Here is a 288,358-nt window from a genome sequence, read left to right on the forward strand (position 1 = left end):
ACTGGCCTCTCACCAAGCTATGGCGACAAGTTTTTTTCCTGAAGGCATGCTCTGGGTAGTGTTTCATCTCAGTTTAGAAGGCGTACTTCATAACAGGACTATTTATTCATAGGGAACTGCCTGTGCTTTGCTTTCTGGGCTGTGGCAGTTAACACTTCGGTCATACTGAACACTCACTTGCTTTCCTCAATCTAGTGCCCATCGTGGGAAACTAAGTTCTGACACACATACAGACGTCAAGCCCACCTCTTCCGATAGTGTGTGCCCCCAAAACTTCACCCCGGCAGCAGAGTGCAAGGACAGGAAAAAAGCATGGATGGGGGAAAGGATATAGTCACTGTTGACTCCCCTGCATTGTTTCTAAACTGCTAATGCATGTTATAGCCTGTTGTAGACAGACAGACAGACAGAGTTGACACTGTGTCCTCTCGTGGTATGCCCCAATATCTTTGTCTCTTCAGGGTGCCATAAGAAACAAGCTTATATTGGGGGCCTAACCCATGGACATCAATTTCGTATAATTCTGGAGGCTGAACGATCTGGGAGGCAGTATGGCCAGGCTCTGGCCGGGGCTCTCTTGGCTTGCATATACTTTCTTCTCTCTGTCATTACATGGTGGAGGAAGAATGCCAGCTCCAGGGTTTATTAAAGACACACTTGCATCATGGGGGATGGTAGGAATTCACCCACAGGACCTCATGTAGCCCTCATTACCTCCCAAAACGTCCACCTCCTTCCTGACACCAGCACACTGAGTTATAAGATCCAGGTGAGTTTTGGGAAGATGCAGTGCATCCACAACATTTAGTGGTGCTTAGTCTCCCTGGGCTTTGAACTAGAGATGATAGCAGCAACTACCACCTAGAGTCGTAGTTGTATTGCCCTCAAGATCCCCACGTTCAGCGCTCCTTGGTAAAGCAGTGTATGGATGTATATTTATAAGCATTCCAGGAATTGGCTGCAACTCTCAAGTTACAAAGTGATGGTTAACTTCCCTGTGGCCTCATCAAACTCTCCCTTCTGACTCCCTGCCCCACCCCACCCTCCCATCCCCAGCTCTGCTTCACCTGGGGTGTGGGACTGCTGACACACTATATTCTTCTCGTCTTTGCTCCTGCACTTGTCTCATTCGCTTCAAGGTGATGCATGTTTTTTAGAAATGGGGGGGCGGGAGGGCGGGGATGTGTTTCTTTGGTTCTTCTGAACCAGGACGGGCAGTTTCTCGGTCCAATCACGCACATTCCTCTTACCCAGGTGGCTCAGCTTGCTTAGTCTGTACAGTCTCTTCCTCCAGAAAGCACCTTGACCCTTCTGTTGACCCTGGCTCATTTTTCTGCCAGAAGGGCATGTGATGGATTGAAATATCTACCTCCCCCGCTCCAACACGAATTCAGAGACAATATAGTTTTTGTAAAAAATTTGTGACAATCATCACGAACCCCGTACATCAAAGCTCTATTCTATTTAAGGTTCTTCTGTTATTTAGGTAGTGCTGGCTCCCTATTCAGAGCAGAAGAAAGCTTCATGGAGAAACTAGGATCTGAGAAACACAGGGAGAGGCTTGAGGGGGTAGATAGAAGTGGAGGTGGGCGATGGGGCGATGGACGACTTAATCCTAAGAGACACTAAGCCGTGCCACACAGGACAGAATAGAGATTCCAAGTGCTGGGATGAGTTTGTGTGTGGGTGTTCACCAGGGTGTCTGAATCAGGTCAGTGAACAACTGGAGATTCAGGAGCCGGGGACCCCAGGGTGAACTCGAGAATGAAGGACTGCAGTGCCAGGGGTGCAGTAGTGGTATTTTCCTGTGTGTAAATATCTACACCTTTAAGGGAGAGGACATAGATTTTTAATGGAATATCTGCCTTGCTACTCTATTGTTGCTCTGTGAACACAGAGCTACTGTATAAAATTCTTAAAAGTGTCTGAAAAAGCTGGTCCTCCCTGCTTTGTCCTCTAAGGTACCTAACGTATTGCTGCAGAGCTGAAATATTTGAGGCTGAAATGACCTTTTGTAAACCTGTGCCTGCCTGAGCATTTTTTTTTTTTTTTTTTTTTTTAGATTTGATTTTGAAAGAAAGCACATAGTACCATAATGGTATTTGTTCTCTCGGATTTGTTGATATTATTGATTAGGCTAACATATGCAAAGGTAACTATACTTCTTTTACTGATTCTATTCTCTTCTTTTTCCCATGAGCCTTTCTAGGGGTACTTGCCTTTTTAAAGGAAATACCCTTAGAATATGAAGTAGAAGAAGGACAAAGAAGTATTTATTTTTCAGAAGAAAATGGAGGGAAATGCTTCTAAGGGTTAGGCAATCTTTAGTGTACTTTGTGGTTCCCCTCTCCTGCCCACCCCCATCCCCCCCCCCTCCGACTGCATAAGAAAGAAAAAAGCTTGCAAATGAAATGACCAGTGTTTGTTCTTTCTTATTGATGGTAAGGGAACAGAGTGTGTGGCTGTAAGAATTTGCATCAGATTAATTTGCCAGGATGCTTAGCTCCTTCAGACAGACTTTCTATGCTGTTAGTTTCATTGAAGGTCCTAGGTGAAGGCTGCATTGATAGAACATGTTCCTTTGCCCACGTTAATTTCTATCCCCCATTGCTGAGTGTCTCAGAAACTCTTCCGTAGGCAGAACACACAGTGAAGACAGCCATACCAGCTCTTGGGGTGAGCCAGGAGCTCCAGGAAGGGGTTCTTCATGGGAAGGAGACGTGGCTCTGGGCTCTGTCTGCCCTTTTTTCAGCTTTCTGGCAGTGACTGTCTTATTAGCATGGGGTGCTGGGATACGCTTGGCTCAGGAGGAAAACTCAAGAGAAGGCTTGAAGAAAACGCAGCTCTTGTGTACATGCCCAGAATGATGTGTCACTAGCACACAGCTTGTTGTACAAGGAGGAAATCAAACCCAAATGTGGGGGCAGGCTGTTTAAAGTGTTCCATTCAGCACCTCTCATGGTAAAGTACTGCCCAAAGGCCAAGCTTAAGGAATTGTGTTTGGAGTCATCTTTAAACTGAGACTACAGGGCCCAGTGAGACAGCTCAGCAGGTAAAGGCACTTCCTGTAGAGACCTGAGTCCAATCCACTTGGTAGAAAGAGAGAAGCCAATCACTCCCACTTCCTCTCCCACTGCCACTCATGTAGCGTGGTATGTGCACATACAGTCACTCAATGGATTATACTTCGATCAAGATTGTAAAGACTTATAGATCAGGAGGGATGCCTTAATGACTATAGTGGCTACACAACCTCAGACACAGGGAAGGAAATTCTCCGGGCTACGCCCAGGGCCTTAAGGTGCTGCAGAAGCGATGGCAAAGGTGGCATGGACCTTGCATGTATCATATGCCCTTGGCTGTACTACCTAGCTCAGTGGCTGAAGAGAGAGATTGGACAGAATGTTTATTATATTTTGTCATGTCGCCTTTGGTGGTGTAGTAGAGAGCTCTGCTGGTTCTGCCTGGTTCCCAGTTCTAACCCAGACATCTCCATAAACAGCTGATGTAAAGCTAGAGTCTTGGTATGCGGCGCAGGTATTGTGCCCAGTAGACTAAGTCCAGCTAATGTCATGTAAGGCACGGTAGCCTTTGTGACTTCTGAGAGGGGCCTTCTTCTCACCCCTCTCCATGTCAAACTGGTGGGAATGCAAACACATGGGCTGGAGTTTGAAGAGCTCTTCAGATCCCGAGTTTAGTTTAAGGCTGTGTAGTGAGTTGGCAGGGGACAAGCTATAAGGAACTCATGACTCTGGCCTGTAGTCCTAAGGAAGATGGCCTCAGGACCTGCCGAACCTGACAGTGAAATGAGCCCCTGGTTCAGACCACTGCTTTCTGCTGGGGTTCTCTGTCAATGATATTGGAACATAATCCTAACAAAGGGTCTTTGTGGTAGAGATGAAGACAGACAGAAGAGGCTTGAGTTTTCAGTACAGGAGAGTTCTAAGGCAGCTTGTTAAGACCAGAATGCACTGGCAAGCTCTTGCATGAAGGTGTTAAAACACTCAAAAAACTGTTTCTAGTTCACATTGAGTTCTTTTTTGCATATAAGCTAAACATTTGAGAGGTTGGACGATTTTTTGGAGGCCTGAAATTCTATGAGAGCTATGAAATATGTTCTGAATTTCTTGAGTGTATGCATAAGCTTTCAAATGTTTGGGTTTTAAAGTAAATTTGTAAGTGATATAACTAGTAGGTGATTGATCATTATCAGGGTTATCTGATAAGTCATGTCCTTGGGAATGTCCTTCCCAGTCTAAAAATCATGTAAGTTTTTACGTGTTTATTCAGGAATTGAGAGTCTGTGGATTCTGTAGTTCTAGATGAAACCTCTGTGTGTCAGGACAGCATGTTGACTTGTATATTTGTTTGTTTGTTTGTGCCCACACTTACACTTCATTTCCATGAAGGTAAGAACTTGACTTTGTTTATGTTCTTTCCTCAGGATGGTAGCAGGTGCATAGCACACTGATAGCATTTAGAAGTTTAGAAGTAATCAAGTGAGCTAGCTATCCATGGCATTCGTAGTATGCACTAATTTCTCTGTGTTAGGAATCTTAAAGGTTTTTTATTTTTAACGTCAGTAACTGAAGAAGGTAAGTTGAAGCCTGTCTTTATGAACACACGTTTGTCAGTATGTCTCTGTAGTTCTCTTTTTCCTCTCATGTATTTGGAAGCTGCTTTGCTAGTGCCTTTTGTTAGATGTGACTCCTCAATGTGGGATTGCATGTTAGAAGCTTGGTCCTCGATGTAGCAATGTTGAGAGGTTATAGGACATTTGCGTGGTGATGCCAGACTGGAGTTGGTTATGTCACTGGAGTTATGACCCTCAGAAGGGATTAAGGTAGTCCTTGGTGAGTCCTAAGTTAGTTCTCACAAAAAGGTTGATATTAAAAGTGTGAATGTGTCCTGCACTGAGGACATGGGAGTGGGTGAGCCAGTTGTGCTCTGATGACATGGGAGCAGGTGAGCCAGTCCTGCTCTGAGGACACAGGAGCAGGAGAACCAGCCCTGCCATGATGACATGGGAGCAGGAGAGCTGGCCCTGCCCTGAGGACATGAGAGCAGGACAGCCAGCCCTGTCCTGAGGACACGGGAGTGGGCCCTGATCCAGGCCTCTGAGTGAACCTCACCCCAACATCTACCCCATGTATGACCTGCCAGAACACAAGAAGGGGCTGTACCTACAGATTCAAAGGTTAAGAATCTCCTTGACACACAGCAACAACAGGATATCCGACGGCAGTCCTGGTGAGGATCTGGTAACGATAGTGTAGGCCTCCAACCAGACCCATGACTGGTAGCAATGAACATTTGAAAGTAAACATATGTGGACAAAAGGCTATACTGCGTAATACACTACAGCTTCTGTGACAGGATTTTTTTTTTTTTTAAACTGGGGGGAGGAGAGGGATTTTGGTGCATGACATGTAAATCATAGACGTTCAATAAAAGGTTTTTTTAAAAGTGTGAATTTGGCCCCTCCCTTCATTGCAGCTTATTTCGCCCTGTGATTTCACCCTCTGCTCATGTTCCCCACATGATGCCATCCATGATGAAAATAAGATGATGCTCCTGGATCCCCTGTCAATTAAGTAAATCCCTTCATTTGGAAAGTACCCAGCTTCAAGTATTTTGCTATAGTCACAAAATAGGCCCTATCTGTATATTTTCAAGAATAAATTTCTTCTTAATAAGTTGAATTTATTCTGGTATGTAATGAATCAAATTAGACTTTTTGGCCTTGGAATTTATTATAGCTAATAAGCAATAAGTGGCCATTGTGTTTTGGTTTGGTTTGGGTTTTTTTTGGGGGGGGGCAGATTTCAAGATATGGTTTCTCTGTGTAACCTAAGCTGTCCTAGACTCACTTTGTAGCCCAGGGTAGCCTTGAACTCACAGAGATCCACCTGCCTCTGCTTCCCAAGTGCTGGGATTACAGGCATGTGCCACAACACATTTTTTCTGTGTATTATTGACATGTGCCTGGTTGTTTTGCTTTTATTTAATATAGTTATAATGTTAACTGATCCTTTTCCACCCACTTCTAAAATTTTCATGTTCTTTGATGTAATGAATCAGCAGTGACACATAAAACCAAAAAATTAAAAATACAGAGGATAATCTCTGATATTAATGGGAAATTTTTCAGTCCTGTCTATGAGTTTTGGTACTTTTTGACATCCACATCTTAACCAGTGAGTTTATGTGTCATGTGTCTTACATCTCTTTGATTGGAAGTTTATTTGCTGTTCCATTTCTCTCCTCCGCCTGTGTGAATTAACTTGCACTGTATCCCTTTTCTGTTGGTGCTGAGAGCTATGATTCATTGTGCACACTGTCTGGGAATAAAGAACGTAGGCCACCTGGCTCAGATGTTCTCTCAACTCAAATGTGATTACCCTTCTACATATGCCGAGAAGCTCTTTCTCTGTATATAAAATGCTCCATAGCCCACTCGCTGAGTTTTTAACTTCTCCGATTATATTTTTCAAGAGGCCTGTTCAGTTCTTTTGTTTGTTGGTTCAATCTACCTGAGTACTTTTCTGCTTTGATTCATATGTTTAAACAGTAGTTTGGTCTTTACATTTTTTATGACCATCTGAGATTTCCATTATCTGAAGCTTTAGAAGGGCCACATGGAGACTTTTATATGCAGTGGTTTATTTTCTAGCATCCTGGCTGGTTTTGTTGTGTGTTTGGAAACTTTCTGGTTGTAAGCCCATGATTTGCCAAATTGAATCTGTGGGAATGCTGAAGTCCTAAATCGAGTAGGCTTTCCTCCCAAGAGGATTTGCATTTGTGCAGAATACACGCTAAGAGTGTGTTTTATGGCGCACGCCTTTAATCCCAGCACTCGGGAGGCAGAGGCAGGAGGATCGCTGTGAGTTCGAGGCCAGCCTGGTCTACAAAGTGAGTCCAGGACAACCAAGGCTACACAGAGAAACCCTGTCTCGAAAAACCAAAAAAAAAAAAAAAAAAAAAAAAAAAAAAAAAAAAAGAGTGTGTTTTATTAGGTGCACAAAAGCGCTCCTGACCTTGGCCGCGTGGGGCCTGTTTTCCTGCTGGGGAACAACACTCTGGCTTCTGCCCTCTGGTCCTGCGCTTTCATAGACATCTGACTTCTTGTTAACTGTACATCACTGTCTGCTTTCACCTCATTCATATTATCATCTCCTCCCCCCTCCCTCTGCTTCCCTCCCTTTTTCCCAGATTCCCCCTCCCCCCACTCTCCTTCCTTTTCTCTCTTGCTCGCTTGTTCCCTCCATTCTTTGTGGACTCCCGTTGCCTTCTGCTGGGTGCTACTAAACTGCGTTTTCATTTACTCAGAATCCAGCTGTGGTTTGTAAGCAGTCTCCCGAGCACCCAGCCTACTATACCTCTGGAAACAGGATTGTCCGTGTAATTGCCAAGCATTGGTAGTCTGTGTACGTTTCACATGTATGCACTTGTGATATGGAAATGGTGGTTTCTACACCTATGGCATCGAGGGGAGCGGGGGGGGGGGTTGGGGGGGGGGGGACAGGTGTTTGTAAGATCCAGCCTCTGAGCTCTCAAGGGCTCTTGACATTTAAAATATAAGTTGAACATCCGTAATCCCAAACTCTGAAGCCCCAAATCCTCTCATTCCAAAATTTAGTGAGCTCGAAAAGCTTCAGATTTCAAATACTCACACTAGAGATGTGAAAGTCGGTAAATATTCTTAAATCCCCAAATTTCTCAGATCTGAGACACTCTGGTGTCAGGCATGTCAGGGAGGTGATCCTGAACTGGCCCTGAATCACCTGGCCAGAAGAAGACTGTCATGTGCTTCAGGTTCATGGAAGGAACTTCAGGGATGGAAGAAAAGGTGAGCCAGACGAACTGTGTGTTCCTTTGCTCCCACTTCAGTTCCCTGGGAATACCCTTGGGCGTCCCCTCAGAACCACCCAGGTAGAGGGTGGGAAGAATGGCACTCCTGAACTGTGTCATCAGCTGTTTAGAGGAGAGGATTGGAAGTGGGGATTTGGAGGCAAATCCTTGGACGTTAGTTTTCTTCTTTAAGGGTTATCAGCACTCCTGTGTCATACCTAGACTCTTTCTAAATAAAAGCGGGCAGCTTATATATAAGTGGAATAATCTTTGGTGTTCCAAGATAAAAATTTCCAACCAGTTATCTTTGATGTATGTTACAGAAATTCCCCCACCACCCATGGAATGCTGGGTCTGTACTTAGGATGTGTGTGTTCTGTGATCTTTACAGCAGGCTGGTAACACTGTTGCCTTCGTTGTGCCTGACAGAAAACTCAGGTCTGAGCATCGAAAGTTGATCTCATCCACAGTCCCAGGCTGTGTCCACCAGGGGCGCTGCTTTTAAGAGCTGTCCGGTCTTGCTAGACAAAATGAGCACAATTATAGAATGCCACCGGATTGTTGCCAGCTTTAAAAATGTTTAGTTTCCCATGAGTGCTCCCTGTATGAAGACTATTGTTATTGTTGCCTCTGTAAAGGGTGAGAACAAAACGGTCTGTCCTCCCCCACCCCCTACTTTCCCTTTCACCATTCAGAAGTGAGGAAATGACCCAAAGTATTGATTGGGACAAAAATCAAGGGTGACACAGAGTCAACTCTGTCCCTACGTGTAGATAAGGATGTATTTGGAATATTGTCCCCTGTGCTTTCTCTATATTTGTGTGATTTTTAAAAAGTCCTCTCAGCCCATCAGATTTGCTTTGACTTTTTAAGGTGAGTGGTGTCTCTCTGTTCAAGTCTTCCATATGCTAGGATATTTGTCAACATCACTAGAAAAGAAATATTATTCAATGTGAATACTTCTTATGCGGAGAAAAACAATGCGGAGGCTGTTTTTTTTTTTTAAAGGGGGCAACTGATTTGGTGCACTTGTTACTTTGATTGGCCGTAGTAACCAAAGAAACCACCTGAAATATGTACAAATTTGTACAATAAGAACAATCAAAAATAGTCAGGCCCCAGGATATAATACTAAAAAAAAAAAGGTGCACAGAAAGTTTAGTTGTAATTATTAGTGTTTCCTGTATTTGCTTCTTGTCTCTTCATGAATCGTATGTGCGTTCACAGAAAGATGTCCCAGCGAAGGGACACTATTCGGGTAACTGTGTGGGACATGTGGACTGCAGGAGGAGGGCAAGCCCTGAGGGAGGCTCAGTGATAATCCAGAAGGATTTATTCGCTCAGGTCTTAATTTGACAATCAGCTGTTTTTGAATGATCAAGTTAGAGCCTTGCTTGTCTCCTTAGCGATGCGGGACTAAGTAACTGGAAGTTTCTAGAGCTGCAGATGGTGAAATGCTGTTCTGCTGTCTGCTAACAAGGCAAGTCCTGTGAAAAGAGATTTTTTGTTTGTTTGTTTTTAAGCCTCCTTTGAAAGATTCCTCAACAAATGTGTTCTCTGTTGAAATACCATCCGAGAAATGGAGTCAACTAGTGAGAGTTTGGGAACTATCGCTTGCAGTAAATCCTCGTTGGTAGTATTCATCAGATGTCTCCTGGTGACAGAGAAATGCTTGTGCCTGATAGCGTTCTGTGATGACTAGCCAGTGTGCTCAGGCTATCCCTCCCAAACCTTTTAAAACAGGTCTTTTCAGTACTCAGGAAAAAAATATGGCTATGGCTTCATAGACTTTGGTCCTGAATGGCAATGCTGTTTGAGAAAAAGAAAAAATCAGACACCAGGAGAATCCTGTCAGCTAGTGACTACCGGGTCTCAGGGGAAACAGGACCGGTAAGTAGATAGCAGACGGAATAACTAACTGCAGCCGCCTCGTGGGTTGATGGGAGTGGTTTAGCTTCAAAATATGCCAGAATAAAGTACATGGTGTGAGTTTGTGAAGTAATAGCAACAAAATGTTACAATTGAAGTTTTATGAATTAGTTCACTGTGTAAGTGGCCAAAAAGAGAAAGACTTGAGTGGAAGCAGTAGGTGCCTGAGAGAAGACAGATTCTGGAATCCCTTTGTGGGCAGGGGTGGGGGGTGGCTGTGAAATAATGCAATCTAACCAGAATAGAAGACAGAGCCCTGGGGGAACCCAAAGCCTAAGGTGGAGAGAGAGGGAGGACCTAGCTACTAAAACCTGGTCCATGATTTCAGGCCCAGCTAAATTACACATGAAGGTGTTAAAAGAGCCCGTACAAATGGGCACTGGGTGACCCTCTGTAACCTCAGCACCCCGAAATAGAAGGGAGCTGACGAAGGGAAGAAGCAGTTAGCCTTATTTTCAGACCGAAGACCACTGGGAGCCACAGGTCAGGCTGTTGCACTCTACTCGCCTGTGAAAACCCAGGCATTTCTCGTACGTGCTTTGAAAAGAAGGACGGGCTTCCAGGAGGCATCGCGCGCTCACCGTGAGCAAGTTTTGCATCACAGCCTCCACAACTTCTCTTTTGATGTGGTTATTAAAACGCTGGGTATGGAACGTTTAGACATAATGCATGCTGTATGCTGTGTGCATACCTGTGGTTCCAGCATTTAGGTCGAGATCGGAGGATCATAAGTTCTAGGCTAGCCTGAGACACAGTTATAGAGAGACTCTATCTCAACAAAAACCAGGGGGGAAAGCCAAAATAGTATGTTGGGATTTTACAAAGGATTTAACTCCCATTTATTGTGACAACCTTGACTAGAGAGAAATATAGGTTAATTGTTAGCTGTCTAATGTACTCAGTATGTCAGCAGGCCAGTTTCACATTAGAGGGACATTTTTGGTGATGTGACATAATACGGTGCTCTTGCCTCTGCCAGGCTTAACATTTTTAATATGATTTATTTAAAGATAAAAAAACGTACTGGTCAACATTGCAGTGACACAAAAGTATGCTGAGTAATTAATGCACTTATTGATGAACCTGTATTCCCACAGCCTCAAATAGCAGGCTGAAAACGCAAAGTTTCAGTTTTGAAATGGTATCTACTTGTACAGGTGTCTGATAAAAAACAGGCATGTACTTTTGAGTTGACTACAAACCAGGTATGAGCCAGTCACTTCTTCACTGAGCCGAGGGATGCCTGTCTATATGTCAGAAATCTCTGAGAGGGCACAAGGAGTGCAGTGATAAGTAAAATATAGGCTTGTTTCAAGAAACTTAACAGCCAAAGGGATATGTTGATTTCTAGAACTTGCCGTACAAAAGCACTGTAAACCAGGTGACTTAACAGAAATGAACTGTGTTACAGTTCTGACATTAGAAGTCTAGAAATCAGAATGACATTTGGGGCACAGTTCCCCAGGAATCTTGAGGGGACACACCCTTCTTCATTTCCCTATCTTCTTTTAGTGGGTGGTCCTCAACCTTTGCTACTTATTGCATAAAGTGTGTATCACTGGCTTATGCCTCGGTTACCTGGTGGCGTTTTCCTGTGTGTCATATGGCAGTTTCCTTTTATATGTAGGCATGAGTCATATTCTGCTAGGGCTTGCCCTAATGAACTTGGTACTTACAAAGACCCTAAATCCACAAAAGGTCACCAAACAAGATACTGGATTTAGCACTTCACAGATGTTTGAGAAACACAGCTCAGCCTGTAGTAAGGAGTAAAATGTGTCACCCAAGCGGTTACCTATATTTATCATAAAGACAGAAGTGACATAAAAGTACAGAGTGGGCTGGGGGCGGGGCGGGTGTAGCATGGATGCTCTTTTACAATGTGCGAGGTTGTAGTTTGCATCCCAAGTACCAAGAAAGAAAAAGAGAACAGTGCTGTGAGAACAAGAGTGACCTAATTTCATGCAAAGAGAGCTCTCCGGGAAAAGGAAAAAGTAGTTTTCCAAGAAGAAACACCAAAGCAGAAATCCCTAGCTTCTGTGTTCCCAGGAGGTTAAAAGGAAACCCCAACTTGTTGCTCAAGGCAGAGAGGAGGAAGCGGAAGACAGGCTACGGAGATAGGGAGGGGCAGATCCAAGGCATGAACTCCGTGTTTGTCAGCTCAGGGCGGTTGTTAAAAACAGCAGATTGATAAGTGTACGTAGGGTGGGAGTGGACTGTAAGCAAATGGGCTCTGCGTGTGCTCGGCCACATCTGGAACTCTTTACCTTGTGGGCTGTGCCATGCCTTCCATCAGAGGTTCTCAGTGTGTTTGCTGGCCTCGAATGGATGTGTGCGTATCTGAGGAAATCTTTGAGCAGTAGCCATTTGGGTTTATTTGAATGGCGTTCATCTGTATTTGTTCTTGGGACAGAATTAAAACCCAGGGACAGAAGCAGTGAGGAAACACATTCAGGAGACAAAAGGGTTTCTAGCAGTGAGCACTGCACCGAGGGAAATAGATGCCTGGATACCCAGGCCTTTTTTTTTTTTTTTATTAGTTTATTAGTTTATTTACTTTACAAGTCCTGTTTTGGGGGGGGGACCAAAGATGAAGAAGGTGACCTGTGGCTGGGGTTGGGGTGGTGAATGAATGAACGAATGCGCACTGAGGTGAGGTAAGGAGATAGCAGTTTCCCTAATGGTCCTCTACCTGAAGCACTCATGAAATCTGAAGGGCGGTTGTTGAGATTTCTGTGTTTTTTTAAAGTATAAAATTAAGAAAATTAAAATTTTTATTGTAATTGGAGAATGATCAAGTACCTGTAATCATTTAAAAGTCTTGACGGCTTTATTTAGTTTATTCGGCTGTATTTAATTCCATGTCTTTGCTGACACACTATAGTAGTCTCGGTGAGCGTCTTTATGCTCAGGTCTTTGGCATGACTCTCTCTGCCCTTCCCTGTCAATTCCCTCAGCTGCTGACATAGAGTCCACTCATTCTATCAAGCTTGATTATAGAGATTACGGCAATAAATTTATGTTGAGCCGATTACGTCTTCCTCAGAAATGAAGGCATGTGAATGTGTACAGTCTGTTTCACACCAAACAAGCAATGTCACCTCCTTTGGGGGAGGAGGGAACCAGAGGGCATATAGTAAATACAACAGTACATTTATCCAAGTACCTTTGAGCAGAATTTCAGCCTTCACCTCTACCTCTTGGAGGAGATTTTAATCAGATTCCTATTCTCAAAAGCTCCCTTCCTCCCACTTCCCTTGGACAGGTAGATGAGCTAAAGACACTCGTTCTTTTGACTACAGCTTTTCCTTTTAGTGAGAAGGAGTCACGAGCTGGTAGAGAAAGCAGAGTATGGCTTTCTGACTCTAGTGGCTCAGACTCTGTGGCATGAGGGCAGAAGCAGAGGGCCAGGGGACAAGCCAGGAGCAGCCAGGAGCACGCAGGTCAATATCCCTTTTCACATGTGTGGGCGAGAAAGCAAATGTTCCAAGAGTAGTTGGTGGGCAGGTCAGACCGCAGCACGTACGTGGAGTGCAGCAGAATTCGAGGCCAGAACGGTAAACTGGAGGCAGCGCACAGCAGCGACTTGAAAAACCTAGGCTCAAGGCAGATGAGATTACAGTGTGAATAAGATGCAAGCAGTTGAAATAAAAACTTATTATTAGTATTTCACAGTTCTTGTATCTGTGTTCTGATGCATACGTATGGGTAGATGTCCAAGCATACTTAATATTGTGGAAACTAAATTCTGCTTTTGTAATGTAATTCATTTGCAAACCTTTGTACAGCATCGGCTCGAGTGTTTGTCACTTCTCCCCAGCATTATGTCAAGTGAGAGCTGGGAAGCAGCATTGTTGGTTCCCTGGATATAGCCAGGCCTCCAAGCACAAGGTCATGCTCTCCCAGCATGCTAGTGTTAAAGACCCTGCCAATCAAATCAAATGGTGTTTTGTAAAGCCGCAGCAGGAATTTGGAGTACAAGGCAGTTTTTACCTTTCTTCTTTTTACATTCTTTTTTAACTGAACACTGTGTGTGTTTATAGTGTTAATTGCTGGCTTTAAACTACTCTATGTTGGGTGTTGAATACTTTTTTGTGCATTTGTGTGGGTATATGGTGTGGGTGTGTGCGAGCATGCTGTGGCGTGTGTGTGTGTGTGTGTGTGCAAGCATAGTGTGGCGTGTGTGTGTGTGTGTCTGTCTATCTGTCTGTCTGTCTGTGTGTATGTGGGGGGGGGAGGATTGTTTGTTTGCACTTGGGTGCACACAGGTGGAGACCGTAGGTGGTTAACAGGTGTCTTCCTCTATTGTTGTCTTATGGCCTTAAGAGTGCCTCTCAGTGAATTGGAAGCTCTGGGATCCACCTATCTCTCCCCGCCTAGTGCTGGGGTGGAGGCCTACAGCGCATACCCAGCTCCTCATGTGGTTGTTGGGATTAAACTAGGTTCCCAAGCCTGCAGAATGAGTGTGCTTACCCACTGAGCCATCTCACCAGCCCTTATTTTGGCTTTGTGAGTCACCCTTATAAAACCTACTCCTCCCACATTATGTAAATACCTTAAAACTTTTATTGATGAATGATTATCAGATAGTTTTTAGGTTATGAGATAATTTCAATTTTAAATCACATAATAATGTAAAGACCTCCTGTTTCAACATAGACGACTAGAGGAACTTTTGGTAAAGATTTTATATATTAATAATTATTTTGAGAATTTTCTTTTATTGTTTCTTATGGAAATGAAGATTACTGACTATTTTGCAAAGTTTGGGTTCTTTTCCCAAGAAAGGGATTGTTTAAAATAAAATCAGACATTTTGGTCTTTCAGAAGTAGCAGAGAATATAAGCTTATCAAAACTTCAAAATGAGTTTTGAATGTTGTGGATATTGCTTCATTGTTAGAAGAATGCTAAATGGCTTTTCTCATTTATATTTTTGCTTTAAACAGTACGCTGTAGGCGGCCTTGCTTTATTTACTACTTATTTAGATTTTGAGACAGAGTCTGCCTACATGATCCAGGCTGGCCTTGAACTCTTGATCTTATTTCAGCCTTCAAAGCACTGAGACTATAGGAATGCATTGCTGCATTAACTTTTTTTTTAAAGATTTATTTTTCATACAGTATTCTGCTTCTATGTGCCCACACACTGGAAGAGGGCACTAGATCTCATTATGAGTCACCATGTGGTTGCTGGGAATTGAACTCAGGACCTTTGAAACAACAGTGCTCTTAACCTGTGAGCCATCTCTCCAGAAAACCTTTTTTTTTTTTCTTTTTTTTTCTTTTTAATTCTTTCCATCTAGTCAAGATTTCACTGCCCCTGCTCCAGCTAGAGTCTGAACAGTGTGCCCCCTGCTGTTCAGTCTGGTAGTGCAGGTCTTTCCTTAACACAAGCCATTGTGATGACCGACCAGTCAGGCCTGTCCTCTCTCATTTCTGCCTCTGTGCTCCTTAAGAATGGTTTTAAAGGACTTCCGCTTAATCTAAAAAGGTTTCAATTTTTGAAATTTTTAAGACTTGATCTTTTAGAGAACTTGATGTTTTGTTGAACAGTTGGTAGGAAATACGGAAATATGAAAATAAAGACAAATTTTCCTTAAAACTTGTATGAGCAATTGTTGACAGTTATGGCATTTAATCATGTGTCAAAACTGGCAGGTTTGCGTTTTAAGAACTTCGTTGTTTCAAGTTGGGCTCATTTTTAAACAGCATTCCTCATTTGCATATTCTAAATATCGCTTGTGGTTCTTTGCCTTCAGATTGAGCTGGCATCAGTCTCCTTGCTTCCTCCGAGCATACAATAGGGGTGTTTTATTCTGAATTAGCTCACCATAATCAATAGCAGTGAGTCAAGGATCTTTCCAAGATACCAGCGCTAACAGTCTCTGTTCATACATTGTTCCCAGAATTTAAGAAGTGCCAAATCAGAGCATTCTTTTCAAAATTGAAACTGTAGAGTCAAAAGTGACTTCTTTCTTTCTTTCTTTCTTTCTTTCTTTCTTTCTTTCTTTCTTTAAGAAATAACTTTGTAGCAAAACCACAAAACTAGGTATCCAGCTACATTTTTTGAGCTAAAAATAGGTGTGAATTCTTGTCAAATTCCTTTCCCACCACAGCTTGATGGAAGGAATTTCTGCCTAGCACTGAGACAAAAGCTGTAGAATTCTAACAGCCGGTTACATTAAGTAACTCTGGGAGAAGTGCTGGCTTGGGAAAGGAGCGTTTTTGCCTCTGGAAAGAATGAAGAGAGGAAATCAGAGTGTCCTAAGACATTTCTCAGTTCTTCGCCATCAGACAAAAGACCTCTGCTGTTTTCTAACCTCCATCCTAGTCCAGGCGCATACTTGCGGCGTCTGGAATCCAAAATTTGGTGACTGACCCAGAAGCAAGCAAAGCCGGTTTGTCCCTGCTCAATGACTGCTTCAAAAGGTGCTAAGAACACAGGGCCCTTCAGGTCATCAGGGGTCTCCTGACATCCTGGAAATGACAGGGCATTAAATGTAGAATTAAGGTAATGTTCTAAAAAACAATCATACTCGCTTTTTAAAGTTTCCTTAAGAAGCAATACTAAATGACTCCCCACCTTGTTTTGCTTTACTTTGCTGATTTGACTAAATTTTGGTTATGTTTGGTTTGAGACAGAGTCTCCCCCACGTAGCCCAGGTTGGCCTGGAAATCACTACGTGGCTTTGAGGTGATGACCTTCCCGCCTCAGCCTCCTGAGAGCTGCCATTACAGGCATGTGCTCCCGCGCCCAGTCCAAACCTCCTTCATACCAAGAGAAGCAATTTGGACGCCACAACATCTGGCCAGCATAAAATTGCAGCTTGCCTGGAAGATCACCAGACTGTGGCAACAGTCACTGGACACCAGCCAAAGATTGCGAGATTTGAGCTTCCAAAATCTAGAAAATCCCCCGCACTTGTGAAATACCTTCTACCTTGAAAACTCCACACCAAACACAGCTGTTAGTGTGTGTATATATACCTTTGCCTTATGTAAAGGGTGGCCCCAATGAGCATTAAACCCTCTGGAGTACGTTATTGGAAAAATATGGAAGCGCTGGAGTTATTCCAGCTGGAAGGCGGATGCTGGAGGGAAGATAAACTAGCAGGGAGTGAAGTACAAATGGTAAAAGGTAAACAGCTCAGGGCTGGATGGAGGTGGAGCAGAGGCTGGCAGAGTGGCTGTCGCAGCACTGCCACATCTTCACTGGTAGCTTCTGGTTTTCATGATCAGACACAGCTCGGCACAGCTTACACGAATCAGGAGGTCAGTTGAAATCAAGCTGAGGAGGCACAGTCTGACACTACAAGTTCAGCAGGCTTGGAGGGGAAAGAGAAGGCCACTGCTGTGCCCCTCTGGCCGTGTCTCCCTGCCTAAGCTCCAGGACAGCATAAACTCTTGGTTTGGGCATTCCTCTCACTGCGTTCTTTAGAGTTTTGGGGAACATCTGAGTGTGGCCTGCCTCTCGTATCTGTCTCGGGTCCACCTACTCATGGCTTCGGAGTGGGAGACAGTGCTGTAGTGATGTGACGGGGCAGATGGCCAGTGACAAAGTGGCCGTGCTGCACGTTGGCTGTAAACAAGCTTCAGAGCAGTGGTTGTCAACCTTCCTAATGATGTGACCCTTTAATACAGTTCTTCCCGTTATGGTGACTCCCCCCCCCCCAACCATAAAAATCTTTCATTGCTACTTCATAATTGTAACTTTGCTACTGTTGTGGATCAAAATGTAAATATCTGATATGTAGTATATCAACCCCCAAGGGGTCACAGCCCACAGGTTGAGAACTACTGTTCCAGAGCCACTGCCGTGGGTTCCATCTTATTTCCATCATAGGTAGGCTCTGATGTTGGCTGACTATACCATACCTTAGCTGTTTATCTCTAAAATAAAATTAATAATGCACCTGATCTTTACAGTAACATTGAGAAATGAAAGGTGTCAGATGGTAGCGGGGATGTAATAAGCACTGCAGACCTTTGGCATTTTAACTGCAGCACTTGCAAATTAGTGGCAGGTACGAAATAATTTTGGGAAGGGCATCTCCTAATGTTTGCAGCGGTGTGTATAGAGCGACTGGCACTAGCAGCTTGGGACAAGCGAACAGGTGGTACCCTGTGGCATTCAGGGTGATTTATTGGCCAGCCATTGCTGAAGAGAGCAGGCGCCTGCTTGGTGCCCATGCTACTCCTCTGCCAGGGAGGAGTGCTGACGGGGCAGCTGCTCTGGTTACCACAGTGCCCAGGGCTTCGCTTTTATTATTTCACCTTTTTGCTTTATTCTCCCTTCCCTTGCCCCGGGAACAAAGTTACATGCTTTTTTTTTTTAATCATTTTTCATTTGTTTCTATGAAACTGCTAGATCTGTACTGCAACTGTGTTTTCACATTTACTGAGGTAAGTGTACCCACATGTTACAAACCACCGGTTGGCTTTAGGACCTTTCCGAAAGCCTGCTTCAGCAGGTCATTTGTTATATAACCTAAGGAGAGTTGCTTGCCCATGGGAAATTTTGAAATAGTACATTTTTACTTTAACTGTATGGCCATACTGATTCAAAGGGAAGAAAATAAGCCATCGTTGATGCAGTTGCTCATTTGTTATAACGTTAATTGTGTCTTTAACTTCTACTTAGCTCAACTTTGCCATTCACCCGTCTTCCTTTAGAGGAAGAAATTGTTAAGAAAATTTGATGCAGAGAAAAGATAGAGTAAACTGTTAAGGGAAACATTGCAGAAAAATGTTTTTCAGAAAAACAGTAATTTTAGGTTTCAGTGCAAAAGCTTGGTTTTGTTGTTGGCTACTCCTGGTGCAACAGTTGCCATTTCTCATGAAATAATATTTTGTTTTGGGAAATTCATCTCTCAAAGATAAGTAAAAAGAATTACTGTCGGTAATTTGTGCCTCATCAATTTCCCCTTGTTCTGACTTTTTATCCTATCATACAATTTGAAACTTTGTATTGGAATTTTAAAATTGTAAGAATGTAATTGATGCTGACTGTGGAGATTGCAAAATCAAAATATCTAATCTGGAGGGGAAAAAAAAGAAAGGGCAGGCAAAGATTCCTGTACTACATACACATTGTAACTGCGTTTCTCTCCATCAGTCCAGTTTCACTACAAAACTGGTAGAGGAATTAAAAAGAAAAACCTAGGTTCTAAGTGAGACAAGCTCATTGGCTGCAGACCCTGGGAACCCCTGTCCCACTGGCTTGCCTCCTATTGTTCCTCCTGTAGTATATTTATGAGGTCATGTGATCATAACGCAGGGACTAAGTTTGACATACCAGCCTTAAAATAGGGCAAGAGTGAAGGGATTTGTCTCTGTGGCTTCTGTATCAGCTATGGAAGTAAAGCCATATCCAGGATGGACGTTTTTCTGTAACTAGCAGATTTTAAATGCTACAGATGGGACACCAGAGAGCTATCTGTCCCCTGGTGTTAAATCATTGCATGTGAGGGTTTATTAGACCCAGAATTCTCTGCTGCCAAATTGATGACCTGGATTGAAGAAATTTTAGAAGTTACATCTCCAGGCTGCTGGAAAAGGAATTTGCTTTTTGGTTAGAATTAAGTAGTTCATCCATTCTTCAGGTTCGGGGTGGACTGAGGAAGATTGGTGCATATCATTAGCCTCAATAAAATCATTCAGAGACACGATTATAGTGTCAGTCCCCTTCAGCCCCCTTTGTCTAATTATTTTCAGCCTCAGCTAATATGTATTTTTCTTCCTCAAACAAAGCCACTATTTTAGCAATTAGCAAAATAATAATTTGTCGTAAAAGGCTATGTACCTATTCCTGCTATCACCCGAGTCCCTGACTCCACAGGGACTTAAGAGCCCACATATCCCAAGGCCAAAGACTTGTATCATAAAGGCAAGTGTTGCATGATGAATTTGAGGACGTTGAAGGGAGCAGAGCCCCACAGCAGCAGACTGTTGGGCAAGTGTTCATCCAGGAAGTACAAGTGGGCATGACTTAATGTCTACAGTTGTGTACACACAGGACACTATACTCCTCTTCCTCAGCTGCCTTCAGTCTGCTGAGTTAACATGTTCCTGAAGACTAGGCCAAATAGACTTTTAGAGTTGCAATATTTCTTCACACATAGGTTATACATATTCCTTGGAAGTAATCTGGAGATGGGTAGTAACAGTATATATTGGATGACATAATAGAAGTAAGAAGCTAACTAACCACCAAAATATGGTGAGGTTTATATTTTGGTTCAAAACTTTTTTGATTTGAATGATAGAAGAAGAAGAAGAAGAAGAAGAAGAAGAAGAAGAAGAAGAAGAAGAAGAAGAAGAAGAAGAAGAAGAAGAAGAAGAAGTTGTTTTAAAGGCAGAATCTATTGCCTTGCCTTCTAGTGAGGGTTAAATAAGCCACCAGAAGAAATGCATTCCTTTCAACTTATCTACAAAAAGTGAAATAATTAATCCAAATAGTTAATCTTTTAAGTCGTTGTTTTCTTCCCCTCCCCAAAAGCTATTTGTTGGAGTACCTCTAATTTGGCATGTGTGAGTGAACCCCAGAAATGTGTGGCTTCCTCTTTATAAACCCTCCTGGTTGCTCTGAACCAAGTGTCTGTTAGGTAGGGGTGTTGTCTTTCTTTGATCAGTGGGAGAGAAGAGAGCCTCAGATCCCTCCTGCTAACCCCTCCCTCTCCTTTCTCCTGCAGGTTACCCCTTCACCATGATTCCCTGCAGAGCGGTGCTGACTTTTGCACGCTGTCTGATCCGGAGAAAAATCGTCACGCTGGACAGTCTAGAAGATTCCAAACTCTGCCGCTGCTTAACCACCATGGACCTCATTGCCCTGGGGGTCGGAAGCACTCTGGGTGCTGGTGTTTACGTCCTGGCTGGGGAAGTGGCCAAAGCAGATTCTGGCCCCAGTATTGTGGTGTCTTTCCTCATCGCCGCCCTGGCCTCCGTGATGGCAGGCCTCTGCTATGCTGAATTTGGGGCCCGGGTCCCTAAGACTGGATCTGCATATCTCTACACATACGTCACGGTCGGAGAGCTATGGGCCTTCATCACTGGCTGGAATCTCATTCTGTCCTATGTTATAGGTATGTTTCAAAAACAAGTGTCAGTTGTGTTCAGGGTAAAGCTAGCTCTCCAGAGGGCCTCAGCACTAAGGCAAACCTGTACTTTTCATCTGTGGGGTGCTCCTAAGGGAATCACTTGTTCCCCTCTTATTTTTTCATCTCTAAAATACATCTTCATTGCGGAAGTTTCTGATTTTTGCTTCCACTTTGAATTTGCTATTCTTAATGAGCTTAAAAATTGTTTGGAGCTTTGAAAATACTTTTTTTTTTTTTTGGTCTTTTCATGAGTTTGTATGTGTATGTGTGTGAGGGGGTGTTCACATGTATGCTGTGTACCACATGCTTCTGTGCATGGGGAGATCAGAGAATGATGTGAGGTTTCTTCCTTGTTCTTTGAGGCACAATCTCTCCATTGAGCCCAGTGGTTACATTCCAGCTAGTCTTGGCCAGCTTGCTCTGGGGTACTGTCTCTGCCTTCTAAGGCTAGTCTTATAGGCTGTGCTACCCAGTGGTACTTACTTAAAGGTCTGAACTGACATCCTGCTTGTGCAATATATGCTTTAAGTACTCAGCCATCTCTCCAGCCTCTAAAATGGTTCTTTACTGCAAATAAAGCTGCATGGTATACGCGCTTAATTGTAACTACAGCTGGGCAGTTAAATAGGCTGGCTATGCACACCTGTATGAGGTCTGCCTGGGCTGCATAGCAAGACCCTGCACATAAAAAAAATAAATAAATGAATAAATAAATAAATAAATATTTAAAAGAACAAAGAGAGAAAGAGTATTCTTGTGATCTTTTTAATTACAATATAGTAATTAAAATTTTCAGTTGGCATGAACTAAGCCAGGTTTATGCAGGTATCAACTAAACAGATGATGTTATGTTAATTTTCTACCAGTAGCGTTTTATTCTCTGACCTCTCTGTTTTGAGTAGGTACATCCAGTGTCGCAAGAGCGTGGAGTGGCACCTTTGATGAACTTCTTAATAAACAGATTGGTCAGTTTTTCAAGACATACTTCAAAATGAATTATACCGGCCTGGCGGAGTATCCAGACTTTTTTGCTGTGTGCCTTATATTACTTCTGGCAGGTAAGAAAAGCCCCTCATATGCCATTTCCTTCTAATGAACCACACTAATGAGCCCAGGAAGGTAGGCTGCACAGACTTTGGAGCCTGAGTTCTCCGAATGAGGTCAGCATATGACGTCATGCCCACAGGGTCACTGCAGGCTTCATGTTCCCTCTGTTTCATGAAGAGGATGAAATGTACAGGAAAGGTTGAAACTGCACTTCTGGGTCATAGGATGAAGATAATCAATTTTTGTTTAGAGAGCATCAATTTTTAGTACTAATCAGAGATTAGTATATTAATACTAATCATAGATATTCAAGAATAGGAAGAGCATTTCTCTCTCTCTCTCTCTCTCTCTCTCTCTTTTTTTTTTTTTTTTTTTTTTTTTTTTTTTTTTTTGGTTTTTTGAGACGGGGTTTCTCTGTGTAGCTTTGGCTGTCCTGAACTAACTTTGTAGACCAAGCTGGCCTTGAACTCACAGCGATCCACCTGCCTCTGTCTGAGTGCTGGGATTAAAGGCATGCACCACCACCGCCCAGCTCAGGAAGAGCATTTCTATAAGAAAAAAACAAAACAAAACAAACATAGAATTCCATGGTATTTCATCCTGTTAAATGCAACTAGAATCATTAGCCAACATATTATATATAGAAAAAACAGTAGAGTTTTCCTGCCATGTATCTCCTATAGACATCTGCTTGAAAAGCAGGCATTCAGCTCACCTGGTGTTCTCTAATGCAGATATCCCATAGACAGGCGTACTTGACATAGGACCCTTCACCTTTCATCAGTGTGTAGCATAGTGGCTTAAACAGGTGCAAGAACTACAGAAGAGGCATCTAGATTTTTCCATCTTTCTCTGCTTATTGCTACTTGTGGAATTTAAAAGGCATGCTTCTACTTTCCCTCCCTTATTGCGTTCATCATGAAATGGGAACGTCACACACTCCCTTGCACAGATCCTTGCTTGGCAGCCATTTTAGTGTTTGAGTATAGCTGATCCCTGCTGTCCCTGATGTTGATTATTTGAACATTTTCTGTTGTAACTGTCCTTCCTATCTGCAGACACTCTTAAAGCCAATCTGTAGGCACCTCTCTTAAAACTGTTTTCATTTATTGCTGTTTCTAAATGCCTCTTTCTCCCTTCACCTCCCCAATCCTTTCCAACACCCCAACACCAGGTAGGAGAGAAAGAAGGTTAGCAGGGAGAGAGGGGTGTAGTTTTCCTTAGCTACTTTCTAGTGGTTAGGGTCATTGGGTTCCTTGGGTCAAGTCCAGTCTTTGTAGTTATGATATGTCTAACTTTCTGTGTTGCTTTTAAGTAGCCTCTCTTTCCTAGGGACATGTGGGTTATTCTAACATGTTCACATTTATAGGCAACATGTTAAGGTTAAAGCCATCTATAAAGCTAGGAAGTGAAGTTTATTGTTAGCATTCGCCTAACACACACAAGGCCCTGGGCTCTATACTTACCACTGAAGTAAACCTAATGAAGTCATTTTTAAATGATGGTAATGGAAAATATATACCATAAATGATTGACAGTCGATAGCATTAATATGTAAATACCTCTTATAAATCAGTACAAATAAAATATTCTGATTTAAAATTTGTGCAATGTAAATGGGGCCAAATCTTGCTTTGTATAAAGATGCACGCCCTGGGGCGGGGGAGATGATTCAGGGGGAAAATTGCCTGCCATTGTAAGCGTGAGAATGTGAGTCTGCATCCGCAGAACTTATCTAAGAGCTCGGAATGGCAGTATGCATCTGTAACCTCAGCACTGGGCGTGTGTGAGTGGGGATGTAGGGGGCAGTGAGGCAGCTGGATCCCTGGATCCCTAGAGCCTACTGGACAACTAACCTAGTCAAACTGAGGAGCTACAATTACAGTGGGAGGCTATCTCAAAAATGAGTTGCAGAGCAATCGAAGACACCTACATCAGCCTCTGACCTCCACATGCATGGTCATGCACATATGCACACACCCACACAGACATGCATATATACTAAACACCACACACACACACACACACACACACACACACACACACACACACACATATACACGCGTGCGCATACATTTACATTGCATGCCCTTCCATACACTCTTTCAGTATATCCTGACTGCAGTTTCCCCTTGCTCCACTCCTCCCATCCCCTCCACCCCAACCTCTTTTCTCTCCTCGATCCACTCTGTTTTTCTTCCAGAAAGGAACAGGCCTCCCAGAGATATCAACCAAACACAGCATACAATAAGACTAGGCATAAGCCCTCCTGTCAAGGCTGGGTGAGGCAACCCAGTAAGAAGAAAAGGGTCCCCATATCAGGCAAAAGAGTCAGAGACATCTCTGCTCCCACTGTTAGGAATCTCACAGAAATATGAAGCTACACAACCACAGCATGTATGCAGAGGGCCTAACACAGACCCGTGCAGGCCCTGTGACTGCTGCCTCAGTCTCTGTCAGCCCCTGTGAGCCCTCATTAGTTGATTCTATCAGCCATGTTCTCCTGATGTTCTTGACCCCTCTGGCTCCTTCCGTTCTTCTTCCCCATCTTCCATGGGGTTCCCTGAACTCCAAGGGGAGGGACCCTTCCATACACTCTTAATTTACAGAAGACTGTTGTAAGGAAAATATTAGAAAATGCAGAAAGATATTTATAAAATACAATGATGTCAGTGCTGTTTATAAAATAAAACCAAGAGTGACCTAATTGTCTATAAATAAGGGATTAAAGGATTTCCACATAGTATGTTATGCAGCTGTCGAAACTGCTGATGTATTTGTTGAGGCAAGAATAATGTGTGTGCGTGTGTAGAATTCTTCAGGGCTCCCATAATTGATCTTTACTTTCTATACTGTTCTGTTTCCCCAAACAACTTGAATAGGATATTTACATTCCTGTTATAAAGTAAATCTACTCAGATGGGAATAGACTCACCAGGGAACTCTGGTGGCGGGACGGGGTTGGAATGGCACGTAGAATACTTATTTTCTGGTGATACAGTCAGAAGTTACGTGGCAGACTTATGAATGGACTTTTTCATTAGCTTTGAAGGACAGTCTTTCACATTAAGTCATCTACCTGTTCCTACCATGGCGACAATAACCAGAGTTACTAGGCTTACACAGAGAGCGTGGAATCTCTTGCGTGTGGGCAGCGTATGCTTCCAGAAATCAAAATCAGTGCTGTCTCCAAAGGCTTCACAGTAAAGTGATGGATTTCTGAGCTAGCAATAGAATTGAAGAAATGGAAGGTAGATATAGGAATGCTGGGGCAATGGCAGCTAAGGCATGTATTGGCAATAGTATTGCCTTTCTTATGGGTAAAGGGCCCACACTGATGCCTTCTCTTTTTCCACAGGTCTATTATCTTTCGGAGTGAAAGAGTCAGCTTGGGTGAATAAATTCTTTACAGCTATTAATATCCTGGTCCTGCTCTTTGTCATGGTGGCTGGGTTTGTGAAAGGAAATGTGGCTAACTGGAAGATCAGTGAAGACTTTCTCAAAAACATATCAGCAAGTGCCAGGTAAAATAGCTAGTCCCTCTTGCACTGCCCTCTTCCCCACTCTCCCCTTCCTCTCTCTTCCCTTCTCCTCCTCCCCTTCCTCCTGCTGAGCTCTCCACTCTCACTGTGTTACTTCTTTTTAAGAGAGTGTGCTTGCGAGTTCTCTGTAGACAACCTTTCTCTGTCTTGGTGCTGCAACCCTTTCCAGGGGGCATGGTTCTGGGGTGCACCTCCTCTTCCCAGGCTCCCCTCCTAAGGCAGAGCCATCATGTGAAGCTCTGCAGCTGCCGACTCCCAACCTCAGCTTCTATGGCAGCGTGGAACCACCAGAAGAGCGTCACCTCTGCTCAGCAACAGCACTAGGGATATTTTTGATTTTTGCATCCTGGAGTTTGTCTTTTGGGACCATTTTTTTTTTCATTGCATATTTTCAGGCTTTTAAGAATTTTGGAAGCCAGCCATGATGGTGTAAGTAAGTGGGAGGCATAAGCAGGTGAACCTCTGTGTTCGAGACCAGCCTGGTCTATAGAGTAAGACTCAGGACAGCTAGGTTTATACAGAGAAACCCTGTCTTGAATCCCCTATACACAAAATTATGAAGCCATTTTATTCTTATTAGTGAAATAACTTCCATAAGCAGAAATAAGACTACAGAAATATCTATTGCATGGCATAAAGTGAGTGCATATTTTTTAATTTATATGTCATTTACAGTCATCCTAACAAGGGAAAGATAGCATCTACTAATCTTATGCTTTTTAATATATGGTAAGATACTAAACTTTCACTATGATTAATTGAGCCTATGGGATTCTGTTTCATTCTTTTTTATCTTCTAAGAAAATTTTGTGGGGGGTTTTATTTTATTTTATTTTTTTATGTTTGGAATGTGTGTGTGCGCGCACTTGTGTGTCTGTGTGTGTGTGTGTGTGTCTGCGTTTGTGTGTCTGTGTCTGCATGACTGAGATGGGTGTGTGTATGTATCTGTGTGTATGTACCTCTATGCATTTGTGCATCTGTATGACTTTGTCAGAAGACAGTTTGCGAGCGTTGATTGTTTTCTTCCAAGATTTTGTTCTGATCCTGGGAATCGAACTGTGCTTGCCAGGCTTGGTGACAAGTGATTTTACATACTCCTCGGCCCCTAAGTGAATTTTAAAGATGTACAGTCTGCCTTTCTTTTTGTTTCATGAGTTAAAAATTAATTTTTATGGGGGAAATGAAGAAAAAGTTTCTTTCTTTTTTTGTTTTTTGTTTGTTTGGTTTTTGAGACAGGGTTTCTCTTGTAGCCATGGCTGTCCCGGACTCTCTTTGTAGATTAGGATGGCCTTGAATTAACAGAGATCTGCCTGCCTCTGCCTCCAGACTACTGGGATTACAAGCATGCCCCACCATGCCTGGCTGAGGAGAAAGTTTCTTACCTTTAGGTAGAGCACAGCTCACGCATGGAATCTCTGATGTCATCCAGCACCAGTCTATGTAGATCAGCACACTGGTACACACAGGAGCCTGAGGCAAGAGGATTGATACAAGTTTAAGTGTAGCCTGAGCTATATTGGAGATTCAAGGCTAAGGTGGACTCAGTGAGATACACACACACACACACACACACACACACACACACACACACACACACACATAATTTGGTCTGGGCCTTCTGTATTTGCTGTTGAATAGCCTCTAATCGGATGTCAGTGACATAGAAGGTCATTGTGCGGGAGTCTACCATAGTCTCCCTAACAAGATGACAGAATCAAGTTTTGGCTTTATATACCTTAGCCTCAAAGAGCGAATGAGCAACATCAGTCTTCCAAGGATGCAGTTAGAGAAATCATCAGAAAGTGCCGTTTCCACAAAATGGCTGACTGTTTCTGTCCTTCTCCTCAGAGAACCACCTTCTGAAAACGGAACGAGCATCTACGGGGCTGGTGGCTTTATGCCCTATGGCTTCACGGGCACATTGGCTGGTGCTGCAACTTGCTTTTATGCCTTTGTGGGTTTTGACTGCATTGCAACAACTGGTAAGGGCACTGTCTCCTCGAGAGATAGAAGCAAAGGGTACCACATGAGTAGCCATGGGTACAGTAGAGTAGCAAGGAAAGGGGATGTGATGTGAGGTGGGAAGCATACAAATTCCCGCTCCACCGGCAACCCATCTCGGTGAAGCGCTCTCAGGGCGTTGGTTCTGTGCTGTCAAGAGTGGCCCCGCCCCTGAGGATATTATGAAGACCAGCTGAGACAACACATCCGGTTGATCCCATGAGGAATCTTACCTGCTGCTCACAATTCTATCTTTAACCCTTTAACTGAAAGTGCTGTCCCCTCCAGATGGTTATCATCTTAAGTTATCTTCTCACTCACCAGGCAAATTATTATGTCAATTCTTTTCTTTGTATCCCAAAGGACAAAATCCTCACCCCGGAGTCTGTCTACCTTTCGAGTTGCGTAGCCTTATAATTGACTGTGTTTGGAGAGCTTTGTAAGAAGGATATTTTGATTTTTTTTTAATGGAATCTACAGTTTCATATAAATATATGAAATCAGTTTATTTGATGCCTTCCAGTTCAGAAGCGTAACAGAATACCAGAGCAGCTGTTTTCCAAGTGACATCAACTGCCAGTCCAGACCTAAACACTTAAAAGTGCTCATGGGGCTTTCCCCCTTTCTGCAAGTAGGAAACTGACTTGGATACTCCATTCTTCTCTTTATATCGTTTTTGTTAATAGCAAAGTATCTTGAAAAAGAGAAGGAAAATTGTATATGAAATAGATAGAACCGCTGAGAAAACAGAAGGGACAAAACCAGGGTAGCATGGCCACCTAGGAGAGGGAGGCTCTGGCCCACAGGAAGTTCCTCACCTGTCTAACTCTTCACTAACCCTGCAAATCTTCTGTTTGCATTTCCTTAGGTGAAGAGGTCCGGAATCCCCAAAAGGCTATTCCTATTGGGATAGTGACGTCCTTGCTTGTTTGCTTTATGGCCTATTTTGGGGTTTCTGCAGCTTTAACACTTATGATGCCGTACTACCTCCTGGATGAGAAAAGCCCTCTTCCTGTTGCATTTGAATATGTCGGATGGGGTCCTGCCAAATACGTGGTTGCTGCAGGCTCCCTGTGCGCCTTATCAACAAGGTACATCACACTGCCCTTGGGACTGGGGCCCTTACAGGTCTTGCAAAGTGTAGCCAACACCTTCGCATTTGCCTTTGTGGGTTGTAAGAGTTGTCCAGTGGTAGAATGCTTGACTAGCATTCTGGAGGCCCAGGGTCAACGCCCTAGCCACTGCTACCACAGGATTGATTTTATGTAGGCTAAAAATATCCTAACATGAGGACCACATTATACAACTATGTGCTCAATGAACAGTTTTCCCAGAATTGCTGTCAGAGAGTGATTACAAAAACATGACCATCAGCAGCTAAGTCAGTTTTTTTTCCCTCCAAGATAATGATAGTATTAGCTTCAGTAGTAATGCGCATAGCACTGGGACTCACAAATATCAGTGTCGCACATAGTCACATGTTATGTTAGACACCTTTGGGTTGGTCATGCTACCGGCATCAGTATTGCCTGCATTGTTTCAGTCAGTCGGAGATATACATAGTTGTCACACTTTGGACAATTCTCCATGAATCAATAGTGTGTCTGGGACTAGTAGCCACACACTGTGTCATTTTTAACCCTAAATGTGCTTCTAACTGTGACAAACTGGGCCTTTTTCCTTTTAGTGCTGATCAGAATGAATTTATTCAAGAGACAGATATTACCATTCTGAAATTACCAGTAGAAATTCTTTATGTAAAAAGACAAGGGGGATTTGAGTGTCAAATGTTCAGATTTTCAGTAGCTACTTATTTAATGTGTCACAGCTCATATCCCGGCTTGCCAGAGTGTCTCATACGTCTAGTTAACATGCCCAAAGCAGAACATACCATTCATGCCACACATCATAGCAGAATGTTCTCACAAAGACCAAAGCTTTTATTTTCCGATATGATTTATCAATGTGGCTTTTATTTTATTTTTTCTTTCAAAAGCATTTTAGTTTCCAGTCCTGATACTACTAAGTGAGTTTAGGAATTATTTATTTGGGTTTCTTAGTTATCTGCTCTTGGTGAAGTTCATTATGAAGAATTTCCAATAGTTTAAATTCCAAACTGTAAAGATACTGTGCCACCATGATCCTTGAAGGAGTGAAAAGAGTCCCCTGTGGCTGTGTCAACCATTGATACAGAGCATGCTCCTGTGGTTGGTCCTTACGTGTATATAAGAATTTTGGAAACTTAAACTATGCTGTCAACTTTGGGGGAAAAGTGTTTCTTAGTTTACTGTGTTGAGTTGGTGTTGCACAGAGACCAACAGCCATATTGATCTAGAAATGTTAAACTTAGTTTTTTTTTCCATTCGTGCAAGGATATCACACTGTTTTAAATATGTATGGTCTTTTCTCTGGAGGTTTGATGACAAAAACTAATAACGCATTCTCTAATGAAAAAAAACAGATTAAGAGATGAGGTCTTGCTGTGTAGCCACAGTTGGCCTGGTGCTCACTGTGAAGTCTAGGCTACCCTCAACTGTTCAGCAATCTCTGCCTCAGCTTCTCAGTCAATAGGTTTCAAGCATTAACCACCATGCTTGTCGCCACCCACAGACTTTTAATATCACATATTTTACCTCTTTTTCTTACATAGTTACTTTTACAACTGAATCATACATGGAATGGTGCAAGCAATAAACATAAATAATTCTATTTATCTTATGCAAAAAATTGTACATTAAGCCTCACTGTTACTAACACTTAATTGTAGCTCCTTCTATATACTAAACCTATAGTATGTCCAATTAAACCATTCTTTACCTTGATAATTTTGATAACGACATATATCAAAGATCAAACTATAAAATGCAAAATCATGGTAATATGAAAATTCATAATTACTATATAATGGGTGGCTTACTGTGACATAAGACTGATTAATCTTTTTAATTACATGTTAATTTGGGAAATTTGTTTTCTGAATTATTAACACTTGAGACATTTTCGTGGTTCATACTTCATTTAATTTTGTGAAGTCTAACTTATTTTTAATTCAGTAACAATCATGGATAGAACCGAATGACTTGCAATGTTGTTTTTAGTCTTATAATTTGGTTGAGCAAATATCTGCAAGAGTAAAGCATAACACAATAGCCGTTATCGGCAGATGTGTTTTAATGCCCAATCATGGTTCACTTTAAGGCTGTGGAATCTTTGGTCATAGCTGTCATGCTGAGTGTCATACAATCACTGTGTTTCTGTTCTGGGTGTGGTCTTGCATGAATGTGTTTGCCATACTGCATGTCTCTGCTTTTTACTCAGTCTTCTTGGATCCATTTTCCCAATGCCTCGTGTAATCTATGCTATGGCGGAGGATGGGTTGCTTTTCAAATGTCTAGCTCAAATCAATTCCAAAACGAAGACACCAATAATTGCTACTTTGTCGTCGGGTGCAGTGGCAGGTGAGAGAGTTGGCTTTTACTAAGAAAAGGGGGATCGATTTTCATCAAGAACTCTGGAAAGTGTGGACAGGTGGTTTTCTGTTCTGATTAACATAAAGTTCAATAACTGTGACTCTCCTATTTTTATTTCTTTGTATACCTATATGTACCCTGGTAGAGTAATACTTAACTCACGTTGGATTATGAATTTTTCTATTCTAGTCTTCTGGGTTCTATGTTCCCCTTACCCCGCATTCTGTTTGCCATGGCCCGGGATGGCTTACTGTTTAGATTTCTTGCAAGAGTGAGTAAGAGGCAGTCACCCGTTGCTGCCACGTTGACTGCGGGGGTCATTGCTGGTAAGCCTTACAAACACAGGTTTCTCCATCATTGGACTAAAACGTGTTGTGGGCATGCATGGACATAAAATGGGTCTGCATGCTATGCATGTAAGTTAAAGGCAAAATCATGGATAAATTTGTGTATTGGTGTTGGGATAAATCTCTTACAATTATGGTGATGGTGAAACACTGAAATTTCATTCTTAACTAATTAGGGAGTCTATTATTTTACTACTTAACCATTCGGGCATCTAACAAATGTGCAAAGCATTGTTAACTCCATTATGTATTGGGTATTCCTCTTCTAATTGACGTATGAGCACATAAAATTGTAGTTTGCGCACAGGAAAATATGTCAGTTGGATAATTGCCTAATTTTAGAAGTACTAATTTTAAAATAACGACGGCAGGATTTTTGAAAAGCTAAACATTACCAGTCTTTAATCTAATGTAAGAAGAGAAATGCCAAGATAATCTAAAGTTGCTCATGTCCTCTCCTCCCAGAATGCATGCCCAGCAGGCTTAGACTTGCACCCTCTCGGCCCTCATTCACAGCCTTTTAGTAATGTGGACACGTAGGTTTTGCTCCCAGAATCTAGATAGCCTACATTTTTGACATGCTATGATATCCATGTAAACTACCTCTGGCCAGATTCTTAGAGAATGCGGAAATTTCCAGGAATAGTATAGACTGAGAAAATGATCTTAAGGGTCCTGACTCAGGAAGTAAGAGAAAGACTGTAGCAAGCTTTACAGCTATATGAAGTGGAACTGCCTCAGGAATAGCTGTTCAAATAAGCACTTCGACTTTGTTGAGACTCTATAAAGTGCCGGGAATTTGGGATTGAGAATGTTTTATTCCGTATCCAGCTGGGTTTTCCTTTCAGGTCAGGAAGCATTTGTCTGAGTGACTTTACCTGGCAGACATCTTCTTCATCTGCCACTTGAGACATATGTTGGAAGATCAAATCACTTATTTTTCTTAGGCTTAAATTTTTGCCCCCATAAAATGAAGATATTTCTAGGTCAGAAGTTCTCAACTTGTGGGTCGCAACCCCACAGAGGTCACATGCCAGATACCCTGAATATTACATATTTATATTATAATTTATAACAGCCACAAAATTATATTAATGAAATAGCAAAGAAACTGTTTCATGGCTTGGGGGGTCACCACACCATGAGGAACTGTATTAAAGAGTCTAATCATTAGGAAAGTTGAGAACCAGTATTCTAGGTGACTTAAAGTCCACTTTTTATTAAGCAGCTCATTATGATGTTAAAAGATAAGCCATGTCATAAAAATTCCTCATAAAGTCAAAATCTTTCCCATTAATGATTCTACTTTGAATCTAGAATTTTAAAGATAACTTAGCTTCTCCTTCCTTTGGGAAGAATGTATTTTAACAGTATTATAAGACAATGACAATAATAATTTAAAGTATCATTACACTAGTAGAATATTTTTACATTCTCACACCCAAATTTGTATTTTAAACTTAGATCAGAAAGTTTATATGAGTAATTAATGTTTGGCTATCTGCAGTCATTACAAACATACTAAAATGTTAATAATCTGTTATATAAGTTTGTTAGTAATGAAATATTTGCAGAGTGAAGTGTGTGGTGTGTATTCAGAGAAAAGATGGCACACTGAGGGCTTGTAGGGACATGAAAGCTCCACCGGTGTCTAACCATTATAACTTTCTTACATCAATCTGTCTATAAGACAGTAATAATCCTATCAAGGCAGACCAAGGGAAGTTGCTGGGTTTTTTAAAGTAAATAATTAAGTAAATAGTCAAATATTGTCCACTTTCTGTAACTAAAAAAAAATCCTCTGCCTGCTAGGATCATTAACTTGAAGATAAAGTGAGCTCATAGGCTATAAAACTTGTAAAGAGGTCTAGCACACTATATAAATTGAACATGGTGTTGTCTGTTTACAAAGGATAGGGAGTATTATGTGGAAAATTCAGCTAATATTAAGGCATTTTTACTTCTTAACATTGTTAGGATTTTGTGTACAGGATCATAAGTTGATCTCTCACATCTAATCTTCCAGAGCATGTGGCTTTAATTTGATTAGAGCAACATTTACTCTACGTGAGTTGTATATGACTTGATACAGGTGGAATTTAAAGTGATTATATAGTTTATATACCAAAAACTGAACTTTCCTAATGATTTTAAAAAGCAATTTCTGGCATTTCCTAGCAGTGTTTATTTACCTTTGAAGATGTCAAAAGACAGTATTCTGCAATATAAAATTTTCACTCTTAGCCAAGCCAAGTATGTTTTAAATAATAAAAAGCCTATGTATTTAGTGTTTTCCAAAGAGATGGGGGCTTTGAAGTCTTAGTGTTAGCAATTTATATCTTATGATGTTGTGACCTTGACCTGTTATTAGTACCAAACTAGAAAAGTGTCAGTCAGTTGTGCCTGCCTATGTGGACAACTGCCTTTGGTTTGACCTTTTTTGTCTGTTTCCCAATAGCTTTGATGGCATTTCTCTTTGACCTGAAGGCTCTTGTGGACATGATGTCTATCGGGACCCTCATGGCCTACTCTCTGGTCGCAGCCTGTGTGCTTATACTCAGGTAAGTGTCCGCTGTTTCTGAAGGGTGTATGCCAGATGGGATATATGGAATAGAGATACGAAGGCCTCCAGAGATCCAGCAGTTTCACCAAAGTGGGAGGCTGTGGCCACTAAAAGCAGTAATGAGTTATGGGAACCCAGCTTGGCCTTTAGAAAAGAACCAAGTACACTTTGGCCTTTACCATTAGCTTGGCCCAGTCTACAAAGGAGTTAATTAAAATGTGTGGAGCTATATAAACGTGTTGTATTTTTAGAACTGTAAATACTAAAAGACTGACAAATAGCGCCCCGTTCTTGACTACTACATGGTACGGTCTTCATTTATTAGCAATGTATCCTGAATATTCTTCCAAGGCAACACATTTATACCTACCGAATATGTGTGACAAAGACCTTACCAAGGAGACATCAACAGATAGACGTAAAGGATGCTCACAAGAAAGGTAGATCTACAGGTGGGATGAACACATAGCTGACTTGAGCATCAGTATAGTAAGGACGTAATGAAGGCTTTATCTATGATAAAAACAGATCTCAGTAAATAGATAACTACTCCAATTGTAAGATGCAAAGCTATAGCATTTGAATTGGTTTCAATAGCATTATAAATTTACACTAATAAATGGTGAGCATTTATGTGTGCATACACGCCAGGATGAATGGATATCAAAATGCTAAAATACTTAATTAGCTATTGGGTGGCTGCCCCTTCCTTCTGTGTTCCTTTGTGTGCTTTCCTTAGTGAATGCGTTTCTCTACATAGAGGGGAAGTATTTCTGACATAAGCAAGGGCTGCAGGTACTAGGAAGTGGAGCAGGCAATACACTGAGGGGCTGTGGCAGAGTAGGGCGAATGATGGACGTAGTTAGGTGCCTGAGGAGCTTAGTGAGCTTATCTCGGTGAAGCAAGATAAATCAGCTGGAAGTGAAGAAACATGGCCAGAAACTGACTAGGATGCAGCCTTTGAACCCCAAGCCAACAAGTGTCTATCCGTAGGTGGGAGCTGTCTCTGTACTGTTCTCATGAATCACAATCCCACTGGGTTCCAGAGGCTTCAGATACCATCCTGTTGCCATAAGTGCTCTATCTTTCATTTTAACTTTATTTATTTATTTATTTATTTATTTTTGCATCTACTGTTTAGCATTCTAATTAAACAGCAATAAGAGGGACTCCAGAGTTAACGTGGGTGTTTTATGGAAGAAGTTTGTGGCCAGGTTCAGCACACGGTGGGTTGAAGTCATGAGCAGTGTCACCTGACTGCACACACTATGATTTTGTAAAGAGTCTCACCAAAGAGTTTAAAGTAATAGTTTCATTTTGGGCGATGAGATTAAAAAGACACCAACCAACATTTTATTTGGGCATAGGTACCAACCTGGCTTGTGTTATGAACAGCCCAAATACAACCCTGAGAAAGAAATTCTGGAATCATGTACCACTGCGACTTCGAAAAGTGAGTCCCAGGTCACCATGCTGCAAGGACAGGGTTTCAGCCTACGAATCCTCTTCAGCCCCTCTGCTCTGCCCACACGACAGTCGGCTTCCCTCGTGAGCTTTCTGGTGGGATTCCTGGGTAAGTCTGCACGGCAGATGTTGGAAGGCCTGATAGGTGTGGGTGTGTAGAACCAGAGTATGTGGAAAGAAAAGGACAAGGCCTCCCACTGCCTGGGGATGTTAGCGGCCTGAGAGGTGAAATTTGTATTTCACAGAGATAATGGTAGCTGAGGTCATGTTATACTGTGAGGAAGATTTATGAGCTGTAGAGATGGCTCTGTGGATAAAGCACGTGCTACACAAATGTGAGGCTGTGAGTTAAGGGTCTCCAAGACCCATGTGACGCTGGATAGAGAAGCGCATGCCTGTCATGCCGGCGTGGTTGTGGCAAGATGAAAGGAAGAAAGAGAACTCCCCAGATGCTTGAGTGCCAGCGACCTTGATGTATACACTGGCAAATAAGAGACACTGCCTCGCCAGGTGTGGTGGTGTGCACGCCTTTAACCCCAGCACTCGGGAGGCAGAGGCAGGTGGATCTCTGTAAATTTCAGGCCAGCCTGGTCTATGAAGTGAGTCTAGGACAGGCAAGGCTACATAGAGAAACCTTGTTGAGAGGGGGGAGAGGGCACTGCCTCAAATAAGGTGGAAGGTGTTAACTAATGTCCAACATTATCTTTGGACTTCCACATACAGACTATGGCACACATGTTCCCACAGTCACACATACACATACAAAAGCAAGGAGTTCCTGTAGTAAGCATAGCAGAATCACACAAACTAGCTTAGGGTGCTCCCTGTGTTTAAGAATCAGGCCAAGTAACAAAACTGGCCCCGATGGTATTGGGAAGCAATATAGAAAAGATGCCTAATCATCCATGTGTTTAGTGTTATCCACTGGCTGTTTTCTGTATGCTGAGCCCTGTGCTGGGCACTTGGGGTGGTGAGGCAGACTGCCCTTGCTCTTGAGGATTGTACACTACGATCATGGCAAACTAGGGCAGAGCAGGTTTCTCCGAGAGTGAGTAGGAGGGGCTTTTACCACATACTTGATGATCAGAAGAGGCCTGGCATCATTGCCTGGAATAGGGGGAAAAGATTCAGATCACATGATGATGTCATTTGTTTTCGTTAACCAATAACCTTCATAATGGCTTTGCAAAGGCAAAGTGGCCATTTCTCGTTTGAAAAAAAAATGGAGGCTGTACTGCATCAAAAACATCTATCCATATAATCTGCAAATAGGAAATGAGGACCTCTGGTCACATGACAGACAAAGCAAGGTGTCTGGGCCAAATGGCGAGGTTGCTACTAAGAAGACAGACATGAGAGCATGTACATGATCCTTAGATGGCTGACGTGAACTGTCTCTTTTTCCCAGTGAAGAAAGAAGTGAGGAGTCTCTATGGCAAAGTAGAATATAAAGAATGTGATGCTAGACCAGGGTAGATGACCAGAACTAAGCAATATGAGGGAAGGCTGTGCACTGACTCTGCTTTGTGCCCTGACCACCACAGCCTTTCTCATCTTGGGCTTGAGTATTCTAACCACGTATGGAGTCCAGGCTATCGCCAGACTGGAAGCCTGGAGCCTGGCGCTTCTTGCCCTGTTTCTGGTCCTCTGCACTGTCGTCATCCTGGCCATTCGGAGGCAGCCACAGAATCAGCAAAAAGTGGCCTTCATGGTATGCGAGATCATAGTTAGAAATCCTAATTGTTATGTACGCTTCCTCTGCATGTTTTCTGTGTTTGTTTCATTTGTCTGAACACACATAAGCAGTGAACAGTAGTGTCCAAGTTCTGTGATGAATTCCTTTTAGTCACAGTATTTGAGCTGTATACATGCATGCATACATACGTACATGCATACATATGTACATACATGCTTATATACATACAGTGTACAAATCTTGTGTTGAACAGTATATTGTATCATAAATTCATGGCATTCTCGGTTTAATCCCGAGCACTAAAAATTAAAAATTAAGATTAAATAATAGAAATGAAGGAAAATCATTTCAGAATTTTATTTTCAGAAAATTTGCTACCCTCTTGTGAGGATTTATTCCCACCAAGTGCCTCCCTCTGCAGATTAAATTGTCCTGCCCCACTGGAGCTAGGAGGAGGCTGACTATAAGCAGCACTTCCTGGAAGGGTCCCCCGGGATGCTATATGTACCTAGAGTTCCAGAAGCGTTTCCTGCTGATGGCCTAATGAGACCAGGAAACTCTAAGCTACACTTGACGCCTAAGGCCCATGGTATCTTGTCTGCATGTGCTACCATTCCTTTCAGCTTCCCCAAGTAATGTGAAAGCTGACTTTCCTCTCACTAGTCTCTATAGGAATGGCGTTTACTCATGTTGTCCTTTATGACACTGTGAACTTAGTGACACAGTGTGACTAAGAGTCAGATGCTGGCAGTGCTTCGAGATAACTTGGAGAACTCGCTCTCACAGTAATACAGTATTCAGAGGATGCTTCTTCCCATAGGTCCCGTTCTTACCATTTCTGCCGGCCTTCAGCATCCTGGTCAACATTTACTTGATGGTCCAGTTAAGTGCGGACACATGGGTCAGATTCAGCATCTGGATGGTCTTTGGTAGGTCTTGCAATAATGCCTTACATTTCTGGGCTTTGGTTCACCTTGCTTTGTGGGCTGTGGATACAGGAATGTGCCTTCTCCCTTTCTAAAACTAGAAGCTGCGTTAATCTCCTTCCATTCCGACTTCATAGAATACCTCAACATTTACTTTCTCCTTGGTTTCAGATACCTTTTCTTTCTTTTTCTTTCCTTTCTTATTTTCTTTTGTTCTGAGGATTCAATCCAGGCCTCAGATATACTGCCCCGGGCCTCTATCCCTTCGCCACATTCCACAGCCCTTCAGAGGCTGTTTTTACTTCAGATCTCTCAGTGATCCTGGAGTTCACACGGGTTTTATTTTCTCCAACTTATGAATGGGAAAATGAAGCCCTCAAAAAGTCACCATAACAACCCCAAACTCTTCCTCGGCTTTGTAAAATAGCACTAAAGCATGGCAAGATACATACTTAAAGGTTATTCTCTCCTAAGGATATTTAAAACATTGCCTCCGTTATCCACAGTCAGCATAGCTATTGACAGCCATTTTATGCTCAGGCCTTAGCTGTCCTATTTGACAATAACAGGCAGAAGGATGTCTCTGTCCATTGTGAACACAGGGCATACGTTCCAAACTACCTGACCATCACTCTGATAGTCCACTGCTAGGGTTTCGTGTGTGTGTGGTGTGAGCCTCTGCCTCACCTATCATTCTGCTTAAAGTTAATCTGTTGAGGTTTGAAACATAAGTAGAAAATTTCCACATAACTGTTGTCTGAAAATATTTGTTGAGAGAAAAAAAAATACATTCTACGGGGTTGGGGTGTCACAAATGTAGAGGTGCTTTCTATCTGGATAGGAGATCTGTGTGACATCTTACTTTCACATTCTATTTTTTCTTTTTACAGGCTTTAAATTTTTTTATTTAAGTATGTTTTAAGTTGAAATATAATTACATGACTTTTCCCTCCTCCATTTCCTCCCTCCAGCCCCATCCAGGCACCTGCCTCTAAGCTGTCCTATTCCATCTCGCACAGACACAATACTCTCAAGTTGATAGCCTCTAGAGCAACAACTATTGACTGCAGGAAGAGGAATTAGCCTGTCCTAGGGATGAGCCCCTTATTGGCTGTCCAGTGCAGCATGGTCAGCCCTGAAACCATATCCATGTGGATAATTTCCTAAGGTTCCACAGAAAGAAAGGGGGAGACTTACTGTATCAGACGACCCCGCATTAAATAAAACATTTCCTAACACATTCGTGTGCTCTCTCTCCCCAAAGGCTTTCTGATTTACTTCGCTTATGGCATCAGGCACAGCTTGGAGGGTAACCCCAGGGATGAAGAAGATGATGAAGATGCTTACTCAGACAACATCCCAGCAGCAACAGAAGAAAAATCTGCCATGCAAGCAAATGACCATCACCAAAGAAACCTCAGCTTGCCTTTCATATTTCACGAAAAGACAAGTGAATGCTGATGTTGCCCCCTGCCCCCATCTTACCACACGTGTCTTACAATGAGTAAAACTACGGCAGGCGTCACCATCGTGTTTGGTTGTCATGGGTTTGCTGCAGACGTGGTTCACCTAACTTACACTTCCTCCTCTAGACAGCTTCTCCTCGGATGGTGAATTATGTGTGTGTTGTGGGGGAACAGACTGAGGGTGCTCCTCAGTGATGAGTATCCCCAAAACAATGTGTCCGTGTGCATACATGTATTTTTGGGAATGTGAGTGTTAAATGTCGCCAGATTTTACTACTAATGCTGACGCTATTCCAGTGTTGTAATTGGTGGCATACATACTAATATACAGTATATTGCTGAGTAGAGATGTATTTTGTGTATGTCCTGGGTGGTTGAGGAAATAGCAGTGGTTTTCCTTATTAGGTGTATGATTGTTAATTTGGAAATAACTAAAAGTGCTGCCACCTGTCACGTTTAATGGTGGTGAGGGATGGGGTAAGGAATGAGCCCTTTCTGTAAATTATAATGACATGTTTTCTTCTCCTCCTTGCTAAGACGGTTTTCTAAAAGAGCCAGGGAGGGTTCTTGCTTCTTCTGTATGACAGGCTGAAGAGCCTTGGTACTTAAATATAACACTTCCTTCCTGCTGTTAGTGATGTGCTGTCCCCCACCACCACCCCCCACCATCAAGGGCGCAGGACAGATACTATGGCCTCCTTGGGACCCTTTAAGCCAGAGAATGAAGTAGTCTCCGCAGAGGCTTAGACAGATGCTTGGATACATTTCCTGTTTTGAAAAGAGAATGAAGACAGTAGAAGCCCCCATAGCGCACATTGGGTCTAGTGGTTCAGGTTCTTTTCCATTATGTAATACCTGACCATAGCTCAGCACCTGCCACCTCATCCAGCGCACAACTCGGGCTTTTTTTTTTTTTTTTTTCTGATATTTTCTCTGATCTGGATGGAAATGGGCTTGGTAGCAAGTTCTATCCTTACTAATATAAAAAAAAATACAATGGAGTGTAGGAAATGCTTTTAGTCCAGTGTCACAAAGCATTGGGGCCCAGTTTAAGGATTTTTAGACCTAATTTATCTCTGATAGTTTCAGAAATATTTAGAGATCTCCCCCCTGTCCCATCCCATCATTTAGCACTTTGGTGGGGGCGGGTTGTTGCTGTTTTAGGGGGTGGGGTGGTTTGTTTGTTTGTTTGTTTGTTTGTCTTTCAAGAAAGGGTATCTCTATGTTGCCCTGGAACTCACTCTGTAGACCAGGCTGGCCTTGAACTCACAGAGATCCACCTGCATCTGCCTCCCAAGTGCTGGGGTTAAAGGTGTGAACCACCACCACTGCCTGGCCATTTAGCACTTCTTATTTCACTTGCTTTTAAAGAACCACACTAAGCTTATTAACAATAGATCATCAATTACTTTCAGAACACAGTCATTTAAAACTTCAAGCTAAATAACCAAACTGAATTTAAAAACACAGTGACCTTTGTATATGATTAAACTTTTATATCTAATAGTGTGTTATAAATCTCCAACCCTTTTTATTCCTCATGAATGAATTTTGAATAAATAAATGGCTTATTTGATAAACGTAGAGGCTAGACACTTACACAGGTGTGGCGCTCCCAGGAGACTGTGTGTTACCAAGAATCCTAGTCTTCTCATAGTTCTTCTAAGAGATCATTTATTTTATTGGTGCTGTTTAAAAGCAAGTTGCAGTCTTTTTGGTCTGGGTTCCTGGCTGTCAGGGATGCCACCCTGACCTGGAACTTAGTTCTGACATTCCAAAATTTCCAGGGTGCATGTGATTAAAATCTAAAGGCCAGACACTCTTTCCAACTGCTTGCTTCACTACAGAGGTGGGGTGGGATCGGCAAGGGCTAATGTAGTGTGGGAAAGACTGTAGGCATGATCAGGAATGTTTGCTGTCATTAATGGCTGCTCAGAGAGAGAGTCAGGGATGAGCCCCATGATAGCTTTTTTAACCCCAAGTACAGCAGTCAACACCTGTACATACAAGCAAATAGTAAGTGGACTAAGTAGGTTACACACACACACCCCACAAAGAAACATACACAGAGAGAGACACACACATAAATACAAATAACAATAATAAAGAAGCGATTATGGATCTGATAGGGAGTAGGGGGAATTGGAGGGGAAATAGGAGGGTAGAAATGATCAGAATACTATACTTGTGTAAAAAATTTCTCAAAATATTTTGATTAAAAGTTCTTGCTATTACAGCAGTGCCCTTCCCATGTGAAATGTGAGAAGTTCTATGTATAAATGCCTGAATCTCTTAGTGTGACAAAAACGGATTCATTTGGCTTATGTAAAGCAACCTAGAATGATTGTGCCCACTGCGTTCAGTTAGGAGCAGAAGCGAGTTCAGAATGTTCACACTGAAACATGTTGGAAACACGAATATCTGTGAAGAGAGGCTTTGTCATTCACCACGCTCTTTTTTTTTTTTTTTTTTTTTTTTTTTTTTTTTCTGTGAAGCTCCAAATGGATAAGCATGCCTGTATGTATATAAGGTTTATAAACACATTGACATATGTATGTGTGATGTATACTTGGAGGGGTGCTTGGCTATCAGCGTGTAAATAAGTTGGGTTTATGGTGAGCTTTGGATATGACATTGTTACATAGGTAAAAACCCAATTGGTGTGGAGAGAGATTAATGTTTTATATTGATAGATAATTTAGATTTTAAGCTATTTTAAAATACACAATTTTATATATGTTTTCTATTAGATTCCTTAAGACATATTTATCGTGTTTCTAATATGGAGTCACTAAACTCTAGTATATTATGACAGGTGCTGTGGAATCTGAATGGAGCAGGGGTAAGGACCTTGAGATGTTCTTGTTTGTTTGCTTCTGGAGCACTGTTTCTGACACACCTGTCCCTGGGTGTGCTTTGCCAGCACTACCAGCTCTTTGCCAAACCTCTGTCCTCCTGCACTTGAGTTCATTACACTTTGAACAGAATGTCCTACTCTGTTGTTTAGGATCACCAAAATGTTTTGTATAGATTTGACTAGCGAGCAAATGACCCAGAATCTCAAATGGCTACACACTCACAAGCAGCGCAAGCAGCGTGGATGGCCTTTGTCCCTCACACCAAGAGCTGTGTGGTTGGTATTTTGAGTGAGATTGTCTCACAACAGCACCTTAACTTTACCCTCTTTACAAAGGAGGATGACCTGTGAATTAGCACATAAAAGTCACGCCAACCGTACATTTAAAAGGCTGATTATAAAACCTCAAGTTTAGAAACTCCTGAGGAAAAATTACTAGAACATTCAAAATATACTCAAATATCTTCAACTTGTTCTCCTTCGTGATAAAAATGTCAATAAAACTAACCAAAATAATATATATATATACATATCAATATTAATATCTAACATCAACATTGAAACTAATGTTGGTACGTTAACTTTAGTAGTACTAACTGCAATTGATTTTCAAATTCCCAGCTTCCGAATCATCTTCCTACAGAATAAACAGTTATCTAATTTTAATTTTTATAAAGTTTTTATTTTGGCCAAATTTTTTCCAAGTCCTGACTGCTTGCAGGTAGTTGTTCATAGTGTTTTCCAATAAAACACTGTGAGTCAGAATTGTGACTAAACTGTTTTATAAGTATGAATGTTTAGCACAAGTGAAGAAATGTAATTGCTGCACAGTGCTAAGGACTCGGAATGCCTGCACTTTATCTTCTCCCTTCTTACATCAGGACGGGCGGGGGGGGGGGGGGGGGGAGGGAGGGAGGGAGGGAGGGAGAGGGGGCTGTAAGAAAAAAATCGGAGTGTGTCCCCAAATTGCTACGCAGATGCTGAAGTTGCACTAAAACCCCAGCTCCTGCTTCCTTGCAGCAGTGCTAAGGATTGCTCGGGCACACTTGACATGGTAATCCTCAGAGTACATCTGAATAGCACTTTAAAAGATTGGACTTAGATTGTTCATCATGGAGGGTTCACATTCGCATGGTGTGCTGGGGTTGTGGCTGGTGAGATATGAGGTTAACTGTTCTTTTTGCTAGTACCAAAATAGTGCCTTCTACAAAGAAGTGCCTGCTCTGTACGTTTTTCTATTTTACCTATCAAGGAAAAGTACTGAGATTCATGTAGTAAATAAAGCCAGCAAAGGTCATCTTAGATATAGATGTGAAAATAAGGCTGCTAGACTTTATTGTTTAGCTGAGATGTTGTTTTTCTTATATGCATATATTTAAAGAATTTAAGATAGCTTTGTGGATTTTGAGAGGCCTGCTACTACCTTTGTATTGCTAACGTAGGAGTTGGCTTTTATAGTATTTGTGATTGCTTATATTTACCCAGGTTGGGCTTACTAGTTTCAAATGTGTTCTGTTATGACATAACCCAATTTAAAAACTACTAGCCAGGAGCTCTGTACCTGTCTGTTCTAACCCATGGCCGAAGCCATTGCCACAATCTCTGGGCTCGAAGCAGCCTTTCTGACCACTGACACCCCATAGAGATTGCCCAGGACCCCAGTCTGATGTCACAGCCAGGCAGCCAGCAGTGTGCGGGTGTCTGTTGTTACTCTACGGCAGTTTTTTTTTTTTATAATGGGGTAGGGTAGGAAATAAAGGACTTCTAATAAATATAAGGTCATCTGGGATCCTTAACTCTAGTTCCAAATATCTCATGAGTATGTTAAGATGAATAAGGACCAAGGAATATCTGTGACCCGTAAAGGGAGTGGCTATGTCTTGGGCCTGGCCTGCTGTATTTCCTGCAGGTACATAGCCCCAAGGGGGGGGGGGGCAGAAGTACATGGCCAAGACTCTGATGGTAAAAAGCCACATACTGCCAGCAGGGTGGACTTCTGTGCCCACACCACATTGCTAGGCCCATCTTTGTTCATTAGCATCTTGTCCACTAGCAGTGCCAAGTCATTTTATTCCTTTGTTTTGTCATTGGTACATTGAATAGCATTTGTGCATAGAGGCCTAAAACTATCTAGAACTTTTATTTCTGTAAAACCCTACATGTACCCTATTGTAAGTACTTGTGCAAATGGAAATACATGTTGTTTTAGTAGCTAATTTTGATGTTTCTAATTATAATTGCTGTTCCTTTTTACATAGAAAGTTGGACTCTTTTTTAGAATTTGTAAAAAAAAAAATATTGCTGCTTTAACTGTTGTAATATATACTTTATAATGTAACCATGTGTTTTTAAATAAACCTTAATATGACTTACAATAACTTAGTGTGCATGTGTATCATACAAAACAAAAACCCACATTTCATACTCACTTAAGTTTGGGGAATATTTGTTTTCTGAATTTAAGGACCTTTCAGGCTCAAAGCACAATGTAGTCTACTTTATATTATTTTATAATACTCCAAGGCCCATCACTGTGACTTCCAACTCTTATGAGAGAAGAGAAACATTCACAAAACTTTAGTCCTCATGATACATAATGAAAATAATCAGCTGGTTTTGAAGCATGCCACCCCAAGATCCCATTGTCTCAGGTTACCATTTCAACTGCTATTACATGGACCAGTCACTTTGGCATTGGTCTTTGGGGAGCTCCTCGGCGTATGTCCCATCACTAGCAAAATAAGAGTGTGTGGAAATAGTTTGGTGGGTAAGAGGAGGACCCAAGTTCAAATTTCTGGCATCCATGTAAAAGCTAGGCATGGCCTCATGTGCCTGTAATCCCAGAGCTGGAGGTAATGCTTTGGGTGGAGCTGGGCAGGTCCTGGGAAGTCACTGATCTAACCTAAATGGCAATCTTGGGGCTCCAGGAAAGACTACCTCAAAACTGTGGTGACGAGAGAGAAGAAAGCACTCCTGTGTTCATCTGCCTCTAAATGCACGTCACACATGCATTCACACAAAACACATGATAGGAAGAGAGCCATTTTGGCCCATGGCTTTTGAGGTTTCAATCCACCCTTGGCTAAGTTTCTGGGTCTGTATACACATCATGGAAGAAAAGGGTGACAGAGGACAAGCTGCTCCAGGGAGCTAAGAGAAAGAACCAAGCAAAGGCATCCACAATGACCCACTTCCTTAACCAGAATCCACCTCCTAATAGGCAGTCCGTTCATCTACTAACTTCTCAATAGGTTAAGCCATTGCTAAAGTCAGTACCTTGGTTATCCAGTCGCTCTCGGTAGCGTCAACACTTAGGGACCAGACCTTTAGTGCATGAGCACTTGGGGCCATTTAATACCCCGTTTGCAATGTAAGAATGTAAGTGGAAATGTTACTAATTTCTTACAGCCTAGTAGATAAACATTTTCAAATAACAACTCTACCTAAAGGAAAGGGGGGGAGAGTGCAGCTCAAAGAGCTTCTAACATGATTGATTGTAAGTGGTTTAAGTTACAGATCACTTCGTTTAATTGTAAAGTTCCTTTGGGTAGCTCACTAGTTCCTCTTGAGTCTCCCCCCAGGAAGGAGTACACCAATTGGTTAACAAATGGCAAGTTACACACACACACACACACACACACACACACACACACACACACACACCACTTATATATACAAATAATTGGATAGGTATGAAGCCTCTTCAGTAGGGCTTTTGTTTTGTTTGCGGTGGAGGTTTCACTATGTTGCAGAGGTAGGCCTTGAACTTAGACTCAGGAGACCCTATTAGTTCCTGATTCCTGAGTGGTTGGGTCTATAGGTGAGCGCCACTATGCACAGCTCCTCAAAGTGACCTAGAGCCCTCATGTGTCTTAGGCTTCAGAGTCTGTACTGCTGGGGGACTGTGGTCTCTGTTTGAGTGTCCACAAAGTACTTCACAAAGTCACTTGGGTTAGGGCTAGGGTTGTTACCACTCTCGTTCTTCATTTGTTAAGCCCATACAACAACCTGCTGTACTCCTAATAGCCGTCAGGATTTCTCCAGCAGCTGGTGGGAGTAGATGCAGAGACCCACAGCCAAAAACATTAGGCAGAACTTGGGGAACCATGCAGAAGAGGAGGAGAAGGCGGAAGAAGAATTGGAGGAGGAGGAAAAAGAATTGTAGGAGTCAGAGGGGTCAAGAGCATCACCAGAACCCAGCCCACAGGATCAAGTAAGCAGGACTCATAGGTGCTTACAGAAACGGGAGTGACAATCACAGAGCCTGCGTGTGTCACCTGCGCTAGGCACTCTGCATATATTCTGTGGTTGCTTAACTTGGGGTGTTTGCGTGACTCCAATGAAAGTAGGAGGTATCTCTGACTCTTTTCCTCCTACTGCATTGCCTCCTCCAGCCTTGATGTGATGAGGGTTTGTGCCTAGTCTTCTTGCAACTTGTTACAAGTTACAAGTTGTTACAAGTTATCCCTGGGAGGCCTGCTCTTTTCTGAAGGGAAACAGGCAGAGTGGATCTGGAGGAGAGGGGAGATGTGGGAGAGAACTGGGAGGAGGAGGGAGGGGAGGCTGCAGATTGGATGTATTGTATGAGAAGAATAGGAGGAGGAGGAGAAGCCGCTGTAGTCTTGCTTTTCTGAGAAAAATGGACCATTCAGGCACTGTGCGTATACCATGTCTCCTCAGGTGTACCAGTGGCTCCCTGGAACAGTTTCTACAGGTAGTGTCTGTGACTCGCCTTCTGCTGTGTGAACACAGGAAAGGAGCTGGTTCCTGAGAGGTGTGAGATGTGACATGTGTGTCCCGAGAAGGATGAAGTGTGGTCCCCTGGTTGTTCATCTCATGGATTTAGAGAATTGGTAGGAAATCAAGTGTGAAGTAGCAGAAACAGGCAGGCAGGGGATAGATAATAAATAAAGAAAAAGTATCACCAGTAATGTAATTGCTTGAAAACTAGAAAAGTAAATTCACTTATATAAGCAGATAGGCAATAAACAGACAAAACTTAATCAGATCTTAGGGAACCAGGCTTCAAGCTGTGTTTGACTTTGAGCCACAGGATAACATGCACATTTGTTGGCTAATATTACAACAATTATTGGAAAAATAAAGGAAAAAAGCAACACAGAGAAACTAATAATGAAAATATTTCTCAGAAACAAAACATGTGGGCTTCTAATGGTGAGATAAAACGCACTGAAACTACAACTAGATCATCTCATTCAAGGTTAATAATCCTTGTAGTTAGACAGCTACACGTCCTAAAAAGAGCACTTACTTTTTGTAACCCTGGTCCCATGCTAACACAGACCCCTGGACTGGTTTCCTAGGACTGCCATCACTGAGCACCACAGACCCAGGCGCTTCCACAGCAGAGATCTAGTCTCGCCTAGACATGGGTGTCTGAGACCAAGGCACAGCAGAGCTGGTTTCCTCTGAGGTCTGGCTTTTCCTACATCTGTGGTTTACATGGTCATCCTAATATGCCTGTGTCAGAGTCCAAATTTGCTCTCAGTGTGTTCTTTCCAGAAATGCTTCATTGAGGCCCAACCCAATGGCCTCGTTTTAATTTAACTACTTTGTTAAATTAAACTAGCTTGTCAAATTAGACTGGTTTGCTAACTCTCTCCAGACACAACCACATTCTGCTGAGGTGCTGAGTAATTTCAAGGGCAAATTTGGGGAAAGACACAATTTGGCACATAATACAACCTAGGAAGAGTTTAAAAACCTGTATATAACTAATCAAGTTTACGTAAGCTAGAGCAGGCTTGGGAAAATGGAGTTCCAATGTTGTTTTAAACAATTTGAAACTGTAATGAGAGAAGTTGTATTGGCAATAACAAAACAAACCAGAAGAAAGAAGAAGAAGAAGAAGAAGAAGAAGAAGAAGAAGAAGAAGAAGAAGAAGAAGAAGAAGAAGAAGAAGAAGAAGAAGAAGAAATAATCCTAACAACATGTAGGGCTTATGTGGGGGAAACCCATGTAACTATGCATCTACATAAGAGTGTATGTGCCTACATGCATAGACTTTCTCTAATACACACACACCACACACACACACACACACACACACACACACACACACACACCCCACATCTCATCACATCACATATTTAGCCAGTCCAAATTTAGCTAAAGTGTAAAATAATTTGGGAACTCAGATTTCCAACATTATTTTCTAAATACTAGCCTTAAGCACTCAGAAAATGTAATGGGGATGTAACATGTACCTGAAGAAATGGAAAGCTATATACCGTTAGGACCTTCCTGGGTGGGAAGACTCAGTCACCATTATGACTATGCTTTATTTTCCTCCGATGTGTAGGTTCAGTGCACTCGCAATTAAAATGCAGTTATGCGCATATGGAGATTGACAAGCTGGTTCCAGTTTTACCTGGAAGAGAGAGTGGACACAGATAATCAGCAAAGGAACAGTGACGAGTCGCATCCCTCGTCAATGGGAGGGGAACAAAATGTACCATGTATGAATGATGAAGGATGCAGGGTGGGATGCAGGGTGGGACGATGTCATACGCAGGATGAATGGAATGAGGTAGGAGAGAAACAGAACCATCTCCGTTTGTCATAAACATTCCTAAGCAAATGCAGAAAGATCAGAAAAGGTGCAAATGATATAGCTATTACCATCTGAAATGCAGAAACAAGGAAAATCAGACTTCTAAACTGTCACTTAGGAAAATTAATTGTAGGTACCTTTAAAGATCAAATATAAACATCAAAATTGTAAAGACTTTAGATGAAAATAATGTATGGAAGTTTAATAACTTGGGGAAGTGACGCCCTTCCTAGAAAGCAGCCATAAGAAAGTTATGTCAAAACAAAACTTTAGTCAAAACATCAACACTGGAGAAAATCAAAGCATGACATTCGTTTAGTCTTCCCAGAGCTTTGTAGTAGCGCCATTCTTCATCAATCCACCAGGGGGCAGGAGAGATCACATTACACGGGGATTTTTTTTTTTTTTTAATCTACATTTTTTTTCTCCTACTTTTTTCCGAAATTGTGTTTTCTCTGGTGAAACTGAATCCTCCAGCTGTGATGTCCCAGGCGCCGCCTCCCTCTGTGCCCCTGCCCTGCCCTGAGCAGTCTGCCGCGCCGTCTGCAGTCCCGAACTACTCTGCAGGTCACCAGCCCTGAAGATGAAGGTTTGGCTGCTGCTCGGACTTCTGTTGGTGCACGAAGCTCTGGAAGATGGTGAGTGACTCTGAGCCGGGTAGAATCTGGCTTCTGTCCGCCTTTGCCCAGAACCCACAGTCCCCGAGATTCCTCTAGCGACTCCTCTTACTTTCGGGTTTAGGGATCTGCTCAGGCACTGGTGGTCATCATCCGGTGCCAGAAGGGTCCCCTCCCTTCCATCCTCCAGCCCCTGGTGAACTCGCTGGGAAGGTGGCCTTATTCTGACCCTTAAGAGCCCATCTGAACTTATCTAGCCTTACCGGGAAACGATAGGCGATCAAATCCACCATCCCCACCAGAGCCTGGTCCAGCCCCTTGTGTCAACGTGTCGGTCTGATGGCGCGGCTGAGGTGGATTGCTTCCACCTTCAAACCGCGTTTCATCGCCCCTGAGAGCCAGTGCCTCCTAAGCAAAACATTTCTTGTGGAAAACTCCCTGTGTCCTCCTTTTCCTTTGTAGCCTTGTTCTGTTTGTTTAGTTTTTTCTTTTTGTATACCAACTTGATCTAAAATCTTGCAAGGTTAGCCTAGTCTTTAATAACAACAACAAAATTTTGTGTTAAACCACAATTTTTTAAAAACTACGCCGCAGCTATATTTTCCGTATAAATGGACGGATGGGTGGGAAAACTTTTTTTTTTCTTTTAGTGTACCACATAGAAGGGCCTTGCATCACTTAATTTTTTTACATTACGTTTATTGTATGTGTGTTTGTGTATGTTTGGGCGTATGTATGCCACAACAGCAGACATGAGGCGATCAACAGACAACCTGTAGGGAATGGAACCCAAGCTCTCAGATTCAGGGGGCTGTATTTTTACTCCATGAGCCATTTCACCAATCATTGCATCACTTTAAAAATGCATTTTGAGATGTGTGCCTGCCCCAGGATCATCCTGTTGTGTAGATGTATGACCATTGGATCAGGCTTTATTGTCACGTATATGTGCATGCATGCGCGTACTGTTTTATATATAAATGACATATATGCGTATTACTGCTAATTATTGTATTTGTGCTATTTTTCACCTAATTGTTGGTGTTTGCATAGTATATCTTTCATCTGGTGATATTCTGCTGACTTCAGGGCTTCCTTAAAATCCCTCAGCTACTGGCACAAATTCACTCAGATTTGATTAAAAAGCAGATTTTGCTGTTAGGCAACCTCACCCTGGAGTCAGCGCAACCTGGCTTGTGTTTGATCTATTCTTCAATCCTCTCCATCCTCTGAAACTACAGACGGTGGCAGTAGCCTACGGCACTGCATGGGCTCCTTAAGGACAGAGCCCGGTTTAGCAGAGCATCCAGGAGGGGACAGTAATTCCTTTTTGCCCAGGGAAACACTGGCGTGAGCTCAGTTTACACAGCACAGTATTTAAATGTTCCTGGCAGGTCCTCGTATCTGACTGCTAAAATGGTGGAAATGGAGTATTTGGTATTGTTTTTAATAGGGCAGAAGACCAACCAGGCAAAATAACTTCAAACCATACATTCACTTGGTGAATACCCAAGATGCTAGTTGGAGAGGCTCAGGACTGACTTCAGCCAGCATGGATCGGAGTGTGTGAAGTACAGCAAGCATTTGTCTAAAGGAATCAGCATCTCTTTGAATAAACTGCGACTCATACAAGCAATAAACAGTTATGAGCCGGCCACAGAAAGTGCAAATCAGGTCAAATACTTAGTAATTAGTAATGGATAGACTGTGGGTTTTGTCTTTAAACTTATAGACATATATGATGTCATAGGCCATGGACAAAATGTTGAGCATATCGACTGAAAAGATATATAACTGTTCTCTTAACCCTATCAAGAATGTTTATTTGTTTGTTTTGAATCCTGGGGTGGTGACAGGGAGGGAGCAGGAACAACCAATGCCGGTGAATATACAAGAAGTTCTTGCAGTGCTGCTCTGTGATTGGCAGATTAGGAGGTCCTTCCAGCACCAACTACAGGCACAGGCTCTGACTCTAATTGTCCCGGAGCCTGTAAGTTTTGTGATTACACCTGGGAGAGAACCTTTTCTGCATGGAGGGGACATCTGAAATACTTAGTGGCACTGGCCTTTCCAAATTCTAAAATTATCACATTTTGCAAAATAATGTTATTTCTCTTCATGATGAGAAGGAGCCACAAAACCACCTAGTCTACCCATTCGGTGAAATTAAGGTTGGAAAGCAATGAATAAACAGGCCAAGACCCCAGTTACTGTGGCACTAATCACAGTATCGCTCGCTAGCATTTCTGTCCGGTGTTGCACTGCCATATTCACATTGTAAAGAATAAAATTGCAGTCACCTACTAACTTCTTTTTTTAAAAAATGATTGTTTATTCATCAAGTACACCGTGTTGTGCCTGCATGTATGTCTGCAGGCCAGAAGAGGGCACCAGATCTCAATTTAGATGGTTGTGAACCACCTTGCAGTTGTTGGGAATTGAACTCAAAACTCTTAGCTTCTGAGCCAACCCCATGCTCACCTACTAACGTCTTATCATCTATATATGTATACTTAACGTCAGGAGCAAGTGCTGAGTATGCATGTTGATTTGTTAATGTACCTTTATTTACCTACACATGCCCTTTTATCTATACAGGGTTATCAACACAGGCTTATTTTGTATCTCATAAAAGAATTTTCTGAGAACACTAAAAAGATTCATCAAGCCATGAGAGGGGGAAACTAGGTCTCTGAGAAGATCAGGAGAACGAGACAGTGACCATGGCCCACCAGCAAGGGTCACTTTCTTGGGTCAATGTGCTCCTTGAAAAAAAGGCAGTAAACCAGAAATCTCTATATAAACAAATAATCGTGAAATATGGCTTTGCTTACAAGTTCAATTAACAGATGTTTCAGGGCATGTAGGGTCTTTGCCTGTGTGTTTGACAGATAAAACTCTCTTCTATACTTAGTGCCAATCAAGACATTAGTCTGAGAGCAAGACACAGGGAGAGCTGGCTGTCAGCAGGGTGAGGACAGTCCAGAGGGAGGGTGGTTTACCGTGGCCAGGGCTGTAAGTCTTTCTGATCTTCATAGTCAAATGGAGGGGACAGATAACAAGTGAAGACATAATTTCAGGATCTGACACGAATGTCATGGATCTCAACCAAAGCATGTCAGCTTCCTAGGACTGCTGTGACAAAGGACAAGCTGAGGATCACCCTCAAAAATTCTTGGGAACAGAAGTATGTCAGGCCAGCATTTTTTTTTTCAGATTTTTGGAGTGTTTGTATAAACATAATCAAGTTTCTTGGGCGTGGGCCTAGAGGCTAAGCATGAAGCTCCCTTGCGTTGTCTATCTCCTGTACATACATAATCTGAAGGCGGTTTTAGACATATTTGTGCGCCCATATTCTGACTGAAATGTCACATGAGGTTGAGTGTGGCGTTTTTCCACTTGTGGGGTCAAAGCGGTACTCACAATGTTTTGGATTTGAAAGCTTTTTTTGTACCCCGAGATTAGGCATACTCAATGTACACTAGAAATAAGGTGGCTTAAAGCAATGGAAGTCTATTCTTCCACAGTTCTGCAGACCAAATCTAGAATCTAAAATCAAGGTATCGTTAAGGCCTTGCTGCCCCAGAGGCTCTAGGAAGAACTCCACAGCCTCTCGCTAGTTTTTGGAAGTGTTCTACATTCTTTAGTATTTCTTGGTGCCCTAGGTGTCAAGTCGACACAAGCTAGTGTTATCTAAAAGAAAGGAACCTCAATCAAGAAAAATGCCTCCATAAGATCCAGGTGAGGGCATTTTCTTAATTAATGATTGATGTGGGAGGGCTCAGCTCATTGTGGGTGTGTCCAGGCCTAGTCCCCCTGTGTTCTATAAGAAAGCAGGCTAAGCAAGTCAGCAAGCAGCAGTCCTCGGTGGCCTCTGCATCAGCCCTTGTGTCCACGTTCCTGCCCTGCTTGAATTCCTGCTCTGACTTCCTCCAGTGATGAGCTGTTGCCTGCACATGTACGTGAAATAAATCCTTTCCTCCCCGGTTTGCTTTTGGTCATGGTGTCGCACCACAGCAATGGAAACTCTGAGACAGACATTGGTGCCAGGATCGTAGGGTATTGCTGTGACAGACATGACCATGTTGGTTCTTTGGTGGAGGGGGATGGGAGCGGTTGTGAAAAGACTTTGGACTTCTGGGCTTGAACAGCCATTCATTGAGTTGTGAGAGCTCAGTGGGCTGTTCTGTTGGATCGTGTGCCGAGGATGGAGGCCTGCCTTACAAAGTTTCAAAGGAAAGTTTAAACTCTTATCGGGGGCTGTTTGCTGTTTTGAATTACGAATCATCTGTAATTTATAAGAGACCCCCGCATCTCTGAAGTAAAACCATCCCTTTATTTACTCAATTAATACTGGTCAGCTGGAGCTGAGGCATTAGGGATGATTAAGAAGATGCCAACATTATTGGTATCCATCAGTGCATTCCAGAGACAGCCAAGGTTATACTTAATGCTGGCAGCTGAACGTAGTATAGGAGTCATCCAGGTGAGACTAATTTTGAAGGCATGAAGAAGTCACGGAGAGCAGCTGAGGCTTGGCACTGTGACACAAGCCTGAAGTCAGTGAAGAAAGCCCAGGAGACCCTATTAGTGAAAGTGCAGCCCAGTTACAGCAGGAGACCCCAAATTTTGGAGACACCAGTACGTGTAAAAGGACCACTAAGGGTTGGAGCAGCCGTGGAGTGTGGGTCTGAGCCCAGAAGACAAGCCAGGTGCTGTGGAAAGGCTTGGAGACCGTGAGTGAACTTCAGACGTTGGGCTCTGATTTAGTTACCCTTTTGGAGTTGCTTTAGCTTTGTGACTCTGCCTGGTTCTTCCCTCTTGGAAGTAAGAAAGCATTGAATTTGTTTTTTTATTTTATAGCATCCTACAGTTGAGAAGCTTTGAAGTTTTAAAGAGGTTTTGGAATTTTACAGAGATTTGTACTTTAAAAGGTGGGTGGAGAGAGAGAGAGAAAGAAAGAGAGAGGGAGAGAGAGAGAGACCTTTTAAAGTATTTGAATTTGTAAAGGCATGGGACTTTTAAGTTTGTAATATGTTTTGTATTGTGCTATTTCTTACAATGAGATCTTGAGGATGAAGAAAAGAAAAGGAAATGTTATTTATTGTTAAATAGTGCTATATAGGTTAATTGTCCTGGCTAGTTTTTATGTCAACTTGATACAAACTCGTGTCATCTGATAGGAGGGAGCCTCTATTGCATAAGACCCCATCCTCTCCAACTTGCTTTTAACCGTGGTGTTTCATCCTAGCAATAGAAACCCTAACTAAGACACTTGCCATAAGTGGCATGACTCAAGTCTCAGCTTTTGCTGTCACACATCTGTCCTCTGTGTGCCTGTCCATACAGTATTTCCCTCTCTCTCTCTGGGACTCTTCTAAGGCCTTCTGTCCTCATCTCAACAGGATTACATCTGTAAAGATGACTATTTCCAGGTACCCAGGACAAGACTTCAGTGTATCTGCTTGGGGGACACAAATCAAAAAACAGCCTAGGGCGGGATATGAGAGCAGATGGGAGAGGGGTGTTGGAAACAAGAAGCCTGCCTGAGCTAAGGAGGCAACACCTACAAGTGCCGCAGAGCTTTTCCCAGTACCTAGCATGGCTGAAGCACCCTAAAATGTGACACCAAAGAGTGCAGCTTTAAACCCTTGTAGACCATAGCAGGGCAATGCTTTCTTTCAAGTGAGGTGAAGACACGGGAGAAGAGCCCCCTGAGCTGAGTTACAGGTCTAAAGTTAAAGGCACCAGAATGGAAGCCAAGCACCTTCTTAGGGTCTGAGAGCAGGAGGCCAGGAGAGCTGGCAGTAGATGGAGGAGAAGAGACTGTCCTCAGAGTCTCCTGTGGACATGAAACCAAAGGATTTGCTGCTGCTGGAATAAACGTGGCGAAGGAGAGAATGAGAAGGATGGATGGAGACTGAGGTGTTTGTCCTGGGCAACCAGGTGGAGGGACTTCCTGTTAATAGGTAAAGGGGACTCTGAGGAAGGAGGAAGTCTGAGTGGCATCCAGAGTTCATTTGGGACGATTAAATTTAAGATGACTGCTAGTCTTCCCAGTGGCAGGGCTGAGTAATAAATGAAATATTTGGAGCAGGAATTTTGAGGCAAGGGCAGAGCAGGGATGAAGCCACTTTCAACACACAAGTGCAGCTAAGAGCCTCAGAACAGGCATGACTAAGCCCTGAAGAAGACAAGGAAGAAGAGCTAGCTCCTGAGAAGACCGTAGAGGAGTTAGGGACTGCTAGACCCAAAACAGTGGAGGGCCCCCATCAAGGCCAAGGGAGGAAAGGTTTTTAAGAAACCATTAATTGGGCTGGAGAGATGGCTCAGCGGTTAAGAGCACTGTCTGCTCTTCCAAAGGTCCCAGGGTTCAATTCCCAGCATCCACCTGGCAGCTCACAACTGTTTGTAACCCCGAGATCTGACACCCTCACACAGACGTACATGCAGGCAAAACACCAATGCACATAAAATAAAAATAAATTATTAAAACAAAAAGGAAACCATTAACTCTGGTAATCTCTATGTGAAAGCAGAGGCAATGGTATGAGCCTGGATTAGGCAGGAGACAAAGGATCTACCTGTTTCCCTATCTTCTCGATGACCTGGAGTGAGCTACATGGTGTCTAGAAATAAATTAAAAAAAAAACAGTCTGCTTTGCCTCCACCGCCAGCTCATACAAAGTATATGAGATAGCCATACAGTATGGAGCACTTAGTGGACACTTGATGGGGGTTCAGACACTGTTCTCAGCACTTAAAATACATCAACTCAAACACTACAAAAATCTACAAGATGGGCACTGGAGAGACGGACCAGCAATTAAGAGCACTTGCCACTGCTCCTGCAAAGGTCCTGGGTTCAGGTCACAACACCCATGTAGTTGCTAACAGCCTTCTATACCTCCAGTTCCAGGGGGTACAGTCTCCTCTTGTACCTCCACAGGCACCAGACATGCAGGCGGAGCACTTGTACACACTGAATAAAAAGAAATAATTTTAAGTCCGTGAATGGTTATTACCATTATGCTCACACTCCACATACATAAGGAAGCTACAAAACAGGGCTGGTCAACTAGGAAGTGACAAGCTGGGATCTGAAGTCGGTAACATTTCAGAGTCTGAAATTTTTACTACCTATTTTTCTATACAATATGTTATGCAACTGCCTCTAAAATGCAGCAGTAGTCATTTCCACTTTACTTAAAATACAAATTCTTACATATTGAAGGCATTTGGAATCTGACTATTCACATAGTTCATCAAAAGCCATTGGGTTTTTTTTTTCCCTCTTTGAGATTATAATGTAATTAGATCCCCCCCCCCTTTCCTTATATACCCCTACTTGCTCTTTCAAATTCATGGCCTCCTTTTCTTCAGAAAGTCCTTTCCTATACCTATGTCGTGTAGAATATTGCCCGTTTTCTCTTCTAGCAGGTACAATGTTTCAAGTTCCACATTTAGATGTTAGATCTATTTAGAGTTAGTTTTTGTGCGAGGTGATGGGACTGTGTCTAATACGTGGACATCCAGCCACACATGTTGAAGAGGCTTTCTTTTCCCAGCATATATTTTTGGCATCCTTGTCAAACATTGAGTGGCTGAGTTATGTATACTTCTACTTGGGTATTGATTTTGTTTCATTGGCGTATCTGTCTGTTTTGTACTAGTAACATATTGTGTTTATTACTGTGGCTCAGTGATGTATCGTAAGGTCTGGAATTGTCAGCCCTCCAGCATAGTTCTTTTTGCTCAGGACTGTTGCAGCTATCTAAGGTCTTCTGTGGCTTCATCTGAAGTTCATAGAACCCTCTTCTCCTTCTGTGAAGAATGAGATGGGGATTTTGATTGAGATTGCATTGAATCTGTAAATAGCTTTTGGTAAAATGGTCATTTTTCAGAGTGCTAGTTCTATCAATCCACAAGTATGGAGTATCTTCCTATTTTCTAGTGTCTTTCTGTATCTTTTCATTCATAGGCTTAGGTTTTTCACTGTAGAAGTCTTTTACTTCCTGTTTGCTTTATTCCTAGATGTTTTATTTTTTTTGTGGCTGCCATGAATGGGACTGAATCTATGATCACCTTTGTATGTTTGTTGGTAGTGAGTAGAAAAGCGTGTGTGTGTGTGTGTGTGTGTGTGTGTGTGTGTGTGTGTGTGTGTGTGTGTGTGTAAGTTAATTCCGTATCCTGCCATGCTTCTGAATTTTTTTTTCCTAGAAGTTTTCAGGTAGATTTTTTTGTGTGTGATCTCTGATGTATAGTACCATGTCATCTGCAAATAGAGATAGTTTGTCCTCTTTATTTGTATCACTTTAATTTCTTTCTCTTGCCTTCTTGATCCAGCTAGTGTTTACAGAATGATCCTGAAAAGGAGCAGGGAGAGTGGGCAGTCTCTGTCTCATTCCTGACTTGAATGTGGTTGCTTCCAATTTTTCTCCATTTGGCTGTGGGTTTCTCATATTTAGTTTTTATTGTATTGAGGTATGTTCCCTCTAGCCCTACATTCTAGGAATTTTATCATGAAAGCATACTGTACTTTATCAAAGGTTATTTTTTCTGAATCTATTGTCATAATCAGGTGATTTTTGTCTTCCTGTCCATTTATGTGGCTTATTACATTTATTGACTTGTGTATGTTGAACTACCCTGAATAAGACCAATTTGTTCATGGTAGATAATCTTTTTGATGGATGTCTGAATTCTTTTTGCAAGTATTTTATTGAATATTTTGAGTCTATGTTTATCAGAGATGTTGGTCTCCATTTTCCTTTTGTTGTATTTACCTGGTTTGAATGTTAGAATTATGCTGGCTTTGTAGAAGGAGTTTGAGATGTTCCTATGTTTCTTCCTGTTTTGTTTTGTTTAGAGACAGGGTTTCTTTGTGTAACTTTAGCTGTCCTGGAAGTTGCTCTGTAGACTTGGCTGGCCACAAACTCACAGAGATCTCACAGGCCTGCCTCTGCCCCCCATGTGCTGTAATGACAGGCATGTGACACCAGCACCCCTGTTTCAATTCTTTGAATAAAGAATTGCCTGTGTATCTTCTTTGAATGTCTGGGAGAATTCTGCTGTGAACCCATTGGTCCTGGGCTTTTTCTTGGTAGGCATTTTATTACTTTTTTTTTTTAATGTCTTCTTCTTGGTTTAATTTTGGTGGTTTCACTGACTGTAGAAATTAATCCATTTCTTTTAGGATTTTTAGCTTAATGGAGTATATTGGTGTTATGACCATTCCCATATACTGAATTTCTTGATGTCTGTTGGAATATTTCCCTCTTCATTTCTGATTCTGTTAACTTTGTTTCTTTTGGCTGGTAGGGACAAAGATCTGTCAATTTGGTTTATCTTCTTAAAGAACTAGCTTTAAGTGCTGGGCGTGGTGGCGCACGCCTTTAATCCCAGCACTCAGGAGGCAGAGGCAGGCGGATCGCTGTGAGTTCAAGGCCAGCCTGGTCTACAAAGTGAGTCCAGGATGGCAAAGGCTACACAGAGAAACTCTGTCTCAAAAAACCAAAAAAAAAAAAAAAGAACTAGCTTTAAATTTATTGATTTTTTTTGTATTGTTTTCTTTGTTTCTATTTCATTGACTTATGCTCTCATTTTTATTAATTCTTGCCATCAACTGGATTTGGGTTTGGTTTGTTCTTATGTTTCCAACTTTTTGAGTTGCATCATTAAGCCATTTGTTTGTACTCTTTCAGATTTTTAATGAAGGCACTTAGAGCTATAAATTTCCCTCACAAAACTGATTTCAATATGTCCCAGAAGGTTTATTGTGTTATGTTTTTATTTTCATTTAGTTCTGAGAATTTTTTAACCCATTCATCATTTGATAATAAGTTGTTTAATCTCCATGAGATTGTGTATTTACTAGAGGTTTTTTCACGTTCGATTTTAAGTTTTACTGCATTGTGGTCAGATAGGATACAAAGTGTGAGGTCAATCTTTTTTGAATTTGCAAGGATGTGCTGTGTGTCCCAGGTCTGTTTCAGAAAATCTTCCAAATGCTGCTTAGTAGACTATATATATTTTTTGGTGTTTGGGTGGAATGTTCTGTAGATATCCATTAATTCTATTTGATGCATGATGTCAATGAAGTCTGATGTTTCTCTTAAACTTCTGTCCAGATGACTGTCATTTGGAGAAAGTGGTATATTGAAATCAACTACTATTAATGGATTGGTGTTAATCTTTGTCTTTAAGTTGTTGATATTTTATGAAATTTGAAGCTCCTGAGTTTGGTTCACATATGTTTAGGATAGCAATGGATAGTAACTTTTCAGTTAACTGTTTCCTTGATTAGAATAAAGTGTCCTTTATCTCTTTTGAGTAGTTTTGGTTTGAAGCCTTTCTCATCAGATATCCATGCCTGCTTGCTTTCTGGTCCCATTTGATTCGAGTGCTTTTGTCCAGCCTTTCACTCTAGAGTGGTGCCTATCTTTACAAGTAAGATGTTTTTCTTGGAGTACAGATAAATGGATTTTGTTTCTTGATTCCCTTCATTCAGCTCGTGTCTTTTAATTGAAGAATTGAGGCCAGCGAAATTTAAAGCTATTATTGAAATGTTTCTATTAATTGTCATCATGTTGTTGAGTTTGAGGCATTATTATTTGTTTCTTCAGTGGGTTTTTTTGTGTTTTAATAATTATTTCCTTTTGTCCTCGTATTTCTTTCCAGAGATCTCTCCTTTGCCCGTTTTTCTCTTTAACCTGAAATAATGCTCCCTGTATTTTACTTATGTTTGGTTTGTTGGGTATAAATTTTTTTTCAGCCAGTTATTCTGTGCAAATTTTTCTTTTCCCTTTGATTACAGGAGATAGTTTTGCTGAGTATATTAATCTAGGTTAGTAGACATAACCATTTAAGACTTGTAATGCATTTTTTTCCAGGCTCTGTTGGCTTTGAAAGTTTCCATCAAGAAATCAGGTTTATTCTGATGGGTTTTTCTCTATATGTGACATGTGGTTTTGTTCTTGTAGCTTCCCGTACACTCTCCTAGTCCTGTATACTTAGTATGCCATGGGGATTTATTTTCTGGTCTTTTCTATTTGATGCTTTGTGTGTTTCTTATATTTGTATGGGTGTGTCTTTCCTATGTTTGGGGAAATTTTCTATGATCTTGTTGAAGATCTGGTCTATGACATTGACTTGGGATTCTTCTCCTTCATCTATGCCTATAATTTGAAGGTGCCCCCCATGGTATCCCACATTTTCTATGCGTTCCTTTCTCTCTCTCTCTCTCTCTCTCTCTCTCTCTCTCTCTCTCTCTCTCTCTCTCTCTCTCTCTGTGTGTATATGTATGTGTGTGTGTATTTTGTTTTTACATTCCTTGCTTACTTGGTCTAGATCCTCTACTTTAGGTTCAAAACCTGATATTCTAACTTCTGCTTGATCCATTATACTTGTAAGGCTTTCCTTTGAGTTTATAGTTAGTCTATTAGGGCTTAAAATTACGTCTTCATTTCAGCCTGATTCCTTTCAATGTTTCTATCTTCTTATTGAATTGTGTTTTGAAGTCCTGGATAAGCTTTGTATTATCACTGTTTGCTGGAAACCCTCAAAAATGTTGGTAAAAATATGCCTCCAAAAATAGTCATTAGCTAAACTCTACGCCATTGCTATAGTTGAGAGTTTTGTTGATTTTTGTTGTTAGTGGTGGTGATGGTGGTGGTGGTGGTGGTGGTGGTGATGGTGGTGGTGATGGTCGTGGAGATAGTGGTGGTGGTGATGGTGGTGATGGTGGTGGTGGTGATGTGGTGGTGGTGGTGGTGGTGAGTTTGTGTGTGTGTGTGTGTGTGTGTGTGTGTGTGTGTGTGTGTGTGTGTAGAGACCAGAGGTCAGTGTTGGGTTTCTTTCCCTACTACCACTCTCCTTAATTTTTACAACAGTCTCCCATCAAACCTAGATTGAACCCATCGACTAGACTGTATGGCCAGTGAGCCAGTGACACACCTATCTTTATGTCCCTTTCCATCCTCTTTCTCAAACCCAGCACTAGGATTACACACCAGCTTTTGTGTAGTTGCCGGGGACTGAACTCATGTCTTCATAGTTTCCTTGCAGGTGTTCTACCAGCCCAGCCACCTTCCCAGTCCTACAGTTGGGTTTCAATAACTCACACATAAAGCTTTAAGCTAGTACATGCTTCCTGGGCCTCTTTAAAAGACAGGGTTGCATGGAGCCCACGTTGACTGAGTCTCACTGTATAGCTGAGGAGAACTTTGAATTTCTGGTTCTTCTGCTTCTACATCCTGAATGTTCGGCTTACTGACATGTACCACGATGTACTGCCTTATGCAGTGCTAGGGATTGAACCCAGGGCTCCGCTGCCTGATAGACAAGCACTGTGCCACCTGCACTATATCCCCAGCCCTGTAAACTTTGGATGCTAGACCCCCAACAGCCATAGCACCCACTCCTCATTTCCATTTTGAGAGGAGTTTTACGTCATGTGAATGCATTTCTAGTGCTACTCGTGTCTCTTGTCCTTAGAGACTGATTACACGTCCTTGCGTTTCAAGAGCCTCCTTAGACCGAGCACCAAGCAAAGGGAGTGGTGAGACCTGAAACACATTCTGAGTGTTTTCAATGCAGCCCTTGCAGGTGACCACCATTGTGAGATAGATGACCAAAGAAAAATGTCCTGGTTTTGTTTGGTTTGGTTGGTTGGTTTTGGTTTTTCGAGACAGGGTTTCTCTGTGTAGCTTTGGCTGTCCTGGACTCACTTTGTAGATCAGGCTGGCCTCAAATTCAGTGATTCACCTGCCTCTGCCACCTGAGTGCTGGGATTAAAGGCATGCACCACCATGCCTGGCTAAAAATGTTCTGGTTTTCTAAGGACAAATTTTAATTTACATTTAGCCAATTTTGAGTAATATCTTTGAAACGGAAATATATTTATTGTAAATTATTGTCTTAAAGCTAAAGAATAAAGAAAATAATTGCTTTATGGCTTATGATTATGGCTGAAAAGGACTTGGGTTCAAACCAGGAGTAAGCCTTGTAGTCCCCTGCTGTGGGTTTCTGGCACTCTGGGAATATCTTTCATTGCTTTCCCCTCGCACCTTTGCAGTTGCTGGTCAACATCTTGCCAAGAACAAGCGTCCAAAGGAGCAAGGAGAAAACAGGATCAAACCTACCAACAAAAAGGCCAAACCCAAGATTCCTAAAATAAAGGACAGGGACTCAGCTGACGCAACAGCAAAGAGCCAGTCTATCATGATGCAAGCAATGGACAAAGGTCGCTTCCAGAAGCCTGCTGCCACCATGAGTCTGATGGCAGGGCAAACTGTAGAGCTCCGATGTAAAGGAAGCAAAGTGGAGTGGAGTTACCCCGCATACCTGGACACCTTCAAGGACTCCCGCCTCAGGTGAGCATCGCTGGCTTCCTTTTCACTGTGCTGGGCCAAGGCTTTGATTTTTTTTTTTTTTTTTTTCTTCCATCAATTGGTGGTGTACTACCTCTGACATCCACCATTACACTCCACATGACTACAAAATAGAATGGGTGTCTTCAGTGTCACCCTGCCAGGTGACCACCATTGTGAGACAGAGTATGGATAAAAGAATAATGCCCCGCTTTCATTTTCTTTTTCAAAGGAAATTTTTTCCTTTTGTTGAAAATAGATTTTTTTTTCTTTACGTAATATAACCAGATTATGGTTTGTCTTCCCTCTACTCTGTTTCTCCTCCTCTTCCCCTCCCATCTGCATCCACTATCTTTCTGTCTCTCATTAGAAAATAATAGGCCTCTAAGAAGTAATAAGAAAATATAACAAAATAAAACCTAATAGGATAAAACAAAAACTGCCACTTCAGAGTTGAACAAGACAAATCAATACAAGGAAAAGAGCCCAAGAAAGGGCACAAGAATCAGAGACCCACTCGTTTGCAAACTCAGGAATCTCATAAAAGCACTGAACTGGGAGTCATCATATATGAGCAGAGGACCTGGACAAACCCGGGAAGGTCTTGTGCGTTCTACTTCCATCTCTGTGAGTTCATCTGGGCTTCGCTCCTGTTGATTCAGGGGGCCTTGTTCTCCTGGTGTCCTCCATCCTCTCTGGCTCTTACACTCTTTCCGCCTCCTCTTCCCTGAGGTTGCCTGAGCTTGGAGGGGAGGAATTTGATTGAGACAACCCATTTAGGGCTGAGTGTTCCAAACTCTTGCTCTATGTTCTGATTTATAAGGGAAAATTTTAGTTCATATTTTGCTGATTTTGAATAAGATCTTTGAGTCTGAAATGCATTTATTTTAAGTATGATCTTAAAACTAAGGCATGAATGAAGAAAAATGATTGCTTTTTGATTATGGCAGAAATTAGTGAAATTTTTCCCACAGTTAAAAAATCGTCACTCATTCCACAACTTTTTTTTTTACAGAAAATTTTATAGGAAACCATGACAAAAATGAATAGGAAAACAAACTTTTATAGGAAAACATAGTGCACAGAAATGATTATTTAAGGATTCATCTGGTGAAAGAAAGAATAATGTATTCAGTGTTCTGTGCTCTTTTAAACAATCATAGGGAAAAACAAAATGGCCAAATGAGTTCCTATGAGCAAACTTCCTAGAGACCAGTGTTAATTGCTTTGAAACCTTTCAACTGTATCTGATTAGTTTTACTCTTATGAATATTTGATTTGTACAAAGACCAAAGATTTCTTATGTCTGAGTATCTCCCTTCTGGTGGAAGGGGAAAGGCTGGTGCTCAGTGGTAGAGATTGTTTCTAATCTATATAAGGTCCTGGGGTCCAGAAATGAAAGGGGGAGGGAGGGAGGGAGGGAGGGAGGGTGAGAGAGAGAGAGAGAGATGAGCGGAGAGTAGATGGCGGAGAGGGAGAGGCGAGAGGGAGGAGAGGAGAGAGAGAGAGAGAGAGAGAGAGAGAGAGAGAGAGAGAGAGAGAGAGAGAACACTGTGGAAAGCAAGAATGTAGAGCCTATTTCATATGGTACTAAGAGAACCCTAAGTACCAGGTATAAATGTGTGGGAATGTGTTTGAGGCTAAAACTCTATGTATCTTGGAGGACATCACCTACATTATTTGGGTCTTGGTTTCCTTGAGCACAAGATGAGGGCTGTAGGATGTCATGGTTATAATAATCTGTGCGATGACTGTTCTTGGTTGTCAACTTGACTACTTCTGGAATTAGCTGAAACCCAAGTGGCTGGGTACACCTGTGAGGGGTTTTCTTCTTAGATTCGTTCTGTAAGCTCTGTTTCTTTTGAGGACACCGACTAATTAAGATTTTGCCACCAGGCCTGGAGAGATGGCTCAGAGGTTAAGAGCACTGACTGCTCTTCCAAAGGTCATGAGTTCAATTCCCAGCAACCACATAGTGGCTCACAACCATCTCTTCTGGCCTGCAGGCAGAATGCTGTATACATAATAAAGAAATAATTAAAAAAAAAAAAAAAAAGATTTTGACACCAGAAGTGGTTCTAGAGCAACAGACATATAAGGATGAATTTTCATAGTATCTGGAATAGGCTTTCCAATTTGCCAACACCTACAGTTACTAAAGTCTCTCCAGTTACTGAAGCCTCATCTAGAAGCTCAAGAGTATAAAAAGCCATGGTGAGGGGCTGAAGAATTGGCTCAGAGGTTAAGAGCACTGATTGCCCTTCCAAAGGTCCTGAGTTCATTTCCCAGCAACCACATGGTAGCTCACAACTATCTATAATGTAGTCTGATGTCCTCTTCTGGCCTGCAGGCTTAAAGACCATGGTGAGACCTATTTACAAACTGAAAGATACAAAAGCATTTGATTATCCTGAGGCAATGAATCTGGTGATTCCATATATAAAACTATTGACAATTTGTGGCTTAGCATTGATGAAGGAATTTTAAGGCTCAGGGGAAATGATATATTTGCAATGCTATAGTGGGCATGCTGTGTACAACCTAATGCTCAGTAGGGCAGTATAGGGTGCTATCTTTGGGGAATAGCAGGAGTGGGGGAAGGAATGTGGGAGGCAGGCATCTTAAACCCTACATATATTTACAAATGTGTATCTGTGTTTTTAAAAAAAACAGAAATTTTCTCTCAATTTTGTGTGTGTGTGTGTGTGTGTGTGTGTGTGTGTGTGTGTGTGTGTGTGTGTTGCTGAAGACTGAGCCAGGGCCTCACATATGTGAGACAAGTGTTCTATCAGAGAGCTATACCTCCATTCCTTAACATTTAAAAATTTTAAATGATCATTTAATATATTTCACCCTTCCCTCTTCCCCCGCCCAAACCCTTCTGTATATCCGTATTCTCCTTCAAATTCATGGCCTCTGTTTTCACTATTTTCGGTTGCATGTATATATGATACACATATGTGTGTGTGTGTGTGTGTGTGTGTGTGTGTGTGTTCCTAAACATAACCTCCCACTTAACAATGTTAAGCTCCTGTTACAGAACAGCATGGTGACTACAGGCACTTACCCTACAGATCTCTAGGACTTTGTTACCTTGTGTAACTGAAACTCTTTGCCCATTGAACGATTCTATTTCTCTTTCCTCCCTCCCCGGCCCTGCCAGCCAGCATACTCCACTGTTTCTGAGATGACTACATTACTGGGATCATGTAGTCCTTGCTGTTTCTGCCTGATTTACTTAGCATGCTACTGAGAGTTTAGTCATGTTGTAAATTTTCAGATTTTTAAAAAGTCAAATTATATTCCTTTATATGTACCCTCCACATTTAAAAATTGATCTATTGATCAGTAGACATTTGCTTCCACATAAGCCATACTGCAATATACATGAGGGCTCACACATGTATTTTTACAATCCTCTTTCCAATTCTTTTTTATGTAAATGTCTTCCCAAATATTTTTTATTATTTAATTAATTTATTCAGATTACAACTCAATTGTTTTCCCCTCACTTGTATCCTCCCGTTCCTCCCTCCCTCCCTCTTTCACCTTATTCCCTTTCCCTAGGTCTGTGACAGAAGGGGACCTCCTCCCCCATCATATGGTCACAGCCTATCAAGTCTCATCCTGGTAGCCTGCCTATTCTTTATCTGAGTGCCACCAGAGAATATGAGGCACCACAGTTCATGTCAGAGTCAGTTCCCACTCTCCACACAACTGTGGAGAATGTCCTGTCCATTGGCTAGATCTGAGTAGGGGTTCGATGTTTACTGCATGTATTATCCTTGGTTGGTGCAGTAGTTTGAACAGACCACCCCTGGGTCCACATCCACCCATTATGTGGGTTTCTAGGACTCTCTGGATCCTTCTATTTCCCCATTCTCCCATACTTCTCTCACCTAGAGTCCCAATAGGATGTCCTCGCATCTATCCCCATCTCCTAGTAAGTGAAGACTTTCCTTTTGGGTTAGTGTCCAATTATAAGTAAGTATATACCATATGAGATTTTCTGCATCTGGGCCAACTCACTCAGTATGATGATCATTTCTAGTTCCATTCATTTGTCCACAAAATTTGGGATTTCCTTGTTTTTAATAGCTGAGTAGTATTCCATAGTGTAAATGTACCACAGTTTCTTTATCCATTCTTTGACTGAGGGGCATTTAGGTTGTTTCCAGATTCTGGCTATTATGAATAAGGCTATTAACATGGTTGAGCATATGTCCTTGTTGTGTAGTGGAGCATCTTCTGGGTATATTCCAAGGAGTGGGATAGCTGCGTCTTGAGGTAGCCCTATTCCCAGTTTTCTGAGAAAGTGCCAGATTGATTTCCAAAGTATTTGTATAAGTTTGCATTCCCACCAGCAATGAAGGAGTGTTCCCCTTTCTCCACATCCTTGTCAGCATGTGCTGTCATTTGGGGTTTTTTATCTTAGCCATTCTGTTGGGTGTAAAATGGAATCTCAGAATCGTTTTTATTTGCATTTCTCTGATGACTAATGATGTTGAGCATTTCTTTAAGTGTCTCTCAGACATTTGATATTCCTCTGTTGAGAATTCTCTGTTTAATTCTGAGCCCCATTTCTCAATTGGGTTATTTGGTTTGGTGGTGTTTAATTTCTTGAGCTCTTTATATATTTTGGATATGAGATCTTTGTCCAACGTAGGGTTGGTGAAGATCTTTTTCCGGTTTGTAGGCTGTTGCTTTGTTCTGTTGACAGGGTCTTCTGTCTTACAGAAGCTTCTCAGCCTCATGAGTTCCCATTTATTAATTGTTGGCATTAAGACCTGGGCTGTTGGTGAGAAGTTGTTCAGGAAGTTGTCTCCTGTGCCAATGTGTTCCAGGCTCTTGCCCACTTTTTCTTTTAACAGATTTAGTGTCTCTGGTTTTATGTTAAGGTCTTTAATCCACTTGGACTTGAGTTTTATGCATGGTGATAAATATGGGTCTATTTGCATTTTTCTGCAAGTTAGACCAGCACCATTTGTTGAAGAAGCTATCCTTTTTCCACAGAATAGATTTGGCTTCTTTGTCAAAAATCAAGTATCCATATTGTGTGGATTTATTTCTGGGTCTTCAATTCGATGCCATTCATTAACCAGACTATTGCTATGCCAGTATCATGCTGTTTTAATTACTATTGCTCTATAGTACAGCTTGAGATCAGGTATGGAGATTCCTCCGGAGGATCTTTTGTTGTACAGGACCTATTTCCAATTCTTATTAATACATACCCAGAAGAGGGATTTACCATATACATTTAAAATGGCATAAAGCCAGATTTGCATAATTTTTTAAAACTAGGCTTCATAGGGCTGGAGAGATGGTTCAGAGGTTAAGAGCACTGTCTGCTCTTCCAAAGGTCCCAAGTTCAATTCCCAGCAACCACATGGTGGCTTACAACCACCTGTAATGAGATCTGGTGCCTTCTTGTGGTGGGCAGGCACACATGTGTCCAGAATACTGTATAAATAATAAATGCATCTTAAAAAAGAAGAAAGAAAAAACCAAAATTGACCTAGGTAAAGCACTTTGAACATTTAGTCTTTTACTTATACAAACATTCTAAGCCTAGAAGATCTGTGTACAATGATTTGGCACTTTATAATAGTATTTTGCAAGGTGTAGCTAAGAGACATGTTGGAATACATTTGAAAACATTTGGAAGATTCAAAAATAAATGGACCTGAGGCTGAATCAAAGAGGAACATCCAAAATCAAGATGAGGTGTGATGTTGACTTTATACCATTAAACGCCATTTGATTCATGAATAGTAGGGAATTTATTTTTAAAATAAACAAAAAAACCAATGTGGCCCCCAAGGACCTATAAAACACAATAAAAAAACAATGTAGAAACATCTAGTCATAACCTTGTATCAAACAACCACAGAAAACTGATTTGACACCAGAGTTCTAAGAAACAGACTCTTGAAATTGTTCTCAGAATGCAGCTCCTGTGGGAAGTAGGACGCTCGGCCTGTGTTCTCTTTCCTGTGGAACAGGTTCTCTCCAGCCTTTCTCAGCTATCAGGCTAGACGTCTCTCAGCTGTGCTTCTGTGGAACCAGGTAGTTTTGACCAACATCAGGAACTTCCTGAAAACAAAGTTCAAGTTTAAAGTTCAACACTTCTGTCCACACTTAATCTCCAGGCTACTTCATTTCTTCTACTGAACAGTGAGCTGTCCTTGTCTCTAACTGCAAACATGGGCCATTATAAAGAAGAAAGGACTCCAGCCTGCAGAGGCCCCGCTATGTGAAATAGAATTCAAGTGCAAACACTATATGTGTTTGTTTTTCCCACTTGCTGGGAGTGTCACAAGTCACTCATTAAATATGAAGTGAGTTGATGGGTCTGGCTGTACTCATAGACACCATATTTGACAAAGGATAAAACATAATACCAACATGGGAAAAAAATCCCTACCCACCCTGATATGATTTAGTCTCTCTTTAGGACTAGAGGCTACAAAGTCCCTTGCTGCCCACTGGCTTGCCAAAGGGTATTTGTTTTGGCATAGATTTTGCCTGCAAGGACTCTCTCAATGTTGAGCCTGGGATTTGAGAAAGTTAGTTTTTAAACAAATATTTCAATATATTGTCCCAATGAGTTTTGACTAGCAATAGTTTACATTTCCATTTTCACAGGCTACCTATTTGTTGTTTTAATAGGAAAACAATGTTACATTGATGAAATGTAGGATTGTTTCTCCCCTGGCCCCAGTTTGTGGCTGTTTGGTACATTTCACCCTAAATAGTGTAAAAAAAATTTCTACACAGCTTACCTGCCATGATTGTTTATTTGTCTCCTCTAAGAGATACTTTCAGGTCATAACGTTTTTATCTTATACTTTTCCTGCTGTGAGAACAGTGATGGAGAATGTTATGGAAAGTGGCAGCAGGTGAGGCACAGCTGGAAGTGAGACCTGCCTTAACCAGGTACCAGCAAAGTGATCTTTGCTTAGTAATTCCCCGAGACCCAGTGTCCTTATCCAGGTCATGAAGATGGAGATGGTGTTATGGACAGGCATTGCCAATAAAAGGTCTGACCCAGGATGGGTGCTTTTTAAGAAGGAAAAAAAATCACTGTATTGTAATAAACTCACAAATCAAAACATCACACAACTAGACTGAGGTAGCCACTCAAATATGCCTCGTCCCAAACTCGATGTGCCTCAGTGAACGTCTAATGTGGTTAGAATGGCCATTATAAAGCATGGAGCTTCAGTTAGGGTTTTACACTTTCACCGGCAATTACACTTAGCCACCACAGAAAGAACAACCATGAGCATTGAAACTAGAAAGACAATTCCCTTTCTATCCCCTTTCACATAACTCATGTGTCCTCTTGCCTGTGCTCTGTCCTTACTATGACCTGTTCTTGCTATCCTTTCTAAATATTATTCTAACCCCACACACAGAGCTGTTTTCATGTATGTATGTGTATATTACAGGCTAGGATCCACACATGAGGGAGACCATGCAAGGGTTTTTGTTGTTCCTCTTTGCATTTAGGTGGCCTTACTGCCTCTTGTCATAAATCAGGAACTATCTGGTGCCCTCACAGCCTCAGAAGTTGGTTTGCAGTCACACACCCACTCACACCACATTGCACGATACTCAGAGCCATGAGTGCACGTGTGCATTCACCACACGAGTGGGCTGCACACATGCCTTTCATATGTGCTGTATGTACTGCATGTATGTGTTATATGTGTTATTGTGTGTGCGTGCTGTATGCAGCAAAAGGAAGGAGGGGAAGGCAGACAGCTCATCTGCATCCTGCCTGGTCATGGTGAACACATGACACTAGTCAGTTCATGTTTTATCTCTTCTGTTTTGTTTTGTGTTTTCTCCTCCTTCTCCTTCTCCTTCCTCTTCCTCTTCCTCAACAGGATGTTGCTATGTAACCCAGATGACCTTGAACCCATGATTCTCTTACCTCAGCGCCCCTGACCTCCATCTTCTAGCCATTGAGGTCATTAGCTACATCTTGGAGAAGCTGGAGACTAGAGTTCCTCAACATCCCCTCATCTTGCTTCTTCCTTCCCTGCTGCTACGTTACCTCAATGCTTGCCTCTCCCACATCCACATCTCTTAGCAGAGATGGAGAAAGACCTCTTTCCTGGTGTACCCTGGTACCCAGTACAGGGCCTCCTGGCAAATGCAGGTCATCAGAGGGCAAGTGATGCTGGGGATGGGAGCTGAGAGCAGGGCTACAGTTAAACCACCATGATCAATGGTGATCTGTGACCTGGGGAAAGGGTCATGGAGCTTTAATTTATTTAATATTGAAAGACTTTATTTAATTACTTAAAAGTTTTTTTCTGTCCACACAAAGGTCAGAAAGGGGCATGTGGACCCTCAGAGCTGCAGCTATAGGGTTTTGTGGTGTGCCTGTCTTGTTACATGGGCACCAGGATTTGAATTCTTGCCCTCATGGTTGTGCAGCAAGCACCCCTAACCAGTTCCATCACTGAACTCTCAAGCTGAAAAAAAAAAACTTTAAAAATGGCTTTACTTAAGGTCTTCACCCCACCTCATCCTCACCCCCTGCCACCTTTTTTTCCTTGCTTGCTCTTTTTGAGGAGAAAGTTAAGCTGTCTTCACAGTCACTGCAATCCTCCTGCTTCCGTGTCCTAAGTACTGAGGATATCAGGCATAGGCTACCATGTTTAGCTTCTGTTGTTTTTAAAATCTGCCCTCTTCCCCACACACACACCCCACCCATATGTATGGGGATTTTGCCTACAGAAGCCAGAAGATGAGAGTATATCCCCCTGGAACTGGAGTGAGCTGCTCCGTGGGTGCTGAGGATTGACCCCTGGTCCTCTGGAAGACACCCAGTGCTGTAGCCACAAAGCCTTAACTTTGACACACAGTGATTGCGTATATTAAGTAGCGGTACAGTGGAGTGATTTATACATGTACATAATGTGTATTAATTGAATCAGACTATTTAGCATTATTCACCGTCTCATACATTTTTCATTTCGTTGTGGCGAGGACATTCAAAATGATATTTTCTACCTATTGTGAAGTGTCCAATCTAATATCATTAACCATAGTCGCTCTACTGAGCAAAATACAGGAGGACCCAATCCCATCCCCATTGCCCCCAAACTGGACCTTTGTACCCGCTGGCCACTCTTTCCCTTTCTCCCCGCCCTTTCAGCGCCTAGTAACGGCCTAGTAACGGCTCGGATGAGGTAAATGACGTGCAGGCAGAGAGATAAGTGGCTGATACTGCTGAACTACAGAATGAGTTCTAGAACTTGGCCTGGTCCATTGGCTTATAGCTGGAGGGAGATGCCACCCTCCTCCAGATCTGCGATCAGTCCAGTGGAATAAACTTTGATTCAAGTTACTGTCGGCCTCAGAAAGACAGTTTCTGGAGAGATATACTTGGTACATCCTAGGATAGGGCTGTATAAAATGTATCTACTTTCAAGTTTTAGATTGAAAACAAGTTAAGAGGGATGCACTTTTGACTTCCTGGGATAGCTTTGAAGTGACTCATTTCCAAACCATGCCATAATCAGAATGCCCACTAGGTGGCAGACTTTATCGGCATTATAATTGTCTTCAGGAAAAGATTGCAAAGGATGACTGAATGGCTAAAAGGAGCCCAGAAGAGGTCCCTCAGAAGCTACAGCAACATGCTGCAAGGTCTAGAGGTACATCGGGGTATCACTTCCACATTGGGTTATTCCCAAGTGCGTAGACAACCTATCTCTCTGAGACAGGAAAGAGGGGGTACTTCAAAAAACAACCAGTGTTTGTTTCCATTTACTGCAAGCTCCATTTCCTGATCTCTCTGCACCCTTCCCTTATTAAAACGCTTTTTTAAAGCTTCTCCTAATATGCAAAGAAGTCCTGTGGAGGCCGTGGCCATGGAACTTATCATCTTAGAGGAAGATAGACTTTTAAAAGAGCAGCTTAATACAGTTGGTATGCATAATGCTATCGGAAACCAGGGAGGCGCCAGGCAGTGGTGGCTCACGCCTTTAATCCCAGCACTTGGGAGGCAGAGGCAGGTGGATCACTGTGAGTTGGAGGCCTGGTCTACAAAGTGAGGCCAGGACAGCCAAGGCTACACAGAGAGACCCTGTCTTGAAAAAACAAAAACCAAAACAAAACAAAAAACAAGAAACCAGGGAGGCAAAAACTCAAGCTGATATCTGGAAATTTAGTTAACCAGGTAAAGGAGGGTGAAGAAGAAAGTAAGAAATTTCTAGAGAGGGAGGACAGCCTGTGGGAACCACCTAGAAGAAGAGAAACAGCACCTGTCACTGTGAGGGAGTGTGTGAACGGTAAGGTTCTCAGAGGCAATGGAGGTGGGGGCTATGCCAACAGGCAAAGAGGAAGCACGCCATGGCAGTCTTTCTCAGCCATTTGGGGAAATTTAGAGGGACATCTAATATGATTATGAGCCCTACTAATTACATGTGTTTGTGCATGCCGTGCACGCACACACACAGGCTAGGCCCATGTCTCTTTAGTTCAAGCACCATGGAGGCAGAGGCAAGTGGGACTCTGTGAGTTCAAGGCCAGCCCAGTTTACATTACACATTCTGGGCATAGTAAGATCCTGTCTCCAAAAACAGCCAGTCGGTAGTGGCACACGCCTTTAATCTCAGCACTCAGGAGGCAGAGGCAGGCAGATCTCTGAGTTTGAGGCTAGCCTGGTCTACATAGCCAAGTTCCAGGACAGCCAGAGCTATACAGAGAAACTCTGTCTTGGGGAAAAAAAAAAGCAAACAAAAGAAAAAGAAAGAAAATAGAAATGCTGAGTGCAAAATATACAAGCTACAAGGTTTCATCACAGCCCAAGTGTACCACGGTCTCTCCATGCACACACATTTGTTCTTCTCAGACTGTGTGAAAACATTCATTCTTGGTCCTCTGCTCCCTCATAGGATAGAAAAGAAATGTACTTATTTTCACTTTGTCGACGCAGTGAAACGTTACAGTATAAGAATGTTCCAGATCATAGAGTGGTGCATCGACCCGGTCCACTTCCATCCATTCTACAAACAGACCACACATTTCAGCTGGGGTGGACAGCAGAGATTCGTGGCACTGTGCTGAGTCAGGACACAAAGTAAGAAATGTGGAATGTGTGGCCCAGCCAAAGGGTTAGATATATCAATGCCAGAAGGAAGGAGCTGTGCAGGAGAGACGGTTTTTAAACATTTTAGCTAACAGGGTGGTGGTTTCTAGGCCTGCTCCAGGGGGTGTTGGGGAAAATAAGGGGCCAAACATTATCTTTCAGGATGTGTCTGTGGTGTCTGGTGTAGGATGTTAAGCTGGGAGGAGTGGGTGAGGCTCAGCTCTCTTTGATGGCTGGTTCCTCTGAGAACAATACATAGCTTCTCAGAGAAGAGAAGGCATCTGTGTTTCCACTTGGCTGCCCTTTGCAACAGCTTACCCCACCCACAGACTACACAAAGGAGGGTGGGCCAGGAAAGCAGACAGTGGGCTGCAGGCCAGTTTGCTAAGCAGCCTGTCTCCCCAGCTTGCACCAGGAAAGGAATCCATCCAAAAGGCGTTTTAGAAGAAAAGAATGTGAAGGAGCATTTCTGACCGGAAGGAACTCACTGCTAAGAGAGGACACCCGCTGGTGGTGTGTGGGGAGAGAGAGGGGTCTGCCTTTCCCATCTCATTTCGGTAACACACGCACAAACCAGCACTTGTCACTTTAACTGTGTCAACGCACACACCTCAGTACACTTGAGTAAATTCATTTTGTTTGTTGTGGATTTATCTGAAGTTCAGACTCTTTCTTTCAAAGCTGGATTTTCTTGGCAGAATAAATAAAAATGATGTGGGTCCCACTTCTCTTTCTCCTCCTTTGGAGCTGCAGGTTGAGTCCATGCACATAGGCGTCCCAGTTAGCAAGGTGGCACAGTCTAGAGTCACCTGAGCGGAAAGTCTCCATTTAGGAATTGCCTAAACCAGAGAGCCCTGTGGGCAATTCTGAGGGACATTGCCTTGACTTTTAGCTGATGTAGAGGTCCCGCCCCACTATAAGTGGTACCATCCTTAGGACAACAGTGATGGTAAAAGGTTGTATAGAAAAGTCGCTGAGCACGAGACTGTTCCAGCAACCACTGTTACTCCAAAGGCTCTGCTTCAAGTTACTGCCCTTGCTTCTCTCAACAACAGAAAAACCTGTAAGCTGAACTAACGTTGCTTAGGGTCACAGTGTTTTATCACAGGAGTCGAAAGGAAATTAGAGCAACAGCAAGCTGAAAGTGTCCTCAAGGGTGGCCATGTGGCTCAGCAGTTGTGTGCTTGCCTAGTATACGTAAGGTGCTGGCTTAAGTCCTCATTGTGGCAAGGAAACAAAAGTCTATGCTGTAGCCAACCCCTGATACCTATCTTCAAATGAATTTCCACCCTGGAAATGAAAAATAAAGAACTTGCCCCACCCTGAAGGTAGGACATTCTATGGCACCAGAACAGGTCCCTACATGCCCCTAGAGATAGACTGGTGGCGAGGCAGGGTGAAGTCTTCTCCGGGTGTACAGAATGTTCTGACAGTGAGTATGGTACAGAAAAATCACAGCTATGTTCCCTTCAGGGACACGGGTGGGGGAGGGTAATAATAGAACCAGTCTCCTCTCCTGTTATCAGCAGAGAATGAGGTCATGTGGGTAAACCATTTGGCATATGTAGTAAGTCTCTCAGTGAAGCTGAGCTATTTTTATTCATTCTATTGTATCCCAAAGAGGCAATGCACAGGGAAATGGCCAGCCTGTTGGCCTCAGTCTCTTATGTCAGTTTCCTACAAGCTAGATGTGTCTCAGTGTAATTTGGGTCTAGAGTGTTACCCCAAAGGCTTGGTGTCCAGCCTATAGCACTATTAGGACCTTTGGAAGTGGGGTCTAGTGAAATGAAATTGGATCATAAGAAATGTGTCTTTGGAGCTGGGTGTGCCACCTTGCTAACTCGAAGGCCTTTAGAGCTCCCAGCACTTGGGAGGCAGAGGCGAGCAGATCTCTGTGAGTTTGAGGCTAGCTTAGTCTACACAAAGTAAGTACAGGATAGCCAAGGCCACATAGAAAAACCCTGTCTTGGAAAACAGAAAACAAAAAGAAAAGAAAGGAAATGTGTCTTTGGAGGGACCATTGAGACTCTGATCCCTTCCTTTCTCTTCTTCCTGGCCTATGTGTGTGTGTGTGTGTGTGTGTGTGTGCGCGCGCGCACGCACATGTTCACACTGTCTCCTTCTGTTTCTGTCTTTTTCTGTCTCCTCTCTCTGTTTGTCTCCCCCACCCCCTCTCTGCTTCTTAGATTCCATGAAGCAATGTTGTTTTTTGCCATGTATTCCCACTATGGCATTCTTTATTGGGGCCAAGGCATTATGGACAAAAACACCATAAACTGTGAGCCAAAATGCACCCTCCTCATTAAAAGCTGATTCTCATGGGTAGGGAAGGCTGATCAGCACAGTCCACAACACCACAGAGTGCAGAATGGTGCACACTAACTGTTCTGGGTACTGTGAGGTCCAATAATCTGATCCCAGCCCCTATGTACTTTTGAAGGAAGGAGGAAATGTTTTCTGCTGACTTCTATTTTAAAAGAATGTTAAACAAATCCTCTCTTTTCTTGAGAAAAGTCTTTATGTGATTTTCCCAGACGTGCATTAAAGTATGAAAAGATGACAGTGGTAAATTCAAGTCCATGTGCCAAGTCCAGACTAGCTTGGAATATCACAAAACTTTTGCAGATGACAATCTTGGAGGCTGTTGTTCAGTGGAAAATGGGGCTTGGGGTGTCACTGAGCAACTGTGCATACTTTCCGAATGTGATCCTGCTTTAACACATATGTCTGTATGTGGGTGAGGTCTGGGTTTTTATTTGCAAAAAATGAAAATGGATATTATTGAGGAATGAACACTTGTGCCAAGTATATAAAGTCTAAGTGAAGCCATATAAAAGGTTTGTCAGATGAGAAAGGCAGGAAAAGGGGAATAAAGGATAAGTTACAAAATGGAAAATTTTGCTGCCCCATGGTAAATAACTGTTCAGAGCCACATGCCATGAAAAATGAGTAAACCAAGTTGTTGGAGCTTTGCCTCAGTTGTCTGGACTCAGCTTCCCTGCCCGACCCGTGCACCCACACTATACTGCAGGTTCTCAGTACCTGGCCCCTGGGCAGATCCTTCCACTGGGATCCCCGACTTGTGTTCTCTGTCACATGGCCTCATGATCCTTTGACCTTCTAGATTTGATCCTGACTTTACTGTAGGTCAGTCCTGCTGCCCAAGGCCTCACCTCATTCTCTGCCCTTCTCCTGGTGTCTCCTTTGCCTCAGAAAAGAGGTCAGTGCCATTGCCAGCTCACCTGTTCCTGTAACATCAGTGATCCTTTTTGTAAGCTCCAGTCAGTAGCTGAGATGAGGCAAGGTAACCTAAGGCATGGGACCCTGTCTTACAGACCAAAACTGGTATGAAAGAACGTCCTCTCCTATATTGGTCTACCTAGGTGACTTGTGGAATGGTCTAATATAGCACATCTGGCTGTGGCATTTGGGGAAAAGAACAGAGTATAACAATTATCCATACAAGAGACGACAAGAAGTAACACTCACTAGAGTGTCACAGCTTGAGATCAATAGATACTCAGCTGAGGAGAGTGCAAAAACCTATTATAAGGAGTCTCCTAAGTTACACACACACACACACACACACACACACACACACACACACACACACACCACACACCACACACACACCATGCACACACATACCATGAGCACCCATACCACGCACACACACACCACGTGCACACACACCAAGCACACACCATACACCAAACACACCACACATACCACACACACACACACACCACACCACACACCACATATACATACACACACACACCATACACCACATACCCCCCCCCCCCACACACACACACACTTGAGAAGAAAACCAGACCAGGCTCCAACCAGAAACAGCTTAGAAAGAAATGACATAAAATACATACCAGACACAATTTCAGAAGAGCAATATGAGTGCTTGAAGCTGCTGGAGAGCTTCTTTCCCAGTCATCTATGGGGGCCAGAGGAAGGCTGGTTCATGGAGCAAGGGATTCCTGAACTGTAGGAGATCAGGTCTCGAAAATAAGACAGAAAGAGGAAGAAAGCGCTAAGTGGCGATTGCAATACGCAGCCCATCTGGAGAGTTATCTTCTGGCCTGGACTCTACATTTTACAAATGAGTAGATTCAACCCACAGGGAGTTAGGAGGCTGGCTCATGTTTACAGCTGTTAGTAAACTAGATTTTCCTCATGTATTGATGAATAAGCTTTGCCGGATCCCACAGCTTGCTTGTTTTGGCAATAGGCATGAGAGTGCAGCTATCCCCACTGTATGCCCACCTTGGCTCCCAGAAGTGTGAGAGAAGAACCATATGGTAGTTCTGTCCTTGTTTCATAGTTTATGAGAATAAACTATGACATGTTACTCAGCCATAAAGAAGGAAGCTCTGCTATAATTTGTAGAAAAATAGATGGAGCCGGAGAGAATCATGTTAAGTAAAGGAGGCCAGAGTCAGAAAGCCCACCTGCTGTTTTCTCTCTTATGTAAACTCTAGATTAGAAAAAAAAAAAAAAGACATGAAAATATAAGATAGACATGAGAGAAAAAGAGGCAAGAAATAAGATGGAATGGATGTGGTTAAAGTATATGAAGCCTATTTTTCCTATATTTAATAAACCAATTGTTAAAAACACACTAGTTTTAGGCCCAGTTTTCAACAGTCCTCTAGCCTTCCTGGGTCTTTATGTTTCTAATGTTAGTTCAGGAGATTCACCAGCAGTGTGGCATTAGCGTGAGAACACACATGAAATGTATTTAAGAGAGCTTGGGGAGGCTTGCTCCAAGGTGAGCTCTCTGTGTGGTACGCAAATGGACTGGGGGTGGGGGGGGGGCATGGCTTTCTGCATTCGCTATTCTAGCTTGGCCATAATACACTCACTGTGGCTGTGGCCTTGCACACTAGGGGTCCTCAGCTTGTTTTTCTAGCAAGGGTGGTAGAGGCTTGCTCCATTGTCCTCTGTCTCACTCCTCTCTCAGAGCTATTCTTTGCCGAATAATGAGCAGAGCTTTTTCTTGTTTATCTAAATGCTGATGAGCTTATTCTACATGGTGAGACCAGAAGGGCCAGTACCTAAGAAACTTGGGAGGCTGGGGTTCAGCCTGAGGGCCCCAGGAGCTCCACTCCCCCCCCCCCCCAGGCAGTTTGAGAACAACTCAAGGGTGCACTAGTCACTTTTCCCACACCAATCGGCATTATTTTTGTAAGCATAAATGATATCTTGGGTTTTTTTTTTATGCCCCTGGAAGAATTCCTGCTGGCTGAGCCAGTTGGGAATTTATATTCTAAAAAGGTGACATGAGGTCACCTCCAGATATTTAAAGTACACTCGCTTGGGTATCTGTAGATTGTCTGCTCAGCGGTTTTGTACGGTTTAGCACAGTCTACTTTTGTGGTAGCTTTTCTTACTACAATCAGTACGTACTCATTTGATTTATGGACTTAAAAGCCGAGAGGTGTCCCTCAGTGGAAAGAGTATTTGCCTGAGGTACACAAAGCCTCCCATTCCATCCCTAGCACCATATAAAACTAGGTGTTGTGGCCAATGCTGTGACCTCGCACTCAAGAGACAGAGGCAGGAGGATCCCAAGTTCAAGGTCATTCTCATCCTCACATCCAGTGAGAAAACAGCATGGTATACATGACGATCTATCTCAAAGAAATAAACATCAACTTAAAAGCCATGAAAAGCAAATTAAAGGGGCCACTAAAAGTCCCAATACACACCCTTTAACTCTGGAGTACAGGATCTTACAGGTTTCCTTTTACATTACATGCATGCAAATGTTTGCACATTTTCATAAACTAACTTACTTATCCTGAATACCTTTCTGTGATACCTTTTTAGAATATAAATTCCCAACTGGCACAGCCAGCAGGAATTCTTCCAGGGGCATAAAAAACCCAGGATATCATTTATGCTGATTACAAAAATAATGCCGATTGGTGTGGAAAAAGTGACTAGTGCACCCTTGAGTTGTTCTCAAACTGCTGGGGTGGGGGTGGGTGGGTTTCTGGGGCCCTCAGGCTGAACCCCAGCCTCCCAAGTTTCTTAGGTACTGGCCCTTCTGGTCTCACCATGTAGAATAAGCTCATCAGCATTTTTAGATAAACAAGAAAAAGCTCTGCTCATTATTTGGCGAAGAATAGCTCTGAGAGAGGAGAGTGAGACAGAGGACAATGGTGTCACACAACCTTCTCAGAATTGTACATGGTTTTTTTACTAGTGTAGTTGGACCCAGCAACAACCTGTTCCCATGGAGGCAGTGTTGAGCCACAAGCATCTTTCAGGCATTATTCTAGGAGGCCTGGGTTTGGTTTGTGGTAACCGAGGGTGTGCTGGATAGAGAGGCAACAAGAGCACTGATAAAGCAGGCTAGCGGAGTCCCAGGTGAAAGTCCCGGGATGGTGCTCAGGGTCTGGTCAATGGCATGGAGAAGACTTGAGAGCGACAGACAGACACACAGACACCAAGACAGAGACAGACAGACAGACAACAGAAACAGACCGAGACCAAGACAGACAGATGAGATAGACAGACAGATGAAGAGGCTGGCTGCTGATCTGGATAGCTGTCACACATAGTGTCCCCTACTGTTATTTCTGAGTAACAGAAAGGCTCAGGCATAAGTGACCGTAGCAGATGTCACATTTCACACACATCGCCAGAGCCCATTGTTGGAAGAGGCACACTGTAGTTACCCAGCGACAGTCTGGAATAGTTCATTGGCTAGCACTCGGGCATGGAGCTAGATGGTGTGCGGATGGAGAGAGATATATGATTGACAGATTACCAGGTGGTTACAGGTATGGAGCAGAAGTTGACAGATGAGCTGATGATAGGAAATTGGAACATTTCAACCTGATTTTATGTGTGGGGGAGAATGTGAGTGTGAGAATGTAAACGTATGTGTGTGAGTGGTGAGTGTGTGAGGATAGCAAATGAGTGTGTAAGTGTGTGAGTGTAAGAGTGTGAATGCATGAGTGTGGTTAACTGGGAATGTATATGTGAGTGTAAGAAAGTATGAATGTATATGAGGGCATGTGTTGTTTGTTTGTTTTGTAAACATAGGTTCTGGGGATGAACTCCCAGCCCTTGAGAGTGCAAGCCCAGCATTTTATTGGCCCTCTTTCAACCTGATTTCAGAAGTTAGAACTGTATTTGACAAACCAGGCCCACGGTGGTGCACACTTTTGATCCCAACACTTTGGAGACAGAGGCAGGTGGAGGATCTCTATGAGTCTGAGGCCAGCCTGGTCTACAGAGGGAGTTCCAGGATGGCTAGGGCCACACAGAGAAACCCTACCTAATTAAAAAAAGAGAAAAGAAAAAAGTAAAAAAAGACTTGTAATTTACTTTGAAGTTCCTTAGTTTGCATATTTGGTTCTCTGTGAATTTTCATACATACAACTTCTTTCTTCCTTTAAAAAAAGAAATGTAACTGTGGCAGACAGCTTCAATATGGTTTCCCCAGCTGTCTGCTTGTAAGAATTTGAGCTCCATTCATATGACACCATCCCCAGCCTATCACAGAGTAATTCTTTTCTGACTCATTCTTAAATTGAGACTTAGAGTAAACACAGGCCCTCTGCAAAATGCCTGAAATGCAGACTAGCAATCCCAAGTCTTTATCTCCACTGATACTTGGCCCAGCTCCTCACACGTGGTAGAAAGCAACCAATTAATTAATTCTTGACATGAATGTTGAAATCAGATGTTTAGTTGCATCTTTTGCTTTTGCTTTTATGCCATCTTAAAAATAGTGTCCAAGGCTGGAAGTCTGAGTTTAGACAGATGAGTGTGGGCCTGAGAAAGGAATTTAAATGGAGCTTCCTATTATCCCGAGGTTCCAGCTCTTTCTGAATATCCTAACCACTCTGGCCTTGATGTGTTCCCCTGTAACACAGATAACCACAGCGTTTGCCTCATAGGGCTTCAGGAAAACCAAGATAGGGGAGGTAGAACACTTAGCAGAGTGCACAGAACACCAGACAGTTTGCTCTTGTTGGTTTAGTCAGCACCACCACATGTGTCAGAGAAACAGTAACCACGTACCGTGGGCAGCATCATTTATGTAGTAGATGCTTACCAGCCAGTAGTTTTCCTAGGGCTAGTTGCCTTCCGTTATTTGCTAGATGGCTTAATGTATTTCCGCGGAACAAGGTGCCTTGTTTCTCTTAACTTGATTTCTACAAATGGGCTGATTTCATCAGACCATGCAAGTTTTTGTTTGCCGTGTGTGGGTTTGTGGAGTGGGGTGGCCACAGATAGCAGGTTTTCCAAGCAAATTAAAGGTGTTATTTCTTGGTCAGATTTACATCAGTTGGATTTGTTTTGATAGGATGAAATCCATGCCTTTCCCTTACAAGCATTTATGATCGAGTCTGTGCGACAGACACTCAGTTCGACGAGAATACCCAGCCAGAGGACTTCGGAGGGGCTGCTTCTCCAAGTTTCAGGGTTCTTGTCAGTAAAAGGAAAGATTAGAAGCTTCACCCTAGGGTGGCTGTGAGGAATAAAAGAAGCCTGGGCCCTTGTGATGGTGCTGTCTAAAACACTCAGGGTTGTCCTCTGAGCTGAGGCTGTGCCGTCCGTGACTCATCTGAAGAACATAGTGCCATCCATGCCCAGTATGCATGCCATAAGGGCTAGATATTAATGACTGTTCTCACTACAGATCTGCAGGGGTGGGTGTAGGCAGCACAGGGAATGGGAGAACACTCACTCAGAAATCCTAAAGTCACTATGGGGCAGGAGCTTGAATTTGGTCAGTAAGTTCCCTAGAGCTCATGGCCTCTTTCACAAAGCAGCCACTCATGTCCCAGTCATGTTTCTCTCTGTTGGTCACTCATCATCTTTTTTCCTCCAGTCAGGACATCTCCTTCATTGAATCCCTGGCTCCTGGTCCCTGCTTAGGCTGGTTAGCTCCCATCCCTGCTCCTGAGACCCTCTCAGGTCTTCAGACTTTTTCTGGCTACCTAAAAACCTCCTCAGGTCTTGAGTCTTTTTCTGGCTCCCCTCCTCTATCCTCCCTTGGTACTCGCCGTACCGCAGTTGAGTGAAGGAATTCTCTAGAACCTCTCCATCATCTCCACTCTAGGCTCTCCAGTTTGACGTATAGCCATAAGTACTTACAGAACCAATGAATAATTATGTTCTAAACCACAGCTTACTCCTTGCCTGTGGCCTGTTAAGGAAAGGACTCACCATAGTTATCCGGTCGCTGCCTTAGGTAAGAGGCACCATGGCTCCTATCTTCAGGAGGTGCCAGCTCCTTTCTTTGTGCCAATATCCATGCCTTGGGGTGCTCTGAGAGAGTAAGCTGGGCCAAATGTGAGAAGTTCCAAACCTCCAGTAACAGGAACTCTCTCTCTCTCTCTCTCTCTCTCTCTCTCTCTCTCTCTCTCTCTCTCTCTCTCTCATTGGAGGAGGTTATAAACATTGAATGAATGCTCCTTCAAAATATTTTAAACATTGAACTAATGTTTCTTGAATCCTAGCCTTTTCCATTACTCCCTAGGTCAGAAATGTCAAATTTGAAAAAAAAAAAAAAAAAAGACCTAGAATAAGCTGATGTGTTAGGATGCTCAAAGCTAATCTGACCAGAGTTCATCCTGATGTTCCTGGTCCAGCTTTTAATGGTACCTTCGTTGTGACCATTGTTTTTAACTTCTACGTCCCACCCCTCACTTCTTCGTCCCACCCCTCACTTCTTCCTACCTCACCAGAGTTGTTGGACGGTTACAAGAGAAAAGGAGGGCCTTTGGTTGAAGTGTCTCCACTTAGACATTGTCTCTACAGGGCTCAGCATGTGCTGTCCCCATCTCATGACACATGCTCAGCACCCAGCAGCCTTGGCCACAGCCTAAATCTCTGGCGGCCCGCTGCTTGGACTATGCAAGGCCACCAGTAGAAATGGGCACTTTGAAATCCAGGCATTTGGACTGTAATCCTCTTAAATCATTTGTTTCCTGTTTTACGAGGTTTGCATAGAAGAGGGGGTGGAAATATGCAGAAATGTTTTCCAGGGCATTTCCTTCCTTCAGCCCCCAGCCTGCTAAAGATACAGCGCTCCAATCATGGTGGTGGCTGAGTTACCCTCCAGGGTTAGGTTTTATGGGCCCACTTAGCTCCTGGTAGGAATGACCTCTCACCCTTTCTGCTACTGCCACACAAACAAGTGCTGGGCCCAGAAAAGCTGCTTGGTATCTTAGCTGGTTCTGACTCTGCGGAAACCTCAACTTCCATTTTCTTTCCCCTTTGTCATTTATTTTAACCTATGAAATTAATTATTTTTTTTTTCTTTTTTAAGATTTACTTATTTTCTGTGTACAAGCATTTTGCCTACGTGTGTGTGTGTGCGTGTGTGCGTGTGCGTGTGCGTGTGCGTGTGTGTGTGTGTGTGTGTGTGTGTGTGTGTGTGTGTGTCTGGTGCCTATAGAGATCAGAAGAGGGCACTGGTAGCCTGCAGCTGCAGTACACACTTGCGAGCTGCCATGTGGGTGCTGAGGCCTGAAACTGGGTCTTCTGTAAGAAAAACAAGTACACTAAGCCATCTTGCCAGCCCCTGAAATTAACCTTTTGATGGTTGCCCAAGACTTTCCTACTGCCAAATGAAATTGTGTGTTTATGCTTAGCATGCTCTTTTAAAGGCATCTGATCCTGTTGAGAATCTATTCATGAAGCTTTTCTGTAGGGCTTCCATGATATGTTCTTTTTCTGTTTCTTATCCCTTTGGGCGTGCATGCGTGCGCGTGCATGTGTGTGTGTGTGCATATACCTAGGTGTATATGCGGATGACATGGGTTGACATGGGATATCTTCCTCAATTGTTTCTATCACAAAGTTTTCTATCCCTTCTGACACAGAGATTTAAAGTCACGAGGCCACTCCTGGTCCATCTCATTCTTCTTAGCCCATCCGTGGCAAATCCCTGGCTCTCTCACAGATTTCCACTTCCTCCAGTGCTCATGCCTCGGCACCTCTTCATTGCAGCAGCAGCAGCAACAGCGTGGCATCTCAGACTCTCTTTCCTTTCTACCCCTCCCATTCTGAGACTATCTGCTCCTGCCTTAGCCATGGTGGTCTCACCATTTCCCCAGAGTGAAGGTTGGTTCCCACTGCTTAGGTGATGACCACACACAGTGTACCTGCTCTCAACCATGTGTCTGTGAGTCCCCACACCCTCCTCCCATCTCACTCTGCAAACAATGGATGAACTCTCCAATATATTGTTGCATCTTTTCCTACCCACTTGCACACTAGAGTCGCCACAGTGAGTTCGGCAGAGTATGTTCTTGGCAGTCCTGGTGTGGCGTGCAGTTCCCTGAGCAAGCACACTTTGCTTCCTCCCCATCCCTACTGCCCCTCCTCCTGCAGCCATGCAAGCCCAGCTTGTCTCGCCTCCTCTTCAAGGCTGCCGTGGTCCTCTTCAACCCACCCTTTGAGAATTTCGTTTTTATCATGAGAGCCTGGTCAATTATTCCTGGGTCTTTTCATGGTTGTTAGTTTTAACTCTTGAATAATGCAATTTCCTTAAAGTCCACCGGTTTTTCTTTGCCGTGCTAACACTCTCCAGTGCAGAGTGGGTGGTGTTCGTTGTTGCCCCAGCAGTATTCACAATAGCTGGTCCGAACCTACAAGTATGTGTCACCAGAAATAATTGAAATAGTACACCTAACAAGGCATTGTGCGCATGCGCATGTGTGTGTGTGTGTGTGTGTGTGTGTGTGTGTGTGTGTGTGTGTGTGCATATACCTAGGTGTATATGCGGGTGGCATGGGTTGACATGGTATCTTCCTCAATTGTTTCTATAAAGATGTGCTTTATACACATCTTATTATCTAATTACTACATCCTAGGTACACAACAACGTACATGGCTTGTTTAGCTGGTCGCCTGCTGTGTTTCTCGGAGATGTCACTTTACTTGGCTTCTGTGTTCCAATCTGCCATATTGTTACTCTAGCAATACTAAATTAAAAAAAAAAAAAAAAAAAAAAAAAAAAAAAAGCCAGTCTGGCGGTACATGCCTTCAATCCCAGTACTCCTGAAGCAGAGTCAGGTGGATCGCTGTGAGGCCAGCATGGTCTGTAAGCAAGGGCCGGGACAGCCAAGGCCACACGACAAAGCCGTGTGTCTCGAAAAGAAAGTAAAAGGATTACTGTTTTGGCTCACACCTTTTTAACTTTGAGCTCATGACCGTTGGACCCCATTGAATTGGTCTCACGGTGGCACATCACGGCCGCCATAGTAGCATATCCTGTTGGCATTGCACAATGGGGCAAAGTCATTTCCCCCATGTCTAGGAAGCCATTAAAAACGACAGAGGATGGGGATGAAGGATTCATTCTCCTCAGGCACCAGTGACCAGAAAAGAGAGATGGAACTAGGCCTTATCACTTAGGGGTTCCATCATCTCCTCTAAATCTCATGAACTGGGGTACAACCCTGTAACATATGGGCCTATGGACATTCTGGGTCTAAACTATCTGCAAAGTAGGGAGCTGTGTGCCTGCCTTCATTGTCAATGTGTGCATTGCTTCAGCTTCAATTCACTTGTATTTCGGGAATCTACACTATGTACTGGGCACAGATTTTTTTTTTCCCCTTTGAGAATATGAAACAAACAAGTATGCCACCGTCCCTTTCCTTGCCAGCATCCAGGGTAATAACAGGAAGCCAGGGGTATCAGCGGGGCAGAAAAACAGGAGGGCCCACTACTTCATTAGGAGAAAGTCGGGGAGATGTTTGAAAGTCTATTGTAATTAGAAGCTTCCTGAGGGAGGAGAGATTTCCGTCCAGTTTAGAGGAGAGAGGGGAAGGAGTGGGAGTGTGCACCCCCTCTTGGCAGGCCTGGTGGGCGCAATAAGCCATCCAGCAGGGAGCTACAACAGGGCTGTGTTCAGGACCCAACACCTAGACGTTTTGTATGCGCTAAATTTAAAGTTGTGCTCATACTGAACACTGTTGCAAGAAGAAGCAAGAGGCTCTCCACTCCATCAGGAAACTATGCGAACCCCAGGGGACTGAAGCATTTGGATATCTGAGATGAATACTTGGATTAGAACCATTTGCTTTGGCACCTTATGCCGGGACTCCTAAGCCACAGGAAACATCCGGTGTGAAGACCACGCTTGGGTGGCTGATGTAACTGTTTAGTGACAATGTCTTTCTTTCCCTCAGGAAAAAATTGGGGCATTTCAGACCTTTTTTATCATCCAACTAGATAAGAAGAAAAATAAAAATAAAAACAGGAATAGGAGGATGGGCCCAAACCAAAAGTCAGAGAGCCCAAGGGCCCTGAATATTTTGGATGTGTGCCCCACATCTGGAGCTCACATCTTAGCAGAGAAAGCCAGCTCTATTTTTCACAAAATAATATAGTATTTCTAAGGTTCTAAGCTTAAACTTGAAGCTTACTGCTGTAGGAGATTTGAGATATTGGCTAATGCCATGTACTCTCATCCACACTGCTGTGCTCTTGGCCCGTTTTCTTTTGAAAGCAAGCACCAGTTCCGGGCTCTTTTTGGCTGCATCGCTAAGGCCGCATGCTAAGGGCTCCAGTAATCTTACTTCTGGAAACCCCAGCCCTTGAAGCCAAAGAGAATTTCCTCTGATGGGAAACATAATTATTTATTATTTCCTTTTAGGAAAAGCTTTTCTTTCCATGTCTCCCCCCACCCCACCTCCACCCCCTACTCTATTCCCTCCACCCACCAAACACACTCTGATTATTTTTGCCATCTGAGTGGTCACATCGGGTCACCCAGGGTGTTTCATTTACATCTGGAGGCAACAAAGCAGAAAGCCATGCCTGAAAGGCCCCTGGCTGGGCTCTGACCTGATGCCCCTACCTCTCTTGACATTACAGCGTGAAACAAAATCAACGCTATGGACAACTGACTCTGGTCAACTCTACTGCAGCCGACACGGGTGAATTCAGCTGCTGGGAGCTACTGTGCAATGGCTACATCTGCAGAAGGGACGAGACCAGAACAGGATCCACCTATATCTTCTTCGCAGGTAGGAGTTTGGTACGCTGCAGAACTCCTTGACCTGCTGACGCCGCCTCCAGACTGGGGTTCCTGCTGCATGGAGAACACCAAGTAAAGGGGCTAAAAACAAACAAACAAACAAACCCAAACCCAAAACAAAACAAAAAAAGAGCCTACATTGTTTAGGCTCAGAGCTTAAGTGCTTTCATGTAAGTAACATGACATTCATTCGGAGTAAATGTATATATCATTTTCAGAGTTCCTTTTCCAGATGTGAAACTTGAGGTTTAGAGAGATTAAGAACAATTCTTAGAGTTTCATAGCGAGCAGGTAGTACAGGGATTTGAACACAGCAGAACTATTCAATTCAGGGTTTATGACTACAGTGCCCAACAGGGCAGCCATTTGACACACATAGGAACTTAAATATAATTGCATATTAAAATGAAATACAATTTAACCCTCGCATCTGCAGCCACACTTGCCTCGTCTCAGTTTACTTGCTCAACTGTGATGTGGGGAATAGAAATGTTCTCCTAGTGGGCTGCACAGGAAGGAATGCTGGCTGTTTATCATTGTCCTCAGGCCTGGGGTCAGCTCCTGCTGGGAACTCGCTAGCAACAGGGTGGGTTGCTAGAGACTCCCTCATATTTGTTCTTCTGCGTTCCAAAACCTGAGGCTTCAGCGCAGGGTTCCTGAAGCATCTAAACATTGTAGCTCCTGTCCCATCATCTGAGACAAACAGGGGTGCAGGGAAACCTGTGGGTCACAGTGGGGAGCCCCTCCTCCCTATGATGCCCAGGATACATTGACAAGGCAAAGCCTGTGGTTTTTTTTTTTTGCAGCCTGGCTCTGAGCCTTGTCCCACCTTGGACCTCAGAAAGCTCCCGCCATGGGGCATGAGCTTCTTCAGTAAGCGTCAAAGGTCAGGAGCAACTTTTAGGAATCTTGCAAACTCTATTTCCCAGTGCTACTGTCATACAATGCATCTCAGGAGAAGTCAGAATCCCTTGCTAGTGTCTGGGCAGAGGCTTTCATGAGATTTGTCTAAATCCTGAGTCTATCTGCCTGGCAGGTCTGTACTGAATTGTGACCCAGTGATCTTATACCCCAGCCATTAACCAATGCATTAGCATTAGCATATGAATTTTACCCTTCCTGCTCAAATACCTCTTCCATGGCAAGAAGATACCGGTTCTCCAGGACGGGTGTCTCATTTCCCTCCTACAACATCACAAAGAAAGGAATAAATGCTATTTTATTATCTTTGTTTTAGAACCAATATGGGTACTAAGACTTAAAAGGGCAAGATGATTCTTTCAGTGATCTTGGGCTTGTAGTAGCATATTAAGGAGTCAAACTCATTTTTCTGACCCACAATCCAGTGCTATCCTGCCCCGAACATTTCCTAGGACAGTAGAGAGGATAGGCTGACTAGAGGACAGAGTGATAACACGCTAGAGTAGTTGCAGCTGTCAGAGAATTTCTAATGGGTTTTCATGGGAAGTCCCACGATAGTTTCATCTTGGGATATGCTACACAGAATTATGTGTGCCCTTTGTGTCATGCCATATGGCAAAGTGTGAAAAAGGCAAACTGTTAAGATGAACAGCAGCTTGTTATTCTAGATAAGGAAGAATTTCATATTCAAATCGCAAGCTGAAGATTCTTTGACAAGATTAGCACTACTGCATCTTCCCTAAGCATTAGGTTTTGATCAATGGAGCTGTCATGGGCTGATAGGTTAGGGTTTGTTGGTGCACTGTGAGTTTTGTATGTGGTTCATCTTTCTTTACTTCCAAAAAAAATTTTTTTAATTCACTTTACATCCCAGCCATGGTCCCTCTTTTCTCTCCTCCCAGTCCCACCCTCCCTCCCTTTGACCCCATCCCTCCCTCCCCTATTCCTCAGAACAGGGGAGGCCTCCCTACCTGCCTACCCCAGCTCATCAGGACTGAGCGTGTTCTCCTCCCCTGTGGCCTAGCAAGGCAGCCCCACCAGGGGGAAATGACCAAAAAGCAGGCAACAGAGTCCATGTCAGAGACAGCCCCTGCTCCCCTTACTAGATGACCCACATGAATCCTGAACTGCCCATCGGCTACATCTGTGTAGGGGACGTAGGTCCAGTCCATGCATGGTCCATAGTTGGTGTTTCAGTCTCTGCAAGCTCCTCTGGGCCCTGGTTAGTTGGCTCTGTTGGTCTTCTTGTAGAGCTCCTGTCACTTCTAGGTCCTTTTCTTCTTTCTCCCAACTTTTCTACAAGACTCGATATGCTTTACCCAAGTAAAACAGAAGGCTAAAACATGACAGTTTAAACTTGGAGGTAACTTAAGTCAGGGCTGGGGATGTAGGTCAGTTGGTAGAGTGTTTGTCCAGCACACACAAAGGCCTGGGTTCTATTCTATCCCAACATCAAATAAAGCCATGCCTGGTGGTCCAGGCTTTTTGTCTCAGCTCTCAGGAGGGAAAAAATAGGAGGATCAGAACTTTAGCATCATAGTGAGCTGAAGGACCAGCCTGGACTTTCATAAGAGCCTGTTGAAAAAAGAAAAAAGGGAAAGGAAGGAAAAAGAAAAATGAGAAACAGAGACAGACAGACACAGAAGTGGTACCATCATGTTGTTGTTTTACTCAACTCAGCTTCAGTCCAGGTGCACTGTCAGTGCAGGTTTTGGCATTTTGTCTGTTGACGTGTGTGTGGCTTTGGAAAACCAAGATTGGCCACTACAGAAGTTGAGATTCCGGTGCTGGCTCAGTCATCCCATGGAACACATGCTTGTCAGCTCCCCACGGGGAGGAGCATCTGCCATGCCTTATGTTTGTGTGTTTCCCAGAGTTTGATGGAAAACACTGTGAAATTTCTTGCAGGGGGCGGGGGGTGCCTGCCTGTTGTTAATCTGTGTAACGCCTGAGTAAGTAACTGCCACATTTATTTCCTCTTGTCCAGGAGGCAGGTTTGTGCTCTCATGTGCACCCCCCTCTCTCTTAGCACTGAAGGATAACATACATACAAAAGTAATGTAGCTCAATAAACTGTCCCCAAAGGAAACTGACATGTGTAACTGCCACCTAGACAGATCAAGGGGGACACTGTTCCAGTGGGAGGATACTTAGGCAATGATTTTCATATGTAAACACTGGGCTAAATACTGAGTGTGACGTAATTTGTATTTTAGTTATAGGCTATTAGCTTTGATTTTTAAAAACACAAAGCCCCATATGTTTGGTTTATAAAGCAACATGGTACATGAGTAGATACAAGCACATTTGTAGGGGGGATGTAACATATAATTTTTTTTAAAGGAACCTCAACACATTTCTTTTTGAAGATGGAAGTTACTGCTGTGAGAGGGAGGGTGGAAGAGAAGGGTGTGTGGGGGTGTGTGGGGGTGTGTGTGGGGGGTGTGGGTGTGTGGGGGTGTGTGGGTGTGTGTGGGGGTGTGTGGGTGTGTGGGGATGTGTGGGTATGTGTGGGGGTGTGTGGGGGTGTGGGGGGTATGGGTGTGTGTGTGGGGTGTGTGCACGTGCTTACACATGATCTTGAGTACTGAACCCAGGGCTTTCCATATGTCAAGTAAGCTTCCTACTGATGAGCCATGCCCTTATACCTTTTACTATGAAAATATTTTCAAAGCAACTGATATAGATTCATTTATTCCAAAGCTTGGATTGTACAACAGGAATAAGACTGTTTTTTTTTTTTTTTTTTTTTTTTTTTTTTGCATTCTGAAATTCAAGTTGATCACCAATTCTACTAGCTTTGCTAAGTGGAGCAGATCACTTACTCTGCAAACCTTACAAAAAGTTGCCTCTACAATCTTACAGTTAAAACATTCTGTTAACTGGTTTTTTTGTTTGCTTGTTTGTTTTAATCTTTACTTTCTTGGAGTGCTGGGGACTGAATGTAGGCCATCTATATCTCAGGCAAGTGCCCTACCACTGCGCCACACTCTCAGCCACTTAAAAGATGTCTTTAATCTCAGCTACCCTTTACAAAAGGGGGTTTTAAAGCCCAATGAGATTAACACATCCAAGGCTACCTAATTTTTTTCTGTCTGAACAAGGATATTGGACACATCAGGAAGGCACCCCTGGTTTAAGTCTGAAAGTCAGTTTACAAAACCACGCAGTCTGGTTAGTGTAGAGCCTGGCAATGATGAGGATCTTCTGAACTAAGGCAGTCCTTCCCATCAAAGCATTTCCGTGTTCCTGAACTTGGTCCTTCGACCAAAAGAACTTCTGACCCTGAAGATCCTTGATGCTGTTTCCAGGAATCACACACCCAATGTGAATTGTCATACAGTGGTGACATGGAAGGGTGGAGAAAGAGAAAGCCAAGAATAATTGCTTGCTTCAGAACGTTGTGAGGGAAACACAGGAAACAATTTAATAAGTGTTAATGGCATTTGCCCCCGAGAGTTCTCTCAGTAATTACTATAATAGCCCTTTACAGAACAATCAAGAAAATAAAGGATTTAATGTGTCACGCCAAACTAAACAACAGACACACGTGCCCCCAAAAGTCCAACCCAAACGTCTTTTGCTGCCCTAGGGGTGCTGTGAGTAAGCCAGTTCTCGCCTATTCCCTTTCTGTGAGAGAGAAATGTCATCTAGGAGTTAAAGAATCAGACGGTGCATTGTAGAGGATGTGTTTCTGTGTGTATGTGTGTGTCCGTGTGTCTGTGTCTGTGTGCAATGCTGGGTAAAAGTCCCCAGCTACGTGATAGCCAAGTAGAAACCAGCCCTGAGACCAGCAGGTTTTCCTCTGCCCCTGTCCCAGCCCCCTCCATTAGCCTTAGCATATGCTCTATCTTCTGTGTTGGGTGTGAAGACAGTGATGTCATTATGGTAAGCCTTCCCCAGGACCTCCCACTATATAAGAAGTGGCTTCCAAACAGCAGTTTCCGGCTCTTGGTTCTGAGGGTCATTCTCCATGTGGAAGCAGAGTGTTTCAGGGTCTTAAGGTTGTTTCTGGTGGGCCTGGAAAGATGGCTCAGAAGTGAAGAGCACTTGCTGCTTTGTAGTACCTGAGTTTCTAAACTCAGGCACCCATAGCAGGAGGCTCGCAATGGCTGGTAACTACAGCTCCAGAGGAACCCAGTGTTTTCTTCTAGCTTCTGCAGGCATTCACATGTATGTAATAACCCCCCCTCCCCCCCCCACACACACATACACACAAAAATAAAAGTAAAATCTTTTTAAATTTTCATTTCTATTTTTAACTTAAGGAAATCTGTCTTCTTCCTTGCTTCCTCAGTGTGAACCATGGTTCTGATGTGAGTTGAAATAACATCTTTTTTGCTTTCTTTTATGGAGATGGGGGAAGTTGGTAAGTTCCCCTTCCAATGCTATAATAAAACACCTAAGGCAAGTAATTTACTAAGAAGAAAGTTCTGGCGTTTCAAGACCATGATCATCTGACCTGGTGTCATTGGTCCTGTGTTGAGACAGGTGTCACTATCAGGAATCAGACACAGAGAGAAGGCTAATGTCTTACAAATATCTTCAAGAGCACATTTCTACTGACCTAAAGCCCTTCCACCAATACCCAGTAACTCCCAATAACCAAGTCTTCAACTCAAGGACATCTAGAGAAAGTCAACATCTAAATTATAGCAGGATGCAAAAGTGCAAAACAACACCCTACCGAGCCTTTTTTTTTTTTTTTAACCCAACCTTCGCATAGAGAGCCAGTGTGCTGAGTCCACTGTCAGTATCATCTCATCTTTGTGCTGGTTTTAAGGATCCTTAAGGCACCCTCACTGCATTTTATCCAGTCACTAATCCCGTGTCTTCCCTTCTGCAGAGAAAGGAGAGCTGTTTGTCCCTTCTCCCAGTTACTTTGATGTCGTCTACCTAAACCGGAACAGACAGGCTGTGGTTCCTTGCAGAGTGACAGCGCCATCAGCCAAAGTCACGCTTCACAGGGAGTTTCCCGCCAGAGAAATCCCTGCCAATGGGACAGACATTATTTATGACGTGAAGAGAGGCTTTGTGTACCTCGAGCCTCATTCTGATCACCAGGGGGTGGTCTACTGCAAAGCCCAAGCTGGGGACAAGTCTCAGATCTCCGTCAAGTACCAGCTGCTCTATGTAGAGGGTGAGTCTGCCTTCATCCCTCAACCTAGATGGTCGCTGCCTGCTGCTCAGGAGGGAACTACAAAGACATGGGATGCTGTTCTACAGGCTCCTCGACTTCACTAAGAGACTCTTCTGCTTCCTTGGCCCAGCCTCTGGCCCAGCCTCTCTATCTCCCCAGCTCTACGTCCTTCCTTCCTTTTGCCTGTGCTTGATTGTCCAATCCCTTATGTCCTCAGTCTCCCCTTAGAGCCCGTCAGCCCTTGCCAGCCTCTCTGCCTTAAGCAAGTATCTCCTAGCATCACCATCCACTCCAGCTCCTGGTCCTTGTTTTGTCACCCTCTATTAGAGGTCTCTGTTCCTCCATAGTTGCCAGCTGTGGTTCCACTAGCGTTCTCATTTCCTTTCCTCTCATTCCCCGACATCCATCTCATAGTTGTCCTTCTTGCAGTTGCATTTTGGGTGCCGCTTCTGTGTCTACCTAAAACCCTCAGCTTGTTCACCAGCCACCTTCATTCTACCCTCCTATCAGTCACAACTTGAACCATGTCAACAACCACAACTGGTCGGGTGTAGGAACTACCAGGTCCCATCCCTAGCTCCGCCTCCCAGCATAGGCTGTCTTCTCTGCAGCCCACAACTCTCACATCTGTACCAAGGCTTTTCTACCATGTGGATGATGCCACGGGGATCGGCTAATGAGCAGATCTTCTAGCACTGCCTTTCCCTGACAAGCTTCACCACAGCCTCCTGACTTCCTGGAGACACTGCCCCACTCTCTTCCCTGAAAATGAGGACAGGAAGTGATTCCTTTTGCACTGCAGCCCCACCCCCACCCCAAATATCTTTTGTGTCTGAGAACACTTACCTTGATGAGGGGTGGGGAGCCTTGTAGTAAACTTCTTGACAGCAATGGTACTCCCTGGGGAGAGAGGTGTATCTCCCAAGTAAGCTGCTCTCAGAAATTAGAATTGGGGGTTCAGTAATTCTTTCTACTCTCTGCTGAGGGACTTATTCAGTGGGCCCTGGGTTCTAACACTCTAATACTCTATTTCTAAGAGTCTCTGCAACCTTTGCCAGAGACATCAGGAGTCCAATTACATCCAACAGATAATGCCTGCCATCCTACTAGACCCAACTTCTTTTGCATGAAATCCTTTGACCTTGGAAACTTTTCACTTGGCATTTCAAGTTCTTTGAGATTTTATTAACAATAACACTGTTAATTTTTAAAATGGCAATTTATTATATGAATGGATGTTTGGGTCTCCATTTATGTAGAGGTCAAATGTGTGCAGTTCCCAAAGAGGCCAGAAGAGGGCAATAAATCACTCAGGACTGGAGTTACCGTCAGTTGTGAGATACGGCTTGAGTGCTGGCAATCAAAGCTGGGTCCTCCAGAAAAACCGTATGTGCTATCTCTACAGCCCCTCTTTGCACTTTCTTTTGTTTGGGGGGCAGAATTGAGGATTGAACCTGGAGCATCATGAAAAGTAAAAACACTCTACCATCTTTAGATTCTAAATGTGGGGAGTATGTAAGGTGCCCTTCTTTCTTATGCCTTGATCTCTGTGGAAGTGCTTATTCCTACACACAGCTGTGAACTGATGATTTCTTAACTGTGCATCCGTGGCCCAGGTCTGTGAGGCACGGACCATAATGTCCAAGTAATGTGCCCCAGAGGACCCTCAACACACCCCCACTGCCCACACCCCCATGCCCAGCAGTGAACTCAATACCATGCTGCAGGCATGGTTCACCCGTGGCCCCCCCCTCCTCCTCAGGAGGAGTTCATCATTCACCTGGTGTGAATGGCCACAACAGAAGTCCAGCCCATTTTCCTCCAACCCTTTAGACTTCATTACATCAGGGTCAGATCTTACTGTTTTTAATCCCTTCTCCAATGCCTCAAGCTACGATCGTCTCTGGCTAGTGCTAATGAGAATACCTTCCTCCCATGTGCACCCCTCATTTTCCATCCCATTTTCTGCACAGTTGCTGACTACAGTTCAGCAAGTTCTTACCCATAGAAACACGAATTCCTGACAGGCCTGGCATGGCCAGCCTCACTACTCAGGCTGTGCTGTCCTCTACTCTGAGTCACCTCATCTGACCTCACAAACTGCTCTGGAATCTACCTGTGCCTTTTTAGCTCAGAGCGGAGACTTGAGTTTAGCTGCTGGTCCAGTTCTCAGTCTATATGAACTTGAGGCTCACTCTGGGCTTCTCCCTCAAAGCTCAAGTGAAGCATTACAATTGCCCACGTAGTAGCTGTGTACCCTGCTACCACGTAGGCTCGAAGAGCTCAGTCCGCCGTCTGTCTGCCTTGCTCTTGTAGTCCCAGGTCATAGCACATCTCCCTGCTAATGGCTGCCATCAAAACTGCCCACTAAGTGGCTGGACTATAACAAAGACATGTTTCTAAGATGTTATGATATAAGGGAACTCTACTGAAAACACAAGTAGCACTTGTGCTGCCCTGCAAACATTTTTCTTATTTGCATGATTTGGGCCTCTTCTGAGGATGGAGGTCACATACCTGTCTGCCCATCTCTACCCAGCCAGGATCTCTTCACTTATTCTTTCCCTAATATTATGCCCCCATTATCATAACTTTTATGTCTTCCCATAACCCTGCTTAACTCCTTCCCTGACCACAAACATGGGGGTGGAGAGCTTGGATTAAAGAGATAGAGGCAGCTTCTAAAGGCAGTGTCTCTCAACCTGTGGGTCGTGACCCATTTAAGGTTGAATGACCTTTTCACAGGGGTCACCTAAGAACATCCGAAAACACAGCTATATATGTTATGATTCATAACAGCAGCAAAATTACAGTTATGAAGTAGCAATGGAAATAATTTTAAGATTGGGGGTCACCACAACTTGAGGAATGGAATTAAAAAGGATCACAGCATTAGGAAGGTTGAGAACCACTTTTGTAAAGCAATCAAAGGGGGCATGCTAGCGTTAGCCTCATGAAGGTAGAGGAAAGGTTTCCTCTTTCCGGAGAGAATGTCTGTCATTTTTGTTTGGGTTTTTTTGTTTTTGTTTTTTGAGACAGGGTTTTTCTGTGTAGCCTTGGCCATCCTGGACTCACTTTGTCGACCAGGCTGGCCTCGAACTTACAGCGATCCGCCTGTCTCTGCCTCCCGAGTGCTGGGATTAAAGGCGTGCGCCACCACGCCTGGCTTTTATGTCTGTCTGTCTTACCATCAGTTCTGGGTCTCATTATTCTGTCCCTTGCTTGTTCCCAGTTCCCAGTGGCCCTCCATCAACCACCATCGTGGCCTCTTCCAACAAAGTGAAAGGCGGGGATGACATCAGTGTACTCTGTACTGTCCTGGGGGAGCCTGATGTTGAGGTAGAATTCCGATGGATCTTTCCTGGACAGAAGGTAAGTACCACATCCCAGCCTCAGCCAGCAGCTTTAACTTCCATCACTTAGTGATAGAGTCCATATAAGGTTTAGGATTAGGTAGGGGCCCGGGAATGCTTGTCTTCTGAGATGCTTCAGTCTACTTCAAAATATACTGTTCCAAAGAAAAGGGGGGAAAGTAGATGGCTCTATCAGGCAATTCACTCAGGATGCCGTTTTATGTGTAATGTTTCATTGCTCCCACTTAGGGATTGTGGCATGAACGGCCCAGACTACTTGCATCTGTACTTCAGTCTTCACCACAGGCTGCTCTAGGGACCCTTTACAAGGCACAAAGCTTTGGGTGGGAGGCACTGGCAGGCCAAGAATCCCACACACAAGGCCTGGAAAAGCTTTGGAGCAGACATTCTCAAAGTGGGCATATAAACACAAGGTGCTGTGAGGTCAGCGCCCATTTAAAAGTAGACTTCTATAAAAGAAAAAGCACAGTGTCCTCAGCCTCCGTGCATGTTCTGCTCACCAAAATAAACAGCTCTGCCACCACTTTTGTTGCCAGAGGAGATGTGGTCTCCCAAGACATGCAAGGTAGCCAAGGCTCTGAGCTAAGCCTGTGATAGGTGGAAAATGATGGTCCCCAGAGGGCAGTTCTTTCCAGCATCCTGATGCTAGAGGTTTTTGTTGTTGTTTTAAACACATTGTCACAGTTAGGCATTCTTGCTTTTCAATAGAATGGCCTTTTTACATTGCTAAATAAAACAAAAATTACCCTTATTAAGTGAATTTAGAAAACATTGTTCACACATTGTCACAATTAGGCATTCTTACTTTTCAATGGAATGACCTTTTACATTGCTGCTATAATATTACTAAATAAAACAATAATTACCCTTATTAAAGTGAATTTAGAAAACATTGTTCCTGTCAATGGAATAGATTTTAAAAGTGGCCATCTTCTAAAACAGGCACTCATGCTGTCTGGGGCATTATCTTAGCCTTCCATGGTACAATTTGCCTCCCTGTGTAGTCTCAGGGAGCATTAGCCTAATTACTTTCCTGCCTCTCTGAAAGCAGAGCTCTTATTCCCTTGCACAGCTTATGCCTTGGGCTTTTGACTTTAAGCTCCATGAATAAGAGCCAGTTGGCAGTGAAAGTGGGCAATATGAGGATGATACAATGAAAAAACTTCTGCCTATGTATTTATGCTTAAGACCAGTTCTAGAGGCCCCCAAAATAAACCATTTTAGGTATGAAGAGCAGAAAGAAATCACAAAACAGCATCCTGAAATTCAAGACCCCACTTGGAAAAATGCGGGCTTGAATGATTATGATCTCAGGGTACCAGACAGTCTTCAGGGAGCTTGTGCTTTGCATTCGAGAATGCAAGAATGGACCGGGTGGATGGGAGCACAGGGACGCAGCTTGTCGCCCTGGTGTCAGTCTGTGTGACATTTTTAAACAGGATGAGAGGCCTGTGACCATTCAAGACACTTGGAGACTGATCCACAGAGGGCTGGGACATACCACAAGAATCTCCCAGAGTGTCATTACCATTGAAGACTTTGAGACCATTGATGCAGGCTATTACATATGCACGGCTCAGAATCTCCAGGGACAGACTACAGTAGCTACCACTGTTGAGTTTTCCTGACTTGGAAAGGCAAGTACAGTGAACTGATGGGATGCCCATCTACATACACAGCTTCAAGGTGCTTTTGGGGGTGTGTGCGCGTGTGTGCGTGCTTTGTGGGAGGCCAACCTCTGCCTGTGGGTCAGACAGACATCCAAATTAAAAGGAAGTCATTAGTCTATTAACAGTGTTAACTTTTCTGTTCTTTAACAGAAAGTGTGAATTTTGATTACTTACAGACATGTTTCTAGTTTTTTATACCAAGAAAACATGTCAACTTTGTATTAATCACTTATAAAAAAAATTAAATAATAAAAGATGAGCTATGTGTTGTCATTTAGTTTCTAGATCCAGAAAAGCTCGACAGTGATCTTTGGGTAGGTACCGAGTATTCTGTTTGGATGTTTGAACCAAGTTCAACTGCTTACAAGCAACAACTCAAGATTCACATGCTTAGACGTCACTTTATCAAAGCTAATGGGAGTTAATATAAAGGTATCAAAAAATCACATATTTTTTATATTAAATTGGCACACCGAAATTACTACTTTAAAATTCTTCTATTCAAAAGAACTGAATATACATTATTAACAGTTAAGCCTTTAACATAACATAGATGAACAGATTAAAGACGATTCAGCTTTGGCTAGACATGTCTTTAAATGTACTTTGACCACAGCAGTTCCAATTTTCTTATGCCATACAGTAGAGCTGGCCAAAGTTTAATTCTCTGATACAAGTATTTAGATTTTGAAAAACTCAATGTTAAACTCAAGCTGTGTGAGCCAATTTCAGCCACAACAAATTTTGGCATTGGGTTGGAAGTTGTGTAAGGCGGGGAGGGAAGCATAGGAGACCTGACTTGACTGAGTAAAGAGAAAGGGTGGGCGTATCATAACACCTTGAAGAGTGAAGTATGCCATTCTTCCATTGAATATTCCAGCATTATTTATTTGATCAAAGTAAAACACACTTTCCATCACTATAGACTACAGTTGTTCACACATCCACATTTTTTAATGATGTGTCATCAATTTGTATCCTATATAAAACATTTGGCTTAAAACAAAAACCTTAAAAGCTCTCTATTTTGTTTCCTATCTTCTCTTTTAACCTCTAAAGGCATTTTAATTTCTGTAAGATTGAGTTCCCAGATATCTAAATGAAATGAAGGATGGCAAGTAATCAATGACCCTTTACCATAACCTAACTGTGGCTAATGTCATTGAGAACAACTTGGGACCAGGAGCAGAGAGATTCCAGCGGGGTCAGTGATGCAACATTCCTACTTATCAGAAGCAAACGTGGAAGGTTACACACATCATAAAACTATTGGAGAATAGAGAGGATTTCCAACGCAACTACTGATAAAAAAGCATACATCATGAATATCAATTAGCTATGCAGTGTACAGATCCACGATGACTCAAATATCCACCTCTAGTGTCCTGAATCTGTCCTAACTATAGGTTTTATATGATCAGCCATTGAACATGGATGACAAAATGCTGACGTCACAATGCTGGCATGGACAGGGAAGCTCATGGGGCGGGTGGTGGGGAGCCACAGCTATCCTCCTTCCTTCACAAAGTCTTAGAGTATGGGGGGGGGGGATAAGGAATGGAACTTTGAAATTCAAATGCAGTGTGAAGGGGGGGGCACATGAGCCACACCCATTGACTGTTACAGTCCAGTGACAGGAGGAATGCTCAGATGGGCCCTGTGTTAGTGTTACCTCGCAGACCCCTTTGTTCTATCAGACACGGAATTGCTGGCTCAATGGAGTGCTTCTGTCCATCAGGGCATGCTGACTGTTGTCTTTATGGATTGCCCTAAGGGTTTCCAAAAGCTGTATTCTCGAATCCAGAACTTAGTTGATTTGCAAAATAGGTTCAGCACCTCAAAGATGAGCCGGCTGTGGATGAGCTAGGAAGGAGGCAGAAGGTTTGCATCTGTGGCTCTAGATGGAGGAGGAAGGCAAGGCTGAGGTTAGAGTAACATGAGGGGGGAGGTTTACCTCCGTGAAGAGAGCTTAGATTCACGCGAAAAGAAGTCAGAAACACCCATTGATACTGCCCCCTTATTCTTTATACAGATTTGTGTTTAGAAAAATTAGGGTACTACATTTGCTCATAGCCTGAGAAAATGGATCAGGGTATAGTAATTAGGCTCATAAAAATCTACAGGAAAAAAAAAAATCAAACTGGTATCAACTGGCAATGCTGAGCACTGAAAAACTAACAACAGAGAAATGTACAGACATTGACACACCAAAAGGCTTTTCCTGTCATAGCCTGGCTCTGCCATGTCACAGGGCCCAAAGGAATTTGTAGTCATTCAAGCAACTATTGCTTTCTCTTCTATGGCTTTTGTTGACACGTGTATATGGACTATGACTTGACTAATACAGACCCAGCTACGCTCAGCTGTTGACTTTCAATACATAGCAGAGAGGGCTATGACAGTCACGTGACACACCGGTACACCCATTTCATTCACACACACACACACACACACACACACCCCTGCCCACAATCAGACCGAAATAAAAATCACAAGAAGGTGTCTCTGGTGACGAACATTATAAAGGTTCTAAGTCTTTATCGTAATAGGCCCCTGAGAGTTTCCCCCTATGCTTAGGTGAAGGAAGGCAAAGAACAAGATCCCCTCGCTCCGTAAGTGCTTTGTGCAACTACGTCCACATCAATTCCAAAAATCTGTATTTGGAGGAGGCTTTTGGACCAAGGTAAAAGTCTTCCTCCGGAGCTTCCGTCTCGTAAATGGCTGATGCAGTTCAGTGGTGGCTGCTCTCCAGTTACCCTGTGGAAATTCCAGGGAGCTAACACAGCTCTCCTTCCCACGGGAGGGTCAGTCCCGCAGAGCCGCACGGAGGAGCCTTCAGAGAGTCTCTATCTCCCGTGTTCGGAAAGCGTCATCTGGGTGAGATGCTGGGGCTGGAGAAGGAACCAGAGTTCCTGGGGGACTGGAAAGGGATGGCTGAAGACGTCGGGGATCTCTTGGGGCTGCACAGGTCCCCGTTGTGCAACTTCCACAGCAGCTCCTCGTTCTCCATGGACAGTCTCTTGTTGACCTTTGACTCCTTTTCCAGGGACTCCTGTAGGGCTGCCTGCTCAGTGGAAAGTTGCCTTGGAAACAAAACCCAGAGATCACGTGGAATCCAAGTCAAAAGGGAACTCCTACCTTTTAAATCTGAAGGTGTAAGAAACTTACTCTGGGGGAGTAAACAGGATCCTAACCAGGTTTATAGATTTTTTTTTTAAATTCTTTCATATATTACAAATCCTGACCACAGTTCGCCCTCCCCTTCTCTCCTCCCTGTCCTCCCCCCTCCACTCATCCACTCCTCCTCCCTTCAGAAAAGAACAGCTCTCCCAAGGACATCAACTAGACACAGGGTCATAGGTTTTTGATCCCCCCCCCACCCCCCGAGGAAGGTTCTCTTTGTGTAGTCCTGGCTGTCCTAGAACTCACAATGTAGACCAGGCTGGCCTCGAGCTCAGATATCCACCTGCCTCTGCCTCCTAGGTTCTGGGAGTGAAGATGTGCACTACCAGCAGCAAAAAGGCCATAGATTTTTAAGCTGAGAAACCCAAATACTACAGGGAGGCAAATAGCTGGGTGGGAGAGGGCCTGCCTAACATGTGAGACCCTGGCTCAGGTCTGTGCACTACAAAAAATGAAAACAAAACCCCCAAATACCAGAGGCCTAAGCGTGACCCAGATAAACAGTCGTATTAGTAATAATTGGCAGCTCTAGTTTTTGGGGAAATTTCCCAGTAGGCAGTGGGGCACTTGCACGAGTCTTTGGCTTTTTTTTTCTCCCTGTCTTAACTGAAGGGCTATTTTCTGTTCACATTTGTGATGGCTCCTTCTCTGAAGGCGCCGTTACTGTTAGCGAGCTCCGGGTCGGGGAGAATGGTCTAGGCACTTTGGTAAGGGCACAGACGGCCTCTCTATCTGCTTCACTCACATGCCCAGCGGAGTGTGGCCAGAAGGCAACAGTGGATGCTCAATGGCCGAGAAGGAAAAGTAGCATCTTGTGGCTTACCTTGAAATCGCCATGTGTTTGTCCATTCGAGCTTTTAATTCCTCGTTTTCCTGCTGGAATCGCTTCAGCTTGTCAACCAATGCCGTGTTGTTGTCCACCTTGGAATAAACACGGTTCATAGGCATAAACGAATGAGTGAATAAAATAAAGTCTCTTCTTTTTTAAGGCATAGTCCTGATATAGGATAGCTGCCAAAAGGTTGAGTGAGGCGAACTGCAGTGTCACACATACATGTTCATACAGACATGTGGCAAGTGAAAAGTGAGGTAAACAGAACATTTAGGTTTTTGTATTTTTTAAAAAAATTCATTAATCCCATAAAAAGATTTCTTTTTTCCAGGTGACACTTTAAGAATGTCCCTTGGCTCCGTGGTGGGTCCTCGTTGGATAATCTCTTCTTTGTTATGGGGAGCTCGCACTAAAATGATTTTTCCCACCCTCCAGCCCGCTTTGCCTGGAATTTGAGGTGTGCTTTAAAAGTCTTTAAATGTTTTGATATTATTTTTCCTTAAATAAACGTTCTTTGTCGAAAAAAAAAAAAAATGTCCCTTGGGAGCTGGTGTCATGCCTAGGTGGCGGTGGGTGCTGGGCCTCTTTTTAAGGTAGAAAAGCAAACACCACAGTATAACAGTCTCATTTCCTTACACCTCCTATGTCTTACAGCATTCTTGTACAAATGCACAAAAAGGGAAGGAGGAAGGAAGGAAGGAAAGTTAGGGTGAAAGGAGGGAGGTAGAAAAAAATGGAGAGACAAAGGAATGGAGGGACCTTCAGCAGGGAGCCTATACGTCTTGGCCATATTGCAGGAACCTTATTCCAGGTGAGTTTCTGTATTTACCTCCATGTGGCAGCATGGCTCTGTAGCACATTGGGCAAAGTAACTAGAGAATGTATCCCTGCTCAGCTCAGGTCAGCTTCTGTCCTGCTGGTGGACCCAGCCTTAACTTTCACAAGCCGATCAGTCAAGAGATTAAAGCATAAAATCTGCAAAGGCATTTAGTTGCAGATGTGGCGGCGAGCTGATCCTATCTCGTCTCACTTTCCTAAGGACTGGTTTCTTACTTGTGACATCACAGCTCAGAATTAACACAGGGTCAAAATTAACCCCAAGTCCCTGCCATGGCCGCTGAGTACGGCTCCTCGGCTTGAATTACAGTGTCTGGGTGGAATTCTTGTTCTTAAGACATCCTTGTGTCCAGATCATGTTTGCAACAAGCCAGTCAGAGGAAATAACTTTGTAGACAAACTACAGAATAATAATAGAAAAAAAAAAAGTGTCTCTGGGGCACCTTGAAATGCTTAAATAAATAAACAAATAAACAAATGCTTTTTTCTAAGCATTTCAAGATAAAAACACAAACTGGGATTAAAAGCAGTGGCAACTGGCCTTAAAATATTAGTCCACCAACACTGCTGCTGCTGCTGCTTTTTTTGTTTTGTTTTGTTTTTTGAGACAGGGTTTTTCTGTGTAGCCTTGGCTGTCCTGGACTTGCTATGTAGACCAGGCTGGCCTCCAACTCACAGTGATCCGCCTGCCTCTGCCTCCTGAGTGCTGGGATTAAGGCGTGTGCCACTATGCCCGGCTCAACACTTCATAAAGGTAAAATCTTGACCTTTATCGTCATAGAGCTAACCATGGGCAGACCTATCTCGCAGAGCAAGGCTGTCTTCCTTAGACAATTTCTTCATGCTAAAATTATCTGGGAAGAAAGCCTCAATGAAGGGCTGTTGATACCAGGCTGGCCCGTGGGCATGCCTCTGGGAGGATCGGCTTGATTGCCTAAATGTGGGCAGCACCGTCTGGTAGCGACTCAGCCACAAGGACATAAAAAAGAAGCTTTTAACTTTGTGCTTTGCTTGCTTGGCCCTCGTTCTTGAGGGGGAGTTTATCTGCCCTGTTGCCGCTACTGCTGCCTCTGTCTCTGACGTTAGACGCAGCTTCTTCAGGCTTCCCAGTGTGGACTGATGATCCACCCTGGGCTCTCCGGGAGTCCCTGCAGCCTTTGGCGCCAGACTGGAACTTCAGAGGCACCCAGCTTTGCGGGTTGACCAATGACCACGTGCTCAGCCTCTCCTGCAGTCATGGCTGGACTACTCTAAGCTCATGCAAGCCAATAGGTAGAGCAAATCCTCCTTTATCATAAATCATCGTGTCAGCTCTGTTCCTTTACAGAACCCTAATGTGCCGAGTGCTCTAACTTCTCTGAAGGCCTGGGGCTCCTAAGCACACAACACAGCAGTGGCAATGAGTGTACCCATTGTCATAGCAACCCATCCTCCTATGTAAACAACAGTGTGATGCCAACTGACATTGTGATGATGTCTGTTGATTGGGACATAAAATAGATATCGTGGCTCGATAGAAATGAAAATGTTTGTACTTTTATAGCAGGTAAGTTTATCATCTGAGACCTCCTGATAGGACCGGATGCACGGATGGAAGATGGAACAGCGTATTATTAACAGAGCTCCCTGAGTCATCACTGCCTGCCTGCTGAGCAGGTGTCACCGGATGACCTTTGCCAAGATGTGCTGTGTGTACTGGGTCAGGCCTATTAACAACTAGGAGTTTCTTGCATTCCTTTAAAAAAAGAAAAAAGAAGAAACTTCCTGTACTTCTGGTACCTCTAAGCTGGCCAGAGATGAAGAGCCCCAGCTGGACGTATGTATTGGCTCGCATTCTGACGCCCACAGTATAGACGGGCTGTATTCCCCTCAAACTGGAACTGGGCTGGACTTAAAGTGTCAGTCGGGAGAAGTCCTTCATGGCTTGGGAGACGTTATGCTTCATCGTGAACCGTGACAACCAGAAGCTGTAAGGACGGACTCAAGCTGGTTCCACTCATGGAAAACAGTGGCTGAGCTATTATATGCCTGGTACCCACTCAGGTCACTGTCATCGATGGAGGCAGGCAGCTGAACCATGGGGGCCTTTGTTGTGACTGCAGTCAAATCACCAACAGCGAGCCCTCACCTTCAGTTTGTCCACAGACTAGATGGCAGCGGCGGCTCTCAATTTGTCAGGGCCGTTTGGCATCCCAACTTTTGTCTCAGGACTTTAGGGCAGATAGGACATTACCAACGTAAAGTCTTGATCGGTGCCTTTTATACCAGATTTGCATCCACCAGGGGCAATGCCCACAGGGAGAAATGCTCCCATCACCCCTATGAAGCCACTTATTCCAGGAGGGGGGCCCCTGAACCCAGCAGCCTGCCAACCACCAGCGTGGGAGTGAGGCGCTCTGTGACCTTAAGTCCCACACGAGCCACAAGCTAAATCCGAACAGCCAAATGACCAACCTGATCATAGTGGACACAGAGTATAAGAAGCACTGACTGCTAAAAATGGCTGGTTCCTCTGATTAGTTTTTTAAAAGTATCTTTGGCCACTATGTATCTTTTTCCTTTACACAGTAATGAGCGTCATGACATTTTTGCCCAAGTGCATAATGTACTTTGACTGTACCTGCCTTCCATTACTCACTCCCGTCTCCCTTGCTAGACTGCATTCTCTTCCTATTTCTTCCCTAGTCTCATGTCACATATGCCTGTTCATCAGCCAGCTTCCTTCCACATATCAGAGAGAATGATATTTGTCTTTCCGGGTCTGGCTTCTTTCACTTACTATGATAATCTGATCCCATCAATTATTTCTTCAAATGACAAAATTTCATTCTTCATTATGGCTCATTAAAACTCCATTGTGTATAAAAAAAAAAAAGGAGCCCCGCGCCCCCGCCCCAACTTGACATTTCCTGACAAAGTGAAGTTACCTCCCGCAAAAGGCAGTTACTTTTCTCTAGGAAACAAAACACCAAACTAAGCCAAATCCCCACGCATCAAACGAACAAAAAGCCAGACAGATAAGAGCAACCTCTGAGATCCCTGTTGTTCAGGGCTGGTCTAGTTGGAATCAGACATTTCTTCAAGGAGTGGTGAGTCACCCAAAACTGAGTAGAGGAGTGACAGGCAGCACTAGGTGGCTGGCACTTGGGAGCAAAGTACAGCAACAGCCAGGCTCACGTAAGCTGCTGACAGATCAACTGCTGCCGGCTTGGTTCGTGTCCTGGTTAGCAGATGCTGCGTTTCAGGGCTGGCCCCCAAGGCTGACGGTCGGTACACATGAGGGCACGCCCCTCAAACACAGCTCAGAGTAGGTTCAAGTTCTGTTCACGGGCTTTCAACAATGCTAATCTTATCAATGACACAATTTTTAGTCATATTTCAATTCTTAAAAAGGTAAGGAATTCTCCTAGATAATACTGTGTCAATGAGACCAATTCTTATATCTGACTGTCCTCCTATCCAGAGTGCGTGGTACGTTAGAATATTGGCTTTAGAGTATTTAAAATTTTTCACTAGGCAAGTGAAGATCCTCAGGTTATTGAAATGTGAACCTTATTAGTTTGTTATAGTTTTTCCAAAGCCAAATGCTGCTTTATATGCATTTCATTAAAAAAAAAAAAAAAGTGTTCTTGAAGGCAGCAAAGAATCAATGAATTAGATCTGGAAAAGAAAATGTAACTCTGACCTTTTTGTGTGTTTTTCAAATATCCTTAAGTATGCTAGCTCTACTAAAGCTCTGAGCTCTGCGCTCCAATTCCCCAGGTAACACCGTCCGGCGTGCACACGCACACGTGCACACGCGTGGAAGGTGCTCACACCACCATCTGGAAGGAGACATACCAGCTTTTCCATCTTCATCAGCTTCATGTCCTGCTGATGCAGCTTCTCGTTCTTGATCTCCAACACCGCTTTCAGGCTTTCTAGCTCTTGCTCCAGATACATGACCTGAGGGTTTTTCTGGAAGGAAACACACCAAGGTAATTGTTCCGACTTGTGTCACATATTACACAGTCTCAACTTCTTGATATACTGACTCTCTGATGAGGCTTAGAGAAATGGGTAGTAAGGTACTTCCTTTGCTTTTTTTTTTTTTTTTTTTTTTTTAAAAACATGAGGTCATGCTTTGAAACCCAGTTTGACTTGATATTTACAATAATCCTCCTGCGTCAGCTTCCTATTGCTGGTATTATAAGCATACACTGTTTTTGTTTGTTTGTTTGGTTTGGTTTTTTTGTTTTTCGAGACAGGGTTTCTTTGTGTAGCCTTGGCTGTCCTGGACTCGCTTTGTAGACCAGGTTGGCCTCGAACTCAAAGCAATCCACCTGCCTCTGCCTCCCGAGTGCTGGGATTAAAGGCGTGTGCCACCATGCCCGGCAAGCATACACTGTTATGGCCTGCTAAATGTATGTTTCTGGTGTGTGTGTGTGTGTGTGTGTGTGTGTGTGTTTGTCTTGCTTTGAGACAAGGTCTCATTCTATAGCCCAGGCTGACTTGGGACTCACATAGCCAGTATGGCCTTTACTGTGTGGCCATCCTCTTGTCTCAACCTCCCAAGTGTCAGAATTATAGGGGCGAGTCACCATGTGTGGCTTAACTTCTCATAGCAGTTTCAAAGAAGTTGAAATGAAGAATTAGCATCACTTTAACCTCAAAGACTTTGGTCATAATATTGAAAACAAGCATTCATATTAAATAACTGAGGAAAAATTAAAATATCTATGGGTGGACACCTATGATACCACCATGGAGATCCTCACACCCCCACTCTTTGTTTGACTAATGGAAATTCAACTGAGCTATCTGATACAAATCAGCTCTATCTATATCTACCTATATATAAGTATATGAATATATATACATACACATATTGTGTATGCATATGTACATGTACAGACCTATATATGTATGACCTATATACATATATGTATGTGAATATATGCATATACATATAGATCGACATATGACCTATTGGCCAGATGTTGACTTAAAGTCCCTTAGACAGAATTCAATGGTTTAGATGATCAAAAACTCCCTTTCCTTCTGGAGGAACCCTGAGGGAGAATCAAGGTCTTAGATTGGCTTTATCCCACTCTTCAAACTCTTTACTTCCCAAAAGAAGAAAGCGTGTTCTGTGGGTCAAATAACCTGCTTTGTAAAGGCCAGTAAAGGCCCCAGACCTAGATGGGTCAAAACAGAGATGATCCATGTGTCTGTAATTTCAGGCTCTTCAAAAATAAAATTCCGTGTGGTCCTTTTAAACACGGCTTTTGGGGACTCCCCTCATATTCATTTGAGGAAAACCACATAATTTCTGGTCAATTTCTACAAATTACTTTTATTTTGTATGTATGAATGCTTCCCTACATGTAGTATATATGTACATTACTCATCCATCGAAAATGATGAGTAGCTACATGTTGCCATAGGGGTGAACCTGACAACATCAGGCCAAGTGAGAAAGATAATTGTGAAAGGCTATGTATCACATGGTTACACAGAATATTACAGACATGCAAATCCATGGAAATGGAAGGTATAACGGGGGTGGGGGGGGCTTACTCGGGACAGGGGCCTTTTGGGAGACTGGAGAGTGTGACTGTGGATAAGTGCAGGCCTCAGGGAGATAAAAACATCCTGGAATTTAGATGCTAGTGACTAACACACAATGTCATGAATACATTATAATAGTAAAGCTATGGTTATGTACACTTTCCTCAGTTTCCCATAGATATTTGCTTAGTCCTCTGGATTTGATCTTCATGTCACTTTTGGAGATATTAAAAAAAAAAAAACAGTGAACAAAATTGTTTTATACAATTAAAATAAAACACTGCAAGCCTCCGTTATCTCTCCAGCTGCTGAGGAACTGATGGATTAGAAATGGCACCTGAGCAGAAAGGAGCAAAACCCAGCGGCAGCAGACGGACGCACAACTCACCGAATTCGCCTTCTCTCTTGAGATTCGCTTTTGTTCCTCGGATCTCAACTTTTCATTTAGAGCATCGTTTTCACTCTTCAGATCGTTGATTTGTTTCTAAAACAAACAGTAACACGTGGAGCATCAGACACCAGAAAAGGATGTCAGGCGCGCAGAGGCATCGTCCACACCATCGGTCATGGCCAGGAGGGAGTTACTCACCTCTAGCGATTCTTGCTTTTCATTAAGGAGGTTCTCCAGTGACTTCTTTTCCATTTCATGGCTTTTCTTGATTTCTGGAAAGAAAAAGTTTTGTTTTGTTTTGTTTTTGTTTGTGTGTGTGTGCGTGTATGTTTTAAGGTAATAACACCCTATGAAATCACGACTCCAGAACCTGACGTATACAGACAAGGTATGACTTATGTTACTTTCCAGTCATAAGATGCAATTCTATAAATTAAGTAGTGTCTTCTCAGAACAGCTTTTTGGCAAGGTCTTAGAAGACAGATTTCTGATCCCTGGTCTGGGGGCCCTGTCTTCCTTTCAATATGCTCTAGCCCTTGCCCCCCCGCCCCAAAATAGAAATCTAAAATTAAGCAGGAAGACAATGTTTACTAAATGTGTATGTAAGCCAGCCACTTTTGTCTGCCATCACCTTTAATTCCACACAGCCCAACCTCTCAGGAGAAGTCCCTCCAAAGGGTCGCTCAGCCACCACACACCCTTGCTATACTGTGAGCTGCAGCTGATTGGTGGGGGTCACCCAACGGCACTGCTGACTTTGTCCTGAAAGAAATGGCTTCTTGTTCCTTTCCTTTGACTTCCAGCTTTCCAATGATGGTGAGGTCACAATAACAGATCCTGTCCTTGACCATCAAATGCCACCCGTTCTTTACCAGAGCCACGGTGTGCAAGAGTGCATAAGTGTGGATTCCTTACAGCACTGATACAAACTGACACCTTGACCTTCCCAGGACCTAAAGTAGAGACTACCACTAACCACCACCACCACCAAAAAGGCCTTTAGACTCTTTGGAGGTTCATCCTGTCTCCTAATGGCCTGGCATATATAACTAACCATTACTGGCATCCTTAAGGGAAAAGGGTACACACTAATAATGAACAATGTACAAAGAAACCAGGACAAATGCCAAGTGAACGCCACGGGGTTTTATGAGTCATTTCCGCTTTAGCAAATATCATACACTTCCATTTGTGTCTCTAATGAAGCAGCAGAAAGCACCCTTGCCTGAAAGGGAGGTTTCATAGGTCTTCTTCAGCAATTCTACTTTCTCTGAGTGGCTAGCTTCGATCTCCAGCTTAGTGGTTTCATGGGCCGCATTTAGGTTGTCAAACTGTAAGGAACAAACAAAACCATAATTTACCAGAAAGAGCAAAAGCGCTAAGTCAAATAAAGAAGCATATATTAAGGGGCTTTGTTCATGGGCTTGCACCCAGCTAACACATGTGTAGAACAAGCCCACTCTGGCCTTGCCCCTCCCACGGCTCCAACCCATCCTCCCCCACAGGAACAAAGATGGTCCAAGCTGGGCAGGGTTCACTTATGTGGTATTGGCTGAGTCCATCTCAAGGCACAGGGCTACATTTCACAGGTCCACTTCAGCACCACATCTATCACGTGACCATTCTGCTATCCACGTCTATCACGTGACCATCCTGCCGTCCACGTCTATCACGTGACCATCGTACCGTCCACGTCTATCACGTGACCATTCTGCTATCCACGTCTATCACGTGACCACTCTACTATCAGGCCCTAGCACACGCCTGGCATATAGTAGACACTATGCATACACTAAACTCAAAAGCAAGTGAAATAGGGCACAGGAAAACAGAGTTGATGATACTAGTGGGAAAGATGGGTTATTAAAAAGGTATTTTACAAAAAAAAAAAAGTACACAGCAATGGTTTAGTGGCCAAATGCCAGGATGCTTCGAAGGGGGTTGGTTTTGTGGTACTTCTATCCCCTGTCCCCCCTTTAAAAAATTCATCCTACTAGGGATTGACCAGAGCCTTAGGCCTGCTTAGCAAGCTCATGCTGAACCTCTGAGATACAGATCTGAACCTCCTTTACTTTGAGACAGTCTCACAACTTGCCTCAGCCTCTCCCAAGTAGCTCGCTGATGGGATTGTAGAGGACTGATACATAGATAGATAGATAGATAGATAGATAGATAGATAGGTACTGGGAGTTGAACCCAGAGACTCACAAACCTTCATGTCATTGAGGACATAAATGGCCGTGTTATCGGTATTTATTTTGACCCAGGGACTCACTAAGTTACCCACGTTGGCCTTGAAGCCTCCAATCCTTCTGCTTCAGTTTTCCACGTGTTGGGATTAGGGGTGTGTACCACTGTGCCTGGCTGCTTCCCCCTTCTTTAACTCAACATTGCTTCATGGTAAGAAAAAGAAATCCATCCCCCAGGCTTTCCCCAGTTAAATGAAAAGGCGGGGGGTGGCTGAGAAGTCGGGCAGACAAGCACGTCAGAGCAGCCCAGCTGCACAGACCTGCTCTTGCAGTTGAGTTTTATACTTTTCTGCCTCCTCGATGTAAATGTTCTGAAGCTTCTCACACTCCGCAGTGTAGAATTCCTTCAGCCGGTTCTCCAGCTCCGTCCGGTCTGTCTGATGTTGCTGGTTTAGTTTCTGGACAAATCCTTCATACGCTGTTTGTAAGTCATTCCTAGCCTTTTCTAGCTTCTCACAGGTGCTCGAAGCAGCAACTGAAAAGGGTGTTTAAAAAAAAGGGGGCGGGAGAACCTTTACATGTGTTCAATGGTCTGAAACAGACAACATTTACCTGCCATTGTGATGACTCTGGAGGCAGAGACATGACACCAGTTCACTTGCCCTGTGACAAGCGCTGCAGTTCAACTAAGAAATGACCATCAAAGGCCCATGTGGCTAGAGGCCCATTGGAGGGTGGTAGACCTTAGATCACTGGGGCACCACTCTGAGAGGGACACTGGGATGCTGTCCCTTCATCACTCCAGTTTCCCAGCCACGAGGCAAACACTTTCCTCAACCCTGCCATAATGTGTACCTTTCTGCTGTCACAAACTGTGACATAGAGAAGTGTTTTTCTCTCTGTAGCTTCACACGTGCGCAATGCAGTTTGATTATTGCCATCATGTCTCCCACGTTGGTGAGCCCCCATCTTCCATACAGTACTTGTCTTTTTACCTGGCTTATTTCACTCAGCGTGATGTCCTCAAGGTTCATCCGTAATGTGGCTTGTGCTGGGACCGCCTTGCTTTTCAGGTTGGCTAAGACTCCACTGATCGTACATACTACCCAGTGATCCACTGGTGGGACTTGTTGTTTCTACCACCTGGCTACACTGAACCATGGCTGCCACGAACACAGGGACTCCACTAGCTGCGTGGCCCCTGCTCTCAATTTTCTTGTGTCTACATCTGGAAGAGGAATTGCTATTTCATATGGAAACTCCACTTTTAGATATTAAGTGGATTTACAGTGTAGGTGGAAAGAGAAGGGGAAATAATGATGTTATATTAATCTCATTTTTTTTAATTTTAAGGAAAAATATATAGAATGCCCACCTTAATTTACGTGAGGTGATACACCATGATTTTGATTTGCACAATGGATTTTTAAGTAGAGTCACTTACAAATACATTAATAAAATTCTAGTATAAAGACTGAAAATTTTACTCCCACTTTACTAAAAAAAAAAAAAAAAATCCACAAAGAACAGCCAAGTACTGTGCCATGTGCCTCTAGTCCCAGCACTGAGGAGGCTGAAACAGGAGGATCTTTGAGTTTGAGGTTAGCCTGGGCTATATAGTAAGACTAGCTCAAAACAAACAAAGCCACCACAAACAGACAGGCAAAAATCGCAAACAAAGCAACTCACGAAGGAGAAATGGCATATGAAAGCCAGGTGGCAGGGCCCATCACAGAAAACATTTGGGATTAAATACTCTAAGGCTTTTCTTTTCCTCTAAAATAACTTAATAAAGTATAATGAATGGTGTTCTTTTTGTTTGTTTGGTTTGGTTTGTTTAAGATAGGGGTTCTCTGTCTTGGCTGTCCTGGACTGACTTTGTAGACCAGGCTGGCCTCACAGAGATCCACCAGCCTTTTCCTCCCCAACTGCTGGGATTACAGGTGTGAGCCATTGCACCTGGGATTACAGGTGTGAGCCATTGCACCTGGCTTAGGAATGGCTTTCTTAATTGCTAACAAACAGCCTCTTACACTGTTTATAAGGAGATTCTGGACATAGCAAACACAACATTAGCTTCTGCCAACTAACTTTGCAACATGTTAAAGTGAGAATGATGGCCAGGCGGTGGTGGCGTATGCCTTTAATCCCAGCACTTGGAAGACAGAGGCAGGTGGGTCGCTGTGAGTTCAAGGCCAGCCTGGATTACAGAAACCCTATCTCCAAAAACCAGAGAGAGAGAGACAGACAGACAGACAGACAGACAGAGACAATGATGCATGCCTTCCCACAAGGTCCCTCGTGTACCTCAAATTAGACCTTTATGTGGAAAAAGTATGTAAAAATGCTTTGTAGCCAATCAGTGAGTGGATCCACTTCTAGTGAGAGAAATACTGGTTTTAGAATTTCACACATCAGCAAACACAAACAATGAAAACATGACCAAGCTCATCCAGAAACTCATACCAGGCACAAACCTCATCTACGAGAGTCTCAGTTCATAGGGATCTCTTGGCATATAGGTGTCTCAGCAAACCCTGTCACTCGAGAATAAACTAAGAAAGCCTACATCCACTGTGGGCACAAAGGGCTTCTGAATGCAGGCTAACTCTGGCTACACCTGGGTTTCACACATCTGTTTATAATCAAGCCACTGTCAGTTTGAATATATAATTACAGCATGTTGGTGTTTAAAACCAAGTAGGATACACACAGATCCTTTCTCATTAGCCGGCGGATGGGGCTGTTTGTTCTGTTTAAACACACAAAAACCAGAAGCCCAAACAGTGTGCAGCTTTGCTGCCTACCATGAGCTTGGAGAAGAGGGAACAGATGGGAGGGGAGAACCAGAGAAGAGACAAGGAGATGAGGTCAGATGGGGAAGTGGATGGCAAAGGCCAGGCCAGGACCCAGAAGGTGACATCAGCCTGCAGCTGTGCAAGGGACCTTCAGCTGTTTACAGTGCTGTGTGCAACAGCCGGGCTACACTTCTCACTCACACATGGCTTTAGTTTGGATCAACTAGCCCAGGGTCTTAAAGAAGCGGTGATCTGATGGAGAGATGCCTGAGTTCTGTTTTAGAAGGATGCACATGCAAACGTTGTATTAAGGGCTCTCAGGATGCTCCTTGTCTGCTGGGACATACATGTTTGTGCTGGGGAAGGACTTCACCCCACAGTTCTCGGCAGTGGATTTTCTCCTGGTTTCTCATAGCATGGACGGTTACAGGGCCACCTGTGTAGACTCCTGCCCACCCTCAGTCTGCTGCCTTCTTGATTCTTTGCCTGATACTTTGAGTTCATCTGACAACTAACAAAGCCAGAACAAAAACAAAGTCATCCAGGATTAAGAATAAGTGACCATGGAGTTTCCCCATGTTGCTAGGTGTAGCCAGTTTAAAGAAGTTACTACATGAATAGAAAAATCTAAGCCGGGCGTGGTGGTGCACACCTTTAATCCCAGCACTCGGGGAGGCAGAAGCAGGAGGATCCCTATGAGTTCAAGGCCAGCCTGTTTTACAAAGCAAGTCCAGGACTGCCAAGATAACAGAGAAACCCTGTCTCGAAAAACAAACAAACAAACAAAAAAAAAGAAAGAAAGAAAGAAAAAAGAAAAGAAAAATCTAACCTCCACCCCCCCCCCCCCCCCGACACCCAAGAAAGGGTCTCACTACATAGCCCTGGCTGTCCTCGAACTCAGAGATCTGGCCCACGCCTGCTCCTGTAGTACTGGGATTAAAGGTGCGTACCATTACTCTCAGTTTAGGAAAACTACCACTTAGGTCTTTGTTTTTAAACATTCCATTAAAATTTGTGCATGATTAAGCACACAGAAGGGACACTTGGTGTATACACTCCTAAGTACATACACTTTCGCACTTTAAAAGCTAGCTCCAGCAGTCTAGCTTAAGAAATACAGGTAGAGCTGGGTTTGGTGGTGCATGCTTTTAATCCCAGCACTTGGGAGGCAGAGACAGGCAGATCTTGGTGAATTTGAGGCCAGCCTGGTCTATACAGTGAGTTTTAGGACAGCCAGCACTACATAGTTCAAAAGAAATAGCTAGATGTGGTGGTGGACACATGATATACTGGCATTCAGGAAGCTGTGCTAGCAGGATAGGAAGTTCAATACCAGCCTGGGCTAAATGGGAGCACAAAGCCAGCCTGGGCTACACAAGAGCCTCTCCCCTCCCCCCAAACCATGGGCTACAGATGCAGCTCAGTTGTAGAGTATATTTATAGCATGCACAGAATGCTGGGGTGTACACACACACACACACACACACACACACACACACACACACACACACACAGCGTTTAGACTTAAAAAAGAAAGACAGACTCACTTAAAATAGTATCTCTAAAGTCTAAGTCATATTAAAGACAGAGGTTGAAGCCAGGCATGGTAGCACACATGCCTTTGATCCTGGGCGCTCAGGAAGGCAATGGCGGGTGAATTTCTGTCAGTTCGAGGCCAGCCTGGCCTACAAAGAGAGTCCAGAACAGCCAAGGCTACATAGAGAAACCCTGTCTCAAAAACAAAAAATAAAGATAGAAGTTGACATTTTTACTCAGAGATGCACCAGCCCTGAGACGATTAGGCCAAGGCCAGACCAGGAAGAGAGCTGGGGAGCCCTGGCCTGCCTGTCTAAACCACAGCTATTTGAGCAAGGAAGAGCCGCTGCACAAGAAATAAAGAAAGGCAGGTTTTGTTCTTTTCAAACAGTCACTTGGATGACATCTACAGAAGACACCACTGTACAGTCCAATGTGACCTTGGGAACAGAGTCACATTAATCCCAGGGCCTTTGGCAGTTACCCCCTAACAGAGAGGAAGTGGAGCCATTACGTAACCAGGCCCCAGGGATATTCGTAAGGGGTGGACAGTTGTACTGACTATTTCCATCTCGTGGGGGCACATTTCCCTTTGCTGACTGATGGATGTTCTGTTATGGAGAAAAACATTACACAGCCATGGTCTGAAAAACGCCAGTGTCCTTGGAAATGATACAGAGGCGCCTTCTTTTCTATATATGAGCACTGTGCTTCAGAGGGGACTACCGGCAATGCTTTCGGGGCTTGAGACCAGAAGCACCTTCCTAGAGTAAAGCCGGAGTGCGGGGTCCAACCGTGTGATTTGCTACGGTTGCTCGCATTTCCTCATCCCTGCCGAACTGAACATGGTAACACATGGGAAGAGCCTGGGTCTGTGCTCAACCAAGTAAATGTGTGATATATGTCTCTGTTATTACCAGAGGAATCAAACCAGATTGTACATTCCTTGGAGAAGGCTTGAAATGCAGAACAGAATGCAATGGTTATTGAGGTTTTCTCCAGCACTCACCCTCCCCACACGCTATCTGTATATACACACACATACACACACACATCCCAGCTTAAAAAAAACATTATTCGTCTAGAATGAAAAATGATAAATACGAAGCCAGGTGGCGGCACATGCCTTTAATCCCAGAACTCAGGAGGCAGAGGCAGGCAGATCTTAGTGAGTTCGAGGCCATCCTGGTCAACAGAGAAAGTACAGGACAGCCAAGGCTACACAGAGAAACCCTATCTCAAAAAACCAAACCAAACAAAAAATGACTATTATGTACACACACACATGGGGTGCTTCAGGACTCTCTTTTTAAAATCTACCTACTACTATTGTTCTTTATATTCTAGACAACAGAACTTCCCTGCCTTTCAGATTTCTTTTTTAATAAACAAACCTAAAATACAAAAAAGAAGGACGAGGCAAAGTGGGGAGGTCCAGCCACATGAAAAGTGAGGCATATTTTGTACCATGTTAGAGATAGTGACAGAAAAGGACCAATACAAAAACTGGAGGACTCCATTCTCCAATCCTGTGACTCTCCTGATATGCTTCTGGGGAGCCAGTTCTGTTTGGAGACCCTTCTGGGCTCCCCTCCTCTGTGTTACTTAGGAGGGAAATGGTGGCGGGGGGGGGGGTAGGGGGGGGACGGGGCGGGGAGTGCTTGCATCCACCTTGCCTTGCCTCTGCCTTGGGTCCTCTTCTCAGTCTCTCTCTGGTCACCTGGGAATCGGCTACCTTCTCATAGTGACTCTTTTAAGCCTTTGTTCATTGAACAAATGATAACTCTCTCGTTTCTCCTGTACCCACATCCAGAACCACACGATAAGACCTTGCCCCTTGAATAATATTACTCTATGATATCCTATCATGATATATACTTCCAGGGCCAGTATGGGTCTACTCTGTTTTCAAAATCTAAGGCATTAATGAAAAAGGTACCAAGAAAGGCAGGGCCCTGGCTGTCTGACCAATAGGTATTTCTGGCTTTCTGGGCCTCTATGTCCCGACTTGCAAAGTGAGAAAACATATACTCTGTTCTGTTGGCCTCTCAGTTTAGAGATGATAAAAGCAAATATGGGGCTGCTATACACTGTACAGCAAATTGGGGCAGCCTGAACTAACTTCTCCCTTTGAACCCCAGTCAGATTTGGCCAGTCAGATTCAGTTTGGAGCTCTATGCTTGGAACACATGGCAGGTCAGGGTCTTGACTGAAGTCTGCCCTCCAAGTTCGGTTTGGCAAGAGGCTTATGGTGGGCCTACTTGTCAGCTCAGAGCCCTGTCTGAAAATATGAACACGAGAGCCTTTTGCAAGATCTGAAGTAAGTTGTAAAATGGCCTTATTTATGGGAGGGCTGGATTTAATTGCACCCACAGTTTTAGAAAAAGAATCCCCAAAAGTTTATGATTCATGGGAGGCTTTGAAATTGCTCATATAGATTTTGGGGCATCATGCAAAAGAGCATTTAGAAAGCCGTTGACAGCGAATTTTGAAATTTAGAAGAGACCCTTGTCTACTCTGTGTCTCCCAGGTTACCTTTGGAGAAACAAAACTCCAAGGTCTTGGTGCTAGGTGATCACTCTCCCCCATCCACCCCCACCCTTTATCACACTCCAGGCAGTGAGCACCAAGAGATGCTCTAGCTTAGTTCTTAGAGGCCACAAGAGCTTTCCTGGGCCTCTCTCCCTCTCTCTCCCCCTCTCTCTCTCCACTGATTAGTGTCAAAGTCTTACTGGAGGATAGTTTGTAATCTGGCCCCGTTGGTCGGCCTATCTTCCACCTGCTGACAGAGTTGCGCAGCTGAGCTTCCCTGGAGTGGCCAGCTTGTCCCTGCCTATGTCCTCCCTCCCACTTAAGGATGGGTCTAGAAGGGCGTTTTTTGGTTGTTTTCATTGCATGCACTAGCCAACAACAGACCGCACACAGCCCGCACACGTGAGAAAAAAAAAAAATCTAGGTGAGTCAGAGACAAAACATAGATTGATAACTGACAGTGTGTTCAAGACTCAGGCCTGAGAAATAGGAGTCCCAGTGTAAAGGATCAGGTTTCAGTCAAAACAGCGCAGTAAGTCCTAGTCAGGCATGAACTACTCCATCTTGTCTCCTTCCAGATCACTTGTTTTTAGGGCAGAAGAGTCAGAAAGCACTGGTACAAGTCCTCAGGCAAGCGTAAACTTTCAACTTATAGCAATGGACTCAAGTCTCTCGGGGGCTATTTGGCATTAGTCTGCTTGCTTGGTTTTTATATGCTTTCTCACATATAAGGAACATTCTAGATAAGTGCGGTGCCCGGATGTAGTCCCAGGTGCTGTGGTGTCAGAGTCACCCGGATGATGTTAAAAGTGCAGATTCCTGGACTCCATGCCAAAGTAAATGAGTCACAATTGGTGGGCGTGAGAACGGGAAATGTGTTTCATCTCACAGTGAGGTTTGTGAACCCCTATTCTACACAAGTGACCCAGAGTTGGGAAAATTTGAGATTTTAGAGTTAAGACCAGGACAAGAAAGAAATCTCATGGACTAATCTCAGAGCCAGGTTGGCAGTATTTTGCATATCTGTAGGTGAAAAAACATGGACTTTGAGGTATCAGTAGAGCCAGCCACAGTCCAAATTTAGTATAGATACAGATAACAAGAAAGTGTCCCAAGACTGAGGTAGCTATCAACTCCTCCTTCAAACACCTCATCAAGATAAAGAACACTCTAGAAGTGGGGTTTCCTCATGCTGTTTTATTACATCCTACTTTAATAAAACAGAAAGAAAGAAAGAAAGAAAGAAAGAAAGAAAGAAAGAAAGAAAGAAACTCCTTCTTGCAATCAGCGCTAAATCAGTTTAGACAAACAGCCTTGCTACACCAGAATTATTGCCCAAACTGGGATGAAAGCATTCACACAGTCCTTGAAGTGTGAGGGAGGCAGTCTGTGGCTCACGGGTCAGTGCCAATCTAGTGGTTTATATTCTGCTTTTGACAACTTGATTATTTTTTTTTTTTTAAGTAGCTAAGATAAGATTCCGATTTAGCAATAGTGTATTTCTTGTTATACCCTTCAGGGATCCCACAAGCCATTAGTTATCGATGCATGCTTGCATTGGTTCCAGATGACCTTCCAGTGTTTTACTCAGTTGAATGAAGCACTTTCTGTTGGGACTGAGAAATATGGTAGCATGGCCACCTTGGGTTCTTATCCAAATCCTTTGGCTTCTGAGCTGGATGGTAGTAGGAAAGCACACTAGTTCTTGAGATATATACATAGATATATATGTATATGTATATATATAAATATATGTATGTATGTATCTTTCTTGGGGCTCAGGGTGTGGCTCGGGGTAGAGGCTCTGTCTAGCACATGCAATGCTTGGCTTGATCCCCAGCACCACAACACACAAATGTTTCTCTTTATATAGAACAACAACAAAACAACTACACAATTTTAAGGACATCAGAAGTCTCAAAGGCCTCCATAAATCACGTTTTATTCAAGACAACTCCAGAAAGAATCATAATGACTTTCTCAACTGAAGCACAAGTTTGCTTCGGAGGCTGACCATGAATGCGACAGTGAGCTACTTGCAAAGACTGACATTCAAGATTCTCTGGTGAACCACTGTCATGGTGAGACATAGCACTTCCAACAGAATTATAGAATTATTATTATTATTATTATTATTATTATTATTATTATTATTCACTCTGGAAGCTCAAAATATTACTCGTTAAAGCCGTTCAAAGGAAATGTTTGTGCACGTACCCCATCAACTGTTTGCACACTACAAGGAGAAGCCCACCTTCCCTGTAGCCATCTTAGATTGCAAAATCCACTCTTTTACTGCTGTCTATGAATCTGTGTGCCCCGAGACTACACACCTGAAAGAGGATAGTAACTTTGCCTTTGAAGACCTTACAGTTCTGGGTGGTGGAAAGAATATAAACAAATAGCTCTTAAACACAAACTCTTAATGTATACCAAATAACCAGAAGAATGGGAAAGGTAAAAATTAACTTGTCTGAAAGATTTGGGTGAGACTCAGCTGAAGACAAGAGTCTGAGAGGTAAGAGTAAAGGGGGAGCACAAGGAGGGGAGAACGCTTCAGCAGAAAGGTGTCCTACACAGAGGGGGTAGCTCGACACAGGAATTAGACCACAGCTGGGACCTGCCAGAAGCCAGGTATGAATAAGAAAGAAACAGTACCTAGACAGGAGACACAAAGTCAGGCTCTAAACAAAACAAAAACAAAGTCGGCGGGGGTGGGGTGGGGGGTGGGGGGAGGGAAGGCATGGATGCTACACTGTCAGGTGCCCAAGGAAAAGCCAATTGTTGCCGGATGGCAAGATATGCCACCTGGTGGGTAGCCATGGCAGTATCTTCCATGAAAGAAATTATGGCTCCAGGGACGCTGAGGAAGGGCTGGTCTGAGAAGGACTTAGGACACACTGATACGCCTGGAGATAATGTAATGTGTAGTCATGTTAGGAGTGTGAGTCAGTGGCTGTCTTGGGTGCTGAGTGACTCAACTGATGCCTCTTGGGACACGGAGTGAGACATTTTGCACAACAGGCTTGTATAAGAAGATATGCAGAGAACTCTGGAAGCAAGGAGCCATCCGGGAGAAAGTGTCATCTCACTGGGTTGGCTCACCTAGAGGCAGGGCCTAGAAGGAAGCACACACATGTAGCTCAAGAGCAAGGGGCTTAAAAAAAGACCTGTTGCAATCATATGGGTGTATTTCTATACCACTCTATAGATGCTCCGCAACCATTAAAAATGTCTTCAGAGACACGTAAGAACACCTCACAAGTATGGCCTCTGTCCAAGAACCCATACACAAATGAGCACACTGCACTTTCACTTATGTGAAGATTCTAGAAGAGACAAAACTAATTCTTGGTCATAAAAACCAGATCAGTATTTGCTTCTAAGGGAGGGGAGGCTTAAGGGAGTTTTCCGGGGTTACAGCAATGTTTAACCCCAGTGTAGATTATCTGAGTGTCTGTTAAACCTGATGGACTGGCTAGATAGCTCAGGGCATCCCAGGCTTGCCACCAAACCTGAGAACCAGAGTTTCATCACTGGGACTCTTAGGGTGAAAGGGGAGAACCCAATCCTGCAAACCATCCTCTGAACTTTACACACATGCTGTGGCACAGAAATGTGGATACACATACAAATAAATGTACTTTTAAAAGACTGATAGGACAGACAGAGACACCAAGGTTGAGTTCAGAACCAGCCTAGTCTACATGGTGCTACCCTGTCTCAAACAAACAAAAAAAAAATGTGGTGGAACAATAGAATATTATTGTATAAAATGTGCTTTATTGAAAGAAAGATGGTATAAAGTTATATATATGTATTCTATTAACAGAGGCAAGGGGCTATGCAAAAGTATGCCAGGATAGTAGGGTGTTTGTTTATAGACTGGTCTTTAAACTTTAAACTCTCAAATGCCAAGAAACACCAGTAAGCTATACAAATGGAGAATTCATTATGATGTTTTTTCTTCCCAGAGGAAGTAGGGACCATTAAGGACCATATAGTCTGAAGACAACAGAAGAACCCAAGAGACATTAAATACATCAGTGCACAGTATGGTGCTTACTGGCGTAGGGGGAAGCCCCATAGCTTTGTTCTGTCTACACAGTGTTTTCTTGAAGAGGTCTGCACAAGCAACAAGGCTTTCCCTAAAGGGATGTGGGTCAGATAGGAGAAGCATTCTGATTGCATGCCAGGAGGGAAGGCTTCACGTAGGAAGAGACCATGAGAGCAGTAAGTGAGAAGGCACCCAGAAAGTCTGTCAGTGGTGCAGGGCAAAGGCGCAGACAGTTCAAGACAGCACCTCTCTCTTCTTATGCTGCCTACAGAGTTTGTACCAGCAAAGAGTATTACAGGCGTTTTACCTCGGGGGATCCTCGTGACCACCCTTGGGGGACACATATATATTGTCACTTTAGAGAGACGAAAACTGGGGCAGAATAGATATGACATGATGGGCCACGCAGCTTCCCACCCAAGGATTCACACCCGGATACTGCGATGCCATAGTCCTACACATTTTATTGCCTCAAGTTGGAAAACTGAGGTGTAGGCTTTGGTGTGTAAACTTTATCTTTCCATTATGGACCTTGACACAAATCCAGCTGAAAGTTTCAAGAACTTTCTTCCTGGCCAGCTTCATTACACCTGTTTGAAGGATGCTCATCATCTATTTGCTGGCCAAACCAAACCTTTTCCCGAACGCCTCCACTGGTACTTGAGTAAGCCTGTCCGATTGAGTTATTAGCAGAAACGACACCATTTCCCAAGTGCAGCCTAGGGTGACAAAACAATACGGACAGGCCACCCTTAACATCCTGACACTTTGACAGTGGCAGGAAAAGCACACCAGGCCACATTCCCCCTTATGCCAGACGGAGAGGTGAGAGTACAAAGGATGGCTGTTTCCTGACAGGCCGCGAGATAACTGCAAGTGCTGTGGACCTGGGCTCCTATTTAAAGTGCTTAATTGTGAAAAGGATCACCATTCAAGCAGAGTCAATGCGTTCAGTGTCCCCTTCTGTCTTGGCCCGGCCTTCTCCTAGAGAGTAGAAACCTGAATCATTAGCCAGGCTCATCTCCACCTCCAGTGTGTTCTCATCAACTCTGAAACTCACACCAAAAACCAAAATAAACAAAACAGGAAAAAACAAAAACAAAAACAAAAAAACCCTCTTCCCGCATCTCCTAACTCCGCATCCATTACAGTACAAGCAAACAGAGCTGGGAAACCAAAAGGGAGGCAGCCAGATCGAATTAAACGGTGGTGGAAGGCCCCCAAGGTGTGTGGATCAGGGCCGCCCATGCTGTGGCTTCTGTCCTGGTTTGCAAGGACACTTCTGGCTTCTATGCTCCTTCATCATCCTTCATCTGTTTCCACAAGGGCCCTTCCTTTCTGTAACTTGACACCAGCCAGCATGGACGCCTTGTCTACTCTTATGAACCTCAAGGCTTAGCTAGGAACTGGCCTCTACTCCCATGGGGAGGTACAAAGCGTAGGGAAAGGCAAAATCTTGACCCCACATGCACTAGCCCTTGACCTTTGTCTTGGTTGAGCCGGTGTAGCTGTTGACAAATATTCCCAGCCTAGCAAATTAGGTTGACGGTAGTTAAACTATGGTCTGGTTCTCAGAGAAAAACAGGATTCTTTGAGAATTAGATGAAGGAAATTGGCTTTGTCTCTAGCTGCTCCCTCTGAAGAACTCAGGCCTATGCCATACTTTCAGCACAGCCTATCAGCAAGTAAAGGCAAGGACACGGCAAGTGACCTTTTGCTGAACAACTCCAGGTCTAGTTGAAGCTAAATCGGGAATCCAATTCTTAGGCTGAGGGGTCCCCGCAGATGGGGGTGGGGTAGGGGCGGGTGCGGGTGCACAGAGCAATCAGTCCTCTCCTACAGGGAGCTGAGGTGGGAAAGGCAGCCATACTAACTTTGTCCCTTCAAATCTAAGGCTCTTCAGAAGAGCCAAGAACTCAAACAGCAAACAGCGGGACTTCCTAGAGAGTGCTACAGGGCACACTGCTGTGGCAGTTGGTGGACATTCCTTCCTAGCTCACCCTGACTATTTGAGTAGCACAGAGCACATATCCTTTTAACTGGACACTCACTATACGCACCCCACCCCACGGATGTGTAGCATGATCACTCTTATCAGAGAGTAACTTATATCAACACGCTTTAATATAAAAAGTGGTTCTGGGAAAAAAAATTGAGAAAGAAAGAAATATGACATAATTAGTCAACGGGAAGCCGCACAATTACAACAATCATTCTGCCCCGTCTACTCGGTATGCAGTATGCGCTGGCTATCAGCAAGCTCCCGTTAGCTTACTCAGACCAGAGCCAGGAATTCTGTGAGCTTCGGGTCACACTGCCAAGATTCAAGAGTAATGTCCACAGTAAGTGTTTGCACAGATACAGGAGAGGGAGAAAGGACAGCCACCATTGTGCAAGTCCAGCCAGAGAGTAGGAGGGAAGGACACATCTGGCAACTTCAGTAAGTTTAGCAGGAACAGGGGCAGGGGCACGGGCAGGGGCAGGGGCAGGGAAACAGGCTCTTTCTTACCTAGCTCTCCCCGGAGGTTGACAAGCTCTTGAGAGAGGGTTTTGTGTTGCTTCAATGCTTCCTCCCGCTGTGGAAAACACACATCAGGTTACTAGTGTTTTGAAGAGGGTCCCTTTTCATTAAGGTAAACACGTTTGTCATTACTAGGAAAATGAGACCCAGAGTCCAGAAGCCAAGATAGGAATCTCTTAAGCTAACAGTTTGTGTTGTTAAAAACAAAGCAAAACACAGATGGCCCTGTGCTGTGAAGGAATTTTGTGGTTTGGAAATCTGTCTTTCCCCAGGGCCCTGGTGAAACTTTCTTTTGAGGAATTGAGTGGCTATTTAAAAACATTTGCTTTGAGCCTGGTGCTCACTGCATATCCAAGGACCCTTTCAGCTAAGGCAGACTGTACTTAAGACGTAATGTGTTCTCCCCTCTCCAAGGGCAATAGAATCCTAATCATTTTAAGATAAATATTTAATGTTCTAAACATAGGTACTTATATGGACTTTGTCCCATATCCACAATAAAAAAGTTTTGTTACAAGGCCAGTCCTATATTCTCAACAAGAAAGTTTATTTTTAAGCTAGGACAAAAAAAGATTAATCTCTTAAAGATGAAAATTAAATTGATTTTACCAGCTATACACCGGTTTCCAAGAGTTATTACATCACGAAGCAATCATAATTCTAAATAGATTTTACAGAAGTGAAGGAAACTAGGAGGTTGTCTCAGTGTTTAAAAAAAAACCCAAATATCAATCTTGCAATAAAGAATAATTTTCAGGTTACCTGCAGGTCTGTAGCAGTCACACATCCATCCATACTTACACAAACACAATTATTAGCTACAGTTCCTCAAGGCGAGGATTCCTTGGCGCCAGGGTGGAACTAGGGGAGCAAGAGACTTTCCCAAGCGCTCAGTAAATGCCCTTCCTGGGATCACCTCAGCTGTGGGGCTCCCGGCATCTGGATCACAGTGTTGCAGAGATCCATCCTGAGACTGGCCTCTGCAGGCTAGAGTTTCTTCCCTTTCTGAGTACTCCCCCGCCCCTGCGCTCCGACAGGGTCTGCGGTAGTCCCTGACACCCTTCCAGAAAAGCACTGTAAACAAATACTAATTACCCTTGTTGCTGCACGTGGAGGAGACAGGCACATTTTGCTGCTGGGGCAGCCCATTTTCCAGCTTCGGTCTCCAACTCCCCCACCCTCCGCACTGTCCAAGAAGTGCACAGGTGGCCACGCCTCCCACCAGTCGGGTCTGCCCACATTCAGAGCTCAGCCAGGGAGGAGCACCATTGGCCCCGGTGGCCTTCCCTCTTGTCCCGCAGGTTACCTCAGACTTAGACTCCTCTCTCTCCCCACCAAGCTGATACTGCAGCTTCTGCCTCTGGCACAAGCAGCCGGCGGTTACTTAAAGCCACAGCCCTTTATTTATGAGAAACGAGAGCCAGACACTACCCTGATCGATTGCCACTTACTTAATATCAGCTGGGGCGGAGGAAACAGAAACGGGACCCTCTCTGCGTGGATAATGGAGTTATTTTTAGATGTGTGTGAGCCTTTTTACTCCCCTCTCTAATTGGGGTCATTAGATTATCACAGTTACTAATAGAAAAGGGAAACTTGTTCCTCCAAACCCATATACTAAAGGCATGATGAACTAGGTGAAGAGCAATCAGAGGGCCCCGTTGTGATTTAGAATTTTAAATGACATTACAATATAGTCCATTGCTGCTTTAAGAACCGGAAGTGCTGACTCAGGAGTTGGAGATCCCCTTCTACTGTAATAGTCTCTCAGTATCCTTACATATAGATAGGTTAACAGTGATTAGCATTTTTAAAGTATTATTTGCCCCACTCCCCCAACCCCACACCTAGTATAGTTTGCGTTAATACTTAATGGAATCCTAACAGTATGAAATCACCAATCAGGAATTCCAATTTTTAAAAATAATGAACAATTGCTTTTCTAATGCAAGAACTAAAGTTCAAAGACAATAAAACAACCCACAAATATAATGTTCTTCTCTTTTCTTCCTTTCTTAACTGGCCTCATACTTGCTTTCCTTTGCCTCAGCCTCCCAAATTCTGGGACTACAGGCTGTGCCACCATAGCCTGTGCTAGTTCTAGTACTTTCATGACAAGCCTTACTTTTATTCATACCCTTTGGATAAGCGGCAGGTTGGGTCACTGGAGTGAAGGAAAAGTTTTATTGTACACGAGCAGCAAATCTAAAACTGTGAACTCGCTTCAAAGTCAAAGTTTCCCACAGCGGCCAAGTTGCAAACAGAAGTGGGGGAAAGGCGGGCAAATCTTTTCACTTCTTGTGCCCATGAAAACTGAGGGGGAGATGCCAAGAGCTAATGCTACAGATGCTTATCTTCAGAGAGCTTAGGTGAAGCCACACAGACTTCCATAAATACACAAGGGGGCGGTGACCTTGTTAATGGGGTTCAGGAGGCAATAGGTGTCAGTGTGAGGGTGGGCATCTCTCCACTTCCTTTAACCACCCTCAGACTTCTGCCAGGTCTATACAGCCAGAGGACAGCAAGGCCAGCTGTCACTCTGTCTGGATGGCCAGAAGAGAAGCGGAGTGTGGGTGGGGTGGGGTGGGGTGGGGAGCCTGTCCACTCTTCCTTCATAGTGGGTTTCTAACCCTCTGGGTTTTGTCCTTAGTGTCACCTTTGCTCTGTAGAGCTGAGCACTGAACCACAGAACGGATTTCTTTACACCTTAGAGGGCTACTATTCCATATTCCTTATGTAGGTACACTATTTTCTCAAAGGAGCCTCCTGCTGAGACCACTGCAAACAACTCTGAGACTCGAGGTGGAGCTCAGGGATAGCACCTGTTCTTCCGATTTCAACCACAGCATACACGTGGATGGCCTGTAGCATGCAGGCGTGTGTGTGTGTGCGTGCGTGTATGTGCATGCGTGTGTGCGCGTGCGTGCATGTGCGTGTGCGTGCGTGCATGTGCGTGCGTGCGCGTGCGTGCATGTGCGTGTGCGTGCGTGCATGTGTGCGTGCGCATATGGTCCTACAGAGTAGCACTGTCCAGCTCCTGCTCAGCATCCTAAGATCCTCTGTTCAAGTCCTAAGCTATCCTTCCTCCAAGATCTCATCAAGGCTACCCCTCTTTGGATCCCTGGCTTCCTTAACCTGACTCATTTTATGCAATTTCTGGAAAGCTAAAGGTCAGAGACAACATCCCCTCCCCCAAATGCCCAGAAGGGATATTTCTCTTTCTGAATTGTGAGTTATTACTCGGTACTAAGTATTATTATAAGACATATTATATGCCATAATAATATGTAAGAAAGTTAAAACATTAGTGCCTGCTTTTAAGGAGCCTGGAAGGGGGGAAACGGCCAGGACCAAATCTTTGGTCATCAATCAAAGCAGATGATACCATCTGAGGAGAAGCAGCACAGGACTACGGGAAACTCAAAGTGCAGCCTATAGAACGCATGCTATAACAGACATGCTGTTAATTTCTACATGACTGTATGGATTGCTTGCCCTTTAAATGTACTTACTATTTACTCCCAGATGATAAAATACATTCTGTCAGTTACAGACAGATTTTTTTTCCAGTTGCTTAGGTTAGTGCCTCTGTCACAGATTATAAACCATTTATAACCCAGAGAAGAGGTTCATTTGATTATCTTTGTACTAGGACACGCAGACCCCTCCCCCAACATACAGTGAGACTAGAGAGAAGGGTGGGGTCCACACAAAGATGCTTTTGTACTCGTGCGTTGAATATATGAAGTACTGTAAAGGGAAAGAAAAAAATGGGATTCTCCATAATTTAATTAGGGTTGCTGGGATGCAAGCACTTAGTGGCTGGCTGGCGTCCCATCCTGTGCCTGAATTCTGCTGGCTACTGAGTGGCATCAACAACACAGGACATTTTACAGGAAAAGGCTGCATCAGACCGACTGTACGTGGCTATGTCTGATTTCCTCCATATCATCCACACAGTGCTTTTACCACTGTGGACACCTTTTCTTTTCTTTTTTCCTTTAAATCTAAGATGTAAAATAGGCTACTAGCATCATTTAAAAATCCAACTTTTTTTTAAAAAGGTGCAAGTCTAGGTCAAATTCTATTGGAAAAAACAAACAACAACAACAAACTATTTGGTCTTGTTTTTACCTTACCAAGAAATCTGCCTAGAGTCCCTTTAATGGAGACTAGGGTTTCTAACATCAGTGAGGGTTAATAGTGTCCAAATGTTTCAATAATGAGTACAAAAGGAAAGGGTTAAGGGAATTTTAATTGCTTAACTCTCCCCACCCACGCCTTTCCCTTTCAGCTGTTTCCTAACAGTGCCTTGTACACTAGGTAACCAGAGAACAGTCACTGATCGACTATAAGACAAAGAAGGAGTAAAGGACTTTCGTATGGGGAGTTTGTGTGCACTGTGTAAGATGTGTCTGGGCTCCGCCCTCTCTCTTCACTTGTCCACTCAGGTGTGGTCTGTCTACTACAATTCTTGGGGTGGTTTTACAAGAACGAACTGGAAGCAGACTCTGCTCTCATTGAACTTTTATCTTAAAAAGCAAACGCGGGAGCTGGAGGAATGACTGAGTGGTTAGGAGCACTGGCTGTTCTTCCAGAGGACCTGGGTTCAATTCCCAGCACAGCTTAGAACTATCTGTAATTCCACTACCTGGGGATTTTACACCTTCTCCTGACTTTTGTGTGCACTGCACATAAGGAGTGCACAGATGTACATGTATCAAACACATAAAATAATAAAATATACTTGGGGAAAAAAAGCAGTAACAAGAACAGAGTGAGGAGCTATCATATAGAAAACAAAACAAAAGTTCATGGAGTCTAGAGGGTGAGTAGAAGATAGAAGGCCCAGGAGTCTCCTTAAGAAGAGGGCTCCTAGCCAGGCAGTGGTGGTACACACCTTTAATCCCAGCACATGGGAGGCAGAAGCAGGCAGATCTCTGTGAGTTCAAAGTCAGCCTGGTCTACAGAGTGAGTTCCAGGACAGCTAGAGCTGTTACACAGAGAAACCCTGTCTCCAAAAACTGAAAAGAAGAGGGTTCCTGGGCCTTATTTATTAGAGTCACTATTGCATAGCCATTCTGCTGTGGTTTGGACAGAAGCAGCTCCCTAAAACACTCAAGCACTGAAGCTTTGACACCCTACCACGCTGGTCCTGGGGAGAGATGAAGTCAGATCAGCATCCTTCCAGTCATCCGTGGGATAGTCCCCTACTGACGTCAAAGCTGAACGGGCTATTAGAACATCACTGGAGGAAGTCAGTATTTAAAGTGGGGCTTTAAAAAGGTGTGTTTTGTGTCTGTTCTCTTCCTTTCTCTTTCTCTTCCTCTTCTCTACTATACGCATTTGTACCTTCCATAGGATGCTCCTGCCAGAAGAGGCCCTTTGAGAGACTAAGGCAGTTGAATGGGAAATTCCTGCTTTCTTCTCAAGTACATTTCTGGACCTTGGCCCACAGAGGATCAGTGAAGGCAGGACTGCCTTCTTTACTCAACAACAACTTGACCGCCACTGTCTGCAGAATCAGCCTATAGGAGGGGTACAGGTGGTGACCCGCAGACACTGACTTATGAAGGGCTGAACCTGCAGGAATCTGAGGGAAGCATCAACCAGGATTGACACTGCTTCCTGTCTGGAGCCACAAACTCTGCCCTGACTGATTTGTAAATTCCCATTCATTATGGTTTGGGGAGCATTAATAAGATAAATAAGTGCTTGCTAAGTGCCAGACCTTACTAACAAATGTTAACTCCTCTCTTACTTTTTCTTCATCTCCCTACTACACACATGCCTGAGCATTTGGCAGTGGGGGTTACGGTTAAAAGGACACCAGTGTCGAATTATAATATCCTATAGTCCAAGTTAATAAGTCAGAATCATTCCTAAAAAAACATATGTAATTTAATCACTTCCTAGTGGGCATATTTTATTTTAGTAGTTTTTTTTTTAAACTCAGATCAAATATATACACTATCAATATAAAATATCAATAAAATATTCATATACCTTTTTTATTCTAAGTCTTTAAATACCATGCACTTAAAGACTCAGAAACCTGTTGCTCAACTCATACTGGTTATTTTATAGATGCTCAAGAACACTCGTGTGCATGGACACATGGACACACACACACACACACACACACACACACACACACACACACACCACACACACACACCACACACACACACACCACACACCACATACACCACACACACACACACACACACACACACACACACACACACACACACACATACACCACACACACACACACCACACACACACACCACACACACCACACACACACACCACACACACACACACACGCACACACACATACACCATACACACACACACCACACATACCACACACACCACACACACACGCACACACACATACACCACACACACACACCACACACACCACACACACCACACACACACACACACACACATACACCACACACACACACACACCACACACACACACCACACACACCACACACACCACACACACACACACACCACATACACACACACACACACACCATACATAACACACACACACACACACCACATACACACACACACACACCATACATAACACACACACACACACACACCACACACACACACACACACACAATACATAACACACACACACACACACACCACATACACACACACACAACACCATACATAACACACACACACACACACACACACACACACACACACACACACACACACACACACACACACACGGATGAGGGTTTACATCCATACCTCAGACAGGAGATGCTGGATCACAACCGTGAGTGCTTCAAACCTGGTATTGCCACAGGAAAGAAGCTGCTTGAGGTGCAGGATGAACCCACTTTGGTTTTCACATCTTGTTTTGTATTGAGCCAACTCAAGGGTTCTTTCGGAGGACAGCACATCTGGAGCTGTCTGGGTCTGGATGCACAGGCTTCTGGGATTCTTCTGCCTGCCCTTTTCAACTGCAAGAGGAAGGGATGAAAGGTGTGTGAGGTTAGTTCTTTATAATCACCACGGCACACGGGTACAAGAACAGCTTACTATGCCCACAGGAAAGCATCTGGACAATGTTTACGATTGGGAAATGCACATGGAAGCAGTCGTGAATTGATTAGGGATCAGGATGGTTGGAATTCATAAAGACAGCCAGTGGCTTTAGTTCCAACTGTGAAGATACATGGGGAATTATGCATATGACCCAAACAGATCTAGCAACTCAGAAACATAAAATCTGGAGGCAAAATAGTGATTTCATGACATTTATTTATTTGTTAGTTTTGGGGTTTGTTTTTGTTTTGGCTTTTCAAGGCAGGGTTTCTCTGTATACAACCTTGGTTATCCTGGACTTGCTTTGTAGACCTGACTGGAACTCACAGAGATCTGTCTACCTCTGCCTCCTGCTGGGATTAAAGCCATGCACCACCACAACCACCACCACCACCGCTGCTGCCGCCGCCACCTGGCTTGGCTTTCATTTTGAATTTGTCATTGTTGTGTGTGGTTATGATGTGTGTGCCTATAAGTACAGGTCCTTGACTACCACTGTGTTTCTGTGGCAGTCACAAGGCAACTTCTCAGAGCCCCGTTTGCTTTTACCAAGGGTCCCAGGATCAACTCAGGTCACTAGGCTTGCATGACAAGCACTTTCACCTGACCTGCTGAGTCATCTCTCCAACCCGACTTCATAGTTTTTAATCTTCCAGTTAAGTTGACAAAGAAATTCGACAGGCAAAGGCCCTTTTCTGTGTCTTCTGGGTGATCCTGTGGGTTCTGTCTTTGAGTCCATTTATGGATGAATTACATTTATTGATCCTTACATGTTGAGCCATCCCTATATCTCTGGAGTGAAATCAACTTGATCAGAGTAAATGATTTTTTTTTTTCATAGCATCTTGAAATTTTGAATCCGGTGTATTAGTATGCTACTGGGAATTTCTGCATCTATGTGTCCATCACAGAGATTGGTTTATAATCTCTTCTCTCTCACCATGTGTTTTGGGGTGGGGGCGGGTAGAGGAGGAGTGAGTGTGAATCTGGTATCAGAGTAATACTGGGAGACATAAAAAAATAAGAGTGGTATAGTATTTATGACACAGGTTAAACACAGCAGAAGACAAATTTACAGCAGGAAGAGCTAACATATAGTATTCAACTGGTTTTGCATGTTGGAAAAGTAACAAAATACTGAAACTAACAGTAGTACATTTCAAATCAAGGGTGTATATATATGGTTTCTCTGTGTAGCATTGGCTGCCTGGAACTCTCTTTGTAGACCAGGCTGGCCTCGACTCAGAGGTCTGCTTGCCTCTGCCTGTGGAGGGCTGGGGTTAAAGGGTTAGGCGTGCACCACCACACCCAGCTCCCTTTTTGCTTTCAAACAAAAGGTGAAAAGGTATAATTTAAAAGTGAAGAAGGAGAGAGGGAGGAAGGGACCAGAAGGAGAGGAGGAAGGGGCCTACAATCAGGATATAAAGTGAATAAATTATTTAGTTAAAAAATAAAATAAAAAGCAGAGAAGGCTTTTAAAAAGAAACCTGACAGTGTGATAAGTACCAAGGAAAATGCCAAGTTATTAAACTTGAAATGCTTTTCTTTCCTCCTGCATTTTCCTTTTTAAAAATCTGTTAGAGTTGGGCTGGAGAGATGGCTCAGAGGTTAAGAACCCTCGTTCTTCTTCCAAAGGTTAAAAATATTGGTTGTTCTCCTAAAGGTCCTGAGTTCAATTCCCAGCAACCACGTGGTGGCTCATAACTATCTATAATAAGATCTAGTGCCATCTTCTGGCCTGCTGGCTCACATGCATGCAGAAAACTGTATAAATAACGAATAAATAAATAATTTTTTAAAAAAATCTGTTGGGCTGGTCCTGATGGCACATGCTTTTAATCCCAGCACTTGGAAGGCAGAGGCAGGTGGATCTCTGTGAGTTCCAGGACAGCCTGGTCTACACAGGTGTTGTAGGCCAACGGAGACTACACAGTGAGGTACTGTCTCAAAATAAATGAGTAAATTTGGTTTTTTAAAGCTATTCCAAAGTTTATTAGCCATACAAAGAAATGATCTCTCAAAATCAATTTTTGTTTTCTGTAAAATAATACATGTGAGCAGAAAAGTCACTACACTTTTGGTCCAAGATAGGTTGGATTTTTTTCCTTCTTCTTCAGATGACAGATGGATGTAGCCAAATCTACAAATGTATGTAATTGCCCCAAATGTGCAACATATATACAGAAGTGATGAACAGACGACACATCACCAATACTAGACCAGGGCCAACTTTGAGCCCCGGGGAATCTTCTGTGTAGAATCGCCATACCCCTCCAGTCCCCGCAGAGGTGGTACGGCTACGGCCTGCGCTCCAGGTCCTACAGCGGTGGCCACCACCACTTTGCTGGAAGAGTGCCGTGAGGAGGCCACGTTGGTGCCACTGGGCACAGGAGGCTGATTGTCTGGAACTTACCCAGCACCTACATTTGTTTGTTTGTTTGTTTGTTTTTAGCATGCAAAGTAATAGGTTTCATTATAGTATTTCATAGACAATTTGTTTCTTTTACGTTTTAAAAAGTTCACAGTTTCTTATTGATCCTCCCATCACAGGCCTCCTGTGCACTTTCCACAGACACCTCATGGGGCGTTGCCTTCCTTGTTGTCTTTCTGGTCATTGCCACGGTCTGAACCACAGATGTCACTCCAAATTAGCACACACACTGAAGATCCCGCCCTTTGCTACTCTGAGGTTACTGTAAAGAGCACCACAAGCCCGAATACATTGCTTTATCTTATGTTAAGTGCAAACTTTGTTCTGAAAGTAGTAACGGTGAGTGGGGGAAAACGTTCTCAAACACGCGCTACTGTTCCGGATTCACCCAAGACACTGGCTGAAGAGATTGTTCACTTCTCATGCTGTGTTTTGGGAATAATTCATTTTAAGTGAAAATCTTTTTCAGTTCTGGAAGCATTCCAAACCCCAAGTAGCTTCAGATAAAACAGGAAGCATTCTGCTTAGTGTCTGGAAATAAACAGGCCCAATGGTCAAAACAAATATAAATATGAAAGAGAAAGGCATGTGAAACTAAAAAAATGTAAAAATAAATGTTTCCTTATTTTGACAAGCCGCCCAGCGTGACACTGTCCATGTTCGGTGGTGGCAAATACATTTGACAGAACCTTTTAAGCAGCAAATTTTTCCTCCATTTCTCAGGGAGCCACAAAACTATCATCCAGGAGTGCTAGGGGGAGGGAGGGAGGTGGGGCGTGGGACGTGGGACATAAAGAGGTATCTGGATGTGTCCCAAGAGCCAATGGTTCTTGGTTACACTCAAAACAACACCTAAATGTCATGTTACAGTTAAAACAATATTTTGAGTATCACTCAGATACAAGTGTTCTTGTTTCCTGAAGCTGTTTAGCTGCTGAAACAATCCCTACGATTCGATAATCTTCAGGTCTAAATTGACTAAAATGCCCACTGTGTCTTATAGTACCTGGAGAGGGGGAAGCTACCATTCATTCTTTACTGGCTGTAGTTTTTAAGTTGCTTACCACTAATTGCCACTTCCCTATATGCAGACCAAATCCAGCTTGATGTTGCCATAATAAAGCAGTCCAGGAAAACAATGAATTACTATATTAATGACAAAAATCTAAATATTTAACAGCTTATCTACACTTTTCTGTGTATCAATTCCTCAACATTTGTCTTTCCTATCGCTGTGATGAAACACTATGCCCAAAGCAACTTGGGGAGGAAAGGGTTTATTTCAACTTACACATCCATGTAACAGTCAACCCCTGAGGGAAGCCAGGGCAGGCACTCAAACAGGACAGGAGCCTGGATGCCATGGGGTAGTGCTGATTACTGCCTGACTCCCTATGGCTTGCTCAGCCTGCTTTCTTTTAGCGCCCTGGGATGGCACCACCCACAATGGGCTGAGCTCTCCCAATAATTAAGAAAATGCACCAAAGCCAGGTCCTGTGGAGGCATTTTCTCAACTGAGGCTCCCTTCTTTCAGACGACTCTAGCCTGTGTCAAGGTGATATAAAATTAGCCAATACAGTGTTCTGAGAAACTACATTAGCCAGGTAATAGCTAAGAACAACGGCGCTTTTACTGCTCAGTGTTCTCCTCTCTTTTCCTCTCTTCATTGGGCCCCAGTCTCTTTGTAGCCCAGGCTAGCTTCAAATTCCTGGGCTCACGTGGTCCTCTGTCATAGCCTCCGGAGCAACCGTGACTATGGGCATGTGCCACTCAGACTTTACCTTTTTCTGATCTTCTGGTACCCACATAGGGAAGGGAAGGCTAGTGCAGGTGAAAGTGTTTCTCATCTGTCCCTCTGGGATGGCCTCATTTAGAATGCAGGCCACAGTGTCACCATTCCCACACACTCCAGAAACTGGACTGGCTAGCATGGTAATTTATTACATATGTAGAAATCGAATGTACTCAATAAGCTTACACTTTTGAAGCTAACGGATGAATGTATTTGCAAAGTGACTCTCATCTGCTCTCTACTTTCCCCACAGTGTTGGGGATTGGACTGGGGCATTATACTACTGAGCTACATCTGAGGGTTCAAAATGCACTTCTCCCACCTGCATAGAAATGCTCTTCCCCATAGGGCCATCTCCCCAGCACCCATTTTTACACTTTAAAATGACAGGGTAACAAATTTTAATATAAAATAAAAAATAAAGACACTTATTTTCATGATGGTTAAAATGAACTTCAAGCTCTTAAATCCTTACTCAACACTCAGCCAGCAAGAAAATGTAAACACAGGGTTTGGTAAGGGCTTCGGCAAAATTTACAGCCGAGGAGGAAACGACACAGTGGCAAGTTTTTTCTAGAGTAAACACCCTCCATTGTGCAGGGTGCCCTCTACCTGGGACCAGACAAGCACACTGTGACCTCAATCTTCGCTCCACATACTATACTCCCTTAGGAGAGCAATCTCCTGCCTGGCAACTGATGACCCAGTTCACACGTCCTTCACTGTCCCCATTCCTGAGGATCAGAGAGAATACAAAAATCCCCAGTGATGTTCAAAGCCCCGGGCTCATAGAAACGGTTTGCTTCGTAATGTGAAAAGCCGAGAGTTTTCCCCCAAAGTCCTGTGGGATTTACTATTTACATGAAAGTATCATAACATGACAAATTTAACATTCTATGAAGCAAACGTTCGCCATCTCTCCTTATGTGCCTTGACATGTTTATGAGGATGAAGATGCTACTGTTTTGATAATGCGGCTGTATTTTAAAAGATTTTATATCTATGTTTCTATTAACAGAACAAGATCTGATTTCAATGAATCCATTTAATCTGAGACCTTAAAATTATCAAGAAAGCAACTACTTTTGCCACTTTAATCCATATGTACTATGGATTCAGTATGGTAAAAAAAACAAACTGGAAAACAAAACTATTTTGTGCATGGACATGTACAAGACGTGGGTGCTAGGATTGAACCTAGGCATTCAGGCTTGGTGGCAGGTGTTTTTACCTGCTAAGCCACCTTGTGGCCTCCCAAAAGTTTTAATCAAAAATACTGCTCATAATTCCACCACAATCAGGGACAAGACAAGGTTGTTCACTCTGTCCATATCTATTTAATATAGTATTTGAGGTTTTAGCTAGAGCAATAAGACAACCGAAGGAGATCAAGAGGATACAAATTGGAAAGGAAGAAAAAATATCTTTATTTGCAGAATATATCATAGTATACAAAAAAAAAAAAAAAAAAAAAAAGACACTAAAAATTCCACCAGGAAACTTATATGGCTGATAAACATTTGTAGCAAAGTAGCTGATATAAAAAACAAACAAACAAACAACAACAAAAACCAGTCAGTGGCCTTCCTATATACAAATCACACAAATGGACTGAGGGAAAAATCAGGGAAACATCACCTTTCACAATAGCCTCAAATAATCTAAAATACCTTGGAGTATCTCTAACTAAGTGAAATATGTATGTTATAAAAACTTCAAGTCTCTGAAGAAAGAAGTTGAAGACACCAAAAGATGGAAAGATCTCTCATGCTCATGGATCAGTAGGATTATATCTTACCAAAAGCAATCTACACACTCAGTGCAATCCCCACCAAAATGCCAACACAATTCTTTATGGATCTTGAAAGGGCAACTCTCAACTTCACATGAAAAAGAAAAAAAAAAAAAAAAACCCAGAATAGCTAAAACAACCCTGAACAATAAAAGAATTGTTGGAGGTCTCATCATCCCCAATTTCAAGTTGTACTAATAAGAACCTCATGGTAGTGGCATAACAATAGACATCCTGATCAATGGAACTGAGCTGGAATGGAAGAGCCAGACACTAATTCATACACATATAAATAATTGATTTTTTAAAATAAGGAATCCAGAAATACATACTGGAAAAATAACAGCATCTTCAACAAACTGTGCTGGTCTACCTGGATGGCTGCATGTATAAGAATGTAAATAGATCCATATTTATCACTCTGCATAAAACTCAAGTCCCAGTGGATCAAAGACCTCAATGTTAGACCACATACACTGAACCTGATAGAAGAGAAGTGGGGAAGAGCCTTGAATGATTTGGCATAGGAGACAATAGTGCAGCACTAAGACTGACAATTAATAAATAGGACCTCATGTAAGGGAAGGGACACCATATATAGGACAGAGTGGCAGCCTACAGAATGGGAAAAGATTTTCACCAACTACACATCTGATAGAGGACTAATGTCCAAAATATATAAAGAACTCAAGAAACTAGATCTCAAAAAACCAAATAATACAATTAAAATATGGGGTACAGATCTAACAGAATTCTCAATAGAGGAAACTCCAATGTCTGAGAAACACTTAAAGAAATGTTCAATGTCCTTAGCCATCAGGGAAATGAAAATCAAAAGTACTTTGAGGTTCCATCTTACATGTGTCAGGAATGGCTAAGATCAATAACACAAGTGACAGCTCATGCTGGAGAGAATGTAGAGCAAGAGGAACACTCGTCCATTGCTAGTGGAAGTGCAAACTTGTACAGCCATTACGGAAATCAATATGTAGATTCCTCAGAAAACTGGGAATTGATCTACCTAAAGATCCAGTTAGACCACTCCTGGGCGTATACCCAAAGGATGCTACATCCTACCACAAGGACACTTGCTCAACTATGTTCATAGCAGCTCTATTCATAATAGCCAGAAACTGAAACAACCTAGATATCCCTCAACAGAAGAATGGATAAACAAAATGTGGTACATTTGCACAATGGAATACTACTCAACTATTTCTTTTTTTAATGACATAAAATTTGCAGGTTAATGAACTAGAAAAAAAGTCATCCTGAGTGAGGTAACCCAGACCCAGAAAGATAAATATGGTATATATTTGCTTAAAAAGAGATATTAGCCAATAAATAAATGATAATCAAACTACAATCTGTAGATTCGGAGGGGTTAGGTAAAGAGGAGGGGCCTGGGGGTGGGGTGGCGCACAGATTTCCCTATGAGTGGGAAATAGATATTTTTCTGGCAGATGGGGACAGGAGAATAGAGATTAGGTGGGGAGTAGATGGAGTGGAGGGAGAGGATGAGGATGAGGAGAGATGCCTGGAATGGAGGAACATTTGGAAACCTAGTGCAGTGGAAACACGTTGGAATGTATAAAGGTGATCCTAATGAGGACTCCTACTAACAGGGATGATGGAGCCTCAACAGGGCATCTCTTGTCACCAGGCAAGTCTGCCAGTGGTGGGACTGGGTTGCTTTAAATTGAATTGTTGCCAAGGGGGTCCCACAGAAATTCCCAAAGAACACAGGCTAAGACATCCCAAACAACACAGGCTATTGGTAAGACAAATGGTAGCTCTCATTGCCAAGGACAACACCCACACAATTCATTGAACACGAGGAAGTAAAGCTGGAACAGTCCCACCTACACTCTAGTGTCTTTGGTGCAGGAAGGTACTCTGCAGGCTACTGAAAGAGAAATATCAACACCAACCTTTGACCTGCCATCTATTCTGCCTGCAAAATATGCCAGGGAAGTGGCGAAATGGTGCCAGAGGGATTTTGGGAGTACTCAACCAAGATCTGATTTGACTGAAAGGCCCACTCCAAGAGAGGGAACCTGTGCCTGACACTGCTTAGGGTAACCAAGAACCAGTGACCTAGGGTAAAAACCAAACATGACTAGTCTTAAAAAAGAAAAATAGGTATCAATAAAATGAATCCTAAAGCTATTCTCACAGACTAGTATCTTATCCCGTCATCATTAGAGAGGCTTCCTCCAGCAGGGGATGGGAACAGATACAGGGGGACCCACAGCCAGACATTCCATGAGAGGACCTAATTGGAGGTCTCCATCAAATCCTTCCTCCTCTGAGTGCAGGGAGCACTGAGGAAGAGGGGTCAGAAAGATCCAGAGGGGATGGAAGACTCCAGTAGAACAAGGTTCTGTGAATCAACTTAGCGAGGCGCATATGAGCTCATAAAGATCGAGGCAGCAAGCACACACGGGTCTACCAGACCCTCCAAGTTTGTATCATAGCTATTCGCTTAGCATTTTTATGGGACTCCTGACTGTGACAATAAGTGGATCTCTGACTCTTGCGCCTGCTTTTGGGTCTCTTTTCCTCCCACTGTGTTGCTGTGTCCAATTCTGATATGATAGTTTTTGCTCCGTCTTATGTTTTATTTTGCCATGTTCATTTCTTATTTATTTATTTTTTTTTAGAAGCCTGCTCTTTTCTGATGAGAGACAGAAACAGAATGTATCTAAAAGGGAGGAAACGGGGGCAGGAACTGGAAGGAGTGTGGGGGTGGGAGAGATTTTAATCAGGATATACTGTATAAGAAGAGAATTGTATTTTCAACAAAAAGAAAAATAATAAAAATTCTCACTTGAAAAACAGCTAAGTAACTAGCTGAATGGGTTAATTTGTCATCTTACAGAAAGCATGTCACTCCATTAGATAGACAGATCCCCCCTCCCCACCTCATTACTAAACATCTTTTAGAGAGAGGCTTACGCCCCACACCCCAAACTCAAAGCCTAACTAGGACATAGAACAGCTGAGGGGAAACCCACCTTCCGGCCAAACACGGCATCCATTTATAAAATCTGCTTGTTTTCCTAGTCATTCAAATCTCATCACAGAAAAGACCAGTAAGAGTGTCTTGCACTTCATGAAGCATGAAAGACATCTACAGGCGCATCTATTTCTCTACACATGTTGGCCTGCTCACTATTACTCATTATAATCTACCATGACAGGGTCGGGGTGGGCACTGGGAGCCCAGCAGGGACCATCTCTGGGGATAGCATTGCTATTGCTCTGGGATGCAGAAAGACAACCCGAACCTCTACCAGCCAACACAGCCAAATGGGACCCATGTTTCTGCACTATTATCAACCCCACATCTGAAAGTTCCAATAGGAATGCCATGCACTTGCTCTTGCAGTCGGTGTCTCCCTGACATCTGGTGATGGGATTGTGCCCTGCAAGACTCCACGTAAAGTGTTAAAATGAGAATCAGTGGGGACCTGTTTTCTAATACTGAGCACCCAGATATGCAATGGTTACCTAAATAGCTGCTCTGCCTTCTGCAGCTGTCTGGAGAACGCAGCTTAATAAACCGGTCCTTGCTTTTAAGAAACCCGTGCTGCAGACAGAAGTATGTCACCAGCCTTGGGAGTGTAGCATATGGTGATCAGACGCTGGAATCATATACACACAGTGGGGTGGGAGTGCAGGCATGGAATGTCCTAGGTGTGTGTGGGGGGGGGCAGAGATTGGGCTGAATTTGCTCATGTGGCAGACAGATAAGTGAAGGAGGTTGCCAGGAACTGACGACACAAAGGCAGAGACTCAAAGGCCCCAATGCCTGTGCATCTCAACATAGTCACCAATGCGAACATCAGATGAAGCTGCTGGGAGCACAAACAGGAGGGGCAAGGGCATGGACGGACACCCTGCAAGCTTTTATCTCATAGGAAACAGAGAACAATGATGCGCAGGGTCCTGTGAGGGGAAGGAAGATCTGCAGGGGCCAAGCCAGAGGCAGTGAGGCCAGAAGAGAGGCCCAAGGCCCACAATCTGGGCTCCATGACAGTGAGAACAGGCAGGAAAGATGAATGGAGATATGAGGCAGAACAGGAGGCCCACACAGTTAGTCAGGTGATGCTGGCCTCGGTGCAGCACCGGCTACCAGTTGGGAGCCGTAGATTGACAGGCGGAATGAGGACAAGTGCAGGATGAGGGGAGGAGCTCGGAGAGGCATGTGAGGAAGGCATTAGAACCTTCTCTCACACTCTGCTCCCGAATCTCCAAGAATAGCCCATTGTAAACTCACCTCCTCTTCAGGTTAATCACTGGCCTTGTAATTTTCTCAAGGTGCAATCAAGCCTAAAGGCTGCCCCCAACGCACAGGAATATGAACACACACACACACACTAGCTCTATGGATGGTAATCTATGCAAATCTTTTCAAATTTTCTATTTATTAGTACTTATGTCAGCAAACATTAGCTTACACATGCAGCTATGCATTCAAGAATGACCTTGAGACTGTAATCCTCCTGCTTCCATCTCCATTAACTCGAGGGTGGCAGGCATGCGTGGTTTGTACGGTGCTGGGGATTGAACCCTGTGTTTCACTCATGCTAGACTAGCACACAGGCAACAGTAGTTAAAGACAGTGTCTCTGTATTTAGCCCTAACTATCCTGGAATTTGCTATGTAGACCAGGCTGGCCTTGAACTCACAAACATATGCCTGTTCTTTTGTCCAAAGTGCTGGGGTTAAAGCATGCACCAACATACCCTTTCATCTCCATCTTAACAGTAGGGTTTTTTGTTTGTTTGTTTGTTTTTTGTTTTTTGTTTTTAATAGTAGTTTTCTGTCTCACCCTTTCAACTTGCCAACCTTACTTACCAGAGACCTAAGTCACTGCTCAGTAACATAAAGCCTGCTTATGCCACTGGTGGTTTTGATTTTACAAGTAACAACATGCACTAATAACATGTCCTTTTTGATTAAACACATGGAAGGATCTAGTACCCCAAACAATGTCCTGTCACCACTAGGAACTGATCTCCCAAACAAGCTATAGCAGCCTGCTAGGGTCCTCTTTCAGTTATTCCTCCAGAGTATTAAGACTTAAAACTTGTAAATAGTGTGTCTTCTGTGACATTTACATCCTGAGCTAAGCCAACTCAATGCCATTACTATTAAATCACTAAGGCCAAACCCTGTGGGTGGGTGGCATCCCCCGTGCTCAGATCACTTTGCGATTGTGTTTATCATAAAAGGGCATGTCTGAAACCCAACAGCTGACTGTGGACACTTGTTGGCATAACACACTTAAAGGTCACAGGGTCTCCAAACTGTATCAAAGTTGTTAAAAAAAACCAAAACCCAAAAAAGCCTACAACCTCAGAATAATTGTTAAGCACATTCTTATAAAAGAACACAAAATTCAAATAGCCAGTTAAAAATTCAACATTAAGAATAATTAATGTAAACAACAAAAAGAACAATGTTTTAAAAATATTGACCTCCCCACGTGGGGCGTACCTAGAATCAGGTTATAGAAGTCACAGGGAATGGTGGCACTCAGAGGAAGGACAGCAGGTAGCCAAGAAGAGACTTGATACCCTATGAGAATATATAGGGGGAGGTAATCCCCCTCAGGAACAGTCATAGGGGAGGGGAATAATGGGAAAATGGGGGGGGGGGGAGGAATGGGAAGATACAAGGGATGGGATAAACATTGAGATGTAACAAGAATAAATTAATAAAAAAAACCAAAAACAAAACAAAAAAACAAAAAACAAAAAAAAAGGAAATGGATATCTATAAGCTGCCTGACAGAGAATTCAAAACAATTGCTTTATGAACAATAGGCCAATAAACCACAAGAAATCAGAAACAGATAATGAAACAAAATAAGGAAAACAACAAATGGGCATAAGTTTGTCAAAGAAATAATAAGCTGTACAAAGAGAAAAAAGAAATCCTGAAGCTAAAAATAAACTGTTAAATAAAAATTTTAAATGTAACAGAAAAAAAAAAAAAGTCACAGGGAAAAGGGAAAATCTCTCAGCCCTATGGCTTTTGAATACTTGGTCCCCAGTTGGTGGCTATTTGGGGAGAATTAGGCTGTGGGGTCTTGCTTTGGGGGAGGGGTATCAGGAGGGACAAGCTCTGAAGTGTCAGAAGACTTCCAGTTAGTGCTCTCTGCTTCCCACTTGTGGAAAAAGATGAGCATTCTTAGCTGTTGCTCCAGCCACCTGCCACCAAGCCTTCCTTCTGCCACCAGAGACTCTAATCCTCTGTACGCTAAGCCCAGTGAAACTTTCTTTATAAGTTGTCTGGGTCATGCATTTTACTACAGCAATAGAAAAGAAAACTAACACAGCCCCTAGAAGATTTTTTTTTTTTTTTAGTCTTACTTCTCCCCAGGGCTACAAAAATCACAGATGAAAGTACTTCCAAAATAATCAACAGTACAGCTAAGGGGGATGAAGAAGGGAATATTAAAAACCATAACGGTTGTCTTTTTAACTAAGACCACAACAATGGGCATACACGACTTTTATTCTGGGTGGGAGAGGGTCTTGCTCGCTCTCTCTCAATACTGCCTCAGCCTCCCAAGTGCTAAGATTACAGATGCTTGGCACCATGCTTAGAGCTGCACACACTGCTAGTAGATTAGCTCTAAGACATTCTTTAAAGCTGGTTGCTAAAGGTGTCACAACAATGCGTTGTGACGCTTCGTCTGGCTGTCCTGGGCCTTGCTTGCAAACTAACATGGCCTTTAACTTCCTATCTGCCTCTGTCTGCTGGGTGCTGGGATTAAAGGCATGTACCGTAACACCCGGCCATAATGCATGTGATTTTAATTATAGTGATTCGCTATGTTCCTAGTAAGTAACTATCAGTGCGGTCAGAGACCAGTGAAGGCATCACCTTAGGACAGTGAAGTGTGGTAGAAATCCATCAGTGACCTGTTGTCCTTCAATCTGGCCCTTTATATGTTCTACAAATAACCAAATCTCTTTTTACATATAAATTGATGTGTGTATGTATGTATGTATGTATGTATGTATATATTATATATAAAATGCAAACTATACAGTGGTTTCAATAACACCCATTACGTTGGTAATTGAGAAAGGCACATATTTATCTTAACAGCACATTAATAGAATAACCATAACTATTCTACTAAGCAAATATTTATAGTAGTAAAAGACACATCTGAAATATAGAACACCTTCCTTAATGCATTATTTTAAAATGGAAAGTTAAAGTATTTCAAGCAACTATAGCCAAACATTAAGACTTCATCCAATAATAAGCTAGCTGGAAAGCTGAAGCTAGTTTTCTCGGCTTGACACAAACTAGAGTCGCCTGTGAAGAGGGACCCTTCCTTACCTGAGAAGTCACCTCCATCAGACTGGCTTAGGATCACGTCTGCGGGGCACTGTCTTATTTGCTAATTGATGTTAGGGAGCCTGGTCCACTCTCAGCAGCTCCATCCCTTGGCAAGTTGGCCTGGCCTTTGTAAGAAAGGTAGCTGAGCATCCAGCCAGCAGTGTTCTCTATGGCCTCTGCTTCAGTTCTTGCCTCCAGGGTCCTGCTATAGCATCCCTTGGTTTTGGCCGGAGTTTTATTGCAACAAAAGAAAAGCAAACCAAAACAAGTGCAAGTATTATAAATACTTAACACCGACAACAAGTAAAAATGGTAAGGTCTGCTGTTGGTTAAATAATATTCTGGCCTTCATTCCTAAATGACCAGTAAATAGGCTCTGAGAAATAACTGTTCTGCTATTAGAGCACAGACACACCTACATGTACTTCAGGAACTAGAGAAAGCAAACACTCAAGCACTCAGTTTCTCAGCCTCTCTCTCTCTTTTAGATCTTTCTTTTGGATCTTAGCCATGTGACCAAGACTAAGCTTAAGGGATCTGGAGCTATCTCCTTGCCCCTTTCCTTTGTTTCCTGCCTGAGACAGGCCCCCATGAGGAAGGGAGCTAAGGAAAGAGCAGACATGACAGTAGAGGCTGCATGGACAGCACAGCTCTATCTCGGGGGGGGGGGGTTGGGATGGGGTAGGGGGAATGGGAGGGTAGGGGTGGGAATGGGGAGCCATGACACAACACTTCTTAAAATGTCTGTTTTCATGCCTAGAGCAATTCCAAAATAAGTCTGCAAAGTGACCACCTAGTACAAGAATGTAATTTGATGAATTTTACTGTAACTGAATAGATTGCATCCACATGCTGGGTAGTCGAAGTGGTTCTTCAGTACCGCCTTAAGTAAATAAGTATTTTGTTCTAATACTGCTTTGCTCTTTATCAATACTTCCTTTTGTTGCCATGACCACCCCCTCCAACCCCTACTCAGGTGCTGGGATCAAGCTCGGGGCTTTGCACATTAGGCAGGCATGCTACTACTACCACATGCCCAGATTAGCCCTGGGGAGAGACAAACAAGTGCCTACTCAGCCCAGACAGAACACCACCAACAAACACATCAAAGTAAGGATATCACCCACGTCCAGCGCAGTGCAGTGCTCAGTTTTATTGGGGCTGCTTAACAGAGGCAGCAATGACTCAAAGGTAGCTTCATCAGCAAAAGCCCACCTGAGATGGGTGGGAACCAGCTGCTCATAGCCCAGCCAGCAGGCAGCTCAACAGGTAGGAGAGGGTCTCTGCTAGGTCATTTGGTTCAGGTGCTGAGTCCTGAGTCCCTTCTAGGCAGCTGTGCTTTTCTGAGAGTGTCCAAGGACAGTCTTTATGCTTATATAAACTCAAGAAGGAAGGAGGCTCGTGCATCTGGTCCGTTTCAGCTACTTCCTGTGTCTTAAAGAACTTCCCATAGGAGGAAACTGCTACAGGGCACCAAGCAATCACTTTTTATTTCACTAGCTCAGCAAAAACAATTCAAAATTCATATTGTAATGAATTGCCTTCACTTGTGTCATAGAGGGCATTAAGTGTTTGAGGATCAAGAGATACAGTCTGTGATAATTAATATGGGTCTATTTCCAGCTTGGAAGGAAAACTGAACTGAGAGGCAAAGACTATTTATACTTACAAATGTGTTTCTTTTATACTGACTGAGCCATCAGAAAACTGTGATAAAGACCAAAATTTCACTTAGCTTAGCTTAACATTTTGTCAGGAAGTAACTCTTGACAGAAACTTGGGACAATCAGTGAGGCCATCCCACACTTTCAGGGCCCCTCCCTCATCTTGAGTCTTTATCCATGTCTGACATCTCTTTCAGTTACCACACCACATCCCGGCCAGAGTGCTTTGCTTTTTTTTTTTTTTTTTCCCAGTCCATAATTACCAAAAAAAAAAAAAAAATCACACCTCTAATTCAGTGACATACTTTGTCGATAATAATTTACCACAATGCACTGTGCACACACTTGTTCCAGGCTTTGACCAGTAGTCTGTTCCCAGCCTCTCTCTCACCACAGGGTTTGCTCAGAAATATTGCCATTTTTTTTTCCCCCTTTCTTTGAAGGAGTCACCTGCCCTCACCTCTCTAGGCGTTGACATTATTTTCTTCATCTGGAATACTTTGTATTTCTCGGAGTTCCACTTATCCTAAGGACTGGAGTTGAAAGGCACTTGCGGAACACCTGCACAAAGGTAGCAAGAACCTGCCAAGAACCGCCTGAGGGCCCAGGCCACACCCTACCATGATTACCTGTCTCTTGTCCAATTATGGGTTTGAGGAAGGCAAAGGGCTGTGTGGGACCTACTCCTGGAGATTTTCTCAGCACCAAGCCTTGTGCCTGGCATACGGCCTGTGCCCAACAGATCCTTAGACGTGACATGAATCTTGTAATGTGAGAAGCAGGTTAAAATCAGAGGAAAGGCTGCTTTCACAGAGCAAATATGAAGCCTTCTAGAAAGCTCTACCAGTTGTTAGCATTGTTGACAGGACACTGTCAGGATTTTGGTATTGTTTCACCGGCAAGAGCAAGCTTAGGATGTAGCTCAGTGCTAAAGCACATGCGTGGAAGCAGGAGGTCCTGGGTTCAATCCCCAGCTCCTCCATTCCCCACAATAGAGAAAGCTTTATCCTAAGTGCCTGAAGGAGGGTGGTGAGAGTGAAACCAAGGATCAACGCCAAGGGTGGAGTCTTAAGATTTTATAACCAATTGTTGTGGATAACTAAGGATGAATAACAAGATGACTCAAGTTTGAGGGCCAGATAAGAAACGTGATGTCATAAAAAGAAACAAGCCAACAAGATTAATTGGATTTGGGGAGGCAGTTAGTTATGATTAATTTGCAAGTGTTAATAGTACCTTCAGAATTGAAGGGCCCAAAGCTAGGAAGTCCATGGCATTTGAGGCCCAAAGACCTTGGAAAGCAGAGCATGTGGCTGCTACAGTTTGTAGCCCTAGGAAGTGAAGGCAGTCATACACTCAGTTACCAGTAGAGTCAACACCATCTTATCCCAGCACTCTTGGGATCCAGGTCACCAGCCCATCTAAGGCAAAAAGGGCACTTCCTTTACTAGGAATATAAACAAGTCAGTGCTTACAAATCCAATTATCGATCAAACCAGACACAATGATGTCAACAATCAATTTTTAGACAATTTCTCTGACCTTAAAATGGCACGAGGCTGATGAACTCACCAAAGAGCCTTACTAGGGACAACTAGAAACATTAGAATTAATTTCTTTAAGTATTTTTACTTAAAATTATTACTATTACAATACAGTGTTCTTTTCTGTGTTCCTATGTGTACATGCATGCACTTGTGAGCTTTCAGATGTGGAGGTCAGAGGTCAGCCTCAGAAGTCCTTTGCATTACCTCCCCACACTAGTTTTTGGATCAGGGTCTCTCTCCCTGATGGTAGAGCTCACCAGTTTGACTCTACTGGCTGACCATCTAACCTCAGGTGTCCTCCTGCATCTGTGTCCCCAGCACTGGGAGTAGTATACATGCTGCCACTACACCCAACTTTTACATGAAGAGGGAACGAACACTCCTCAGCCTCAGATTCTTTTCAGAAGCTTAGTGTGCTTTCTTCTCATGAAGTGCTCTCCTTCACCATTAGTTTTCTGGTGCTAGGAGTTAAAACAGCATTCATAGTGAGGGCGGGGTAGTGGAGATCTTTAAGGTTAAAAAAAAAATCTACCGCATAGGCTGTGGTCTTATGGTAGAGGAGGAGGTTCCCTTTTGTCAGAGGTCTAGGGGAGGGGAAATAGGGCAGAAGAAGGAGGGAGGGTGGGAATCGGAAGATACAAGGGAGGGGATAACAATGAGATGTAATCTGAATAAATTATAATAAATCAACAGTAAAAGAAAAACAACTAAACAGAGCTCGCAGCTTTTGGCCCCATCTCCACTACTTACTGTGTGCCCATGGGCACGTTTGTTCAGGTCTCTCAGAACAGAACAGAAGCCTCAGGCTTCCTGGTGTAAAGTAAGACGCACTTGTTCACTGATATGTTCATTCTAGCCTCAAGCATCACGACTCCCTGCAAACAGACTTTAAAAAACTTGCGTGCACTCAGAAAATAATACATGATTAAAAAAAAAAAAAAAAAACCCACTATTAACAAAACTCCAGTCCTTCAGGCCTTCTGTCTTTTGCTCAAACTACCTGCTTCACCAAAACGTTACAAACGAATGAATGTAAGACATCAGCTGGTAAAAATAAAGCGTTGTTCACTCGAGCAATGGGCTGCTTCTATTAAAAGGAGTGGAATAAAAGCTGGGTGTGTGGCTCAGGAGTAAAGAGGCAGCTTCACATATACAGGCCCCACCCACCCCCCACCCCCGTTCCATCCTGAGAACCTACCCCACACACAAAAGAATGAAGTGGGCAAACACGAAACTCTAAGATATATTAACCTTACAAAGGCCAGCAATAAAACAGATACCAGGCTTCCAGTTCTGCCTAACCCTGAGGCTAGGAAAGACAACCAAGAAACTGTGCCGGTGATGCTCTGGGGGTGGGGGTTGGGGCAAGAAGTCACCAGAAAAAGGCACATTAGGACGATATGGTACCCTAAGACCTCCTTCTTCTGGTTTTATTATGAAAATTTATTCTTTGGAAATCTCTTACATATATCATGTAATTGGATCATAGCCACCTTCCGCTCCCTGTCTTTTTACCTTAGAGCAGGTCCTACATTAGTTTAAAATTTTTAATACTAAAAGTTACTTGAGCCTGTTTGGTACATAGAAATTATTGGTAACAAAGTATACTTCTTTGTATAGGTAGGGAGATGGGGAGGACCTGGGAAGAGCTGGGGGGGGGAGAATAGGATGAAAATTACATGGGGGGGGGAAACAAGCACACTTGTGTTTCTCACCTTTTATATATTTGTCATTTGGGGGTGGGGGTACAGGCAATTAAAGCCAAGGCCTCAGAGGGCACTGAGCTCCACCCATGGCCCCCACCTTTTTAGTTTTGTTTTTTGTTTTTTGTTTTAAAAGAGCTGGAAGAATCATGGTGGCATTGGGACTGGAAGAGGGGCCATGGTTGGACCCAGCTTTAAGCCATCCAACTCAAGTGCCAGATCAAGGGGAGTTATGAAATGAGGAAGGGATGCTGGAGAAGGGGGGGGGGGGGGAATCAAAATTATCCCAAAGGGAATCAGATGCCTGTGGGAAAATGAAAAGCAGTTAGCAGGAAAAGAAAAAAAAAAAAATCACCACGGATAGTGATGAGCCAACTGAAAAAACAAGAGGTACACAGGAAAACACATACATGGCAAAAAAAAAAAAAAAAAAATCAGTCACATGCTCACTAAGCAAGACAGCCTGTTAAAATCAGCAGCCCCAACCAAGTATAAGGACACATAAACCATCACAGAACAAAAATCAACTCAATTTACGATCATTGTAATCCTTGGCAAAATTGAGAGGCACCACCACCACCAGGCAATGCAGTCGGAACACAAGCAGCCGGGTTTACATATGCCTGGAGGGGTGCACTAACTTTTCTATCTTAGGCACCAAAAAGAGGCGGGGAAAAGAAAAGAAAAGCAGCTGCAAACAGAAACACCAAGGACAATATTCTATGTTCACAATTGTCCTCACTAGGCAAACTGGAAAGCTATAATTATTTGTGGTCCTCTTCCTGGCCTTCCAAGAGCATCAGGGTGATTTTAGAGGTGTTTGCAATGTGGAGGTCTTTTCTTATCCTGAAATAGATAGCCTTTCCATCTGAGTGAGAAACTGCAAAATAAAACCAAAGAAACCATCTCCTTTCTCAGTGCAAAGAGCAATTGTCTTAATATGTTCACATCCTATTTCCAAAAATCATTTGAAGATAGATGCGAATTAACAGGTGTTGTTTTTACAGATTTGGTGGCAGAGAAGAGCACCACAAAGTTCCCCCCGGCAACGATCCTGCATCGGTAAACACAGACAAGCCCACAGCTGCCTGCACAAAACACAAGTACCCTCCCACCCAACACAAGAGAAAAAAAAAAACTGCTTATATTGTCACTGGTTAGGCCTCTCATTAAAAAGAGCTTTATTTCCCAATTATCTGTCTCCATAGAAACCTGAGAAGCACTTGCGAGTTCACCAGCCTGCCCCTCCCATACGGAGCTCTGAGCCGAGAACTGCGCACTACCAACCTGTGTGGAAAATGACAGTGCTCTTCCTGAGCCCCGTAGGAAGCCGAAGGTTTCGAAGCAGTCCTTTGGCAGTTAGGCGGACGTGGATGGTGGATAAGGAAAATTTGGGAGACAACAACATGTCTTCAGATCAAGCGGGAGAACTTCGCAGGGGACGCAGCTACCAGGGACCATCACATGCTGCCTCTTTTCGACTAAGTGATCTTCCAAGCCAAGAGATAACAGCCAGAGAAAAACAAACCTACATAGCTCACGACAGGCCACCCAGAGGAAAAAAGAAAAGCTAGAGCTTGCTATCCCAGGGCTCCAGGCTTCCGTTTGCACTCCCAGATGTTGCTAAAAACAATGCCCTTCGTCTGAGCAGGAGCTGTGAGGAGCGGGTTCCGGAAGCGAGGGCCTCTGTGGTGTTACATCACACTGTACATGCCTTGGGTTGTTGTGGTTCCCATCGGGGATGGGAAAGGGGAGGAGAAAGTGGGTGGTCTCCGGAGCTTTATGTAACAGCCAATGGTGTCGCAGATCCTGTCACTACTTGGAACAAGGCTAAAGGAAATTAACCGCCCTCACATGCCTAATGTCTATTTATTAGCTTGGCAAAAAATAAGATTTCATCAAAGCAGTTTGAACTGATTCAATTTTTTAAAAACTGCACAGATTCACACTATTATCCCCGAGCACTTTCCAGGTATTTTACCTATGAAGCTGTATGTAAACCTGATTACTTGGATTAAAAAATTAAGCAAACAACCCAAAACCTTCAAGCCAATGGATACTTCCAACCCTTAACATAAACAACCTGTTTTAGTGTGCTAATGACAGGTTGTCAAAATCGCAGCTCTAATTCTCATGTGTTAAGGACCGCACTAAAAATGAAAGGTTAGTGCAATTTCTGTTCCAGGTCTGCTTCTGAGAGTAAGCAAACAATTTCATAAGACAAAGAAATTTTAAACCATAAACAACTCACTAAGTACAGTTAAAATTGACCGAAAGCAATTGCTCTTTCAGAAGTCCTGCACAGCATCTGAGAACTGCAGAGGGCAGAGGACAGGAGGGAAGGGAAATTTGAGCTGTTAGCCCCGTCATGTCAGAGGATAGGAATAAACCCCCAGAGGGCCACTGTGGGGATGAACAAATGCACCCACAACCAAGCATCTCCTGAAGGAGCCGCATCCATGGCAACAGAGGCACCAGTAACTGTGGGATTAGAGCAGTGGTCTCAACCTTCCTAGTGCTGCAAACCCTTTAACGCAGTTCCTCATGTTGTGGTGATCTCCAGCCATGAAATCATTCCCTTGCTACTTCATAACTGTAATTTTGCTACTGTTGTGGATCGTAACGTAAACACCAGTGCTTCTGGTGGTCTTAGGTGACCCCTGGGCAAGGGTCACACACCCCAACAAAGGTTCCATCCATAGGTGGAGAGCTGCTATTAGAGTCAAAGAAACGGACCTTCAGGTACAGTTTTCCTCTGTTAAATCACAGGTTTTTATTTTTAGAACATCTAGACACCTTTCTCCAATTTGTTACTTTTATAAAAACTCTGATTTTAAGGGGTTGAAGGAGAGGGCTCAGAAGTTGATGGCTAGATGTCCAGAGGACCCATGTTCAGTTCCCAGCACCCACATGACAACTCATAAACATCTGAAATGCCAGTCCTAAGGGATACAATTCCCTCTTCTGGCCCTTCCAGGCACCATACATGCATGTGGTGCACACACATGCATGCAAGCAAAACACCCATCACATACAAATAAAATAAACACTATCATTAGCTAACCCCCCCCCCCCCACATTAAATAATAACCTTTTTCTTCTAAAAGAATGTCAATGGGAAAGAAAAACCAAGCGAGGGGAGGGGGGCCCGCGGGGCGGAGGGGGCAGGGGCGGCAGGGGCAGGGGGCGGGGGTAGCAGAGGCATGTAAATCTCTTGTGAGTTCCAGGCCAGCCTGGTCTGCAAGGTCTAGAACTGCCAGGGTTACAGGGAGAAACCCTGTCTCAGAAAACAACAAAAAGCGTGCTTAGATGCAAGCCTCAAACTAGACACATTCAAATCTTTCCAAAAACATCATCTGCCCCCTGGTGGCCAGCTAGCATGAGTGCAACAAAGAAAAAAGGTATCAGGTGTTGGTAAAGTCATTAAGAATCAGCATAAGGTTCAGCAAAAATGACAGGAAACCACATGAAGCAAAGCTTAGCACTTAAGATGGAACAGTTCATAAGGATTAGACTTGCAGTTGGATTTTCATGGTGTAGTTTTTTTGTTTGTTTCTTGTTTTTGTTGTTGGTGTTGTTGCTTGTTTTTGAATAGCAAAATTGACCCATTCCTCTAGCCTCCATTTCTCCTAGAATTCTGAAAAGTAATAAAACAAGACAGTCTCTTCCTAGGCTCATTACTGATCATGTTATATCCTGAGTTTACCAAGGCTGTGCCCTACACAATAGCTCCTAAATTTACACTCCAGTGCAGTGTGTGAGCTCCTGTTCTTTATTCATCATCTGCTAGGTATGCACGTAAAGAAAACCAAAAAAACAAAACAAAAAGGCCAAACAGAGGGTGCAAAGTCAGCATTCCTTTTTTGCATTTTTTTACCCATACGTATTTTTCCAGCTCAGTTATTTCTTTTGGATTCATATCTGTTGTTATAGCAAGGACAACAAAATCTCCTCTCAACACATTTTAAGCCAAGCTGCTGTGAACTATGCCGTAACTACATGTGTTGCAACAGTGTTGTAACAGTGTCCTCATCTTCTGTAACTCCACCTAACAGCAACTTCCCGTTTCTTGGCAAGCACTGCCAGTGTCGAGAAGCCGTTGCACATGCTGGCTGCTTTAGACACTGAAGGTAAGCGAAGTAAGCAAGACTCCCTTCTCTCTGTGCACAGTAGGCCTGAGCATCAGTAGCTGTGAAGGACTCCCACGCCAGGGTGCATATAGAGGTCAGAGGACGACCCCTAGTGCCAGTCTTCAAGAGCCATTATTTGAAACAGTTTTTTTTTTTCTTCCTCTGCTACCTGAGTTTGCAGAGATTCTGTGCCTTGTCTCCCTTCTCCCCCTACACAACACTACTGGGTTACAGACACTTGTGGGACATGTTCTTTGTGCTTTCACAGCAAGTACTTTTTTTGCTCACCGAGCCATCCTCTTGGCCTCACTTCCTTTGTTTGTACAGTACTGTGAATAGTTTTCTAGTGCACGGATATACCACATTTTCTTCATGTATATAGATATTTAAGTTATCCTTACATCCAGTTATTGGGGAAAATGCTGCAAGGAACATGGAAGATCACTTCTATCTTTTCTTTCTTTATTTTCCTTGTTAATCCAGCCTTTATTGGGCATACGGCATGTAGGCCACCTGCTCTGCCACCAACTGCCTCCCTTGCTACACAAAAGGCTTTGAGCTTGGTACAGTCAGTCCCACTTCTCCAACTTTGCTCATCACGTGCTTCTGGTATCAATCTAAGAAATCACAACCAATGACAAAGCCATGAAGCTTTGCCTTCTGAGTTTTTTCAGTTTCAGGTCTTACTGTAATTTGAGTTGTTTTCTGTTTGTGAGGTAAGATGAAGGTTCAACTTCACTGTCTGTTGAAGAGATGATGGTTCTTCTACTCGGTGGTTTGGGCAATGGACTGTGTGCCCATGGGTTCCTTTCTGGGCTCTTCCATGGCATTGCTCTATGTATCGACCTTGTGACAGCACCAGACAATTTTAATTACAGGATTGAAAGCAAAAATTAGGGTGCCTCCAGACTCCTTTGTTTTCCCCTACAAAAGATTGGTTTCGGCTATTTAGGGGTCTTGTTTGGTTTCTCATAAATTTTGTGTACTGACTTTTCTTTTTCAGTTAAAATAATGTAATAAGAATTTTGACAGAGGTGTCTTGAATAATACGGCCTTTTAGCATCTACTGTGGGGGCTGGCTCTGTTTTGCTAGTTTTTGAGAGGGCTACACAGAGCAAGTGTGCTGATGGCGACATCTGGCTTTGTTCTTACCACAGTTTGTAATGATCTGACAAAAGAAAGCTCAAATCATGTGCTGTCATAATTATTAATTTCTGTTATTACACCTGTGTTCCTGGAAAGACCTTCTCTGCTCAGGTCTATATTTATGGTGCTTTTATTAATTTCTACACTTAACACCCTTCTGTCTGGAACATATTCATGTGACGAGATCCAGTTCCCAGCAAAAAAGGTAGCCATTGTCACAGTGGGATTCACCAAGAGATCTACCCTTCGTATGACAAAGCATCAAATTGTTCATGTATCTAATTGACATGCAATGAGGAAAGATGGCAGGCGCACAGCACGGCAGCATCACAACCCTCCTCCCCAGAGTACTTCTGTAGCTTTCAACCACTTCCCAACACTCGAGAAAGGAGATGCGGAAAGCCACGCTGCCCAAGGCTATATTTATAAAAGGTCACAGAAGGACCAAGTGTTTTTACTTCCAGAGGCAGACACCATGGCACCTGACAGGGATGCTGTGTAAAACAGTCAGAGAACTGGATAAACACAGCTTGGACGCCCATGGTACCCCAAACAGTTCCCACGAGTGTCGGGACTACAGTAATAATAGAAATGCTAAGGTGTGTGTGACATCTTCCTCATAAACAGCGAGCCTGTTTTATTTAGAGCCAATGTTGCCTAGAATCTTGTAGCATCATAACCTTTAAATAGATCACAACGGCTAGACCCCAGGAAGGTGGTTCATAGCTTTCAATGGGTTTTCCCGATTGATTTCGGGATTTCATGGAACTCAACATCCGGTGGGGGGTGGGGAGGGAGTGTCATCTCTAAAATAAATCCACGAAAACTCTAACAACAACAAGTACCATCAACTTCGTCAGCCCTAGCTAGCAGCAGTAGCAGCTACCATTTGAGAGCCTGGGATGGAAATATCCTACATGGTCCAAATGATTCCCACACTGAGACTTATCTGCCAAACATCCCCATGCTGCCAAACGAGAAACTGGAGCTCTGGAGAGGCTTAGCAAGTAGCCAAAGGTCAGGACACAAATAGAAAGCAGGAGAGCCAAGATTTACACCAACGTCCAAGCCTCACAAGGTCATTATCTTCTGCTCCTCGTTGTCCCTTCTGAGGTTTCAGAATTTCTTTAAAATAACTGTTAAACTACTGATAGAACATTTCACCCCCTCAAAAAAAGATAAGAGGCTGGAGAGGTGGCTCGGATGTTTAGTGCGCTACTACTGCTCTTTCAAAGGACCAGGGCTCGGTCCCCAAAATGTGCATGGAGCAGCTCACAACTGTTTGACACCTCCTTCTGGCCTTCCGGGGCACTGCATGCATGTGGAGCACAGACATACATCCAAGCAAAATACGCATTTTTTAAAAAAAATCTTTAAAAAATAAATTAAAAATTTTTAAACAAATAATTAAATAAAATCTGAGATTGACCAGAGTATGGTAGGTATTTTTATACTATGGATCATACCAGCAACTAGTATGAAGCTTTTAGAAAATTATGCAAGTTATCCGAGTGACTGTAGAATGCATGTTCTTTAGTTTATTAGTACCGTTTTAAAGAACCTGTCACATGAAAATGCCGCCAAACTTCAACAGAGCTGATTGTAAAACGGTTCATACTGGAATCCTTGTGAATGTGATATAGAGCCACTCCAAATATCCAAGAGGTTAATTGTTACTATACTTAGACCAGGTGACTCATCAAAACTGAGCACTATGCGGTACCTAACGAAACAGGATTTCAGGATTTACAAGTATTTTCACTTCAAAAGTGATGTTTCCTCATTAGGCTCAAGCTAATTTCAGGTCAGCCTGGAATTGTGAAAATAACTGACCACCATGCTCACAACTGGGGGAAACACGTGGCTCACAGTTGTATTCCACACTGACAACATGACAGCCTGGGATAACAGCTAGTTTATAGGATACAACATGGCCTTTCCATCTTCTGGCCTTCTGCTCTGATGTGCAATGGGCTTAGAAGCCATTATACCATCGCTGTAATATAAAATAGGTGCACATAGGCATCACACAGCTGACTGCATATAGCCTGCATGCATGTCATACATAGGAATTTTGATGAATACATTTTTATAAAATCTATACAGTTCCTCAAAAGGAACTATAAGATTCTCAATGTAGTTAAATGGGCTAAAGCTATAGTCAGCCTTAGAAATTTATGTCCAGTCAAAAATGTGTATAGCAGAGAAGCCAGGAAAATAGTAAGCTGCTGAGCTAATATAAGGTGTTAAAAACTGTATCTTAAGACAACTTTATGATTAGAGATGATCCAATTTAAAATAATATTTACATTAGAAGTATCATTTTTAGTTCATATGAACCATATTAAGATAGTTTTAAGCTAAATTTATCTATATAATAAAATGTCCTACTCTGTGTTATATGGCTTGTCAAACATGCTCCCCAAATAACTATGTCAGAGCAGTGATTTACACTTTAAAGCCGGACTTTTGACTTACAAGCATGCCAGTGAATGCCATTATAAATTTCAGTATGTTCAGCTGTTACTTTTCAAATGGAAAGATCTTTAGTCTATTCATGTTTAAAGTGGTCACTTACCTGAATTAAAAGCTGAAAATAGACTCTTTCTTGAAGGACCTAGAATATGAAAGAAACATAGAACACACACATTATTGGAAATACTATGCAAAACTCAAGCCATTTTGTAAATAAGCGTAATTTCATTTTCTAAAAGCCCTCCATTAACCTCTAAATGTTTGGTTCCAGCTATCCACTGGAAAAAAAATCCCAAGGGAAAAAAAACAACTTTATCAGTATACTTTTTCAAATATAGATAATTTTGTAATTATCTTTTATAATAAGAGTGATATATGAACTAATCATCAAGAACAAAGTATCAATTTTAAAAGGACAAAGCATGGCATATCTTCTAGACAAGGACAATTAAAGTTCATTTAAATTTTAGTTAATTTATTTATTATTTATACTAGTGTCTAAATCCCAGGTCCCACAGAACAGGAACGATCTTCACCACTGCACTACACACTGGCCAGGAGGTGCGTTTTTTAGCAGTACTGAACTCATAGTTTCCCTCTTCTACTGCTCACAGGAAACAGGCTACACATTGTGAAAGAAGGTTGCTGGTGTGTGCCTTCCCAAGGGGCTGACATCTATTCAGCTGTGAAGAAAAAGAAAAAAAAATACACTGGAGCTTTTTCTCCAGACAGACACAATATAAAATGCAGCCAGGAACCAAACTGGTAGATGCTTGGAGAGCTGTAAGCGCCTGTACTGAAATCAGACAGTCATCAAGTAAATAACCATCTGTAGACGAATGGTTAGAATGCCACAGGCCATTTCTGGAATTTTAAAAAGAAGATAATCTCTTAAAAGTATGTGGCCATCACAAATGGAAAACATTGACTCCCTCTCAAATAAAACCTCTACAAGACACTAGCAGGTTCAGCGGTAGGGCTTTTAGACCACTGTCATGCCCTGCTTTGCAGTTATTGGTGGGGTCTCTAATTGTCCTCTAAAAGTTACCTCATGATCAAAGCTCCATGCACGAGATTTATTTTTAGTTATTGCTGGGGGTAGTTTAGGGCTTTAAAAATCATGATGAAGCCGGGCGTGGTGGTGCACGCCTTTAATCCCAGCATTGAGAGGCAGAGGTACAAGGATCGCTGTGAGTTTAAGACCAGCCTGGTCTACAAGGTGAGTCTAGGACAGCCAAGGCTACACAGAGAAACCCTGTCTCAAGCCCCTCCCCCCGAAAAAAATCATGATCAAAATCAGTTTCAGATACTAATGCCATCCTAGCATGGGGCATCAGATGTCTCAGAACAAATAAGAAACTAAATAAATAATCTACCTCCAATAGGACTTCCTCCACCACCACCACCACCCACCGTACCCCCCCACCCCTCACATAATTTTGTTTTGTTTTGTTTTTCCTTCAACCCGGTAGAAACAAAAAGAGCATTGCTAAATGTAGACTAGGTCAGCAACCTCAAGTTATCACAAGACCTTTCACATATATGCCAGCATACATACAAACATGAAACCACTGTGCTCATAAAATCCACATTTATGTGCAGAGGAGAAAATGGAGAGAGAATGCTGTGCTGGCTGTCTTTCCAATTTCCTGATACAAATAAGGGTCTCAATCATTCTTCCAGATAAGCAAGCTTACAAGGGTCTATGAGCAGAGCTCTCCGCTGTGACAAGGCTGCATGGAAACGCTGCCTGGTCTCTTAGTGGCCACCGCAATTGCAAAGTGAACGACACAGAGGGATCAGACACAAAGTGCTGGGCGAAAAGATGAGGCAGGCCACGGTCTTGAACAAGGCAAGAGGGGAAATAAGCCATGCCCCTTGTTCCTATCTCTCTTCTAGAGGGCCAACCTGGAACAACCAAATTACAGTTCTATAATGTTAGCTTCCCGGACATGCCTGTTCTGCCTGCTCATTTCTTACTTTATGTGATGGGCATTTTGCCTCAGGCATGTCTGTGTGCATGTGTGTGCAGTGCCCGTGCAGCCCAGGAGAAAGCATCAGATCCCCTGGAGCTGGAGTTATAGATGGTTACTGGCCACTATATGGGTGTTGGGAGTTGAGCCGGCACCCTCTGCAAGACCTGTCTGTGTTCTTAACCACTGAGCCACCTCTCTAGCCTCTACCACCTGACTACTCTGTCTGAGCTCTATCTATAGAATTCACAGATTCTTGGAACAAGGGCATCTCAATGTTGAACTTCATTCCATCTTCTTACCCAACTGGCATTTAAACATAAAATTGTTAAAAGCACCATAAAGCTACTTGTCAAAACTTAACTTTCTAAAAGCCAAGTAGTTTAAAGTCTCATTTCCTTCTCACCACAGTGAAGGCAATACCTTTTGGAGAAGTTTTGAGCAAGTGTGCGTGAGCCCTGGGCACCAAAGGCTTCAGATATAAGGATCCTGACCCATTCTGAAATGTTTGTTTGGGAGGCTTCTCTTCATACTTGATGATGGCAGCATTACCAGCTATAACAAAATAAAAAAGCACATCTTATTTAATGCATAAATACGATAGCAGTCCCCAGTTATTTGTTCCAAGGAGACTACAATATGACAAGAATTATTGAGTGTCAAGAATACAGAGGCAGTTTCTGGCCTCAAGCATACAAAAAAAATGCTGTTGCAACAATGCAAATATATATATTTTGTTTCCTGGCATAGTCCAAGTTTACGCATATTTCCAGCTTCTGTCCCAGATAGAAGGTAGAAGATGAAATAGCTATCCATGCTGTGTAACAAACATGCCCAGCACATATACAGGAAAGCATCTCTCTCAATAAAGACAACACAGACTAAACAGCTGATGTTAATGAAGTAAAAATAGAATAAAGATAGCAGAGAAAATCCTCAGGGGCTTCAAGGATAAGATCTGTTCTCCACAGATGCTGCCTTGGGAGGCTAGATTGTCAGCATCCACCCTATTACAAAGGTGCTCAGCCTCAAAGTGAAAAAAATATAAAAAGATTCTCCCATAAGTAACGAAGACCATCCATATGAAAATACAAAATTTCCTCTGCACTAAGAAACCTGATCTTTTATTTTCTCTAAGTTACTGTCCACACGTAATTCTTGGCACCAAGTTTTATTATATCATTCAATACATAAGTAATAATAATTTCTTTCTAGTATAGAATGCTCCACATAAATTTATGTGTCACCCTGGTTCAGGAGGCATGTTAGCATCTCTGTATCCCTTCAATTTTAGTGTATGCACTGTGCATCAAGAGTGTAAATTACTTTATTACTAACTTTGACCCCTTTTTTCATACTCTAGCGAAGGGTGATAACATTTCTCTTGCTCTTGAAAATCAGGAAGTTTTTCACTGGGCTAAATAACCCCAACCCCCCAGTGTCTGTACACTGAGCCATCTGGTAACCCTGCTTATGCTTAGAGAACACTCCTAATATTAGGTCAACACAGTCCCTCCCCTCCCACTGGCAAGCTTCTGCATAGTTTCTGTCCTGATTTCCATTTCTCACCTTGCCCAGAACCTAGGGGGTGGTGCTTTCCAAACTTGGCAGGACACTAGTGGACATGGTGGTCTAACATTCGACATAACATTCTAAAGCACACATGTGAGGCAACAGCGCCCACAGTGGACACCCAATTTCAGCAGGTGCTTAACTGACTTGAGTCTAACTAAAGAAGTTCTTTTTGTTATTAACGGTTGGATTTCAGACTTGCTTTTCTTCGGGCAACTTTTCATTCACTCAGCAGCAAGTTAGGTCACTTGTCCTAATTTTGAACGATGAAATTCAGTTCAATCTATGAACAGTATATAAAGATTGTACACGACTCTGCATGTGCACTTTGATTTTCTGGGCTTTAGTCACAAAGGACTCTTGCTTACAAAGAACTTAGTAAAAAAAAAAAAAAAAAGTCTCACTGAAGCAAAGGACACGTTTCTCCTGAGGTCCGAGATCCCTGGCTACTGACCTTACAAAACAGTAGACACTGTCCTAGATGAAAATACCTTGGTGCTACTCTTGAAGGCTCATTACGACAAGAGTTCTAGCACCAGATCAGCCAGCTTTGGAACACAACAGAGTCAAAATCCTTATCTCAAGGATAAAATACAATGGTCTCAGATACAAATATACATATTTTGAAGGGACCAGCCCCATTAAGGCCAAAGTCTGGGAAAATGTAAAAGTCGGCCTACCCAGTCCTCCCTTAAAGACTCCCATTAAGGCCAAAGCATGTACATTTCTAGGAGGTCCAGCTTGAACCAAGGACAGACAGATATCAGATCACTGTGTGTATGTGTGGCAGGGACAGATAAAAACCTTGAAGAGTCCAACTTGACTCAAGGTCTCAGTCTGTGCTCAGGGTGCAGCTGGACTCAAGGACAACCAGCTGTGTTTAAAATTTCCACTACCCCTCCCCAACTAAAAAAGTTCTTAAACGCCCCCTGTGACTGCGTCAACCAATCTTTCCCATAGGTTAATTTGCCCCTCCACCCATTATTCAACTATGAAACACCAAGACTTATAACTCCCTGCTTGCAGCTTTTCTGCCCAAATGCCAACCAATCACATACTGTAAAACTCATTTCTTTGTCTAAAACCTATAAAAGGCCTGTGCCTCTGTTTCTCCGGGTCTGCAGCTTGAAAGATCTGGACAGACCCCATTGCGATGGCTCAATAAATTCCTATTCCTATGCATTTGCATCGACAATGGACTCTGTCTCTTAGTGGGGACTCCGGGAATAGACTAGAGATCTCTCTAGAGGTTTCAGTCTTACAATTTACATTCCTATACATTCTTACATATTTATATGAAATATGTATTAAATATTCATCCTCTATGATTATCCACTGTGTGAGCAGCCAACTTTCCAGATGTGATCAGCTGAACATACTTTTACAGCCTAACACTTAAGTGCCCTCTCAATTTTCCAGCCGCTTTACTCCTGGCTGGCACATTGATTGCTCTTCAATAGACTCCAACTTGATGGCTAAATACTACTGTGAGGCAAGAAAGCCCTTGAAGTGTTTTTCTCCTCCCTTCTCCTCGGTTCCTAGCATGGTGGCTGGCCCAGCATCCTGCTATCCTTCCCTGTTTTCTCATCTAGAGCTGTTCAATTATACTGTCCTCTTCTGTTGTAACTGTCTGACTATGCCAGAATAACATATTTTTCTATGATCTTTATTTTCATGTCCTCAGCCCAGGGTGTGTTCAAAGTAGAATAAGAAGCAGAGACAACAAAACCTAAGGGGGAAAAAAATTACAGTTGGTTGATTCAGAAGAGCTAAACAGGGGAAGCAATCTCTCTGCTCGCCGAGAGCTCCTTATTGGTCCCAACATTGACTTCCGAACGAGCATCTCTTATTACATTCTGGCATCTAGTTGAAATGTGTTTTTGTTTTTATTAAACTACATGTATCTGCAGAGAGACAACACTGCTCATTTCTGGAATCCTTTGTGCATCAGCTTTATACTCAGCACTGTGCCAGATCATCTGCCTACCTGGCTTAAAATCAAAACCTCACTGAGGTCTAAACTAAAGTTTAAAAGCAAAAATCATCCAACTTTGTAATTATAAGAATGTCTCATACACACTGTAGACAGATACTAAAAAGGGGAACAAGCAAGATTAATAGCTGTCTGCATATTTCCTCATGAATTAGTCCATTAAGAAGGGTGTGCAGACAGGCATGTCTTGTAACATGGAGTCAGCACCATGCACTGCCCACCTCTCTCTATCCCTTGCCTGTGTCAGACATCACTAGTCAAACACACACCTTTTCCTCTGAATCTGGAAGCAGCCTGAGAAAGGATCAACACTATTGGTTCTTATCAACCACCTGGCGTTGACAACTATGACCATACTCACTAGCCATTCTTGCCACAAGAAAAACAAAACTGGGGGTCAGGAAGATTCATCCTTCCGCCTGCTTAGTCAGATGGGCAAATCAAAGTGCCTTCCTTCCAAACGGTGAGGCCTTGTAGTACTGCATTGAAGAAAAGGACTCAGAGGCATGCAGCTGGGAGGATGGTCCAGGTCTCCTTCCAGTTCATCAGATTCAAAGACTGGTGCTAAGAGGATGACTGTCCAACTTGTTGCGAGGTAACACAAACTATATCCAGCCCTAGGTGAGTAGTGCCCTTCCTTATAGATCACTTCCTATCAGCCAGGCTGCCACCAGTGTGAGAGAGCGTACAGCCCACTTCTTTATTTAGTCCTTCTGACCTCCTATTGCTGATAGAGTGCAAATAGCTTTGGTTTGCATCTCTGCCACTGCCCCACACCATCTGTCTCTCAAAAATAAAAATGCTTTTGGGGCCAAAGGGAAAGAGGAAGGAAATCTCTAGTCCTCAGAGTCCTGCGACGTGGCAAAACTACTTTCTCAAGACCTACTTCCAAATTGCACAACAATCTGTCTCATTTGGTATAGAAAACTACTGTGCAATCTTTACACTAATACCAAAGGAAGTTATCTTAACTTTAATTTTTTCTATGCACTCTTTAAAAAAGCCTGCTAAACCCTCAGATATGAAAATTTGCCTTGTACATCTTCGTTCAACCAACTCATAACTCAGCGTTCCTAAGGATCACCACATACCAAGGACCAAATGCCAGTTTCCAACAGCACTATGCTATCTGTGAAGTTCTTAACTAATGCCACCAACAATACAGTATCACAAAGAAAAAAAAAAAAAAAAACAGGCAAAGGAAGCCAGCATCAATCACCCTTCTGAGAGGCTCTAATGCTGAAGCTGACTGGAGTCATAATATACAGCTAAAAATTATTTCCTAGCACGGCCCTTCTATACCACCAGCAAGGTGATTTTGCTCAAAATGCTTTTTTTTTTCATATTTTAAGGTAGTTTTAAAAATACACATTTAATACTTATATATGAGTCATACAGTAATTATATTCGAAGGCAACCAAAAATCTAGAAACATTTTTCTATATTTGCACAACTGCCAGTCACATAGACAAAACTTCACTATTTAATCAGAAATTAAATCAAATAGTCTTTGCTAATAGGACAACATCATACCAAGAACATATACAAGCTGGACTATAATATGTTTAAGCCCCCAAACACAGAAAACACACAACAAAATTGGTTCCTCCACGGATCCATTCACATCTTAAACATACATACATAAATACGACCAACAAACGCTACAGTCAACATAAATTACAAGTAACAAAGCTAATAACCAAGGGGTCCTAGAAAAAAATTTGAGCATGCTTACAAAGCAAAGAATCAAACGAGAAACCGTCGACCTACTTTTTTTCCTAGTAAGCGTGGCTAACAAAGGAATTATACAAAGACTGTAGGATCCCACGACCAGCAGTGCCAATAAGGTAGCATCATACTGCCTTTCTGAGCCAGCCGGGGGTGTGAGTGTAGAATTGATAAAGATCTTTGAAGAAATATCAGTTTCTGTACAACTGCGAAATCCTCCGGGTATAGTCATTTAAAAAGGATCAAAGCAAGCTCAGGCAGGAAAAACTGCAGCCATGTTCACCGCTCGCATCCCTCATGCTAGCTCTCAGTCAATTAGAGTGGGGAGGGGGAGAGCCTTAAGCCGCAAGGCGCTACACCGAACAGATTAAACCAGCTAGCAAATCAGACCAAGAAAGAGACTCACTGGTTGAATGCTTAATCTGTAAGGGGGACACGCGGCCACTAGACAGGCTCTGTGGGCGCAGGGTGAACTCTTTTGTTAACAGACAAAAAGGAAGGACAAAAGCATTTCGCAACCTCCTTGGGAGGGTCAGGCATGCTCCTCAGTCAGTGGCCAAATCAATATGGCTGTCCGATTTAAAAAAAAAAAAAAAAACCACTGGGCATGATATTATGGAATGTGTCTGTTCCAAGTGTCACAAATCCCATCATTATGGCTTTCGGATATTTGTTAGTGATTTCTGTCTGGGTAGTTCGTTTTTAACATTTACACAATAGGACAAAGAAGTCTAGATGGGAGACTACTTTAGGATAATACCGTCGTGAATCACCTTTTCAAACTCACAGAGAATTATCTGTTCTGTGCAAAGCTTCAGTGGGAGGTTCCCCCCATCACTTTAAATTTCAAACAATAGGCAGATAATAACCCTGTTTAATTTTAAGTGTATTATAGTATCTGTGAAGTGCCCCTGTGCAGCTTATGTGTGTGCCTATATGAGACCAGCTGCTGCATTAAGCAACCTGGTTGAAATGTGTCCTCTTGTCATTTTACGCCTCCTGCCCATAACTCATTCTGTCACATACTTGCTGTGTAACTTTGAACCTGTAATGAAGTCTCTGAGCCTCAGTTATATCGCCTAAAGGACCAATGGAGAAGGTATTGGGGTGGAGGGAGTGAAATAGTGAATAGTCTATGGGAGCCCTGTGCTGTTCTACACCAAAGAGTTCAAGGACTTAGGCTCCATTTCCCACACCAAAAATAAATAAATAAATAAATAAATAAATAAACAAATAAATAAATAAATAAATAAAGACATGGAACTGTCATTAAAGCAAAAAGCTCACAGCTCCAACTCTGTGCCATCTGCTTCTTATTAACGAGGACATTTCTCTGTCCCCTGCATTCCTCACTGAACCTGGTATGATCCTGGGCACAGCAGGCCCTCCAAAATTGTTTGTCTTAACTAATTCATGGATTTTGTGAGGAAATTTAAGGGGAAAAGAAAACACAGAAAAAACATGTTTCTGGATACATCTTTTAAATAAAAGGGAGAAATCTTTTTTAAAACTTTTACATATACATTTATATTATTACACCTATATACAATAAACTATATACAGCAAGAAGAACCACAAAACAATCCAGAATTATAAAATGTTATATTCATAGTATTTTGTCTTTGTATTTGGCAACCTTGAAGAAAACATTTGAGGGAAAAAAAAGTGTCTTTGTTTTTTTGTTTTGTTTTGTTTTGTTTTTGTTTTGTCCACATGGCATGAAGAAAATGAAATTTACAAAAACTTTCAGAGTATTCTGAGTTTAAATTACTTACAACTAAGCCTTAAGCTGTATAAACTGTATTACACGGCATATGATATCTAAAAAGATGACAATACAGTTCTGTAAGACACTCCTTCACAAACCAAACCAAACTACAATGGTGATTTTCTGATCTCCAGCTGGAGCCCCAGCTACTATCCTTTTGCAAACAGCCCCACAAATGTGCCATCAACACATAACCATCCCAGTGTCCCCTGGACCTTCATCCAAAGAAGTCTATTCCAAAGAACTTGTTTCCTTGTCAGACTTTCTGACCAATAACAAAGAAACAATGTGCAAAAATCCCACTAAAATGTAGGAACACGATGAATTACTTGCAGACCATTGGCTTTGTCTGTGACTACTGTCTCAGCATCCCACAAAGTATGGCATCGGTCTGACTTAGTTACTGCTGTAGGCACCCCGATCGCTGTAGGGGCTGGCCACTGACTGGGCACTTCCTGCCTTGTACATCAAAGATGCTTTAGTTATAGGAAGTGATCTAGGATTCACCCAAGAAGGTTGTGCAGCTTTCAAGCACAGAGGCTTTCCTTGGGATTTAAAAAAACAAAACGAGTTTCTGCTGCTGCCATTGTGAAAAGTGGTACTTTAAGCTCATACACTCAAATTTCTATGCTGACCAGAATCAGAATGCAAAATTAATGCTCCACACTGTGATGCTTAGAGGAAAGATGAAAGTGTGCTTCATACACACTTATCTGTTTTTAATAATTCAGAAGCAGAAGAGCAGAGAACACGAAGCAACTAGGCTATGAGAAGTGTGGCTCTAAACTCTTGAACCTGAAGTAATTAAATCACACATCTTCTCTGAAGTGAAGGACCCATCAGGAGAATCATTTGGGAAGGAAGCTTTTGGTAAAACCATGATCAAAGCAGAAACAAACTGATGATATCTCTCCCTTTAATATTAAAATAACCAAACTGTTCCATGCACAGGAGGTAGCCATATTTTAAAAGGAAATAAATGAAAATCTAAAAGCAATCAAAAAAAAACAAATGCAGTTGGAGATATTTTTCATTAAATAAAAGTGTTTAAAACTTAACAGCAGGTGGCGCTGTGCTTGCTTTTTCTTTTTCTTTTCTTTCTTTTTTCTTTTTTCTTTTTTCTTTTTTCTTTTTTTTTTTTTTTTTTTTTTTTTGCCAAAATTGATGTGAGGAATGCTTCACTCAGATTTCTAACAGTGGGTTGCTGGAAACGGCTTCCAGCTATCCACCATATGTATATGCTTCCTACGCCTCTGATGCCTTAGGAACACTGAGATACTCACACTGCCTAAAGGTGTGCTTCCCAAACTCTGTTAGTATTATTAATTTATTTTGTTTTTTGTTTTTCTAGATAGGGTTTCTCTGTGTACGCTTGGCTGTCCTGGACTCACTTTGTAGACTAGGCTGGCCTCGAACTCATAGAGATCCCCCTGCCTCAGCCTCCCAGAGTGCTGGGGTTACAGCCGTGGGCCACCACGCCCGGCTCCAAACTTAATTCTTTGGTCAGAACTCTTCAAACACGCTCATTCTCTTGAGGAGTCTGTCTGGTGCACTTTTTTCTCTACCCAAGGACAGACAGGAGAATGAACCTCAAATTCCCAAGCTCGCCCCCTCCTTCTGAATCCCAGCTCCATGCTGAATTCCTTATTGTTTCAACCTGGACACTCTCTGTCTTATTCATGCTAAACACATCTGCATCTTCCTTTCGTCATACCATCTTCAAAACCCTGGAATCGTGTTCTCTCCACATAGCCTGGCACTAAGACTCTCTGTGCTGTCCATGACGGTAGTTGCAAAGACCACTGATGAAAATAATGACATCATATTTTACCAATGGCATATGAGGTGATGATGCCAGAATGCTATGTTCACTGGCTTGTCCCAGCGACAGAACACTTGCCTACAGTGTGTGAGGCCCCGAGTTCAATGCCCAGTACCTTTTTCCCCTATTAAATCTGAGCTGCACTGTTGAGACACAAGCCACTCCTGCTAGGTCAGCCCCCGCTGTTACGGCTAATGCTTGTGCCTCATACTTGCCTCATGGGTATAATCTGAACGAGTCTCTAAGGTCCCTGAGGGCAGAAGCATTCCTAAGTCAACTCTGGCCCTTGGACTCTACAAAGCAAGGGAGCTGCAATGGGTATTTGCTGAAATCAATTTTCTTTCCATGCCAGAAGTAAATGACCGATTTTTAAAAATACATTCTTTCACCATCTATACTGAGACAATCAATTAATTGCCCATTCTATGAGGCAATTTGACTCTTATGCCTATTAATTAAATAAAATTCCTAACAGATCCAGCACGTTACACATCCAAATAGCCATCCATCTTTTTTTCTATTTTTATGCCAACAGTGTTTACTTGTTTTCAGAGGAATGGAAAAGAATGCCTTTAGAATACAAAGCTTTTTTTCTTTTTTTTTTTTTCTTTCTTTCTTTTTTTTTTTTTTTCTCTGCTGCCCTGTCACCAAAAACATCCCGAGAAGAGTCACCTCCAGAAAACAACACTCCGGGTTGTGGGCCCCAGCTACGATGTAGTCAAGGCACAAGGATTCCTCAGAAAGGCGTTTCCCAGAGTGCTTCTGAAGACCTACACTGTGTACGCCAAACCCACGGCCCGCCCAGTGGCACGCTCGCCCGTGTTCAGTCACCATCGCCTGACCCTCCCTGGCCCATGTTCCTCAGGAAGGGTCCAAAGGAGCCCTTGCGACCGCCATGCGGCCCGCCCATTCCATCTAATTCACCAAAGTTTAGCTTTGGTGTCGCCCAGCTTTCTGGGCTCAAGCATTCCTGCTTCAGACTCCAGAGCATTTGGACAGCAGACATGTGACTCTACACCGGGTTTCCAGATACGTGTGTGTTCATGTGGAAACGGGTGAGCAGGAATACATGTCTGTACACAGGGATGCACACACATGGAGACTAGAGGTCAAATGTGGATGTTATTCCTCAGGACCTTGATTTTTTTTTTTTTTTTTTTTTTTGAAACAGGGTCCTGGAGTTTTGTCCATTAGGCTAGTCTAGCTGGTCAGGGAGTCCCACTGGTATTACCTGTCTCTGCTTCCCCGTCCTGTCTTCTTTACGAGAATGCTAGGTATTGAACACAGGTCCTCAGGCTTGCATGGCAAATCCTTTACCAACTGAGCTATCTCTCCAGGCCCCACCCCACCCACCCCATGTTGCTCTTTTAATGCTAAGACCAATCCTAGTAATGTACTGTTTGATGTTGAGTATTGTGAAACGTCAAACCCCATATTCTTTACTCCTTTAGATTGTTTTGCCTATTCATGGTCTTTTTTTTTTGTTGTTGTTGTTCCCTATGAATTAGGACTGTTTAATTCTTGTCAAACATGACATTGGAATTTTGATGGCTATTGTAATAAACATGTAGATCACTTTTATAATAAACATTTTCACACTATTAATTCTTCCAGTTCAAGAGCATGAAAGAGAAAATAAATCACATAAAGTTTAAATTACGTAATGAAACTATTGTAGAAAAACATACTGCAGTAATTTGAGACTATCATGGGGTATATAGCAAATGAAGTGTATTAGAAAAGAAAAGGGAAAGGGTGAGAAAAATCTCCCTTCACTCATCATTAGCGTTTTAGACATTTCCTGGTATGGATGGTGAGCACAGTTAGAATAAAACGTAATAAACACTGTAGTCAGTGGGGCCTTACTCAAACATATGACACCAAAAGTGGATCCAGAAACCAAGAAAGGATAAGCTGGCTGGACAAGGTAGATTCCAGCAGCTGTTTTACTCCAGCCCATCTGCAAGCAGTAGCTGGTTCTCCACCCTTCTTATTCCACAAAAGAAAGAAACTAAGTCAATGCCTTCATTCATAACTTTCATATGGTTATTATGAAGACAGCCACTTTACTACTGGAAATGTCATGATTTCATAATAGATATGTTTCCTAGGGCTGGAAATGAAAGCCAAACAATGAACTCCTGAATGGTCCTCCTTTGTCCTGCCTGGGAGAGAAAGCCCTAGGGGCTTCGCAGGTGCCTTGATAGTCTCCCTGGCTGCTCCAGCCGACTCTAAGGAAAGGTCTGGGAAAGGTGGGTGAGTCCACACTGCAAGGGAAACACCTTCAAAGGAATGACAGCTATCCCCAGAGCCACAGAACTTCTACCAGCCAAAGTAACTTCCCATCACTCTAAGGAAAGGTCTGGGAAAGGTGGGTGAGTCCACACTGCAAGGGAAACACCTTCAAAGGAATGACAGCTATCCCCAGAGCCACAGAACTTCTACCAGCCAAAGTAACTTCCCATCTCTGAACTAGCAACCAGACAAACAGAGATTTAGCACAGCTTTGAGAGACTATTCAGCGCTGAAATGCACGAGTCACAGTTCACATTTGATAAAATGTATGGATTTTTTTAGAGAGAGAGAGAAAGAAAGGAGGAGGAGGAGGAAGAGAAGAGAAAAGAAGAGAGGAGAAGAGAGAATCAATTACCATGCTAACCATAGCAGGCAACACAGAGCATCTTTTAAAAGATCTGGGCCATGGAATCACATGGGAGTATATATTACACTGAATATTTACTTCCTTAGGCAGGAAGGTAACTGCACGTAATCCTAAAGCAGGGGTGTGTGTACCAGAAACATCTGACACCTTACTACAGTAACCAAAAGTTTGCAAAGACACCCAGTGCTCTGCAGTGTCCATTCCGAGAGGGCACACAGATGACGTAGGTAAGCAAAAAGAAGGGAGAGTGTCAAAGGCACCAAATGCTCTGATAGGAACTTTAAACCTGAACTTTGGAGGTGGATACAGTAGAGAGATGGGGAGAGGAACATGGCAGGCTCTCAGTATTTGAATCGGCATCTGATGATGTGGCGGAGGGCAGACCCATCCAAAGTGAAGAGCGGGATTACAGAGCACAGTTAGGAAGGTAGCATAACTGCCGGAGCGGAAGGAACAGGGACTGTCACTAGACCAAGAAGAGATGACTGAGCTCACTTGGTAACACATAATAATAAGCCATGCAATGAGCAGGGCCACTCACTCCTGGAGTCAGGAGGATAAAGTGCTAAATTAATGCAAGGTTAAAATATGAACGCTAACTTCTTCATAGCTAATAAATTAGCTTCACTGAAGAGTACTGTAATATTAAATATTCTTCAAATAAAACCAACAGGCTGCTTATGAAGATACACTCAACAACTTCTTTTGTGTATGTTGGTAATTTTTTTAATCGGCATTTATCAGCAAAAGTTATACATATGAACACATATACTCACCCTGTCCCTCCTGGAAAATTTATCAAAAAATATATCTGAATGTGAATACATGCTAACCTTCTCCTGAATTAATACTATAGTCTAATGCTATTTATTTTAAACTTAACCCATGTGATCTATTTTAAAGGTGTCATTGAGAAAATTATTTTAATTTTTTTATAATTCAAATAGCTTTAAAATTCTGGAAGAAAAAAAAATAATGAGAAGACCATGTCTCAACCACAAAAAGGACAAAGAAGGACTTTAACAGAGATGTCTCCAAAGAAGATACACAAATGGCCAACAAGCATGTGCCAAGATGAAAGTTCCCTTGCCATTGGGGAAATGCCAATCCAAACAATGAGAAAGCCCCTCACAGCCACGAAAATCTTAGACCAGAATAAAATAAACACTGGTGAGGAAGTAGAGCTATTACCTCTGTGAATGCCAACTAGTGTGGGCCCACTGTGCAAAACGGCATGAGAGTTTCTCAAAAACCGAAATATATTTACCATTTATCATCCAGCAAGAGGAAAGCAGGGAGTTCAACAGATGTAAACACCCACGTTAACAGCGGCGGATAGTCATCGGAACCCAAATGTGGAAACCACCAGTGTTCATAGGCAGATCAATAAAGCAAAGCGTAGTGTAGACAGATTTGTGAGGGATTGTTATTCAGCCTCAGAAAGGAAGGAAATGTTGACACGGCCACAACATGTGTTAAGTTGAAGACATGATGCTAAGTCACATTAAGTCAGTCACAAAGGAAAGTGATTGCATGACTTGCTTTCTACGAGCTTCACAGAGCACATAAATTCACAGAGACAGCAAGAACTGGGACAACTGCCAAAGGCTGGGAGAAAAGGAGACTTAGGAATTAAGGTTTGAATCTTTAATGGATTAATTAGGGCAGATAAGTGTTTGGGAAACGGGAGTGATGGCTCCACAACGCTAATGCCCTTACTGCTGCAAAATCCGTGCCGGCAACAATGGTGAAGATGGCAAATTCTAGGTAAAGCGATTGTATCACGATTCTCAAAGGACGCACAGCTGGACAGGTTAACATGTATAAAAATCTCAGAAAGAAAACTCAGGATAGAATAAGGGAGGGGATTTCAATCTAAAAGTATTTATATTGAGATGTTTATACAAATCAAAAATTCAGCAGTACTATGGTGCATGGTTAAAAGACACAATCTAGAGGCTGACAGCTTAGCTTAAGTCCATCTCTGCCATACACCAGCTAGGGCCAGGTCACAGCTTCTCTGGGCTTCCCTTTCCTCTGTGTATAAAGGGTGATTATATTTGCATAATCTCATGGTCCTCATGAAAAACAAATGTCTTAGAACTGTAATTGGTAAAGAACGCTATACAGATATTAGCTCCTTGCTCTGACAGGTCACCAACATACATTTTAAATGAAACTATAAAAATGATAACTGAATATATGTCACTTTCCTGTGTAAGGTGCTCTCACGATATGTAGAAATAGGAAAAGTAAAAGGAAACTTTTGACAATGTAAAAAAAAAAAAAAAAAAAAAAAAAAACCAAACATTTAATCACTATGTATAAAATTAACAGTCCTATAATAGAAATGGAACAAATGGCAGCACCAATTCAATCATTTGCTCCAAAACACAAAATAAGCAAAGGCTCTAATGGTTAAGTCAAGTAAGTACAACATTTTAAGGCTGTACTCCTGTCTCTAACAGCTTTCCTGGCCACCCAACTGCCATTTTTACTCTATCCCAGTGCTCCCAGAGAAAAAGTCAAAGTTGAATATTTGCCTCCTGACCTCTTGTGATATAAGGAGTGACCATCATCTCTGGTTGGGGCCAAGGAGACCTGAAAAGAAGACCGCTGTGGAGAAACAGGCTTCTTCCCTGATAAACACAGACAGGCATGTGACTATCCTAGGACACTGCCTCTTGGCTTCCGGCCTTTGGGACCAATAGCAAGAGTTTGTGGTGTGTGGAACTTTTGGCGACCATGTTTTAACTGATTTTTGTCATTAAGGCAGTTTGCTGAGCAGATGGGTGGAAGGACAGTAAACAGGAAGCAATATTCATTACCAAACCTGGAATGGCCTTCCTCCATGTGGGCTTCCTTTAAAACAGATGCACAACCTTGTGCTTTAAGCTAACTGTCACCTGCTCCAAACTGCTGCTCTTACCTGCCCTGTTAACTTGACAGCAGTGTTTGATGAGGGTAACTGGTCCTTCTGCTGCCTCTCTTGACTGCCTTCCCTCCTCCATCCGAGCTGTCTCTTCTTGACCCTCTTCATGATCTCTCCTCACCCCTCTAACTCCTTCCTGCATGGAGGTACCAGGCAGGTGCCCTTGATCTAATGACTTTGCACGGTTTGTGTCCTGGTGTCCTCAGTATGTACAGGTTGCTGGACCTCAAGTTTGTAGCCCTAGACCAAACTCTTTTTGACTTACACAATCAGAGTTACTACCCGACACCTGTTTCATATCTACCATTCGCCTCATCTTAGTGTCTCTCTGACTGAGTTTCTGATCTCCATCAGCTCCAACTCTATCTTGTTTTCTACATCAGGTAAAAGGCATCGTCTATCTGCTCCCCATTCAGCTCATCCAACCCCATCAATTTTTCCTCATATCCAAGCATCAGTACATAACCAGAACCTGCCACGCTCCTGGTCCTAATAAATCTCTTTTGCTGCAATGACAGCAATACTCCTCCCTCCCCAGTTCCCAAGCTCATTTGTATCCAGTCTCTGCTCAGCATAGTGATCCTGGAAAAGTTAAGTCATTCGGGCTCAAAATCCTTACGGTTTTTAAGGCTATGCATAACCTGGCTCTGAGTTCCTTCAATTCCTAGAAATGGTTCTCAAGTGCCATCTGCTATTCACTTGGGTTTCCATGTGCTATGCAGAGGGCTGGGTCTTTCAGGTCTTAACTAATGGCCTTTTCCTACTACACTAAAATTTTATATACTCTTTCTCTTTCTCCCTCTCCGTCTCTCACACCACACACACTCACACCACACACACACTACATATCTCCCCTTCTCTCTTTTAGCAGTTTTTCGATCTTCTTAGATTATTAAAAAAGAAGCCCCGTCTTTAAGAAAAACAAACAGGAAAAAAAATATATACTTTACTCATATGCCTTCCTCATTTTATCCCACATGACAGAACTTCCAGGGCCTGCTCTGATCTAGCACATAAGTCAATCTACATGCATTCAAGAAATATTTAAGCACCAACTTGTAGGCCAACTGAAATACCACTTTGCACCTTCCAAAACATGAATCTCTGGAAAGAGCTTCAGAAACAACAAAATACGGGTAAGAGCTTTGGAAACTGTTCTTCTGTCAGGGGCTGTGCGTGGACTTACACAGTGAGTCTGAATGGCAACTCAATAAAGTGTAGGTTTAAAAATGTCCACATCCTGTATCTAGAAATGTCTGGTCAGCGCTGTGCATGACTATTCCAAGTTCCTCTGTTAGGGCTGTTTAATACAGTGGGGTGGGGGAGATCTGGAAACCTAAGTGGTCAAACCCCCCAAAGAAGTGAAGTACAGCCATCATGGCTTGGACAAGGTCCCCAGAACACATGTTGAAAACTTAGTGCAGCAGTGTTAGGAGGCAGGGCCTCATAAGGAGATAAGGCTGTGAGAATTCTGGACTCAATAATAAGGCAGTTTTCAGCCATCCTAATGCTATGAATACAGTTCATGTTGTGGTGACCCCAACCACAAAACTACTTCATTGCTGCTTCATAACTGTAATATTACTACTGTTATGAATCATAATGCAAATATCTGATATGAGTCTAATGCAGGAAATCAGATATGCGACCCCTAATAGGGGCCATGACCCATGGGTTGAGAGCCACTTCAATAATAGAATGGTTCTGTTCTGCTAGTGTTTGGTTACTGGGACAGCAAGTGTGTTATGCAGTTTGCCCCTCCTCTTGCACATTTACTTGATCAGACTCCCTTGCCCTGTGTCTTTTGCATGGAATAATACCAGCACCATATTCTTGGACTTCCCATCCTTCAGACTGCATTCCAAATTAACTTCTTTTGTTTGCAAATCACACACCCTGTGGTATCCTCTTCTAGTATCATACTACAAATAGACAATCAGCACCTGCAGAAAAAATTGTTATTAAAAACCATGTTTCTAGCCAAATTTTAAAATCTTAAACATGGGAAAAGCATAGAGAGATGGCTCAGTCGTTTGGGGCACTGACTGCTCTTCCAGAGGACCCAGGTTCAAGTTCCAGTGTCCACATGGCAGGTCACAACTGTTTCTAAGATCTCACAATCTTGGGACTAGAGAGATGGCCCAGTGGTTAAGAGCCCTGACTGCTCTTCCAAAGAGTTCAATTCCCAGCAACCACATGGTGGCTCACAACTACCTATACTGAGATCCGGTGCCTTCTTCTGGTGTGCCAGTGTACATGCAGACAGAACACTGTATAAATAATAAATAAATAAATCTTTTTTAAAAATCTCACACTCTCACATAGGCATATATACAGGCAAAAAATACCAATGCACATGAAATAAATGTAAATAATTTTTAAAAATCTTAAACAGGGGGCTGGAGAGATGGCTCCACAGTTAAGTGTAGGCTTAAGGTTATTGTGTAGTTTAAATTCTGATTTCCTGTCTAAATGTTGTGTAACTCTGCTCCCCAATTGTCCCGCTGTTATGTCAATAAAGCAGCTTACAGCCAATCAATGAGCAGGGAAGAGAATAGGGCTGGACTTCCTTCCAGCCAGGAGAGGCGGAGTTAGGATTAAGCTAGGGCATTCAGCCAAGGGTAGAGGTCCAAGAAGATCAGGCAGAAAGAGCTAGAGCTGAGGAAAGCTACCAAGTGCAAGTATCACTGGGATGTTTGCTGGGAGTAAAACAATGTAACATAGAGGGTTAAGTACAGACTTAAACTGCTCAGATTGTGTTGTAAAACCTTGTTTTATAAGAGTCTCAATTATTTCTATGATAGCCAGGTTAAGAAATAAGCTAAGAGAAACAAACATAGTTGTATAAAAATATCCTCAACAGTTAAGAGTACTGGCTCTATTCCAAAGGTCCTGAGTTCAATTCCCAGGAACCACATGGTAGCTCACAACCATCTATACTGGAATCCAATGCCCTCTTCTGGCATGCAGGTATACATGCAGATAGAGTACTCAAATATACAAATAAATCTTTAAAAAAGAAACAAACATATCATGTACCCTGTAAACAAAAAGTACCATTAATTAATTGGGTGACTGTTGATCACACAGAATGGGATTTCTATGAGTAAGTAGATAGTCCTCTGTAATTATCTTTATAGAGTGCATAGGAATATTAGCCATATATTCTGACACTAGAGGTCATTAGTGGGAGTAAGCTTACAGGAGGATTTCTTTTTCCCCTCCTGACTTTTCACTTAAAATACCACCCACCTTTACCATAACCTGCTAAAATGGGAAGAGTAGAAAACGGAAAAAAAAATACCCAAATCAACCAGTTAAAATTCAAAGCATTAAGGAAGTCAAGCCATACTGGCTAGCATTGCTTGAAAGGTTCCCTTATGTTCTTTATCACAGATCTGGCCTCCATGTGCCATGACTTCTCCGGTTGGCTGCTGGAACCAGTCCACAGGACACTGGAACATTCAATGACCTTACTCTGTCTTTCTAGCTCCTCTGTCCTGACCTTGTCCTCAACCTTTAAGTTCTCCTCTGTCCTGTCTTCAAATCCATGTGTAGCCTTATTTTTATCTCTGAGTTTTGTCTGTTTGCTGGATTGTTTTGTTTTGTTTTTGAGACAGGGTCTCCTGTAGCTCACATTTAGTGCAATCTTCTGCCTCCACCTACCAAGGGTGGCAGTTAAAGGTATAAATCACACCTACCCTACAGGGGGAGGGGGTGCGGTGGGATCTTAAACATCAGAAAGCATCAACACCAATGAAGACTGGCTTTAACCCAAGCAAGGGTGCAAGCTGACGTCTCTACTCCCGCAGTGTCCTTTGTACGAGTGCTGCTAGCGTTTTATTTTTCTGTTAGAAGAGCAAATGAAATGAGAAACCGCATCGCCTCCCCTATTCCACTGTTAAGAATCATGATTGGTTCGCCCCACCGTTCTCTAGGTTTGGATCATGACATATTACCCGTCACTCTCCGACTAGATGTTAACTCGACTACCTTCCAGGATGCAGGGTTTCAGCTACACTCTGCATAATATATACTGTGAAACGTGTCTTCAGGAGTTAGCCACAATAATGTTCTCCTAGTAGAGCATAAGAACCTGTCCTTGGTGTAGCCATCACAGCTTGCCCAGATTCGAGGGGATGCTGACATTACGGAAGCCACAGCAGCACACGTGAGTCACAACACAAACACTCCCAGTCCCAAGAGGGGTAATTTGACAGAGAAACAAGAACATCCACAAAGCAAGGTTCTCACGATGACTTGCGTCTCACAGAAGCAGAGTGTTGACGGTAGCGCGCTGTCAGTACCTGTCTCTGCGAGTACTTTCCACAAAGTTATCGGCTGTTTCAGAGTGGGGGATTAAGCAAAGATAACTTCCTTAGTCACAGGCCTGGGAACCTAAGAAAGTGTTTAAAATTCAGAGTGCATTAAACTGAGACGTGGAGGAGAATGAGTGCATCCTTCCCCAGTTTTGCAGGAAAAAAAAAGATGGATGTGGGGCTTCCTATGTTCATCAGGGAATTTGTTCAGCATCTAGCACTTAACTGAGGGATCCAGAAAGGAATGGTGGAAGTGCCTGGGGTTGGGGTGAGAGCCGTTTGATGAGCACACACACAAGGCCCCAGTGACAACCCCAGCACCAAAACCACAACCTCCAAAGACAGCTTCCAGACTCATTAGAAGCCAAGTTCACAGCAGAGCACCTTTGATCAGGGAGCTTATTGAGAATTCAGCATTGATCACTGTTTTAAGTGACTTCCCTACCTGGGCCACAAAAACAAATGAGTCAATTACAGTCTCTGGAAACTCTTGGGGCGAATGTCTCTGCCCATAAAAGTGAGCTGGAAAACGCACTGATGCTATGCCTCACTTTCAGTCTTTTAGCCTCTATTTATTCTTGCTAATCTAACATCTACACGCTTCTCCATTGCCTTTACTTCAAAGATCAGGTCTTCTGCATGCTGCTGCGCTGTGTTTCTCTCATTGCCAGGCTGCTGTGACTATCCTGTTGCTCTTATCCCATTGGCTCTTTTCCCACATGCTTGCTTAACCTCTGTACATTTGTATCACCTTAAGTCATAAACATTCATCTTCCTTTGGGAGTACTTGGTCAGCATTTACCTACTGAAAATCTTTTCTGGCTTCTTTTCCCAATTTTGATTTATGACCTCTCCCTGATGTTTTAACCATGCAGGACACTCAGGATATGATCGAGATGGCTAGAACTTGAGTGACTCTAGCTCCCTTGAAACAGAGGCTCAAACTCTCACTGATCTCAACACATGCTCTGGTGCAGAACCTGGCCACACCATTTGCCAGATTTAGCACGGCCCTGCGGAAGCTTTGGTGATGCCAGCCACCTCATCTGTCTACTGACTCACTCCCGTGGACATACACAAAGATTAGCTCAGATGCCCCAGTGCTCCTCCAGTCTTCCCATAGGCTGAGCTGGCTTCCTCCGTGTAGATGCTCAGAGCTTTGTCTAAGTCCCCGATCAAGTCCAGCTAAAGGATGCTTTAAATGCCTGTTATATAACAGGTACACAGTGCTGAGCACTGGGAAATATAAAAATAACTCATCCCTAGACTCTGTCCTATGGATGTCTGTTTGGCAGGAGACAGGAATGTAAGAAAATCACCCACACAGCATAGTACAGTCTAGGTGGCTGGACATTCAGCCGAGAATGCCCTGCTTGTAAAGTCCTCTCCAGTCCCCACCCCCAGTTCTTAAAGGATACTGGCCTAATCACACTTATAGTTTCAGAACCCAGTGGACGGCCCAATGCACAGAAGGTACTCTCCGTGGCTAGGGGACTGCACGGTGACATTTCATGAGTCCCGCTCCAAGCAATCTTCTCTAGAATTACTACTGAGAATTGAGGAAAATGTGTCACAATGACACAGTGACAGTGTTGGAGTGGAAGATGCATGCTTTCCATGTGCCTGCAAGCTCTACTTGCCCCAGTGTCAGCTTCTCCCATCCTTTTTCCAGCCCCGACTACAAATGATGGTCAACGTACCTAGGACCCACACACAAGCGTCTCGGGTTCTCTGGACCGCAGTCCACTCTGCCTACAAAGTCCGTTTTCCTGACACCGGCATGACTTCCTCCTCAATCTCCAATTGCTCTGCTTTTTCTCCTAAGCACTTACCACTCACTCTGTGATGTCTGAAACACTTCACACACTTAGTTTATTTCCTAGTTTTATTTCCTAGTTTACCATACTCAAGCTTAAGTACCACCAGGGTAGGAGTTGCCTGCCTCTTTTGTGTGTTTGTGTGTGTGTAGAGGGAGTGGGACTTGGGACTGGGCCTCACAGGATAGCCCAAGCTGGCATAGAACTAGTAATTCTCCAACCAATAGCCCCTGAGCACTAGAATTATAGGGCTCTTCCACTCCACCTGGGTTTGGGAATTTGTTTTCTTTTGCGCCTCTTTATCCCTAACACTAAGCACAGGTGCTAGCACAAACAAGCACTCACTGGGTCACTGTCAGATTATCAGCCCTTTAGCACACTCATGCCTGCTAATGAGCGTGTGTAAGAACAAGGCCTAGCAACAAACTTTTGTAGGCTGAGGGGCATTTCCACTCTCCAGTCATTATCAGCTGGGTAACTTTAGTAGTTACTTGAGCTTGCAAACTCTCAGTTGCCTCACATGGATCCGGGGACAATCATTGGTTGTCCCCTCCTCGGTTGTGAGATTATACACACAAGAAAACTTAGGGTAGTCCCTGCCACACTGTAACACTCCGAAGTCTGTCACTGCTACTACTACTACTGCCGTCAATGTACCAAGACACTCTGACGTGACATGTGTGCTGTCGTTAGGAATGTCTTGGTGACTCCTGAAAGACTTTACAGTAACAGAGAGATAATTTCTAGTTTTTAATAACTGACATAAATAAGAATATTTCTGCTTTTATTATCTCCCCTCAAATGTAGAAAACACTACACAATTTTAAAGATTTTTGAAGTTTGTACAAACCAAGAAGTCGTACAACTGAATGAGAAAGAAGATAAAGGCACAACAACAGACAAGTCCTTACAAGCTCTGGATGTGCTACTGTTTCAAGAGGGATTTGTTAACCTACAATAAGCAGAATAAAATGACGGTTTACTCTCTCCAAATGTCCTTTGTCTAGAATAAAACTAAAGGCCACCCTACTTCACTTCAAGGGCTTGCTCACCCTTTCACAGCACTCTGGGTGGCTCTTGGGTTAGGGCAAGAGGGTAGATCAGGCTTCCCAGCTCAGATAAAGGTGCCAGGGCGGATAGGGTGCCCTGCCTTCCTTCTGTCACCCTGCCCACTTCGTCTCTGAGGGGACAGTTTCCACTACCTAGAGAAACACACTCTTAGCAATCCAAATCAGTCCAAGCTGAAATGGAGTGGTGAGTAAACCTCCGTAAATGTCAGAACTGAGCAAGCACCAAGAGCTTCCTCTTCCTGGCTGAGCACTCACTCCGTGGCATCAGTTTTCAATATTCTTGCATTGTAGAGAATTGAGAAGACCACCTTAAGTCCAGGGCATAAAGACCCCACAGTCTCTCAAACATTTAACTGGAAACAAAACAGTTTTGTTGTTGTTGTTTTGTTTTGTTTTTGTTCAAAACTGATGGTCCAGTGGTGCTTTAGGGGGATAAAATCTGGCAAAGAGCTTGGACTCACTGCCTGCTTTGAGTCCCAAGTGCAATACCTCAGTAGGTCATTTACGTCCTCATGTCAGTTTCCTAGTTGGAAATAAGTTGCAGAAAAAATCATCACAAGGGTTAAGTAAACACAGAGGTGAAATGAGTGACTTAGAGCCTAGAAATTGGCATACATTTAATTGAGCTGATATCATCAGCATTATAAAAATAGTTAGGAAAATTTCCATCATTATCTAATCATATTTAATTGAGTTCATTAGCAAAACAAAACCAAGCTGGGGATCTGGTCCAGTGGTGGAGCACTTGCCTAGCTTGCTCAAGGCCCCGCTGGCACACCACCATCAACAATAAAACCTCCAAAGAAGCAAAAGTACTCAGGTTTGGCTTTGTATTAGTTCATATTCTTGCATCACATATAAATGTCCACGTTTGACAAGCAAAATGGAGGCACCCCAACAGTTTGACTGCATTCTTTCACATACTCAGTCTTAAGGGTTTTTTGTTGTTGTTGTTTTTTGGGGGTTGTTGTTGTTGTTGTTTGGTTTGGCTTTTTTTCCCCCCTTAATGCTGCTTTGACTCTGGTCTAACTTTCTGCTTTGTTTTCTGAAAGGATTTATTGAAAACCCCACAGCAGTTGGAAGGCTGCTGACACCTTTCTAACAGTTAAGTGTGGGAGGCGACAGAGGCATCCATCTGGTTTCAGTTTGCCAACACACAAACACTGCATTGTGCAGCAAAGGGCAGAGGCTCTCAGTGATCCAAAGGCACACTGTTCTTGCTCCTGGGATGTCTGTTCCTACCTTTGACTCAGCAGTATTACATTTCCTGTCCCCAACAACAAGCACCTCCCAATTTATGGAGACTTTCCAAACAAGTCCCAGTTGCTAATTTTTAAACGTTAACACCATACAACTAGGTTTGTTTTCTGTTTTACTGCAGCTAGCTAGAATAAAGCCCACAGACTGGATGGTCTAAGCAACAGGAATTGATTTTTCTCTTATTTTGAGAGGCTGGGGTGTCCAAAACCAAGATCTCAACTCAATTGCAAGAGGCTCTTCCTAGTGTCAAGATGGCCCCTTTCTCCCACATCTCACAAGGCTGCGTAAAACGCAGCTCCGGTCTTCCTCCTCTTTCTGTGAGTCGTTTGGATTAGGGTCTCATCTTTACGACTTCACTTAAACTGTGTGACTTCCTCATGGGCCCAAGCTCTAAGGTTAAGGCCTTCTTGTTTAAATGGAAACATTCAGTCCATAGAAGTCTACTAACCATACAAAAATAAAACCTAAATTCAACCCATAGTGGTTGTAGTTACATTCCATTTTCTTTTATTCATATGTAGAAAACTGCCAAGTAAATGGGCAAAGGGGCACCTGCCTGTACCCCAAGCACTCAGAAGGCAGAGGCAGGAGGATTGCGGAAGGTTCAGGGACAGCCTGATATACACAGCAAATTTCAGATTAACCAGAGAAACAGGGAAACCTTGTCTCAAACACACACACACACACACACACACACACACACACACACGTAAAATATAATTTAATTTTTTAACTGGGACTGAAAATGTAAATACATAGTAAGTTACCAAGCTCACCTGGGTTCAATTCCCAGCACCCACATAAAATAAAAATAAATAAATCTTTAGACTAACAGATCCACATTTCTCTTAAGACACAAGGACTGAACAGCTCCATAAAAAAATTCCATCTGGCCGGGCTCGGAGGTGCACATCTGTCATCCCAGCCCTCAGGGAGGCAGAGGCTATACATAGAAACCTTGTCTAGAAAAACAAAAACAAAAAGAAAAACAAAAACAAACAAACAAACAAAAAGATCCTGGGGCAGGGACCTAACTTCTAAAAACCATGTGTGCTTAAGTATGTAAACATCATGTTGCTCGGTGGCCCCCATTCCTCATGTTTCTCCTTGGAAAAACAAGACTGCAAAAGCTGTGGCTGTCTAGGATTCGGAAACCATTACCCTTGACAAGTGTCCATGCCAATGGAGGGGAGATGCTTGCCAGGCCTGGCAACTCGGTGGTGGTAGACTGAAACCAGAACACAGGGCCCCCTAAGTACAGGCCAAGGTGTCACAGCGCCACGTGGCACCAAGTTCCAGATGCTCCAAATGTCAAAGCAGGAAGGGAGTTCTCCAGCCCTGGCTACAGCCAAGAGCCCCACCAAGCAGCAGCAACAAGAGCCAGAACTTGGATCTACTTCCTGGTTGACTCCTAAGGACCACTGCTACCCCACACGTTTTAGAGTCTCTTCTATTTCCCTCCCCAAATGAGGAACACTTGATGGGGACACACTTCTCTGTCTATTCAGCTCCCCTAGGGATAGAAACAGGTACAAATCTCCCTTCTTCCACATCGTCTGGGATCTGTACCTCCACCCTCATGACTTTGGCAATAACACAGAAGCTAAATAGCACATGTTCAGACATGGCAGCAGATTTCTCATACCAGAAGCTGTGAGATAGATAGAACTCTACAAAACAAACCTAAAAATGTTAAGTTGTAGTGCAGCAAAGAGGTCCTTCAGGACCCATCTGGTTTTATAGACTCTCTAAAACATTCTCACAGGTGGGGACACATCAGTTTTAGTTAATGTTTTTTTTTTTTTTAAACATTTAATAGTATTCACTATTTTTATTAAGGACCTATCTGACGTGCAGGCTGTACCTGCAAAAATAAAGGGTGTTTCCTATGGCTTGCTCTCAGTCCACTGTGGTGACTAAGCAGACTTTCATCTTAGTCTATGAAAACAGATGAATTTCGCACTTGCTGTTCCGGCTCATAACACAGAGCAATGTGCACATCTGTCAGACTGAGTGAGGCCCTTAACAGCCATTCTCGGGGCTTTCAATTTTCAGCCTGATTTGGCTTTAAAACTAGAATTTCTAAAATCCAAGCCAAGGTAATCGAAAGTTCACATTAGAAAAGTTTTAACTTTTTAGTTGCTGTCCTATCCCTAAACTGTCTTTCAGTAAAATTCAAAGAAAAAAAAAAATCTCTTCCTATGTGATGGGGGCATGTTACGTATATTAAGAATGTAGCCATTTGTTAAAGTTTTGTTATATGTATTTACTCATGTGTGTATGCGAAAGAGAGAACACTCATGCCAGTGTGTGCGTGTGTGTGTGGAGGTCAGAAGACAAGTTGTGGGAGTTAGTTTCTCTCTCTCTCTTCTCTGTGGGACCCTCAGATCAAATTCGGGTCATTAGGCTTGGCAGCCAGCACCCTGAGTCATCTTAAACGCCCCCAAATACTTTTTGAGACACAGTCTTGAGCGACATATCTCCATATCCCAGGCAGGGCTTGACCTTACAATCCTCCTGCCTCAGCCTTCCAAGTACTAGGATTATCCGGGTGTAGCACCACATTCAGTTTGTTAAAAAGAAACAATAAAATAACTCACTCGTTCCTGTTTACTTCCTGTAGCTATGATAAAACAACAACAACAACAACTAAAAACAACTTGAGGATGAAGGATGTTATTTCCTCTTAAACTTCCAGGTCACAGTCCATAACTGAGGGAAGTCAAGGCAGGAACCCGGAGGCAGGAACTGAAGCAGTGACCAGTGAGGAATGCTGCTTACTGGTTAGCTCCCAGGTTCCTGATCACCTACCTCTCTTCTCCAGACCAGGGCCACCTGCCTAGGTATGATATGCCCGCAGTGGACTGGTCCCCTCCTCCATCACTTAGCAACCAAGAAAAGTCTCCACAGACATGCACGCCCTCAAGCCAATCCGGTGAAAGTGATTCTTTGATTGAGGTTCCTTCTTTCCCAAGTGTGTCCACCAAGCAAGATTGCCGTGGTGTTTGCAACAGCTAGCCAATTGCACAGCGACATATACATGCTTTGGAACACCCCGAAAGTTTATGCACATCAGCCACTCCCCCAAAGAAGCTTTGCACAGCTCAAAAGTAAGGGCTGTGTTGTTTCTCCTCTGATCACCCCCCTCCCCCCCAGCAGGCTGTGGGACCACAAAGAGCTCGCTGCTTTAGTGACATAACGCATTAGTTCTAAAACCAGATGGGCTTTCTGCTTTCTGCCAAGCCTAATTTAACATGCAAATAATTTATAAGGAGTACGATAGCAGTTACTTTGTTCTTACCAGAGCTGGACACACGCCTGATCCTCTGAGGCGACAGGGCCCTGTCGGAGCCTAGGGCTCTGCTGTCACTCTTCCTCCTCAGGCAGGAAACAGCAGGCCCCACTTTGGCTTTCAGACCTGGTGTTTTCCTCAGGCTGCAGGAGTCTAGCTTGGAACTGCTCCTTCCGGGGGCTGGAGATGTTTTGGGTGCAGAACCCTGTGAAGAAAGCAGTTAAGATTTTTAGTCTTATCACATTTTCCCCCAACACCATCCCTGTGGTGCCTGCTCTGTGCAAGAAACCCCCTCTGTCTCGGGGGCTGTGCCAGAGAATTTAATTACAGTTTTTACTGCGAACAATTAAGACTCCTCGCAGCTGACTTCAATTTGTCCTGATCTCTCTGCAGGCACATTAGTAGAACTGATCTCCCGTGCCTGAGTTGACTTCAGCAATGCTGGTCAGTCAGTCCTCTGGGGGAGCAGGCGATCCGCTCTAGCTGTCTGGTTATTCCTTCTCTGGGTCCTGTTCTTTGATGCATTTCGAGGCTGGTCTTAACCAGGGCTTCAACCTGGTCTTGTTTCCTTCCCTTACCATCACTGGTTTGCTGTTTCAACTCCAACTGATGCACTTAAAATCCACACTTCCAAGCCAACACTCGCCCCTTCAGCTGCCCCTGTATTTACCTTGTCTGCAGTTCCCCACCGAGCGCTTTCTACCCGGTAAAAACAACAGTGATCCTATTATTGTTGGCACTCACGAACACAGAACCCTTATACTATATAAAACATCATTCTAAATTGTTAATTTTTAGCTAGCTTACAGAATGATGATAGTCGTGTGTCGTACAAAATATGGCAGTTTCACACATATATAGCTATATTTATATTTATCTCCTCACTGCCCCTTATCCATCTTTCCCCAACCCTTTTTCCTCCTACCCTAAAATTCACCTTCTACGTTCATGTCACATGTATGCATGTGTGTATTCTTACACCTACATATATATACACACACACGTGTATATATGTATATATACTAAATAACACATGAAACAAACGTGATTTTTTTTTTGTCTTTTCTATTACTCCCCTTTGTTCAGATTTCCGCCCCCCCCCCTTTTTTTTTTGAGACATGGTTTCTCTCTGTAGCCTTGCCTGTCTTGAACTAGCTTTGTAGACCAGGCTCGTCTCCAACTCAATGATCTGCCTGCCTCTGTATCCCTGAGTACTTGGACTAAAGGCGTGTGCCACTATACCCGGTGGCATGATTTTTCCTTTTTTTTTTTTTTTTTTTTTTTTAACTTCTTGTTCTCTATCAAAGTCCCTTATTTTCAAGTTGTTCACAAACATGCACACGTATTTATATGCGCACACACATATGTATACACAAAAATAGGCAGAAAGATGGACTAATTCTGTGTATGAAAGACATGTGTTTCTGAATTTGACTTATTAAACTCGGCACTATTTCCAGTTCCATCAATTCTCCTGCTCATGACATGACTGCATTCTCTTTTCCAGATGCGTTAAATGTCATTGTGCGTCTGTACCACCACTTTAATTCGCTCATCTGCTGACAGGCATCTAGGTTTGTTCGCTATCTAGCTAGTGCAAATATTGGAGCAATAAGCATGGATGTGTGGGTATCTCTGTTAACGCTGACTTGGATTCCTTCCAGCCTAGCTGCAGGAGAGGGAGAGGTAGGTCTGTGGTGGTTCTCCATTCTAAGTTCTAAACACGTGTACCAGCTAAATTAAATCTGTTTAATAACCCAGCGAGAATACCTGCCATATCTCATTTTAAGGAGTAACATGACAACACTTTCAAAAATTAAACCCCGCTTTACCTATCTCACAACTTACAGCTCGTCTCCTACTAACATCCCCAGCTACCTACCCATCTTAAACAGGGAAAGCTGTGCGTCTTGCTTCCTTTCTTACCTCCTAAGCCCATCTTCCTACCTGCCTTCCTATAGAAGGCAGCCTCACTGCTCAAACAAAGTGCTGAAATCGTGTCCTTGTGGCCAGGGCTCACTAGCTGCTGCTGCTGCTGCTGCTGCTGCTGCTGCTGCTGCTCCTCCTCCTCCTCCTCTACTATGACCACCTTCCTCAAATTCAACTCTTTCTTTTAATTGTTATTTATTTATCTTAGGCGTATGAATGCTGTAGCTGCCACGTACACCTACATGCCAGAAGAGGGCATCAGATCTCTCATCACAGACGGGTGCGAGGCAATGTGTGGTTGCTGGGAATTGAACTTAGGACCTCTGAAAGAGCAGCCAGGACTCTTAACCACTGAGCCATCTCTCCAGCCCAAATTCAACTCTTTTAACATCACATCAAACCCTTGAAGATGCAGCAGCTGATGTCATGGTCTTCCTTGTACTACCCACTCCCATCACGACCTCTACATTTATCTGGCATCCCCTGCATCAGAGTATGTCCCTACGTTTCTCCATCTTTATACCTGGCGTATATACTTGCCCAGAACACATGTCCTGTAAGTTAGGACAAGTGAGAAAATGGCATTTTCATCCCAAACGTCCCTCAATAATCTTGCCAATTGCTACCACCCCTACTCCTCTCCCGTAGCACAGCAACCTGTTCACACTCATAACTCAGTACTTAGCATGACCCAGTGGCTTATTTTCTGACAGTCTCACTGCACCAGACAAAACATTTGGATCAAAGCTGTCTTTTTTTTTTTTTTTTTCAAAACACACCCTAGCGAGTTCTATCATGTGCTACACACAGGTTTCCAGCAAGTGTTTCCATTGTAGAGATTTAAAAACAAACAAACAAAACCCAGGATCCGGAATCTTTCTCCAAGTACAAATTCTAACACTATACACTACAATTTCCTTCTCCACGTACATAGGAAAAAACCGAGCCTCTTAAAGAGGTCACTTTGCTGTGAACGACGGAGCCACACATTTTACTATTATGCAAAAGTCATGCTGTTAAGCTCGGGCTTATACATTCCCTACCATGGCCCTCCTTGGTTTAATCAGAGATGATTGTTTCTGATAGATACATGTAAAGTCCCACACTAAGTGAGATCAATACTAATCCAATAGCTAGTGTTCCTCGGGTCTCGTTGACACTGGATGGTAATACAGAATCTTCTACTAGTGAAAGCCAAACTTCCCTTCAATTTATGGAGTGAGTCGTCCATGAATCATTTATTCTACCTTCAGAGCCCACAATCTGAAAAATTCTGAAGTCTATGAGACGCATGATATCTGAATTCGAATATCCAACAGCCGCGTGAGTTTTAGATAAACCCTCTGAAGCATTAGTATGTGGATAGTAATTGTCCTGCTGTTGCTAGAAAAATAAAACCAAACCAACCAACAAACAAACAAACAAAAAAACAATGTACACAAGCCCTAAGTGCTACTGGGACAATTAAATGACAGCCTATAAAGAATGCACCTGAGCCATCTTTCCTGTACTTAGGCCCTCCCTTTATCTAACATGGTATCTTGAACACGTACCCTCTGCAATGGGCAACTACTTTTAAAAGTCTTTTATACCAGTCCAAATCAAATCACTTCTCCCAAATAAAAACCTATCTATCTAAATTTTCAGGTAAACTGGGACCACCACACAACAATAAGAAGTAGGAGGCAACCTTGAATTAATTACCTGAGGGCTAAGACCAACAGAATACACACACACACACACACACACACAAACACACACACACTCTCTCTCTCTCTCTCTCTCTCTCTCTCTCTCTCTCTCTCTCTCTCTCTCACCATCCTTCTATGGCAGGTACGTACTACTCAAGTAACTAACAAAAAATGCAATGTGAGTTCACATGTTTAGCATTCTATAGTAAGCCACAGCCTGCGGCTGTAATTGTTGGTCTGTCCTCTTCACCACCCTTCTTTCCTAAGGCTAGGGAAAAAAATGTGTGAGTTGAGTTAGAAAACTTGGAGGATAGATAGTGCTGTATCTAAGCCACAGTCACAGAAGCACAGTTCAATATTCTAGCTGATCTAGATCTTTGCATCTAATTCTGAGCTCCCGCCGCAACATTACTAAGGTGCAAACTGCAGAAATCTGTCTCATCTTATGCTCCCATGGCCTCACCTCAATACCACAGCATGGAGCCATAGCTACCGAATTGGAAATATAAGGAAATGAAACGAAACCAAAACTCTCCGGTTTCAGAACGACACAAGCAATTTATATTCAAGACCAATGTTCAAGAAACTTTACGCTAGTTTTCTGGTACTTGGGAGTTTAGCAGCCAGGAAACATCTCATAAAGCTAGGCATGGTGGTGTATAACTAAGGGTGCTAAGCAAGAGGACCTCAGACTCAAGGACAGCCTGGGCTACGGTGTGCTAAATTCAAAGCCATACTGGCTACATGTTGATGCCCGGCCTTACAGCACCAACGAAATCTTCATAAATTAATGAAAAAATATCTTGGTTTTATGTACATCTATAAATACCTAACTAAGACTATTGATTACAATTAAGAGTCTATTGTGCTAGGCGCAGTGGTGCATGCCTGTGATCCCAGCACTCAGGGAGGCAGAACCAAGCCTCGTCTACAAAATGAGTCCAGGTCATCCAGAGCTAGAGAGAAACCCGGTCTCTCTAAACCAAAAAAGTTTATTGCAAAATTTTTTGGTAAAATATTAAAAGTTCTAAATGATCAGAGTTTTATCAGTTAATCATAAAAACAACTTGAAAGATCTGTGTCCTGAAACAATATACAAGTTTATTGATTTAGTTTAGAAAGCCCATTTGTGGAGCTGGTCTAACTGGATGTCTATGTGTAAAAAAATGCAACTGGACCCATATTTGTCACCTTGCACAAAACTCAAATCCAAGTGGATTAAAGACCTCAACATAAAACCAGAGACACTAAGTCACTTAGAAGAAAAAGTGGGGAGGAGCCTGGAACATATTGGCACATGAGACAACTTCCTGAACAGAACACCAATAGCCCAGGCCTTAATGTCAACAATTAATAAATGGGACCTCATGAGGCTGAGAAGCTTCTGTAAGGCAGGAGACACAGTCAAGTTAACAAAGCGACAGCCTACAGACTAAGAAAAGATCTTCACCTACCCTACATCTGGCAAAGGTCTAATATCCAAAATATATAAAGAACTCAAGAAATTAAACACCACAAACCAAATAAACCAATTGAGAAATGGGGCCTTGGAACTAAACAGAATTCTCAAACAGAGGAATATCAAATGGCTGAGAAACACCTTAAAGAAATGCCCAACCTCCTTAGTCATCAGGGAAATGCAAATCAAAACAACTCTGAGATTCCATCTTACACCTCAGAATGGCTAAGATCAAAAAATTCAAGAGACAACCACATGCTGGCAAGGGATGTGGGGAGAGAGGAACACTCCTTCATTGCTAGTGGGAATGCAAACTAGTCCAGCCACTTTGGAAATCTATCTGGGTGCTATCTCAGAAAAATGGGAATAGGGCTTCCTCAAGACCCAGCTATTCCACTCCTTGGAATATACCTAGAATATGCTCCAGCACACAACAAGAAAATTTGCTCAACTATGTTCATAGCAGCCTTATTCATAATAGCCAGAGCATGGAAACAGCCTAAGTGTCCATCAGTAGAAGAATGGATAAAGAAACTGTGGTACATATACACTATGGAATACTACTCAGCTATTAAAAACAAGGAATTCCCGAAATTTGTGGATAAATGGATTGAGCTAGAAATGATCATAATGAGTGAGTTAAACCAGAAGCAGAAAGACTCAAATGGTATATACTCACTTATATCTGCATACTAGCCCAAGGGGCACGTCCCACGAAAGCCTTCACTTACCAGGAAACTGGGACAGAGGGGAGGACATCCTATTGGGACTCTAGATGAGAGAAGCATGGGAGAATAGCAAAGTAGAAGGATCCAGAGGGTCCTAGAAACCTACAAGTAGAACATTATGATAGGCAGATTTGGGCCCAGGGGTCCCGCTCAAACTAAGGCACCAGCCAAGGACAATACAGAAGGTAAATTTTAAACCCCTACCCAGATCTAGCCAATGGTCAGAACATTCTCCACAGTTGAGTGGAGAGTGGGATATGACTTTCTCACGTACTCTGGTGCCTCTTATTTGACCATGTCCCCTGGAGGGGGAGACCTGGTGGCACTCAGAGGAAGGACAGCAGGTTACCAAGAAGAGACTTGATACCCTATGAGCATATACAGGGGGAGGTAATCCCTCTCAGGAACAGTCATAGGGGAGGGGAATAAGGGGAAAATGGGAGGGAGGGAAGAATGGGAGGATACAAGGGATGGGATAACCATTGAGATGTAACAAGAATAAATTAATATTAAAAAAAAGAAAGCCCATTTGTTTAGACATCCCAGTGGTACTCCATCCTTGCCAATAGTTATTGATAAAGCCAAAACACCTGTAAGCTGGCCCAAGTACCTCCAGAGTTTCTTATTGAGAAGATCCATGCGTGACCTGCTGTGCATCCCGAAACAACACAACTTCATGTACTTGACCAGGCTATGGCTGATCCTTCCTACACAAGGGTCCCCAGAAGACAGACAGCCTGTGTTACATCTGTCTTCCGCCTCTGCACTCAAATCCATTCCAGGTCTAGAGGACAAGCGTTTCAAGGGCGGTCTGTGTAGGGCTGAAAATACACCCAGTCTCCACTGCCAAAAATAGAGCTGAGGACACATACACAGTCCCAAGAGCACCATGGCAAATGTTTTGAGAACTAGTTTTTATCATATTATTGTCCAAACAACAACAACAACAACAAAACAAACAAACAAACAAAACCATGTGCATGTTTAAAGAAAAATAACTTTTGAACTGCACATAATGCTTTGATTTTTAAGTGACTAGTCTCCCTCAGGAATTTACAGGTACTGTTGAAGACATGCTGCTTTATTTACTGTGTACAGATTTGTGATTCTCTCCTGCATTAGAAACCAATGCACATCGGCTATTGGCGACCTCACCCGCCCACCACACAACTCTTTTCCCTTCTGGCCATGGCATAGTTACCCGACCCATGTCACAGAGCTGGTCAGAAGTAGACTCGCAAATCTGTGAAGAGACTCTGCTTCCAGAGTTGCTATGTTGATGTGTTCACCTGCACTCCTTAGCTATTTCATAAATGCGGTGCAGTATATTTGAGTGGTTAAAAGCCCCTTTTGTTTTTTCAAAAAAGTAAAACATATAACCTGACTGTGTCAGCTATTTCATTTCAATTATCTGGATATATTAAAGTAAACTTTTTCTTTTACAAGACTATCTAAAGAAACATCCATGTTCAAGAAAACACTGAAACTGCAAGTTCGTTGTATTTTTCACTCAAGGACAAAGAACAACTGAATACAAATTACAAATCGAGTTCAGTGGATATTATTAGCAATTAAAAGGTATTACCTAGTAATTGATAATACACTCATTTTGTTTTGTTTTTCCCACCACTCCTAAAAGCAGACAGCAGCTTTCACTTACCATAAACAGAGACTTGGATTCAAAAGTCTCATTCATGGCTTGCTTTTCCACCGGAGCCCCACTGTCCTTTTCACCCTTTTCAGGGCTAATCTGATCCATGTGGGAAACATAGGTTACTTCCAAACACTCTGAACTTTTCATCTTAACCGGGAGAATGCCTTTGATCTTCTGGAAAAAGGCAGCTACGGACCCAGGAGGCTCACTCGCTGCGCGAGGAGAGCCCGTCTTCTCAACGTCCTCCTGATTAGATTTCGCGGCAGATGTTGTTCTTGGAACCCTGAGCGAAGCGGTTTTAGAATGAGTTGAAACATGCACATCCTGGCTGGTAATGAGTTTGTTAAACTGTTGCTTATGTGTCTTGCTAATTAGGATTTCTGCTTTTTTGTCTGCTTTCAAGTCAGACCTCGGTGTTTTGTTCATCACTGCCAACTGTTTAGAAGGCACTGCTGAAGGGGAGACGCCCCCAGGAGCCTGAGGGTTGGCTGTGCCCTTTGTTAGGGAAGCATCCTTGGGCTGTAACACTGACCTGGATATAACTTTGGCTTTAACATTTTTGAAGTTTGGTCTTGGATAACTTATAATTTCTGTTTTCCTCACTTTACTGCTTATGGTGGTATTTGTTTTGGTAGCTGACTTTCCCAGATTAGGTTTTGACATATTTGTTGGTGCTTCTTTCAAGTTTGGTCTGATTTTAGCATCTCTTGGACCGGTCTCCACATTATTGCACTTCTCTGTCGCTTCAACAGGCGAGAGCGTAAAGCTTACGTTGGGGGCTTGCAGAACCGGTGTTGACATGCAAGCTGTATTGTCTCCGCTAGTGGCTCGACAGTTTTCATGCCAAGCCATTTCATACGATGAGACCCTCTGCCCTGGCATGCTTCTCGGGGTCAGCTCTTCGGTAGTGCTTTGGATTTCTGAGTTGCTGTCCTGAGAAGCAACGTGTGGGTCTTCCGTCTCAGTGACTTTACACTCAGAGGTCAGGACTCTGGTTTTACTCTTACTCTTATCAAAAGCTGGCACCAGTGATGGGCATTCATCATCAACTGGACAGTTGGACAGTGTTTCTCCTAGATTTTGGCCCGTTTCCTGTGGACCATATGAGCCGGGTAAATGTGTTTCACTGTTTGGTTCCTCCTCAGATACACAATAGAACTCCTGTGATACAGAGCCATTGGGGACCTCCATGCCATCAGAAACTGGTGTCACAGCTTGTATCTCTTTCTCGCCAACAAGCTCTTGCTCTGTGCTGTCTGTGTACTCTTTGGTGAGATTTCCTACAGAACACTGACACTGAATTCCAGTGACTGGACTGTCGGTTTGCATCAGCACGTCAGAACACACTGTGTAGGTTGTGCTCAGGGTCTCTGCTGATGTGGTTTGAGGATTTTCAAAGCCCTCACTGTTATAAGTAGTCCCTGCCACATAGATCTTAGAGGAATGAGGGGATGTCCAAGTGGAGCAGGCGAACAATGTCTTTCCATCTCTCACACTCATTGGCTGTAGACCTCCAGGAGCACGTAAAGGCTGACCCTGCTCAATAGCATGGTGCACTATACAGGTGCAGTTAACTGGGTCCGATTTCAGGTCAAATGTTTGATTTAGCTCCAGAGCTGAGGGGGAGTCTGCACAATGGAAGTCATCATCCGACTTGTGCACACAGGGCAGAGAGGGCTCAAACATCTCATCCTGGAGTGCCTCCAGGGAAGCTAAGTTACTGTACAGGTCCAACGGGAGCGACTCCGTGTTCCCTAGTGCAGACGACTGGCAGGTAGGGTCGCTATGCATTGCAGACTCAGGCTTACCAATGAAATTACTTGAAGGCTCTGGGTAAGCAAGCGCTTCAGCACACTGATGGCTTAAAAAGACACTTTCAGTGCTGTCCACAGCAGGATGCATTTCATAGTCGACCACCATATCCTCTGCATTGGCAGAGCTCCAATCCCCGTGACTAGCTGAAGGGCACTGTGTACATGGTGGTGGTTCGTTGTATTCAGAGGTATTTGGGTTTTTATCACTGATAAATTCATAACACAATTTATCTTCTGCCCTATCTGAATTATCATCATTCATCCTGAATATTAACTTTAAACCTCTGCCATTTTATTTTTCTCTTCAAATCCTTTCAAATCAGAGTAACTTGCTCTGTCGCTTTCAGCCCAGTTGCAGAAGTGTAGTCTTAGCTGCTTTGAAGTTTAAATGATTTGTTGTTTCCTGGAAGAAATAAAACATTTAACTCAAAAAAATGTTAGAAGCATTTATAGATCATCCCTTAATTTAGATCACTAGTTTAGTGTTTCAAACTAACAACTCAGAACTATGAATGGGGGGAGGGGGAAGGGGGCGGGATTTACAATGGCATTGGACTGCTCCTGTTCAAAGATTCCTTTTTGTGTGTGAAGGAATGGAATGTGGTGATATGGAAACACAGATAAAGTTTCCTACTGGTATCACAGCTGACATGGTCCTTCCTGACTCGCAGAGACTTCTGGGTGGGGTGGGGTGGGGTAGGGTGGGGTGAGGTGGGGTGGGGCGGGGCAGGGTGGGGCGGGGCGGGGTGCTAGGTCTGTCCTTCTAACTAGTCAACAGTAAAACTATTCATTCTAGTTTCCCTTGGCAGTCCTGATTTATGTCTACTGTCCCACTATAATTCATTAAGTCATCCCCCTACCCCCACCCCGCAACACACACTGCCAGAAGGGCCCCTACTCTGCATGGTTAGCAGGGAGAGAATCCAGGCCCAGGCTCCACAAATGAGTTAAAGAGACTCCAGGAATTTGCATTTCTCTTCTCCATCTCATTCCCATCTTAATCATGTGCCATTCCAAAGTGTGTGTGTGTGTGTGTGTGTGTGTGTGTGTGTGTGTGTGTGTGTGTCTGTGCACGCACGTGATATTGATATTAAGAGTTGAAGTAAGCTGGTGGTGTTGAACACCTTTAATCCAAGCACTTAGGAAGCAGAGGCAGGCAGATCTCTGAATTCCAGAATAGCCAGGACTCCACAAAGAAACCCTGTCTTGAAAACAAAACAAACAAAGTGCCCTCTTAGAGGATATGCTGAGCTGTGTAACACTTCCCAATAAACTGCTACATTCAAGCCAATCTCGTCCCTATGTTTGATTACATACTGGAGACTGAGTATGGAGACAAGGTCTCTGAGGAAGAGGAAAGGGTTAAAGGAAAGAACAAGAGAGCAGGACTTTCCCACCAGAGCTGGTACCCTCCTGAGAAGAGACACCTAAAGTCCCAGACTCCCTGCACAGGACACAATAAAAACAAATGCACATGATCATCTCAGAAGCATTATTTACAACAGCTGAATAATAAAGGTGGGGAAAGCCTTGCCCCGCAACAGGTAAACAGATTAAAAAACAAAAAACAAATGGGCTGGAGAGATGGCTCAGAGGTTAAGAACACTCATTGATCTTTCAAAGGTCCTGAGTTCACTTCCCAGCAACGACATAGTGGCTCACAGCTATCTATAGAATGTGGTCTGATGCCTCTTCTGGCCTTCAGGTGTACATGCAGGCAGAGCACTGTATATGTAATAAATAAATAAATCTTTTTTTTTTTAAGATTTTGATCAAATGTGTATTTATACGTCAGAATACTAGTGAGCGTGCGCGCGTGCGCGCGCGCGCACACACACAAACACACACACACACACACACACACAAAGATGAAAAAAATAGTTTCATTAGAAACTTGGGGAGTAGCTGGGAACAGTGGCATACACCTGTATTCTCAGCACTCCAGAAGGCAGAGACAGGGGTATCTCTGTGTGTTTGAGGCCAGCCTAGTCTACAAAGAGAGTCTATGACAGGCAAGGCTGCACATAGAAACCCTGTATTGAAAAACCAAAACCAAAACCAAACCAAAAAGAAAAGAAAGAAAGAAAAGAAGGACCCAGGTGTGGTAGCCCATGCCTTTAATTCCAGCACTTGGGTGGCAGAGGCAAGTGGATCTCTATGAGTTCAAGGCCAACCTGGTCTACAAACTGAGTTCCAGTACAGCCAGGGCTAGACACAGAGAAATAGTCTCAAATATCCAAAAAGAAAACAAAACAAAAACAAAAATGAGAGAGAGAGAGAGAGAAGAAAAGAAAGAAACAAAGAAAAATGGGGTGGTGGTGGCCCATGCCTGTAATGCCAGCACTTAGGCAGGCAGAGGCTAGCAGCTTTCTGTGAGTTCAAGGCCAGTCTAAAAGGGAATCCTGGGCAACCAAGGCTACACTGAGAAACCCTGTCTCGGAAAAAAAACAAAAAACAAAAACAAAACAAACAAACAAACAAACAAAAAAACCCAAACCAACCAAACAAAAAGACTATGTATTAAAATACTACTTATACAAAATGTCCAGAACAGGCTTAAAATTCTAGGTACACAAAGTGTACTGGGGATCTGTGTGGAGAAAAGGACAGAGGGGCTGACGACTAACTGGAATGATGTTTTAGGAGGTAATTAAATGTTCTAAATTGAATTTACTCCTAGACACAGACAAAGTCAAAATTACGGAATTGTGTAATTAATAGAAAACTTTAAAAAGAAACCATCTGAAAAGAGTTCAATCCTGCACTGTGGAGATGGTAAGAAGGCAAAGGTGTTTGCTCTGCAACTTGAGCTCAAGTCTCAGAGGCTATATTAAGATGGAAGGAGAGAACAGACTCCACAGAGCTGTCCTGCGACAGGCCACGGTGCAGGAGGAGGGGCGTATATTCTCTGCCCCTCTCTCGCTCGACTCCGCACCCACCCCCCACCCTGCTTTTAAAATGTAAAGATTTAAAATCAATGGGGTTTTTGTTTGTTTTTTGTTTTGTTTTGTTTTACAATTAATTTTTAATTGGGTTTAAGAAAGGTCCAGCTCTTCAGGGTAGAATCACAAGTCATTCATAAAGATGCCTCTCATCTGACTTTTCACCTTAATGTTCAATGTGAGTCCCGTGTCATCATGCTGTGTTCTGAGTAAAATCTATAATGGGGACACTAAGTATGTGATCTATAAAATTCTGATTAAAAGCAGATCATATTTCTCGACTTTGTGATCTTTACTGCTCCATATTCAAACTTCAGTGACCTGAGCAAAGATCACAAACCCTAGAGGCCATTAAAGGAGGGCGTGGGGTGGGGTGGCAAGGGGTGGTCTGGGAAGGTAGAGACAGAGGAACCCCTGTTGGCAAATGTCTAACTAGCTTGGCTAATGGAAGAGGAGTTCCAGGCCAGTAAGAACTAGCTCAGTTTGTGTTTAAAAATAAAATAAAATAAAATGAAATAGTGCCTAAGGGATAACACCCAAAGATATCATCCGGCCTCAAAATACGCAAACTCTCACATAAGGCACAGCGGTCTCAGGACCAATTTCATTCCTCCCCTACTCGTAAGAGTTCTACCTACATGTCACTCACCATGGGCTAGTCACATGTTCTATCACCTGACTCGGCTGACTCAATGAGCAAAGTTTTCATATTTGTACCATTGTAATATAACTTGCCCCAGATTCTAAGAAGCCACAAAGTTATTGTCTTGGAAACATTTTTAAATCACAGCAAAGAAGAGAGTTAAGACAGAGGAAAAACAAACAAAGAAAGCAAAATGGAATGGGACTAGAGCATTCTGACCCTGTGGGTGGAGATGGGGTGGGGATGGGGGTGAGGCAGTTCTCAAGTTCCTCCAGCAGCAGTCCATCTAGCAGAGCACAGTACAACGATCAAGTTCCCTTTTGAAAGAGAATTATCTGGAAGGAGGTATCTTCTCTGAGCACAACTTGGTTAGGATAGAACAAATTCCTTACTTATTATGACTTGGAGATATGATAGGCAGTTCATCCTAAATTAAAAAAAAAAAAAAAAAAGAAAGAAAGAAAGGAAAAAACACACCAAAATACCTATAAGGTCAAGAGCTGGTGAATCAGCCACAGCAGTGTGTATCTGGAAATGTTGGCACTCCGGCAGCAGGCAGGAAGATTGTGTGTTCAAAGCCAGCCTTGACCACAAACTGTGATCCTGTCTTACAAGCAACAGCAGAACAAGAAAGAACTGGAAAATAGTAATACCTATATTCTAACCCTCAGTTTTAAGATTGTTACTCAGCTAACGTAACTCAGCTCCATGGGTAAAGTGCTTGTCACACACATGTGAACACCAGCTCAGAGACCCTGTCTCAAAGTAGGAAACAAGCCCTAACACTCAAGTGGGTCCCCTCTGACCTCCAGTGTGCAGACTGTGGGGCACAGGTGTGCCTACTCAGACACAGGAACATGCATACACACATATAACATACACAAGGATTTAACTAAAAAGGAGTCTTTTTAGTAAAACGCCCCTAAAACTGGGGCCATCATCATATAGTTGAATTAATGACCACTGACATTCTTAACCCTAGAAGGAATTTTAGAGATCCAACTCAGACTTGTTAATCTTACAAGTGCAAAGATGCCCTCTGAGAAATCCCTCGCACGCCAATGCTGCTCATCTGCCCTGCGCAGATCTCTATCAGGTTAGATAACACACGGTTGTGTGCTGTCTCACCAATTGACCTACAAGCCCAGCGGAGGCTTCTGTATTAGCCCGTGCTTACTACACACCCTTCCCACCGTCTACTCTTACCATTCAATTTTAATCAACATGCGATTATTATAAAATATAATGTTTCCTTAAGCCAAATAAAGGCTGGTTTCATTATTTTATGGACACACACAACTTAATTTTATACCTATTTAGGTATGAGCTGCCATCTTCTACAATAGAAATACAAATACAATTAAGAGTTATAAAAGTCATAGAATCGGTCTAGCTTTCTGCTAGGTTTCAAGCCCAGGACAAATGGCTGAGGTGACTATTTAACATATCAGAATAGACACTGGCTGCCAGGTTCTCACATAATACCTCAGCCCTTACTGGTTATAGTTACAGGGCCCTCCGGGCTGGCTTACCCGGCCCTCTACCCTGAACTCTTCAGACCTGGAAACTGGGCTGTTCTTCCCTATGTAATCCAACCATATAGTTACCTTTTCTTTTTGTACCTTTGGGCCTCCTGGCTGCTGCCCCTGGTCCCTTGCTCTCCCTTCTCCTTTACTCTCCCCTCTCTCTCCACATGGCACATGGTTCAGGGTCATGTCCACTATGGCGTCTGCTAGCCGTCCCTGTCTCTGGTTGTGCTCTCCCACATATCTACAATAACCCCCTCCACCATACCTAGGAGCAGCCATGTTCCTTTTCCCTTTTCCATTTCTTCGTTGATCTTGGAAGAACACATAAGTGACAGCAGTAGTTTGACTCCACTAAATGTGTAGAGCAATGGCCTAGGCATGACAAGGCCACACCTGGCTAACATCTCACCAGAGGGAGCAGACTGTGGAGCAACAGCCAGTCTCAGCAGAGTCAGGAGAACGATCGTACCTTCCACCCGAAAGTGGAATAGCTGGAGACAGTTGTCCAAAGAAGGAAGTCAGTAAGGGAAGACACCATCTCTTAATAATTATGTCATGAATATAGCATGTGATACCAAACTACGACAAGCACCAACATCTGTCTTGGGTGACACTATCATTCTTCTGCCTAAATGACAGCCCTTCAGCCAATGTCACTCAGCAGTGATTCAGAGCTTCCAGAGAATAAAAGGAAAAAACCAGATGGGAAGGGAGGGCAGGCTCCTGCTTGTCACTCAGAAACGAAGTGTGGACTTCATGACTAACAGGGCTGGCTAAGTGCTTAGCACATTTTCTCTTCCTTATTTCCCTACACCCCTTGTGGTGAATGCTATGTGTTCCAGACAAGAACTAAGTGGACATTATATGCACCATCCCTCTAGGCTTGTACCATAAAACTCACAATCCTTCATATCTTTCTTCTGGCCGGGCTTGACACAGATGAGCAAAGCAAAGGCCTTCAAGTAGCAATATGCTAAGATGATGGGACCACAGGTGGAAGAGGCCCAGATCTCCACTTCATTGACTAGAGAGAATCAATGGCCAATCATAAATTGTCAATGTACCTCAGTGAGTAGGTAACCAAATAATGCTATATTTGAAAATGACCTTTTTAGTTAGTGTATGTGTCGGTCTATATGAGTCTGTGAGTCGGTTGGTCTCTGCAAGTCTCTGGGTCTGCCTGTCAACCTTGTGCCTGCCTGCCTCTGCCTGTGTGTCTATGTATCTCTGTGCCTCTGTGTTTGTGCCTGTATTTGTGTGTCTGTGTGCGTGTCTGTCTTTGTGTCTGGGTGCCTGTATGTGTGTCTCTGTGTGTGTATGGGTGTGCGCCTCTGTGAGTGTGTGTGTGTGTGTGTGTGTGTGTGTGTGTGTGTGTGTGTGTGTGCGTCCCTGTGTGTGTGCCTGTGTCTTGCTGTTATTTTACTGGCATGGCATGGCTACCATAGATTATATTCTTAGATAATAATATTGTTTTGGAAGGAGAGAGTAGTTAACTATGTCATTCTAGTCCTTTTTATTTTTATTTTTCTAAAAGAAGACCTCATAAAGTAACACATGCCTAATAGAAAAAAAATTAAGCTGGATATGGTGGCACAATCCTATAATCCCAGCACTAGAGGAGGAAGAGGCAGGAGGATCTCTGTGAGTTTGAGGCCACCCTGGTCTACTAAGTCCAGGACAGCCAAGGCAACACAGAGAAACTCTGTCTTGAAAAACAAACAAACAAACAAAAAGCCATCTGATTAATTACTCCTTGGGGGTTGACAGAATAAGAGGAGGAATCTATCATCCTTGTTTGTGAACACAGAAGAAGTTCAGACACTCAATCAAACAGTTTTCTATATATTTGCATCTTGAAGGAAAAAAAAAGTCCCCACCAGACAGCATCTTATTGCAAAGAGTCGCTACATACTAAACACCCTCCCTGTTCCTTTTCTGTTATTAAATCCTCCACAGATTTGCTTCTGTGAAGATGTCTCCACCTATTAATATAACTCAAAGTTTGGCAAACAAATACTATAAAGAAAAATTGTGAATATTTTTAGGTTTTATAGAATACAGACCCTCAAATGTGTTTACTTAACTCTGCTTTTATTAAATAAAATTAGCTATAGATAATAATATCCAACTGAATAATCATGTGTGTTCCCACAAAAAAAAAAAAAAACTCACAAAAAAAGACAGTTGGCACATGTGTACTGGAAGTACAGTTTGCATAGTCCTGGACTAGTGTCAAGGCCCCTGCATCAGCACCAGCCAACTTCACAATAATCAAAAACGCACATTTCTTTTGGTTTTGTTTCTACTTCCTGACTCTTTCAGAGAGGTTACTATTGCAGTATATTTCAACATGGACTCAGTTCTCTTAATTAATTTTATCTCCATAAAACATCCCTTGAAAATATCTGATACAGTAGATTTTTTTTTTAAAGGCAAGCCAGATGGTGGTGGAGCATGCCTTTAATCCCAGGAATCAGGAGGCAGAGGCATGCAGATCTGAGTTTGAGGGCAGCCTGGTCTACAGGGTCAATTCCAAGACTCACTTTCTCTGTGTAAACCCTGTCTTGAAAGTAAATAAACAAATAAATAAATTCCTAGTAAATTGAAACTGTAGAGCCATTTTTAAGCCTGAGACTTGAGACCCCATTTACTGAAGTTGTGTTGACCTACCTGGTCAAGTTTGGCATAGTTGCCAAAGACCATAAAACTGAAAACTTGCTGTACATGGTGGGGCATGTCTTTAATCCCAGCACTCAGGAGGCAGAGGCAGGTGTATTTCTGTGACTTCAAGGCCAGATTGGTCTATAAAGCAAGTCAAGGACAGCCATGGCTATTACACAGAGAAACTCTGCCTCAAAACAAACAAACAAAAAACTAAAATGAAAACAAGCCAAAAAAAAAAAAAAAAAGCGAACTAAACAAAAAACCTTCAATACTCAGGCAGTTTTAAAGACAAAATACAACTCATGATTGAGAGTGCTTAAATGTCTGTAGAGTATCATGTGTGAGAACATCAGTACCAAAGGAGTCTGGTCTTGACCAGCAGAACAAGGGCATCTGTCTCATCCATCTCAATGGCTACATGCAAGTCACATCCTCCATTAATGTCTTTTGTGCTGGCCCAACTCCATTGTGTCCTGTGTCTCTGTTCCCACAACTCACAATCTTACAGTGAATACATTAGATATTTATCCACTAAGCCACTCTACCCTTTCTTGCTTAAAGGAACCTACATGTGGACAGATATCCACCCCATTCTGTTTAGGAAAAGATTCTGTCCCTAGCATAAATTCTGATATAAATCATGAAATCTTAATTTCACTTGGTGGACTCAAAGACCTGTCATCATGATCCTTTAAAAGAGAATAAAATGAAAAGAAGAGGAAGAATACAAAGAAGAAAAAGAAGGAGGAGGAGAAGAAGCAGAAGAGAAAAAAGGAGGAAGAGAAAAGGAGGAAGAAGAAAAAGGAGGAGGAGGAAGAAGAGAGAAGAAAAGGCTTACAGTAACAGCCAATATGTGGCACAAAGAGCTATTCTAAGTGCTTTCTGTGAAATTCTCCATAATTCACAAATAACTCTTCAAAATTACAAATAATGATGGTCTTGCTGGAAGTGGTGATCCATACCTATAATGCTGGTATTCAGGGGACTAAAGCCAGTGGATTTTCACAGATTTTGGGACAGCTAGGGCTACATAGCAACTTTGAGGCTAGCCAGAGCGAAATAATGATACCCTGTTTCAGGGATAGTGGGAGGAAGGGAAGAAGAATAATTACACATGTAAGAAAAGTCAACCCAGAGCTGTCCAGGCTGGAGTGAGTGAGGTCAAGCATTCTGTTTTGTACTCGTTCTTGACAGCTGAGCTAAATAAATCCCGACAACAAAAGACAAGGGATAAAGTATCAAAGGCTGGATGACAATGAAGCGAAGTCTTCCTAGTTCAGAACTGAGCATGGTCAGGCAAAAAGGCAGGTACCTGTTGTCCAAGGGACTAGGGAGACTGAGGCATTAGCTGAGCCCAAAAGTCCAAGGCTAGGCTGGACAACATAACAAGACTTATCTCAAAATGGTAAATGATAGATGAGAGAGAGAGAGAGAGAGAGATGGTAGATATATAATAGATGATTGAGAGATCTATAGATAGATAGATACATGATAGATTAGATGATTGAGAGATCTATAGATAGACAGATGCTAGACATAGGCATGCAATAGGTTTAAATTCAGAATTACAATGGGCTTTTGCTTAAATTCTGGACAGCATGATTCTAAGTTTATACATTTGTTAGAGATGGTGACTGTCTTGGAGATACCTTTGCAAATTGGGGCTGATGGTGCTTCAGAATGTATATCCATTGAAATACAACAATTTCTTAGATATTAGAAAGTAAAACTTGTCACAGATATAATTTATAATCCTATAGGTCAAACAATTATGAAAAGATCTAACAGTAACTTTTAAAAGGTAGTCATAAAACAGAAGGGGAATATACTATCTCCCCCAAAATAGATTAAGTAGTGATATATTGATTCAAAAATTTTTAAATGAAGACAAATAGAACACCTGCTAAGACCATACTGGATTTTAGAAAGGACTGCTGAATTAGATCAGCATATAAAGGTCCTAATTCCAAAATGGAAGACAGGAAATAAGTTATTTTGGGAAGGAGAATACATTCTTTTCTCAACAGGAAACAAAAAGCAATGTATTTCATCCAAACTCTTGGAAATAAGATTTGACAGGGGAGACGTCTTGTAGATCCTGACTAGGGACAGAAAGAAAGAAATCAAAAAGACCAAACAGGACTGATAACATAATGTGCTGATCCCTCTACATGGGAACAGCTCTGAGACTGGCTGAGACATAAAAATGTCTCTTAGAGGAAGGATAGCAGGCTACCAAGAAGAGACTTGATACCCTATGAGCATATACTGTGGGAGGAGGTCCCCCTCAGGCACAGTCATAGGGGAGGGGAGTAAGGGGAAAATGGGAGGGAGGGAGGAATGGGAGGATACAAAGGATGGGATAACAATTGAGACTTATGTAGGAGAAATAGGACTATTTAACTTGTTTATCTGATCTTGATTCAACTTTGGCAAGTGGAATCAATCAAGAAAGTTGTCTATTTTCCTTAGATTTTCAAATTTTGTGGCATATAAGTCTTTGAAGTAGGACCTAATAATTCTTCGTATTTCTTCAGTGTCTGTTATGTTTCTTTTTTCATTTCTGATTTTGTTGATTTGGATAGTGTCTCTCTGCCTTTTAGTTTGGCTAATGGTTTGTCTATCTTGTTGATTTTCTCAAAGAACCAGCTCCTGTTTTTGTTGATTCTTTGTTCTTTGTTTCTATTTTATAGATTTGAGCCCCGAGTTTGATTATTTCCAGCCATCTACTCCTCTTAGGTATTTCTGCTTCTTTTTCTAGGGCTTCTGGATGTGCCATTAAGTTGCCTATATGAGATGTTTCCAATGTATTTATTTACTTAGTGCTATGAATTTTCCTCTTAGTACTGCTTTCAATGTGCCCCATAAATTTAAGTATGTTGTGCATTCGTTTTCATTGAATTTTAGGAAGTCTTTAATTTGCTTATTTCTTCCCTGATCCAGTTGTCATTAAGTAGGAAGTTTAGTTTCCATGTGTGCATAGGCCTTTTGTTATTTCTGTTGTTGAAGTCCAGCTTTAGTCCTGGTGATCTGATAGGATACAAGGAATTGTTTCAATCTTCTTGTATCTGTTGAGGCTTGCTTTGTGACCTACCACATGCTCAATTTTGGAGAAGGTTCCATGAGGTGTTGAGAAGATATAATCTTTCGTGTTTGGGTGAAAAGTTCTGGAGATATCTGTTAGATCCATTTGATTTGTGACATCGGTTAGTGTCATCATTTCTCTGTTTAGTTTCTCTTTCATTGACCTATCATTTGGTGAAGGTGGGATGCTGAAGTCTCCCACTATTAATGTGTGGGGATCAAAGTGTGGTTTAAGCTTTGTTAATATTTCTTTTACAAATGTGAGTGTCCTTGTATGGGCGGCATAGATGTTCAGAATTGTGATGTCATCTTGGTTGACTTTACCTTGATGAGTTTGAAGTGATCATCTTCATCTCTTTTGATCAATTTTGGTTGAAAGTCTATTTTATTGGATATTAAAATGGCTATACCAGCTTGCTTATTATGTCCATTTGTTCGGAATATCTTTTTCCAGCCTTTTACCCTGAGGTAATATCTATCCTTGTGGCTGAGATGTGTTTCCTGAATGCAGAAGAATGTTGGATCTTGTTTATGCATCCATTCAGTTAGTCTGTGTCTTTTTATTGGAGAATTGAGACCATTAATGTTGAGAGATATTAATGACCAGTAACTGTTAAGTCCCTTAATTTTGATGTTGGTTGCAGTAGAGAGTTTCTGTGGTTGTGTTTTTGCGATAGTGTAGTTATCTGTTTCCTGTGTGGTTTTGGTTGTAGTTGTCACTTAGGGTTAGCGTTTTCCTTCTAGTAACTTCTTTAGGGCCAGTTTTGTGGATAGGTACTGTTTTTGTCATGGAATATCTTGCTTTCTCCATCAATGGGTTATGGATAATTTCACAAGGTATAGTAGTTTAGGCTGGCATCTATGGTCTTTTAAGATTTGTAGGACCTCTGCCCAAGCTCTTCTGGCTTTTATGGTCTCTGCTGAGAAGTAGGGTGTAATTCTGATAGGTTTGTCACTATATGTTACTTGGCCTTTTTCCCTGGCCACTTTTAATATTTTTTCTTTGTCCTGTACATTTTGTTTTGATTATTATGTGGTGGGAGGCTTTTTTTTTTTTTTTTTTTTTTTTTTTTTTGGTCTATTCTACTTAGTGTTCTGTAGACCTCGTGTATGTTTATATGCATCTCCTTCTTTAAATTGGAGAATTATTCTATCATTTTGTTGAAAATATTTTATGGTCCTTGGAGCTGGGCATCTTTCCTCAATTCCTGTTATCCTCAGGTTTTGTTTTTCATGGTGTCTTTTATTTCTTTGATGTTTTGTGTTAGGAATTTTTCAGACTTAATATTTTCCTTGATGATTGCATCAAGTTCTTCGATTGTGTCTTCTACTCCTGAAATTCTTTCCTCCATCTCTTGAATTCCAGTAGAGAAGCTTCCCTTTGCATTTCCTGCCTTCTTCTCTAAGCTCTATCATTCCTGGCTTCCTTCTGTCTGTACTTTTATCATTGTTTCCATTTTCAACTTCAGTGAATGGCTGCAGCTTGCAGGCAGGTATGGGTTCAGACTCTGGGGACTGGGTACCCGTCCTCTGCTGGCCCGTTGGATGGCATGAGGCTGGATCCACCTGTGTTCTGCACTGTGTGTTCCTCTCTAATCTAGGGCTATCCAGGTCTGTCTGTAGCTCCCAGTTGGGTCCCTGGTCTCTATCCTGTAGATCAGATACCTGTAGATCAGATATTGTGCATGCTCAGCACTGCCATCTTGGATCCTCCATTATGGTGAAATTTTGAGAGACTGTCCAGGCAGCTAAATATCTGTCATTTCTATAATTTTGGAAGCTGCTTGCCTGCATTTCCTACACATTAAGTAATGTTTATTCCTTCTTGAGTCTCTAATGGGGTTGAAGACTAAATAGGCATAGTCACATGGTAAAACTTAAATTGTTTAGGATGATAGTAAAATACTTTATACAAATGCAAATCTAACCTAACAATTTTCATAATTGTTATGTTACATATAGTTTGTTATTGTAAGAAAAGGTGCCTTTTATTAGACTAAAAGCGGGAAATGTAGGCATAAAGTTATTTTGTAGTTTAAATTCTGATTATTTTGTCTAAATGTTCTGTAAACTCTGCTCCCCCATTGTCCCCATGTTCTGTCAACAAAGCAGCTTACAGCCAGTCAATGAGCAGGGAAGAGAATAGGGCTGGACTTCCTGCCAGCCAGAGGAGGCAGAGTTAGGTTTGAGCTAGGGAATTCAGCCACAGGTAGAGGTCCAAAGAAGTTCAGGAAGAAGGAGCTGGAAATGAGGAAAGCTACACAGTGCAAGTATCATCGGGATGTTTGCTGGGAGTGAGACAGGATAGCATAGATAGTTAAGAACAGACTTAAACAGGTCAGATTTTATTGTGACACCTTGTATTGTAAGAATCTCATTTGTGTGATAGCTGGGATAAGAGAGAAGCGAAGAGAAACGATTTTATGAAAACAATTTCAACAATAGATGATTAACAGATAAGATAGATTAGATATAGAGATATGAAAGATGATAGATAGGAAAAACATGGATAGTGTGGAGAGATTTTTAGATAAATCAATATCACATGTGCCCCACTTTCCACATTGTCTCAGAAAATTGAGAAATGGAGGAGAATCAACTCACCAAAATGAGGTGATCAGGTTAGAACTGCCATCAAAAACACAAGGAACCCAAGAAAATAAATTCCAGAGTGATTCTCAAGCCCTGACGTAGTCCACAAGCAACAGAAAGTCAGGAACCTCTGGGAGGGGGAAAAGGGCATATGGGAAGTTGTGATAAATTGGAAAATTAAATAGAAATCATGTAGAGCTTTTGAAGAGATTATTTCTCCAGGATATGCAAACAGGATGGAGCAGGTGTACATTTTAAGAAAAAAGAAAAGGGCTGGGCAGCGGAGGTGTGCACCTTTAGTTCCAGCACTCAGAAGGCAGAGGCAGGTAGACCTTTGTGAGTTTGCAAGGCCATCTTGGTCTACAGAGCTAGTTCCACAACAGCCAAGGTGACACAAAGAAACCATGTGACAGAAGAAGAAGGAGGAGGAGGAAAGAAAGAAAGAAAGAAAAAATAAAGAAGGAAGGCAGGCAAGCAAAGAGCCATGGAAGAAAACTACTTTACTACACCCCCTGGCCTAATAAGATTAGCATCATCAAGTTAAAGCAAACAGTAGAATTATCACCAAAGCATTCCCAAAAGTCCTCACCTAGAAGCTGGATATGTAAGTTGCTTGCTGAATAAGCATGAGGACCCCAGTTCAAATCCCCATGCACTCACATTAAAAATATAAATAAATCCAGGCATGGTGGTACACACTCATTACCCAGAGCTAGGGGGCAAAAACAAGAGGACAGCTGGGGCTTACTGACCAGCCAGTCTGCGTGGAAAGAGTGAGTACCAGGTTCAGTAAGAAACCCTACTTCTAAACACAGCAGCAATTGTGGAAGACACGCAACACCAAACTTTGACCTCCGTCCATATGTGCATGGGTGAGCATACACAAAGTGCATACCTGTAATCTAGCATTAGGGAAGCTGATGCAGGAGCATTGCAAGGTTGAGACCAGCCTGGGCTACATCGTGAGACAGTCTCAAAAAGAAAAGCTCACCTACAACAAGAAATTCAAACATTATGTACAACGGTGTTGATGGATAAAAGTAAATGCGTTGTTTTCAGCATAGGGAAAAGCACAACGTGCAACAGAGGAAGGGCAGAAAGTAACCACTTCAAAGCCTACTGCGCAGCGGGCTTCTCGTGAGTAGAATTATTTTAATACAAAGTGGTCCTTTCTTATCTGTGGTTTCATTTTCATGGCTTCAATTACCCATGGTCAGCCCTGACTGAGAAGAGCCTATACATGGAAAACCCCAGAAATGTACAATTCATAAGTGTTAGAACCATGCTCTGAGGTTAAAGTTACCTAAGTGCTCTATTCTTCCTGTTATGCTCTTGCTACACCTACCTGATAAAGCGACCTTAATCATAAGCTTATATGCATAGGAAATAACCTCTAGGCAGCTGAGAACCACTTGCAGACTTCAGTTGTGGTCCGTAAGTCTTGGAATGCAACCCTAGTAGGCAAACAACTATGCTTTTCTTCCTACGTTCTGTACTCATGATAGAAAAGAATTTTTAATTATGTTAAACAGTGACACTGAACCTTTACTCACTACTATTTTTTCTATTTAGAATTTTTTTCTTGGTTTTTCTGTTTTTTTGAGAAAGGGTTCCTGTGTGTAGGCCTGCCTGTCCTAAAACTCACTCTGTAGATGAGGCTGGCCCTACACTCAGAGATCCACCTGCCTCTGCCTCCAAATACTGAGATTGAATGCCTGGCTGAATTATCATACCAAACGAGGCTCCTATCCACTTTCTTTTGTTTGAAATTTTTATTTTAGGGGTATGTGTGTGTGTGTGTGTGTGTGTGTGTGTGTGCGTGTGTGCACGCGCGCGCGCACACACACACACACACACACACACACACACACACACACAAACCCAGGACTTCATGAATGCTTGGCAAACACTTTACTACTAAACTATACCCTTTTAGCCAAGAAATGGCTTTTTAAAAAATCAATCACTGACTGAAATAGTTGGGCATTTCAAAGCCACTGATTCAACTCATAATGATCTATGCAATTTAACACGAATCCAACACATTAATGCTCTTTTAGTCTGTAATCAAATAAATTGCTGCCCACACTGTAAAATGTATGATATTCCAGGCAGTTCTTACTTCTGTCTAGACACTCCCTGCCCAGAGCAATAAAACACATTACTGAATTTCATATGTACACTTCATATGTTCATTTGTAGATTCCAATACAGTCAACTGTCAAGTAAATGGTGAAAGATGCTATCATGCAGAGTTTGCATAGGGTATCTAGGGTTGCTTATGTTTGTAGAGGTTACCCATCAGCCATAAGAGCCAAGGCTCTACCTTTCTTAATCCTTCATCATGCATGACCTTAGATTTGTGGCCAAAGGAAGCACTGTCCGGGTTTCACCAGACTGGCTACACGCAGCAGGAAATTCTGTATGACTACAGTCGAGGAGAAAATGGAAACGAAGGGACCAATAGCCATCTCTTGGTGTTGCCTCAGGCCCAGCACTGTACCCAGAGAGCACTTCTCGTCACTGCTAATGCTAGCACTTGTACTCAGATCTTAAGGTTTGTGTCTGGCGTTCCCTGGTAGGTTCAGATTTGCACACTTGGTCTCCAACACGTGGCGTTGTTTTGGGAGGCTGTGGATTCTTCAGTCCCATTCCTAAGGCAATTAGTGCTAGCTTTGCCTTTGGATCTTGGAGTAAAATCTGTATTCAGCCAAAAATGTAAAGTGAAAATATGAAAAGCACAACCGGGCACACTATTTAGAGCATGCATTGGATATCTGCTATGTGCTGGCCGTGATTGGGCTCCAGAGAGGCTACACATACAACTGGATTCGTGCTACAGAAGCAATGAACAGACCACACATCTGAGGGGATGCTGACCTTGCTGAGGAAGTCAGAGTAAAATAGAGAGGACTTGTCCAACGGAAAGCCAGTGCAGGCAAAGGAATGACACAGGATAGGGTCCAAAGTGCAGGGGAGCTGGAGTGTCTAGAGAAAGAAGCTACATGAGACAAGGGCCAGAAAAGGTCATCTTAGAGTTCAGATTTATATGCTCTGGAATCTACCAGGGTTGGGAAGGCAGATGTTGACACTTGGGTTGGCTGAGGTATGGACCACATTCCACTGGAGACAAGAAGTAAGGATAGAACTGTTAGGATAGAGCTCAGCTGACAAAGTGGTGGAGAGGGAATGCAGACAAAAACCCAGACACAAGGCTCACCGCTCTGTGATCTGCACTGCCCAGGAGAGAGCATGGCACACAGCAAGTGCCCAATAAATGTCTGTTCAATTAAACATTATTTTAAAGGGTTGCTTCACTTATATTAATATTTAAAAAGGAGGGCCACAGAGGACAGTGTGGGAAGGCTGCATAAATAATCTATCATGCTCTGCATTGGCACAGAGAGGATTTCAAGCTTTAGTGTAAATTACAAGAAACATGGCATTCCCTTTTCTCTGTCTAAATTGATACACATGTTTAGGGCCTGACTGTGTAACAATAAGAGCTAAAAGGTTTACCACCCATTTCAGATGAAGTTTGAAGAAAGCCAGAGAGATCTGGGTTGAAAATGAATAATGTATCAAATCACAGAGACTAGTACTACCAAAGGAAAACAATTCACTTCTTTTTAAAATACAAATTTTAAGATTTAAGAAGAAAATATAACAAAAAATATTAAAGAAACTCTTTATGCCACGGCTTAAAAAAAAAAGAAAAAAGAAAAGAAAAATGGAAGGAAGAAAGGAAGAAAAATTAAAACGAGCTCAATAAATATATTCATCTCCCTCTCAAAAACCACAGAATACTGTTTGTACTTAAGATGCATTTAATGCTGGACATGGTAGGGCATGTCTTTAATCCTAGCGCAGAGGCAGGCGGATCTACAAGTTAGAGCCCAGCCTGGTCTAGATAGTGAATTCCAGGACAGCCAGGGCTACACAGGACACACTCAATACTTTAAAAATATGTTAAAATATCTCCCCTAGTTTTCATTAAATAGTTTACAGGGATAGTTAAGTATTACCAAGTATCTAAGAAACAGGAACATACTCACCACCTCCAAACAGACTCACTGCAAGCCCAAGAGGAACAGAGTGCTCTTACAGTAATGTAAATTAAATGAACACTGGCACTAGGAACTGACTTCCTCTGCTACAATCACAGTATAGCCAGTATTTTTAGAGAATTAGTAGTATACAATCAAAAGACTTGGGGTGCTAGGTAAGGTAGCACACATCTTTAATCCCATCACTCTGGAGGTCGAGGTAGGTGGACCTATGTGAGTTTGAGGTCAACCAGGTCTAAGAGGAGTTCTAGGAGAGTCTGGGCTACATTGGGAAACTTTGTCTCAAAAAAAAAAAAAAAAAAAAAAAGCCATGGGGTGTGTGGAGCTAGGAAGACTAAAGCCCTGGTGATTATGCTAAGGATGCCACCACGGAGAATTCCGAGCAAAAGCCTGCTGGAAGCTTAAGATTTGCCACACAGCCAATTAGCTGGCCTACTGAAGCTCAGCAATACCGATTTCTGCAGCTTGTTCAAAAATACACTTTCAGTCCAAATTTGTCTGGCTCAGAAACTTCCAAACAAGCATGTAGAGATCCCACACTCCCTCTGCAGTCCACATTCCAGGGAGTTTAGTTGTCTAATAGTGGTTTTTTTTTCCTTTCTTTCTTTCTTTCTTTCTTTTTTTATTAATTTATTCTTGTTACATCTCAATGGTTATCCTATCCCTTGTATCCTCCCATTCTTCCCTCCCTCCCATTTTCTCCTTACTCCCCTCCCCTATGACTGTTCCTGAAGGGGACTTCCTCCCCCTGTATATGCTCATAGGGTATCAAGTCTCTTCTTGGTAACCTGCTGTCCTTCCTCTGAGTGCCACCAGGTCTCCCCCTCCAGGGGACATGGTCAAATATGAGGCACTAGAGTACGTATGAAAGTCATACCCCACTCTCCAGTCAACTGTGGAGAATGTCCTGTATGGACCTTTTCCAATAACTATACTTCAGGATACTATACATCCTTTGAACAAGCCTGTATTATTCAGGGTTCTCTCAAGGAACAGAACTGATAGAATGAGTTCTATCATATGATCTCATATGACAACTATCCTTTCCAGCAAGCAGGCATGACCTGTTCATAGCAACCTCTCATCTAGGCACAATGGCTCCCATTTGTAATTCCAGCCCTTGGGAGTCCAAAGCAGGAGGACTGCCATGGGTTCAAGACCAGCCAGGGCTATATAGTGAGTTCTAACTTAACCTGAGCTACAGAGCAAGGTCCCAGTTCAAATAAAACAAAACAATAATCTTTGTATTTTCCCACATTCTAGAATTTGTCCTGAGGCAGAGGTAGTTTGACATAATAGATGCCACAAAGAAAAGGTAAGGTGTCAAAAGTGGACAATGTTTAAACTGCAAGGGGGTCAGTGTCACTTAATAGTCGATCAATGCTAGTGGTTTTTACTCACTTTAAATTCCAGAGCCAACTATATCCAACTATTCCACCTATATTCTTCAGAATGTCCAAGTCAGCAGCTATGAAATTAAGCATAAAAGATCTTATTTGAGTTATATATCCCCCCCAAAAAAGCTGAATGTTGACTGTACCTTAAACAGCCTTTTTTTTATATAGCAAGATAAAAACCACAACCAGCTGAGAGTGGTGGCACACGCCTTTTAATCCCAGCACTTGGGAGGCAGAGGCAAGCGGGTCACTGTGAGCTCAAGGCTAGCCTGGTCTCCAAAGTGAGTCCAGGACAGCCAAGGCTACACAGAGAAACCTTGTCTGGAAAAACTAAAACAGACCACATCAGCCCATAAAATGAAACCCCCTGTGGACTACGGTTATTCAAAGGCCAGCACAGCCGCCCAGTAGTTATAGAACTAAGTGTAACAACCGCCCCCTAAAAGGAAGGAATTTTCCTTGGACTCTGGGCCAATGAAACACTGTAACTTCTGAGGTTTAGCAGACAGAAAGCACATGAGCAGATGTTTCTTGGTGACACTGTAACACATCAACTGCTGCAAAAGTCATGAGGTCTGTGCAATAAGTAACTGTTTTTTTTTTTTTCCTTGTCAGATTAATTACCTTAGCACTTATTGGTGTTGGGTGACTGCTTGTGGCTTAAAGACATAGTTATTACTCCAGGGACTCAGGAAAGATGTTCAGTATGTCTCCATAGCGACATGGGAATATATAGTTAAAGGTATAATCTTTGCTGTAATCCAAGAATTTGGGAGGTAGAGGCAGGAGAATCAGCACTCTGGAACAGTTTGAACTGCTGGAGACCATGTTTTAAATAAATAAATAAATAAGTCTTTACTAACCTGTCTACAATTCCACTTCTCATTTCCTATACAAATAAATTCTTAAACATTTCATATCCTTTAAAGTTAGATGTTCTCAATCTTTCACTATTCAAGTTAATAAAAGTACTTAATATTAATATTATAGTATTAGTAATATAAATATAATATAAATATATAATATAAATGGAAATTCTAACAAGATGTGTGGTGACCATTGACAATGGCTTACTCTCAGGCCATAATGGAAGGTAACAGAGTTTTTTCACATTATGTTTGCTTTACATACTTATATTTTCTTTGAAAATTTAAACATTGAAATACTAAAGATATCCCAGCATGTGGGAGGCAGAGGCAGGCAGATCTATGTGAGTTCAAGGCCAGCCTGGTCTGCAAAGTGGGTCTAGGACAGCCAGGGCTGTTATATAGAGAAACCCTGTCATGAAAAACAAAACAAAAAGAAATGCTAAAGATAGAGTCATGCACCAACAAAATAAAAACACTGTGTAGATTGTAGCTCTTTATCAGCATGTCTCTCATAGAAACTGAAGTTAAAAGATCTGGAAATCATTGGTCTAGACCCTCGAGCCAGCATACCTGCTCTTTCTCTGTAACACAAATCACGAGTAACTAGTGTCTTCAAAGCTGTTTGTTATTTTACAAAATAGAAAATGCAGACATTAAAAAAAAAAAACTATCTTCCAAATTCCAACAACAGATTGTGTGACTCAGACACCTCAAATGCACGCCAAGGGGTTTTGCAGGCAAGCGCTGTGCATACAAACACAGACACTATAACAGTGGAATATTTCCTGGAAGAAAATAGTGTCCTCACTAGCAGCAAACAGGGCCCACTTAGTGATGAGTCATCTTCCTGAGCTAGACTTGCCATCATTAAATCCAATCAACTTATTCTGCAGTGAGAAAAAGAAATCTGTCCATTGCTTATCTCTGAAAGTCACACTCACACCAGACTCTATAGGGCAGAACTATTGGGGTGACATTTACATGCTGGCTGCCCTGAAGACTTTCAAGGCTTTCTAATTATCCAGAGTAAAATCAAGATTAGACTCTCTTGCCTTCTCCTTGACTCATCTTGCCTCATTAACATATGAAAAATGCAATTTCACGGCACATTTAGAACAAAATGTAATTTTTAATCTTCTTTAACTGTGTACTTACAACTACATGAGGTGAAATGGCATCAGTCCATACAATTAACACTGCTTGAAGAATACCATAGACATTAAGAGGAAAGCCAGATGCTAGAGACAAGGCTGCAAAGCAAAAGAATTTTGAAAAACAGTATGTTGTTGCTACCAATAATCCTAGCATTCAGGGCACTGAGGCAGGAGGATTATGAGTTCAAGGCTTGTCTGAGTTACAAATTGAGAAAACAAAACAAAAACAAAAAAACTTTACAGTGTCCCATATCAATATTTGTAGTAAATGCTACAGGCTTAAAACAACAGTAACTGTCACCTTTGTTTGCCATCTAGTTTTTTTGTGAATTTAACACATGCTACAGTTAGTCATCCGAAATGAAGAAACCTCAATTGAGAAATGCTTCCATAAGATCCAGCTGTAAGGTGTTTTCTTAATTAGTGATTGATGCGGGATGGTCCAGCCAACTGTGGTAATGCCGCCCCTGGACTGGTGGTCTTGAGAAAGCAGGAGGAGCAAGCCAGTAAGTAGCACCGCTGTATGGCTCCTGGCTCTTCCCCTTCCTCCAGGTTCTTCCCCTATCTGAGCTCCTGTCCAGACTTTTAATGATGAACAATGATTTGGGAAAATGTAAGCCAAAGACACTCTTTCCTCCCCAAGTCGCTTTGGTCACCGTGTTTCATCACAGAAATAGTAACCCCTGACTAAGACACACTCTGTAAATTCAAACTCGAACCCCTATTGTTTGGAATAGCCACACTAATTACACCACAGGAGGCTTAAAGAAAGGGACTCATAATTATGATTGTGTTGCTGTGTCTTCTAAAACAAAAATTACTACTCTTGCTTCCCAGTGGAAGCCAGCTTCTTCCGTATTGATGTCATACAAAACAAGTGCTGTTGGCTACGATCCCTGATGCCAATTAAGATAAGAAACCAGTACACTCAGTACTCCTCTGGGCCACAAAGCTGTGTAAAAATTTTCTGCAAAGAGAAGCTGGGCCAAAACACGAGAAAAGTGTATCCAACCCCTTTTATAGCACATTATTGCTCAAGAATAAAGATGCCATGGGCCCTACATAAAAACATTTCCAACCTTGCTCCATGAGCAACTAGGGTATTTCTTCCAGTTTCTGACACTGCAGAGCCACCCAAGACTCATCTCAAAGAAACACAAAGGGATAAAAATCAGAGACAAACAAAATGGACACGAGGCACCCTTGAGAAAGCACTGGCGTAGAACCAATCTGAGATTACGTAACAAGGCTGATTAATCTGAATTAGCCAATCAGGAGCTTGGAGCCCCAAAGGTAGATCGGTAAGGAAAAAACTATCCTCCAGTACCAAAATAAGTTAATGCAAGAGAAAAGGAAGAGATGTAGCGAGACCCTCTTCCCCTGTTTCCACAAAGCTTATTTTGAAAGTTCAGTTAGGCTAAACAACTACCTCTTGTCTTTACCCGGATGCCTGAGTTGCCAGTGGGAATCCACCGGTGGAGGGGATTAAATAAAGGAAAGTTTAGGAATCAGAACCGAAGAAAGAACTCAGCATCCACCTGTGATGGAATCTCAGCCGTGTGCATGTTTTGTAATTTTCTCATCATAAAAGCCCATGTTGGACAGCAGGGAAATCAGCTTCATGGGCCATGCTGGCCAAATCGTCCTTCTAGATCGTCTGAGGATGCACTGGGGTTACCTGAACCAGTCTAGAAGCCCCGTGTCTGCACCACTTTCCCACACAAGAGCAGAATGGTTCCTTACTTCAATGTAGTATGCAAACCCAACAGACTTATGAATTCTGACCTCCTCACCCACTCCAGGCAATGGTGCTCAGCTCTGGCATCACGCTCCTCTATCAACAGCTCGCGCTTTCAAAGAGAACACATGGACCCAAGCACGGGGTGTGGGAGGAGGCCTGAGATGCTAACCGAACTTGTGTCTGAGCTCACTCTCTCCGAGACTCTGCGGCCCTCACACGCTGACTCCTTCAATGTGCTCACCTTATTACACAACCTTCAGCGGCTGGTCCTCAACTCTTTACCAAATAGATTTCACAGTTCACTTGGTGATCTTAAGCTGACACAGGTCTCCAGGCTGATTCCCAAAATAAAATCCCTTTAATCCATAATTCAGGTAACTAATGATTCAGGAAAACCTACCAGAGTGCTTCGAATGAGAAATGTCCCTCAGGGGCACCTGTATTTAACAGCTGATCGCCAGACTGGTGGTGTCGTTTGGGGGGGCCATGATAGTTTCAGGGCATGAACCCTGATGAAGGACGTATATCATTGGGGGCAGGCTTTGAGATATTAGACAGCCTCACTCAATTTCCGGGTTGTTCTCCCTGCTTCCTGTTGGCCACTGAGATGGGAGCCCTCGGCTTCCCGCTGCTGTGGCTCCCATACCTCCCAGCCCTGCTAGACTCTTACCCTATGAAATGTAAGCTAACAAAGGAATCTGTAAGTTGCTTTGGGTTGTGGCATTTTATCACACCAACAGAAAACAGTAAGCTGTTGGTATGAAGAAACCACCCTTTTTTGTTGTTTGCTTTTGATCTTGAAGGAATTGTAAAAGGCCCTTGGGAAACTTTGGGCTATAAAAGTGTTAAATGTTATAAGCAGAGATTAATGTGCCATTCTAGCAGGAGCATGGAAGACAATCAGTCTTCACTATATTCTACTCCTTTTTGGAATGGTAATATACATCTCCAGTGCCTTTTTTTTTAAATACAATTTTCTGCCTGAATGTGTGCCTACACACCAGACAAGGGCACCAGATCTCATTGTAGATAGTTGTGAGCCACCATGTGGTTGCTGGGAATTGAACTCAGGACCTTTGAAAGAACCGACAGCGCTCTTAACCTCTGAGTCAACTCTCCAGACAGGGTTTCTCTATGTAACAGCTCTGGCTGCCCTGAAACTCCCTCTGTAGACCAGGCTGGCCCTGAACTCACAGAGATCCACTTGCTTCTGCCTCCCAAGCGCTGGGATTAAAGGTGTGCGCCGCCACTCGTGGTGGCACACACCTTTAATCCCAGCACTCGTGAGGCAGAGGGAGGTGGGTCACTGGGAATTTGAGGCCAGCCTGGTCTACAAACCGAGTCCAGGACAGCTAAGATTGCAAGAGAAGCCTTGTCTCGAAACCACCTCCCAAAAAAAGTAAAAGAAAAAAGAAAAAAAAAATTAAAGGAAACACAATTAAGAGATTCCCTTGAGTCTCAAAAAAGACGTTGGGAATTTTGAGCAGTGCTGAGACTCTTAAAGGCTTTTCAAGTTGGAATACACATTTTCCCTTATGGTATAGTCATCAGTCTGAGGGCCAGGGGTTGGGATGTGATAGTTTGAGAGAGAAATGTCATCCTGAGGCTCATAAGTATTTAACACTTGATCCCTAGTCGGTGGTTTAGGGAGGGTGTGGAACTTTTAGAATAAGAAGCCTTGCGGAAAGCAGTCCGTCACTGGGGCAGGACATGAGTGGTTATAGCAACACCCCACTTCCAGCTCCTACATCCTCTCACTTCTCTCTGTTTGGGGTTGCCTGGGACCTCTTAGCTTCCTGCTCCTGCCATGATGAACACTTGCCCCTCTGGCACTACAATCCAACAAAACCCACTTTTGGTCATGCTATTTTATCACGGCAACAGAAAGGTAACTAATGTCCCTACTCACGCTTCGATGTTTCTGACTCGACTCCGGTGGGGTGGAAAGTGGAGGGATAAAGACATTCCTCAGCTCCAGTTGCCACCACCTCAGTCTCATGAGTCAAGAACAAAAATGAGTGACATTTTTTTTCTCTTCTAACAAAAACCATACGGGGAGGTGGGGGGGGGGGGGGTTGAATCAGTTCTACTAAACACCAGGGTAAATCTCATGAAAAGACACTAATCATGAACTTACAGGAAATACAAATCAAAATCATAATGCGATACCATGCTGTACCCATTAGGAAAGCTAGTATTACAACATGGGTGGCAATGTGGAGAAACTACAAAGCTCTTGTGTTGCGAGAAGGGGAAACCGCTGCTGCACTGTCATGCAAAGCAATCCTATGGCCGCACAGAAAGCCACACACAGCCATCACCATAAGATCTGGCATGCTATTCCAAAACCCAGAGCAGAGTTTGGAGGGGATATATATGTCACATGTTCATAAAACATCATTCCCCAATAATTAAAAAGTAGATGTTACATCAAGGTCCACTGAGGGGTAGAATCAACAAAATCTAGTATGAGGCAACCAAGGCAAGTATCATAGATTCCATTGTTATATGGCTCTTCAGCAAATCTGTATAGCCAGAAAATACATTAGAAATTGCCAGGAACAAGGGCAAGAGTGGATGAGTTGTTTAACTTTTACAGAACTTTCGTTTGGTATGAGAAAGTTCTGGAACTCCTGGAGATGTTACACAACACTGCAAGTATGAGTAAGGCCACTGAACTCAATGCTCTGAAGTAGCTAAAAGGGTAAACTTCTTATTATGCAGATTTCATTATACTCTCCTTTTTATTGTTTTTTCCCCCCATATAGGGTTTCTCTGGGTAGCCTTGGCTGTCCCAGACTCGCTTTGTAGATTGGTAAACCAGGCTGGCCTCAAACTCACAGGGATCTGACTTGACTGCCTCTCCCCTCCCTTCCCCAGCCTCTCCCACCCCATCCTACCCCATCTCCACTGCTGGAATTAAAGGCAGGCATGCACCACCTCCCCTGGCTTACTTTCCTTTTAATATAGCCCAGGCTAGCCTGAAACTCACAATCCACTGTCTGTGCCTGCCAAGTGCTGAGATTATGGGCATGTACCGTACCATACCATCCATCACACCTGGCTTCCCTACAGCTTTTCCCACAAGGCAATAATACCACAGATAACAGTAGTTAGGGCTATTGGTTTCAGACCTCAATTTTTCCAGCCACACAGAATAAATGAAAAACACTTGACCATCTTCCCCAGAACTGTGCTGCCTCATGCACAACTCACACATCAAACATTAAGCCCACAGTGCTATGTAAACACCATTGTGACCAACCATTGAACAATGACATCATTTGAGTCTAGAAGTTTCTCTAGGCTCAACAGCCACATACAAAGAATGCATTTGTAAAAAAGGAAAATATAAATCCTTAAATTTAATAAAGTTTGATTCTTAATACCTTTGTTTTTTTGATACAGTATTTCTCTGTGTAGCCTTGGCTGTCCTGGAACTCTGTAGACCAACCTGGCCTTTAACTCAGATCCTCGTGCCTCTGCCTTCCACATGCTGGGATTTAAGGCATGTGATACCACACCTGGCTATTCTTAAGAACTTTACTGAAATTGTTACTCTACCAACCAACTCCTTCACTTAGCATAATGTTTTCCACATTTATCCGTATGTCAGAATTTCAAAATCTTTTTCTTCTTGGTTTTTCAAGACAGGGTTTCTCTGTGTGTAGCTTTGGCTGTTCTGGAGCTTGCTCTGGAGATCAGGTTGGCCTCATACTTATAGAGATCTGCCCACCTATGTCTCCCAAGTGCCAGGATTGAAGACATGTGCCCCAGAATTTAAATTTCTTATAGCCAATTACTTCATTTTTGTATATATATCACATCTATCTTGAATCATAAAACAGACAAATGATTGTAGAAAGAGTAAAATTATCATGGTAACCAGAGCAAGTTTGTGAATAGGTTTTCTTAGGGGAGGCTGGGGCAGTCTGTTGTTTTTCTTTTTGTTTTAGACACAGGTATAGACAATATTCAGACATGTGATGAAGAGATATTAAGTAAGCGTGTGTGTAGAGTGGTGGACCACAGGTATAGGAACAGCCTGCTGATATGTGGGTGACTCCAGGTAGGACTTGAGAAATCAAGAGGACCATAAGAAACAGGATCTATGTTGACACCCACAATTTAGGAACAGACACCACCATTGGACTTTCAGAATAAAAAGCTCCTGGTGTACCCCAAGAGCATGCAACACCAATACTGACACTGTTTCCAGGCAAAAGATACCATAACTGCCTCTTTGTGGAACATTTTTTGTTCACAACCCACTTGACCAAGACCGTCTTATCCACAGTTAGTGAACAGGGTTAGAATGTGTGGTTCTGTGGGTAATAGCCATCTTATGAGTGTGCTCATGTCAGGTCTGTAACACTATTGACATGGGTAAGCTTTGGATAAGTGAGACCATGCATTGGCATTTCCTTACTATTCATCAGTCATCACTCAAACATTCAGAATGATAGACAAGTATCTCAACATATTAAAACAGGCACAGACTCTCCCTCAAGATGGCATGGCTGCAAGCTGGCAGACATTCATGACTCTGGAGGCTCAGTGTTCTAGGTTATTCTCTATTGCTGCAGTAAACACCAACACTGAAAGCAAGCCTTGGAGGAAAGAGTTATTTGGCTTACACAACCATCTCGGAGGAAAGCCAGGGCAGAAACTTGAGGAGGGACAGAGATGCCAGGCCTGAAGCAGAGACCTCAGAGTGCTGCTTCCTAGCTTGCTTAGCTCCATTTCTCAGACAGCTCAGGGCCACCTGCCCATTGGGTGTGTGTGGGGAGAGGAGGGGTCTTCTCATAATAGTCATTAATCCAGAAGATTCCCCACAGACTTGCCTCCATGCCAATCTGAGGGGGGTATTTTGTCAATTGACTTTCTCAATTTCTCCTCAGAAACCCATGTTTGTGCCATATGTTGACAAAAAGCTAAACAAAACGGCAGCCTACAGAATGAGAAAAGATCTTTGTCAACTCCACATCTGACAGAGGAAAAATATCCAATATATATAAAGAAACTAGACATCACTGAACCAAATAAGCCAATTAAAAACAGAGTACAGATTTCAACATAATTCTCAACGGAGAAATCTCAAATGGCCAAGAAACACCTAAATGTTTAGCGTCTTTAGCCAACAGGGAGATGCAAATCAAAATGACTCTAAACTTCCATCTTACACCTTTCAGAATGGCTAAGATCAAAACTCAAACAACACATGCTGGCAAGAATGTGGAGATAGGGGAACACTCCCCCATTGCTGGTGGGGAGTGCAAACTTGTACAACCACTGTGGAAATCAATATGGCAGTTTCTCAAAAAATTAGGAATTTATCTACCTGAAGACCCAGCTTTACCACTCCTGGGCATATACCCAAAGGCCAAGGATGCTCCATCCTATAAGGGCATTTGCTCAACTATGTTTATTCATGCTTTATTCATAATAGCCAGAAACCAGAAATAACCTAGATGTCCCTCAACTGAAGAAACTGTGCTACATTTATACCATGGAATACTACTCAGCTATTAAAAACAAGGACATCATGAAATTTGCAGGCAAAGGGACAGAACTAGAAAATATCCTGGGTCAGCCAGGTGTGGTGGCGCACGCCTTTATTCCCAGCGCTCGGGAGGCAGAGGTGGGCAGATCACTTGAGTTCGAGGCCAGCCTAGTCTACAAAGCAAGTCCACAACAGCCAGGGCTGTTATACAGAGAAACCCGGTCTTGAAAAAATAAAAAAGAAAGAAAGAAAGAAAACACCCTGAGTGAGAAAACCCAGACCCAGAAAGACAAGTATGACATATACTCACTTTATAAGTGGATATTAGCTGTTAAGTAAAACATAATTATGTTACAATCCACAGACCCAGAGAGGCTAAGTAACAAGGAGGGCTCAAGGGGATGCATGGATCTCCCTGGGAAGGGGAAACAGACTTCACTAGTGGACTGGGGACAGAAGCAATGGGAACAGGAGGGATGGGGGAGGCAGAGGAGAGCATATTCAAAGAGATGATTGGAACTGTGAGGCTTTGGGGGTCCAGGTAGAAACCTAGTGCAATGGAAACTCCCTGGAGTCTACAAGGGTGACTCAAGCAAAGAACCCTAATAAGGAGCGATACAGAAAGCCTGAACTGGCCATCCTCTGTAGCCAGGCAACACTTCCAGCCACAAAACATTTAACCTATAATTTGTCCTGCCTTCAAGATGTGTTGAGTAAAGGTGGACCAGAACCTATGGGAGTGGCCAACCAATGACTGGTCTAGCTTTGAGACCCATGCCAGGAGAGGGAGCCCATGCCCTGACACTTGCCTGCAGGGCCAGGAACCAGAGGCTGGCAGGAACCTAGCATAACTGGCATCAGAGAGGCTTCGTCATCCAGCAACTGATGGGAGCAGATGCAGAGACCCACAGCCAAACATTAGGTGGAGCCCTGCAGAAGAGGAGGAGGAAGGATTGTAGAAGCCAGAGGAGTCAACAATACAAGGACGAGGCCCACAGAACCAACTAACTGGGGCTCAGGGGGCTCGCAGACACTGAAGCAACAATGAGGGAGCCTGTATCAGTCTGACAAAGGCCGTCTGCATATATGCTATGGGTGTTCTTTATGGGACTCCTAACAGAGGAAGAGGAGGGTGTCTCTGATTCTTGCCTGCTCTTGAGACCCTTTTCATTTTACTGAGTTGCCTCACTTAACCTTGATATCAGGGTTTATACCCAAACCTTATTGTAATTTGTGCTGTGACAGCCCTGGGAGACCTGCTCTATTCTGAAAGGAAATGAAGGAAGAATGGATCTGAGAAGAGGAGAGGTGGGAGGAGGGACTAGCAAGAGAGGAAAGAGGGCGAAAAAGGTGGTAGAGATATTATATATGAGAGGACAGACAGACAAGACTGACAAAGTGAGCTAGCCAGCACACTAAGGCAGGAGTATGCCTGAGCCCAGGAGTTTAAGGGACAACATAGATATGTCCTTGCTCAAAACGATAGTAACAATTAAATACAGAGCCAAATTGTAATTACCATTCTGGCAGACAAGCTTAACAACAACCAGAAAAAAAAGAAAGCTGAGTTTTAGTTATGTGAAAACCTTTTGAATGTGGGTTCAGTAAGCCAAACACTAATCAATTTGTCCTTCTGGGACATTACCTCAAGTCAGATTTTTCTCTTCATAGCATTTGGATTACAAACAACTGGCCAGGCACAGTATGCCCTTGAGAGCTAAAGAACAGGTAAGTTCCATGCCCCGTCCACAGCCACCTTTCCTCAGGTACCCAGAAGCAGAAAATGCAAGATAAGCATGGGAGATACAGAAATACAAAACAACAAAGGGTTGATTGCTTAACTGACTTGGCTCCTTACTAACTCAAGGACATGAAGTTCCAAGAAACAACACACACGCCTGTGACACCTGACCATGTTTTGACCACGCACTTAAATTGATTGCTATTGCTTCAGTAAGTCTGACACAAACTGTGAAGAATTTGTCATAAAGGAAACTTTTTTTTTTTCCAAGACAGGGTTTCTCTGTGTAGCCTTGGCTGTCCTGGAGTCACTTTGTAGACCAGGCTGGCCTCGAACTCACAGCGATCTGCCTGCCTCTGCCTCCTGAGTACTGGGATTAAAGGCATGCACCACCATACCTGGCTATAAAGGAAACTTTAAACAGGTATACTTGAAACATTATTTGTAGACTATTGTGAAGATTTAGAAATTATCTAAATTAGAAGAAATTAATTATAAACACATATTACAAAAACTCAGTGAAATACAATTATTTAGTAACTGTGCAGCTCATGAGACAACTGAAATAAAAATTTGTGCCCCACAATTATTGTCATGTACAATACTTTTAGGCTTAGTACATGGAAATGGAAGTACCAGATGTGGGTGGGAGGTGGGAGTAGTAGGGAATTAATGCTTTAGTCTTGCATTTTACAAGTTAAAGCTAGGATGAGAAAAACCATCTTTGGTGAATGATTAAACTAAGGTACATCCCTTTGGTGAAATGCCAGTCAATAATAAAAGCAGTACTGATAGAGGACTATCTCAAATACGTGCTAAGTGAAAGATGCTATATGCAAAAAGTTACATGCTATATAATTCCACTTATAAACTAGGGGAAAGGAAAACCAAAAAACAGGATTAATGTTTGTTTGGGAATAGGGGAAAAGAGCAGATATAAGAAGCACAAAGAAACTTTCTAGTATGATGGAAATATCTGTGTGTGTGTGTGTGTGTGTGTGTGTGTGTGTGTACACTTGCATTTGGTGATTACAAACTATATAAAACACATACACAGTGAACTTTCCAGGTATGGTAGTCTAGGCCTATAATCTCAGCACTCAGAAGGTGAGGTATAATCCCCTGTTTGAGGTAGCCTGGGTTGTACAGCAAGACAATATTGAAAAAGAAGAAGAAAGGAAAGAGAGGAAGAAGGAAGGAAATAAGGAACAAGAGGAGGAAGAAAGCATTGTAGAGAAATTATGTCCACGAATAATAATATATGACAAAAGGGGACAAATTTTGCTATGTGTCAACTATGTATCAATAAAGGAGACTTAAAGAGGACAGTGCGCCTAGTTAGAAACCAAACCAAGGCTTCTTAGGTACCTCAAAGTCATTTTTTTTCTAATACTGCATGATATTTACTTACTAAATATATTAAGTACCAACCTTTTGTACATTCCATCAGAAATCAGTATAGGAGAGGATGGTGGACAAAAAACAATCACCACTACATAAAACAGGAAAGTATGTGCACTGATTACACACACCCCGGAAGTGAGTAACAGGAAAGGTCACTCAACAGGCCACATATTTAGCTTAGACCTGAGAAATACACAGCAAGTCAAGGTTTCCGAATGTGTCATATATCAACAGTCACAAGCTACAAATGCTCATCTGAAGCTATATTTAAATATTCTGGAATAGTACAGCATATTAGCCACGGGCCTCTAGAGAAATAGAACTAATAGACCACATACACACATTTATACATATACACACAAGGTTTATGAGAATCCTTACAGGTTATGGTCCAACTATTCCAATAATGGCTGTCTCTGCGTGGAAAGTTCAAGAACCCAGTCACTGTTTGGTCCCCAAGCTTGGATGTCTCAGCTGGTCTTCAGTATCCTCTGAAATCCTGAAGAAGTGGGCTCTAATCCCAGTGAAGAATTGAACTTGCTAGCAGTTCTGAGGCAAGCAAAGAACAGAAGCCTCTCCCCTTCCCTGTGCTTTATACAAGCTGCCACAGGAAGGTGGGGCCCAAGTTCAAGGCGGGGATTCCCACTGGAACAGTTATGGATTAAAGGTGGGTCTTCCTACTTCAAAGGATCCACAGGTAAAAGTCTCACAGGGGTGCCCAGCAGCTTGGGTTTTTCATTTACTTCCAAATATAATGAAGTTGACAGAACAAAAATAGCCATCGCCTGGGGCATGAGGCCTTCTCAGGAAGAGTCCTTGTGGATGAAGGTCCTCAGCCATATTATAACATATCCAGTACTCAGGAAATGCAAAGAAAGCCAGGAAGAGTGGTGCATGCCTTCAGTCTCAGCACTCGGGAGGCAGAGGCAGGCGAATCTCTGTGAGCTCAAGGCCAGCCTGCTCTACAGAGCCCAAGACAACCAAGGCTACACAGAGAAACTCTGTCTTTAGGGGGGGGGGGCGGAGGAGAAATACAGAAGTATTGGATCTTAGGTACCAAACAATATGCAGTTCCTGCACCCACTGCTGCTAATATTTTAAATATTTGATTACCAAAATACATGTATTTCTCTCTTTCAAAGATGTGCTATACTTATTTCGGCAGAGTTGGCCATGATTTCTTTTCCATGCTTGTTCAAGACTCTAAAGGAACATGCTCAGACACCCTTCAAAAATTTAACTCTAGCTGGTTCAGCAAACCCTTTACACTATAGAGACCAAGGTCCAATATAGACATTTGTCTTTGGCAAATAACTGCCTGAGATTCTTCTCAAATCTGTCTTCAGGTGTTGACATGTCCCCTCTTCCCCTCCCCTCGCCCCCCCCCCCCCCACTGCCCTCCCTGTCACATCTTGTTTTAAATATATGTGGTTTGGTAAGGACTTCCACACCCATTATCTGGAGCCCGGACCCTCCCTCAGAACTCTGGGTTTTGTTTGTCTGTTTGTTTGTTTGTTTGTTTTTTGAAACAGGGTCTTTCTGTGTAGCCTTGGCTGTCCTGGACTCGCTTTGTAGACCAGGCTGGCCTTGAACTCACAGCGATCCACCTGCCTCTGCCTCCCAAGTGCTGGGATTAAAGGCGTGCGCCACCACGCCCAGCTTCAGAATTCTGGATTTGAATACTGTGATTTAACATGTAAATTTGCATTTTAACGGGCATCTCAAACTTCAAGTCTAAATGAGTCCTCTTCCTCTGGGCCCCAGTCAACTATCCCCTTTCTCAGGGGCTTTAAGGTAGATCAGGTGATCCAGGTAGGTAGGGCCAAAAACATAGGAAGCAACAGTAAATCACATCCTTTCCTTTTACCCAAATATCAATCAAAATACATCATAATATATGTATATACATATATATGTATGTGTGTGTGTGTGTGTGTGTGTGTGTATCCCAACTGTCATCATTTCTCACTTTTGCTAACGTCCTATGCACAGATCACAATTCTTCCTCTGCTCGACTAGTCTCCTTACAAAAATATGCCCTCCTCCTCCCAATTCAACCAATCCTTTCAATCATAATGCCTCTCACCATTACAAGCTTACTCATGGCCTCCCATCATACTCACAATAAAAAGGACCAGCTGATTTAAAACAACATGGTTTGGATGAGTGCTAATCTACCACACTCCACCCAACCCCACCAGCCCATGCCTTAAAGGCTTAGTTCCTAGAGCAACCCTGTAAGAGGTGCTGTGGGGTTTCAGGAGTCAGGACGTGGCGGGGCGGGGGGGGGGGGGGGGGCGGGGAGAGTGTTGCATGTTATGGGGCATACCCCTAGAGGGATTATGGGATCCTATCTCATTTCTTTCTCTATTATTTCCCTTCAGTGTGCTGGTACTACAACCCACAGATGTACCCCCATGCATGCCAGAGGTTCAAAATAAGGGGTTACCACTTCTTGGACCAGAACCATTGAAACCACAAGTCACAAGCCTCTTCTAGATTTACTGCCTGAAGTGTTTCCTTGTAGTGAAGAAAAGCTGACTAACACAAGCAATAACTAACCTTTGAACTATAGGTGACAAGAAATACCTCCCAAGGCAAGGCATTCCTAGGTCCTCCCCAAATCAGATTCCCCAGCCTGCCTGGTCCCATGGCAGAATTCCCCAACAACCACCACCCATTTCTAAATACTCTCCCCTCTCTCTCCTAGTCAGACTCCCAGTTACTCTGACAGTTGTCAGAGCTCTTGGCTATTAAAGCCCTATTTGTTTTAAAAGCCATATTACTTCAAAAGAAAACTTGTACCACACAGCATCCAAAGACTTCTGAGAAGGAATGTTCAACCATCTCCTCAGAGTCTTCCACGTCAAATTCATGGGCAGATCTTTGTCTAAACATCCTATTGTCCGCATGGCTCAAACAAGGCTTCACTCTTTGTTCCTAGACAGTGTCAGAAACAAGACACGTTACTGTTTCAACTCTTCAGACTTTTATACTGGGATTAACTTGAAATACCAAAGAATTTCTTGCAAATGAGAACCATCTGGAACTACAGCTCAGTATAAGCCTGTTTACTATCTTTAAATTTCTTGACAATAAACCACTAGAACTTTCCCCTTTCCCTTCATGAACCAGGAAGGGAACACAGAGGGAAGCTCTGCCCCCCTGCACACCTGTCTGTGCTTGCTTCCCTTCCTGGTGTGACTGCTCCACCTGTGGCAGCAGGTGGGTCTGTGCCAGAGAGTGCTTTGTTGAAAGCCAGGGTTATTTTTAGGCCAGAAGCTCCTCCAATTCCTGGGCTGGCCCTAGATAATGCTGAGGCGGTCTACAGAGAGAAACCCTCAGAACCCCCATTTAACACGAGTCTCCTCCTACAGGCTCCAAAGAACAGCCAGCTTGGATGACAGCCATATCTAACCTCCCTCTGTCCTCAGCCAGCAAAACCCGAGGCTTGGCCTCTATTCCAAATGTGCAAACAGTGCCCGGAATTTCATCAAAGCTCAAGGAGTCATTACTCTTGGATAGAGATGTCCTACCTACGTATATGCCAGAAATCATTGTCATATGCCATTCGAACTCACTGATGCAATACTATTGCTGTTAACATAGTATGTCTACTACTAATGCTGACATTTCAGATTTGTTTAACAGCCTTGGAAAGGGATATTGGAAAAAAAAGAAAGTTCAAAGAAAAATTCTTCAAAAAGGAAGAACAATACCAAGATGGTGGGGTAAGTCATATAACCACTACGCTACTTAAAACCACATACGTCATCATTTGTAATTAGAAAAGGCCTTGCAGAAAACTAAGCCTGCTGCTACATAGACAACAACCACGGGATGAAGTAGAATGGGTGACAGAGCATCACACTCAGACCAGGCATAATGACACACACCTGCAACTTCCAGCACTTGGGGTGGTGAAGCAAGACCACCGATTTCCAGGCTGGCCAAGACTACACTTACCCCAAAACACAGACACACAAAAGAAATTCATTACCCTCAACTGGAACTAAATGCCTTTATTTTTCACTTGTTTTCTTTTTCATATGAATGGGTGTTTTTCCTACATGTATGTCTATGTACCACAAGTGTGCCTGGTGGCTTTGAGGGCCAGAAGAAGGCATCAGATGCCATGGATTAGAGTTTATACACAGTTGTAAACTTGTATATAGATGCTAGGATTTGAACCCAATCCTCTGGAAGAGTAATTGGTGCCCTTAATGGCTGAGCCCTCTCTCCAGCCCCAGAATTAAATATCTACCTACCTACACACACACACACACACACACACACACACACACCAGACACAGGGATTCTCTGTATAGCCTTGGCTGTCCTGGACTGGGTTTGTAGACCAGGCTGGCTGGCCTTGAACTCACATCAATCCACCTGTCTCTGCCTCCTTGAATGCTGGGATTAAAGGCATGTGTCACCACACCTAGCAGGACTAAATATCTTTTTGTTTGTGTTGGGTATTTTTTTTTATTTTGTTTTTTGAGACAGGGTTTCTCTGTGTAGCCTGGGCTGTCCTGGACTCACTTTGTAGACCAGGCTGGCCTTGAACTCCCATAAGTCCACCTGCTTCTGCCTCCCTGAGTGCTGGGATTACAGCAGTGTACCACCATGCCCAGGAAGGACTAAATATCTTAACTAAAATTTCTTGATCACTATATTCAAATATATAGAGAGGTTATATTTCACCTTGCAACTTTCCTCCAAGGACATATCAAAGTTGATCTCTTTATTCCTCATCTGGGTTTTATAAAGAACTGTGATAACATCTTCAAACATACAAGTCTATAGTATCAAAAATATGTGCTCAAAGCCATTACTGGCCCTGGGATTCAAGCATTAGCTTATGGGAGTCTGGCTCTGAAGTCAGCATGCCTCTCTGCCTGTCAGGTGTGCTCCATCCCCTCTGATGTTGGGGGGTTTCTACAGACCGATAAACTGGGGTATGTTCTGGGAGAACAAAGGAATCCATCATGGCCCTTAGGAAACAAAATACCCAGCCAAGGCCATTCCCTTCCTACAGCCTCAACAGTGGCTACTTTCTGCATCTCTTAATCAGGAGTAGGAAGAGGGAACTAACGGTTATCTTAGAATTTGGCCTTGAGAGACATGGAGGAATAGATGATGTAATTAATTTTATGAAGCAAAAGTTTTTAATGTGTCTGCTGTGGGGCTATGAGAACAATTTGGGAATCCTTAGAATGGACTTTGTTGGCTTGATATATATTTCTGAGGGTTTAACTCAAAGCCTTCAGCTCTATAAAAACGGTCCTAGAGCTTTTAGCTCTTAGCTGTGTGGCAGCCTTTAATTCTACTTGATGGATGGAAGTCAATCAAAGTGTAAAATGCTACAATTACTCTTGGCAATCCTCAACAGGAACAACTCAACAGGATGCTGAAAGGCAATCACAGATATGCCTAATGAACTCTGAAACCACCAAAGCCACATCACCCCCTAACCTCACACATCTGTGGGACCTGGGGACATGAGAGGTCAGCTCAGAATTCAAAGACAGATGAAGGCAGGCAGTAAGGATTCTCACTCAAAGATAGGAGAGAAATGAGCGGCACACACTAACCCATCCACTATCTAGAATCTAAGCTTCTCCTGATCCTGCCCCTTTGGTTTTTGTTTGTTTGTTTGTTTTCCAAAACAGGGTTTCTCTGTGTAGCCTTGGCTGTTCTAGACTCACTTTGTAGACCAGGCTTGGCCTCAAACTCACAGAGATCTGCCTGCCTCTGCCTCCTGAGTGCTGAGATTAAAGGCATGTGCCACCATGCCCAGCACCCATTTGCTTTTAACGGCAAGATTTCTTCTGTGTAGTTCTGTCTGTCCTTGAACTCACTATATACACCAGGCTGGCCTCGAACTCAGAGATCCACTTGCCTCTGCCTCCCAAGTGCTGGGATTAAAGGTGTGAACCACCACCACCACCACTTGCTTCACCCCCTCCCCTTTTGAATAAATAGTCCACATATGTCTTTCTCCAAATGACTCTGATCCTGTAAAAAGATTTTACATCAGAAGTAAATGAACATTTCTCCTTTGGGGTATTAATTGCCTAGCTTAACTGTCAGAGGCAAGCTGGCCCAGAGAGACATGTGTTCACATGAGATATGCAGCTCAGACTGGTCTGGATCTTGATGTGTGACCCTTCTGCCCCAGTCTCCTTATTCTGGGATTGTATGTGTGCACCACCACCCCCAGCTTCATTCTCCACTATTATGTAAATATGTAAGGAGATATATATATATATATATATATATATATATGGATATATATATATATATATGGATATATATATATATATTCCTTCTCTATAATTATTATCTTAATATAAGGCATTTCCAAAAGAGAAATCAACCGTGTGTCACTATCACACTAAAGAGCCTCCAAGTTAGGAAGCTGCATAATAGCACTCAGAACAGTCCTGAAGAAGCTAATGGTTTCTGGACTCAGGCAGTTCCTTACAAGCCAATTCTGCCAGCATCCTCCTCCTTGTTAACAGGGGGCCTTTTCATATAGTAGCTTTCATTCAGTCAACAAATATTTGATTTTCTATGTGCTAGCTATTTGGCCAGGACTGGGGCCACAGTGGTAAGATGCCTTCAAGGAGAAAAAAAAAAAAAAAAAATCCAAACCAACCAAACAAAAGCATTTCAGTAAGGAAAAGGCAAGTACAAGAAAATGATTACAAAAACTGGAAGAGTGAGGCAGAGGCAGGACAGCCAAAGCTACACAGAGAAACCCTGTGTCAAAAAGCAAGCAAGCAAGCAAACAAACAAACATAAAGAAAGAAACAAACAAAAAAAACCCTGGAAGAGTGAATGTACCCAGAGCCCAGGGTGCCTCAGAGGACCTTCAGGCTATGCATGTGGAGAGGACAGCAGGGTAGCTTCCTGAGGATGAAGATGCCCTGTGAGGCCTTCTCAGCCTTTCTCAACCCTTATACTCATGACATGTTCCCTCCTGAACTCTAGAGAGACGACACAACAGTTTTAAACCACCATCAAGAGCATGTCAAACCAAACTCAACCACTGCGACATTATTGCGGGCACAAAATGGAGTGCACACTACACATTTTTTTTTTTTTTAATCCTTTAGCTAGGGTTCTATAAACTTCGACTTACAAAAACCTTGGCACATTGTGAATCCATGTCAACAATCCTGGGAAACACTTTCCTACCAGACACCCTGGGCTCCTAGATCTGTATCTGGAACCTCTGAGCTAAAAGTGAAAGGCAGTAGAGGGCTATGGGGGCAATCACCCAGCCTGTAGAAACACAGACAGACAGACAGACAGAGGGGGCCATGCAGAGAACCCTGTCTTGGGGAATTCTGGGGGGAGGGGGGGGGGGGGGGCCGGGGGAGGGAAGCATGTACAAGATAATTCCATGCAGGCCTAGAAGTCAGCATCACTAACTGTGGGGTCCCTTAGGAAGTCACCCAATTCAAGTGCACTGTTTTGTATCAGGATATTTGTTATTTAAAAAAAAAAAAAAACCCACCACTTTTTAAAAAAGATTCCCCTCCTGATACACATTGCTCACAAGCGTTGTGAAAAGGGGCTGAAAGATGATCTGAAGCTTCTGAGTGTGCAAAGCACTTAAGAGTTGTGTGAACGGTGTGCAGCACACCAAGGGACTGAGAGGCAGAGCTCTCTCTGACACATTGTCAAGCCACTCATCTGCCCACAGGCATGTGGGGGAAGAGAGTCAGCAGGTACCTCTTCCACAGACAAGGAAAATGACACACACAGCATTCCAAGGCAACAAAAGCATTCGCACACGTTTTGTCTCTTAGACAGACAAATCACATGACAGTCACCTTCTTTGTTCCTCCTCCCTATTTAAGAAATGTTAAACCAGAAGTACAGAGTCAAAAAATGAACATTATAGGCAGCAAATCCAGTTCAAACAAATGAAACATTTTTATGGCTTTTTTTTTCCACCCACACGGTTTCTCTGTGTAGTCTTGGCCATCTTAGAACTTGCTATGTAGTCCAGTCTGGCCTCGAACTCACAGAGATTGGCCTGCCTCTGCCTTCCCAGTGATAAGATTAAAGGTGTGTGCCACCACCGCCCACTAGCATATGAAACTTTAAGGGGTCTTGCTGTTGTCTAGGACGGCCAACACCCTAGGCTCAAGCCATCCTCCTACCTGAGCATCCTGAGTAGCTGGGACAATAGGGTTTTAACCACTACACTCACCTCAGACATGTAATATGTCTCTTTTCTTAATTAAACTCATCTAACATTTGGTAAGTCTATGTATATGGCCACAGACCTCAAAGCCACCTGGACATGCCAGGCAGCTGTTGCTCGTGGCCCTATCAAACAGACTCCATAACTGCATTATGCTTGGAAGCCAAAATGATCTTGGTCTCATTTCCCTCACCATAAAATGTGATAAAAAGAGAGTCAATCACCGGGCGTGGTGGCACACGCCTTTGATCCCAGCACTCCGGCGGTGAAGGCAGGCGGATCGCTATCGCTGAGTTCGAGGCCAGCCTGGTCTGCAAAGTGAGTCCAGGACAGCCAAGGCTACACAGAGAAACCCTGTCTGGAAAAACCAAAGGAGAGTCAATTCATCTCATAGCACTGTTCTGGAGCTAAATGAAGCTTTTGGAAACTTCCTGGCAATTTTCAGCTACTGCTGTTATTTTAACAACCTTCTCTGACAAGCTTAATTATTACCCTCACATTACTGATAACCAAAGGCTGACAACTTGTTTATCTGGCCAATAAAACTTTTCAGAGTGAGGGAGGAATTTTAAGTCCTAATTGCTCTGTTAGTTGCCCAAGAATGTATTTAACAAAAACTGATAGCTAGCTGTATGCTTAAGTTAGAAGCATTTCCCTTCATGATACTTAATTATTTTGGAGATAGGGTCTTGCTATATAGCCAAGGCTAAATCTAAAAATCAACTTCAGATCCTTCCCCCTCAGCCTCCTGAGTGATGGGGTGTGCACTGCCATGCCAATCTCCTTTTGTCCTAATTTATTTTTCAAAGATCATTCAACCGATAAGCACCCATGTGTTTTCTGGAACATAACTACTACATGTTGGGGCCAACAGATTGTTTTGGGGTTGTTTTGTCTTGTTTTGTCTTGTTTTCTTAGCTCTCGTTCTGTTATGTGCTTTCCAGCTAATCCTTCCTACACACTTGAAACACTTGAAGAACTGCCGCTGTTCTTTGTTCTGCTTACTCAAAATTCTAAGCTGTACTGATCCAGCCTGGATATGTCCACTTTGGCCCCCATACCCTGTAGCCAGAACCTGAACAGAAACACATCAGAATCACCAGCCAAATAAACTTCTGGGAATCCAAGTCAACATTCTGCAACAATCTATTGAGCAACTATACACCCTAAATACTCTGGTGTAGAGAGATCTACAAAAGTTTGAGTTTCTTACTCATACCATTATCCTGTTATGAATAATCTGCACAATTTCATCAAAGCAGAAATTATATGCAGGGGTCAAAACACACATCAAGTTCCAAGACAGTACTGAGCCAATAACGACACAACCGTCCTTACGAAAGCAAATCACTAAAACCAACCCATTCATACCCAGTGCTTACCAAGTGTGGTCAAAGGCTACACAGTCTGGCTAGGGAAATGACTCCTTTAAAAACTGCTTGCTTTTTGACGGTTGTATCCAGCTCATTAGAGAAGGTACCTTGAAGGTAGCATGCATACTACTCGAGGTCACTGCGGTGAGGAGAATGAGCAGGGCTTAGGGTTGAACTAAAATCTCTTCCTGGTAGTGTTAAATGACCATGAATAGCTTCTCCTTCAGGAGCTTTGAGCAGTCACTAAAAGGAAATAATTTTCCATCTAAGTCCTGCCAAGACCAATTGAAAAATGCCGTCATGTACGTGTAGTTACACAAACTGGCACCTCACTTTATACCTCCCAACCTTTATTAAACATCGACTTCCTGTACTCTTTTCTTGAAAATGACTGCCTGTCAGACTTTCCACTGGCCATAAAACGTCTCTTGAACAGAAGGGCAATGTAGGCACACATGTAGCGCACAGTGCGGCCAAAGTTAGAGTCACTCTCTATGAGGAGCCTACTTGAAAGTCCTAACACTGTACATTCCTTGGCAGGCCCTTGAGAGAAAGGCCTGATCATCTTTATGGCCAGAGGACACCGTTGAGGCTCAGATGTAACTGGGGACATTAGCCTCTTCCAGTTCCAGGCGGCACTAGACCTCACCTCCTAGTTAATTTTTCACCTGGGACTATCTCGACGTCCCAGTGTTACCCATCTCTGCACAGCTCGAAAGTAAACGGACTCAATGGCTTCGTAGGAAAAAAAAACTATTCCGGGAAAGAATGCCTATTAGTCTTTGGTAAACATTCAAGATGCTGGAGTGCTAATCTGCAAAACGGGGGGGACAACTACGTGACTCAGATGATCATTCTTCCCAATTATGTTTATGCCTTTTTGAAAAAGCAATCTGAACCGGGTGGTGGTGGTGCATGCCTTTAATCCCAGCACTCGGGAGGCAGAGACAGGCGGATCACTGTGAGTTCTAGGCCAGCCTGGTCTACAAAGTTAATCCAGGTCAGCCAAAGCTACACAGAGAAACTCTGTCTCAAAAAACCAAAGAAAGAAAGAAAAAGGAGGAGGAGGAGAAGAAATCTGAAAACTACAAAATCTTATAGAAATGGAAAATACCACCCAGCACCACACAAAAGGCCAAGACAAAAGGATCATGAGTTCCAGGCCACCTTAGTCTACACACAAAGCCCTGTCTCAAACATTGGGTGTGATGGAAAATGAAGAGGGAGACAAGGCAGTTTACTGTCGCTGTTGCTTTGTTTTTCAAGATAGAGGGTCTCGTTATGTAGCTCCAGCTGGCCTAGAACTCACTATGCAGACCAGGCCGACCTTAAAACTCACAGAGATCTGCCTGCCTCTGCCTCCTGTGTGCCAGGAGAAATTTTTTAAGGAATGCAATAGATTGTTATGATCTGCAACTGTCAGCTTCCCACTTGGGATAATAATGGCTTACAACACTGAAGATTCTGTTTTACAGTCTGTGCTTAAAACATAGGGGAAAAATAGTTTTGAATGAACCAGTTAACTTAAGCTGTCTAAACTTTCACATATCCGCATCATCGTGTAACCTTGATCTCCCTTCAACACCAATATATAGAAGATGCTAGCACCAGTAAATTCATTATTGGGAATAGCACCCTTCTATTAGAAGGAAGAATAAATGAACAAGTAGCACCTTAACTTACCCAAAGACAAAGCATTTCTCCAAATAGCTCTGGTCTCCAATTTCTTCACATCTCTTATCTCTCTCTGGGTGTGTGTTGGGTCTGTGTGCCTCCCACTGGTGTGTTGCTGTGAGAGGAGAGAGAGGAGGGAGAGCGACAGGATGAGAGCAAGAGAAGAGAGAGGAGGGAGAGAGAGAGAGAGAGCACTCTTGTGACTGGCTATGCCCAACACACAGGGCTGATGTTCTAGCTGAATAGAAATGTTCCTAATCTGCTTTGAGCACAAGGCATTTTCCAAAAACAAGGACACAAGCTGGTGTATTCCAAAAACATACACTGTAGTGTATGCGTACATAAATAGTGGCATTTGCAACTGAAAGTCTTCAATATGAGTGTTTTAAACTAAGTTAAAGGTGAACTATGGAATGATGGGTCTTCAGTACTTTAAAGTCAATGCACATCAAAGTGATGACTCAACTCTAAGTATTTTTAGAATGTGCTGGTAGCAAGTGAACAAGGTATTTTACAGACTGTATGAAAGAAGGGAGTCTCTGCCTTCACTGAAAAGATTCAGCTCAAACAGAAGAAAACACCAGTTCAACAAACTCAACACTCAAAAGAAAACCAAGAAGTGACAAAACTGAGTCCAAGAATACATAAGGGCAGATATCCCTGCGCAAACTGATCGTTTTCGAGAGAGGGGAACAGCATTAGGCCCTGTGCCTGGAGTTTGATCCAGGCAACACCTTCACCAAAGCTGAGTCAAGATAGTTACAGGAGCATCCTCCTAGGAATCAGGAGATTTAAGGCAGACAAAGGTAGGTTTACTAGTGCCGAACGATCATACCCTGATACCTGGCACTGTGGGAGTGGAACCCCAAGAGACTTGTACTATCCTGCAGATCCTGACCAGCAACTAGGGGGCAGGGGGAAAGAGGTAACTTACTAAGATCACACTACTAACACAGAGGATGGAAGCCATGCACCCAGCTTTACCTAACCAGTCAGCGTACATGGTCCCTGCTATGTGTGCTGGTCTAAGTGTTCTGGTTCTGTAACAAAATATGTCTCTCCAAGGTCTCTTAGCTGATTGTCAAAATGACAAAACCGAGCTATATTATTCCTAATTCTTATAGAACATGAAGAAAAGCAACACTCGCCACTGAAGAGTGCTAAGAAACAAAACAATACAACAACAACAACAACAAAAGTTGTGCTAAGCTGGAGGGGGTAGTAAACCCAGCAGTTGGAAAGCTGAGACAGGAGCTCAAGAGTTTGAGGCCATGAGAAGTTTGATGCAGCCAGCACTACCCAAGACCCTGTCTCAAAACAAAAGGAGAAGTAAAAGATAATTTTATCTCAATTAAAATCTCCAACATTAAGCTAGGCGTGGTCTCACAAACCTTTATTCCCAGTACTTGGGAGGCAGAGGCAGGTGGGTCTCTCTGAATTCAAGGTCAGAGCGTGAATTCCAGGACTGCCAGGGCTAAACAGAGGAACCCTGCCTTGATAAACAAAAACAGACAGAACAAAAATAAGTCCTCCCCCACTCCCCCCCCCAAAAAAAACTCCAATGTTATGAGACTTAAAATATAATGCAGTTCGTTCTTTCTTGGTCTGTTTTGTCTTTCAAGACAGGGTTTCTCTATATAGCCTTAGCTAGCCTAGAAGTCTCTCTCTGTAGGCCAGAGAGATCCACCTACCTCTGCCTCCCTAGTGCTGGGATTACAGGTATTCACCACCCCACCCAGTTTATAAGGCATTTTTAATAATCACATCTTTAATTTTAAAAAGACTAATATTTTTCTAAAAATAAATATAAGGATTTTCCATGCCTCCATTCCCTTTTCATTGGCTAGACAAAGCTTTATAATCACAATAGAAATTTAAAACTTAGTAGACCCAATCCCATAGTTATAGTATGAAATTCCTAAGGTAATACCAGAAAGCAACAGAAACATTTCTTAAACATGACAAACAAAAAGCAATACTACTTCATAGCATTAAATCAGCTTCAATAATCAGAGACCCTAAGGAGCTAGCAGAACGTCTCATAGAAATGGAAACTGAACACGAATCTTACTAAATACGAAGGAGAGCATTCTCAGACTGAAAAGTCATCTGGCTTCCTCTGTAAGTTGTAAATACCTACAGCCCTCTAAAGAGAAAGCAGCCCACATCGCTATTCAAAAGAAATGGTCAACTTGGGACTGTCTGCACACATGGAGATACTAAATTACCACAGGTGGAATTAACTCTGTAAAAGTATTTGCCAGATATCCTGAGCGTGGCGCCTCATAACTATGTAGGAGTTTCACCAGGAATCTTTGCCCCTTCCCTGCTCTCCCATTGTTGGCTCCCTAATGCATCCGTTCCCACAAACCAAGACAGGCTGAGCTGCCTTCAGCCTTTGCCTGCTGAATAACGCTGAATGAAGGTAAGAAGGGGTGAAAAGTAAGAGACCGAAATGAAGAAAGTGGATAAAAATACCAAGGAAACAAGCATCTGACTTAAAAGAGCTCCTAGCATCTCTAACTGGGGAAAGCACCCTCAAATTCCCACGCCACCTAAAAGACTCATCACCCAAGGCTGCATCGGTCACTAAGTAGAAACGTACCCAGCACCATAAGGTGCTCTATTGTCCAAAAGCTTACAAAAGGTAGTGTAGAACAGTACTTGGCAAAGTGAAGGATGTAAATGTCTGATGAGGAAAGCTGTACTGCCACTAAGCAATTTTTTTTTTTTTTTTTTTTTTTTTTTTGGTTTTTTGAGACAGGGTTTCTCTGTGTAGCCTTGGCCATCCTGGACTCACTTTGTAGACCAGGCTGGCCTCGAACTCACAGCAATCCGCCTGCCTCTGCCTCCCGAGTGCTGGGATTAAAGGCGTGTGCCACTGCGCCCGGCTCTTTATTTTATTTTTTAAGAACTGTTTATGCCACAGGTGGTGTTGGCACATGGCTTTACTCCCAGTAGTGGCGAGGCAGAATCAGAAGGTTCTCTGTGAGTTCAAGGCCAAACTTGGTCTACATAGCAAGTTCCAGGCCAGTCAAGGGAACACAGTGATACTCTTGTCTCAAAAAATAAATAAGAGATAAGAACTAAGGCACTGTTTGCAGTGGGTGGGATCTTGGGATTGAACCCAGGATCTCCAGCCTACTAGGCAAGCGCTCTACCACTGAGCAGTTCTATAACCCCACCTATCCTTTTTTACTTTTTATTTCAAGGCAGGGGCTCATTCACTTGCAAAATCTGGCCTTGAATTTAGAATCCTTTTGTCTCGGGCTCCTGAATAACCAGGTAACCAAGACTGGCAAGGATTCTTTAGATACCAAATTTCTTACCAAACCTTGGTCAAGGCTGCAGGCATAGTTTCCAACGTAGTGGAGACTTTAATAAATTATGTGTTAACAATTTATGGGACTATTTCTAGCAACAGAAATACTAACACCTTCTGGGGCCTGAAGCCAAATGCCTTCCGAATCTCAGCCCATCTACCTTGCAGTGTTCTGGCCACAGGGAGAGTTCCAAATAGGGCTTGAGACTGAACAAAACGAAATACGATTCTTTTAACAGCAGGGATTTTGTTCATGCCTTTTGATCTAAAGAACAGCATGAAAACATAATTATAACTACATGGATAAAATGGCTTGGTTCTGCATGTGGAGTCTAGACTGGGCACCTAATAAAAGAAAGTTCATTTTTCATAGTCAACAGATCCTGAAAGAGTCGCCAGGCCTTTCTAATCCTTTTTTTTTTTTTCCCCACTTCTCCAATCTCTAGAGGAATTTTAATTCAGAACAAAGCTGCTCTGCAAGAGATCATATTCCAAGACCTTCTAGGTCTGTGTGACCCATCTGGAATACAGACAGGCCTTTAATCCCAGAAATATAAGCAGACCTGGTATATCGGTGCAAGTTTCAGGTAAAGAAAAGGTTAGGTGGAGGTACATGCCTCTAATCCCAGCACTCAAAGGCACGCAGACCTCTCAGCTGTTCAGGGAGTTTGGTGGAGAGTGAGTTGAGAGGCAGTGCAGCGGAGTTGAGTTCATAGAGTTCAGTTGGTGGCAGCTCAGCGTGTGGAATTCAAAGGCAGTTTTACCAGGACAGTTTTACAGAGACAGATTAAAGAAAGAACAAGCTAGACACAGGTGAAGACAAAAAGAGCCAAAGGATGAGAAGGAGCCAGAAGATTAGAATATATTGCCAAAGTCAGTATGAGGCCAAGCAGAGCAGATCAGTCAGAGGCCAAGCAGAGCAGCCAGTTTGAATCAGTAAGTTTGGAGAGGAGTTTGAGCCCCAACAGCAGAGTTGAACCAGCCAACAAGAGTTCATAAAGAGCGAGTTTATTCAACAATTAAGTCTCAGAGGCTGAAAACATTCTAGGCCTAGATTAGATTGTATGAAGGCTAGAAGCTTCCAGGATTAGGCCTGGGTTAGCAGACAAAAGAGGTACCAAGCCTTGGAGATGACAATTAAACCAGTCAAATAAAAGATGCATTTATACCAATCCTTGTTGGGGTTGTTTGGTTGGTTTTGTTTGTTTTTTTGTTTGTTTGTTTGTTTTGTTTTGAGACAGGGTTTCTCCGTGTAGTCATAGCTGTCCTGGGCTCACTTTGTAGACCAGGCTAGCCTCACACTCACAGCGGTCTGCCTGCCTCTTCCTCCCGAGTACTGGGATTAAAGGCATGCGCCGCCACCACTGGGCTACACCAATCCTTGTTACTCAAGAGCAACTTAGACCTCACTCGAGTCAAATCTATAGGGTTAAGCTAGTAGCAACATCAAATTTCTATTATGTTCCATGCCTACAAATGATATGATGTCAGCATAGGAATCTACTGTATAATAAAAGGTAAGACATATAGTATAGGGTTATTTGGCTAGTATTCTTGTAAATACAATTCAATCGACATGACAGAGTGGGGAAGGACAGGGTCTATGTTTGAATGGCATACTATTTTAATTCCATGAAGCTACCTGAGTTATGCTTTAAGTAGATACACAGCTTCAACTTAATATCATTAATCAGTACCAATAATAAAAAAAAAATTTACAAGGGGCGGAACCAATGGCTCAGCAAGTAAGAGCACACTGCTGCTCTTCCAAAGAATCAGGGTTTGAGTCTCAGCAACCACATGGTGACTTACAACCATCTGTAACTCAAGTCCCTGGGGACCTAACACCATTCTTTGGCCTCTGTGCAAATTCAGGCAAAGACTCATTCATAACATTTCAATTTTAAAGTTAGGAATGGTGGTATATGCCTGTAATCCCAACACTCAAGAGGCAGAGGCAGGTGGATCACTGTGAGTGAAGCCATCCTGATCTACAGAGTGAGTCCAGGACAGCCAAGGCTATGTGGAGGAAACCCTATCTCGAAAAATAATAATAATAATAATTACATTATTATTATTCAATTTGTTAATGTACTAGGTGAACATAAAGGAAATTAACTTCTCCTGCGACACCAACTGCTGTTTAACATTTCCTATGAACTGCCTATTGGAAATAAAGTGACGAACTATTGATTTTTCTTCCATATTGGTATATGTGTAAATAACACCTGGGTTAAATATTACCAAGTTACCAATCTACAAAAGGCATAGTAGATAAGCTGACTCCCACCAGCCTAGACCTACAATCTGTGGCAGACATTCTTTTTTTTTTTTTTTTTTTTTTTTGGTTTTTCAAGACAGGGTTTCTCTGTGTAGCCTTGGCTGTCCTGGACTCGCTTTGTAGACCAGGCTGGCCTCGAACTCACAGCGATGCGCCTGCCTCTGCCTCCCGAGTGCTGGGATTAAAGGCGTGCGCCACCACGCCCGGCTATGCCAGACATTCTTAAGCTACATGTTTATTTACAAAAGAATGTATCTTTATACTTCCTCTTGTTATTCTAAGTATGGATACTCCCCAGAAAAAGGCCTTTTTCGAGGCCAATTTAGGACCCAAAATTTCCTGGAATTCTTTCATTGTAGGTCAGAAGAACTGATCAATCTGCCCTCAAACTAAGACTAAGGTAAACATAAATTTGACATCAGGCTTGCAGTGGTCTGACTACGAATGGCCTATATAGACTCATGTACTTGAATGCTTGGTCCTTAGAGAGTGGCACTATTAGAAGGCGTGGCCTTGTTGGAGGAAGTGTGTAACTGGGAAGGAGAGCTGCGAGGTCTCACATACGCTCAAGCTATATCCACTGCGGCACAGTCTCCTCCTGCTGCCTGCTGATCAAGAGGCAGAACTCTCAGCTCCTTCTCCAGCACCATGTCTGCCTGGACACTGCCATGTTTCCTGCCATGCCGATAATAGACTAAACCTCCAAAACTGTAAGCCAGCCCCAAATTAAATGTTTTCTTTTGCTGGGCCGTGGTGGCACACGCCTTTAATCCCAGCACTTGGGAGGCAGAGGTAGGTGGATCTCTGTGAGTTCAAGGCTAGCCTGGTCTACAAAGTGAGTGCAGGACAGCCAAGGCTCCACAGAGAAACCCAGCCTCGAAAAACCGAAAAAAGAAAATTTTTTTTTTCTTTTATAAGACTTGCCATGGGTATGTTGTCTCTTCAAAGCAATGAAACGCTTAAGACAAAGCTTAAAACACAATTGATTTGCAATGTTCACGTCTGTATTAAAAGCACACTAAGGTATATAGTGCCCTAGAAATCTTTTCCGAAGCACCTCACTGAGGCTCACCAGCCTGCCATGCCTCTCAGCCTGCTTTCTCCACACAAACTCGCCAGTTTTCCGGCACCCTGCACTAGCCTGAGGTGATGTTCTTGCAGTCTCTTTCCTCCTTTCCCATTAGTCCAAGAAATACAGTGGACACGACTTCATTCTATCACTGTTCAAACAGATTTTAAGGAAGTCTATACACAGCCAGGCATGGTGTCCCATGCCTTTAATGCCTTTAATCCCAGGCAGATCTGTGTGAGTTGAAGGCCAACCTGGTCTAGAGTCTAGGACAGCCAGGGCTGGTACACAGAGAAACCCTGTCTCGAAAAACCTTAAAAAAAAAAAAAAAAAAAAAGTCTACACACACACAAAACACACAATGGTGTTTTAAGAGAAACTTAAAATAACTTTAAGGTTATATTAAGTTTCACAACCTCAAAACAAAATAGATGGTGAAACCTGTACTTTCTCTTACACTTATTTGTGTAACTTGTGTGTGTGTGTGTGTGTGTGTGTGTGTGTGTGTGTGTGTGCGCGCGCGCGCATGTGTGTATGGTTTTACGAGACAAGGTTTCTCTGTGTAGCCTTGGCTGTCCTGGACTCACTTTGTAGATGAGGCTGGCCTTGAACTCAGAGATCTGCCTGCCTCTGCCTCCCCAGTGTTGGGATTAAAGGCATGTGCCATCATGCCTGGCCTAATGCATATATATATGCATTTCTTTAAATACCTTTTTACTGTTCTTCAATATGTTCTTCAAAATGTAATCCAACTGGCTGGCCTTAATAAGCAAAAAGTTTGTTATGTTAAAGATTTGTATTGATTCTATACTTCTGGAGTCTGGAGGCCATTAACTGAAACATGCCTAACCTCAACCCAGAGCAAAATTTGAGTGTATTTTTCTACAAAGTAAAGATAAAACCCCAAATATATCATCCAAAAAATACACTTTCCCCCTTTATCTTGGGCCAAGAGAACAAATGAAAATGATGCTTCGGGCCATCCTGGAAATACTGCTCACAAGAAAAGGTGGCTGATTTCAAGTAATACTGATGTCATTTCAAAAACTGTAACTGCCATCAAGACAATCTTTTATGAAGTTTGGCTTAGAAATAAGCATTATGAAGAAGAAACTCACATTCAATTCCTAATTATACTGAACCATCCTGAGCAGAGGAAAGCAATTGCATCCAAAGTCTGCATGCTTGTCAAAACAGATTTCTTAAAAACCAGGCTTCAGGCTAGCTGAGCCATTCCAAATAGCCTCTCTTTTCCTTGGGAAGATCACAACATACACTGTCTAGTGCTCACTTGCTCTCTGTCTACATGTCTGTTTGTCAGTTGGGTGCCACCTCCTCCTGCTGGAGTATCTTTGGATACCCAAACATAAACCCTGAAGAACAATTCTTAACTCTCTGTTTGGTGGATCACCCATAGAGCATAAGAACAGTATGTAAAGGATTAGTCAGACATGGTGGCACACGCCTGTAATCCCAGCAGTTGGGAGGCACAGGCAGGAGGATCTCTGTGAGTTTGAGGCCAGCCTGATGGAGTACAGGAGAGCCAAGGCTACACAGGGAAACCCTGTCTTAAAAAAAAAAAAACAAAGGGAGGGGTTGATTAATAATCTTGTTTCCTTGGGTAGGGTCTTCAAAGAGATAAAGGGTACTCTAACTTCCAGAGTAGAGCTAGCTCAAGCTTGGGAAGGCTTTTTGTCCCTTCAAAAAAATAGTTTAATTTACTAATAATGATAGAAATTAAGTAGACATGGTGGTGGACACCTTTAATCCCAGCACTCGGGGGGCAGAGGCAGGCAGATCACTGTGAGTTCCAGGCCAGCCCGGTCTACAAAATAAGTCCAAGACAATGAAGGCTACACAGAGAAATCCTGTCTCAAAAAGCAAAAAAAGAAGAAAAAAAGAAAAAGAAAAAGAAAAAAGAAATTAATTAGGAAAACACATAAACTATAGATTTGGACATCAAACTTGTATCAGCAATTCAGTATAAAACCAAACTGCAATAATGAATATAAAAATAATCTGGGCTGGGTGGTAGTGGCACATGCCTTTAATCCCAGTACTCAGGAGGCAGAAACAGGCAGATCTGTGATTTTGAGGTCAGCATGGTCTACAGAATAAGTTTCAAGATACCCAGGGCTACATAGAGAAACCCCGTCTCAAAAAACGAAAATAAAAAATCTGGTAAAAAGCCGGGCGTGGTGGCGCATGCCTTTAATCCCAGCACTCGGGAGGCAGAGGCAGGCGGATCACTGTGAGTTCGAGGCCAGCCTAGACTACAAAGCGAGTCCAGGACAGCCAAGGCTACACAGAGAGACCCTGTCTCAAAAAAAAAAAAAAAAAAAAAAAACACAAAACAAAACAAAGCAAAATCTGGTAAAAATTGCAAACGGGCTATTAAAACATAGATTTCATAATCTCCAGAGCTACAAATTAGGATACTAAAGTCCAAAGAATAAACATTTGCTGGTCATCAGAAAAACTGTAACCATTTGAGTTGTTAGAAAAAATACATACATACATACATACATACATACATACATATATATATATATATATATATATGTTCTCCGAATAGTCCATGTGGATTGTCCATCATATGTGAAATTTGTAGAATTCTGTAGACTTTGACAGTTTTTGAGATGTAATCCAAGTTGGCCATACTTTCTTACTTTGTAGCCAACACCAGTCTTGAACAACGCTGATCTTACTACCACCACCTGCCTCTCCTCTGCAGTGCCACCATTGCAGTCACACGTCATTAGACCTAGCTCTGGTCATGATGTAACCAAGCACACGTGATCCATTGCCACCAAGCTCTGGAATAATGATGAGAACGCTGTCGAGTCTCTTGCTGTGGCAATGTCACCTCTTTGGATACGATAAGAATGCCAGCTAAGGGGCTAGAGAGAGGACTGGGTGTTTAAGAATGCCCGCCATTTTTGTAGAGGACCTTGGCTCAGCTCCCAATACCCACATGCTGGCTCACAACCATCTGAAACTCCCAATTCCAGGGAATATGATACCATGTTCTGGCCTCTGTGGACATCAGTCATACAAGTGGTGAACAAACATACAATCAGGCCAAATATTCACACACATACAATCAGTTTAAAACAATTTAATGCCAGCTAAAAAGTTCCTGCAAGGACATCTCTAGATTTTAAATTGTTGGTTCTATTGATAGGGCGGAACACATTACAATAGCATCAGTAAACTCAAAGGCTCACACACTATACAACCAAAATAAGATAGCCAATAAGTTGAAAGGTTTTTTTTTTTTTTCCAGGATGCTAGGAAGCATAGATCTATGTTGAGTGTTACCACTGACAAGATACATAGGTGGAGTCATTAGATGGAAGTTTAAGACACTACAAAACACCTAGATTTGAGTGTCTTTATCACTTACTTAGCTTTAGGATAGGGCAAGGCAAAACATGTTAAGCTTTCTGGCACAGTCTAAGAATTTCAGTGTGTGTGTGTGTGTGTGTGTGTGTGTGTGTGTGTGTGTGTTCAACTCAAGTTTTAGAGTAACTGCAGGATTTCTAGGGGGAAAATATAAAAGATATCTTAAAGATTAAGTGGGTAAGCTGTGGTTTCAAGACTCCTCAGGTCCCAAAGAACAAGGAAAAATTTCACCCAAGATTTATGTAGACTTTCTCTAAATGTTCTGTTCTGAATGAGTATAGGTGCTTATACTAGTTCTCCCAGAGCTGGAGTTACAGGCAATTGTGAGCCTCCTGATGTGGGTGCTGGAAACTAAACCCAGGTACTTTTGAAGAAGCAGACTTGCTGTTTCAACAGCCCTAAAAATGTCCTAATGACATACACCACACTTGACAATTTCTTATTAACTCACACACACACCAAAAAATAAATAAATAAAATAAAATTGCACAACAGCAGCTACTGCAGAACATAGAAGCTGTAGTGATAGATGTAAAAAGAATCTAACTCAGAGTTGCAGGAGAAATAACAGCCATATGTGGTTCTTACACTATGATTCAGAACTACTAAAACTCCATTTGGAGAAAGCCCAACATGTTTGGCAACATTGAAGTATACTTGTATAAGTGAACACATCTATAAATGTGTTTATAGGACAAACACAAAATGAGGAAAATATCTGCAGTATGAACAGATATATGCCAACAACCTGAAAGAGGCTTTTGTGTGTAGAAAAGTGCCACTATCCCAAGAGGAAAATGTGATGCTACACTGAATTAAAAAGAAATAAAGCTAGCCCAGTACAGTAGTGCACGCCTCTAATCCCAGCACTCAGGAGGCAGAAACAAGCAGATCTCCGAGTTCAAGGCCAGCCTGGTCTACAGTTCCAAGACAACCAGAGATACACAGAGAAACCCTGTCTCAAAATGAAAAGAAAAAAAGAAAAGAAAAGAAATTGGAAACAAAGCTGGGGTTCTTGATAACATCTGCAACCATAGTGACTGGAAATTTAAATACTGGGTTAGCACTGTTCACCTATACAGCTGGCAATAGAACTTCCTTTTAAGGGTAATTACCTGTGTTAACAAGATAACACCACAAGAGCCCAGTGCAGGTCAACTTAGCTTGACAAAACAGCTTTGGAAACCAAAAGGCCAATATTTTTAAAGGAAAGTTTTGAATGACCAATTGTGATTTCCAAGGACTTTATTCTAAGGAAACATAACTTGCAGACAGAAAATTAAAAGAGATAAATGTTGCAATAGCATATCTAATAATAACTTTGAATGAAAAGTTCAGCTTGTAAAACAAGGTTTAGTAAATTGATACATCTATAGAACATATTGTGTAACACTAAACCTTAGTTTTGAAGGCTTAAGACAATAGGGGAATTTTCGTAATATTTTACCAAGAAAGAGGTTGACTCTTTTCTGAATGTACCAAATTGTATACTAATCAGTCAGTCATTCCTTTTAAAGTCAGAGCAAACAGTGTTACTAAGTGAAGTGACCTGCTTCTTAAAAGATTAATTCCAGTAACTCGGTTTAGTTTCCAAAAATTCTACATGTAGATTAAACACTACAAAAATTATCCTTGAACTCCTAATGGTTAGTTAAAAGCTATAGACCTCTCTCTCCGTACATTAATTTTCCCCATCGATCTAGTTTTAAGAGGAACAGGTAATGAGTGGAGGCCAGGCATCAGTGATAATCCAGGTGCTTGGTATGTACAAAACTCTTGGCTTGGCTGGGCGTGGTAGCACATGCCTTTAATTCCAACACTCCGGAGGCAGAGGCAGGGGGAATGCTGAGAGTTCGAGGCCAGCCGGTCTACAAAGCAAGCCCGAGACAGCTATGGCTACACAAAGTAACCCTGTCTCGAAAAACAAAACAACAACTCTTGGCTCCATGCACAGAACAAAGAGTGGCTGCATGCAAAGGTGGGGGGGACACAGGTGGGGAAAGTCGACACTAAGTTCTATGCCTATCTTTTTAAAAACAGGGTAAAAAGTTTTGTTGGGTATTTTTTTTTCTTGCATAACTCTTCTTATGGAATAGGGATCTTGAGAAATGAATCTGTGAACAGTGAGTTTAAACACACCCACACAATAGAGAATAGATTGTCCTAAAGGAATTGCTGGAGAGAACAAGACTTGGTGAACAATTTAAACTGATAACCTATTTCTAAAACACTCCTTATGGAGGGCACAGGTTCAGGGAGGTGCTCCGGATCCCCGGAATCCACTCCCACCCCCTCCCCCACAGTGCCGTGATTTGATACCATGATTGAACTCCAATCACCTGGCAAAACATGAAAGCTCTCTTTCCTCCTGTTACGCCTAAGACTCTGGTTTTAGACAAACAAAATACACTGGATTTCCTTTCGTAGAATAATGACAATTTAAAAATAGCATTTTGAAGAGCGGGGGCCCGCTACGCAATCTAAACTAAAAAAAAAAAAAAAAAATTGAGTCGTCACTATTAAAGTCAAAAGTGAACAAACGACCCTAGGAGAGGAGGGCAAAGACCGCACGTAAAGTCTAGCTAAGTCCACTATTGAGTAATCTCTAAGGTGACCATAGACGTTGGTTTTTCCACAGAGTTTGTAAGTACCAGCGGACTGCAGGGAGTAAATCCCGCATGAGGACCTCGGAAACTGCAGCAATCCCCTTTCTCCCATATTTTCTGCCCTGACTGCTTAAGCTGGGAATGGGCCCCGGCAAGACGCCCAGCCGGAAGCCTGAGGCTGCCAGGTCCTGAGCCGGGGTCGGGCGCCTGGTGGGCGGCTTTCAGCCGAGGGTGCAAACTTGACAGTTCGCCTGGTCTACTGTAAACCCACCGCGCCGCACTTTCAAGGTGACAGCAACCGCAACCCAAGTCCTGCAGAAGCTGCGCGGGGCCCCACGTGAGCTCAGCCTCCCCACTCCTCCAACTTTGAAACTCCTAGGGTACCCGCCCCCCTTCCCCCCAGAAAGCCAGTCTGCTCACCGCGAGTGAGTTCCAGTCGCCGCGTCCTAGCTCCACGTTCTCCTGAGGTCCCCACCGCGGCCGAGATGGGCGGCGGAATGGGATCCACTCCGCACTTGCCCGCAGAGCCTGGGAACCAGTCCCGAACCCTCCCGGGAGCCACGGCTTGGAGTTGGGGGTCTTCTGCACCCTTGGAGGGCCCAGCCTGGGAGGCGTATGTATCTGGAGCTCCCAGCTAGACCCCAACCCGTACTAGCACCCTGGCGGCGAAGGCGGCCAGGCGGGAACCGGGAACCGGGAGCCCGGGAGCCCCAGCCTCCACGCCCCGGGCCGCGGAGGGGAGGAGCAAAGGCGGAGAGTCCGGAGCTGGATGGCCTCGCCCTTGCCGCCGGCGGCTCCTGGAACCCAGACAAAGGCCAGGTGGGGGCCGAAGGGGCGGCGCCCCAAGAAACTAACCTACAAGATGTGCCGGGGTTCCTAGAGGCGAGAGGACTTCCGTGGAGTTCCACTACGATCCCCGCGCTAGTCGGGTTCCCAGGCTGAACGTCAACAAGCCACAAGCCCCGGGCGTAGGTCCTGGACGGCGCTGCACCTGTTGCCACGTGTGTAGGGATGCGACCTCTGCTGACTGCGCACCTAGCTCCCCACCCCCACCCCCACCCCTACCCCCCCCCCTTGTCCTCCGACCACTCACATCCCGGTGGGCGAGCCAAGCTCTGGGGAGCCCAGCTTTGAGGCCCCAGGACCGGACAAGCTAGCAAGAGAGAGGATCGGCTCCTCTTAGGTCCCCTCGCAGCCAGAATCTTCTGTCATCTGGCTTCCCGGGAGGAGCAGAATGCTTTGGAGTTGCAAGATGGGAAGGTTACAGACTTATCAGGCAGGGCTTGCGGCTTTAAGGAACCAGCACTGATTGCTCTTGGTGAGTTCCACCTTTGCTCTGTATTGTCTTCAGACTTCCGAGCAGATTATTAGCGAGCACCTATTAAAGATTAAAGAAACGAGCACTCCAGCTGTTAGATGTTCAAGATAAAAGGGGGGAGGGAGGTGGTGGGACTCGGAGAAGCTAGGTCTGACCACTTTAAAGCCAAAGTCCTTGTTCTTGGACGAACTGAGGAAATTTCAGCCGCAACTGAGCGTATTTTAATACAAAGTTTTCCTAAAGATTGATAGTCTGCCTGTGAGAGAGAGAAAAAAAATGATTCCTGAACCATTAAATGTCTGACAACCAGAGCCCTAAATTTAATATATGCGTGTCTGTATACATATATAAAAACTATCTGGCCTGGAATTGCTGAAAGCATTTTTAACTAGGTTTCTTGGGGCGCGGGGTGGGGGATGGGCAGCAGAAGCAGCATTTCAAAGCTCGCCTATAGGTGAAGGCAAGATGGACTGATAGCATTACTGTCTATAGCTTTAAGTGTTTTCACGTGGACAATGACCCATTCTTTGCTCACAAGCAAATCCCCGCTGTAAATAGGTTAGATTATTATCTCTATTATTCAGGTGAGGAAATTGAAGCGCAGAAAAGCCAAGTGACTTGCACACGGTCACACTGAAGGAGAGCAAGGCAGGCCCAACCCCAGCAGAGCAGGGGCAACTCACTTTTTTTTCCCCCCTCCATAGTCCACTAGATAACACCTCTTATCTTTGAAATCCCTGCTGTAACATGATCTCTGTCTGACTCTAGGAAAATTCATGTGACTAATTTTTAAAGTGATACAGCATTAAACACCATTGGATAAGTCTCCCTTGTGCAAAAGGCAGCCGACAAAACAAAACAAAACCAAAAGAGCCACGGATGTTTTTCTGGCAAGTCATGAGATAATTATGCTAATTAGCAACATGCCTCCTCCCTAAGGAGAGTACTCCTTGAGTTAAACATATTATTTAACCTTTTATAAGCCACGTGTGACCCAGATGATTTGACCCAACATAGTCTACACACATTCCAACCCCCTCTCCATTCTATTGTGTGATTTAGTTCTATCTATAAGTAAGAACCAGTTTTACTTTTTATTTCTATAAGATAAATCGAGAAAAGAAAACAACACTGTCTGGGAAGTAATTGGAGATATTTTTATGGGTGTGGAGATCAGAACCTTAGCCTCTAATGCATTAACGTAAATCAGAAATGATCTAGGGACATCATCAGACTCTGTCCAGGCAAACAGTCATGAGATAAGGCCTATTGGCTCCTCTGTCCCCCTTGGTTCTGGGCATGTAGCCATGTGCTGATCTCTGAACTCAACTGTTGACCCAGAGTCCAAGAGTGCTATTAAGGATCAGAAAACAACTCTGCATAACTCTGTGGTCCTGGGTTCTAAAGAAAAGTTGACATGTTTCGCCCTCCACGAGATAAATGAAAGTTAAAGACTGACTGTATTAAAAGTTGCCCTTTCACTTGGCCAACTGTCAAAAACCAGAGCATTTGATAGCCACCAGGTGTTAGTACATGTTTAGTATATGTGAAGATAGGCAGCCACCATGCAGATGTGAATATAGAGGGAAATTCAAAAACCTAACAGAATTGCTGATGGATAGGTTTGGGTTTTTTTTTTTTTTTTTTCACTAAAAAGTCTACATATGAGGGTTTATATTATATTACACCAGAGAAATTTCATGTGTATAAAACCCTTTTTATTTCAGCCTTGTGTCTAATAACAGATTGAAAAACAGCATGCTGATTAATGAAGAACTCATTAAGAAGTTCATTAATTAAAAGTTATGACCTAACCATAAAACAATTCCTATGAAGACTTGAAAATGAAGGAGTCAGATGATTGTACTATTATTAAATAATTTCCTAAGATACATTGTGTGCAATTTTAAATACAAAACAATTATCAACTAGCATGCTGCCATTTCTATTAAGCAGAGAAAACTCATATATTTATATTGTATACAAATTCTGTTCATATAAACAATGCCAGGTGTGGTGGCGCACGCCTTTAATCCAGCACTTGGGAGGCAGAGGCAGGCAGATCACTGTGAGTTCGAGGCCAGCCTGGTCTACAAAGCAAGTCCAGGACAACTAAGGCTACACAGAGAGATCCTGTCTTGAAAAACCCAAAATAAATAAATAATAAAAAAATAAACAAAATAATATGTAAAAATACACTTCCAAAATAAATTCCAAAAGTAAACTTCCAAAAACTGATATAGTAGGTTGCATCTTGAAAGGAAGTCCAGACACTGGAAGGTCAACTTTGAAAAGTTTTTTACTTAATATAATTGTACACATTTTGCATTTTGATACATGTTAATAATAGTAGGCATTTTAAAGATGTTTCCCCTCTTGAGATCTGCTATAAAGAATGACTAAATTGGGCTGGAGAGATGGCTCAGAGGTTAAGAACACTGGCTGCTTTTCCAAAGGTCCTGAGTTCAATTCCCAGCAACCACATGTGGCTCATAACCATCTATTATGAGATCTGGTGGCCTCTTCTGGCACACAAGCATAGATGCAGGCAAAACACTGTGTACATAACAAATAAAGAAAAAAATCTTTAAAAAAAAAAAAAAGAATGGCTAAGTTATTCTATAAATAAGATACATGATCACATTTCCAGTACTGTAATAAGGGAGAAGCAAAAATGTTCAGTTGTTGCTTTTAACCTTTCTTCTTCTCTAGCTCATTTAAATTAAAAGACATCTACCCTCAAAGTCTAGCAAATATGCTGAGAGAATGTTAAAAATCGTGAGCCTGTAAATTCCTTTTACTAGCATTTGCATCTGCGAGGGTAAAGCTTGAGCCGCCTTTCCCAGCATTAAATCAGAAGGACAAAGGAGCCAGGGTTAATTCTCAAGGGGAAACCCCAAAGGGAATCCCGTGGAGTCATTTTGATTTTGTTCCAGTTTAGCTCCTTATTGTTGTTGTTTTGTTTTGTTTTGCTTTTTTCTTTTTGTTTTGTTTTTCAAGACAGGGTTTCTCTATGCAGCCTTAGCTATCCTAGACTTGCTTTATAGACCAGGCTGGCCTTGAACTCACAGAGATCTGCCAGCCTCTGCCTCCTTGAGTGCTTAAACTTACTTCCATCCTCATTTCATTGAGCAGGGATTTGAACATCTTTAAAAGACAAAGACAGCAATTTCATAAAATTGGCCATTGAGAAGGATAAATACTTTTATCATAAAGCTGGAAAAACAGTAAACAGAATGTTGAGCAACAAATTAAGGTATCCAAGTGTCCCAGCCAGTTTATAATTGCCATTTTCAAAAGGTGTTACTTAAAGGAAGGAAAACTCTCCAGCACTGAAGGCAAAGGAAAAAAAAAAAAACCTCTTTCATTTTTCACATAAAAATTACTTAGTGGAGGTCCAGTGGTAGCGCACTTACCTAGAGAGTGTGAGGCCCTAGGTCCTGAGTTTGATTCCCAGGACATGCACATATGGTCAGAGATAGTTTCCCAGTCAGAAATCAAGCAAATTTCATCCCATCCTCAGAGCAGCATTCGAAGATCAGATGTTGGCTATAAATAGATATGAATCGCGACAGCAGCTCTTTCACGTAGACTTCAAACATTCCAACACGCTCATAGCAAAATCGTCACATCACCACCCATCTTTTGCCTCAGAATTAAACAGTGGCTTTCTACCACATTCCACAAAACTTGACAGCCAGTCATTTCACAGGGACTGAAGAAATGTTACAAGTTGTAGTAATTGCAAAAAAAAAAAAAAAGGCCAACTATGTTTGGATTCTGTGACAGTGTTGGTGGCCTATAGAAAATCTGCATTACGAATGTCTAATTCCTGTGTCTCATGCTGGCAAGCTAAATGGTCAGCTATTATAAACTGGCCAGTTATATCAATGTATCAATAGCTGTGAATGAGAGAGAGAGAGAGAGAGAGAGAGAGAGAGAGAGAGAGAGAGAGAGAGAGAGAACATGTTCTGATTTACTAACAATTCTTGGGTTTCTGCTTACCTAGTCTTATCTGGACTTGCAATTTCAGCTGGATTCTCTTCTGCATGTTCTAGAATGAGGCCTAACCAGAGCCAGGCTTCGCTTGTGAAAGTCTGCCAGTTTGTAAGCGAAACATCTCAAGGGAAGGGTTTTGGCGGCTCACAGCAATAGCAGCACTGAAGGAATATGCTTCCTTTTATCAAAAACAATCTGAGACCATCTCAGAATCTCCCCCCAACCACGGACTGTTATTTCTAGACCCTGGAGAAGGAAACGTTCCACCAAGGTGATGCCAACATTATTTAAGTTCACAAACAAACAAGTAGTTCCGCTGTGGACCTCATCATATTAGGAAGAAATTAAGGAAAATATAGCACTACCAGCCTGTTACGTAAACACTTTTGAAATGTTTACTTTGAGTGCTTAAAATGTCGTGACTAAGAAAACACTGCTGTTTAACCCACTGCTGACAGTGAGTCATAAGTGTGTTACACTGGAGCTTGTTCAGGCTTCCCTACAATCAGGTGGAGTGCCCCCTTAAACAGAGGCTTTGGGTTTGGTTTCACTGTGCTTTCTGACAAATGCTAATAGAAAGGCTATGCTGTTGAAGTCTCATACCTTTTGTGTTATTATCATTCACTTAAACATGTTGAGTTTGCTCAGCATGTGAACTTCTTCCTTTGTTCTCTTCTTTGTTCCCAGAAAGATGAGGGTCACTTTTGCTCCCCAACCCCCTAAGCCGGTGGTTCTCAACCTTCCTAATGCAATGACCCTTTAGTATAGTTTCTCATGTTGTGGTTGAGCCCTAACCATAAAATTATTTTCGTTGCTACTTCATAACTAATTTTTCTACTGTTATGAATCGTAATGTAAATTTCTGTGTTTTCCTGTGGTCTTATGTGACCCCTATGAAAGGGTCATTCAAACTCCCGGATGGGGCGAGACCCACAGATTGAGAACCACTGCCCTAGGCGCTATTGCTAAATCAGTGATCTCCCGAAAGTAATATAAGAAATCATGAAGCCCAGTGGGTTCAATCTGGCTTCGCTGTGACCATGTGAGAGTGCAAGATCATCCAGTGTATAACGATGGCCCTGAGGGTTTATGGCTCTTGATAGATTATTAACTCTAAAATTATCTCCATATGCAAGTGGCAGTCAGGTGGATCAAAGTGGTCCATATCTCAGCAAATCATATAGGAAGAGCCAGAAACAGCAACGAGCAATAATCAGCCCTCACGCTGTTACCTGGTGTTCCTCAAATTTTAATCACTCCCATACTTGGGCAGGTACTTCGTAAAAGAGCCACTGAGAACATGTCTTTGTTTAGTATTCTGTTGCCATATCAAAACATAATGACCAAAGCAACCTATAGAAAAGCATTTCCCTGGGGCAGTTAAGGAGGGTAGTCTATAATCATCTTGGCAGGGAATGTGGCAGCAGGCAGACAGACATGGTGCTGGAGCAGTAGCTAAGAACTTATATCTGATCCCAGGTAGGAGACAGACAGAATTAGACTGGGCCTGGTGTGGGCTCTTAAAGCCTCAAAGCCCACCTACAGTGTATCAAGGCCATGCCTCCTACCCCTTCCCAAACAACTCCACTAACTGGAGACCAAGCATTGAAACATATGAGCCTTTTGGGGACATTGTCACTCGAACTTCTTTAACATCTGCATTATTTTCTCTGAACACCAGGATAGACTATGTCTGCCTAAATTAAAACCCAGCGAGCCTACTTTAGAGTTACCAGAAAGTAAGTTGATCTTATCTTTGAGATTCTAGCACACTGGGAAGGCTTCTTGTTAATACAATACAGAAACTGAACACCACCAACTATTTATCTCTTTTGGAAAAGTGTACTTGTGATATCTTTTTAAGTACCTATAAAATTATGGACTAATTCCTACTAATTTACAAACCAAATTTCGAAAATCTTAAAAAGGAGAATCAAAAAAAAATATATATATACACACATAGCATTATCACTCTCAAAAAGACCCATGCACTGGAAATCTAAAGTTTACTTTTGCCACCTACTTATGTGACAAGTTGATTTGCTGGCTCAGACCCTAATTTATCTTTTATAAAGTTAAATCCTTGGCTCTTACAGGATCATCATGAGGGTGAAATACAGGTATTATTATAATTATTTTGTATTGTTTGTGTATTATCTTTTGTTTTGAGTTACTGATTCATTTGTTTTCTTTCTCATTGTTCTACAAACCCCAGGCTACGGAAAGATTCACATTTATATAAAACAGCACTCCTTGCAGGCCTACTAAAGCTGCTAGCCAGCCTGTGTCCCTTTAAACCTCCAGTTCATATCCTGATTTAAGTGAGCAATCAGGTGACCTCTAAATCCTTCCACTTACAGGTACATCCTTATCTGTAAAAAAACAAAAACAAAAACAAACCCCCAAAAACAAACAAACAAAAAAACCCACATTCATTTGTCAAAATTGTATGTCGCACTGTAGTTTTTGTGTTGTGTGTACTGTAAATGAACCAAAATAGAAAACAATAATATTCTCAAATGGGTAGGAAGATGGTTCTCGTATTTTCTTCCAATTCCATTTCTCTCTTAATGATATTTAGTATAAAATAATTTTCTTTTGATAAAAATTTAAAGACTAAAAAAATTATTTTTTAGCATGCATATCAAGACTTACCTATATTAACAGTTTTGGTGTTCCAGGTCACCTCTCAGTAGGTTTCCACTAAAATGCATGCACCTTAGGAAAACACTTCAAATATGACCATAATTTCATCTTTGCATCCAGAAGGATGAGGGTGATTGCTTCCTCCTTGGTGGTTGTGAAATACGACACTCACACACAAAACTCCATAAGGGCAAATTTATAGGTTAATAAGTAGTATAAAGTGAAATAAGAAGTTAATATAAATGTCTTTGGACAGTTCTATTTGTGTCTGATGGGGTACTATTTAGTTTCGTCCTCATTCATCCAGTGTTCAGTTTTGGGAGTCAAACCCAGACTGTTACACATGCCAGCCAAGCATTCCAAAAATTTCATGGTCACTGTTTTTTGCTTGTGGTTTTACTTTTTTATATAATTTATTTATTTTTATGTTATGTGCATTGGTGTTTTGACTGGGTGTATGTTTGTGTGAGAGTGTCGGATCCCCTGGAACAGGAGTTACAGTTGTGAGCTGCCATGTGGGTGCTGGGAATTGAACTGGGATCCTCTGGAAGAGCAGTCAGTGCTCTTAACCACTGAGCCATCTCTCCAATCCCCAGTTTTACTTTTTTTTTAAAAAAAATGAGGTCTTACAGCCAGCCGTGTTGGCACAAGCCTTTAATCCCAGCACTTGGAAGCAGAAGCAGGCAGATCACTGTGAGTTCCAGGCCAGCCTGGTCTACAAAGAAGTCCAGGATGGCCAACGCTACCCACAGAAACCCTGTCTAAAAAAAAAACAAACAAACAAACAAAAAACCAAAAAAAGAAAAAGAAAGGGGGAAAAGAAAAAGAGGTCTCACACTCTAGCCCAAGCTAGAGAGACTGAAATTCAGCATGTAGGCCAGATAGCCCTTGAACTAATTAATGGCTATCTTCCTGCCTTAGATACCTACTTTCAGGTATTGCAGGCTTCAGCTCTTGGTCACTTTTAAATGTGAAATAATAAAGGAGACAGAATTTAGCATCATTTTTCTAGCTTAATAATTCTACAGGTGGTGGTGGCACACACCTTTAATCTCAGCACTGGGGAGGAAGAGGCAGGTGGATCTCTGAGTTAGAAGCCAGCCTGTGAGTTCCAGGACAGCAGAGGCTACCCTGTCTTGAAAAAACAAAACAACAACAACAATAATAATTATTATTATTATTCTATTTTTTGTTGTGTGTATATAGAGTGAAAACATAGCTTTTTTTTCCTGGGACTTTTGGCTCTGTCCACCCTTGTTACTTTTATCTAGATCTTCTCTCCCCTTTTGTCTCTATTGTTTCTGTTTGGATTGGTGAGCATTCTTCTAGAAGTTTCTTCTTTCCTTTCCTGTACTTTCTACTAGTTGCAGGTTTTCAGAGCTCTTGGACCTGCCTATGGTTTCCTCCCAATCTTTGTATTCCAAGGTTAATTTAGGGACCATATCGTCTAATTATGTTACAGATATTACCCATGGGCTTTCTATCTTTGGTCGTACATCTATGTTATGGGGTAACTTGCAAGTTCAGAAACAATAACCCCTGGATACAGATGGCTGGCAGATGGAATATCTTGAGCCTAAGCTCTGTAGGGTGGGCACAGACAATAGAGTCCTAATCAGTTAGCAGAAACTTTGTGTGGGTGCTACCAAGACGGTGGCCAGGCTGGCAGGAGAGCAGAGAACGGAAGGCTCCCAGATTTTATTCAAGGTCTACTGTTGTGCATACCTTGCTAATAGTTTCCACATACATTACTTAGTTTAACTTGAACCCCTTGATTAGAATTTAAACTTGGATTTTCTTAAGGCTTGGCTTATTTGCCTTGGAACTTGCTCTCTATAAAAGCATGGGATTCTGTTAAAATGCAACCGAGTAGAGCTAGCTACTTCAGCTCAAGGAAGTGCTTGCTTGCTTGCTTGCTTGCTTGCTTGCTTCCTTTATCGTCCTTCCTTGTTTGTTTGTTTGTTGTAACTGTTGTTTGGTTTAACCTTTAAAGCTTATAAAACTCACCGGATAGTGGTGGCACACACCTTTAATCCCAGCACTCGGGAGGCCGAGGCAGGCGGATCTTTGTAAATACTAGGCCGGCCTGGTCTACAAAGCAAGTCCAGGAGTCAAGGCTACACAGAGAAACCCTGTCTTGAAAAGCAAAACAAAACAACAAAAGCTTGTAAAAATCATTTAAAATGGGAAAGAAACATGGGTTAAAAATAAAGGAATAGGAGCTGGGCATGATGGCACAGGCCTTTAATCCCAGCACTCAGGGAGGCAGAGGCAGGCGGATTGCTGTGAATTTGAGGCCAGCCTGGTCTACAAAGAGAGTCTAGGACATCCAAGGCTACACAGAGAAACCCTGTTTTGAAAAACAAAAGAATAAAGGAATAGAAAAATACATTTATTAAAATGTGGAAGGGGTGTATTTAATGATAAAGATGGTAATATCAAAGCAGGCAATTTTGAACCGATAGGCATAGTAACAGTAAATAGCATTTTGGCAAGTATTATGTAATCAGAAGCTTCTTTGTTACATTTCTTAGCTATAAAGTTTAATTATGCTGACAAAGATAATAATGTTAAACCTTGGTTGAGCACCGAGCACTTTTGAAGCATTTTATACTTTAATATGTTAATTGTCCAAGTATTCAACCTGATTAGAATGTTGTACTTGTTTAATAAACTATAAAATTGAAACCTAGTCTAGCTGTGAGCATTCACAAAAGCTATCGTGACACACACTTATAATCCCAGCACCTGAGAGCACAAGGTAGGGATTGCAAGTTCAAGGTCAACCTGAGCTTCATATACTTTATCTCAAAAATAGATACTTGTCCATGTCACATAGATAATAAATAACACCCAAGTCAGTGTGACCTTGGAGCTACCCAGTACACTGTTCTCCAATAACTCCACTCTTCATAATTGTGTTTTGATTTGGTATGTGTGTGAGTGTGTGTGTGTGTGTGTGTGTGTGTGTGTGAGTTGTGATGTGCGCTCTAACTCCAGATGTGTAGCTCCAGAATACACTTTAAACAATAAAAATGAGTTGTAATGAAAGAAGTAAATGCAAATCCCTCCCTTAAAAGTCAGACAAAGAAACATTCCAGCCTTCAGTCCTGAGACTGTTTGCAGGTTGACACAGTGGCCTGATGACCTCAACACCTCAGCACTTGTCCCCACCGCTGCAGTGCAGTGCATGGCTGTGAAGAAATTTACTTCAGTAACAACAAAGTTCTTGTGAGAATTAGTAATGAAAAAATAAATAGGTGCGTTTTCCTGGACAGTGAATGTGTATTTAGCATATGTGAAAAGATAAACACAGCACAACAATGATCAGAATTATATAGCATCAGCGTATCATACTTTGACTCTACAACACAGAAAACAAACACGGGGCAAGAGACAGCCACTTAAGTTGTCTGCCACATACTTGGCTGGTAGGTCAAAAAAATAGCAACTTAGAGGTACAAATGTAAGTGATCGAACAGTGCAATAAATTCCAGCTGTGGCAAAAACTAGATGCATTTTTTTAAAAGAAGAGAGAGAAACGTGTTTCTTCTAGATATGGAGGGAACATGCACTTCTAATCACTAAAGTAGGTGGAGGTTTTTTTTATCAAATACAAGAGAGATTAATTAAATATATTTACATTTTAACTATCACACAGCAAAAATGTAAAATAAAAAATTATTTTAAAAAATTTATTTCGAGTGAGTATAGACTAGATTTATTACAAGCAATAAGTATAATCTGATAACTAAGTTTTCCTAGGGACACAAGGAAAATTAAGCAGTTGTTAAAGCAGGCGCTACCTTGTTTTCATTTTTGTTTGGTTTTTTCGAGACAGGGTTTTTCTGTATAGCCTTGACTGTCCTGGACTAGCTTTGTGGACCAGGCTGGCCTCGAACTCACAGTGATCCGCCTGCCTCTGCCTCCCAGGTGCTGAGATTAAAGGCGTGCGCCACAACGCCCAGCATAGTTTTTATTTTTGATAACGATTCTAGGTGGGAAAAAAATCTCAAGGAATAGAAAGAATGGCCATTTCAGCTCAGAAGATGACTGACTAATCCAGTGATGGCAAAGAAGAAAAATCTCCCAGCAAGAATAGCTCCAAACCTTCTGTAGGTTAACTGTTCCAGGTTACTCTGACCCGTCAGGCTCCTTTGTTGATGCTTGACCTGATTGTTCCTTAACTCCCATTCCAAGAACTCCATGAATAAGAAACCAAGTAAAAACCCAGATAAAAATGGCAAGCCAGCTCAATCCAGCCTTCATGACAGTGATGTGTATGTGGTGTCTGCATATGTGATAGTCCTGGGGCCGATGAACACGGGACTTACGACAAGGCCAGGACAGCAGCCTTGAAGCAAAGACTTAAAAGCTTTCCTCATTAGACTGATTGGAATTCACTTGATCCTCCAGCGTAACAGAATCCACCCAGCTACTTTCCCAGGCCATTATTCCTTACATTCAGCATATTGGTGTGTCTGCCATTAATAATTTATTGTCTACAGTGCCGTTTGGAACGCAGACAAAGTAGCCACTTTACTGTTTTGTATTGATTCCTGGGATGGCCTTAGAAAAAGCTTTTAGGAAGCAGGCTTCAGCAACACAGGTTTACTGCATAACTAGCAAATAACACATCTTCCTTCTTGTTTCTGTCACTGGATAGTAGAACACAGATCTGAATTTTTTTTTTTTTTAAACCTGCTCATCAGTGAAGGCCTCAAATAACACTTGTTCTCAATTGTGCCACACTGATGCAGAGGAATATTAAAACAGAAGTGCTTTTCCCAGACATGATTTGAATTGCCTTGAAAGGGAGTCCTGTGATTGAGCTAACAGACGGCATTGTTAGAAGCTAAAGGTGCCAGCTGTAGTTTTGTCTTATGAGAGGAAATAACTGGATCGTTTTATTTAATAATAATGACAACTTAAAAAATCTCTTCGCCAAGATTTACTATGAGTGTTTTAAGTCTGAGGTTGTGTTGACAGAGACTCTCCGAGGAATCTTGACGTCACCTCAGGAAAATTATCACAGATTTGGCTGAATTAAAGACATGCTCTCTTTTCTTTCTTTTTTTTTCTTTGCCCCCTCTTTTTTGTTTGCTTTAAATGTACATATATCTTATGCATATATGTGTTCTTCCAGCACCGCGTGTGTGCCTGGTGCCCTCAGAGGCTAGGAGAGAACATTGGATATTCTGGAACCAGAGTTACAGACCGTTGTGAGCTGGCTGCCATGTTAGTGCTGGGAATCGAAGCAGACTCTCTGAAAGAGCAATCGGAACTCTTAACTACTGAGCCATTTCCAGCCCATGCAAGCTGTCTTTGGTGCAAGTATCTGATATGTCTTATCTTTCACTAAGCATATTTAAATAAAACATTATACCCTGCAGTCTCAGGGATATTAGTTACATATTTGATGTGGTGAATACATTATTATAACCAAAAAACTAGTTACTGAGCTGATCTTATCTCTTTATATATGCTTCTTTGCCAATGTGAAGATATTCTAAGAAATCCACCATGTGAAGTGTAAAATGTAATTTCTGCCCTAAAAATACTAAGAGTTAATAATTGTTTAAATTTTGTCTGAAATATTTTTTTCGGTTGGGCATAGTGGTGCACACCTGTAATTCCAGTCTGGTCTACAAAGTGAGACCAGGACAACTAAAACTTCACAGAGAAATACTGTCTCAAAACAAAGAAACAAAAAGAAATCAAAGGAACAAAAAAAGAAAAACATTTTAAGGGGGGCTATAACAAGACCTTGTACATACACGCTGGCACACACAGTTCTACTTTTTTTTATTTTGCTATTTTTTTAAGACACTATATGCATTTTCTTACCAGGATTATAGTCTGAATTAGCAATTAACTTTAAACAGCCTTCATTTTACTTTAAGAACTTCAACTAATTATTTGAATTAAGAATATTGACCTTGGATGCTAGAGATTGACTCAACAGTTAAGAGCACTGGCTGCTCTTCCAAAGGATCCAGGTTCAAATCCCAGCACCCACATGGCAGTTCACAACTGTCTGTAATTCCAGTTCCAGGGTATCTGACACCCTCACACAGATCATTGAACTATATAAACATTCTCCTTGTTAAGCTCTCAAGAATGTCACAGTCAAATTTGGCATAGTGATACATGCCTTTAATCCCAGCACTCAGGAGGCCGAAGATCTCTGTGAATTCAAGGTCGGCCCGGTCTACATAGTAAACATACACCCAGGGCCACATAGAGAAACCCTGCCTCAAAACAAAACAAAACAAACAAACAAAAAGAATGCAACGGCAGTTTAAACTATTTCTATGTAGTCTCCCAAGGATCTAGGTAAGCCCCCTCATTCTGCTCAAATAAAGGGGCATTGATTAGAAAATTAGATTGTCCTTCACCAGTGAAACAATCTATATTTTCAATACTTTATCAATTGTACTCAATACAAAAGAGGATTTTAGGGTGAGGTCAATTGGAGTTTTACTTTTTTTTTAAAGTCTATTTAGACTTATTATATGTGTATGATTGTTTGGGCTGCATGTATGCCTGTGTACCATGGGCATGCCTGCTGTCCATGGAGATGAGGAGATCTCCTGGAACTGGGGTTATGGATAGTCGTGAGCCACTCTGTGAGTGCTGGGAATTGAATCCATGTCCTCTGCAAGACCAGCCAGTATAGCCATCTCTCTAGCCCCAAGTTTCACTTTTGTTAGTGCAGAGTAATTGGTATTAGATAAAGTCCCTGCAGAAAACAAGTATGCACTGTAAAAAGAGTACAAACGATGTCTATTTGAAGGCACCGGAGAGCGACCAAAAGCAGACAGGGACTGGAAGGGAGTCACCACTTGAAAGAAGAACCTATGTGTGGTTTCTTAATTGAGCAGACTGCTCAGCCCTGTGGGACTAGAAACTCAAACTCTGGCAGGAAAATGCGATCTTAATTGGAGTAGAAAATGCAGTTTTAGATTGCTAAAATGGCTGAATTTAGAGAGGAGAAATTCCAAGAAAAAGATAGCTACAGGATGGGAGCCTTGAGACCCGTGTGTGTGTGTGTGTGTGTGTGTGTGTGTGTGTGAATTCTACTCATTTGCACAGACTTCTAAACTCTAGGGGGTTGGGGAATGACTGTGGGGGAGGAGGAGAAGCCCTCCAGGGAGCCCAACTTGAAGGCTTAAAAAAAAAAAAATGAATAGAAATTTCAGACAGTGGCTAGACAGTTTTTAGTCTGAATGTAGCCAGCCTGTCTATGAGGACAAAACCTAGGCAGAGAAGTATGAAGTGGCCAGAAGTCTCTACATGCATCACATGCAAAGTATGAAATCAGGCCTTACGATGCACGCATTCAGACAAAGAAAGTGCATGTCTGCAACAAGACACCTCAGTCTTAGGAGCTAGGCCAGACAAGTAAGGGCCACATGGTGGAACTAGGAGAAAAATATCTGAAAGCAAATATTCTATAAACATATTAAAGAAATGAAAACATGATGCCATGAATATAGACAGAAAACAAAGAACCAAAGAACCAAGTGCAAACATGGAATGAAAAGTTACAAGAAATGGAAACACTTGAGAGGGTCTGATGGGAGAGTAGAAACAGCCAGAGGAAAAGTCAGTGGGTTTGAGGGAAGATAATTGACAGACTAAAGCTTCAACCACCTTTGAAACAGAGTCAGGCAGACTTAAGTGAGTATTCTTGGAGTCTAGGACAGATAGAGGTAGGTTTTTTTTTTTTTTAAATAAGCACTAAATTTCTCCAAAACATAAATATCCATATCTAAGAAACTCAGCAAACCTAAATAAGAAATAAAAATAAGAGCAAAAGCCAGGCGTGGTGGCACACACCTTTAATCCCAGCACTCAGGAGGCAAAAGCAAATGGATCTCTGTGAGTTTAAGGCCAGGTGGTCTGCAAAGTGAGTCTAGGACAGCCAAGGCTACACAGAGAAACTCTATCTCAAAAAATAAAAAAAATTAAAAAAGAAGAAGCAGCAGGGCAGGGGGAGCTGGTATACTTTGGATATTTAAGTATTGTTTTCTGAGTTTCAATATCCATCAATTGACTTAGCAACACACTTATGTTCATCCTGGTAAATATGAAAACCAGTTTGCATGACTTATCATATGAAGAGAACAAAGAAAAATCCATAGGATAATTTCAGTAGATAGGATTAAAACCCAACTAAGAAGGAATAAAAATGAACTTCCTCAGCCAAGTCAAGAGACCCATCTGTGTTATATGGAGAGAGGCAGCACTTAGTAAGACTGACACCAAGCTAAAAGGATGCTCTTGCCTACAGTTTCTATTCTCCTGGTTGTCCGAAGTAGATTATAGAGACCAGAAGTAGAAAGAAGAGATGTACTCCAAAGAAAGAGTCCTATTAGTAGATGCTGAGGTTTGTCTGCGAAGTGGTCTCCCAAAGGTTCACATGCTAAAGGCTTGGTCTTGACTTGATGAGCAATTGGGGGGTGGCAGCTTGTGAGAGCTCAGGACTCGCCTATGAGTTTATCCTTGGATGGGTTTACAACTTGATGACATTAAGAAAAGGTGGTGGGAACTTTCAGAGGCAGGCACCGTTGGAGGCTGTATGTCCCTGGTGGGCCATCCTGCATCCCTATGGCTTGTTCTGGACTCCTTCCTCACAGCTGTGTTTCCTCCCTGTCTGCCATGAGGTGAGACGCTTTGATGTGCCTACATCCTCATGTCATCATGACACTCTGCCTTGACACACAGGCTCAGAATAAAACACGGATTGAGACCTCCAAACCTGTGAGCCAAAACAAACCTTCCTTTGTAAGTTGTTCCCTTTGGTCTTTATTTACTATAGGACACAAAAGTCCAAACTGGGGAAATAAGAAATGGAGCTTAGCAGGGAAGACAGTACAACATGCCTTTAATCCCAGCACTCTGAGGGCAGACATAGGAGAATATTGGTAAGTTCTAGGCCAGCCAGTACTACACAGTAAGACTATGTCTCAAAAACAAGTAAACAAAAACAGGAGAAAAACAAACCAAAGAAGAAATGGAAATGGGTGCTTAATTTTGTCAACTTGACAAGACCTCCAATCTACTAAGACAGTGATTCTCAACCTGTGGGTTGTGACTTCCTTTACAGAGTTTGCCTAAGACTGTGGTTCGGTGATTCTCAGAAAGCCCACTGGATACTAGGCCTCTCCACCTCAAAGTATGAGCAGTGAGTTGAAAAGGATGGAACACAAAGCGAGGTTCATGTCACAAGATCTCTGGTCTGGCCTCGGGTATGGGAAAAAGATTTTCTCTGAAATAAGTGTTACTGCTCTTTTATCTGGGCTGCCTGCCAGCACTAGGCCAGGTGGCAGAGGGGAGCTCGGGGCTCTAAAACCAAGCCAGAAGGCAAAGAAGGCCCAGCCTGACCTGGGAGAGTTTGGTGGCTGTTTGGGGAGCAGCCAGCAGCAGGAGATCAGGGCTTTGAGACTGAGTCAGGCATCCACAGAGGCCTGACCTGACTCGGATGAATCAGGCTGCTGCTTCAGAAACGGCTGCCAGCTCATTGCAGCTGGGCAAGCTCTAGTGGTGACCATGATAGTTACTCTACAAGACTGCTTAGTCATAAGTTGAGTCCTGGGGTTCAGCCATGAATTCTTTCGGGGAGAAGGGAGGCCCTTCTTTCCCCAGTGCTACAGCTCAGAATATACAGCGAGTCCCATGCATCCTTTGGTGAAGTAGATGGTGCTCGCTGCTTTATTTTATGTGAAACGTGGACTTATAAAGCTTGGGCAGAGGGGAGGGGCTTTGAGGATGAATGTGTCTCATTGGCTGGGACTTAGGATGCTGGTGATGCTCTATTTGCATGTGGAAAGGTAACAGGTGACAAGCTCATGTGACTGGCCACCTGTAGCCACCTAGGGGTTGTGTCATGTGCTCCTGAAGCAGGCAACGAAACAAGGGGAGAGCTTTGTCCCATGCCTTCTGTTCTCAGGATGAGATTTTAAATCTCACGTTTGAGATTTCCAGTGTTTTCCATTTGGCTAATCCCCACATTAATTCCCCCGGAGGCACGGTCCATAAATCAAGACCATAGGAAAATGCAGACATTTACATTACAATTCATAACGGCAACAAAATAGCAGTTTTGAAGCAGCGACAAAAATATTTTTATGGTTGGGGGTCACCACAACATGAGGAACTGTATTAAAGGGTTGCAGCATCAGGCAGATTGAGAACCTCTGAACTGAGAGCTGCACCACTCAGATGACTATGAGGATGTTTCCAGGTAGGATTAACTCAGGGGAGAGACCCCCACCATCATAGCAGGGCAGCTTTTTTCAGTAGTTGACCCAGAAGAGAAAGTGGTCTTGCCTACCTGCCTTCACTGTTTGCTAGTGAGTGCATCGATTCCTCCTCCTCCTCCTCTTCCTCCTCCTCCTTCTGCTGCTGCTTCTTTTTTCTTGGTTTGCCTTTTTGTTTTGGTTTTGGAGACAGGGTATCTCTGTGTAACCTTGGCTGTCCTGGACTCACTCTGTAGACCAGGCTGGCCTCGAACTCACAGCGATCCGCCTGCCTCTGCTGCTGCTTCCGTTGCTGTTGCCATCCTCCACCAACATCAGAGTCCAACTACTTTGCCTTCAAATGTAACCTGAATGCCAGTAACAGCCCAGCAATCTTCTAGGCACCAGATCAGGATGACTGAAGCCTCCAGAGTCATAGACTGAGCAGTTCTCAGGGCATCAGATTCTCTAGTGTGTAGTCATCCTTGTTGGATGACCCAGCACTTACAGTACAAGTCAACCTAGTGAATCTTCTTTTATTATATATATATATATATATATATATATATATATATATATATATAATACATATCAGCTTTAGTCATCTAGATAACCTTGCCTAACACTGTAAATGTAACACTATTTTTTAATAGAAAATACTAATGAACCTACAAACAAATCAGCATCAGAAGCATCCTAATTTGCTGTGGCTTCAATGAAAGCCATGATCAAAAGCAACTTAGGGAGGAAAGGGTTTCTTTGGCTCACATATCTCAGATCACAGTCCCATCTTGGAGAGAAAATAATGGTAGGAGCTCAAGGCAGGAACATGGAAGCGGGAACTCAAAAGGGAGCCAATGAGGAATACTGTTTACTGGGTTGTTTTTCATAGATGGCTAAGCCTCTTATACCACCCAGAACCACCTGCCCAGGGGTGGCACCACCCACAGTGGGAGGAGCTCTCCTGCATCAGTCACTAAGAAAATTTCACCAAGCCAGGCGTGGTGGGACATCCTTTAATCCCAGCACTTGGGAGGCAGAGGCAGGTGGATCTTTGTGAGTTCGAGGCCAGCCTGGTCTACAAGTGAGTTCAGAACAGCCAAGGCTACATAGAGAAACCCTGTCTCAAAAAACCAAAAAGAAAAAATAAATTCCCCAAAGATTTGTCCACAGACCAATCTGATGGAAGTACTTTTTCAACTGAGGATCTTTCTTCCCAGATGAACCTAGCTTCTGTTAAGTTGACAGGAAAAAAAAAATAGCTAAACTAATAACATAAGACCTATTCTTTGGCTAGACAGTGAGGGTGCATGCCTTTAATCCCAATACTCAGGAGGCTGAGGTAGGTGGATCTCTGACTTTGAGGTCAGCCTTGTGTACAGAGCAAGTTCCAGGACATCCAGGGCTATACAGAGAAACTGTATCTTGAAAAACAAAGTAACAACAACAACAACAACAACAAATCCTCGCCAGGCGTGGTGGCGCACGCCTTTAATCCCAGCACTCGGAGGCAGAGGCAGGTGGATCACTGTGAGTTCGAGGCCAGCCTGGTCTACAAAGTGAGTCCAGGATGGCCAAGGCTACACAGAGAAACCCTGTCTCGAAAAACCAAAACAAACAAAAAAAAATCCTCAAACTGCTGGGTGTGGAGACACACACACCTTTAATCCCAGCACTCGGGAGGCAGAGGCAAGTGGATCTATGTGAGTTCAAGGCCAACCTGGTCTGCAAAGTTAGTCCAGGACAGCAAAGACAATGAGAGAAAGCCTGTCTCAAAAACACAAAACAAAACAAAACCCCCAAACTAAAAACTAATCTGAGAACTCAGCAAGATCTCAGGATTTAGTGGTGCTGGTAGTTTTTCAAATCAGATTATTCTTGCTAGGCATGGTGTCACACACCTGTAATCCAAGTGCTTGGAAAGCAGGGGCAGGAAGATGAGAAACTCAAGGTCATCCTTGGCTATAAAGAAGGTTCAATTCCAGCCTGAGCTAACTGAGACCCTGACCTTAAAAACAAACAATAGTACAGTAGCATTATATTAATAAGAAGTAAGAATAGTATCACAATACAAAAGAAGCTTGACTAGAATCCCAATCTCTCAGAAGGCAGGAAGATGATTTCAATACAAGAAGTCATGGTGAGACACAGACTCAGAAATAAACTCCTTGGGAACCAATTTGACAGTAAATCTGTAAGACCTGAGTGTTTACAGTGCTTTCAGTCCTAACTCTGACCGTGCCTCTTCTGGCGTAATACAAGCCACAGGGAAGAAACCCACTCCATTACTCAAGATGTTTCAGGGTGCTGCTTCCAGAGACTAAACTACTTTGGGGATTAGGAAATGTAGGTCAATCACAATTCAGAGTCCCTGAAGACACTCCGTTATTACAATGATTTGGGAAAAGAGGGGCACGCTGCCACGTGAAAACCCTGGAGTGGGTGGGGTTAGCATAAGCTCATTGAGAAGTTAAGAAAGGTATCATAATTGGTCGCCGTGTCGTCTGTGGTGAGGAGGGGGCCAATTACAAGTGGTTTGAGGTACGAGTGGTGGATGAGCGCTAAGGCCTGTGCATTGCTCACGCGCCACGACTCTCATCCCACAGCACAGAATTCAGTGATCTGTTTGCCTCCCTCCACTCCCGGAGTCACTCTCTGGCTGGGATATTTGTCACACCACGGATTCTGATTACAAGAGCCCCTGGAGGCTTGCCCAGCCTGCTTACAGCCAAAGCTCATCGGGCCTCACGGTCCCTGCGAATTTCACAAACCCTCCCGACAAAAGGAGAGAGGACCTCTAGCCTGCCTGAGTACCCCACCTAGCCCACGAATCACCGCAACTATTCTGGAGTGAATGTAAAAAGTTTCTGGAGTCAATAAAGCCTTGCCCCAGACAATATACCCTTCACCTACCTGGCAGAGCATGGGCAAGACTTAGTAACATACAGCACCAACCTGTTTGCTTGGAGCTAAAAGAAAAGGCAACAGGTTTCAGCTTTGACCCACTTCCTCCTCAGTTCACTTGGCAGAATCCAGTATCAGATGACGGGGTAAGAAGCTTCCTTATTCAGTGCTGCAGCTAGGAGGCATTCTTACTCCCTTTTGTCTTGCATGTTTTTACAGACTTATTTTTATTCTTTAACTAAATTTTTATCTCTTTCCCATTCTCAATTACCTCTGTATTCATTTCTCCTTTCTCTTTTTTGTTCATTTATTTCATTTTTTAACTTTTTCACTTTCCCTTCTTATGCCTCCCTTTTTTTAATCTTATGTTTATTAATCAAGCATACCTTTAATGATGATCATGATGATCAGCTTTTCTCTTTCTTTCTTTTTTTGTTTTGGTTTGTTTGGGGGTTTTTTGGTTTTGGTTTTTGGTTTTTGGGTTTTTGTTGTTGTTTTGTTTGTTTGTTTGTTGTTGTTGTTGTTGTTTTGAGACAGGGACTCTCTGTGCAGCCTTGGCTATCTTAGAACTCACTCTGTAGACCATGTTGGCCCCGAACTCTCAAAGACTCACCTACTGATGTTCAACTTTTTATCTTCAGTACTTTTGCCTCTTTCTTTTTCTATTGTCATTGTTAGTTTAATTATTGTTTCTAATCCATTATTGTTGCTTCATTTGGTATCCCTTTTCTGAAGAGGACTAGAGATAGACCTCTCAGTGCCATGTTCCTTAAGAAGACCTTCATGTAAAAGTGCAAGAGAGACCCAGCTCAACAAATGTGCAAATCTTAATCCATAAATATAAGAAATATGGAAAAACAACAAGGTGACTACAACTTCTCCAAAGTCTATTAACTTTGTCTAAAATAACATAAAGACAATGGAATAGGTGAAATGGCGAAGTGTTAGGGTTCAGAAACAGCTGCATATTGACCATTCAAACATTATGCTCAGATCGATGGAAGTTTATTTGAATGCTGAACAAGAACTGACTGGTCAGGGCCACGGCTCATAAATTTAGACTGTAACATTGGTAACAAGAACTGACCAGTCAGGGCCATGGTCCAAATTTGGATATTAGACCATGGCATTGGTCTGTTTCTAAGGCAGGTTTTTTTTTTTTGTTTTTTTTTTTTAATAATAAAAACTGTAACCGGGTGGGAAGCAAGGAGGAGCGTATCATTACATCAGTTTGACCAGTTAAACACAAGAAGAATCAATTTTGTTCTGAGCATAATGTAACCAGGTAGTTAAACAAAGCATTTTAAGACGATTGGCTGGGATTTAGGGTAGGGGAACTCTTGGGGGCTTTCCAGCTCTTTGAAAATAGGATGTTGCAATCTTAATTCTAATAGAACATACATTTATCTTTAACCCAAGCAGAACATGCATTTATTATCTCTTGTTTTATTCTAAGCAGCAAACATTCAACCTTCTTGGCTTCAGGCACTTAATGGCCTGAGAACTTGAACTGAATTTCACCTTATAATCAAAGTGGAGATTTGGATGCTAAGAGCTGGTGTTAACAGAAGAGCTACAGTTATACTAGGAACTAAAGTAGGTCTCAATGGAGGCGCTATAGAGTTTAAGCAGGTTAAGCAGGTTACAACACAAAGAACCCAAAAGATTAATATTTTGAGGTAATCAGAGAGGGGATAAAGAGATAGCTCAGGAGTTAAGAGTGCTAGCTGCCCTTCTGAAGGACCTGGGTTTGAGTCCCAGGCCCCCCATGGCAGCTCACAACCATCTGCAGCTCCAGTTCCAGGAGATTCTACACTCTCTGTGGGCCCTAGGCAAGCATGTGGTACACAGACAAAAAATGCAGGCAAGCCGGGCAGTGGTGGCACACGCCTTTAAGCCCAGCACTTGGGAGGCAGAGGCAGGCGGATCGCTGTGAGTTCGAGGCCAGCCTTGTCTACAAAGAGAGCTCAGGACAGCCAAGGCTACACAGAGAAACTCTGTCTCGAAAAACAAAACAAACAAACAAACAAAAACTGCAGCCAAAATACTTGTACACATAAAATTATAATTAAAAAAGTAAAAATGATCAATGAATTCAAAGAGGATACAAATAAACATCTGAAGGAATAAGCTCATCAATGCAGTGTAGGATATGAAATAGTGAATCAATAAAGAGTCTGAGATGCCTTAGGATTGGTTATCTCAAAGTCATAGAAGGAAAAAAAATCCACTACAAAGATACAGGGAATGAAAAAGAACCATCTTCTGAAGCAGAAAGTCTAACTAAAGAAGGTTTTATCCAGAGAGCCAAATACCATGAAGTTAGGGGAACTAGAATCAGTCCTGTGAGTTTACTTTAAAAAGATTAAGTCCCTTGGAATAAGTTGGTTTATATTTTGAGACTGCTGGGAACATTTTGCTACAGACTAAAGGGCCATTTAAAATGTTTCAGCTCCTTTAAAGGACGTTAAAGGGAGTTCTTGGAGAAACAAGATAATTGCTTGCAGAGATCAAGTGTCAGAATGGTAATGTTGCTAACAGAGGGGAAAAAAAGGAAAATATGATTGTATGTTTTTAGTGGAAAAATGAGCTGGCATCATGCCAGATTCCGGAAAGAACAAGCAAACTCCAAGGGGAGTTTCAGTACAACTCTCTATGGAAGGCTAGAGGCAACTGACTAAAGTATAATTTAGGGTAAATCTCACTATTACTGAATTGCTACCACATGTCTCAAATCTTAGTTAGAAAACTAAACCAGTTCGATGTGAAAGAAGTGTGATAGGTGTGGGAGTCTGAGCTTGCTAATGGAGGGGCTCTAATGCCTAGCGATGATAGCTCTATTATTTGGTTACTCAATGAAATTTGAAACTCAACTAAAAAGAAAATGCATCAATAACACACAGTATTAGTATTTGTTTAATCAAAGAGTTTAAATGCAAAAGCAGATCTCTAAGAAATTTCTAGGAAAACATACTCCTTTGCAAAACGTGGAGAAGATTACAAAACTAAAAATTGCAGCCATATGTAATTCAATCTAAAAATGGCTGCATTGGAAAAGGGCATACATCCACCATAATGTGAATAGAAAGGAGGCAATGAAAGAATATACCTGCTTCTGCTAGATACATAAGATGCTGGCAAGACAGTTCAATGGATAGGCTCACTTGCTGCCCAACCTGAGGACCTGAGTTCAATTCCAAGACCCACAAAGTATGAGGAAAAAACAGCCTTCTACATACATACAAAATTACATAAATATTTGTACCTTAGTGCATGTGCATGCGCATGCGCACGCACACACACACACACACACACACACACACACAGGATAGATGATAGATAGATAGATAGATAGATAGATAGATAGATAGATAGTAGATAGAAAGTGTAATTTAATTAAAATAAAATAACCCTTGAAGGATAAATGAGAAACTGGTTGTCTTTGAGATGTAAGGTAATGGAAGGAATCTTCTTTGTATATCCTTTTGTATTCTTTTAATTTAATTACCATAGTACAGAAAACAGACAGACAAATAAATCAAATGCTCCCAAATATAATGGCTATCTTCAGTATACTTCCTGAGGTTCAAAGTTCACTTTATTAATAACTAAGTCAACATAGTTTCAGTGCCAAATGATAACCCTTCTCTGGGTTAATCTTCCCAATCTGAGCATACATCATAACAACACAGATATTTAAAAAAATATTGGCTGTCTTTGTGGGGCAGGTTTACTGGCTCAGAAAGTCATGGGCAGGGGCTAAGAGTTAAATCAAATGGGTTCTCAGGACCTGCTGTTGCTGGTGGTGTTCTGGAGACAAAAATTTTAAAACTACATTGTAACCGTCATAGCAACAAAGAATCACAGGTCCATCAAGAATTCTAAAAATGTCTGATAAACTAGGAGCCATCATGCTGCAGAAAACATAAAGGAAACTTTACTTCTCCAGTGTAACATGATCTGAAAATATAGCACATCAGGGATTGTTCCATAGAACCTTCCAGAAGATCGGTAAGCTGACACTATGTCTGTCTCACTATTTATTAGGACTAATACCCCCATGTAGAATATGCTCCTCTGCCACCAACAAGCTTTGGATCTAGATAAAATAAAAGTCTAGTAAAAATCTAAGTTAAAAAAAATAAAAGTCTCTTCTTGATAGGTGATCCATTTAAATGTCTGCCCCGATCCTGAACTGTGTAGGCATGTCTAACAAATTTGTTATTCCTTGCATTTATTTCTCGCTAGCTTTTACCCAAGTTTAGACCTGTGGATGTTGGTGAATAAGGAACAATATATAATTTCCAGATAGTAAATTAAAAGCATGACATTACGGATGTAGATTAAAAGAGAAGCCTTAGCTGGGCATGAAGGCCTGTATCCAACGCCCTAGCACTTGGGAAATGGAGGCAAGAAGGCTAGGAGTTCAAGGACAGCCTCTACAACAAAGTGATTTCAAACAACCAAGAACATCATAAGACCCTATCTCAAAAAAAAAAAAAATTTTTTTTTTTAATGAACCTTACCATTAAGGTTGTCTAAGCTTCTCTCATGTTTCTTTATTTAAAACAGTGGTTCTCAACCTTCCTACTGCTTGCTGTAACCTTTCGTACAGTGCCTCATGTTGTGGTGACCCTCAGCCATAAACTCCCTCTGAAGTTAGCCAGAGCAACAGGCCCCCGGGGAAGGCTTTCAGGGAATCATCAGGGTGCTGGGACGTTCTCTATCTTAAGTTTTAGGGAGTTACACAACTGGTGACACATAAAAACATACTTGGGTATTCAGTTGTGATGTATGCACTCTGTGTGTGTATGTTATGTCTCAAAAATAAGAAACAAAGCTAATATTCTGACTAATACTATGAAATATATATTTCTATGGTAAATGCTTCCAATTTTGGTTAGGTTTTGGACATGAGGAACTGACATGGCAAGATCACACTTTACTTGTGGCACATGTGACACAAATGTTTCAGTGGTACCTTTCAGAGAATAATTAATAACTCTTATGCACTGAATACTCTGTGTCTTCAGAAATACTTGCCTCTGCTGGCTTTAAATTTGTGCATCAGAGGCTGAAGGAAGAAGGCGTGGAACCATCCCCCACTCTCCTCCGCAGCACCCCTACTGACCACAAACCCTTTGATTCTTATTACAGGTTTCTGCCAGATTTTGTTTTCTCAAGTTCTAAAATATAAGTTGTTTAAATGAATGACACACACCAGACCTTTGCATGTGTTCAGATAGTCCTCAGATTTCCCTGTGGGCCAGTTCTGTGCCTCCCTGATGCCCAGACCTCTCCATTCATAATGGAACACAGATTAGGCATTTGGACTTGAATTAATCGGCAGGCAGTTGGAATGTTTGCTTTCAACTTTGATTTGTCTCTGGTTGCAGTAGTTCTAGGTGGGGTTCGGTTACGGTACATTACACGGGACTATAATTAATAAACTTTTAGAAACTGAAATTTCATTGAAGTTGGGAGAAAGATGTGTTGGGGAGGCCCCAGGGCAGTTGGAAGAGAGAGAGGTGGATATGATCAAGATACTTGTATACATATATGAAAAAATTTAAAGAATAAAAATATTAAATAAGGCTGGGTGTAGTGGCACACGCCTTTAATCCTAGCACTCAAGAGGCAGGTGGATCGCTGTGAGTTCAAGGCAAGCCTGGTCTACAAAGCAAGTCTAGGACAGCTAAGATAACACAGAGAAACCCTGTCTCAAAAAAGACAAAATTAAATAAATAAAAAATATTATCTTTAAATTTATTTTATAAGTTTATTATTTAAAATCTTGCAAACAAATAAAATATTTCATACCCCAATTAACTAGATCCAAAGACTCTAGTCCATCTCTCTCTCTCTCTCTCTCTCTCTCTCTCTCTCTCTCTCTCTCTCTCACTTTCTCTCTCTCTCTCTCTCTCTCTCTCCTGAAAAATGGTTTCTCTATATAGCCCCAACTATCCTGGTACTTGGCTGTCCTCGAACTCACAGAGATCTTCCTGCTTCTGCCTCCCAAGTTCTGGGATTAAAGGCATGTGCGACCACCAACCAGCCTCACTGAACTTCTAGAGTAGCCATTCAGAATGGAAGTTGTGGAGCCTCCCATTAAATTTTACACTTTTGGTATATTTTGTGCAGTTATCCACCACCAAACCAAACCAAAACAAAACAAAAATCTATGACAGAATTAGGAAAAGAAAAATAATTCACTTTATATCCCCTTTCATAACTTGGGTTACCTGTGTTCAGTCCTTTCTTGGACCCTTCTGTTTAGCGTTTCTTATTTTCTTTTCTTCAAAGCATATTGTACCCCTGTGTACATCTGTTTACATATATACTATGTATATTATTAGTTAGATTATGCATATGGGTGAGAATATAGTAAGTCTACTCATTTTCTGCAAAACTTTAACTTCATTTTTATTTAGAGCTGAGTAATATTCTGATATAAATTTTTTCCCTGATCTATTCATCTGTTGATGGACAACTAGGTTGGTCCCAATTGCTATCCTGGATAAATCAGCAGTAAACAAGAAACATTTTAAGGGAGGAAATATTATTTTGGCTTACAGTTTTTTGGCAGGGGAGGCATGGCAGCAGTGGCCCTTTCTGGGATTAACAGGAGCCTGCAATGTGACCTGCCACACACAGCACACTTAGAAGCAGAAAAACACTCATGTGTGTGTGCCTGTGTGTGTGTGTGTGTGTGTGTGTGTGTGTGTGTGTGCGTGCGCGCGCGCATATGCATTGACATCTCCATGTGTTTAACAGTATTCTATTCTATCTCATGCTATATTCTGTAAAACTAAACTTGAACATAATGCAACTGATAAATGGCATCTAGTCACCTCCTACCCTCAGGTTCAGGGACAATGGCAAAGGCAACATAGAATCTCTGCATCAAGGCTCTGTGCAAAGATGTTTTGCAAGGCCAGCTCATGACAAACTCCCAGTAAAAGATATTCATAAGTTCTTCCATCACTCAGCACTGACTTTTCCAGATTTGAGGAACAGAAAAATTTAGGATCCTGGGAAAGGATTCAAGCCTATATTATCTTGACCTACAGAATCAAATGCAGATTAGCACTTACATGGTAGAACATTGCTTTTTGAGATTACATTTTTCCTCGTGTCTTACCACTGGCCATATGCAGGATATATTTTTTCTTTTTCTTTTCTCTTCTCTTCTCTTCTTTTCTTTTGGCTTATTAAGTTCACAGTGTGACTGTCTGCTTCCTATTCCAGTTTCTAGATATTACATTTCCCTAGTGGACCCTGAGACCGAATTAGCTTACTTTGGGTAGTTGCATCATCTTTGAATGTATTTTTATAATTTTCTGGCCACCTGACTTTTTCTCCATTCTAAGACATAGCCAAATAGTATTTAATTCTTTAGAGGTTCCTGTAATGTAGATGGAATATCTTGTGTGTTGTATGGGTGTGACACCTGTCAATAATAAAACCGATGGCCTAAAGCTTGGGCAGGAAATGGAAGGTGGGACATCTGACCGGCAGAAAGGATATTTGGGATAAAGGCAAGAGTACGAGATTCAGCCAGCAAGATGTGAGGAGGACAGATGCATAGTGCCTGGGCTCAGGTAACCAGACACGTGGCAAAATGTAGATTGGTAAATAGGTTATTTTGGGTTGTGAACTAGCTGTGAGCATAACTGTATGGCTTAGGTATTGGTTTAAAAAAAAAACTACCCTGGGTCTCATGAGTTATTGTTATTCTGTGAATTTGAGAACAGGAGAAAAAACACACACACACACACTCATAACACTGTAGCATTTTATATAGCTCCATACCTGTTGTGAGAAAAAAAAATGCAAAAGGTCTTCTTATTCCTTTATAATAATTCCTTCTAACTCAATGTCAGAAGTTATCTATCCTTGCATTTGACTATGAATATTGCCGGATTTCTCAATATTTCTTTGTAATGACTAATAGCTCATCTCGTGCTTAAAGCATGTTTGTTGTGTGCTGGCAAGATTCCCTCAGTGGCTAAAGATGCTTGCCTGATGACAGGAATTGTATCCATGGAACCCACATAAAGATGAGAAAACCAACCACAAAACTATCCTTTGACCTTCAAAAATGCATCATAGTACATGTGTGTGCGCGTGCGCACGCACACACACACATCATCATCATAGTAATAAATTAAATTTAAATTTTTGTTGACTAAACATAGAATTAATCCATTGTTTTAAAAGTGGCACTACCTAGTAAATATCAGTATACTATACAGCACATGAAAATACTGACATCAAAAAGCCAACATGGGGGCTGGGGAGATGTCTCAGTTGGTAAGTGTCTACCACACAACCATGAAGACCTGAGTTCAGATCTCCAGCATCACTGTAACAGCTGGGTATGGCAGAGTAGTCTATCAATGCTGTTAAGAGGAGACAAGCGAATCTTGCTGAACACATGAGCTCCAGGTTTAATGAGAACCGTTCTATGATGCCTACCTAATGTTGGCTGTCATCTTGACTACATCTGGAATAAACTAAAAACCAAAGCATCTGGGCACATCTGTGTGGGATATTTTTGATTGGATTTTTTTTGAGGTGGAGAGACCCACCTTAAAATTTGGCCAACACCTTTTGGTGGCAGCCTCCATAAAAGGACACCAAAGAAGGAAACTTTTTACCTCTTGCCTGCTGGCACTCACTCTCCTGGCCAGACCTTCTATCCTGTTTCTATGTATTACTTCACTATTCTTAGAACCTACTTCTTCAGCCTTCTGTAAACTGAAGCCTGGCAGCTCTCTGAGACTTCCCTAGGACTCCAGCACCAGATTGGGGCAGTTGAAACATCCAGTCTTGAGGACTGAACAACTATCACGTCTTTGGCCTTTTTCTTCAGGAGATAGTTATTATTAGATTCTTCCATTTTAATAAACCTGTATACATTATATACACATATATACATAAATATATATTTCTATCAGTTCTACTCTTTTAGAGAATTCTAACATGGACCTTGTCTCAAAAAATAAGATTTAAATTGATCAAGGAAAACATACAATGTTGATCTCTGGCCTCTACACATCCACACACATGAACACAAACAGACCCCCTACATACATACCAAGCCCACAGAAATTAATAAACCATCTCCTTTTCTAGGAATTACTTGTAATTAAACCATCCTGCTGAAGGGCTGAAGTCTAACGGCCACGAGAAGCGGGCATTATTTAAACCCAATAGCTCAGTATGTTAGCTCCATTTACCTCCAGCCAAACCTTTGGAAATGTTACACAAGAGCACAGATAGGTTACCACGCAGAGTCAGCACCACCATAGCAAAGCAGAAGGCTTTAGAAGACGGAGGCCACACACAGGTCTGTTCCAAAGGAAACCCGACACTGCCAACAGTCAGGGAATTCTGCTGCCCTGGCAGTTACACACCATGCAGCAGTCTGGAGCAAGAAAATTTATTTAGGGAACAAGCATGCCTTTCAGGAGGGTGCAGCAAGCCTGACCTTAAGCTAGGGGCCTCAAAGATTATGCTCCTATTTTTGTTGCTTGCGTTTGAGATGTGGTGCAGGGCCTTCCTTGATTGGTCTTTGGTTCCTCCATATTCTTGCCAACAGCTACAACGCTGAGGGCAAAGGAACAATATCTGGGGATGTTAATTCATCTGAAGTTTTTTTTCTTTCTGTTGATTTGCATTGTCCAGCTCAGCCTTCACATCTACACTTCCAAGTGATAGAAAATGTCCCAGTGAGTCCTTCTGACAAAGAAGTCCTGGGTACTAGGTGACACCAAGCACCTGAATTATCAGCATTTCAAGTCTTTAGGTGATTTTCCAGGTCATCCAATTAGAGCTCCCTTTTTTCCCCTCCCCTTCCCGGCTACCTCCTCCTGTTTCTTCTCAGTGTTGACTAAGTCTCATCCATGTTGCTAGATTTGACCTCATGATCCTCCTGCCTCACTTCTTGAGTGCTGGAAATTATTGGTGTATATACACAGGCTATTCATGGCTCTTTTCCTTTTTATTTTGTTTTGTTTTGGGGGGTTGGTTTATTTTGTTTTATTTTGTTTTGTTTTTGAGACAACAATTCTCATTGAGGATTGGGGAAGTAGACTTAGGGAAAATAAAGGTAGTCAGGTGTGATGATGCACACTTGTAATCCCAGCACTGAGGAGACAGAGGCAAGAGGAGCAGGAGTTCAAGGTCTGCCTGGCCTACATGAGACCTTGTCTCAAACCAGCAAAAAGAACAAAGTTGCTACATTCATTCATTCATTCATTCATTCATTCATTCATGGTGTTTAAAGACAAGCTTTCTCTGTTACATAGAGTCCTGGCTGTCCTGGACTCTCTCTGTAGACCAGGCTGGCCTCAAACTTACAGAGATCCACCTGCCTCTGCCTCTCGAGTGCTGGGATTAAAGGCATGGGCCACCACACCTGGCTCCAAAATTGATACTTTATCATAGAGAACATTCCATTACTATATAAAGGATGGTGTTCTAACGCTGCCGAGGGAGCACCTGAAAAGGTACAAGAGAGAGTTCACCTGAGAGTAAATCTCCAACCCTGACTTTCCAGAGAGAAAGTGCTTGAAGGGGCTAAGCTTGGTTCCCCTATCTCCCTGAGCATGGTGACACAGAGCACAAAGTGAGCCTTGTGTTGGGAGGAGGGTGAAGGACATAGGCCAAGGTCAAGTGAGGCCTAGGACATCTGCCAGCACTACATGGAAAAAGGACTAAAGGAAGAGGAAGCGTCGATCTGCACACTTTAGATCTGAGAGGAAATTAAATGGCATCCATTGCAATTCTAGCTTTGCCGGGGGAAAGCTAAGACAAGCTATGAATTCACATTCAAGTTCTGCCCTGGAGATGTGGGAGGGGCCCCGCGGATGCCAGCTGGTGGACTGTCTCCTCGCAGGAGCCTGGGCTGTGCAGCAGCAAGTGTACGGATGGCAGCTGACTGCAGACAGTGGACACAGTGTCTTCCTACTACAGGGACTCCACAGAGGCCGCAGTCTGGGGCTGTGTAGGGCCTCTTGTTTGGCACCCCTTTTTGCCCAACTTAAACACCAGTGCTGCCAAAAGTTTACAAAGTGTGTCATTGCCTGCCACTGCTCAAACTTTAAAATCAGCCATATCCAACCTCCGCTTGCCTCCTCCTTACATAAAGGAATATTTCTAACATCTTCTCTCTGCTATTCTGGAAACTTGAACAAAACTTTCACTTGTTTTTGATGATGTTGTTTTGTTTTGAGACACCCAGACTGGCTTCAAACTCAAGGCAATCTTCCTGACTCACAGAGGATTCTTTATGGGGACCCTAGTCACCTTGGTATTGAGGACTCTGTATTTGGGTGGGTTTTGGTTATGGAGCTAGGGAAACAGTAATAGCAGTGGCCAAACAGACTATTGTCTGCTTTACAAAACTCTCCAAACTCTCTCTCTCTCTCTTTTTAAAATGCCAGGCCAGAAATCCAGTATGGAAACGTTCTAGGCGCTAAACAGACTCCTCCAGGACATTCTGGATGATGGAATAAAGATGGGGTGTTGTGTCCTAACTTGAGCCTGGTGAATATTTTCCTGTGAAGATTAGAGCACTCACTGAGCTCAAAAGATTAGCTTTTTTTTATTAAATTATGAAACGGTTGGCACACACGCCCTCTTGGCAGGTAGTCTAATCCAAACTTGCTGACTGAAAGAATGAGTTTTTGGAAACTCACCAGGTGCCAAGAGCATCTTGGTTGGGGTAACTGATGAATCATTTGCGGTGTACCTGATGGCTGTCGGCAAGCTGAAGTCGGCTCTTTTTCCTGTTTCTTTTTCTTTCTTTCTTTCTTTTTTTTGAGAGAGTGTTTCTCTGTGTAGCCTTGACTATCCTAGACTTGCTTTGTAGGCCAGGCTGGCCTCAAACTCACAGAGATCCACCTGCCTCTGCCTCCTGAGTGCTGGGATTAAAGGCATATACCACCACACCCAGCCTTAGACCCAAGGTTTTCATGTGAGCTGGTTCATCGAGGGCTACCCCTTGAACTGGGAAGAAGTCACTCAACTTTTCTGATTTAGAAGTGTTTGGAGAAATAACACTGAGGATCTTTATACATTGGGGTGAGAAGATCTATTTTTGTGGAACTGTTAGAAAAGTGAGTCAGGTCTAAAGTTGATAGTTAAAAAAGAAAAAAGACTAGCCTTGTGAGCACACCACACAAGCTTCTCATTTTTAGTGGGGTTACTCACTGCTCTACACGGTGACTCATACACAGACAACAGAGAGATGCTTTTTAAACTGCCGTTTCAAAAGAGCTATGTTTTTAAAAGTTCTTAATCATATTCACCAAATTCCTTTCTTATTCTTGGTTTTCCAAATTATCCTTTTGCCTGATTCTACTAGTCTCTGAGTCAACATGAAACACTTGTTAATGTTTCATTTTAATTTGGCATTCTTTTATTTTGCAGCATTATTGCCTACATAAAAGCCTATATGCTTTGGACAAAAGGGATGTTAAAAAGAGATTTTTTTCTTTCTTTTTCTTTTTTTTTTTTTTGATGTGTCTGCATGAGTGAAAAAATAAGATGTAAGCTTTTCAAACCACAAGTCCTAGAATTGGGCAACAGTCAAAAGGAAATCATGATTGCCTACCAGTAAGCCACTTAACGCTGTTGCTAATACAACTTTTTTATAACCAGGACAATAAGAGCCATTTTAAATTCATTTTTAAAATGACTTTTTAAAAGGACTGGTATTATCTTTGTAGTGGTCCCTAAGAATCTCAATTAGTTGATCATCAGAAAGGAACAAGGGAGACTTTGTAACTAGCTGACTGTCTAAGATTTCACTTTACAATCAAGAGCTCTGTGTTCAAATATCTCTCAACTAAAAGGAGACACCATAGGTACAATGAAGGGGAAAGTAAGAGAGACGAGACAGCTGGTATATGTTAGCTAGCTTGAAGTACTCCAAAATTACCTGGTATCCCAAGGCATTATGACACATGTGGTAATTCCTGCAGGCATAATCATTCCTCTTGGGAGGGGGGCCACCGCAGAAACACAGTAGTACACCAGTTCCCAACAAAGGGTATCTGTTTAGCATGCTGAAGAAAGAGAAATTAAATCCCAAGTCCTAACAGCCTGTGAAACTGTCATCTTCCAATGAAATAAAAAACAAAAACAAAACAACAACAACAACAACAAACAAACAAAACCCAACCCAGTCCTTCTATGATCCACTCCTGGCCCAGGTCCAGTCACTGTATAACCTTGGAGGAATCTCTTTTGAAGTTTTCTATATCTGTAAAACCTGGATAGTAATACTATCTGTCCCAGATGGCGGGAATTGTGTGAATTAATTAGTTCAACCTGGAAAAGACTTTGATAATGCTGAGTGTTGAGTATTATTGTTCTAGGTGCAGGTGGAAGCAACGTTACACAGCACATCTATAATTAGAAAGACCTAGAAACTTCAACTGGTGCCAAAGCCCGTGCCCCCCCCTACCCCCGGGTTAAGTTGGAAGGCAGTACTCTGTGTCATTTTCTCCCTGGGACTCAGTGAGCTTTTTGTTATGACTGAACACTTAATTCTGTCTTTTATCTTCCTTGAAAGGTTGAAGCTTGTCTTGGACTTGCCTCTCGTGGATGGATGTGCTTTTCAAGCCAGGGTTTAAAGTGAAGAGCCAGCAAGCATTGGAACAAAGGGTACATACAGCCTTAGGTCTGCAATGACAGGTAATTGAAATGAGTCAAGAGAGTAGGAAAGCCCAGGCCCAGATGCCTGATATCTCAAAAACGTAGAGATGTTCTTGATGTGTAAGATATAGCAGCTAAAGGCCGGGCGTGGTGGCCACACCTTTGATCCCAGCACTCGGGAGGCAGAGGCAAGCAGCTCACTGTGAGTTTGAGGCCAGCCTGGTCTACAAAATGAGTCTAGGACAGCCAGGAATCTATGTAACAGAGAAACTCTGTCTTGAAAAACCAACAACAACAAAAAAAAGAGATAGTAGATAATGACTTCTTTTAGACATGAAGGCTTTGTGTTTTCCCTCAAACAAAACACAAAGAGGCATGTGAAACCAAAGTACACAAAAGAGATTAAAAAAAAAAAAAAAAAAACTGAGCAGTGGTGAATGAAAGGGAAAGGAGATTTTTCTGATCCCCGGAAGAACCCTGAGGCATGGGGTCAGAGCCTAAGGCTCCTTGACCACTGTACCAGCTAAGCTCTAAAGGGCATTTCCTTATCTTACTGTTGAGTATTCTGGATGCCAGCGACATTAAAGTCATGGGCTGCAGGGTTCTTGTCAACATCGTTTACCCAGGCTCTGCCTCATTTTCTATGCTCTCTTCTATCCCCAGTCTCCTGACATTTCAAGTTGTGACAAGGGCCACATAGCACATCAATTCACCACAACCTGTCACTATCATCATAGCAGTATTTCTGGAGTGCCTACAGTGTGCAAGGCCAGTGTTATGTCATTGAAGCCTCACAATGCTGTCAGGGATAACAAACAAATTTCATTATGTTTTCAAATGAAACACACATGTAAGAGACATGTAAAGAAAGTTTCTATGTTTTCCTCCCCTTCCTCCCTCCCCAAATATCACAGATTGCAAACCCAAGTATTCTGACTATAACCTTGCTTAACAAACAAACCCGATATTGTGTGGTGTACTTCTTGGAATAGCTTATGTGTTTACATGTCTCCCATACAGACTTGCCAGTTCTTCAAGGGCAAGAGCTCAGTTAATGTTCACAACTCATTACTATAGCTTTGCATATTGCCCGACATACAGTAGGTGTTTGATAACTGTCACATGAGCAAAATAGTAGCATGCTTTCCAAAAAGGATGAAACAACTCCCCAACTCCCCATATATTTACTCAGTGGAGTATGATATTAGATGCATTAGAATAAAGGTCAAATGAAGTTTAATGTGGTGTAAATGTACCATAATTGCCAATGGAAAACACTAACCTTTAGCCTTCACAATAAAGATACCCTTATGGTAGAAACTACATTTCAGAGATAAAGGAGGACAGATTGACACAATCTGGAAAGGGAATGCAGCATTCCACTTCTGCCAGTTTTCTTGGGAAATAACTCAAAAGCAAGAACACAGAAAACCTTTCTTTGTGTGCAAATTCTACAACACTGTGTGCTGCTTCAGACTGGGAACAGCCTAAATATTCTAAAAACAGGTTTGGTTAAAAACTGTGGGACTAAGCCAGGCATGGTGGCATATGCCTTTAATCCCAGCACTCAGGAGGAAGAGGCAGGGGGATCATTGTGAATTCGAGGACAATTTGGTCTACAAATCAAGTCCAAGACAGACAAGGCTACACAGAGAAACCCTGTCTCAAAAATGACAACAACAAAACAAAAACAAACAAAAAACAGCCAACCAACCAAAATTTAAAAAACTATGCAAGTAAAACTAGCTGATTTTTTTTTTTTTTTTTTTACAACTTTCTTTTGTTTTTTTGTTTTTCCCTGAGAAAAAGTTTCTCTGTGTAGTCCTGGCTGTCTTGGACTCAGTTTGTAAAACAAGCTGGCCTTGAACTCACAGAGATCCGCCTGCCCCTGCCTCCTGAGTGCTGGGATTAAAGGCACCACCACACGGCTTGTAGGACTTTCAAATTTTGTGTAGGCAAATATTTAAATAACTTGATGATGTACTTAAAATACAATATTAACCAAAGGGAAAAAAGCACTGTTCTCATGTACCGTGATTTCTTAGCTATTGGTAACCAGTAGAAGAAAAATAAAGTCAAGGAATTTATGTTTAATGAATTGTATTTTTTGGTCTGTTTACTCTCCCTCCTTTTCCTCCTCCTCCTCTCCCTCCTCCTCCTCCTCCTCCATCATTGTCTTCTG

The 288,358-nt window shown here is 42.7% G+C and overlaps 3 protein-coding genes and 1 non-coding gene across 8 annotated transcripts; 2 read left to right on the forward strand and 2 right to left on the reverse strand.

The window, feature by feature from the left end:
* The first annotated feature begins 20,449 nt into the window (after positions 1-20,449).
* On the forward strand, positions 20,450-39,404 carry Slc7a2 (solute carrier family 7 member 2). Of its 2 annotated transcripts, none has more exons than XM_051169638.1 (11): positions 20,450-20,862; positions 21,780-21,935; positions 25,283-25,448; positions 27,315-27,448; positions 28,336-28,558; positions 30,786-30,925; positions 33,743-33,845; positions 35,215-35,420; positions 36,856-37,022; positions 37,828-37,936; positions 39,198-39,404. In XM_051169638.1, exons 1-11 carry the CDS (start codon positions 20,487-20,489, stop codon positions 39,392-39,394), a joined length of 1,977 nt encoding a protein of 658 aa, XP_051025595.1. In that variant the 5' UTR covers positions 20,450-20,486; the 3' UTR covers positions 39,395-39,404. The 2 variants fall into 2 exon arrangements, with proteins under 2 accessions (XP_051025595.1, XP_051025596.1); XM_051169639.1 differs by lacking the exon at positions 30,786-30,925 and adding an exon at positions 31,127-31,263 and having other exon boundaries at positions 20,451-20,862.
* Positions 39,405-49,264: 9,860 nt separating this feature from the next.
* Pdgfrl (platelet derived growth factor receptor like) lies at positions 49,265-99,323 on the forward strand. The gene is made up of 6 exons (XM_051169640.1): positions 49,265-49,468; positions 62,523-62,820; positions 87,803-87,954; positions 93,733-94,026; positions 97,259-97,398; positions 98,840-99,323. The coding sequence occupies exons 1-6, from the start codon at positions 49,414-49,416 to the stop codon at positions 99,026-99,028; spliced, it is 1,128 nt and encodes a 375-aa protein (XP_051025597.1). The 5' UTR covers positions 49,265-49,413; the 3' UTR covers positions 99,029-99,323.
* Positions 99,324-101,588: 2,265 nt separating this feature from the next.
* Mtus1 (microtubule associated scaffold protein 1) lies at positions 101,589-196,459 on the reverse strand. 4 transcript variants are annotated; one of them, XM_051169634.1, is made up of 14 exons: positions 194,309-196,459; positions 186,851-187,046; positions 161,030-161,161; positions 158,737-158,775; positions 155,700-155,858; positions 132,286-132,500; positions 125,485-125,551; positions 112,373-112,587; positions 111,089-111,194; positions 110,062-110,135; positions 109,861-109,956; positions 107,763-107,879; positions 103,077-103,174; positions 101,589-102,153 (listed from the first exon to the last, which is right to left on the reverse strand). In XM_051169634.1, exons 1-14 carry the CDS (start codon positions 196,376-196,378, stop codon positions 101,940-101,942), a joined length of 3,798 nt encoding a protein of 1,265 aa, XP_051025591.1. In that variant the 5' UTR covers positions 196,379-196,459; the 3' UTR covers positions 101,589-101,939. The 4 variants fall into 4 exon arrangements, with proteins under 4 accessions (XP_051025591.1, XP_051025592.1, XP_051025593.1 ...); XM_051169635.1 differs by lacking the exon at positions 155,700-155,858; XM_051169636.1 differs by lacking the exons at positions 155,700-155,858; positions 158,737-158,775; positions 161,030-161,161; positions 186,851-187,046; positions 194,309-196,459 and adding an exon at positions 152,170-152,628.
* LOC127210392 (U6 spliceosomal RNA) lies at positions 161,819-161,925 on the reverse strand. The gene has a single exon (XR_007833300.1). It is a non-coding gene; the product is annotated as a U6 spliceosomal RNA (small nuclear RNA).
* Positions 196,460-288,358: the final 91,899 nt, after the last annotated feature.

Source organism: Acomys russatus, chromosome 27 (assembly GCF_903995435.1).
Source record: "Acomys russatus chromosome 27, mAcoRus1.1, whole genome shotgun sequence".
Classification (NCBI taxonomy): domain Eukaryota; kingdom Metazoa; phylum Chordata; class Mammalia; order Rodentia; family Muridae; genus Acomys; species Acomys russatus.

Coding starts and splice junctions, on each gene's coding strand:
- Slc7a2 (XM_051169638.1), top strand. CDS start 20,487: ATGATTCCCTGCAGAGCGGTGCTGACTTTTGCACGCTGTCTGATCCGG. Junction 33,846..35,214: donor GCCTGTGTGCTTATACTCAG/GTAAGTGTCCGC, acceptor ATTTGGGCATAG/GTACCAACCTGGCTTGTGTT. Junction 35,421..36,855: donor CTTTCTGGTGGGATTCCTGG/GTAAGTCTGCAC, acceptor TGACCACCACAG/CCTTTCTCATCTTGGGCTTG.
- Pdgfrl (XM_051169640.1), top strand. CDS start 49,414: ATGAAGGTTTGGCTGCTGCTCGGACTTCTGTTGGTGCACGAAGCTCTG. Junction 49,469..62,522: donor GCACGAAGCTCTGGAAGATG/GTGAGTGACTCT, acceptor GCACCTTTGCAG/TTGCTGGTCAACATCTTGCC. Junction 94,027..97,258: donor CCAGCTGCTCTATGTAGAGG/GTGAGTCTGCCT, acceptor GCTTGTTCCCAG/TTCCCAGTGGCCCTCCATCA.
- Mtus1 (XM_051169634.1), bottom strand. CDS start 196,378: ATGAATGATGATAATTCAGATAGGGCAGAAGATAAATTGTGTTATGAA. Junction 187,047..194,308: donor AATCCAAGTCTCTGTTTATG/GTAAGTGAAAGC, acceptor CTTTCTTCACAG/GGTTCTGCACCCAAAACATC. Junction 132,501..155,699: donor AGAAAACAACTCAAATTACA/GTAAGACCTGAA, acceptor TTCCTCTTGCAG/TTGAAAAGGGCAGGCAGAAG.